This window comes from Catharus ustulatus, chromosome 14, assembly GCF_009819885.2.
Source record: "Catharus ustulatus isolate bCatUst1 chromosome 14, bCatUst1.pri.v2, whole genome shotgun sequence".
In the NCBI taxonomy this organism is placed as follows: Eukaryota; Metazoa; Chordata; class Aves; order Passeriformes; family Turdidae; genus Catharus; species Catharus ustulatus.
In genome coordinates, this window is record NC_046234.1 from 13,610,002 (window position 1) to 13,898,359 (window position 288,358).

The window sequence follows — 288,358 nt, forward strand, 5'->3', positions numbered from 1 at the left end:
CAGTCCCAGAACAACCTTCCTCACTGCTGGGCTGCAGGGGTTTTGGGTCTTGGTGGGCTTTTTTCTCCTTTTAATGCTTTTGAAAAGCAAGGGTGGAATCCATTGCTTCCTCCATTCATTGAGATAGGATAAATATGTAGGTTGGTTCATGGTTTACTCATGTTTTCCATGCACCTCACAATTGTATGAGTTAACCAACTCCTCACAGCTGGGATTCCTGCTTCTTTAATGCTCCATGTGTGAGAAACAAGGGCAGGACACTGAGGAAGACAGCAAACCACCCTAGAAGAGAGCAAATCACCCTATGCAATGCAACAGGGCCAAAACTGTAATGAGGGAGGCTTCTCCCTTCCAGAGGCTTCAAATTCATTTCTGATTCCTGTGAATGCCTGGAGGATGCAGTGCAAAACCCACATACAAACCTAGCTCCTCCAGCTGGCTGCCACCTGCATCTCTATCCCATCCAGGCTCCAAAAATCTGTTCTGGTCCCACCCTGCAGCAGGATTAAAACTCTGTGAAAAGCAGGATTAAAACACCCTGAGCATGGCTCTGTTGGGATGGTGACCAGCAAGCACCTCTGCAATGCTAGATTATAAAAGTGGTCAAAAAGCTGAAACCCCTCCCACTGCCTTTTGATAGAGAAAACCAGCACAGGAATGTGGGCCAAAAGATGCTACTGCCAGCCCCTCTCAGGAAAGGGGAAATAGGAAAAACACAGCACCAGGAGATGCATCTAATGCACCTTAACTAACAACAGGATGAAAGAAAGGGCAGAAAACAAGAACGTGGCAGTGATACAGCTCAAGTGCTGCCCACTGCTCTCCTGTCCCCCTCATTTCTAACCATCACCTCTCAGTCCAGTCCCACAGCTCTGGGAGCTCCTGGATGAGCCCCATATGGCACCTGCACCGATATGTTGGAGCACACCTCCATGGAATGGAATTTTTACCGTTTTTAATCACCAGTTTGCATTCAACATGCCCTCAGTGGTAGGACATTCTTGCAGGGGGGATTCACCCCCATGGCTCTGGTCAGCACCAGCTTCCCACAGCTCCTCCTGCCTTCACTATCTGTGCAAAGAACAGCCCCCATCTTCCCCCTCACAGGGACAAAGGACAAGCTGAGGTATCTCTCTCTGTACATTATCCCTTTCCCTAGGAAGCCAAATGTCAGAATTACTTAGCATGGAGCACACCTAATTTATTTGGCTAATTATTTTCAGACAGCTAGGCTCCAGAAGCCCCCTGTCAAAGACAACAGCCTCTTTGTAACACTGACTCTCTTGGCCCCTGGCTTGCTGAGAGCCCTCCCTGGCCCACATAAACACTGACCTCCAACTCTTCCCGCTCTAAACTGAAAATCCCACCACTGTTTAGTAGCACAAATTCCTTCCTGTTCAATACCCAAGTGGCTTTGAATGCACAACCATCCGAAGAATTTAACAATCAATAAAGAGTGATCACGTTTTTGGGTTTTCCCCCTCAAATTTGGATTGTTTTTTTTCTATGAGAAAAACAAAGGAAGAAGGTTGTGACACACCAGCCAGTCTCCACTTGCCCTAAAACATGAAAGGCCCTGGAGCCACTCAGAAGTCATCACCTTGTCCCATTCTGAGAGGTATTTTACCTGAAGCACTCTCCTGGAACGCAGCACGGTCTGTTGGGACACAGCAAATTCAGAGCAAACAACAAATCCCTCAGGACTGCTCAAGTGAGAGCCTCTTAGTCCCTCACTCCACTATCCTTTTATAACGGTGCCCAGCTTCTCACCTGCAAATAAGGCAGGATGGCTGCTCACCCAAAATCAGAGGGGTGGTGTGAAGACACATTAGGTGAGAAACTGCCTCCAGAGCCCTGCCACACAGGAAATCATATATTTAGGATATATAGCTCCAATGCAAACACACTCTGATATGAGGATGCAAATGAAGGCAGCCATTAAAAAAACAAAAAAACAAAAAACAACTCTTGGTTAAATCAGAATTATCTTTCAGCCGCAGGAATCCAGTGCACATGTACCTGTGACCTTGCTTCCATTAAAGAGCCCCTGGAAATGCAGCTGCACCTCCTGTCCATGTCAGTGAAATGCCTCTTGTGGACTTCACTGTCCTCAGATCTGTCTTGCACAAGACAGCAAGCAGTGTGTGGTAGTGGCATGGGGGAAATGGCTGAACGTGTAAAACAATTAGCTTTAAAAATGTACCATTCCGGCTATTGTTTCAGTGTCCTGTCCCTGGGGATCCTCAGCATTACTGTATTATTGGTGATGCTAAATGGGGTTTTCAACAAAGCTGGGCTGAAGGCTCATGAATGCCAAAACAGCATTTCAACCCATTAAACTTCACAGACGAAACAATTTCTTCTAAAAATAATCATCAGCTCTTCCCACCAGAAAAAATAAAAGTCTGGCCAATTCCTACTGTGCCAAGTTTTCAGGCAGGCCTGATTTTTATGGCTGAGCTTATTAAGCTCTGAAGAAAAGCAGGTTAATAATGGAAACAAGCAACAGAGCCGAGTTGTAGGTGAAGAGAAGCCACCCTTCACAACAGAGCTGCCAGGAGCTGCTGGCAAACCCATTCCACCTTGCTAATCCTCAATTTTCCCGTTCAGACCAAAAGATGTCTTAGCTCCTGCTAACATCCTTGCCATTATGTTGATGCAAATACAGTCACGAGGCAATTACCAGCCCAGCCAAGGGCCAGCCATTGTGGGGCTGACAATAGCTTGTCAGAGGAGAAACAAATACCCTCAACCTTCTCCAAGATTTTAAGTCTCATTAGTATAAATCAGTAACCCAATTAATGAGGGGTTTAGCATATTGATTTGCATCGGATTACAGGAATTAATGACACACGTGGGGGGAGACAGTGTGGCAGGACACTGGGGAGATGAGCAGCTATGTAGGGGATTTTTATTGCTGCAGAACACAAATGAGGGGCACAGGCACCCCAAATTTTGAGACAGGGATGAAGCTGCTCCCACTCAGCTCCTGTGAAACCATCAGGGAGACAGACATTACCTGGCTGTTAAAATGAATCATAGACTCGTTAAGATTGGGAAAGAATATTAAGTCCAACCCTTTACCTAGGAATGCCAGGTCCACCACTAAACCATGTCAATGACTAACAAGTGGAGCAGAGTTGTTGATGCTTTTAAAATCAAAACTGTTTTGGCAGTTGCAGCAATCTCTGGCTGGTGTTGAGTGGAAATGGCTTGCAAGGGAGACCACCAAGGTCCATGGGTGAGACACACTCCACTCTGCTCCTGCTGGGACACAGGGAATGCATGAGGGGAACCACCACAAAGAGCAAAGGTTTGGGAAAAAGGAGCCAGGGCAGCAAGGAACCACAGGGCCAAATCTCAGTGAGCAGGCCAAAACCCGAAAGGATCTCCTTTTTGTCAAGGCAGAGCAGGTCCAGGGAGGAAAAACACCCCCAGCAGTTACCCAGCCAACAGCACAGGGACAGCAACCAGAGAAGGCAACACCACATCAGGATGTGCCATCAGCATCCCCCCAGAACCTTCTGGGTTCAGCAAAAGCCTCTTTGCCACAGCTGCCTGCTCCTCCTGCACCCAGCTGTGTCCCCAGCTGTGTCCCCAGCTGCGCCAGGCTGTCCAGCCCCTGGTATCATGAAAAGGACAGCTCTCCAGAGAAGAGGGACAAAGGACCGGCCGTGCCCAGGATGCCTTCCCTTCCTCCCGGGGCAGGCAGCCCCTCCTTGCTCCAGCAGTTATAAAAGGGCTCTCGATCCATCTAATCCATTAGATACAAATTACAGCAATTTGAGCACACTTAACCTAGAATTACAGCAAGCCCATAAAGAGCTGTGTCTTCCCAGGCAATTTACACTGCTACAAGCGATCAAACAAACCACAGCAGAGGATTAAGCAACAAGAAAAGCAAACCAAACCCAGAAAACCTGATTCCTGAAACAGCATTATCAAGAAATGAAACTATTACTATGGTTAGTTCACACTCAGGTGGTCCTAAAACCACCACTATTGCATCATCTCTAACCAATCTGTGTTCTCCAGATATCTTAAACCATTAAATCCATGCAATTTGGAAGATGCCATGAAGCACAGCACACTTCACCATTTGGAATCAGGATTGCAGTGTTTCTGCATCAATTTTCACCTCCTTCTACACATTTTTATACGTATTTTTAAATTACCACCATTCATAGAGAACATTCTGAGGTAGAGAAGCAGCAGAGATCAGGCAATCCTCCTGCCAGCCTGGCCAGAACTGCAATGCTGGCTTACAAACCATTGCAGGTAGGTGTCCCCTGGCCATCACATCTGGCAGGGACACGGCAGTTATCCCAGCTGTGCTTACATGGAAAAAGAAAGCCATCAGCATTAAGAAAACCCCAAAAGCTCAAGTAACTTCCCTCCAATAAACAGATGGATTTACCTAGGCTCCAATTTCCTGCAGCAGCAATGCCCACCAGCTTACACACACCCCGCAATCCTTGGTTCTCAGGGCCCCCAGGATGCTCCAGGCTTGTCTGTGCTGGCAGGATCTGGGTGTCTGCCACTCCAGGGTGTGGAGATGTGCCAGTGGCATGGGCTTTCCCAGGGACAAGAGAAAATGCCATGGTTTTGTGCTGGCAAGTGAAGGGCACAAGCAGCAGCTGTCACTGATCTGGTTACGGCTCTCACCCATGGGGGACACTGCTACATTAGCCCAGTGGGCTGCACGAAGGAGGGAAGAGGGTGACTGTGAGAAAGGTGACAAAAGGGCTGGTAGTTACTGTAGGACACATGAATAGTAAAGGCATCCAACAGATAGAAGGGATTTTTATGTGCCATGCTCTGAGATACCCAACACCAATGTGATGATGAGGAAGGAGCCAGGACCAAACCAGAGGGCTGCCTTGGTCCAGCCAGGCATCTATCAAAGCCATTATGGGATGGTGATGGAATAGCACAATCTCGTATAAGAAATGACCACTGTTCTGAGAGGTTGCACCCTCCAGAACTAATACATCACCTTGCCTGTGAGGACAAACCCAGGTAGGCTGAGCCAGGAGGAGAAGAGCAGGACCCTGCCCTGGAGTGTGGTAAGACTCCTCTTGTTGCTCTGGCCATTTGTCCTGACTTGGGGGGCACCAACACAACAAAAATGAAATGAGACACTCTGATCACAGTCCCATTACATGCTCTCCTTTTCCCCCTCCACGTGTCACCTGTGAAGCCATTTCAGGACAGGCACTGAGCTGTTAAAACAGGTCCTATTAAGAGCTGGATCTTTTCATTCCAGTGCTTTGGGAGACAGCACCTCCCATGCTGCCAAGGACACCTTTCTGCTTCATTTTGCATTTGAGTGCACTTACCAGCTCCATTAACTTTAATAATTAATTTTATATATGGGAATTTTTCTTTAAATCATGCTCATAACGGCACTGGTTATGTGGAAAAAATAACCCAAAAAACATCTGAAAGGAGCACATGCCTTCCCTGAAGTGAGCAGCATGTCTCATCCCTACCCGTATGGTTTAGTTTACAAGCTCATGTCAGAGAGCCAACTTCACACACAAACACAAAATAAAAGCAGGAACACAACTTTTGATCGTCCTACATTGATGTTTACTCTTGTTTCCTGCAGCCCCAGGTGACAAATTCGTGCTTTATACACTGGAAGTCTCTTGTGCTATTTACGACGTCAACTGGACAGACTTAAAACTGTCGGGAGGTCTTTGCATCGGTGGCTTGTACCAAACTGAGGAATAATAATTAGTGAGCAATTAGCTGTAAAACGATAAATATAAATTCAGAAGTGTTTTTGCTTTCTGAGCAGAAGTGCTCAAAACCAGGAGAATTGACAAGCAGCTTTCTTACATATGAACACTTACATCAAGAAGGGAAACGTTGGAGCAGGCAGCCGCTCAGAACATAAGGGCTTTTGTTCCACCAATCTCAGAGCTCTGAAGAAGTTTTATTTTTTTTATTCTTTTTTTCTTCATTTAACTCTGCTGGCCTGCCAGCTGGGTATGAGCCAGAAGGGTTATCCAGTCAGACCTTACCGCGATGTATTTACAATGGTAGTGCATCTAAGGTTTGTTTATTTCGGGATTAAAATTCAAATGGCTAGAACCATTTAAATAATTAAAGGGCAATCAGAAAATGCCATGAAACCAAACAAATCAGGAAAAGTCATGGAAACCATCAGCAATATTTAATTCAGAAATTCTCTTTGTTAGGGAACTTTGCTGAAAGAAAACAGCTGGATGTAGTTCAACCCTCTAAATTAAAAACAATCTAACAAGGTCTATAGGGATAACTCTTTCAGCTACATATTGGAGACCAGATTCACTTCTACCAAGTAAATGCAATAGCACTCAAAGCTAGAAAGGAAATTCCTCAGAACTGAGGTAGTTTCTAAGTATCAGCACATTTTCCAATTCCTCGCAAGGCAACTTAGCTATTTACAATCCATTTTTTCCCACACATAAATTTAGAATTTTTTCAATTTTATGGTTCCATGATTTATTTTCTAGAGAAAAATAATCTAGCCAGAATATCCCTAACTCTACTAACATCATGTTTTAATAAATAACTGGCTACTTCTAGTAAAATTAAGCCTCCAGGATTATTTATACCAGCCAAGAATACTGTCTTTATAGCTTTGCAAAAATTTGGTGTGAAAATAAAGTTGAGTATAATGCTGACCCTGAGCTAACAAGTAATTAATGCTTCAATATAAAAATAGAAACTTATCCTTTATGATACAAGGGTGGAATAGAGCAAACCTTTTCTCTCTGGATTGCTCTCCTGGCCAGATCCAGGCATCCAGCCAGACCTAAAGGCTGCCCAAAGCAGGAAGAGACGTGCAGAGTAATTCTGAATCTTTCCAAAGACATTGCTTTTGCTAAACTCTAAAAAATTATTTCATCTCTTTTCTTAAAAATATACATTTCTTTTATTCATGAGTTGCTGTTCACCACAACATTGTTCCAACTCCAATAGCACAGGTAGAGAGAGGATGGTGTCCCAGGTAGTGCTGAAAAGCTCCAGGTGCTGGGCACCAGCTCCCAGGAAACCAAACACACCCAAGATGAGGCATCTTCAGCCCTGCCAGCTCCTGCTTCCATGTACCTGCAACAGTGCCTGCTCCTTCTCTTTTGCCCCCATCAGAGAGGAAATAAAACTCTTGCAAAAACAAACCAAACCCTTCCCCACCTGCCCTCCCACAGCATTCCTTAAAACCAGAACCGAAACGGTTAAAAATTCAATCCAGCATTCACCTAACAAACGTGCAGACAAGACACACGTTGGCATTTGGATCTGTGAGACGACAAGCTGTTTCCAACTGAACAAGTTTAATGCCTCATTCCCATGGGGGATGCACGTTGGGAACTGACCCACAGGAGTTACAGCCAATTGCAAGGATCCCGGGGAACAAAGGACAACTCTTCTCAGCGTCTGCAGAATGGGAATTCTCTGTAGTCCCTTCCAATTTAACCAGACCTCCTGTAAAGCAAGCACAACCTGCTCCTGGCATGGATGCCCTACACAATCGGGGCCCTTGGCATGATGACCAGTTCTGCCTTCACCTTCTGTTTCACCGCATAATAAAGACAAATGACTTCCACTTCTCTCCAGATAAGGCAACTAACATAATGTGGATAAATGGGAAGTTAACTACATGAAACATTTTCTGCTTGTTGGGCAATTATTTTTTTCCTCATAAGATAACATGATAAATAAAACCTGCTTCTGTACAGATATTTCTCGTTTCAGAAACACATACTTGTTAAAGGCCAAGAGAAGACCCTGGGGTTTTTGTTTTCATAAGAAATACAGTAAAAGAAAAAAAAAAGTGATAAAGACACAAATGCAGAGCTAACTACAGGCTTGTATATACATTTTTGTTATCCACCTCTAACATGGATTCTTGGTGAACGGGACAGACTGGTACTTCCCATTCCTGTTATTCCCAGGATAGCAAGGGAAAAAAAAATAAATCAGTATCTTAAAACCAGTGGCAACATAGTAAAAACTGTACACTGTTGTCCATTAACTTAAAAAGCAAAGTCTCTAGATGGTATAAAAGTGAAAGCAGGTGCCTTCTACCTTTGATAATAAAAGTCTTTTCCCCTCCCCCTATGCTGCACAATTATCTCCATTGTCTTTGCATGGCCAAGAACAAAATGCTAAGGAGCAAGGCTGCTTGTGATAGGCCGCTTGTGGTGGCAGCAGAAGTGTTCACAGCCTTGTCGCTCTTGTTGGAGTTCCCGGTGACCTCGGTGGCGTTGAACTCGAACTCCGGGGAGCACTGCTGGAGCTCGCAGCCGCTGCCGCTCTCCTCCCCGCTGCTCTCCTCACCTGGGGAAACAAACACACCTGTGTGCTCCTCTGCTGGCTGCACAACAGCAGGGGAAAGGAAAGACTGGGGCTGTTCTGGTGTTTATGAGAGGGAAGCCTGGGTCACCAGTTAATGTGATTTCTGTGTGCAATCATCACATCTGGCAATGGGGGCAGCCCAGAAAGTCAACCACATCCTGGGCTGCACCAAAAGCACTCTGAGCAACAGGTCAAAGGAGAGGATTCACCCCCTTCACTCTCCTCATGAGACTTGCACCCAGCTCTGAGGCCCCCAGCACAGAAAGGATCTGCTGGAGGGAATCCAGAGTACACTGAAGTACTCAGAGGCTGGAACACCTTTTGTGTGAGGACAGACTGAGAGAGCTGGGATTGTTGCATTATGACGAGGGGTAATGGTTTTAAACTAAAAGAAAGGAGATTTAGATTTGATATAAGGAAGAAACAGTTTTATGCTGAGTGTGGTGAAACACTGTGGCACAGGCTGCCCAGAGTAGTGGTAGGTTCCCCGTGTCTGGAAAGACTCAAGGTCAGGGTGGTTGTATGCAGTAGATGAAGTCCCAGCTCTTTGCAGGGGTGTTGGACTAGATGACCTTTAAAGGTTCCTCCTAAGCCAAGCTGTTCTGTGGCTTTGTGGGAACACCCCTCCTCACACAGGCTGGCGGAGGCTGGTTCCCACCCTCTTCACTAACACGCTTACCCACAGCTGAAGCTTAACCAGCTACCCGTGTTAGCATGAAATCCAATTAAAAGGGAAAAAAGAAAAAGCAAAAGGCAAACAACAGCAAACATACTTATGTCAATGAAGTCGACGTCGTTCCCACTGTAGGCATTCTTCAGCTTGTTGGTCATCACCCGCAGAGCCATGATTTGCCGGCGAATCACCATGTCTGGCTTGGTAATGTCGACTTCAACCTCTGGGTTATTCACTTGACTTGCTAAGCCATTTCCAGTCACTGCAAAGTCATACCTGAAAAGAAACAACTGCTGCTGGTACCAGAGCTGCAGCTCAGCAGGGTCCCCTGCTGAAGGATGGCACCATGGGAGCTCTGCAATGCCATTCCTGCTTTCAGTCTGGGTGATATTCTGAGCCCAGCAGCAACTTTCCACATGCTAAACCTCACACAGCCCCTCTTAGCCCATCTCCCTTCCCTGCAATCTCTGCAGCATGTGGAATGAAGCACTGTTTTCATTTACACTGTGCTACAAGAGCAGGGAAATGACAATTTTCTCCCCAGCTTGAAAAGAAAAGGAAGATCTGGGGTTCATATTAATAATGGCTTTCAACAGCATAAATCAGCTCGCTGCAGGCTACAGAGCAATACAAGGTGCTGAGATGCCTTGATGCCAGTAAGATGACACTTTTGGGAACACAACCTTCCAGACCATAGTTATCCCACAGAAACCTATAGTAGCTGTTGTAGGCAAGAGAGTCATTCTGGCTTTGAGTAATGCACCTTAACCATCAAGCTGGGATGTTGAATGTGTGCTTCTCACCACACAGACGTGAGATGCAATTTCCCTAATGACCCCAGCAGGAGACACATCTGTGATGCTGAAGATGAGATCCTGTAGCCCCACACATCAGAGAAGGGGAGAGCCAAGATGCTCAGCTTCAGAAGGTGTACATGCTCAGGTCTGAACACATGTACAGCCTCCTGGTCTAAAAGAGAGACTGAGCAACAAAACCCAACAGAATACATCTCCTGACACAGATGTTTGGAGTATCATCTTACACAGCAGCAAAAGGACACATTCCCCTTCCCTCCAACTAACTGCCTTGCTAGAAAGATCAGTTTAACAGAAGAAAACATTACTTTCCATAGTTATGATGCCAACATCAGTATCACAAGAGAGAAAAGCCTTTAGCACAGTCTATTGATCCTGGACACCAGGCAGTGAGATGCAAGCATACTCTGAAGAGCATGCTCAAATCCTGTCCTATGTATGGGAATGACAATGATGGTGATAATTGATGGTGACAGTTTTGTTATTATTTGTGATCAATTTTACATGTTTCAAAGAAGTCTAAGACCAAAGTGTGCAAGACTACCAAACTTCTACCTTATTGGAGTCATGGACAAAATAATAAAGCAAATTATCTGGCTCAACCCACATGGGATATCAAGTCTGCCCTGTCTCCTTGCCAAGTCTCCATCTCTCCCCTCAACATTGGTGCCCCTGCACACACTGGAGTATCTGCTATGAAAAGCCCCTAAAAGCTGCTGATAAACAAGATTTCAGGAGGCAGAGCCATTTCTTGTCACATACACCCAAAACATTGCCCTAGCAAAGCATGGCAGAGTTTTAAGGCACACATAAAACAATGCAAAAGTTATCAGGTCTAGCTTAGTGCTTTGCCCAAAACTATCAAGGGCAGAAACTGCTATTACTTAGAAAAACTGCTGGAAAACCCCAGACAATGCCTTTTTTTTTTTTTTTTTAATAGAACATCTTGGATTGTGATTATTTCCTCAGTAAGCAAACAGAAAAAAAAAAAGAGAAACTTTCATTTCCAAAATAAAAAGTTGAACAGTTACATAAACCATATGACAGAAAAACTCTGGCTTACTCATGTGTTGGCAATTTCTTCCTTAAAAGAAAAAAAATGAGTTTCAAATTTTTTTTTCCATAAAAAATGTGAATGAAATCACTGGCCCCCTTGTGCCACTGGAGTGGCAGAAGGAGTGGAGAAGGTCTCCACCCTCCATCACCCCTGCCCTTGCTCAACAAAACCAGTTCCTGGTGGAAACATCAACTGGGGACACTGGGGCAACACAGTCAGACAACACAAGCACCTCTGCTCTGTGGCTGGGATACAGGATTTTGTACAGATCATCTCCCCACTTCCACAAAGAGCTAGTAAGGGGCTTAGGTCCAAGGAGAGATGACCTATTATTTGGGTATCTACATTCTGTTCCCTCCTTTAAAAGCAAACCCCACATAGAGCTTGGATAACACTTTGGTGTTACATTCCAGCTCTCCCATCTATACAAACAAAAGGGGTAATGGCAGCAGCCTGTCTGGGGGCAAGCTGGGATCACTTCTGTAGGAGGAAAGGGCTCAGAAAGAGAGTGAGGACACAGGGAAAGTCTGGAGTGAGAGGGAAAGGGTTAACCAGGGGCAGCAGCATCACCAAACCTGCTCTTGGCGCTCCCATTCCAGCACTCATTCTCATTGACAGTGCCTACAGACATCTTTTCATCATTGCAAATGTTGCCAGGGAGAGATGACCAAAATTTTTTGGCTTGTTTCAGCTTCTCTTTCACATCAGTAACCTATTAAATAAGAAAAAAAGGAACACAAGACATAATCCAGAATACCAAACGCTCAGTAGAAGTGAAGTTGGGAAGGTATTTTTTATCACAACAGACGTGTACAGGCCAGATCTTCAGGCTGTGAGTTTTGATGGTTGATTTACTTTTTTAATACAAAATGAAACACTGCTCTTCAAACACATATTATTCATAAGCCAAGCTTTTAACACAGGCACTTCTCTGACACAGAAGGGCTGAGGTAATTAATGTCTGGAGCTATGGGCAGATTACACCCCTTAGAGAGTTTTAAGGCAGCCAAGGAATATTAAGGAAGCCTATCAATTAAAAATGGTAAATTACACACTGTGGTACCCGAGTGTGAAGCACCTGTGTGGCACCAGCAGGACCAGGCACTCACCAGTCGGTCCAAGCTCGTGCCAGCAGCTGTTGTTGGTCGCTCCTCTGGGTTGTAGGGTCTGAAACGAGCACTGAAACCACTTTCAGAGACAGAGCGAGCACTCCGGCCTTGGGCAAGTGTTTTTGGCTGGCCACATCCCTGGAAAACCTACGTGAGAGAAGGAAAGGATTCTATTAAATAAGAGGTCACAAGAGCCTCCCTTTTCCAGGCTCCAATGCAGCCCCTGCCCAAAGTATTACATTAGCTTTATATATACTTGAAAGGTCATTCAAGAAAAAAACATATTGACAAGAATAGGGAAATAAAACACATTAAATAGAAAAATCCCAATGTGTCCTCTTGGCCCATTTACCTTCTGAGACACCTGCATGCTGTTCTCCTGCATGTTCATGATTGCATCTGAAATTTTCACATCAATGGGGTCCATGACAGACTCAATGTTGAAAGGTCCCTCTAGCCTCTCTGCTACCAGCAGCATCGAATCTAACAGAGAGAGAGAAAAACAAAGGTTTGTAATGGAGGAGAATCTAACACACAGAGAGAAAAATGAAGGTTTTAACCGGAGGAGCTTCAGGAATAAGAGTTAAGAAGGATAACAGTTTGAGCACACAGGCATTAACCACTGCAGCGTCACCTCTGACCAGCACACATCTCCAGGAAACATTTTGCTCAGTTCCCAGAGCCTACACCTTCACCAGGCACTTGGAGGCTGCCAGCACCAAACCACAGGCTCATGTACATCAAAAGCCATCACAGCCTGCCAACAGCAGCCTGTAATCAGCTCCTCCCATCAGAACAAGCATTACTAACACTCTCCTTTCCATGCTCGTTTATTAAAGGTTGCCTTGTGTCATTTGTTTTTCAAGACTGTTTTCAAAGCCATCAGCTTCCTCATGCTGGTCTTGAGCACAAGGCACCAACATGCAAGGGTCCAAGAGAATCCTTGATACCATCTTTCCCTTATGGATAGCTACAGGCTTTTTCCTGCCTGGGGAAGCCAAGGGATTGCAACTCCTAGCATTACATGGACCATTTGCACGAGGGAGGGAGTCTGTGTGAGAGCAGGGTGAATGCTGTGCACTCATGATGTATTTGGCACATCTCTGAGCAAGGGGAGATGCAAAGTCTCTCAGCCAACACTGTGTCACCCCTCCTGTGCTGACATGCACGTCCTCATCAAATGCACCATTAAACACAGCAGCTACTGGACCATCCACTACTTCCTCTGGGAAATTATTACTGGCATTAAGGCTTTCACCCTGCACTGCATTTAAGCCCTCTCTCTGGTTCTCCCCTACAAGGTGCCTTCAGGAATACACCTGGGACTAAGCTCTTGCCTCTTCTCACCCATCACAACCTTAATTTACAGTTTTCACTGTGGTCCCTCAACCCCAAAGCATTTGCTGGTCTCCTCTCCTGCATCACTTCATGATGCTCTGCCACAAACTCATCTTGTTCCAGTTGCATGTAATTCTTCAATTTTTCCTAGCATGAGTGATGAGGACAGAACAGCCCCTCTGGCCCCAAGGAGCTCCTCCCTGCTCCTAAGATATGCCTGGTCTCTTCCATTAACAAGAAATGGGTGTTTCACACTCAGTCTATTAATCTTTCTCATGACATTCATCCTCCTCCTAAGTGCACAAGGTACTTTGCACAAACAGAAAACTTCTGTGGGCTCTGGCTATCTGTTAAAGCCCTATACAGAAACTCTACATACTGAACAGTTTAGTAATAATTCTGCCTTAGTGCCCAAGTCCTGCTAAATAAACTACTTTAAAAAAACCACAAATGATGAAAAATATGCAACTAAGCTATTTGAGTATGTAAAGTTATTATTATTATTAATAAAAATAACAACAACAACAATAATAACCCAACACCATAACCCCCAATATGAACTGCAGATGCAGATCCACTTTTTACAGAAAACTGAATATTCTAAAGATGTACTGGGTGCTAGCTAAAGGACTATCATTCAGTTAACCCCCTCTCACTGGCTCAGCTCCACCAAGGTGTGGGTGTTTAGGGAGTGAGCTCAGGAGGAGCTGGAGGCCCCAGGAAAGGCCCTCACTCTGCAGGCATACACCACCAGCATCAGTGACAAGAGCTCTTGCAGGGCATGGCTGGAATTTCACCATCAGGGACTACAAACAGGTCTGAACTAAATGCATTTAAAAAAAAAAAAAAGGAAAAAAAAAAGAGGGGGGGAAGGAGACGGTAATAACAAATGAAACAAAGAGTCTTAGACTGTATTGTGGTGGGCTCCAATAAAGTGATGCTTCAAATCTCTGAGTAATGACTGCTAGCATGAATATACCATTGTGCCGGAGGAGAGAAAAATGCTTTTGATGTGCCACCAAATGGAGACTTTTGTAAACAAGTGGAGCACAACTTAAATGTGTTCATCATTGTCAAAGCTTTTGGGGTTTTTCACGCGCATAAAGAACATCCCGGTGCAGCGTGCAGGAAGCCGCTCATTTCAAATAAAAATATTATGAATAGACAGATAACAAAACACACAAAATGCACAGGTTTTTTTGTTTTGGTTTGGTTTCTTTTTTTTTAAAGAAAAATCATTCCATTTTGTAACTACTTAATTCTCTGAGTGGCCAGGAAAGGCCACAGATCAATAAAGTGTTTGTGAAAGACTGAAAGGAAACATAAACCCCAATTCTTCTGGCTGTTTGGCATCTTTGTAAACTTTGAGCCGGGCAGGCCATCCACAAGACCATGGGAATGTAGAGCGAATTGGGTCCTTTGTTAGCAGGGGTGCCATGGCGTTCCATGTATCACAGCCCAGGAATGCAGCCTCTGCTTTGACTGCCGATAGAGAAAATGCATTCGGCCTCCAGCAGAGCTGCCAAAGCTGGCGAGAAAAGATAAGGAAAGTAGTAATTGGAGTTGGGATTGATACTGGCAAGGAACGCTATAAGAAATAAACTTTCATTAGAAAGGGCTGGGGCTGAGGGTGGGGGGGCTCTGCCTCATCCACAGTTTTGATTTGGGAGGCATCCTGCAAACCTTTACCTCCCTGCAGGAGCTGGCTGGTGTCCCCAGAGCAGTGGTGGCAGCAGTGGTTCCCTCTGGCAGCCCAGTCTGATGTTGCTAAGGCTGGCTGGGGTTCAGGGCACCGCTGCCCGCAGGAGGGGAGGCTCCTGCTCCAGCAACCAACCTTCTGAGCAACTCATCTCCCAGAAAGATCTCCCATTATGGGGAGGAGAGAGGAGTTGATTACAAATAATAATTATTTGCCCCAGCTCTTGTGCAAAGTAAATGATATTTATAAGCCACGGTGAGGTGGATCAGCTTTGCTTCACAAAAAAAAAAACCAACTCTTGTCAGCGTGAAAAATGTACCTGGGCCATGTATTGGAAACACACAGCACGACAAAGACTGTCTCTCCTCCCTGTGATGGGGAGGTAGAAGTGGATTTAGGTGAAAAAAAAAACCAACCAAGACACACCATCTAGCACCATCCCTTAAAGACCCTTTTCCTCTTGCATACATTTGTCCTTGCTACTGGCATTGAGACAATCCTTGGCAACAAAGCACCTCGCTCTCATGAAGGAAAGCAATTCTTTCTCATTGTGCCACCAATAATCAGAAACCCACATCTTCAGCCTCACTGTCTGACTTGAAGAACAAAAGGCAGTTTTCAGACTTAACCCCAAGATCTGATTTAAAAGGGGAAGGAAGGAGGGGGAAGACCTTGACCATTCATTAACAACAATCTTTTTTTTTTTTTTTTTAGCTGGGGAAAAAAATTCTTTGCACACAAAGTAGTACTCCAGATATGTATATGGAGCCTGAATTCGACATCTTTGAGCAGAGTAAACCTTTGTGAAGAAAAAAAAATCATGAAAAGGCACTGGAGATTAACACTGTTCATTCAGGAAAGCTCCAACCCCCCAACAGCCTGTTTGAAACAAAGTATACCCCTGTCTAATTGGTGTACAATTGTGTCAGGAATAGAGGGAGAAATAATTTAGATAGTTAAAGGGGAGAAAAGAGTACAATTCAGTCATTATTTCATACTCCTCAGTTTTAAATGGTACTATGGAGACATAAGGAATTACAAAGTCTTCTTGTCTCAAAAAACCTACAAACTTTACATCCCAGCTTTACATAATTGACTTACTTATAGACCGTATTTCACATGCACCCACACTCATACAGACTTGCAGCACTTGCTACAAGTTCTCTGATTTAACTATTTTTAAATTGATTTGATAGGTTCAAAATCTGCTTTTGACTTGTAATAAATCATTGCCATAACTTGGCACTTAAACCCACAATGCAAAATCTCATTGAGACCATGGAGGTGGGTTTTTGGGATTCTGTGAGGTGGTTAGGAGGGAATTTTTGGGGTGTTATTTCTTTAATTATTTAAACCTTTAAACACACACACAAGATATTTGTGGCATATGCCCTGCCCTAAACATCAGATATATTTAATTTAATTTGTCTCAAGTGGCAAACTCAGAGAGAAACCAAAGTCTGGAACATAACCAGCACCTGTTCCCTTATTAAATTGGCTAAAGAAAGCACAGCTTAAGTTTTCTGTATCTGTACTCCACTGCAACCATCAACTCAGAGTGCAAGAAACCAAGCAAATACTGCCAATAAATGTAATGAAGCTTAATACCATACTTAAGTAATGAGTGGGCAAGAAGCCCTTTGGGGAGGAAGCACTGCAAGAAGAAGGCTTTGCTTCCAACCTGGAATCACATGTATTTATTTTGTCTTGTTTAATAATCTTAATTATTGCAGGCAGTCCCTGATCAGTCTCGTGTGACAGGGCTCGCCGGTTTTCCCCAAGGTTCGTTTTTAGCTGCATACCACCTACAGCAATTAGCTGCTTGTGCTTTTGTCTGTTTTCTGGCATTATGCCCTTCCCTTTCATGGGATTCTTCTTTTCTACTTGGACTAGATGTTTGCAAGTCTCCTGGCTTTGAGCTATTTCAGCAACAATTGTAGTTGAAATACTTAATATTCTCATGAGAAAGACGGCTGTGAGGACTGGGGGGTGGGGTGTCAGCCTCCCAGAGAATGACTTGGAAACCCAACTTAGTGTCACATTTAGCTCCCTATATGGAATATACACACAAAAAAAATGCCTTCTGAAAGAACACCCTGCACACATTCAGTTGGCATGGGCAGCGAAGTGAAAATCCAGTGCACAAAACACAGGAAAACAAGTTCTAAGACATAAGTGTAGCCTGAAATGTCAGCTAGCAGAAATTTCAATTTTTTTAAATCTTGCAACTTAGTGAAAAAGAAATATTTTCTTTCTAACAATCTTTTTTTTTTTTTTCCCATGAGTGGAATGGGAAGAGTATCACAGCTTTTTCAGTAGCAGCAGATACACGTGCACTTCATCACACATCAACCAGAGTAAAGTGACTGCTCCAAAGGATGCTTGATCACAGATAAATCAAACCTCCTGGAAAAGCAGCACAAATGAAAACATTTAACATTATCTACTTCCTGTGCCCCAAAATATGATGCACTGCCAATTCTGATGAGCTTTGACCCAAGGTAGAATTTACCATTTCAGTCAAAATTTTATGTATTGAATGATACAGAACAGAAATAACAAACAGGAGGAAGAGGATGCAAAAGCACTCGCACAGTGTCACGCAAGACCTGCTGTCATTGCAAAAGGATGGTGGCCGAGCACCAAATGAGCTGTTTAGAAAACAGATTCACACATGTCCCATTCAATTTTTTAGTGTAAAATCCAGGTCTACAGCTCTTTCCAAAGCTCTTCATGGCTGGCAAGCAGACTCCCAGGTTGCTGAAGGAGAAAACTGACTTCAGGAAGGACAGCTGTATGGTGACAAGGCATAAGTAGCATAAAAAAAACCAGCTTGCACACATTCTTGGTCCAGCAAGAAGAAACATTCCAACCCTACAAGCCCATGCCACCTCTATCCTCCTAAATCTTACTGCAACAAAACTCACCAGCACAACATTCTCATTTATTTAGAGGTTAATGTGAATGGCAAAAGGTGTGCTGCACACAGAGGTGTGGAAGTAAAAGATACCCATCACAGGTACCTGAAAAACCTGCTACAGCTCAGCACAGCCACTCTCAATGCTATTCAGATGAGGGACACAGTATCAGTGCACACTTACATGCAGTTTTAACCCATATTGCCTTACCCATAAAGATATTCCACTCAGCATCCAAGTCCCCTTGGTTGGCCAAGCAGCCTCTCATGACATTAAAGCAGTAGTTGTAGCAGGGCTTCACTGACACCAGACCTCGGCAGTGTGGGCAGTACATCATCTTCAGCAGCGCGCGCGTACCCTGCGGCGTGGGGTTCACCTTTAGGAGAGAAAAAGACAAAAGAACAAGAAAATTAGACCCCAGTCACTGAAGCCAAAAACTCCACACATACACCCCAAGGTGCATGGGACAGAGATGTGCAGAAGAGATGCAGAGGTGTCAGCCATCGCTGTCTAGTTCCTGCTTATGTGGTCCAGAGATCTGGGGAACAGATTGAAGGGGTCTGGTTCACTACCTTGGGTGTACCTGCCATTCCAGGGGGCACAGACAGTGCCCATCACTGCAAATCATTGTTTGCACCATGCACTGCACCCTGTATGATGTGGGACCACCCCCACCAAGGGCTGCAAGGCCAAGTACCCCAAGGCAGCACTCAAACTCAGGGAAGGCAGCAGAATGCATCCAAGTCAAAAGATGTCACACAAGACTGCACTCTCTGAGCCCTGCAAACACATACAGAAGATGATGATGCTGCGATTTTTCAGGGAAAAGTGGGATGTCAAGATGGGATGTCTGACATGATCCCTGTACCAAACCCACCAGGAGCATGCCCTCCTCCTTGCGGGCTGTGGCTCTTCCTGGACAATTGCCCAGCAGGGCTCTCCAGCTCTTTTATATCACATTCAAGTCCCTCAACACAACATTTACATGACAGATACCTGGGTTCATTTATACTCAGCACTCATCCCGCTCAGTAACACCATTCCCCACATCCAAAGGAGGTGGCAGCTACAACCCTGCAGCTGAGGACAAGCTGGGAAGACCCTCAAAGCCACTGTGCAGCCGCTGGGCGTGCGAGTGGAGCTGTCTGCAGCAGGCACGTCACCTCAACAGGGCTGTTTTCCAAAGTGACTCATGGTCATTCATGTTTGATTCACCCTCTGGCCCAGCTTCAAAACATTCATTGAAACCATTTCCATCCAGCCAGTCCAAGGAGCATTAGCTCCATCCTGACCACATGGTGGGTCCATCTGAAGCACTGAACAGAGAAGCTCCCTCAAGAGCAAGTTTAAGTGTTAATTAGTCACACATGAAAATAGAAAATTAAGATGCAATCAAAGATACACTGACATAACAGAAGTGGTGTTTTGAACAATGCACCTGGGACTCCTTGCAAGGCATTCAGGGAAGTGCTCTAAAGAGGCTGTGATCCAAGACCATGCTGGAAGAGACACAAAACATCCCTGAGAAAGAGCAAAGTCCCTCAACACAAACAGCTGGAGATGTGGATGGCCTTCACATGTCACCTGCTGAAGGTCTGGAAACTGACTTCATGGCAGAGAGGACAACAGGACTAAGTGAAATTGAGTGTACATGAGGAAGATCTGGTACTACACATATGCTGAGGACCTCACTATTGCCCATCTCAGTGTGAGGATTAAGCCTAATCTTCGGTGCAAAAACTTGTTGACAACCCCTGAAACTAGGAGGCAACAGATTTTAACAAAAACAAACCAGAAAAGAAAAAGCATTACATAATCAGACCAGCTTTGTTAAGAACATCAGCAAATTCTTAAACCCTCTTTCCTTATGGGAAGAGATGACAGATAAAGATCTGCTGTGTTTCTGACAACTCCAGAAAAACCACGGCTTGTCTTCAGCAGGCAAGTAAACTGGTTAGAGAGACAGGACAATTTTCTGCAGCTGATGTAGCTCAGCACTGGATTTTGGCTGGCCAGCAATGTTCATCAGACAGCACTTTACCCTTCTTTTGTCCACAAAGAGCCTGTTTGGCTGAGGAAAAGGAGAATCCATGTAGAAAGCTGTTTGTGGTGGCTGTGGAATCTGATTCAGATGCTCCACAGCATATACACATTTTATATTATATATATATTTGGAAGGCACAGTGGGAGCAGGAGCCCCAGCAGAAGGCTCCCTATTGGGACAGCATGGCTTTAAAATGAGAGCTGGATCAAATACTAAGAGCTCAAGCAACAGAAACCAGCTAAATCAGATGATTTATAGTTGGAAAACTGGAAACAGACAAATGTAAAGGTATCATCTGCTATCCAGATGGTGCAGTCCTTGCACAACAAAAAAGGGGCAGGGGGAACTAAATAACATCTCACACCCAGAGACAAGAGCTCTGAAGGATGCTCAGGTTTAGTAGTTTAGCTGTTTCTCTGATAAAAATCCCTTCCTGTGTCACTCAGTTGTAGGTGACAGGACTTCCATGCCAAGTCCAGAGGCTTATCAGTTGATCCTGGCCATCCTAGCACTGTTAGCCCTCAAAGGAGTGCTCTGCATCCTCCTCAGGAAGAACAATTAGGAAAATGTTGATAGCGCGAGCCAGGTGCTAGAGCAGTTTGAAGTGGAATGAGGAGCAGGAGGATTCCCCAACCCTACTGAGGAAAGCTGCAGCTTTCTGAAGGGGATTGCATGGCAGCATTCTGCAAAAACCCACCCTCAGAGCCGTGACCCAGGAGGCCCCTGCCCGTCTTAGGTTCCCACCTCGCCCTACGAGTGCCGAGCGGCTGCAGCCCTGCAGCATCGCCCACTTTGATATTCCATAGGGGTTGATCTTTACGAATCCCAGCAGATGCAGGGGAAACTGAAGCTGCTTTCCTGCATTCCACAGCAGGCAATATGCAATGGTCACTTGGATCAGGTCCTTTGAGCAAAGACACGGGTGATTTTAAAAACAAGAGAAGTTTTGCTTCCTTCCCCACCCAGGTTAGAGTCCTGCACAGAGCTGAGCAGAGGGTGATCACAAAGGGATGATGGAAAAGACAAACACCAGCCTGCACTGATTCCCTGCTAGTGATAGATGCAATCCATGGGGAAGCTGCTAACGTGCAATACAGTTGCAGACGAAGAAGACAATGAGCAAATTCATCAGTCTAGAATTGGCATTTTATGGTGTCAAAAAGCAACAGGAAGGCACAGAGATCACTCTAAGGGAGAGTTTTAGGGAACTATGAGCAATTACACCTCGTTACAACAGTGATAAATGCTTAACTGCTGAGTATCACTGCAAAGAGAACTTTAACCCCTGGCACAGGCTCTTTCCCCGTGCAGACCAGCTCTGGCTCTGTCAGTGGGGTGTGCCATATGTTGCACTGGCAATTCTTCACAAGCTTTTAATGCTGGCCCTGCCACGCCAGGTGCAAGCTCTTAAAACGCCATTGTATGTAACAGTAAACCCAGATATGCTTTGTTCTGGGGTTGTGTTTATCTTGGAAAGCAACTCAAGTTCATTCAAACTGTACTCTAGAATGACCCTCAAAACCAAGTAATCTCCTTTCTAATAAAGCAGAGTACCAAAGAAAGCTTTATTTGCTGGAGGGGATTTACTCTGGTAGATTTAGCCCAGGTAGTAGTAGCTGCAGTGCCCATACCCCATAAAAGCTTCTGACAGAAGTAAATGCACTCCAGTCCTTTCCTTTTATCTTGTGAAATTTATTTCCTTTCCATGGCGTTCCACGCCACTGCAGCAATCCATCACCCTGTGGTTTCATCATGTAAATTACGATTTGTCCATATCTATACGCTTTGTCAAATGTGAAGATTAAAAGCTGCTAACAGATGTGTTTTGGCACCAATCTTCATATCGAACTTGCTCCTTAAAAATACAGATTTGCACACAATTCACAGAAATTAAGTGAAAAGTAAACAACTCAGGGCTTAATGCAAACATTTCCTATGACATTTGTTGGGGTAATGTCTCAATTTTTATTGACTGGTGCAGGTAAAATCACGTTCCTGTAAAAATGACATGCTTTTGGCATAATAAAACCTGGTTTTTCTTGGTACCTCGTCATACCCATCCCATTTCAGAGTTTCACATGAGGGAAACTGTTACACCCCCAGCCTTTTCCAACTTGCTGGCAATTGCAGCTGGATGCATTCCACTGGTAGAAACATCAGCACTGAAGTACACACCTATGAAGCGCAATTGCCTTATTCACAGGCTACCACAAAACCACCAAAACTCAAGATAAACTGATCTGTGCAAGCAGATAAAGTTCAGAGAAGCAACCAGATTCTTTTTCATCTCCTTCTCAAGGCAAGAAATAGCTGAGGAAGGATGACAGAGCTTCAACCATGGACAGTCCTGTAGGGAGCTCCCACCAGCTGTCAGACAGCCAGAGCTACATTACATTCTCTCATTCTACCCTCAAGTTAACATTAAGAATGTTAATAATAACATTTAAAATCCTGTCAGCTTTAATAACTATTTATAATAACACTGATAACTCAGGCTTTCTTATTTTCCATGCTTGCACAACAACAGCGTTACCATGCCAGCAGCACAGCTGCCAGAAAACATAAAAATCCAACAGTTTGAAAATAAATGTAGTGAAATCATTTTTGTTTTATACTGTGTTTTCTTTGAAAAAAAAATTATGAACGTACTGGTTAAAAAACTGAAGGAGTAACTTCTCAGTGATATGGAAAGATGATTTCAAAAACATACTCTGAAGCTGCCTGTGAGATGCTCTAGGTGACCAGTCATCTTAGACAGTGAGTTGCCATTGAGTTTTGGGACCAACACAACCCTACTTGCATCATCTTTTCCTTCTCCCAGTGTTGTGCAAGAACATCATTTTGGCACACGCTGGGCCTGACGTCCAGCTCACTGTGAGGCAGAACATCACTTGGGAGGCTCCTGGTTTGCTTCCCCACCCCAAATATTCCAATGAAAGTGTTTTGGAATTAATTACGTATTTAACCAATTTTGCTGGCCTGGCGCTAGAACATTAATAATTTAGACAGCATCTGGTTCAACCACAGATTTAGGCCTCTGAGGTCTTGCATAAGGGAACACATTTAGGAGTGATTTTGGGAACTGCACAATTCTGTCTCAACACTTGCTACCCACAGCGTGTCTGCTGCAGCGTTATCTCGTGCAAGGCAAAGTTCAAGAGTACATTTCTGCTCAATTCCCTGCTTACAGTGTGCTCCCCTCCTCCAGATGTGTCAGTGCTGGGAGGAAAAGCAGAGCTCCTGAGAATCCCACCACCAGGCACTAGAGCTGCTCAGTCTTAACATTCACATGCCTGTCTTCCCCAACAGCAGCCCCAGGCCACGAAGGGCATGGGGGAGCTCAGAGTGCCAGCCAGGTGCATGCTTCTCCTTCTGAACACTTCCACAGCAGAGCCAGGCTCAGCACTCCTGCTCATGGTGCCCCTTGGGACCAAAGGGCCTTTCACACCAAGCCTGTTCTCTGTAGGAACAAGCCTCTCCCTGCCTCACACACCAAGGATCATGAGGAGGGTTCCATTTGTTTAATGAGCAAAGCAGCAGTGACATTTATTTGGGCATCTACAACCAAAACCATCCTTAATTATCCCTCACATTGTTTTCAAAATTAGCAGCAGAACCACAGTGCAGGGCAGAGAAAGAAAAAGCCAAAACCATGCCAGTGGACTGAAGTACTCCTGCATGACACCATCGGCTCCAAATCCAGAGTCCTATCCACGCACTCCCAGCCCTAAATCTGAGCTGACTGCTGCTCCAGCGTGCTTTGAAGGCCTAGCACAGGCCCTCAGATGGCTGGAACTGAGGCAGATGCAGCCACATTCTTGGCAGGTCTTCTCAGGGTCATCTTTGATGTGGAGAAGTGCTTGGTATTGTTTTCTGCATTGATGTTTGCCCCTGGTATGTGGAAGGAAATGTCCTTGCGCATGGCAGCCCCTTGGTCTGACCCTCGGCTTGCAACCTGCTGCCAGGACAGCACAGCCTCTTTGGAGGTCTCTCTGCTACACACTAAAAGGGCTCCTTATCTCCTCTGGCTGTTTCTTAGTTACCCACATAGCACAAGTGTTGTCCCTCCGTCCCTTCCCAATGCATGCAAGCAACATATTCCATTTCTGTCACTTCCCCAGCAAGGCTGGCTCTTACCCGAGCAAGATATTGCAGCCTTTGGACATGGGAACATGAAATTCTTTCTGAAAGAGGATTACAGTCACATTCCCCTAAAGTCAAACCAAGGGCAAAAACTGCACACAGGGAGGTCGGCTCTCTGACTAAACTTTTAGATCCTCAAATGGTAATTACAAGGGGCACAACTTTTACCAAAACCAGATCTCAGTGCCCTACTATTTGTGATGACATAGGCTTCAGTTCCTATACATTCATTGTTTTATTATTTTCATCACTGCTTCTCCTAAGTCAATGGCTGTTCCACATTCAGCACCCATGCCAGAAATGACATGAGACACAGTTCAGGTTGCTCATGCACACCAGCAGGTCAGCCAACAGCTCCAACTTGTGCTCCACAGGTACCACATTCAAGATGAGACAGCTCAAAGCAAAAGGGGGTAAAAAGTCACTGGGCTCTCACTCCAGCTTTGGAGCACTTGTGGGAAGGTAATCACCTGTACCCCCTCTGCAATTCTCTTCATAAGTAATTTGAAGAAAAATCCCTCCTTGGCTGCTACCATTAGACTTCATTAGGGCAGAAATGCCAATACAAAGAAAGCTGAATACTGAATGCCAATACAAAGAAACCTTCTCCACCCACTGGGAACACCTCCAGCAGCCTCCTCTTGGTTGCTGATGTCACCAGAGGAATGGCAGATGAGGAAGTAGGTATAATCTTCATGTAAAATCACATTATTTCATATGGCTCACTACTGTCTCCAAACTAAACACCATTTCTTGCATACAACTTTCAAGCTGCTGCCTTTCTCAGGGTTCCCAACAATAGGCTGGAAGACTCTTTCCAGCAGTCCAGATGCTTTGGTGGCTTTCAGCACACAAATGCACGTTGAGGAGGTGACCTGAGAGCCTCCTGAGCTCCCAGCAGTTCTGCCTCCAATTATAGGGCACAAGGGCAAGAGGAAAAAGTGGTAAAAGAAACCCAAAGCAACAGTTTAACAGCATATATTTCCTGGGGGCTCCAGAAAACTCTCATCACCACTGCCAAGTGCAGAAGGTGACACCCACACATCCTGGTCTGCAGAGAGATGGTGACACAGAGACAGGGATTCAGTGCTGGGTGGCTGCATGCTTCAGCCTTCATGTGCCTCTGCTGCTGACCTTCAGCCAGACCTCCCCTCCCAGCTCCTCCTGACCTACAAGATGCTGCCAAGGAGCCAAGCCCTTGATTTCACTTCTTCCCTCACAAGCAGGCACCTTCACCCCATACCTGCAGCTGACCTGCACCCTACAAGCCCCAGTGCACTTGGCCCTCAGAGGCATCACAACCCTCAACCAGGCTGTGGGTTTAATGCCATGCAATTGTGGGAACATCTCAGCAGCCTCAGAACTGCCCAGTTACAGGTTCTCATCCTTTTTCAGTCACTCATGGCTCTGGCTTGTACTTGCTCCTTTCTTCCAGCCCTTTTCCAGTCCTTTTTTCCAGGGCAGGAAATGTGACTGCTGGCAGCAATTTAACCTGGTTGACTTCAGGGCTTGTCCAGGGCTAAGTAGCAGGAGAGTGATTAGGGGACAGGCAGATTCCATCTCCTGAAGGCAGGGGCAGGAAGGTCAGGGAGAAAGCACCCAGCACCAGCACAGGACAGAGAGAAGCCCCTTGCAGCCAGCCTCAAAGGTGAGCACATCTATACAGGCAGAAACAGCACCCTGTACAGATCTGCTGTTCAGAACAGATCTAGAAAATATTGTACTTTTTGGGTCCAAAGAAGGGAGTTTGAGGGATGAAGACTTAAGCATTGAAATTGTGAGGTTTAGACAGTTGAAAAAAGTCTGTGCTTTCTCTCAAAACCATACAGCTTTCTCTCTGTTGTGTATTTCAGCACAGTGGTACAGCTTTTGATCCATTCAAGGCTGAATTTATTTTCTAGCATTTTAGCTCAGAAATCAAGCATATTTGCAGCTTTTCAGTATTCTCTCTTCTTTTATCCCTTTATTCCCAAATTCATGCAAGAACAATATCCTTCTACATGCAACTCCCTAGAGAAGATGTAAAAATACCTAGGATCATTAAAAAGCCATCAAGGCCATAGTACTGTAGAGTACTCTTTGCTCTCCTGATAGTGTCCCAGGAAAGTACACAGCTGGGCCTTGCAGTAGTTTGCATTTCTCCTCCTGAAGATTTTCAATTAAACATTTTTAACTTACTTGTCACAAAGCACATTGAAAGTAAAACTAATTTGCATTCCTCTGGACATTTTTTCATAAAGAAGAATGAAGATTTATCCCCCAAGTTAATCCCTGGTATAAGCAGTCATTCCACTACAACTCCTGAGTAAAAATAATAACGAAGAAAAGTCAACGGAGTCATTACATAGAGCTCAGCAAAGCCAGGCTAATCTGTATGTAATGTGGGAAGCCCCAAAACACAACCACAGAGCAGCAGGAATAAAAACATCAGCTTTTAAACTCACATCTAGGATTTCCCATTGTGTCTTGCAGAAACACCATGTTAGATTCCCACTGAATGAGATTAAAACCCTACAGAAAAGATTATTATTCCTTCTACTGCTGCAACTAAAGCTTAGGTATTCAACAGCAAAGACTTTTGTTACTGCTTGGAAAAGTCAATCTGTTGTAGGATTTCCAGTGCAAGTTGTGAAACTGAAGTGGAAAGTAGAGCAACTGTGATTGTCCACGGCACGTGAGCTATTTCTGCAGCTGCATGGGACTCTGGGTAGCTTTCCACACTCCAGCAATTAATTCTAGGGTTGAAGGCAACTCTACACTCAAGGATCTTCAAAAGGGAAAGAGAAATCACGACGCCACCTCGGGTTCACGACTGATTCGTAACAGATGCAGGACCGTAGCCCTTGTGGTTCTGTGTCAAGTCTGGAGACGTTTTGATGAATTCTGAGCAGATGGAGCATAAACACAATCCCTCACCCATGCACATTTACTGCCTATCAAGTAATTGCACTGTACAGGGGCTTAATGGCCAGACCTCCCACCCGAATATTTCATCCACACTCTACAGCAGTGAAAACCCCATCCCCTGACCACAAGAGCTGCCACACAGCCACAAAACAAGAGCCACCAAATCTGAAACCCCAACCAAGAGTCAGCAGGCTTGGCCAGTGGCCTGGCACAGAGACAAGACACTTCGTCTGCCACCACCCCTCCCACCAGGACAGCATTCCTGAGGCTGAAAGGTTTTGTGATCTCCTAAGAGTGACCCCACATGTCACACACAGAGCTTCACACACCCATTCTCAACCAGCAGTACACCAATCTAACCTGAGAGTCATCTCTATTAGGTGAGGAGCCAAGGTGTCCAAGGACCTAAACCTGTCATTGCTAACTTACAACTCACTCCTGGAGTCTGGGTATTTTAGTTAAGCAACTCCTTCCCTGCTAATATTCTTTGCCCTTCCATACATGTTCTGCTCTATTGCCGGCTGTTTGCCTCATTTCTCTTCAAGAAAAATTAACATGGAAGCAGACTTCTTTTTTCCCCTATTCTCAAAGACAGTATTTTAATATTATCCCCATAAGTCAAAGAAATTTGAATGATTATCTCATTTAAGGATGCTGTTTGTGCTGCCTACAGAACTGTATACAGTTTTTTTTCCTTGGCATTTGGGGTGATTCAAACTCCTGCCTGCTCTTTCAGTCTCATGTTTTATTACTCTATAACCAGGTAGAGGGAAAGTAAACGTCTCTCTGCCCAATTAAATTATTACAATAAATCTTCCACAGCTCACAGGAAATGAGCTGAGTTTGTTAAAAGGAAATCACTAATATTTGTTATCTTACATAATCACTTCAAGGGGATTATTGACTGTTCCCTATACCATACAACTCAGACTAAAATTAAAGACAAATCTCATGTCAAAAAAGCAGTCACCCCACTTAAACAACTCCAAAGTGATTTATAGGAAGAGGGAGGCAAACATTTAAGTGACCAACACATCACAGCTGTTTTATCCCCCCAAAAAGTGACTCAAGTCTGAGGTCTAACTTGTGCTGCATGTGTGGCACCAAGTACAAATGGCTTCTGCCCTGTGCAGATGGTTCTAGCTTACTGTTATCACAGAAGTGCTGTTTGCTCATGTGAACTGCCTCTCCCCATGCCCTGGAGCAAGAAGCAAATCATCAGCTGTTCCATAATAGATGCCTGCAGCATCCCTGACTCACTGTAATTTAAAGGCAATATTAAGAAGAAGATATTACACAAGCAAACACGGTTATTTCCACTGCAGAAGGCATTTAATTTCCTGCTGTTGTTGTTCCCTAGACAGGAGGAAAGCATCCACCTGGGGAATTAGGCAGTGGTATCCTCAGAACGTGACTATCACACAACAGCACTGCCTACACAGACAGAGCTGGGTCCCACCCACGCTCAACCACCACTGCCTTTAGGTACAGGACAGCAGGGAGAGATGCTGCCATCACAGCTCCAGGGCACACAGGGACACTGAGGGGACAGAGCTCACCGCAGACACTTTGCTGATGACGTCCCTGGCGACGGCCAGGCCCTGCGCGAAGGTGCGGGCGGCCACGAAGGCTCGCGTCACTTGCAGCTTGAGCTTGCGCGGCACGTCCCCGAAGGGCTTCAGCTGCTCCGTGTACTTGCTGACACACTCCAGGTACTCGTCCGTGAAGTGGTACTGGGGGTTCACCAGCCGGAACATGCGCTCCAGCAAGCGCGCCCAGAACTCGTTGAGCATCTCCTCCAGGTTGACATTGCCGCCCACGTAGTAGCGCTTCAGCTCCACAAAGAGGTCCTTGAACAGCTCCGAGTTCTGCATGTACAGCCGGCCGTACGTCCGCACAAACATGTCGTTCAGAGACTTCTCAGCGTTCTCCAGGAGCTCTTTGAAGAACTCTAGGAAAGAGGCAGAGAAAAAATGGTAAACGCAGGCACTGGGTGTTCACACACTCCTACAACTGCTGCTTGACTGGGGGATTAACACAAGACCATGATCAAACTGAAATGGAAAATTAAAGGACTCTCACAGAAATTTTCAAACAATCTCTGTATCTCAAAACTTTTGATTAATCCTCATAAACCAATCCCCAAAACTCTCTATAGACTGGAAGACTCTCTAATCTCTCCTAGATATAAATATGAGCCTAGATACCTCCTAGATACAAATATAGAGTCTAATAGATTAGACTCGCTAATCTCTCCTGATACAAATATGAATATTATGATTAAGAGTCAGCAAAAAGACAAAAAAAGCCCAAAAGTTTCTGATGTTGTCATTCAGGCATCTAACAAGATGTAATTCCAAAGAACAACATATTAGAAAGAAAAAAGACGGCTTTGTTAAACAGATGTTTTGCACAAATGAGTCCTTCTTTCCAGTTCTTGACAATTCATTTTTCAAGATTATCATAAACCAGCCTCAAAAATGAGCAAATTTTAATATATTAAAAAATACTTTAAAATCTACCTGCAAGTTCTTTCTCCCATCCTGCAAGTTCATCATCACGGCCTGACCACTTAATCAATCGCTCCTGATTGCAAAAAGGGCTTCAGATGTTTCTGACAATGTGAAAACCCCATCATTTGCTTAAAATCTAAGGGCTAAACACTTGGCACAATAACAAGAGATTTTTCAAATGACAAAGGACAGATAGGGTTTGTGATTTTTATCACTTTCTCAAAGCAAATCTCCACTTTGGTTCACTCTGGGAGCACTGGCCAGCCCAGAGAGTGGCTGCTGCCATGTCTCGGCAGTGCCACATGTGTCTCCAACACTGATAACAAGACAATACCACTGCAGAAGCAGCTCAAAGAACACATCCTCCAAGAACACATCATCACAACCGTGCCAAGTGGGTCTAAGCACAAACTACCCCATCACAAAGCCTTTGCCTTGGAGATTAGGCATAGGTGACATAAAATAAAATTAAAAATAGGGGAGGGGTCCACTAGGCCAAAAGCATTTGGCTCATTTTGGGAAAAAAGCTCCCTCCTCTGCATCCTTGGGGGCAGCTAAGGAGAGCAAGGTAGGTGCCACTGGGACTAAGCCTTCCATGCCTGTTGGCTCCAGCACCCCGGGGAGCGGGCGCAGCCGGGTGAGGAAACCGATTATTTTATGCATGCCACCAGCAACTGAGGATTCTGACCTCTGCTTTTCTGTGACTCATATTCAATAAATATTTTTTAATAAAACATGCCTCTGTGGTTTTCTAAATCCTCAAAGGAGCAATGCTTAGAGCTAGAAGTTGTTATAAGTGTGGGGGGAAATATTTTGGCCCAGTGTGAATTTAAACCTTGTTAAAAGACATTAAAAGTATGCTGAAGTTCAGATTTTCGTCTTCAAAGTGCTCCAGTACAAACAAAGCCTAACACAGAAAACATTTTCTGGAAAAACTGAAACATTCCATGAGTTCCTGATGAACAAAGTCATGGGGTTCAGTGCCTGACATGGCTGTATATAATGCAGCCTCTTAGGAGCACAAGAGAAATGATCCAGGGAAGAGGAGATTGATTTCAAACACCCAACTCGTCCTCTGTCCAATATCAGCAGGAACCTCCACTTTCGTTCCCATGACTTGCATTTCCTCTCCAGGAAGATTTTTTTCTGTTGAGTTTATACTATAGAGATTAGCTTGGTGTATATTAATTTCTAATTCACTTAATCATTTTGAAGGCTCACTTCCTTCCTTTGCTCAGACCTTTCAGTATCACCAAATAAGTTGTTTATTTAAATACTTCTCTACCAGGCACAAAACTTGCTAGATGCATCAGAAAACTCTTGAAAAAGAATTAGATTTTTGAAATTATATTGATGGCAAATCTATAAGATAGCTCCAACTATCAGTCTAAACAACCCAAAGCAGTGTTTTAAGCCAAGAAAGTTATCTTAAGTAATACATCCATATTACCATAGCCAATTTGTTCTCCTGCCCAAACTAATTTTATCAGTTACACTCCGAAGTGGAAGTTGAATAAACTATATCCAGGCTTTAGAGCTCTTCATCTCTTAGCAATTTTTCATGTGGGCTAGAAGCAGGTATGTTCATTAATTATCATGAAAAAAACCCCTGCAATCTAATTAGCAGCAAATACTTGCACACCTGCAGCCTTCCAACCAGCAGCTTTTCCTTGCCCAAAAGGAGTAATAAAGGCAATGAAAACTTCCCACCAAAACCAGGCACTTCCAAAAGCCCAACACAGCACTGCTGAAGGAGGCAGCATGCCTGCACAGCCCCGTTGTCTCTGGCTCAAGCTTCGACCATGATTTTCATGGACAGAAAACTCTCGTTCTCAAAGAAGGGAAGGAGGGCAGAGGAAGTTTTGTCTGCAGCCTGGAGTCAGCATCCACCCTGCCAGCACACACCTGTATCCCTGAACATTCCAGAAGAATGCCCTGGTGATCAGCACCTGTGGCTTGGCCACTGGGTGCCACTGCTGGCACCTCGAGGCTCCAGGGGTGGAGGTGGGGTTGGATGGTGGGGAGGGGTGATGCCAAGCATGGCATTGGGAACGAAGGGTCACTCAACACCAGCAAGCAGGGATGGAGCCAGAAGCGGGATGTGCATGGCATCTTCCTCTATGCAACACACAACACTCTTAACCTGGTCAGCAGCAGCAATTATATCATATATATAGATGCATTTTAATGTAGCTATTGGCACAGTTTAAGTCTGAATCCTCAGTTTCTACCTCCACATGGAGAAATCAGCTTGGGCGCCAGAAGGAACATTAATCTTTTCTCTGTGCAAACTATGGCATAGATGTCTGCGAGGAAAAGAAAAAAAACTGAAAGTCCTTTTTATGAGTTAAATGCTAATCTGACTAGGAACTCCCTATATCTAATTAGATACTAATTCTCTCCTTCACAGAAATGAGCTGATTAGCAAACACCAACATAACCCAGCATTAACCTTGCCACCACAAGAAGAAAAATGGCAGGTTCCTCTCTTATGTCTTGACTGTTTGCTGGGTAAAATAAATGACCACCTTTCATTTGTATTAGAAGTTGACTTGTTCTCAAACAAAGCAAACACACAAAGGCCTCAGTTGCTTATTTTACAGCACTGTAAAAGCATGTTTTACAGCTGTGTTGCAAGCAATCTGTACTCATTAAATTATCACTCTGACAGGCTTCCTGTGAAAAGCTGTCAAACGCAAACATTTTTCACAGACGACAAATCATACTTTGCCGGTGCTCTCTCAGCCGCTGCTATCTGGAGGGATGGCAGGCTCTCTCTTCCCTCCAGTTATCTTGTTTAAACTCCCTGGACAAGGGCTGGCCCCTCTTGTCGACAAACAGGCACACACAGGGCTGGGAAGGGCTTCACAAACTGACCTGCGAGAGCAGCACGTGGCTCCAAGGTCTCCCTGGTTCTCCTGACTAAGAGCAGAGCTGCAGAGAGGGCTGGGTTACACAGAGAGGATGAACCACAGACCACAGACAAGGCTTGGGATAACATGGCACAGCCAGTTCTGGTCCAACTTGACCCAGGAGCAAGGCCATGTTGTACTGCTTCAACACACCTCAGCCAAGTCCTGCTGATGCAAAGTCACCTTCTCACTCGAGATGATGCTCAGGAGGATGAGCTCCAGGCTGAGGGAACCAGCACTGTGGGACCAGAGCCACAAAGCCTTTCTTAAGGCAAGAAACAATTTAAAAATTTGTCTGTATTGCTAAATAAATCCTGTGCATTCTATGGGCTTTGATGCTCAAAGGAAGATGACATTTCCAAAGCAATTAACTTTAAGAGGCAGAAAAGGCAGTAATCTGCAGTCAGGGCAATCTACAGCTCTAGGTTCTGTTTATTCTTTTAACATTTTTGAATTTCAGAGTAGAATTTCAATGCCCACCACTTGGTGAAAGTCTAGAGATGTCATGAAATGGTAAGAAAGACAGGATGTGACATATGTGCCATCTCCGCAATAAAAATCCTAGGGAAAAACACCTCTGCTTTTGAACAAATCCTTCTTTAAAAGAGCACACTGAGAAACACAACCATAGTTACTTAGCAATTTCCTTTTTTTCACCTAATAAGATATATTACCTCTTTGCAGCTTGAGGGCAGACCAGCCCTGCCAGTAACCCAGTGCAGGAGAGCACAGCATCTCCCCAAGGTGCTTCCACGTGACATCAGATTCCACTGCCAGAATAATTCAAAACAATCTTTCTTCCAAATAACAGATACATGAGCTAATTGAAGAAACACAGTCACTCCACCCACTGCGAGACAGAGTAAATCCCACCTCCAGACAGCACTTCTACTTCTTTTGACTTTCAGACCCAATATATTTTTGATCTTGGATTCATAGGTGTCACCTGAAAATATTATTTTTCTTTTTCTTTTTTTAAAGTAAGAAGGGATGCAGTGTTTTCCTATTCCTTGAGCTAACATTTTCAGATATTTCAAGAGTGGGATTTTCATACAACAGGGCTTTTCCTGAGGAGACCCCAGTGCTGTAGGGCACAGTCCTGCCTAAATTAAAGGCAGTTTCTCGAAATGAGATGAACACATCAAAGGGGCATGTTCCCCTTCTCCCACAGACAGGTTTGGCATTTCTGTACATGTGCTGGCAACAAGGGGAAAAGCAGCAAAAAGTGCCTGGTTTGAGCTCTCTCCTACCACCGCCTGCCCTGTGTCAGGACCCGAGCACTGGTGTCCTCAGCCTCCCCAGCCCTGCCCCAGGCAGAGTCCTCAGGGCTGAATCCAGAGCTGACCACTGCAGGAGTGCAAAGCTGTGCTCTCAATTTATTTATCGTCAGGAGCAAAACACATTTGTTTCAGGGAATACTTTCACACAGAGAGGCACAGTGCTCCACACCACCATACTTACTCCTCTTGTAGCCACTGCAAAGAGTCAAATCATCAGTGACCCAGGGCTCAGCACCTAAAATCCCATGTTTTACAGAACAAAGGAAACCTTAACTGCAGTGCAAAAAAAGGTCAAGTCTTATCCAAGAGCTCAGCAAGGCTGTAGATCCAATGTGCTTGCTACAGACACCCACCTGTTGGCTGTGTTCAGGTGTGCTGGTGCTCTTTGAAAAGGACACCAGGGCTGCCACACCTTTCTGCTCCCAAAAGCACCAGACATGCTGCATTTCCCATGCACCAGATTTCCTTAGTTAAGAGCCGAGTTTTCAGCTGGCCTTATTCTGTTTGAGGTTTGCAAATGAACTACACAAACAGATCCCAGGTAGATGTGCAATTACTCAACCACCTCAAAAAACAAATAAAACCAGGTTCAAGCACGCATATGGAACATGCTGAATTTTTATAGGCACAATTAATTAGTTTCAGATAATTTGCCACCCAGCTTTTTGAGCATACTGTTAATATATTGTCCAGATTATGATTAATTAAGGACCGTCTGTCTTACCAAAACCTTTAATTTGCTTGTCTGCATAGACAATTACGCTTTCTAGCGTGTACAGGAGAACACTGCCACAAAGAGATTAATTATATTTTCTCCTTAAAAGGTTTACTCATAAAATGTCCACATCAGCAAGATGGATTCCCAGACAAATGCTGCTGCCCAAGCCACGGCCCCGCAGGCTGTGCCGTGGAAGGGCCGGCGCCGGCTCCGTCCCTGCGTTTTCCAGAGGTGCATCTGCAGATTCAAACTCCACCCTGCAGCTGCTCCTACTGTGAGAAGCAAAATTTAATCCAGACAGATAAATGAAATTTGGGAGAAAAAGAGACAAATGTTTTACAGCTCTCTTCACCTGGAGGCTGAAGCTGTCCACAGCCATGCCACCTAATCCAAAGGGAGGAAAGCAATTATTTTTTTCTGAATGTGCTTCATTATTTTTAATATGCCTTCACTTCCTTTATTGCATATACAGCATTTGTAATTTCCACCAGGGAAAAACAAATTCTAGCTTAACAACCTTTTTCCGGAAGTGTTGAGAAACCCATGAACACATAGTGTTAACACATTTATTGAATATGAACTCAGAAGGGCAGGGCAGATCCACAAGCTGTTTATCTGTCCTGTTTTCAAACATGTGTTAGCACTTATTGACATGAGAAGAACTCTTTCACATGCCTTGAAGAAGTACAGGCTTAAATCTTGTCAGTGTCACAGCAACAGCCCCAATATGTGAACACTGCAGAGCTGGGAGGAACAACATCTCCCTAAACTTTTCTTCATTAGTGAAAGTCAAGATGACAAAAACAACTGAGCCACAGCCTCACAGGTTAAAAAAAACAAAAACAAAACCACCAAAAAACAAGATTTCTAGAAGTTCTGGTTTCTGTGGGGCTAGTAGGAGTCAAGAAGTGCAGTGCAGAAGATAACACACAGCTCTGGGTAGCACCATCACACTGAATTTGAGCTTGTTAGAGAATAAGGAGCAATGAAGGAGGAGACAATGTGGAGGTTGCTGTCTGTGATTCAAGAAACAAACAGCAGCACATTATATCCTGCCCTATGTACCAGTCATCCCATATATTAGGAAAACACTGAGAAATGCCTTTGGTCCCTTCCCTTCTTAGTCCATCCTGCCCTGCCACATCCCATGCAACAGGATGAGCCCAGACTTGTAGCCTCCTCATCCCTAGTTTCAGGGACTGTCACTGCTCACACATCCCATTTTTGGGCAGCTATACTGAATTTTCCTTCACTGCTTCCATACTGCCTCCTCCCCAAGCAGCAGTCCATCACTCCCAGCACTTCCATCCCCCCTCCTTGCAGCAACTCTTCCTCAATGCACCTCTCTGCAGCTGTTTCTTCTTCCTCCATTGTTTGCTCTTCCCTCTACTCCCCCATGTCTAACATTCCCTGCACCCATTCTGCAATCTCTTCAGAAACACCTGTGATTTCTCAGGTGCTTCAGCCTTTGCCCCACACCAAGTTCCCAGCCCAAACTTCACCTGGAAGTGAGTTCCTTCAGGCTGCCTCCCACATGCTCCTAGCTCAAAGGAACCTTCTGGGACACTCAGGTATTTCACAGGTACATGTTTTCCCAAGCCTCCCTTCCTACTGCTGTTAGAGTGTGAAGAGGGGCTGCACTACTGAACAGTGGGGATGTCTTTCTTTTTTCCATTACCTCAGTTACCCTCATCTCATTACACTTGCAGGGAGAGCTCTTCCAGCTGGGACTGCCTCTTATTTGTTCAGCCAGCACGTGAGTGGCTGGACACTAAGACATTACAGTACATTAAACACTAATAAAATATCTCCAGCTCTGCACCAGTGGGTTATCACACCCCCAAGCAAACCACCACCACCAAAATGGGCAGCAGCTACCAGCACTACACACATAGGCTTGGTGGCTCCTTTGTGCAGGAGGGAGGAAGAGAGAGTTAATTTTAAACAGACAAACAATAGCTCATTGACTGGTTGACAGCAATTAGTAACCAGAGAGCACCAGGCACGTTTCCTGTAGCCAAGTACAAAGCATGCTACCCACATCTTTGCTTTTGGGAGAAAAAGCCAAAAGAGCATTTTACCTGTGACCTTTAGAGCAGAACTGCTTTGACCTGAAATCCCGTAAGTGTTTGATCCTCCCAAGACCATACACAAACTGCTCCATTGCTGAAGTTTTTGCTAAGTTACAATATCTAGTAACTTTTTCCCCCCCCTCCTAACCAAGAGAGCAGGAACAACTCCCTTCACCTTACCCCATGAGATTTCCTACTTCTGCAGTAACTTGGACTTGACCTGAGGATCTTTCCAAGCCTCTCAAAAGAGAGGTCTGGTTCTCACCACTGTCAGACAAGCATCACCCTTCTCAATGAACAAGACTAAAAATCATGGTGGTCTATGTACCTCCTTAAAACCTCCAGATGGAGAGGAGCCAGTTGAACAAAAACAAAGAACAAACAAACTTCCAAGGCACAGACAGCAGACAATTTGTTTCACTGCTGTTGCATTGAGTGTGAAAGCACAAACAAAAGCCCACAAGTGGAATTTTCTAAAGGAAGCATATTGGTGGACGCTCCCTCCAGCTTCTCCTCAGTCACTCCCTCCCTATCCTCGGTGAGCACCAATGCAAAACCAAGTCCAAAGGACTGCCTCTCCACAACAGTTTCTTTGAGGTACATCTTCCCAACATTTTCTGCCCTGGTTGGTAAGAGGTTTGGTGCCATCCACTTCTGGAGAGGGCTGAACAAGGTCGTGCCTTGACCTCAACATGAGTGGCAGCCTGGACCAAAGCACCCTATTATTTGTACCTTAACAATGCCATGGTCATCAGTGCACTTGCCTGAAGGTGGGTGACAAGAGGAGAGCTCTTCCCACCACAGGTTTATTCAGAAGCTGGAACTCCATGCAGCTCTGGCACAGCAGAGGTCCACCAGGTCTCTACTCAGTGCTCCAGCTGTGCCAACACACCTGGAGCTACCCCCTGCAGATATGAACATGCTGGCAGCCAGCAGTGACCCCATGGTCCTGGGTGCCACAGACACGGGGGGAACCCTGCCAAAGGAGCAGGACAAGGTCCCAGGTCTCTGCTCTCACAGGCAGTTCCCAGCCAAAGAGTTAATGTGAGATGAAGGTCCCCAAAGGGCAGTTATTTTGGTAAGGCAGAGCACCCCAATGGGCTGCCAAATTCTAACTATAGGAGCAGCAGGCCAGGCACCTGTGGGGCTCATCTTTCACTGTTTCCCTCCACACTGCCTGAAGCAGCAGAAAAGAGATCACCAAAAGCTTTCCCTTGTCCCTTCTGTGTCCTTCCCAGTTACTAATACATCCCAGCCATGCGTCCCACTGCACCAGCACACCTCCCCCATAACTCATACCTGGAGACAGCAGTTGGAAGCAAAGGGTTATCTGAACAATAAAAACTCAATTCAGAAATTAATTCCAGGCTTTTTCCTCCAGTTTCAGCAGAGCTTGGAAGCTGTTTGGCCAATGTCCTCTTGACCAGTTTCTCAGATTCAGCCACATGCCAGTTATTGGAAGAAATTCATGAACCCAGGACTAACACAGGGCTCACACTAGGTCAAGGGCACCCAGGGATGGTTCAAAGATGCTCATCATGATCACACTTTGTACCTGTAGCTACCCTGCCCAACAAAGACATGGAGCCCACTAACAGGAACCCCTCTCCAGCCCCTCTGCCCAGTCCCTGTTGAGTAGAAGGCTGGTGTGCACCATGGATTTGGGAACCCCGGCCAGCTCTTTCTTCTTGGATTTGGTTTCTTTCTACTTATTGTCCCCAAAGGGTTTCCTTTAACACTTCTGTATTTGTTTTATCTTAAATGCTAATGGAAAATTCAGGGAGACTGGATCAGAAATGGAACTCTGCATTTAATCACTTCCCAGATGCTGGCTTGGGCTGTACCATTTGATACAAATCCTTCTGTCACCTGGGCATTGGGAACACCAAACCTACTGCCAGCCCAGCCCAGAGACAGACCAGCTTGTACACTTCCCTCCTGTACAATGAGGGTTGCAGAAGTTTGCTGCCTTGCCTAAGTCTGGAGTGCACAAAAGAAAGGGACACAACTCGGTTTAAGACCAACAGCAAAAGTGCTTGTGAAATACAGGGGCAAGAGAACCAAGGAGCTTGTGGGACTCAGCACCCCTTTATTTTTTCTCCCAGAAAAGTGCTTGGCACAACAGTTACGTCTTCCAAGAGATGCAGGATGAGTTTTTAAAAAGTAAGAACATCTTATCTAGGAAGCAACAGAACAGCGGAAACACTGCAGAAGAGTTATGGGCTATGTCCTGTCCTGGCTCCAATTCCTCAAAACAGCTGAGCAGTTTCCCCAAAGCACTGTTGGCTAGCACAGACGCTGGCGTGGAAAACTTCAGCCTCAAAGGGCAAAAGAGGTGAAAGTTCGAATTTAATACATGGAACTGAGTATTTATGCAGTCTTAATGTCACCATTAATTCTATTAATGTTATTAATCCCCGAGAGAGTGAAGGGGAGGGCACTGAGTCGTGAAGATAAGACAAGGCACAAGAGATTTTATTAAAAAAGGGAGTGGGTGTTTAAATCCCTGACTGCTATAGCTGCTTCTGTGGCATGAGATGTCAGAACAGTCAGTTACAGCTTTCCCATGAATGTCATTGTCAAAGAGTGAGATGCTTACATGGGCAGAAAATTTTACCCACTAATTTCTCAATGAAGCCCATAAACAATATCTGAGATTAATCAGCAAATCTTCACCTCTAAAATAATTTAGCAATGATGAATCCAACAACTCACAAAGCATTTTTTATTTTAAGAAAAAAGCATTTCCCTTGCTGCTGAAAATACATCTCTTACTGCTACACTGGCATCAGGCTAGTGGTTTAAATTACAACAGGGGAGATCTCCAGGAGCATACACACCTGTACTGTAAGCAAATATTTAGACAGGATATGTAAGATATGGGACTCCTGAGCTCACAAGTTTTCCCAGTGCCGGCAAACCAAATACACACAGGAGGATCTGATGCTGTCACATCGTGCACTGGGAGCTGAAATGACTCCTGGTCAGCCCTTTGGGGATGGATAATCAGCAGATTGTTCCATGCTCCTGATTAAAGAGGAGATAATCCATTTCTGTACGGCTTTGGTGTCAGATCAGAGCAATTCTGGCAACAGTTCCAACAGCACACAGAGCTCCAGCAACAGCTGATGCAAACACTTCAGAAGCCACAGGGCATCCCAGCCTCCATGCAAAGGACATGCCGCCACTTGGACTGTCCTTCTGCAGCAGCAACTGCTGCAAAGGTCAAGCACATAACGGAGGCAGGACAGGTTTGCCTCTCCTCCCAGACCTGAATGTCAAGGCTGGGAGATGAGCAGCCAGAGAACCCACAACAAAGATTTCTAAAGGGCTGGAGGACAGGGTTTGCTGTTTGGGCTGCATCCTAGAGTGGCTGATCGCAGCCTCGGGATGTGTCAGCCTTCAAGAGAAGTGTCCACTCCACTTGAAGTGGATTTGGTCCCTGTAATAATTCATCCTGTTTACTCAGTCACCCTGCACAGCTGCAGCACAGCAGAATTCATGTTAAACTAAGGAAGGTGTACAGCTCATTTTTGCCAGTTTTATTTGCATTTGAATGTATTTAGCTACAGGTGATAAGGAAGCCCTGAAAAGCAGCAAATAGCAAAATCAGAGCTTGGGTCCATGCAGAAAAGCAGCCCTGGAAGGGATTGTATCCTTTTCCAGCCCTCATCCCTAAGGATCAGGACAAATACATGGGTCTCTCCTTCCTGTAGTTTGGGTACATTAGATCAAAAAGCATAGGATGAATTATGTTGGGCAAGAATAACTCAAATGTGCAAGACACAACTGACCACAGCTGATCTGATGGCCAAGCACCAAGACCGAAGGAAGGAAACGTCATCTCACAAGCAGCCAAACATTCAACAGCAGGCTCTTAAACAAAACACAGCACTCTAGCACATGAAAGTCCAACATCTTTGCAGAAAAGTCTGAGGATCTCAGTGGGAAGACTCCTCAACCTGCCCCAGCAGCCAGCAGGAAGGTGTGCCTTCAGCCTCCAGGTGACTGGGCTGGAGGGAGAGAGGCAGTCATGATTAAAAGCCTCCCAAGAGGTAAATGAGAGAGGGTGGTTATCAGTTCATCTCTACTTCCACCCCAGGTAAGATTTAAAAAAATCCTAAATCAGCTTTGTCTGCAGCAAATGAAGATTTAGTTCTGATATTAGCACTCAAAGACACAGTCATTAGGCTTTGGGACAGGCTGAGGAGGTTGCCAGTTCTCCTTCATTAGTTTCACATGAGGCAGAGACACACCCTTGAGGGACAGGCTGGGCACAGTAAATCCAGCTTTCAGGAACAGCTGAACAACATCATCTCCTTCCAGACTTGCCAGTCAAGGGCTTCCCAGGCTAAAATGAGAGTAAGACCAGCACAGAGGATGCTCTGAGGGGCTGACAGAAAACCACAGAGCACAGACAGAACAGCTTGTGCAGGCTCCCTTCCAAAGCTCACCTATTTTGAAGCCTTGTGCTTTGTCAGGCATCCATCTCAGCTTGGCTTTATGTCCCCCTGCCCTCACAGAGCCCTGCAGCCATCCCTGCCCCCACAAAGGGGCAGATGCACCTCACAGGATGTCTGCTCCATGTCAGGGATGCTAATGCAGCAACCCGTGCATGCTCTTTGTTTTCAATGCAGCATTTCAAAAAGCCTCATCGTTCATTTAAGGTGAAGCAGATGCTGCTCCTCTGGTCTCTTTGAACAGGCTTATCTATGGGCTGGATTTCATTAAGTGTCTTGTTCTGCATTTAATAAGCTTGCAAGTCTAGACACTTTGGTTCTCCCTCTATCACCTCTTTGGTGTACCAGCAGGTAGAGACAACAGAGGTTAAGAGGGAAATATTTAGCCAGCAGATTTAGATGCTATCAAGACGATTGCATAATTCTACTTTGACTCACTGCAATTTCATACCCAGGGATTTTTTTCTCTCACCCAAGTGCCAATCCCTTTTGAAAGCAAGAAGCTGCTACTCGCCGTAGTAGTGCAGAGGAGGTTGCTGGAAGGTTCAAGGCACACACTTTGGGATATTCATAGAAAACTCACTTTAAACCAATGACCAAACAAGGGAAAAATATCCAGAGAAACTGCATGGGGGAACTGTCCTTCACCACAGAGTGTGACGGTGATGTACAAGCAGAGCTGTGTAAGCAACCCAGTCCACTTGAGTTGTCAGATACTTCCATATGCAGCTGGCTGTCACCTCACTCCCCCAGCCTACAAGGACAACCCAAGCAGCAGCCTGACATCCTACTCCTTCTCCCAAGATGCCCAGGCAACAGGGGGCTGCAGTGTCTGGGAGCACTGAGGCACCTACAAAGCCCCACAGGAACCAAGAGCTCAGAAGCAAACCAAGAAACGCCCTAGGACTTCAGCCAGGTGCTGTGCCCAGTGTCTAGGCATCAACTTCAGCTGTTTGCAGAGGTGCTCTCAAAGGAAAAGAACCTGGTTGCAAGGTGGGCAGGGCTGGCTGGCTGCCAGCTACCTCCAAAGGGAGCTTCCTCCTGCAGCTTCCATGAGCCAGGCATGCCCTATGGAGAGCCAGTCTGACAGGACACACCATGGACCCAAGGGCAATACCCAGACCAGTCATTTGCTTATCTGTCAGCAGTTAGCATCACTCCAGCGATGGGAACTCAGCCGAGACTTGTTCATTATGGTTCTGACCCTGCATCACGCTTGAACCCTCAGCCTCCAAACAAAACCACTCTGTTTATCTGCTGCACTGCTTAGCCCCAAAGGCTAAAAGTGAGATGGATACAAATCCTGTGGGTTCCCAACGTGCTGGGAAAGTTCAGCATTGTTGTGGATCAGGGCTGCAAGACGTGCACGTTACAATTACATGCACTGCAGGGATGTACCAACAATACCAACTGCAATCTTACATTAGAGCAAAATGGCTTTTCAAGAGGTTAATCAGAAAAAAAGATCTCTCTCTTTGGGAAACAAGCAGCCATAATCAGCAAATACTTCTCTGTCACAGGATTGCAAAACAAGGCATGCTCTGCACTCCGAGCAGAGTCATGAACTTTCCCAGCAAAGGGGGAGACAGAGCAGAAAAACTGCACAGAAAACAACAGGATGGGGATTTTTCATATTTTTATCCCAAGGAGAGCAAGTTCAAGGTCTCTGTACTTACCATCAAACTTCTTGTATCGGGAACTAAACATGTTTTGTAGGTGATTGCTAAGCTCTACGACAGCGTTTCTGAAGTCGTGTTTACTCTGCTGACTGTACTTCTCCTCCATTTCTTGAGAGCAGCATGTGTAGCCTTGCGAGCAGACTTTCAAGTGGTCACCTGAAAAGCAGAGAAGAAAATATCCCAAGTTAAAAGGACTCTCTATGCCAGAGAAAAGGGGTCTCATGAGGCAGGGTGTGTGAAGATTTGCAGCACCGTTTATTTGTAAGGAGATTGCCCCACTGTGAGTACTGGACCAAGCACAATCAAAACCTGATTCCTTAGAGAAACTTTACAGCAACACATGTAAAAACCTTGTCTTTCTGAGAGAATATTAAAAAGTGTCTTCTTACTTATTCAGTAAATAAACAGAATAAACAAATACTCATCCTGTACAGTATAAACTGAAGAACCAGAAAATTGGCCTGTCTATAGATATATTGTATATGGTAACTTGCATGAAGTTTTTGCTGAGTATTTTAAATACTTCTGTTCATTCAGTTAATACGTAACATCAGTGGCAATGGCCCTTTTTGTCCAGATAAGTGCTTTCTTCTTCACCCTTCCCCAGTTCAGTTATCAGAGGAGAAGTAGTCTCTCTCAGAAGGCACAGCTGTCACTAACACTAAATTATACTTGCTTTATGCAGTGGCTCATGAAAACACTTCATATTTCCCAGATCCTAATGTTGCAGTTTTCTGTCATCATCCTGGAGGAAACAGGGGGTTTGTTTTTGGAGACTTCAAACAGATTTTTTTCCCTTAAGATAATTCTTTCGTAAGAGTCATCTGGCTCAAGTTGGCTTGGTCAAAGGGATCATCACCAAGTGTTTCCAAGCAACAGCTCCATTTAAAAATCTCTCAGACAATCTGGACATAGGATCTGGACCTATATAATTCGCTTTTAGATGCCTTGCAGCAGTGTGGGATGAAGCTGTCCCCTTCCAGCACCACCTGTAAAACACCACCGACAAGTTTTGGGCCAAGACAAGCCCTTGGCACAGCAGCCCTCAGCTCCAACTCTCTGACAGGCCCCACAACCCAGCACCAACACCAAGCAGGTGAGCTGATGCCAAAGTGGTTCAAAGTTGGGCAAATTGTGCAAATCTTTGTCAACACAGAAGATCCGATCAAAACAAGCAGGCAGGATGAGAAACTCATGTTTCCAAGTCAGATGGTATTTTAAAAGACACAGCCAACATGTAAGCTGCTGCCTTCTCTCCCATTTCACACCCTGCTGCCAGACCTCATCCTTCATTCTGAGGAAACAGATGGAGAAGGGAAAGCTCTTCCCTGCCTGCTCCCACCCTGGAAGTCACCAAGGACCTCCAAGCACCGCGGAGGTTCAGAGACTCGCTGTCAGAGCTGCAAAGGACTTGTCAGCCCCCATGCAGAAAATAACATCTTCCTGACAGGCACTGCCATCCATCCTACCTGCCACAGCATCAAAACTGGGTTTAGAGAAACAAAAGCAGGTTTTGAACAGTTCAAAGCCTGCCCATGGTTAGCAGAACAGGTTGATGCTCTGCCTGCCTTGTGCAAGATTTCTCAACAATGTCTTTTGCTCAGGTAGTGAACCTTTGTATCACTTTGCATGACTTTCTAGCCCAGAAAAGTTAGTGTCTCACCTTACAGACACTTCAGGGCCATCTTAAAAAACAACATAAATATTTTTTTCTCTCTCTCTCTCTCTCTATATATATAGCTCCTAAGAACCTCTCCTCCTAAAACCTATTTCCCTGTTATGCTACAGGGTTTGTTTGTTTTCTGTGGCATTACAGCGAGACCTTGACCAGCAGATAATTCTGACACAGCTAATTTATTGCACAAGACCATCCACTGCTCTTCAATTACGGAAAGCTCAAAGTCTGCTACGGGAAGCAGCACTGCTTAAGCACAGCTTTCAGAAAACACAGAAAAATCTCACTGACTTCTTAAAGATAGATCTTTTTTTCAAAGACTACTTATTTCTGTCTCAGAGGAGCATCTCCAGCAGCAAATACATGGCTCCAAGGGAGGCAGCTCCAGGTGGCTTCAGAAATCATTTAAAAAAGAGGAAGGGGTACACCCAGATTTTCAGATCCTGCCCACTAAATTCATCCTGGAGCACGCCCGGGCACCCTTCTCTGAGCTCACCTTACCAGCAAGCATCAAAAATAAGAAAGTGCCCAAGCATCATGGCTTTATTTCACCTTGAATCTCTGCTCCAATTCCAATACAGGACTAAGGACTGACACAACATTAACCATGAATAGCAGCAAAGCAAATTCAAACCTACTGACGGCAGGATTTCTTTTCCTACTTACACTTCAGACACTTCTAATTTTGCCCATAGATGCCCTACAATCCCTAATATAGAGGTTTTAACAACTTCTCCAATTTATTTATTTTTTAAAAGCCCAGTGTATTTCACAAATACAGGTATCAGTTTCACATCTATTTACATTATTAAACTACAGTTAACATCCTACCTAATGTTACAAAGCCAAATCATTTCCTCTAATCCCCTTTGTCCCAGATTTGACAGTGTCTCACCAGGACACACGTGCAAAGCCAAGCAAGAGCACTACTGACAGTAAATCAAGCTTGCACAGATCCCATTTGGTTGATCATTAAGAAATAATGCTCCAAAATGTAACTCAGACATTCAAAAATGAATGACCAAGCAATCTAATTATGGAAGATATTTCTCAGTCATGTCAGCACTATGTGGTCTTGGCTCGTGATCAAGAATTAGCTCTGTCTGGAGCTGAAGAGCTCTGGCTACTCAGTGCTAATCATAGGAGGATGCACTCTGCTACCCAGCATTTAAAAAACAAAGTTTAGGTCTGTGGGCTGCTTTTCTTGCAGTTTTCTTATTTCACAGTGGGAGATGCCACTGGAAAGTCACTGGAAGACACTGGGGGCCCCAGTTTACCCACACAGAGGTTTGTCCTTAGCACAACCAGATCCCTAAGAACACATCCAACCAATACTGCCAGTGTGTGAAAAATCCCATGTCTGGCCTTTTAATGGATCCATGCAGGATCCATCTTCAGGACTCATCCCATGCAGACAGACCCCGATGCAAGACATCATCCCACAGCTTTCAAACACGGTGCTACAAGCAGGGCAATGGAAGGGATGAAGGCTGGAGAGCTCCATGAGAGCATGGACCAGTTCTGCACACTCTAACACCAACCTGAAGCCAAGATCAAAGCCAATGCTCTTTGTCAAACTGGCAGTGAACTTCTCCAAGGAAAATGAGTGAAAAATATGTGTATTTAGGCATCCTTAGCAGAGATCTAATGTTTATGTATATTACGCAGAGAACGCTCATGGTGTGCGCTCGCTGTCAAGGACACATTCGGCAATAATTATTTCCCAAGTTAAAACTCATCAAACAATGCCCATACAAGGCAGCTCTTCATCTACTGTTGAGTGTGAAAACCTCGGCAGCTTTTGTAATTTATCACCATGTGAGCAGAGCAAAAATATAACTCTGCCACAGCCTCCTTTCAAGTTAGGCTTTTTATTGAATTGTTTGGCAGGGCGTGCAATCATCACATAGGGGGCTGCATAGCAAAAAGAGCTCAAGTAGCAGAGATTGACTCCAAATATCTACTGCATATGCACACCATCACCACAGCTTGACATAGATTTGCCGCAGATCTTTCTCATGGCCTGTTGCAGCAAGACTTTTCCTTATTTTATGATACATATGTGTACAGAGAGAGAAATGAAGGACCAAAAATTATGGAAGATGCTTGCTCCTTGGCTGGTTAACGGCACACCTCTGGGATATGGAGGTGGTTGTTTAAAGACAGAAATGTGATGGTACATGGCATTACCATCTGTACATCCAAGCAAATGTGCACAGAAAGGTAATCTTGCAAATGTATGATTTAAGCCATTACAGAAACACCACATTTAGCAGACTTCAGGCACACAGAGTTTCTTCCAAATCAAGTAACTACTTCACAATGTGTTGAAAAACAAGTTTTCATCAAATGAGTAAGTGAGCAGTGCAAACTGAGATTACATGATAGTGAAAAGCAGTTCTCTTTACCAAACAATTTTCCAAGACCTTTTCAAAATGCTGTTTCTGGATATCTAGCATGCCTTCCCAGCCTGCTTCTCCTCGCCTCGACCAAGTTCATACTTTAAGGACAGTTAACTGCAAAACTAGCTAAAGCTTCAGGAGTGGTTTACTGGGAGGTGGGGAGTGGGTGTCATTAAAAGGCTCCCCACACAGCCCAGCCCTTCACTGGAGCTCAGTAAACAAGCCAGAAGTGGTTTATGGTCTGAGACGTTACTGCTGGACTTTGCTCCCATGTGAGAAATCAGGCTGGGGTAAGGTTGGGTGGTGGAGGAGCAGCAGGCAAAAACAGTGCTGAGGACCTGAAAGTGGGGCCAGCATTTCAGCCTTGTGCTCTGCCTCTCTCCTCTAGCACACATGGGCCTGTGTCATCTTTAAAGGAGTTTTATGACTTCCTCTGAACCAACTACCAAAGGAATCCCGGACTGTAATGCCGGACCCTAATCCAATTTCACACTAGACTTGCCTTCTAATTATCACAGAATATTAGGCTTCCACCCATCATATATAATTGACATGCTACTGAGGCTTTACAAAACCCCCAACAAAGATGACAAGAAACACTAGCATCACCCCTGAGCACAGCTCCACTGCTCCAGCCCCGCATTAGCAAAGGGCAAGAAGAAGAAAGAAAAGCATGAGCTTGTGATTGACTCTGGTAGAGTCATTGAGACAGACACAGCTACTGAACTGTCCACTCAATCCAGTCACCTTTGATTTACCCAAAATACCAAAAATGCCCCTTTTCCCGGCTACAAAATGATCTGGGGATGCTCAGCACCTCTGGGAATGGACCTGAGTTCTTGTCCATCTTCAATGGTGCTGCCATAATCCCTACAGGATGTTGGCACAGCCACAGCATAATCACTGCTTACACTGTTGTTAGATACCTGCTAACAAAGAACACTAGCAAATGCAGAGAGTCTTGGCATTTAACTATTTCCAGGTGAAATTACACTAAGTTATGAACACCAAAGGGAGGAAAAAATATCTGTCTCTGGGGTACATTGCACCCCCCAAAGCAGCCCTGCCACCTCCGCCCTGGCTGTCACAGACACACAGGCTGCTCCAGGATATGCTTTCTTCCTGGCAGAAGCAGCACACTTGAATTTTTAGTTGATGCCTCTTATCAGAGCTCTCCTTTTTCACTGGGTGGTCAGTGTTCTCCACTTGCTTTAAAGCTGTGCTGCTGTGTTTATTTTACTGAGGAGAATACTCCTGTGGAGATGGTCGCGTGCCAGGAAGGAAGGGATGTGAAACAGCACTGCAGTCCTGCTAACAGTGGTGACACACCCACCAAGGGCAGAGAGTCAGAATCCTATGCTCACATCCTGCACACGATGCAGAGCTGCTGGCAACCTCTGACCAGACCAGGGCAAACCAGGCTGGCACATCTGGGGCTGTACTTCCAGGAGGAGCACTTTGTGCAGCAGCCTCCCTACATCTATCACCAGACACAGAATAACATACCCCATTTTCCAATGTGAATCATTTCCCTTTCCTATTCCCATTCTAAAGGCTCATGCAACCAGAGTCAGCTTTTTTTTCCTTCCCTCCTCAAAACATTAATAACTCCTGTTGGGATCTCAGACCAAAAAAGCACCAAAAGAGAGAGCACTCCCCATGTTCCCTAACTCAGGTCCTCATCATGAAGGTCAGCAGCCAGCACCACTCTCCATCCAGGCATGGGGTTCCAGCCCTTTCACAGCTACAGATCATCTTGGTCCTGGATTCAACCACCATGGATTCTCATCCACACCTGAACTTTTTTCCCAACCACCCAGGATTTTTTAAGCCAGGAGATATCTTCACTATGTAGTCAGTTCCCAAAGCTGGCTAGTAGGGTTATGGAAGTACCACATTTTGGCACCATGAGCCAGCATGCAGCATATTTAACATCCCACCTAATTAGCAACTGTTTTATATACATGGTTTATTTGCCTTATTAATGTTAAAGCCACTTGTTTCCCCGCACTTCCACTTAGGTTATTAATCAATGTGCTTTTCAGTTTTTTGCTGATTACTCTAATGGCACAAAAAAATTCCCCAGACTCATAGAGAAAGCTTATAATAGTGAAATGATTTTTTTTTTTTTTGAAGACTTGTCAAGCGGTCAAAATACACTCTTTGATACCTAAACCAAAGCCCTTTCACCTACACTTAACAACAGTGAACTATTTTCAGCTGAGCTTTACTGCATCTGTTAACTCTGCTGCTAATCCATCTTGCAGGCACGAGAATGGCAGTGCACACAATACCTCAGTGACATACCTCCCTTCAACACAACAAATAATCCTAATTATTTCCATAGCGCGTACCTACAGTTACTTAAAATATCGTATACAACCGAGGTCTGTCTGGCTTCTATTTTTCCATTTTGCTTTGCTGACAGCTTTGGGTTCCCAAATTTACTGCCAAGAGGGTCAGGGAGTGCAGAGAACAAGAGAGATTTATATTCATGTGTGTACATTAAGCCAAATGCACATTAAGAAACTTAATTTTCTACTGGAAAGAGCAACTTAGGACACAAAGAGGGCTCTTGCATCCACCCACCCAGGTCCAAATAACCACTGCAAAGCTCATCCTGGACCTGATGACAGAGCCAGTCCCTGGAGGACCAAGTCTGGGTAAATGCTGTCTGCTGAGGTCAACCAGAGTGATTTTAGGACATCCCTCCTGGGCAGGGATAGACCAGGAAAGCCCTTCCCACACTTCTAACTCAGCTCTTCAGCCACCCAAAAAAGACAAAGATCTGTCTCTGGTCTCCACAGCAGCCCAGAGAAGCATCACTGCTCAACTGAGATCCCCTCCTGCCCAGCTCCCAAACTGGACCCAAGGACCAAACCCAAAAACTCTCTCACAGCACATCTGGGCCAGGGACTCTGCCCTTTACAGGTGATGTCTAAGCAAGGAGGATGCAGGATCTTGCCTTCAGTGAGGTTTAAAGAGTTCATTAAAAGCTAAAACCCAGCTCACCTGAGGAAAAATACCATCACTGCTTCATTTCCACAGCACAGCCAACAATCTCCTACCCGACAGGGTGGCCCAAATACTGCAAGGTTTTACACCCTGGAAAAATATGCCATGATAGAGCCTGCTTTCATTCCAACAAACAGGATATTGAGTCAATTAGTGGCACACCAAACACAAACCAGACAGATGAAGATAATACATTTCTGCAAACATCAAAAGAGAGAGAAACCACACAAAGACCTGAATATACAAATAAGGCAAGGGGGAAAAAAGAATATTAAAGTATTACATAATTAAACTTATTATTTAAGCAAATCTGAAAAGGAAATAACTCTGGCTAACTAGAGGATTCTCCCTGGCTCTAGCTGAGACAGAAACCTTCAATGAAAACCAAGAGTTGTGTCTTAATTAAAAAAACAAAACCAAATAACCCTCCTTGGTATCTCTGAGTGAGAACTTAGGAAATGCAAATTCTCTTTATTATCACTAAATTCTTTAGGCATGAAATAGTTTTCATAACATGTCTCTGCCTACACACACTAAGTGAGTGGTGTTATACAAGGGACAAGGTATGCTGAAAATTATTGTTGTTCTTTTCTCACTACTCTGGTGAGGAGGTTGGATACAGGTATTAGACCAATCCACCTTCAGGACGACTGAGCCCCTCTATCAACTACCAAAGAACATTAAAAAGCCCAATAAATGCAGTAAGAGTTACCTTTACCTAAGGGTAAAAGTCACAGGAAAAAGAAGTTGCATAAAGCCAGCAATCAAACTTCAAAATTCAACAGAGATTGGCCAGCAGATTTTACCAGGGTAATCCAAAAAAACCTCACCAAGTATAATTTCATGCAATTAAAGGGGGCAAAAGGGGTGGCAAGGAAGAGAATTCATTTGAAACTGCAAATACACAGAATTACTGAAGCCTCAGGCACAAGGAACAGCAAATAGAAGAGATCTGGCTGGGAGACAGTTACTTTCGTTGTGAGACTTCTCTTCCCCTCCACCCCCCCCCCCCCCCCCCAAATTCCTCATTAAGAAGGGAAAACAAAGGCAAAAAAACCTGCCTGTTTTTATTTTTTTCCCCTAAAGCTTTCGGCTATTTGCCAAAAAAAAGAGCAGCCTCTGACCAACACTGATTCCATCACAACCAGTATCATTTGAATTGGAATATTTTTCCTTGTAAACATTTTCTCCCTCCTCTTTTGGACCCTCTCCCTTTGCATGCCCCAGACCCTCCACCAAGTACCTCCAGGGACACCAGAGCTGGGTGGCACCACACGTGGGCAGGCAGGAAAAAGCAGGAATATGCCACTGGCAACCACTTTTCCAGTATTTTTTTCCTTTTCAAACACAGCTGATTCCAGTGTCAATGCACAAAAACGTATTTCAGAGCCACACAGTAGGTTCTTGTGAGATGCACCCAGGCTCACCTATTTGTGCCAGCAGAATGGTCATCCACTGGCAAGTCCCAGACCTGGCAGTAGATGTCTCCTGTGATTTTGAGGATCATGCTTTATGTGGGAAAAATATCCCCCAAAATTACAAAAGAAACTGAAAAGGATGTAAGATATTAATGGTTTTGTGGAGGCACTCAGTAAAACAGATCTCCTCAGCTGGGAGCTGCACTACCATGGGAAGCCACTGTTCTCCCAACTGGTGGCACTGGCACATTCCAAGGCAAGCACCACTGTCCCAAGGCCCTGGAACTGTGGCTGTGTGGCCAAACCCCTTGAACATGCCCCCTCTTTCAACATCATCAGCTATGCAGGGGCTCCACAGAAATGAAACTTTCCTATTTGCACAAGCAAAACCACACATGCACCACGACACAAAGCAGAGCTACCATTTCCATGAGTTCCACAGGACTAAGAGCACTAAAGGCATGCAAACTGGCAGCTGTGACCCAAGCAAAAATTTTTTAAAAAACCCCAAAACCTAAAGATGTTTTTAATTCCTCAAATAAGAAACAAAGCTCGTGGAATTCAGCCACAATTTCCTGTTTTCGACTTAAAATAAAATTAAAAAAATATTCCAGGCTTTATACAAACAATAATCTAATCTATAAATTGGAACACAAGAGAGATGTTAATTAACTTCCAGAGAGATTAATTCCCTATTGCGGGATCCAAAATAGGCACTGTGGAACCTGTTGCAATTCTGAGACCACCTTTATACAGAAGAGAAGGGGGGGGGGGGAAAAACCCAAGAAAGAAACAAACCCAAACAAAAACACAAGACCAACTGCAAACAACTATATTAAAGGGCAGTGTATGAACAAATACACAAATATCTGGGAAGTAGCAGAGCAATGTTTTCCATTCGTAAGGACATGCTCCTTTACCCTGCCTTGGGTAGTTTTGGGCAGGGAGAAAAGTAAGCTGGATGCAAGGGCTCAGCAAAGAGCCAGGACCAGCCAGAGCCACCCCAAATGTCTTAAATGACAAGGACAGGAGGACTGCTTCTACTCCCCTTGCTTTGGTAGCAAAAGGCACGCAAGTTCCTCGTCCCACACAGCTGCCAATGGCAGGGCTCTCTTCCCAACAGCACAGGCAGCCTGGACTTGGGACCAGAGCACCAACTCCTTATCTCCTTCCTCCTGGCGCCCTGCATGCCACCAGCCACCACACCACAGCTCACACTGAGCCCACGAATCCCACTGAGGGAGGGAGCAAAAGTCAGCCCAAGATCCGCACCAAGGAGAAACACCCTATCTTCTGCAAGAGTACTGCTTGGTTGGGGTTTTTGGGGTCAGGACTTGTGGTAACTGGAAGTACAAACAAAAAGGGTTCAGGTATGGCAAAGTCCAGCTGTAATCTAACAGTTGGGAAATCAGGCACCTCCCCTGTCTTTCACACCCCCACTGACACCCAAGGCATCTCTGCACAGGACAGAAAACTGAGCTTTGGACTGCTTCTATCACGAACAGCTGAAACCCAAGGCCCAAGGAAGAATGAGTTTGCATGGCCAACTTGTCCATCTACACCTGCTGAGAAACACAGGCCCCTGGTGCCCCCAGACCCCACTGTGATCCCCTCCCTTGACACCAGGCAAATAAACAGGGATTTTCCTGGAGGGTCCCATAGCCTCGAAGAGCATCATCTCTCCATGCTCTGGCTGGGACCAATGCAAACCCCCCTTTCTTCCAGGCAGGGACAGATCTTCCCCAAAGCACAGAAATACAATGTGAATAACTCTTTTTGGTCTGGCTGCCTTCTAGTACCACTTGATGATGGATGGTTGGCTCCAGACAGCATTTCACACACTCTGGCTCACTGAGGATCAAGCCTGAGGGCTTTTGCTTCTTAAATCCCCCGTTATTCAAGCTCAGAGACACCCACGGCCTTTCTGCAAGACCTAATAACCAGCCTGACCTAGGAGGGGAGGCAGGGTCCTGTAAACATCTCCAACAGCATTCACACCATTGCTCAAAACAAACTTACTAGCATGCAAAGTGCTTCAGCAAGATCCTCCTGCCAGCCCCAGGACCAGCAGTTGGGGGACATCACAACTGCACCGAGACACAGTTGTGCAAAAACACCAAAAACAGAACCAGACGTTTGGAGGATGCTTCCCATCAACTTTGCTCCAACAACCTTTAAGGGAGAACTCAACTTCTCTATTTTTGTTTCCAATCCACATTTTCCATTTCTCCACACAGCAACTAAACCAACCCAAACCTTACCTGCGCCCTCCACCAACAAGGCCCTAACCACCAGGCCGGCCCCCTCGCACAGAACAGAGCTGCTCCCCGCACAGCCACATCCTGCCGCCCCTCGTAGGACAATTAGCCTTAATCCTCGTTAGTTCTGTACGTTTCCTTTAAATCCTGTTACCGCATTCCTTCGGTCACTGGAGCGCGGCCCAGCCGGCCTCCTCCGGCCTCCTCCGCGGCGGTGCCGGTGACCCCGCGGTGCCTCGCGGCTCCCAAGGGCCGCACTGCTCCCGGACTAATCTATCTTCACTGATTAGTTCTTAATCAGGAAGGCAGACGTGAACAAAGGGTGCGGATGAAAAGAGAAACGGGGAGGGCTGGGGTTTAAATAGGAGAAAAACCAAGGATTTTCTTCAAGGAAAGGTTCCCCTTTGCTGCTTTAGAGGAGGCAACTCTGGTCCAAAAGCAGCGTTTGAAGTCTTGCTACTTTCATATTTATAACGTTTGAGTCACTCCAGAAAACCTACGCCAAAGCAGACCGAGTTGGACTACTACAGTCATTTATTTTGGAAGTTTATCCAAGCCTTGGTTAAAGATAAACAATGTGCCTGGATGTGAAAGAACATCAGAGCCAGGCTACCAGAGCAGCGGGGAGCTTCCAGCAGCTTTGATAGCGCCAAGGCACAAGATGGTATCAGTACAACCCAAAATGTACTTATCCCTTCCTGGAGAGGCCTGGGAAGTTCTTGTTTGTCCTTGGGAGGCATTCCTGCCACGCTAATGGTTATGCAAAGATTCAGCTTGGAAATCCCAGGCACAATCAAGGCATTTAGACATGATTCATTAACGGCCAACAGTTAATAGGCTGGAGCGGTAATTCCTCTGTCTGGGGACTTGAGGGTGTTTAAGCCAAAGCCAAATCCATTTATATATATATATATGTATATATAAATATATTACAGCTGCACAGTTGATCTGTTGCTGAAGATAGGAAGCACCTCTCCATCCAAAACACTGAAAAATAAAAGTAAACCCAGGGTTTTTCAGGTCTCCACTGATTTCCAAAGCCAATAAGTGCATCAGTCTTCCTAAAACTGTTTCCTAAACTTGGGAAAAAAGCTTCCTAAATCTGGGGGGAAAGCCTGGGAAATCAGCAGCACATTTAGCACTAAGTCTCTGCCCAAGGGAATATTCTCCATGAAACCAAAGTTTAACAGAATGTAATTACCTCAAAAGCAGCACCTGAATGTCACAATTGGAAACCAGCCTTTGGAGCTTGCAACCCTCCTTTCAATTCAAAGTTTAAGGGAGCAACAACACACCAAAAAACAGGGTCTTTCTTGTGAAAAAGTGATCTGCAAACACATGGTCAACATATTGCCAAATTGGAGAGACACCTCAAAAGAGTGACAACTCGAACTTTTGGGACTTCAAATAAACAAATTTGAACTAATCAATCTGGAAAGTCTGTTTTCTATTTGTGGCTTTGGGTTTGCTGTTTTATGTTTCTTTCTTTGTCTTAGCTGTTTGTTTGCTTTCAATTACACAGGCCCCTCCTTATCCTAACCTCTGAATCTCCCTGTGCCGTGCCAGCCGGGAGGCAAGCAGCAAGACACCGTAGTCGTGGAATATCAAACGTGGGCTACAGGATGAGCCAGAAGAGGCTCCTTCTTCAAAGGCTGTTGGTTTTGCTCTCTAATCAACTTCTTTTTGGACAAGGGTATGGCCCCAGTAGTTTGGTATCCCTTCCTCTGCAGTGGAGACTATTTGCTGTTTCACAGGTCATCAGGAGGTAGCAAGCAAAGCTTACCAGATGTGGCTTTTATCACCTCAAGTGGAACTATTTTCTTTATGGGAACCCTGGTTTTTAAGGTTTTATCAGATCACTGCGATTACAAAAGCCTCACTTACATGCTCAAAAAGCTCCCATAAAACCTGTAGTTCAAGGTTTATTTGGTCTAGGTGGTTTTCAACTTGGAGGAATGACTTGCAGACACAAGTAATTTGTCCTATAAGCTTTGACTGACCAGTTGCAAAGTACACTCAAACTGCGCCTGCCTCCTGAGCAAAATTCCATCAACTCACTGACCAAAAGATGTTCTTTTAAGAATATTTTTTTAAAAAAGAGGGAAAAGAAGGGGGAAAAAGGGCTTGCAGCAAAAAGGAAGTTTCAATTACTTTGTGAAATCAAGCAGAAAAATTAAGATCCAAGCAAACTTTATTAGCTCTGACAAGCAAATGCTGATGCCTTTGTTTCCTATGTGCGCAAAACTTTTACTAAGGAGGGGTGTGTGCGGTTGTGGGTTTGATTTTTCTTCTTTTTAAGCCACAGAAATATGCTTCTTTTTTTTTTTTACAACATGCTTTGCTACAACTGGGTTTCATAACTATATTCGAACGAGGGAACTGGCACAGAGCTATCACAAAGCAGCTGATCCTTCTCTAAGCATCCACCAGCATTTCCATGTGTCAATAGTACTTCACAACCACATTTATCTATGTAAAAACCCACATTAATAAGCCCTTCTCCTGCCTGCAGAGCATGCCAAGCAGAGTAAGAGTACAGATAACATAAGAACTTAGTGCAGGTTAAGAGGCTCCAGAAAGAAAATACACAAAAGGCCAGATTTTTTTAATTAATTGTGCATCCACACATTTTTCAAGGCAGTTTGGCTCCTATTAAGCATTTCACATTCAGTTTGTAGTCTGCAGTCTGGGGGGTGACTGGAGGGGTCTGTGGGAGCACAGCAGTAGTCTGAAGCTTGCAATAAGAGGAGTTGGGGTCCCCTGAAAACCAAGTTTTTAGAGGGCTCACAAACTAAATTTGCCCCACTCAAGCCTTACACTGCTCCTGCTGAACAAACCAGCTCCTCTGCCAAAATCCTCCACTGGCTCCCGGGCCCCTGAGGGCGGGTGGGCTGCAAGTTGGTGGAGCAGTTATTTCCACCGCCTCAAGGACCAGAAAGTCTCATTTGCTTAGAAAATAAAATTCAGTCCAAGAGCAGGTCCCGGGCAGACATAAATGAGACTTCAGTTCTAAGTGGAAAGTTTTCCACAAGACATTTTCATAGCAACACGGAGACTGTTTTGGCAGCAGAGGGAAGGCAGAGCACTTGTGCTGCTCCACAATTCCAGCTCCCTGGTTGTCCCCCCAGTTTAGCTCAGCACAGGATAACCTTCTCAGCCCAAACATGAGCAATGTCCCTCCCACAATGAGCCAGTTTGGGGTCAAATATTCTAGCTGAGCAGCTCCACTGCAGAGCAGCTTTCCAGAGTCTGGAAGAACCACTGCCATCACCCCAGACATGCTTCTCCAGAGCATCACAGCCACAACTCAATTTTGAGGAATCCATGCTACATCTCACTACACAGCTGCACACTATGAACACCCAGTAAAGTAGCGAGCTTCTGGAATGCTGCATTTTCCAGCCTTGCCCACAAAGCCACACAAAGGCCTTTCTTGTTTCATCAGTGACCCCAGGGATGTTGCCAACCCCTTGATCCAGCCTGCCTTCCTGGGAAGAAAGGTGATGGTGCTTTGCCTCAGGTCTTCATTCTGGTCATGACTGTACAAACAGCTGGACCAGAAAGAGCCACCAATTAAAGGGGTTTCAGAAATAATTAGCTCACATCAATCCGATGCAAAGCAGGATTGGGGAAACAAACCCAGATGAAGGCCTCTGGGAGAGCCAGCACAGCTTGATCATGCAGCAGCTCTTCCACTGCAGGACCAAGACACAGATCTGTGCTTCCCAGCTCATCACCTCCCTCAGTGAGAGCTCCCAGGGGCTAACTGGGACATGCAATAGGCTGTCTGTGCCTATCAGGCTATCTTGGCTTGCCAGGCCATCAGAAGAAAGGCTACATGGGAAATGAATAAACAATCTGTGTATCTGATATTGCACTGGCAAAGAAAATCATAAAAAAATAAAATCATACACTGCTGCCTAGAGCAGGACACCACAATTTGACAGGACTTTCCAACTTAAAGGTTAAAAAACTCACACCACGTGTTACTGCAGAAAAGGCAGGAAAGAACACGTTGCTCAAAGGGGATGCCAGCACTGAAAATGAGGAGGTGGGTCAGGTTTAAATCTAAACAGGTTCACCACACATCCATCCTAGGGCCACTGTTTATAATCAGAGAAAGGCAACTTTATACACAAAGATCACACACTAGTGGTTCCTGGCTGTTCCCAGGAAAAAAAAAAAAAAAAAGCTGCTTTTCAGCTGAACTTTCCGAGAACTGCTCATGTAAATAAGACAAACCTCCAGAAACGCACATGGCCAAGGCTGAAGCAACACATGGAGAAAGGCAAATAAGCAGCACAACAGGAGGCAGGGGACATCCAGTGCCAAAAACCCAAGGTGCAACTTGCCCAGGACCTTTGAAACTCCCTGAAACTGAGCCACTATACAGAGGGAGGGTGTCAGTGGAAATCCTCTCTCCAGCTAGAGGCACAGCTCCAGGTTCAACCCTCCTGAAAAAAAAAAAAAGGGATGGTGCCTGGAGAGCCAAGAGGCACCAACCCCAAGCACAGGGCAGGACATTTGCCCAGAGATCCCAATAGTGGGGTCACTGCCTCCTCACCAGGGAGCAGCAGCACTGGGACAGGAGCACAGCTGTGCTCTAGTGATGTTCAGAACCACCCCCTACATCTCCCTCCTCCCTGCTTTATCTCCCCTTGGACAAAACACCTCAGAGCTAAGACCACAGCTGAGTTTGTAAGTAAGATTTTTTGACCTGAAAAACGTGCTTTTAAGCCCTTGACTGCTACTCCCACCAAGTGTTACTTTTCCAAGAGCCAGGTATCCGTTGCAGAAGCCACCCAGCTCACACAAGCGCTGCACTGTGTTCTGCTAGCACAACACGACCTACGTCCAAAAACCCATCCCGCTGCTGAAACAGACTCCCAATGTATTCCCAGGTCTGGAGCCACCAGCCTGCCAGTGTTTGTGGAAAAGGCGAGGCTGGGTAGTTTAACCTACCCTGGACCAGGCAAGAAGGAGGGTGGAAGAGAAGGGAGAAAGGATTAAGATAAGGGTATCACAAAATTAAGAATTCCTCCTTCTCCCCCTCTTCAGAATGCCCTATCTTTCCCACTCTCCTTGGCACAGCTGTGAACACCAGCCTTATCTGCCGCCAGCTTCACACAGGCACTCCTCCTCCTCACCACAGCACAGATAAATCCAAACACCCCTGCAACAATTCCCAAGCCAATTTCTGTGCTGCCACCTTTGTTTGAGCAAATCCCTCCCAGCAGGGACAGCAGCATCCCAGATGACAACAGGAGAGTGCAGGAGGCCACTTCAACCTTTGAAAATTAAAACTTCTTGAGTTCCCTACCCTCCTCCCAAACACATTTCACAGTGTAAGCATGTGTGCCTTCTCATTGCTGCTCCACATGGGAACACGGCTCAGGGTCACATTTTCTTAGGTATTTTGGAAAAAGCAAGTTTGGGAGACACCTCAGCCCTGGTGTTGCATAGACTGTCCACCTGCAGACCCCAGCTTTGATCCCCTGTCTTGAACAGCAGCTGGGTTTGTGCAAACAGCTTTGGTGGGATGGGAAAACAAGACACTGGGCTGACAGCACCCAAACTGCACCAGGGGACAATTGCACTGAGGTTTTGCTGGCAGGTACAGAAGAGGTTTACTTTGTCTTTTTAAGCACAGCCCTGAGCAACCTGGGGGGAGCAGGGAGTGCAAACAGGAGCTTTGCCATGCACCTCCCAGGCAGGACCATCAACATCCACCAGCAGGAAGGAAAACAGCACAGTGAGCCCCAGGGAGGGGATGGCTGATTAGAAGGATGGGATGGATTTACCAGTTGTGTTGGTCTTTCTGAAGCTGAGAGAGGAGCTCCTCTCTCTCCCCACAGCCATTGTTATCTCCTGGCACCCTCCACCAACAAAAATACTCTATGAAATAAAGTTTGCAGCTAAAGAAAGTCTGGAGGAGCAATGGGCAGCCCCTGCAATGGGGAGGCACCCAGCAACCTGCCAGCTCTATGGGGAGATCCTGGCAGGGCTGAGACAAGGCTCTGGCAGGAGGTTTGCCAAAGATTTGCCCTCTGTGGCAAATTCACATGGGCTGGGTGTCTCCAGGGGACGATTGTGCTGTGACCAGAGCAGCTTGCCACTGTGAGGAGGATGGACCTGTCCTGGGGATGCACCCAGACAAAAAAGGGCAAGCAGCACCCAGAAAAGGGCCTGCAGCAAAGCACTGATGGCCATGCTGGTTCAAATCCATGTGCCTGGGGCTCAGCCAAGGAGATAAATGCAGGGAGCAGAAAGGACACACAGGGCAGAAAAACAGGAGCCAGCAACTATCCCATGAGACACCAAGTGCTGGCCACCATCCCGTCAGTGATTCTGTCCAAAAGCAAAGATTTACGTTCCTTTCTAAACTCTATCACTCCTACTTAAAATATAATATTCTCCATCTTTCAAAGGAAGAGGCAGGAATGGAAGAAGTGTAGCCTTCCAGCCTGGCCACCCTTGGATAAAAGTCCAAGCTAACACTTAAGCCTTGAAGCTTCACTTGAGCCCCCAGGTAAGAAGAAGATTTCCAAGACTGCCACAGGCTTAGGGACAGCTCCCCTCCTGCTCTTGTGCTATTTTAAAACAATGACATTTCTTCCAAAACAAAGTGTTTTGCAATCCTTGAGCAATTCTTTCCTTTTCCAATAAAAAGTGAAATTCTCTTCATTCTCAGCCAGTCAAGACTCTCAACCACAGGCACAACCACCAGCTCTAAATCCATCCAGCCTGCAGAAGCCACGTCAGAGCCCTGAGCCCAGGCTGCTGCACTGGGCTGGTTGCAGACAGGTCTTGCTGCACCACTGCTCACAGAAGACTGGGAAAAGTTATATTTTAACTTGAAACTCCTTCCTTAAACTGCCTGACTTGTCTTCTGAACCTCTCTCCTGTAACTGAGGGATTTCACTTAATCTATTTAACTTCCAAGTGTGCTCCTTCTGCCATAACTTGTTTCCCCAAAAAGAAATTGCTTAATGTCTTGCAATATTAATATATATATAACTGAAAATCCATGGAGCTGAATATGACCTATTTCTCATAGCCATATAAGTATTTCCAGGTCCAAGCAAAGTCCTAGCTAAGGCACAGTAAAAGTAGTTCTACAGCAAAATGAAACTGAAGTCAATAAAGAGATTTGCTTTGAAATAAATTAATATGAATCAAATCCAAGGAAGCAGATTTCATGGCACAATCTGCCTATGTTAACTGCCCAGTAGTCTCCCAAACTGCCAGTCCAAAAGCAACACACAGTAAAATTTACATTCTGTGGTCACTCAGACAGACATCTGGTGCTAAGGCTTGCACTTTAAAATAAAAACCCATTGAAAGCACTTCTTAAAGAGCTTTGTAGTTTAAAAACAACACCTAGGAACTATCTGGGACTGAGCAGCTTCATCCCAAAAGAAACATGGGCAAGTGCCAGTGCTCATCCCTGGATCCAGCTAGGAGAACACAAGGGGTTAAACATGTGGTGGGCTCTTGCAGCAGGAGCATGAAGGGCCTATTTAAAAAGAAGGACCAGAAATAAGGAATTTTGCCAGTTTTTACCCCTGATAAATCCACATTCCAGTCTGTCAGCTATCTTGTTATCCCCAGAGCTGCTGAAGTGTCTTTGGCTGTAACTATGCATGACTCCAGCTTTGAGTAATGGAAATAAAGTATGTGCATTGCGACTGCAGTGCTCCTTTCCCAACCCCAGAAAAAGAAAGGCAGAGCAGGAGGAGATTCTAGAGAAGCTCAGGAATTTTGTACAGAGAAGTTGGAAAGCTGTTCACACCCTACATCAGCTGCCCACTGCACCAAACCCGCCTGGGGAGAGATGCCTACAGCTTGTAAAGGAAATGCCAAGTTTTAGCCTAACACAGCAGCTCTTACTGTCTGCAATAACAAACAAATAAATACTCTTCCAGATTCACAAGTCCAGTTTAGCTAGCAATTCATAGTCAGCAAACATTTGGAAGCAGTATTGTAAAATTAAACAAAGCTATCATTTACAGGAAACCCTGCCTCGAGTACAAATTATAGAGTTGTTAAGTTTATCTGGGAATGCCTTGCCCCTGAGTGCTGTATAATTATTCCTAAATCTTTCAGGAAAGAATGCAAATATTTTCAAGCCGTAATTCATTGACAAGGAGGAAGTCTCATTTAACCTTTTGTGCATATTTTGATACCTAGAAATTAACCCTTACTTTCCACAACTATTTTTCAGGATCCTACTGAGCCAGCTGGGCAGCAAGTGGACGCAGAGCCCTTGTTCCAGCACCTTTGCCCGCTCCCAGACTGCTTCAACAGCAGCTCCAGGGCTGGTGTGGAGCAGCGCCGTGCCAGTCAGGCTGCTCCCCTCAACTTTCCCCATAAGGAAGGCTGCTGAAAAGACTGGCTGTTCTCACAGGAGTTACGGCAAGAAGAGGTATAAAGGAGCCTTTAATAATGCAGAGGCTGAGTTATGTGGAGGTTTCACTAGCGAGGCGCCTGCACCAGGATCCCTTGGTGGGCTGGATTCAACAGGGCTGAGCAGCCCAGAGCCCGGGCTCCTCCAGCCTTCTCTACCCACCAAGCCACAGCTCTTCAACCAGCCCCAATTAACTCACGTTAATTAACAGAAGCCACATGGTCAAAAGCAGTCACACCTTTCCCAACCTCCCCACAGAAGTGTTTCGTTTTGCAAAGGCAAAGAAGGTCAACTCATCTTCTGCTCAGGACCCTCCAGCAGTGGAGACCTTAATCTACCTGTGGTAACAAATTGAGACGAAGGGGAGAGGGCATGCATCCCCCAGGACATCTGCAAAGCACACACAGACCCCCAGGCTCCCCATGGCACCCCTGGCTGAGCACCCACTGCTCCGTGGGGACCCATTCTGCTCCGTGGGGACCCATTCTGCTCCGTGGGGACCCATTCTGCTCCAGCCCAGCCCCGTGCCAGCATCAGCCACATCCTGCCTGCTGGCACTCGGCTGCTCCGAGACCCTCACACTCCCACTACTACGCTACAAAGGAATAAAAAAACCCCAACCGAACAACAGCCAGCCTTACCTTTTCAAAAGGTAGCATTCAGGCTATTGTGTTTTCCTCCGAGTGACATTACGAATTTAAGAGCTCAGCAGTGGGTGTCATCCCCCGGCGCTCAGGCAGCTCCTGGCACAGCGGCTGGGTGCTGCAGGATGCAGCTCTTGCAGCATGGGGAGCATCACCACCACTCTCAATTACTCACACGTGGAATGCAAACAAGTGCAACATCAAGGTGAGGCTGCAGCAGCTATGGACAAACAATATCCATGATGCACATCCACTGTGACGGATCAGTGCTTCTGATATGGCGGAACTGGGAGATGAAAGGACCTGGCTTCTTCCTCTGGGTGGAAGCAGGTCACTGTATTCCCTCCCTCACAAACAGGTAAGCCCAAGAGTTTTCAGAACAAAGATGAGAGAACCTCACGCAAAATGGGTTTAAACCCAACTCCGCTAGGATGCCATGATGCTCCAAACCACTGTGATGATGTTCCAAACCACCACCTGGGTCCCAGCAGTACAAACCCCTTTCACCTTCTCTCCTTTCTTGTGAGAGTGAGCTTTCTTCCATGCCTGGAGCCACGGAAGGGAGGCCAAGCCAGGCACAGAGCCCTTGCACTCCCTCTTCATCCCACTGCCATGCTCAGGGAGCAGGGAGGCAGGAGCATGTAAAACCAAACCAGCAAGTGATTGCACTGGAAGAAAGCAATCTCATTATGAGAGCTAATGAAAGCGAACCACAATTATTATGTAAACAGCGCTGAATCATTAGCAGACGCTAATAAAGCCATTTTTCCCCCCACTGAGAAAAAAAGCGTATGGTCCTATGGCACCCTCAGTTCTGTCTCCAAACAGAGCCAAAACTCAGGAGGAAGCCTGTTTGTTTTCCTCCAGTCCAAACTAAACCAGCAGCACCACTCTGACCCCTGATCTGGGTGTGTGCCAGCTGCTCCCAGTGCCTCTGCCCAGGCAAAGGGACACGGGCACTGCTGCCTCACTGCCTTGGCTCTCCAGGCACCCTGTGCTCCCCCAGGACTGCTGGCCACCACACATCACAAACCCTAGGGTTGGCAGGTACACAAAAAAAAACCCAGCCCACACTATTCAGAGCAAAGGCAAAGCCTGCCTGGGTGCCCATACGTAGCTGGCAAGGGATTGATTTTCCATCAGGCTTGTAATTGCACCCGTTTCTTTGATCACACAAATGCCCTGTCCCTCCCATGGGAATGGGCCAAGGAAAGTCAAGGAAGGTGCAGAAGGTTATTTATCCCTCTTATTGCATGGCTCTCCTTATCACTAATTTCTTTCCAATAGCAACACTCACAACTGGGTGAAGCTGCTTGCTCTTTAATCTTTCATAGGGCAAAGTTACCTTTAAAACAAACAAACAAGCCAGCTCCCTTGCAAAGAGGACACTGCCAGCCTGTTGGCTATAAAGACACTCAAACAAGATCCTCATGTTTGTAGGAGAAGCAAAAAACTGCATTTCAGCCCAGTAAAAATCCTGGCTCCGTCTTTATGTTCCAAGAATGCTGAATCAAAACAGGCTCAACTCTTTAAAAAGAAGAGAGTACAAAGAAGCAAAAAGTTTGTATTAAAACCCATGTAATCTTTTTAAAACACCATTATTAGAACCTGTAGTACCAGCCAAGAGTGATTTATCACCCCCTGTCATCACAGCCTGCAACACAGAGCTTTTTATACCAAACTGTCAATGCTACAAAGCTAAAGCCCCAGCTCATAATTTCTTAAAGCTGGCCCTCTGCTGCCAGCAAATCCCCTAAACCCTGGGATTTGGGGGTCCAGAGCACTGCTGCTCCTCCATCAGTGCCACGCAGGGTGATGTGACCCAACACAGAGCATCCAGCACAGGTTCTGCACAGTGCTTCCAAGCAGGAGGATGTTATAAGTCAGTGTAGGCAAACAAATCACCCAGGGTTATTTCAGCTTCTTTCAAAGGAAAGTCAACGGGCCATAAAGGCTTTAACTGCATTTTCCAATGCAAGAAGGGACGTACCTCAAGGTGCCTGGTTTTCACAAGGCAAGTGGTCAGAGCTCTCTGAAAACCAGACACCCTGACATTTGGGGTTTTCCTGTGAAGTTGTTACTCTAACACACCCCAAATCACCAGTAATTTCTAGAATAGCACTACAAACCACAAGAGGTTAAACTGACTGCACATTACTTAAACTAACCTAAGGGTGACCCCTGGAAAGGAACAGCTATTGGATGTTGTGGTTCTGTAGAAACTCAATTACCAAAGCCAATTTCCTATGAGCATTTTTAAAAAAGGAAAAAGAAGGAAAAAAAAAAAAAAGACAGCAACAATGCTGACAATGTGTAAGGGCCACATATTTTCACCTCCTGAAAGCTGCAGCCTCGCCTGTGTAAGAACTGCTCCTATTCCCACAAAAATGTTCAAACATATTTTAAACATTTCATCATTGTTTGCTCCCATCTGAATTTGCTTAAAATCCAGACAATTCTCAGCTTCTAAATTGGAAACATTAAGAGAAATACTCCTGCAAAATCCTTTGGTCAGGGTAGCCCCTCTCCACCATCCATGCACCTTTCCAACACCAAAGCTTGCAGAGAGAGAAGTCCCTGACAGGGAACTCCCACAAACCCAAGTCCATCAGCCACTGGTTGTGCAATCCACAGAAAATACGTGTAGAAAGACAGGAAGCTAACAAAAAAAAGTATTTCTAAGAGTGTTTTTGGGGAGGTGGAGAATCTGGCAATGCTTTACATTGGGAGAGAGGTACCACAGTTCTAACTTCACATTAAAATCAACACTGAGTAGCCCTTAATTAAGATTGATCCCATCAGCTGGTATCCCAACACACACCTTTTCAAGCACTTTGCCAGTGAGGTGATGCACTGCTGCCCTTGAGGAACACCACCCCATCCCACCTCCCTCTCTCCAAGGACCCACAGGGAGGTGACAGACAGCAAGGCATGAACTAGCAGGGAAGATGATTGTGCCAGCCACGGCCATTTACAAACAGAAAACACCATCCTAACAAAACTACCACAGCCACATCCTCACGGGGCAAAGCCTGCCAACAAGCCCACATGGCTGCCACCAGCTCTGCACACAAAAAGCCTCCAACACTTTCCCACCAGGTCCCCTCTTCCCAACACTCGATTTTTATCTGAGCACCTTTCCTGGACTAGAAAGACGTAAACAAGAAGAAAATTCACTGGCATAAACATGGTGCTTCAGCCACAGCCTCTGCAGGCTGTACATATTCTGCACAGCAAAGAAAAACACAAAGATTTCTCCTAGAGAAGCAAAGTAGTTTCATGAAACACTTCTTTAACAAACCAGGAAGCAGGTAAGACTGGCTACAACAAAGTAGTAATCTCTTTTAATTAAAACACTTGGCAATTAAAAAAAAAAGAACACACAGAGCAGCTTTCTTCCTGAGATGCACAAACTCCAGTGAAGAGCACAAACTGCACCTTTTAGGGCACCAAAGGGGTTTGCCATGGGGCATCTTGGAGCACACAAGGTAATTCAGGGAACAAGAGGGAAACTTACTGGGTCCTTGCATTGCTTAGCAATGGGAGAAGGAAGTTATCTTCATAATCTCAAAAGAAAGAGAAAGCAGGAGGAATGTGAGGAATGCAAGGAGGTTATTGCCCGGGAGACCGGGACTGGCAGCTCACTCTCAGCCTGGCCGCCGGCGAGGAGACACATCCTGACCTCTCTGGCTAACAAGAATTTCCTTACCCCTCACCCCAACCCAAAAAAAAAAAAAATGCAGAACAAAAGCAAGTAATCAGGTCCCTGAGGATTGCTCCTCTTCTGGAAGGAGGCAAAGAATTCTGCAGTAGACTGAATAATCCTGATGCTGCCCACATCTGCAGGAGATGTTGACTGTGCAACCCAACACACACATGCAGAGTCCATGGGAATGGCTGTGTGTGAAGGGGACAGGAGATGAGAACCACTCATCTGACACCTCTTGAGAAGCACTGGCAGTCCTTCCCCATCCATGCAGGTTCCAGGGTTGGCAACCCACTGCACAGAACCAGGACAGCGGGGTGTGCACAAGCCACCATCCTACACCAAGAGCAGGCTAAGGGTTAGACATCACCACCTCAAGGAACCTGGACCTTCCCAGCCTCCTGACAGAGGTCCTGGCCCTACTGGGCAGATGCTCAAGACAGAAAATGCTCATCTGGAACCTTGTCCCATCAGAACCATCTCACACACAGCAGTGATGCTTCCTCCTGAACTTCCTTGGCTCCACAGGTACCAAGGAAATTCCATGGCAGAGGGGAGATGCAGAGACCCAAAACAGCGCCTCGCTGTCGTGCTGGCCTTGCTCTGCTGCTGTTTCAGTATGAATAAAAAGCCTGTTGACATATGAAAGCCACAGAAAATCTCCCTGAAACTACAAAACAGTACTGAAAACATTGTGCAGCTCAGGCCTTCTGCACAATGTACACACGCCTATTCAGCCTCTTAAAAAACAGCTACATGTCTAAGGAAACATCTGATAATTAAGGCAATTTTAACAATAGATAATAATTTGACTATGAATTGTATGGAATGTAATGACTGCTTATTCTGGCAGAAAAAACAGAACTTTCTATGAAGTGTCTGCCAAGGAAAACGATACTCCCACTCAGCCCGGACCACTGCAAGCAGTCGCTGCTAACCACATGCTTCGCGCTGCCGGCTGCTAGGACACGGAGCGCCGCTGCAGCCGAACAAAACCCCGCGCTGCACATTGGAGAGAGAGAGAGCGGCGTCCCGGGCTGGCTGCAGGGCGGCCGGAGCCGTGACTCAGCCGGGAGCCGCCGCCAGCGCTCCCCGAGCCGCTCGGCCGCCAGCCGCTCCTCGGTGGCCTGCGGGCAACTCGCACGCTGCCAGCTCCCCCCTCCCCGCCCCGCTGTTTCCAGTTGCTAAATGACATTAGAAGCGGCTAAAAATACTTCAAGCAATTCTCTCATTTGGTTTTCCGTGCCAGCGCTTGTGTTTGTCGCGGGGATGTTCTGCAGCGATCGCTTCCCCGCTTGCCATGGGTGGCCACGCAGGAGAACTCCCGGCCCACCAAGGACCTCCATCGGACAGGAATCATCGCTCCAGCCGGTGGCCAGGTCATGCACACCTTCACACAGACCTCAAGGATGACCAGGTGTTATCTGGTACTGCTCGTAACACAGCAAGTCCGGAGCTGCCTCGTACAGACCGACTGCAACAGGCTCAGCAGTGCCAGACAGAGTGAGGCTGGCCTGGAGGCGATCCAGAAACCGTCCCTCAGTTGGAAGAGAAGCATGTGAAAAACTAAAGAAGCATTCGCTGGACTTGACATGTAAAACAATGGGCTGGTTTTGGCTGGAGTAGAGTTAATTTTCCTCACAGTGGTTAGTATGGGACTATGTTCTGGATTTGTGCTGAGCATAGGGTTGATAATACAGAAAAGCTTTTGTTATTCCTGAGCAGGGCTTACACACAGCCTAAGTCTTTTCTGCTTCTTGGACTGATGTGCTGGGGAGGGGGCTGGAGGTGCACGGGACACTGGGAAGAGGCACAGCTGGGACAGGTGACCCCAAGTGACCAAAGAGAGATTCCAGACCATCATGGTCAGTATAAAGTGGGGGCAAGAAGGAGAAAGAAGAGGACATTTGGAGTGATGGGGTTTGTCTTCCCAAGTCACTGTTACATGTGATGGGGCCCTGCTCTCCTAGAGATGGCTAACACCTGCCTGCCCAAGGAAACAGCAAATTCCTTGCTTTACTTGCATGCTCAGCTTTTGCTTTCCCTGTTGAACTGTCTGTTTCTCAACCCACAAGTTTCCTACCTTTTACCCTTTTGGTCCTCTCCCTAATCCTTTTGGTAGGGAAGGGAACGAGTGACTGTATGAGGCTTGGTTGCTGGCTGGGGTTAAACCCCAACAAACAGCAAAGCAAACAGAGCAGCTTTCCTGAGTGACCAAGGGCAGCACAGAGGCACCTACTGACAGCCATAAATACCCTGGGGACAAGTGAGCAGCAGGACATCAGGGCACACCTGCCCAAATTTACTACAGGCAAGGTCTCAGAACTCCAAAAATCAAGGGCCAACCGATTTCCTCTGCCATGGGGAAAGAACTGCTCCCAACTGCTCTCACAAATGAATGCAGCTATTCAATTAACTTGGTTTAAACAAAGATTAATTACCCTGATCAGTTCACTAAGACTGAATAGAGTGCTGCTTGCACCCAGTTCCCCGCCAGGCTCCAGGTTTGCTCTGTGCTCCCCACCACTGCCAGGACAGCAGTGCCAGCAAGAGCAGGGATGACACTGCTGCAGGAACTTCGCTGGTTAACTACATTTTCCACCAACAGGCAAGATTTTTTCTTCCCCTTTTCAATCCAGGAAAAGAAACATTTAGTTCTTCCAATTAGCCGGAAAAGGGAAGGAATTTCCGTCTGTTTAACACCTGAGGGCAAGAAGCAGCCTTTTGAAAGAAAGGTTGGGTGGGGGTTTTTTGTTTTTTAAATCACAGCCACCTACTGTGGGTCTCCAGGTGCCACCGCACCAGCTCACTTTGCATTTCATTCTGCAGTCCCACCAGACCAAGCAGGGTAAGCAGCCCCTACAGATGGCCACTCCGGGGAGTTTTGCCCCATCACCATGACAGCTCAGAGATACATGGAATCCGTAAGGAACAACACATTCTGCATAGAGTTTGAACAAAGTAAGTGGCTCCAGGACCCAGAACTTCCCAAGATGTGATGTGTCCTTGGGAAGCTGTCAAAGTCATCTCAAAAGCAGTTATAGGCTGGTGCTCTGCCCACACCACCTCTATCTACACATGCTATCAAGAGTCAGGTTTCACAAACCAGCTCTGTAGACATCAGGTCTAAGCTCTGACCTCTCCAGCAACAGCAAGATTGCATCTCAGCATTGCCAGGAGCTTTGCCACACACTTCACAGGGCTGTAGGAGCAGCAGCCACTGAAGAACACTCAGGTACAAAGCAGCACCAAAGGGCTACAGATTACGAAAAGCTTCCACAGAGATTTACAGCACTAGTGTGTTTATACCTCTAACACCAAAGCTACATAAAAGGAAACAAGTTCTCTATGTCCCACACCACAAATAACCCATTTTACACCTCTTATCAAGCAAGCAGTGAGTTGGCCAGCTGTGTGCTTCTTTCAGAAATGCCTAGGTACTTCAGCAAGATATAACCTGCTATTTATGCATACTCTAATTAGGTCCTAAACCTGGTCTAAATAAATATTAAAGTGAATTCCTGGGTAATTATGGTGAAGGAGCAGCCTTTTAATGCCACTGAAATAGCAATGATACAGATAAAACGCCTGCTGAAATGGGCATTTCCTTGAAAGAAAAAGGTTTGCATATCTACTGCTCCAGAAGAAACTACATGTGGCCAAAAAATCCACGTGAGATGCTATAAAACCCCAAATGACTCCCATGGCCTTCCAGTGAGGATGAGTTTCACTTGCTGTCACACAGCCCAGTGCAGGGACACACTGCCTGCACCACACAGCTGCTTCACTTTGACAATCCAAGGCCAACATTTTGTAGGGTCAGTAATCCCTGGCAGAAAGAAATCACTACACTTACAGAAACAAATTTGCCGCAACTTTTAGGACACCTTTTCACAAAGATGCTGGGAAGTTTCTGTCTGCACTGTGATCTAAAGTAACTTGCTAAGAGAATGTAAAAATAAAGCATAATCCATCAAATCAGTACAAAAAATCTAAGAAAGAAGTTGATGCACTTCAGACGTGAACAACCATGTGTCCACACATCATTCCTTCAGCATTCATGTGTCCACAAGTGATTCCATTCAGCCACTGAAGCCTCCCCAACCTGTCCTCCACCAGTTTAGTGAGCAGAGGTGCCACCAAGCAGAAATCACCAGTTTCCACCATCAGCCCAGTGGGACACTTGTCCAAGCACATGGCTCATTCCCTCACCCCCATTTATCTTGTTCCCACGATCGCCAGGCGCCCAGGTAACGGGGCCTTTCCAAACCACTTACTCTCCTGATGGAAAACACGCCACTTATCACCTGAAACGCCAGCTGAAATCAAAGCTTTGGCAAGGGACTCTTTCCTGGAGACAATACACACCACAGACCTCTTACCCTGGTGCCAGACCTCAGCCTCCAGCGTTATCACCTGGCCTGTGGGACTCCAGTGCTCTGTGCTGATCCCACAGGGGCAATGGCAGGTGAAGTTCTCCATTCTGAGAAAGTTCAACACCAGCAGCGGGACTGGTGGTTACATCTGCACACACCAGCTAAGCAGCAAGAGGGGAGATCTGGAGCCTCTAAACAACCCAGACCAAAACCACATGAATTCACAGGGGGAACATGAAACTGCAGCAGGTGTAGCACCCCACTCCAGGTTTAATTTTAAATTCAGTCGAATTTGAGGTACACCACACTTTAAAGCTGTACACAGCACGCCTCCTTTAAAGACTTCCACCACCCTCTCTGAAATGCCCTGCATAGCAGGACTACATTAAAAACACAACTTTTCCAGACCTGTTGCTTTCCAAGCAAGGCCAGACACAGACTCTGTGCCCCTGGAACAGCAACATAACCCAGCCAATATTTTCAGCATGTCATGGCAGAAAGCCCTTCTTTTGTCAAATAATCGTACCTTGCTCATCACTTTTCTCAAACAGACAACAGCTTTAGAGCTTCAAATAGAAGCCCTATCAGCATGATCTACTCCTGACATTCTCCAAAGCTCACCAAGTAATCTTAAACAACAATATATAAAACAAGGGCTAGGTCAAACCTCCCCAATACTGGACTTAAGAGGAAGTCTGCTCACGTTCTTATCCTGCACTGATGAGGGCTGGACTCAAATGCAAGACTATTTATTAGAGACCATTTTACAAAGCAGGCAGAGTGAAGGGGAAAGAGTATTTTAACTGCAACCAGTCAGACGTTTCTCATTAAACTATTTCTTGGAGAGTAAACGGGCCTGCAATTTTATTCAAACAGATGTAGGCTAAATGCATATCATTAGTCTGACAATACAAAAGCACAAGCGACTGAAATGATTTTAATTTTGTCAGTGAAAAGGATAATGTATGCATATCTGGAGGGCACACCAATGGTAAAGATTACCCCCAGCTTCTATCTGAGCCGTCTAAAGGTATTTACTTGGGGTCTGTCTGTGTTGTGACAGTGTCCCAGACCGAAATGAATGCCTCCAACACTCCACATTTTTGAGCCATTCAGTCATGCATTTTTGTTATTGTTGAAAGTAGTGCGAAATTGCAGTGCATGAGCTGGAGTCCTTGGTGGTCTCCGAGGATTCCAGCTAAAAAGGCACTTCCTTTGTTCCGCGGAGAATGCGGTCCAGTAGGTCATTCAGAAGGGGAAATAAAAGCAGCGGCCCTGGGAGGGAGATGAAGGATGAAACAAAAAGAATAAAATGTTTTGGGTGTGAGCACATTAGCTACCATTTCCTACTGCTGCCGGCTGCGAGCACTCCTGTCCCCGGGATGCGCAAGTACCTCGGGACGAAGGTGGAGGGAAGGAAGAAAGAAAGAAAAAAGAAAAAAAGAAGGGGAAGGAGGGAGGAGGGGAAGAAAAAAGAAAAAAAAAAAAAAAAAGGAGCCATGTCTCAGTCCCTCCGCCAGCAGCCGCCGGGCACCGGGGCAGGACGGGCAGCCCGCTCCCCGCCGGGGCGAACGGCGGCCCAAGGGCAGGAGCGCCCGCCCCGCCGAGCCGGGAGCGGGGCCGGCAACAGGCGCGGTCCCGCCCGGCCCGGCCCGGCCCGGCACGGCACGGGGGGCGGGCGGGCAGCCGAGCCGGGACCCTCCGCGCGGGACCCTCCGAGCTCCGCGAGCCGAACCGAACCGCGCCGAGCCGGGCAGCGCGCCCCGAGCCGAGCCGAGCCGCGCTCCGGCCCCGCGCCGGGGGGAGCCGCGCCGGGGGGAGCGGGCGCGCACCCCGCGCTCCGCGGGGCCGGGCCGAGCGCGCACAAAGGCGGCAGCGACGATCGCGACTCACCGCTGATCTCGTGGCTGGGCGCCTCGCTCTGGCTGAAGCCCTTAGCGGCGTAGAGCCTCCGCACTTCGGAGCAACTTTTGGCGCGGGGCTCGGCGGCCAGCAGCAGCGGCAGGCTGAGGGCGGCCAGCGCGCACAGGAGCGGCGGCAGGCAGCCGCGCCGCCGCGGCATGGTGCGGGCGGGCAGGGGCCGCCGGGGCCGGGCGAGCGCGCCCCGAGGCTGGAGCCGGCGCTCCGCCGAGCCTGCCCCGCCGCGCCCCGCTGCAGCCGCGCCCGCTGCCCTGCGCCCCGCTCCGCTGCGGCTCCGCTCCGCTGGCCCGGCGTGCGGCGGCGCTCCGCGAACTTGGCCCGGCAGGAAGCACATGGGGTGGTGGTGGAGGAGGAGGAGGAGGTGGAGGGAGGCGGGGAGGGCGGCAGCCAAGCAGGATCGCGCAGGGCCGGGACAAGCCTCTGCAGCCCCCGGGAAAATCAGGAGCTGGGATCCGCCCGCCCAGCGAGGCGGAGCGGAGCCCGGGGCTGCCCGCCCGGCCGGCCCCGCACGGGCGCTCCCTCCCGCGGAGAGCCCCGGCTCTGCCCCGCCACCCCCGCCCGGAGCAGCCCCGGGGATCCCCACCTGGCACCCCCTGCCAGCCCCGGCAGCTCCCGAGTGCCCCGCAGGGAAAGGGACATTCCCCGGAAGGGCTGGAGCGGCTGTGCCTCCTCGAGTGGAGCTGTGGATGCTCCGGCTCTGCCCCAGGTTTAATAGGTTCACCACGCTGATGAATTTTGACATCGCTGTGACAGGTCTGAACTATGTGCGTGAAAGGCTTGTCAAAACCGACATTTTTCCACCAATCTTCTGTTTCCAAGAGTTTAGCAGGGCAAAAGGCCTCGGGAGAGCTGACATCAAGGTGCTTCAGTCACTCTCCTCCACACCCCAGCCCAGCACACAGACACATGCACAGATCTAAACAAGCCCTCTTGCATCCTTGGACCAGAGTCCAGCAGTTGCTCCTTACTCCTGTTTACTGAAAAATCACAGACACAGTACTGCAAGAATGATAATTTCCATCATAATTTCACGAGGTTGCAATGTCACTTAAAGGCTCTGCTCAACCCTTGCTCCCTGTCTGGCACGGTGAGGTCTCCGTGTCCTTGTCCCCTGGGCGCAGGTGCTGCTTGGGGAGCTCTGTGCTGCTGCAATGTCCGTGTGTCTGTGCTCAGTGCTGTGTCTCAGCACAGATCCATTTGCCCCAGGACAGTCTAATGGCCTGGTGATAGCATCATTTATGAAAAATAAATGTGCGGTGGTTTACAATACAATTCTCCTCCATGAGCTTCATTTCTCTCATTGCCACAATGGGGAAGGAAAGGCTGAGACAACAGCAAAGGATGTTGCCAGCTTCACTCCCTTGCTCCCAAGCTTTTGCTACCTGAAGTCCAGGTGGGTCAGGAGGAAAGCTCCTCTCTTTATTTCCCCTGTGAGAGCAAAGCACAGCCATGCTGTCCTGCCAGGCATTTCTCATAGGAACAAGATGCTCCTCCAGCTCTGAGCTTTCCAGCAGTGACACTGGCAGCTCACCACAGCCTTGGGGCAGCACAGGCTGCTGCAGTCACACCAAAACCAGGGGAAAACCACATTACCACAGCCCAGCCTGTGCCAGCCACAATGGAGAGGCTTGTGCTGCAGCAGGGCTTCCCTCTGCCTGGATGCAGGGAGCATCCCCTGCCTGCACAGAAAATGGGCCCCACCACCCCCAGGGCAAAAAAAAAAAAAAGGAATTTGCTTTATCATGGTTTCAAAAGTCTCCATCAGGCATCCTGATGGAAAGGGGTGTAGGGACCTCAGTCATCCTGCCATCCACTGGGGCCATTCACGCTAAGCTGGTGAGACAAGCCAGGCCAGAAGTTCTCATGAAGTTATAAAGTGTCCTGAGAGAGAATAATCCTCTAGGATCTGGCCCTGCAATGTATGACTGAGTTCTGGTTTTCAAAGCACTACCTCACCCTCCCAGCCTTTATTTGAAGAGACAATGTGAATTTTAAAGAGAACTCAGCAGGGAGCACTGCATTTTTTATTCCAAAGTGAGAGAGAAAACGAGAGTGAGAAAGTCTGTGGGGTTAGAGACAGCTTGCCATTTGTTGTTTCTCATAATCCCATACCTCGGTGGGATTTAAGAAACCTCCTGAAAAACACGGAGGGTTTTGTCAAATACTTGCTCAAGTAGTTAAATCAAAGGCTGAAGCAAAACAATGGAACTGCCTGAAAATTTTCATGAAAAACTCTTTTTCTTCTTTTTTTTTTTTTCTTTTTTAAGGAGTGGAAAAGTAGCCCCTCTCAAAAGAGAATTTTTTTTCTCTGAGTTTTTTGCTTTCTCCAGCATTTTTGCACATCTGGCAGACTCTCCCCAGCCCCCTCACCCCAAACTGCTCGAGCAATTTCCCTTTCCCAGGAGAAAAAGATGGAGAAAAGCAGAGGAAAAAATCTCATGGTTTAGTTTTAAAAAGATTGAAAACTTCTGACTCCGCATGTCCCCCAAAACTCCTTTCTCTCCATTAGTATTTCTGTCCCCAGTCTCTGTATTTCTTTTCCAGCCCTATCTCAAGGCTGCTGTGGTGACACAGGCTGCTCCTCGACCCTGGGGCTCGTGTCCCCATCTCCCCTATCTGGCAGAGAGTGCTGCCAGCAAAACTTTCAAAGCTGTTTCATCTCTCCCTGCTCACACTCAGCTGTGTCCCCCCTCTTTTTTGGGGGCATCTCAGCATGTCCCTGTCACCAGTGTGGGCACCCTGGGCTGGGCAGAGCCAGCTGCAGCCAGGACCTGCTGGCACAGCCAGGGTGCAGGAGATGGTGACAAGGTGACATCACCCACACTGTGTCTGCACAGAGCCTCTTCCAGTGTATGCCATGGGCCTTGCACGACTTGGCTTTCCAAATTTCTGTCTTCTCATTCAGTCAAAAAGTTGCAGCTCTGCTGGTTTTTCAGAGAGAAGGAAAGGCAGGGAAGGAGAAGCCAGAGAAGACATGTTTCTCCGTAGTTTCTTTTCATCTTCCTCCTGTGTGCTGCCTCTCCTGTCCACTCCAGACCTCCAGCCACACTGCTCCTGCCCAAGCCTTCATCCACACACCAAAGTTATGTTGGTTTAATCGACTTTTAATCCACCACTTTGAATCTACTCTAAAGGAATCAGCACAAACCCTCCATGGGGGTGTGGTTAAATCACAATAAATCTTACTGGTATCAACTGAGTCCACACCAGCAATGTACTGGCTTACACTAAAAATTGATACCAGTGATTGCTAACTGCACAGGATTCCCAGGAGTGGAGCAGTTCTCTAGCACTGGCAGCTCTTGGCAGCAGAGAGGAACACCAAGCCCAGCTGCCACACCAGTTCCATCCAAAAATCCCTCTGGAGTTATATGAGGGCTTAAGCTTTTTGGTCTGATTTAATTCTGGTCATGGCCATAGGTCTGCCACAACCCTGCAGTGTTTCCAGTTATTTGTCAGGGAATTTACTGGGGGGTTGTCCTGGGACAAGGATTTCAGATGTAGCTGTTTAGGAAAACCTGGCTGCATGCTATCCTTGGCCTGGCTATCATTAAGGATGATTAAATCCTACACTCTGCTAGGAAATTCTGGGCCACAAGGAGGTCAGAAAGTGTTGAAAGGGAACTGGACAAACATGTCTTCCCAGCTCCAGCTCATCAGCAGGAGATGGCTCATTGTAAACCCGAACCAGGCGAGTTCCTGCGGCAGAGCAGCCGGGCTGGAACGAGGGATGCTCAAGTGGAAACAGTTCCTTTGATAAAACCCCAGATACCACAAATTCAGGGGTGTTTAATCCAGGGCATCTGTCATGAGGATGGGGGATCCTGCTAGTTGCAAAATGATGGTCTGAATCTGGTTTCTGAATGTCAACAGCCTGATATTTTAGGGTGAGCAGATCCAGTGTTTTGGCATGGGCTGATGTCTCTATTTATTTTTATCACTTATTTTTATCCAAGGGCTACTTCACCCCATACAGAAGAATAGAAACCTCCTGCAGTAACTGCTCCACTCTGGGGCAAAGAGTTGGCTTCTTGTTGCCTTCTGTAGATGGGCTGATGCCAGCTGGGTGTGAGGGGCTGTGCACACTGAAGAAAGATGGAAAGATGCTGAAGGGATGGGGGGATCAGGCTGGCTGTGCAGTGAGGCTGCTGCCAGTGTCACTCAGCTTCCCATGTCTGAAAGAGCTTGCACTGCACTGGGCTTGCTCTGCAGAGCTCAAGACCATCTCCATTTTAGGGAATGCAAGAGTTTGTCTCTTTCCCCAGAAGGACAAGAAGTCATCCCAGCCCTGTCCCCAGGCACCACAGGGAGGAAAGCTGGGGACACACAGCTTTGAAGGGCACAGGAATGCACTCACTTTCACAGATTTTCATGCCTGCACTTCCTAGCTGTCCCAAAAGTGACTGTGTGGCAGATGGCTCTGACGTGTAGCACACTCACACCCAGAGGATAAAAATATTCCCCAACAGATTCCTGGTGAGTGAACGTCAGTCACCATTGCTCCAGAGCTGGCCATGGCTTCCTCTCCTCCTCAGTCCCCCATTGGGGGTGCAAAGAGGGTCCCCAGGCTGTGTCTCCCCAGTGCCATCACACAGATTGCTGCTGGCAGCTGGGCTGACATCCCAGATCCCTGCTGACTCACCTGCACATCTTCCACAGCACAGCATTCCCGAGGACATGTCCACATCCTCCCTGCCCCAGGTGGCCTTACATGTGGCTGCCGCTGAGGAGGGGTGAGAGGTGCCTCACCCAGGCCTTTCTCAGTGTGACAACAACCATGATGTTCAATTCTCTATCCAGACTCACATAATCTTCCTGTGGCCATGAAGTGGGGCTGGAATGGGGACTGTTTGAGGCAGGGAGATTGAGAGGGACAGTGGTTTCAGGGCAGAGAAGAAGATGGGCAGCACAATTCAGAGGAAACAAGTCCCCAACTCATTCTTGCATTTTCATCCCTTCCCAGCATCAATCCCTGCTCAGCCCTCCCTCGGACATTCTGAGCTATATTTACAGCAGGTATCGCTGCCTTGCCTGATTTATTTTGCTTTTATTCCACTCCTAAGGGTTGGTTTGGTGCTGGTGCCAGCCTGGGACAGGGTGGGCACTGGCAGGGCAGGGGCAGAGTGAGGTTTGTGGGTGCTGTGAGCAGTGGCACAGCCAGCCCACACACTCCAGATTGTGCAGCCTCCTGGTCCACTGATAAGCTCACCCATCTGGAGGGGTCACAAAACTCTGGAGCTGCAGAGATTAGGACTGGAAAAAGCATCAGACACCTGATGCCTTCCTCCCTGGCCCAGAAAAACCCACCTCAAGCTGTCCTCTCCTCTTCTCAAAATCCCTCCTCAGTCAAGACTGCACAGTCTGTCCCAGCTACTGACTCGGTATTTTGTTGCACAAAAGCATTTCTTAATGGCTAACCTAAACCTCCCTGGCCACAATTCAAGCTGGCTCTCTCTTTCCTCCTATCTCCTGTACATGGAGAAAACATACCCTGCTATCAGCAAAGCCCAAAGCTCTTGGCACACGTGGCTGCCACAGCACGGCATGGCTGGAGATGGCCCCTGTTGCTGTTGGTGGCCCCACCAGCTCTGAGCCTTGGCCCCTGCAGACCTGGGGCAGAGGGAACAACCCCAAGCCTTATTTGGAGCAGCAGGAAATATTCCCCAACATGGAAAGGAGAGAGAGAGGGAGAGGCATGTTCAGAGCAGCAGATAACCCAGCCAGCTGGCACTACTTAAAAATGAGTAATAGCTCCATATCACCTGAACTCCTTCATGGCAGCTAAAACACTGTGGAGCAGAGCCAGACAAGAGGGAGCCTGTTGCCCCACAGTTGTCAGCAAGGCTGTCCCAGTCCCCTCTGGTGCTGGGCATCACCACTGCTGGCAGTTACTACCTGTGGGCAGGCAGCTGATTTCCAGCAGCACTGCTTTCCCTGCTCCAGGCTGTGCTGTGCTTGTCCAGGGATGGAGCTGACTGTGATGGTCAGCACAGAGGTCAGAGCTGGTTTTTGAGAACTTGGGAAGATCAGTGTGAGCTTACCAGGGGGAGCTCCAGAGGTCTTAATTACTGCAACCAGCACTTCATCTGGGGCCTTTCATTCTCCTCAAAGCACTTCCACCTGGGCACCAGTCCAGCAAGCGTTTGGTTTGTAGACATCTGCCTCATTCCAGCAGGGATGCACGTCACTGCCTTTGAGGTTTTTGTTAGCAGAGAGGAGCAGAGTGGCCAATCCCTTCAATATCACCTGGAATGCAAAAGGTAAAACAGGTCAAAGGAGAGCAGAGGGAGCACCAGCTCTGAGCAGGACATGACCCAGTCCTGTTGTGTACCAGGCTTCAGTATCAATAAAATAGTGGTATAGTAAAAAAAAAAAAAGATGAAACATTTTTTTTACCCTCAGGCACTCTTTTAATTCTGTTTATAGGCTATTTCAAAACAATTTGTAAACACAGAGTGGAAAATGTGTGTGCTACACAGGTGGAAGTAAACAAAACCTGCTTAAAACACCCACTGCTGCAGGCAGAAGGTGCTGGCAGCACACACTGCTCACCCTCTGGATCACCTGGCTGGACAGGCTGCTGTGGCTCCCAGTGCACTGCTGGAAGCAAAATCCATGAAGGAGCAACGGGACAATGAGTGTTGGCTCAAGTCCTGCTGCTAGAGAGGACTTTGCCTTGGACCAAAGTGGTCACAGCTCCTGTCCCCCTCCCAGGTTCAATATCCATCACAGGGTGTAATGTGAGTCCCAGAGGGTGCAACCCTCCTCACCATCCCAGCCCCTAAATGGATTAAGCCCCATCCATCCATCCATCCATCCATCCATCCATCCATCCATCCATCCATCCATCCATCCATCCCTTGTACATCCCTTGCCTTTGGCTCCATCCTCCTTGTCCAGCAGGGCTGGGGCAGCACACCAGCTGCTGGATATTCATGGTTATATCATTGCTGCTTGAAATCCTTTTCTTTTTAATCTTCTTTTTTCATTCCCTTCTATTCTTGCCCCTCACCCCCCACGGTTTAAAGTTTTCAAATGAAAATATGCAAGTTGTGACTTGCGGGTACTGAGTCGGGGCTTGCAAGGAAAGAGGGAGGGAGGAGGGAGGGAAAGAAAGAGTGATCGGCTCAGAGTGCCAGCAATTGTTTTTATCCTTTCCAGATGAAGGAAAAAGATCATGTTATTTGTTCAGCACACAGTTCCAGATTTTCAGGAGTGAAATCTGAGAGCAACATGTCAACGGTCTGTCTTGAGAGCTGGGGTGGATGGCGGCCTTTGTGCTCCCAAACACCAGCAGGGCCAGTACGCTCAGCTGAGGAAAAAAAAAGGCTCCATTCTCACACTCTGAAGTGGTGGCATTAGATATCAGCAAGATAATGGGCCCAAGGCCTAGCCCTATTTCTTCTCCAACCCAAAGGCCCCAGGCTGCTGGCTTTGATGTACTCATTTATTTGGCTTTTCCTCTCACAGATGATATTTTTAACTGATATTGCAGTTTGGGCATAGACTGGGGAGAAAAGAGTGGGGTAAAAAATGAAAGTAATTTTATTTCAACAGCTGATCAGGAGAGAAGGAAGGGAAAAAAAAAAGAAAAAATACAACAAACCTATTGGTTAGCCCACAGGTCGATGTTTCCTGCTGTAAATCAGCCAGGACACGGTGGAGGGAGATCCCACAAAAGTACATAAAAACCAAAAAGCACAGCAAAGTGATTTTAACACATATAATGAAATCATTATATTTTCCTGTGTCTCATGTCCATGCTTTACTTTGAGTTCAGTATTGTTGTTTATACTGATCCCGTGGTGTATTTCCATAATGACACGAATCACTGTGAAACATCTCACACCGGGCTGGGGCCGGAGCTGGGGGCTCTGCAGCCCACGGCATTTGCACTTGAATCCCAAGGGACAGGAGGGAGATAGTGGGGTCAGGGAGGTGGCCAGTGGCGAGGTTGAGGCAGGGCTGATTGATGTGCGGGCGGTGTGGGTGGTCCCCACGTGCCCGCATGGGATGGGGACAGCGGGAGCATCCCTGACCCTCGGGCTGTGCCCATGCTGTGCCTGCCCTGGGAACACAGCAGGCAGGCTGGCAGCACCCATGGCCTTCACACACAGCCAGGGCAGCATGGGCCAAGACTGAGAGGGATAAAGCACAACAACAAAAGAAGAAAGGACTTTTCTTGGTACCTTACTCCCACAGCCTGTGTGTGAGCAGTGCTCAGCATCCCCATGTGCACAGGCTGGGAACCTCCCAGGATGGCCAGTGCAGGGCTGGGCACAGCCCCACATCACCTTCCTCTGGAAAAAGGTGACTTGGAGGAGGTGAAGACTGCAGAACACCCTCTGCAGAGCCCTTCACTGGAGGACCTGCCATCCCACTGGATGTTATGTCCACAATTTGCACTCTCTTGGCTCCATCTCAGTCTGAAAGAGCAGCTCCAGGGATGTTCCCTTTGTGCCATGCTCAGACCTCGCTTCCAAAACTGCCTCTGTGCAAAATCACCATCTCTCCTCCTTGCAGCACCCTCCTCCTCCCACCCCCCAAACAACCAGCATTCGTGGATCCCATGGGGCAGATGCTCACCACAGATTCTTGTACAAGAGGAAAAAAAACACTCAGCAGTTTTTGCTATTAATGGGCAAAAAAAATGTTCCCTGTGGAAAATTTCCTTGTGACTCACATCTCTGTTTTGGTTGAGAAAGGAAGCATCAGGTAGCTGTGTGCCTGCTCCTCTCCTGTGACATGTGTCTTGCTGCCTGAAAGTAACCGTAAGCAATGCTGAGATCCTGCAATTTAGGTTTCACAATACTTAATGTAAGTGCCCAGCACTTGAAGTTGTTGTCTCAGCTCTTTAATTTTTTTTTTCCCCAAGTCCCACAGTTGCAGTGGAAAAACTGAAAACTTGCACTCAAATCATGCAAAAAAACAGATGGCAAGAATGGAAATCCAAATTAATTATTTCTTAATTTAAAAATTCTTTAAAATTTAATTTGGTTTCTAAGGCAGGCCTGGCTCATTCACCAGCTCTGACACTGCTGGGATAACAATACTGTGGCATTTACAATGACACCAGCTCCTATGGGTGTTTTTTTCCCAGAGCCTGTTAGCTGGCACACATGTCCCAGAGACACAGACATGCTCCTACATCACCTAAGCCACATCTCAACTGCAGGACCTGATGCAGAATGGGCTCCTCCTTTGCTGGGACATGGTGCAGCCTCAATCTGTGTGGGGTGTGCAGAGAGGTGTGCCCCTGTGATAGCAGGGGGTGTTCTCAGCCCCCAGAAGGAGTATGATTCAAAAGCAGGAGCATCTGGCTTCTCTCAGAGGGACACTTTCAAGTGGAAAAAAACATAAAAACAAAGGGTTGATGAACCTGGACATCACCACTGGTATGTACCTGCCCATGGAAGAGAGGAGGCTGAGGGGAAAAAGAGCATGGGAACATGACAGGAGGTGAAGCATCAGCACCTTCCCACTTTGTGAGCACCTCAGGGCTCATCACACTCAGGAACACTGAGCAAATTATGCTTTAACACTTTGTCTATCCATGACTGTTTTGGGATGGAGCACCACAGACTGCACAAATCCCTTGGCCAAACACTACCCAGGCACAGGTAGCATCGGTGGAGACCCCTGAGAAGAGGCAGAGCAGGTTTGGCTGGACTGACAATGAGAGCATTCCCTCATCCCTCTTGCATGCTCCAGATGCCTCTGAAAAACACTCTGGCCATGGTTTGCTCTGACCTTCCTTTGCACCTCTGGCAGCAGTGATTTCATTGCCTGAGCCACAGCTGCCCTGCAGCCAGCTCTTCCCTTGGGCTTCACACTGATAACAGGAACAACTTTCTGCAAGTCCCTCTCCAGCAGCCCAGAGCCCGTCCAGGCACCCCTGACAGCCCTGCAAACCATCCCACGCTGTCAGGAACAAGATCAAGAGCAGAAATGCCATGTGAGGCTGTGTAAAAGAGGTGGTAAAAGTGGAATCCACTTATCCCACAGTCAGCAGACAGGAACATCAGGATCTTGAGTTACTCCTTTAGAGATTGGATTAGCAGATCAAGACCACAATAACCAGGAGCTTCTGCCAGACAGTCACCAGAGATGGAGTCTGGCAGCCCATCAGGCAGTGGGATCAGTCAGTCTCCTTAAAAATAATTAAATTATCTGTCTATATCATGCTTAAAATGATCACTTTTCAAAGGCTGTAAAAACAAGTTTCAGGCAAGAAGCATGGAAAATGCACAGAGGTTTGAGTGAACATGCAGGATGAGCTACAGAGCAGTGGTTGTGGTTGTTATTATTGCTGTTATTATTATTATTATTATTATGGTTCTCATTTTCATGCTCTCACATACAAGGGCTCTTTGCCCCCTGGGAGTGAGTGGCTGTTTTGGAGGTCTCTGCAGAGGGAGGTGAAAAGAGTGTCCAGTAGCCACACAAGAGTGTCCAGTAGCCACACTCAGAGCAGTTGGGGGTCCCCTCCTTCCCTCGGTGCTCACACCCTCCCTGCACTCTGTGCTGAGACCTCCCCGTGCTCCTGCCTCTCCCTCATCCCTTGCTTGGCTCCCCAAAACCGGGGACTTTGGCTCTTGTCACCTACAGCTGCTATCTCCCCTCTGTGCCTGTCACCTGCATCCCCCAAAGCAGTGGCCCCACAGGGGGATGAGTTAGTCCCCAACTTCAGTGGGCTTGTCTGTGCTTGGAAAAATCATAAATTTTAAGTGGTGAAACCCTTCAGCCTGGTGACGCAGCAGCAGCATGAGGGGAAGCACCAGCATCACACAGAGCTGGAGCTGGGACACTGATGATGAGAGTTATTCTCCACTTTTCTGCTCTTTTTTACATTTTTTTTAAAAACCCACATTTTTTTTTGCGGTCACACATTTGGTGTCTGCGGGGTGGTTTCCATAAACGTGGCACAGCTTTTACAATTCTAAATAAAGCAGCATGCAAATCCCATCTCCACATTTGGAGACTTGGAGTGTTTAAAAGGTGCAAGACCCGTGTCTCTAGTTATTCTTTCACCAGCAGATATGCTGCTGCTAAACATTTGTCTCCAAGCTGTGTGACACAGCCACCCCATGCAGCCAGGCTGATTTCCCTGTTCAGTCTTTCTGCTGGATCGCCTCCAGCTTTAAGGCAATTCCTGTTCTGTTAATGACATTTCTCCCTCCCAAAGCAGTTTTGTGTTATGGCCCTCTGGACTGGTCAAGCCCCCAGCACCATCCTCCCATGCCGGTGCCTGGTGCCACAGATTTCCTCCCCACTGTGACTCTCAGAAAGGTGTCACCTCTGCCATGGCTTGAGAAGAGGGTCACCATTTCCCAGCCCAGGGCTCGGTGTGCCTGCTCTGCAGGGAGCACCTCAAGGTAGTGAAAGGCAAGAACCTGAGCCCACACTGCTGCTGCTGTCCCTACCCCAGTGCCAGGGGGAAGCAAGGCAGGGCTGCCCTGTGCCCAGCCTTGAAATGCATCCAGCTTAGAGAAAAACAGCCCCTGGTTCCCCAAACCCAGCTAGGCTGGCTGTGGGAGCCCAGCAGTGCCCTGGATCCTTTCAGAGCTGTGCTTGGGAAGAGGCAGCAATTAAGGAAGGAGCTGCTGGTCACAGGCACAGAGCAGCCCCCTGGCTGCCATTGGTCCTTCAGAGACAAACCAGAGTCACCCCATAGACCTGATCTGACCCTCTCTGCAATTAGCCAGGCCAATTAGTGCTTTAGTCCTAAAGACAGCACCTCCCTGCCCCACGCTGCCCAGCCTGGCCTCTGAGCCCCCAGCTGAAGCTCTGGCAAGGGCTTCCATGGCCACTCAGTGCCAGTGCCCAGCCTGAACCAGCCAGGTGATGATCCCCTTCCCTGTTCCATCACCCTTGTCACAGGCAGAACAGTCAAGAATCTGGAGCAAGGGCCCTGCTAGAATGATTCAGAAAGCAAGATACAGGTACTTTGGTGGGTTGGAAATACTATTCCCCTCCTCTGACACATCACAGGAGGCTGAGCACAGCAGAGCCAGCCCTGGTACCTCTGTGGCACTGCCATGGCAAAGTGTCCCTGCTGGTTACCACATTCAGGAGATGTTTATCCCACACACAGGGACAGGCAATAGCAGTAACTTACACCATGGCTCTGGCACCCTGAGCCAAATCCTGCATTGTTCCACAAGTTTCAGCTCAGCATCATGAGTCACTAATGCCACCATTCTCCATTTACTTTTTTTTTTTTCCATAAAACTTTGTTTTTCCATCAAATGGGAACAAATACACCCAATACCAGGAATTTTGCTAGATGGAGTCCAGATGACAAGTTCTCAGAAAACGCTGTCAGCTGCTGAGATTCAGATTCAAGAGACATCATCCAATATTAACCATAAACAACAGGGGCAACAAAATGTCTGGCAGATCTTGAAGTGACACGAGATGCCTGTGCTCCACAACAAACCCATTTCACACCACAGGAAAGGTCACCACTTTAATCCACTTCTGGGTGGAATGTACACAAATGTCATTCTTCTTCACATCTGTAATTAAACAGCCTCTTGCTTTGCTGTCCAGCCCATGTTTATTTTCCCATTTGCTAACATGGTGGATGGTAATATAATATGACACTGAAGGGATACAGGCTGCTACAGGCAGGCTTTCCACTTCTTTCTAGTGATTTGCCTGCAGAGAGCTGGAGCAAAGGGTGGTTGTGCTGCTTGGATCCAGCAGTGATTTCCTTTCTGGATGTGCAGCATCTTTGCACATTGAAATAATAATAGGAGAGAAGACAGTGAAAGCAAACAAAAACAAATGGCAGAGATCCCTAAATGTGTTGACTTGTTGCAAGAAATTGCTGAGGTCTCTGCTGGGCTCCTACAAGGGAGAAGACACAAGTAAACTGGGAGGTTGAGGCTAAATCTGTACTTCTGCTATGAAAAATCTGGTTTTCAACACTGGTAATGTGCTGGATCACTTGGGAGAAGTCTTCCTTCTCCCTGTGGCACCAAGGACATGTGAAATAGTGCTGGATAATCTCTAATGGGGCCCTTCCTTCACCACAAAGAGCTCTCGGGTACCAGCGCCAGCTCCTGCCCCACCACAGGAGGAAAAACCCCACACCAGCAAGAATGATTTTTCCCTCTCCAAAAAAAAAGGACTGGGCTGCAGTGCTGGCACATGGCTCGTGGGGAGCCTCCCCAGGAGCTGGACATGAGGGCTTTGCAGGGAATGGCATTGTCTGTCAGGAGGGACTGTGGGACACATCACCCCGAGGCATGGCCCTGCACTTGAGATCCTAGCACGCTCTCAGCAAAGCAACACCAAGATGTTTATTTTCAAAAGGATACAATGTGTGACAAAATAAATTATATTTGATTAATACCCACTGCTTTTCTGTTTTTTTTTTTTTTTTTTGAAGGCAGTAAATTTGCTGACTGTATAAACATGCCACAGTGCTTCATCTTCCCATGCCAAAATTTCAGTTACCTCATCTCCAGGGAATGCCCTTGGTAACATTTTGACAATCCTGTTTAGGGGGTTGTTTGTGGGTTTGGGTTGCTTTTTCCCCCCAGTTTTGCTTCTTAGGGAGGTCTCCCATGAGCAAGCCACAGGCTGGAGCTGAAGAAAATCCACCCTTTCTCTTCACATAGGGACCTTCACCATGTCCCTAAGAGAAAACACAAATTCTCACACCAAGGACCAGCAAGCATCCTCCAATGTCACAGTTTCACCCCATTCCCTTCTGGCTGCAGGTTTCATTCCTCCATACCTATCTCCTTGCTAAGGTAACAAATAACATACTGGAGAATTTGTGATTTTGCTGGTGCCCAGCTGAGACACCCCCAGCTGTGGAGCTCAAACAAAAATCTCTGGGTTTCTGGGAATGGACATCTGCTTCTAGGGGGTGTGGTGTGTGACCTGGTAAAGCTTTAGCAGCATTTATCAATCATTAAGCTGCAGTGCTGCTGGAAAGGTCAAGGAAATTCCCACCAAGGCATCCAAGTGTTTGGGAACCAAAGGATATTTCTGGGCTGCTTTAGCTGAGATGAGCTGGAGAGCCTGCAGGGCAGGACTGCTCTGGTGGGCTTGGAGCTGTGTGCTCCAGCATGGGGAGGAGGCACCTCAGCAGCACACCTGGCAGTTTGGAGCATTCTGAGTGTTTGTGTGGTTTCATATATTTCAGTATTTTACTTTAGAGGCTTATGCAGCATCCCATGTGTGGTCCCTGCTGCAGCCTCCTTGTCTCCCTGCTCCCCTGGTGCCTCTTGCCCACCACCACTGCCTCCCATCCATCTCACCATGGCCAGCAGCTGCCAACAAAGCAGAGCAGGAGGAGTGCAGGACAGCACCTCCTCCCTTCCAGCAGAGCAGTCCCCAGCGTGCCACACACCATGACCTGAGCTGTGCAGGACCCTCCAAGGGCCTGGAAAGTGCCCTTTTGGTTGGTGGCATCTCCCTTGCTGTGCCCATAGCTCAGCATGCACCAGTTTGGACTGAAAAGCAAATCAGAACACCTGACAGCACAGGATTCCACGTGTGCCCCTTCTGCAGAGCCCCAGGAACAGAGCCATGTCCAGCTGCCAGGTTTCTCTGATGGTGCTCTCTGCATCCTCCATGCAAGGGGCATTTTGTTTCAATTGGAAGCCCCAGTGAATCCAGCCCTGGATCCTTGTTAGGCCCATGCTCCAAAAGGCTTAAGGGCTTTGCTCATGGAGATGAATGAGGAATTCTGAAAACCTCCCTGAAAAACGAAACTGAGACACTCTAGATTTCACTTCCCCAAACAGCATGAGCTGTAAGCACCAGCTGTTTCTAGCAGCTGTTCAGTGTGTTAGATTTTACCATTCCAGCACTAAACTATTAGTCAATTGATTAATGAACTGGAACTTCCCATCCAACAAAAATATTTTGGTTTTAAATTATAATTTGATGCGTGGTTAGTGCAGAACTACATTACACATGCTAAGCACATGTTTGCATCTCACCACCACCCTCAGACACAGGGAAAGGTGTTGGCTTCCTCACCTTTTTAAGGCTGCTTGCAAACCCCTCCAGGGAATGCAGTTTTGCCTTTAATGCAGTTTTTTATTTTGCAGAATACACAAGGGGTGATGCTGCTCAGTCCTGCTCACATGTGGGATGTGCTTGGGGCCAGCAGGCTCCTGGAGCTCAAAGGATCTGCAGAACCAGCCAGGAAGCTTTAAGGTTAACTGGCAGGAGTGAGGGCTCAGCCACCTGGGACAGGAAACATTCCCAGGGTTGCCAGGCCTTCATCTGATGCCAGCACAAGGTCCCAGCACACGAGGCACCGTTGGGACACAGAGGTGGCAGCTGCCAAGGAGCTCACAGCTCTGCGCAGGGAGGGGTGGGGCTGCAGTCAGCCACAGCTCAGCATTGGCCCTGGGTTTCATCACAAGCTAAAAATTATCTGAAAAGGAGTTTTTCCATTGTTTGGTTTGTTTGGTTTTTTTCCCCCAGAAGCACCTTCCTACCATCAACTCCTCTATTCAGCTAAAACCCCAGGTATTTACTCTGGTGACACACTTTGCTGGTCAGAAGTGGCCAAAGCCACATCACTGTGTTCTCATGGTGCTGTGTGCACAGCTGAGCTGCAGCCCTGGCACCTGCCAGCAGCTCAATCCCCACTCCTCCCTGACTCATATAAACATGTTATCATATATATGATATGTGTACTCACTAATAATATATAATAATATCAATAATGATAAAAATTGAAATAAACTCGACTGTGTATTAGCAGTTAAACCTGTCTGCCCTGGGACAAGGTTTGGAGCTCCACATGCAGAGGGGAGGTGACAGTCCCATCTCCTGATGGAGGGGCCCCATCCCACGGCAAGGCAGGTCACAGTACACAGAAGTGGTGTACAGAAACAAACAGGGAAAAATTATTCCTTATTTCTCATGATGGGAATGAAACACTGACCAAAACGGAACATCAGCTCTATTCCACCTTGGTGGCCAAGGCATTCCTTGCAAACCCCTGTTAAAATGTGCACAAATCCGGAGTGGGGGGAAATTCAACAGCTGCTTTTTCAGGTTATAATCTGTTATTTTATAAACTTGGCAGGTAGAGGGCTCAAAGGCTGGTTTTTGTGATCTCTGATCATAACAAAGTCTCCAGCAAGCACAGCTTAGCTAAACAGCAAAGGGAAACCAGGCTCAGTGTGCCTCAGAGGGGTCTTCTGCTGAGAAGCATCAGTGTCACACAGTGGTGATGCAAAAGGGAGAAGCCACCAGGCTTTGTGAGACACAGCAAGGCTCAGCCCACACCAGCTCCTCAGAGAGAAAACACACTGGACTTTACTGAAAAACTGCTGCCACCCTCCCACCCTGCTGCTTATCTAAGGAAGCAGCAGCACACAGGATATTTGTGACATGATATTAGAGGAGATGATGTGCCTGCAGTGGTAGCAGTGATACCTGGCGAGGCAGAGGCAGCACTTCATCTCTGAACAAACCCAGCAGCCCACGTCCACCCCCAGCGCTCCCGGGGGATGAAAGGAAAATGATCAGAAGGGAAGAAGTGATTCAAATTCAAGTGGCACTAATAAAATATTCCCTTTGGTGGAGCAGAGGCTCATGGGCTCGGCCAGCTGCAGCACAGAGAGCTGGGATGATGTGAAGAGCTGAGCCAGAACAAGAGCTGAGTAGCAGGGAGGTGAAGAAATGCCTCTGCCAGCACCACCAACAGCTCTCCCTGCACTGCCCCATGCACCAGGGGTCAAAGCACAGTCCCAAGAGACAGAGAGGACTGCAGCTTGGTTTGTGAACATGTAAAATATAAAATACAAAAACATGCAAAATACAAAACCACTTAACAATTCATGGATGCAAAAAATGAGCCCTTACAGGAATGTCACCAGCACTGCCCAAACACCCCCAGCACTCACCCTGGTGTGGAGGGGACATGAGGATTCTGAAAGTCAGAGGACAGGTCTCCAACAATTAACCATCAGGTCATGCCCTGGGTTAGCCCAGGTCTGCTCCTTTGCATCAAGAGTGCTGAACTGGGAGTTAACACCTCCATGCAGAGGATAGGGGAACAATCACCTCTTCTTCTGCCACAAACCCAAAGCACTTCACACAGCTCCAAGGCTTCAAAACTGAGTCAGACAGGTCAGCCCCACCACTCAGACTGGGAAAGGATTCCACTCTCCAAACCATCTGACTGCATGGTTTGGAATTATCTACTTTCCCCTAAACATAAAGCTGCTGTAAAAGAGGCCTGATGCACACAAATATCTGATGCACACAAATATCTGAAGCATGCACATGTGTGAGGGGGTGTCTGCACACGTTCATGCACGTGCTGCAGCTCAAGACACTGCATATATAAACACTGTAGTAAAGGCAGATCTTAAACAGAAATATGCAACCATCTTGGCCACCAACCAAACCAAGCCAAACCCAGCCCATCCATTTAATCAGACCAAGCCAAGTCCTTCCCTGGTGTCCAAGCTGGGCACAGTGGGTGTTCCCAGGCTGCCCACTCCAGTACAACACAGGCTATTGTCTCACACACATGGGAGGCTACTTCCAGGGCACCACTTAGAGAGCAACCAATCTTTATTTTAGAGATAGCTTATGTAAAGGAACATGCAAAGAAACACATGAGTAAGAGTCTCATCTGCCTCAGGCTCCTGTAAATCCTTTTCTTTTCCCCTTTCATAGCACAGCACGTTGGGCAGTCACTGTTCACCCTGAAAGCACAGTGTGTACATCCCCGCCGTCTGTCCTTGGGCTGGAGCTGTGCTTGCAGGTTTCCCGTGGGAAAGGAGGTGCTTCACTTCTGAAGAATGAAACCAGGCTGTTGCATGTGCCACAAGGATGCTGGTGGGGATCAGCCACCTGCACTGAAGGGCTTCAGGACCTGGCTGGGAGGTGAGCAGCAAAATCACCTGCAACTTGCCATGATGCAAGTGAGCTTTGTGCCCAGGGGAGCACATCACCACAATCCCAGTGCATGACAGCTTCTCTTCCACAGCATCTTTCCTGATCTTCTCTCTCCCCTGTCTTCACATGCTCTCTGTTATGTCCTGACCAGATTCCCAGGGGTGAGACTTGAGTTTGGAGTAAGTACAAAATCTACTTGAACTACAGAAAAAAATCTGAATTAAGTCAACTAGGATCAGGGGTATGATATTTGCTTAGTATTCCATAAACCATAGGTGTTCTGTACCCCATGCATGTTCAAACAACTCAAAATAAGATCTTCACCTTAATAGCAAGGGAGACCTCAATGTTCAAAAACTGCGAGGAACACAATTTAATATGAACCTGCTTATATTAAACAGGATTATCTTTAAAAAGCACTGTTAGATATGCAATAGTTGCCATGAACCAACATTTTTTAAATTGGGGTTTTTTTCCTGTGAAGAGTCTTGAAAAACTGACTCAGGTCATTTGTCCTGTTTTTGGAAATGTGCATATATTTCAGAAGAGGTTCCAAGTATCTTCCTCACTGAAAAAAGGCATGGAGAGACACAGAGTGGTGGCACCAGAGCTGCTCATGGCTGCAGGCCCAGCAGCAGAGGGAGGACCAGGGCGATGCCACCAGCAGGACTGGGGTGGGTGGCTGCACTCCCAGGGTGGCTGCTGGGGACTGCAGCACCATCTTTGCTTTGCTGGTTCAGGAGCTGCTTATTTGCAGAGATGTCATCCATATCCAGGTCATAGGCCAGCTCTGAAAGCAGAAGGAGAGAGGTGGTCAGTAACAGGGGGTGTGTGTCAACATTCTGATGTACAGCACATCCAGCCCCCCAAAAACTGGGGTTCTGGGGGCAGCTGGGTCTGGGTGCAGCCAGGGGCATCATAGGGCTTGATGGGCCACAAGAGCTCAGCAAACATCTTGCCAGTCCTGCACCCACCAGTCTCAGCATCCTACACCAAATCTTATGCTTGGAGAGACCAAAAAATCACAACTGTGAGGTGCTCCAGTAAGAAAACAAAAGAGAGAAGGGATGTGTCTTACTGGAGAGCTACTCCCAAAGAAAACCAGCTGAGCTTTGGAGGGGGTGTTTAGCAATGCAAATTGTGTCTGCTCCCCAGGCACAACAGGATTCGTGCGGGAGTGAGGAAATCCTGGTGAGCACCAACACTTCCCCAAACCCAGAGTCAGCAAAAGGCCTTGCTCACCAAAGCCTCCTGCCTGTAGGACCTGAGGAGGTCTGCATTCCTGCACTCTTATGTAAGAGTGTGCAAAATATGCTCCTTACAACACTGAGAACACATCCCATCCCTGGCCCCCCTCATCAAAGGAAGGAATGTGAATGGATCATGCACCCTGGGCATGCTGCTGTTGCCACATGGAGACTTTGAGATGGAGCACACGTGGGTTTCAATATAGGAAAACATCCAGTACAAAAGTTTTGATAGTCCTGGCAGAGGAGCATGACATTAGCAGGGGGAAAAGCTTGTGGCAGCCCATCACTGGCTGTGAGGAACCTGCTGAGCAGTAACTCAGTCACCCTTGTCTGGCTGGGTAAGGGAAGAATAAAGAAGTCCAAATAGACAATGTGGAAAGACAAGACACCAGCAAATCTCAGGGCCAAGAACAAAGAGTAAAAGGTGTTTTAAGATGCCATTAGCCAGATCTACCTGGGCATTTGAACCTGTCAATCAGCTGGACTGAGTGGGTGCACCCATGCTTGTCTCAGGGCAGTGGGGCCCTTGCTCCCCTGCTTGTGCTGCTGCCATGTCCTTCTGGGGTCCAGGTTTCCCACCCAAATGGGAATCAGGCCTGTTTGTCTTATCTTCAGAGCCTGGCCTTTGGAGCTGGAGGAAACTGGTGGTTTCCATCAGAAGAGACCCTGGCTCAAGCGTTTTACAATCCTCCTGGATCACCAGCATGTTGGAAAGGTTTGGATCATCCCACCCCACCCCTGAGAAAGAATCCAAGAGACTGAATAAACACTCTATCTAAAAAATGCCACATCAATCCAATGAACACCACTGCCAAGGCAAACAGGCAGTATTTCTTAATCAAAAAATACCCAAACATTGCAAAACAAAAGCAGAACGATGTTAGCGTGACAAGTGAGTCAGCCCAGGCCATCAGAGGGGGTCAGAAATGGCTCAAAGGGAGCAGTTATCCACACACACAGAGCCAGGTGCAGGCACAACCCGCCTGGTTAACTGAATTCTTGAGTAGATTGCCACAAATACTGCAGTCCTGCTTCCCATCTAAACAGCACAGATCTGCTGCTGTCCTCTGCACTGCAGCACACCCGTGGGAAGAGCAGGGGGAGAGAGGTGCCACCTTGAAAGGGATGTGCTGGGAGACTTTCCAAGCACAGAAAGAACAAGTCCCTCTGGCACAAGGCATGCTCAGGCTTCAGGGCACTTTGGGAGCAGCCTGCCTGCACCACCTTATTTTCCCAAGCTCATTTCTGGAAAATAAGTGAAGGGATTTGGAGTTAATAAAATTACAGGAGATTATTTCACGGTTGGTTGTTTGACACAAGACTCCTCTGCTGGCACAATGCTGGATCACAACCTGCCCTAGTGTGTTTTGGGAGGTATTTCCACACGTTACAAAGGCTCCTGAAACCTAAAAGATGCTCCATGGGGTCACAGTACTCTCAGGCACCCACATGCTCTCAGACCAGTGATCATGAGAGCTTTATGGGCAGAATATTTCCTTACTGGACATCCTAGCAGAACTAAAAAAGTCCCCAGGAACTGAGTAACGACTCTTGCCTTCCCTTTAGAAAAGAATTTTGAAACAAAGAGTGTTTCAGCAAGGTCCTTAACAGCACAAAGGGTTTTGACGGCCCCATTTACAGTCTTGTTCTGGGATGTAATTTATGGGATTCGAGTTCCTGCACGGTCTCAATGCAGCAGCTGAACCCCGTTGGAAATGTTCAGCCAGTACCAAAATGAATGTTCCAAACATATTCTTTGCGTGGGAAATTTTCAAATTCTGGGATTTCACCTCAATGTGAGTAAGGGTAATTTTTTAAATCACGGAATTTCACCCAAATGGGGATGGTGATTCTCTCACTATTCCCTTCTGGCCAAATGAAAGAGAAAGGAACAGAAACCCTCTTGTCATCAGAGATGAGAGTGCTATTTTCCTCGCCTTGTTTAACTCCTTCAGAAGTTTAGTGCTTGGGTGTGCCGTTTGTTTTCACTGTTCCTTCCATTGTATCCTACTCCTTAGTGTGCCCAACTGTATTTTTAGGTGTGAAGGATTTAGTCAAACATCTTTGATTTTGTATTAATAATGGATCTGTAACCCTTTTGCTTAACTTCTAGTGACCTTTGCTACATCAGAGGAAAAGAAAATAAAAAGCATGAGCCTCTAACAGACCTCAGCCAGCCGATCCAGGCAATAACAATATTACAAATATTCATCACAGAATTGGTAAGATTGGAAGGGATCACAGTGAGTCATCTGGTCCAAACTCCCTGCTCAAGCAGGGTTATCCCAGAGCACATGGCACAGGATTGAGTCCAGACATTTCTTGAATATCTCCAGTGAGACTCCACACCCTTTTTGGGCAACCTGCTCCAGTGCTCAGTCACTGCACAGCAAAGAAGTTCTTCCTTATATTCAGATTGAGATTCCTGTGTATTAGTTTCTGCCCACTGCCTCTGATCTTACTGCCTGTATTATTGATAATAAACATATTTCAAATCCACTAATCCAGATTAGCAAATGACACTAACCAGGTAGTTCTTGATACAGCTCCATTATGATTTCCAGCTTTTCTTAGGATCCCTGGTTAGACCAGATCACCTCCAGATCCCTGCACCTCCTGCTCCCAGAGCCTCCCAGACTGAAAGAGCCTCAGCATCAGGGATGGGGCTGCAGGATGGCTGGAGGGGTAACAAAACTGACCTTCCACAAACTCCATTCCGGCCACTTCCACCCAGAACTTTGCCTTTACGCTGCAAAATAACCTGAGAGAAGCTACTCCTCTGCCTCCCCTCTACCCAGCCACCTTCTGCATTAAACATCTCCACCACCCCACCTCTGATCACCCAATTCACTGGCATCAGTTTCTCAGTACAAAGTGGCCCTTTGGCCTGCAAAGACTTTAAGGGGAAGGCAGGAAACAAGAAAAATCTGTTTCTGTTTATAATCAGTCAGAGTCCAGGGGGTATTACGAACAATCTGCACTAATTACAAATCCAATCTTCACTCATTTTGGTCCCTCTTGTCCTCTGGGCTGCAGATTAGATAATCCCTTTAAAATAATAGTCAATCATTAGCTCTGCTTTTTTCTCCCCTCCTCACGCAAGCCGAGCGTGCCGTGCCGTTTCCCGGAATCCTCGCACAGCTGGTGAAAGGTCTCCAGCCGCACACAAGCCGGTCCCTCCGGAAGCATCTTTTGTAACCAAAGCCCCTCTAACACAAAGCTGCTGCGCTGTGCTCCCAGGACAGCAGCAGCTTCAATGGCCTCGCAGCGTGGATGACAAAACCCGGCGCCAGCCCTACAGCACGCGCTTTCCGCATCCACAGAATAAAGCGGCGGCATTTTCCCATGGATTAGGGCTGGAATTGGGCGTACTGACTCTGCACAAGCTTGTTGGGCAGCAAGCATTAGAAAGCTCTTCTTGCTGAAGCACACCAGCTTTGGAGACAGGTACAAAATACGGCTGAACTTGGGTTTTCTGAACAGAAAGTTGGGTTTGAGGATAAAATGTCCCTTGGCAGCTGGCACAGCAGGAGCCAGGAGGAAGAGGCACACAGGCTTTGCTCTGCCAAATCCACCACTGCCTACCAAAACACCCCTTTTCACCCCAAAAAGGACATCATGGCCTCAAGCAAAGCACTTATGGAAGTGACCTCCAAGAGCCCTGCTGCTGCCCAGAGCCCAGAGCCAGGGAATGTCATCTCCCAGCCAGGCATCTGGGCTGCCTGCCTGCCCAGCCTGCCCCAGCAGATGGTCCCAGCCATGGACCCAATATAGAAACAGAGTCACAATGGATGGCCAGGCATGAACACTGCCTCCCCTGACACTTGAGAGCTCTGCCAGCGCCTCGTGCAGCAGGGATGGGTGAGAGGGGATCCCAGCACAGGTGAAACCATTCAGCCTGACACAGAGTGTTCAGCCAGCTGGGCTGCTCTGGTGATGGCCCTGGTTTGCACATGTAGGGCAGCTTGGCAAGCTTCTGCATCTGCCAGCATCTCTCCTTCAGGACTGTTTTTCCCTAGGAAAGCACATGCTGCCATTGCTACTGAAAATGACAATTTCCAGACTGTGTTGTTTTGTTTAATTTTTTTAAGCAGTGAGCATCTTCAGTGTGGGGAAGAAGTTGCCAACTGATGCAGTAGACTGGCTGTCTCCAAAAGGGAGAGATGTTTGACTCAAGCCCAGACTGTTGACTCATTACAAGGTGAAGCACAAGAGCCTGTGATTCCACAGACCGGTCTGCCTGACCTTGGCTCCCAAATCTCTCCTTCTCTACAGTACCAACCATTTCACTCTCACAGGTGTTTGCACCTCAAATGTAGAACAGTCCAATTTCATCCCAAAAATTTCCTGCTGGAACACCAAAAGCTCTGCTCACCTCATCCTGCAGTTATCTGTTTTTCTCATGCAAACAGCTGATATTTCAAACACACCTCTGCCTCCCCAGAGACAGCCCCTGAAACCATCCATTGGGTTCCATGGCACAAACAGCCACAACTGCGCCGATACAGCCGAGACTCCCAACGTTCTGCTTCTCCAAAACACCTTAAACTCTTCCAAACACCTAGCCAAGCATGGTTTCATCTCATCAGGGAGGTTTTGCCCTCTGGCTTATTACCATTAAAATCCTGGAGCACCAACAGGTTTGCCAGTTGTCTTCTTGCACAACGAGCTGCAACAGCCCAGCCGTAGGTGCGGCCGCGCCGCTGTGTAATTAAAGCGCTCAGCCAGGGCTGGCCGTGGTGCTTGTGTTGGCACAGATCACTGAGATGGATGTGCAGCATGTGCATGGTCTTGTGCCTTTGCTTTTCCACCTCCTTCACAGCAATTTAGGAGGTGCGGCTCTTGGCAATACGGATTTGGAAAAAAAAAAAAAGAAAAAATCCAGCTCGACATCACCCTGCTGCCGTTGGCAACATGGCCAAGAGAGCCTGGCATGGCTCAGCAGCAAGGGGTAAAACCAACTTCCTGGGCAGAAACCCAAAGGAATCGGGTTTGGGATTGCTGATTTGCAAACCAAGACTTTTCCCCCGCTTGCCTGTTTGCCACCTCTTGGCCGCTGGTGTGCCACCGATGGCCCGTGGCCTGCAGCACGTGCTCTCCAGCGACCCAGAGACCACAGGTACCACCACAAACCCAGCACCCACAGGGGAGGAAGCTCCCCTAGGGTCAGTGGTCTCTGGAAGGCAGCAGGAAATGGATTTGGGGGGATCCATCTCAGTCCCATGCCTGTAACCAGGTGCTGCTCAGGGTACAAGGCAATGAGCTCTGCGAGGCAGGCAGCATGCACACCCCGGCTCCCCAACCTCCAGTACCACCACAAAAGTCTCTCCACACACATCCCCAAGCTTTTGATGGGGTGAAGGAACAAAACACCCTCAAAACCCAGCACAGTGTGCAGGCAGAGGGGTTGCACCATGACCCCATTTCCAGCGATTGCTCTGTCCCCCTACCTTGGCCAGAGGTTGGTGGCAAGGAAGGGCCATCATTTATGACCTGGGCCTATGTTTAGTTTGAAAATGTACTCATTACATTCTTCTTTGCTCCCTGGTTTGTTCTAGATCTACCCTGAAGAGAATCTGGCATCTGCAATTGCATTCCTCGTTTTCCCTTGGCAGAGTGTGAAAGAGTTTCTGAACTGCACTCGCAGAGCAGAGCCACAAAAACGTGTTTAGCAAAATGCACTCATGTAATCTATTAAAAATTAACAAATCTCATTAGCATCATTAATTGAAAGTGCCAAAGTCCTTGTACTTTGCTGATGAAGCAGCATTCCCCTGGTCTGATATCTACATGTACAGTCCAGAAGAGCTGCTACCTAAAGGAGCTTAGAAAAAAAGCACTGAAAAATAGGGAGCTAAACATGTACAGCCAAAGACATCTGCAAAGACAGAAGTCAAGAAATAAAAAGAGGAATAGCTGGAAACAGAAGAGTATGAATAGAAGTGAAATTATTTAAGTGGCAGCAATACAGGACTGGGTCAAGCAATGGTCCTGCAGATCCCCCAGTATCTCAGCCCACCCAGATGTGGAGTCAACTTCTTCCTGCTTGGAGACCTTTGAGATCTAAATCACAAAGAGATCCCTTCTGATCACTCTGCTGTCACCTGAGACATCTCTGTACAGTCTTTATTTTGGGAAGCAAGGTTCCCAGTGATAGCAGAACGAAATTAAATGCTTCATATTCCCTCTAATGACTGAAAACATACTCCCATCTAAGAGAAATTTTCTCCTTCATGTTTTCTTCCCCAAAAGCTCTTGGATATGAGCAGGAGAGGAAGCTCTTCCTTGCTACATGCTGGCCTTCAACTGTCTAAGCTCAGGACATTCAGTGACATCCAGGTATTAGCAGAGTCTGACAAAATGCAGTCCTAAGGGGAATGTGATGGTCACTCATTCCAGATGTTAGCCCTTAAGGCAGAAAGATATTTCTCAATGCTCGGTTAGAAAGCTCATGGTGGTGTTATGGCACCCAGGAACATCTGACACCTTCCTTTGTGACTCACTGTGAGTGGAAACCAGATCTGAAAGTGCCCAGGCCACAGAGACCAGGGGTTTGTGGCATTCCTGCTTCAAGTGGGGAACCCGGAATGTGCCTCCTCAATCAGGACAAGGACTTTGTGCAATGTCTACACTCAGAGAAAAATCCCTGGACATCCACCAGGCTACAGCTCATGATGCCAAGGGAATTATCTCGAGTGAGATTTCAGATGAAAACCAAGAATTTGGGTTGTGCATGGACATTCCTGCTCAGCCCACAGCAGAGCTGGCAGGCAGGCTCAGGCAGGGTGATACTCCAGGCTCCTCTGCTCCCAGAGAAACTTCCCAAGGTTTTGCGCTCTGACACTGCCCAGGATCACCAGCATGGATGGACAGCAAGCTCCCCCTGTCCATGCCAGGGGAATGTTTGTGGAGCAGGAGCTGAGGTGAGAGAGCTGCCAAGGGAAGGGAGCCAAGTGGCAACAGCATCGCCTGGATTCTTTCATTGCGCTAACCTGCATAAATAAACAAATAAAAAATAAAACAAAATCCTGGACCTGCAGTGCAACAACATTAAAGTGACTTCAGCCTATAAAAATGGAGTAATGCAGAAGGTCCTGGAAACATCATCATACCCAACTTTTCCACTTTATAGAGAAGAAGGTCTGGGTTCATGGGCTGGAATGTTTTAACAGCTTCAGGACATGTTCCCTGCACTGGAAGCAGCCCCAGGAACAGCCTCTGTAGTCTGAAACCAGGACCTGGCCTTGCACTGCATGGCTGTGAAGAAAGACTCAAATTAAGCCCAGCTGCTCACTGGGTGCCTGTAACATCTGACACAAACCCTGGCTGATTTCTGCTCCTGCTTCCCTCCCAGGCTGAGAGCAAACCCTGACCCAAAGCACCGGTGGAACGATGGTGCTAAAGCTGGATCTGAATGGTGGTGGCAGTTCCAGTGGGAATCCCAGTGCCATCCCTGCTGAGCACCAGGACACTGTGGCTGCAGTGCTTGGGCTGTGCTGAACATCTCACTGACACTTTCCTGGGGCCAAGGGCCTCCCTGTCATGCTTGGGACCAAGCTGGAGCTCAAGGAGATCACCTTGACTGCTCCCACTCCAGCAGGAGGGAGCAGGGGATGGGCCTGGGATCCTGCCTGGCATCTCCCCAGGTCAGCTGGTACAGCCACAGGAGGGTGTCAGGACACACTGCTCATGTGGGAGAATCCAGATTTTCTGGGCACACCTCCACTGACCCAGCAAGCAGTGAAACAAGGAGGTGACAACTCAATAGGGCTCCAAGGTCCAAGCCCACAAATGCCTCCTTCTCCATCCTATCTGAAGCAATCATGGCTCTCTCTTAGGAATGTCACAATCACAGTGGAAAATCAAAATAAAAAGGTTATGTAATGTTTGTAAATGCCTTCAAAATCACAAAATCCTCTCTAAAATGGATTACAGATTAGAGAGAAGACTTTCCTGGAAATCAGGAATTGCTTTTCAGCCTCCCCAGTCTCTTCACTGCCTCAGAGTAAGAGTCTTCCTTGTGCCCCCCTACCCCACCTCACTCCTTCCCAGCCATCATCCCAGCCTTGGGGAGCAAAAGCAGCTCCCTCCAGCCCCTAAAATCAGCAGAGCTGTTTCCACCTGACTTTGCCATAAGCAGGATTTTGGGGCACAACCTGCTGCACACACCTGAGCCTGTGGACATCGTGCATCAGTGGTAGCAAAGCTGCCTGCAACAGGGAGAGGAAGGGACCCCTGCCAGGCTTCTGCAAGTGTTTCAGTCCATCCCTGCTCCAAACAGGCTCCATGTGGGTGTGCCATGTGCAGCCACGGTTTTGTGAGCTGCAGGACTTGCACTTAATCCTGCCCAGCAGAAAAAACATCCTCTTAAATCAGGGTGGTCTTCTAAAAATCACCAATGTGCCAGTGGTGACAATGCTACCAAGAAGAGGAAGGTCAAATACCCATGTGGGGATGATATAAAGATTATTTAGCAGCCATTCTGTTATTATTCAGATAGATTAAAATCATCATTTTGTTTAATATTTTGACTCAACTATCCACAGTCGATGGTAGCAGGACAATTTTCTGTTGGGAATTTTTATTTCGTGCGAGCCTTTGTCCCTTCCTTCTTGTTTGGAACAACAACAACAACAAAAAGGGATTGCAATATTAGCATTCCCGGCAGAGCACACATTCGAGTTCCTGACCTGTTATTGCTCAAGGACTTCTGCAGCTGCAGATGCCTGTTTGGAGCTACAGTTAGGTCACTTTGAATGATGCTCATAGAATAAGGATCAAAACACTCACAGCTTGATCAAAAGGACATTTTATGAACATTGCAGCCTGAGTTAAGTGCTGATGTGAATACTTAGGCTCGCCCTTATATTACCTCAGCTTGGTTCTAATAAAATTAACACTCTTTTAAATAATGCACTCAATTTTATTTGTTTCATGTTTTTGTGCCTTATGGCTTTGAAAACATATTCTCAAAACCTTTCCATCACACTGGGAATGTTTAGCCATGTTGGGATCTGCAAATCAACACCTCTGAACAGAGGAATAATAAGGGTTGCACCTTTGTATCATTGTTCCACCTGCTCTAACCTGGATTTATCCACCAAAGGTTGGGGTTTGGTTTTTTTTATTCTGCCCACAAAAGAGGGTAACCAGTCACACTTTCTTTTCCTAGGAAGAATTACCACCTGTAAATAAACATATAAAAACTGAACTACAAGCACCAGCAGCGTGAATTCTCCTTTGTAAAGAGACAACAGTAAAAACAAAGCAGGAAAAAATCCAGTCTCTCTTTTGCATTTCACTTGCACATTAGAGGCAAAATGAACTTACCAGTCCAGGACAGGGGATGTCTTATTGGTACAATACAGCTGCTTAACTGTTCTTTAGAGATATTAATCTCAAAAGCTAGAACAGAAAGAGCATTTTCCCCCCTTTTATTTATTTATCTTTTTTTTTGTGCCAACTCACCTTAGCTGAAAAGCACATTGAGATTGTAATTATGGGAAGGCCTCATCTAGTAGATTTGTAAACTCGGCTATAGGCTTGAATTACTGGAATTAGCAAGGCTAATTTAATGTCACTGTTCAAAATAGCTCAGATTTGGAATTTCTTAATGGCCTCAGGAAAAGGAGTCTTTATGCATAGTGCAATCTAGGCTTCATTCTTAGACTAAATTCCTTCTCATAGATTTTGTGAATGCCCTGTTTTGTAGCCAACACAAACTCTGTCCAGTAAAATAATGTAAGGACTCAGAATGAAAAGAGATTAGCTGTTCCCTGCTCCTGTTATTTTAAAGCAGAAATAACTTTGGCTTCTACTGATTCATAGACAAAGCTTGAAATGCAAAGCATGCTCAACTCCAGAGTCAGCATGAAAAGGACCTTAAAATATTCCCGAGTGCAAGTAATGGACTTATTAGAGGGATGAAAAGAGGCACTTTTCACAGAATCCCAAGCTCTTTAGTCCTGTCATATCAATAATCTTGCTTAAGAATTTCATTCCATTTACATTTCTTTCCCTTCCAAATATCCTGCCTGACTCCGGTGAAATACAACATTTACGCTTTTAAAGTGTTAATTTATTTCTGTTAATGCTCGGTGGTGTAAAATGTCTGTGGATCACCCAGAGTGTGAGCAATGGTGTCACGAGGGGGTGGGGCAGGGAGCAATTCTGGGCAGTCACACACCTGATAAATGAGGAGGGAATTTTAAAGACTTGGTTAAAAGCATCTTCTTCAAATAATGGGAGTTGATTGTGCTGGAACTCAACATACCTGAAATCTGTTGCACTTTCCTTTATGTTCATGTTCAACACCGACAAAAACAATGCTGACAGTAAGGAAAAAATAAAAAGCTTTATACATATCAGGAAGGAAATTTGCCTAGCTCTCCTAAGCTGCCAAAATATATCAATTTTTAACCTAGTTTGCCTAGACTTTGAAAGGTGATTTACTCTAAAGCCAGTACAAAGCAACTAGAGACAATTTTCCCTCTTTGTTTGAAGAAAAACAAAGGGAATTCAGGAACGAATCACAAAAGTCTGTTTGGGCATAGCAGGGGAGGAGACAGAGCTGCCCCCTTTTTAAGGAGTGAGGGGACTTTTTTTCTCCTTTTGGCTCCATGCCCCCAGGATAATTGCACTGACTGGGAACTGTCAGCATGGAGGGGAAACAAGATGTTTTGGGCTACATCTGCCCATGGCCTTCCACAAGGCAGCACAGCAGAGACCAAAAGACCCCCAAACACTGTGACAGGATGAGTGGCCACACTGAGATGGCCGTGCCTGGCATGTGGTACTGGCCAGTGATGATTTTCATGGACCAAGCCAGATTTCACACTGCCCAAGAGACCCAAGGGACTCCAAGCACACCCCAGGCATTAATTACAGCCTCCACTTTGAAGAAATTAATTAAGCACTGAAACCTTCTGGCCCCTGAGAGCCAAGCAAAAGCCTCCATTCATTAATGGCTAAAACTCAGCTGAGGTTGTGATGAGGTTTCAGGAACACTGATGGCAGAGCTGAGAAAAGCAGCTCTCAGTGCCCTGAGCCACCCTGAAATGGCAGAATGCTCCCCAGGATAATTCTAATTCCTCTGGACACATCCTGTGAGAGGGCAGCCACTCCAGGTTTGGCTCTGAATCACTCTCCATGGTAAGCTGACACACCAGGGGGCTGGGAGGGCGAGGGCAGTCCCATCCCACAGCCACCCTTCAGGGCATCCTCTCATCCCTGTTCCTAAGGACTCCTCAAGACTCTCTGACATCAGCAGTCACTTTTCCTAATAACAAACTGGACACCCCGATGAGACATCCAGGTGCCAAGAAGCAGCAGGAGCTCCTCACATCATCCTTGGTGTTTCCTGGTGTGCTGCTGTGTGACCCTTTCCTGGGTGAGACATCCTCAGCCCCATCCTCCCAGCTTCTCCAGCTGCAAGGGGCATCCCCAGCAGCCCCATGGGAAGCAGATCAAGGAGCAGGCACCCCAACGTGCAGGGGTGCTCCAAGATGCTCCAGAAACCATCCTCACTGAAGCATTTGCTGAGCTGGTACCACTGAACAAACCCACACAATGTGACACAGCCTCCATCACTCTCCTGCAATGCTCTAATAAAGAAACAAACTCTCTCTGCCTCCTGATTCCCCTGTTTTGCTCCGTTCAGGCTTGCTGGATGCCTCCCCATCTTTCCATCTGCCTGGATGACTTTGTGTCTTTCAGAAGCTGGACGAGCCATTTGCCCAGGGCACTCACAATGGATTCAGAGGAGCAGCCTGCCAACCCACAAACATCTGCTCCCACTGTTTCTTTTGCAACAAACGCCTGGATAAAATAGGTGACAAGTGCATGAAAAAAACACAATACCTGTGCTATGGAGAGCTGGAAGGCAAAGGGGGATTGCCAGCCCCTGCAGCTAACAGAAAGTGGTGGCTGTGCTGGAGCTGCAGCCTGGGAAACCCATTAGGACCACATGGAGTGTGAGATGGTAACAGGAGTGCTGGGCTTGCAGGGCAAGCAGGAGCTGGGCAGGAAGCAAATTCAGAGAGACCAGAAACAACAGGAGTTTCTCAATACACATCTCCAAAAAACTGGGAGCAGCAGGTGAACAGGCACACCTGAGCTGCAAGCCAAGCACTGGCAGAGGCAGAATCCCCCTGAGCATCCCACCCTGCTGGGGGAGATGCCCAGAGAGGGATCCCTCAGAGCAGGGCTGGCTCTGGGGGCTGTGTCTGTTAGCTCTGCTCTAGGGTTTGTGCCACCCTGCAGCCATCAGTCCCTCAGTGCAGGTTTCCGTGGGATGGAGGGGATTTAGGAGACTGCAGGCAATCCCATATAGTGGTCTCAGTTACCCTGTATCCTACATAACAGGAGCTAGTTAAGTATTTTTACAGACAGGTTTCTGCTCCTTAATGTATGCAACTGGTCAGGGTTAACCTTGGTTATTAGCAACTGAAATCAGGCTCTAATCTCTTGCTTCCATCCCAAGCACAGCAGTAATTTTTGTTCAGTGTGTAGCAATACTGCCTTGCTATGTCCTTATTTTGGAAATTTTTTTGGGTACACAGAATCATTTTTCTTTTTTCCACATTTTCTAATGAGTTCTGGCGGTAGGAAGTTGTTTGTAAATCACACAAGTATTTGTTTTACTGGAAACATCTGCTTTAACACATTTGTCTTTTAAAAAAGGCCAATTATTTTTAAACAAAGGTATTAAGCTGCAATGTAAATTGGGCACATCTGTTTATGAGTCACTGCAATAGCACTGCCTCTAGTGCACCAGATCACATGGATCTCCAGGGGCCTGATCCAGCAAATTACAAACTCACAGCTTGCTCTGCTCCCTTTTCCAGCACTCCTCTTCCGAGAGCACTTCTGCCTGATTTAATAAATTAAGGCCACTAAATAAGAGAGACCTATTTAGAGTCTGCTAATAATGTTAGGTGTCTGGCCCAGCAGACACTTCAGTATCAACAAGAGACTTAATCTGGTGCTGAAGTCCACAGGCACCCAAGGGCCAAGTTCAGTGCAATTATTTATAGCTGGGAACTCCAGGTTGCACCAGACCCACTCTGCCCATGGTGCTCCACCACCTCTGCTGCCTTCAGCTGCTCAGGGCTGTCATAAAAAACATCCAGAGAAGTCAGATATAGGGAAAGACATCAGCTGAACCCCCAAGATCAAACCCTGACCCACCAGCTGGTATTTATTGCCTGGAAACAAGAAGGTCAGCAGACCTAGAGGACTGGTCTGAGGGCCAGGAAATCCATTCAGCTCTGGTAACAGCAGTGGTTGGAGGGCATCCCTGATGATTCTGGGCTAAATAAAGCCAATGAGGGGTGGGAAGGGGAGAATCCAAACCAGCAAGGAGATGCCTGGAGAGGGCAGATTCAGGACCTCCATCCCCACAAGAGCTGCCAGAATCCAACTGCTCAGGGCAAAGCTTTCTGAGTGCCACCCACACCTAAATAAAGCTACAAGAGTCAGGAAGGGACACAGAAGGCCATGGGGCACCAGATGCTCCCTGAGAACAGGCACTGCAGCACAAGTGGGGAAGTTTGCTTGTACAGGGATGGGGAGAGGAGAGCATTTGGGGTATAAATGCATTCTTTCACATTCTCTGCACATGCTTTAGCAGTGATTTATGTGGACAGGAGAAGAGATACTGCAGGCTGTGCTCTGTGATGACTTTGGGGAGCACACAACCTTTTTCTTTATTTACTTTTCACTGGAATGATCTACAGAGAACCAGAAGAGGACAGGCAAACATACCAAAGCTGCAGAGCAGCCGGCAGAGAGTTATCAAGGAGACAGAGGATATTACTCAGATTCTGATAATAACCACCAGCTCCCACCTGCCAACTGCAGGCTGTCTGACACAAAAAACTCCAAAAACAGGCTGGAGCAGATGTCTGCCTCCCTGTGCAGGAAGTGTCTCCAGTATCCATGAGACACAAGCAAAATAGCTCAGAGTCCAGCAATTTCACTGAGACTCGAGATACTGAATTCAAACAGGAAGGAGGGAGGAAAAAAAACAGTAAAGCAAAAGGATGTGTCTCACATTGCAGTTGTAATTTACATTTTAGAAATCCTGCTGGGACTCCTGCACTGGACTGAGGCAGTGACAGATGCCCTGGCAATCTGTCCAGCTGCCAAACCTGATGCTCAGCAGCCAGCAGTACCTGCCACTGCAAAATATCCATCCCCACACATCACAGAAGCACCAAGGGAGGCAGCAGCATCGTGGGGTCTCAGTGGTGCACAGGGACCCAGCAAAGAGCCCCAAGGCAGCAGCTCAGGCACCAGCTCCCACCTGCCTGGGGATGGGATGCACAGAAAGGGCCCTGCAGGGAAGGAGGGGGTGGGAAAGGGAAGGTGCTGCTGGGTTTGCATTCAAGCTCTGTGCTGGGCACAGACCCAGGCTCCTGCAGGAGGGAAGGGCAGAGCATCGCCCCAGTCCCACGGGAAGCAAAGAGCAAATGAAAAGCAGGGACAGACAGCAAGATGTCATTGAGAGCCCCAAATACCACTGAAGACACTTTCTGGAACAACAGAAGCTGGTCAACATGCCAGATTTCCATTCCCATAAAAGAGGGGGAATGTGCTACTGCTCCAAAGCAGAACAAAAGCAAAATGTGTCCAAACATTTTGTTGCTTAAATTTAAAAAAAAATTTAAAAGGCAAGTTGACATACCACTCCAACAAAGTCCCATCAATTAATTTGTTTGGGTTTTTTTTCCTGTGGTATAATTAAAAACGTGATTTCAAGCAGACTTTTAGACAAGAAGCTGCTGTGGAGTGAAAGCAGACAGCATTACCTTGTGCTTCAGGCTGCTGCTGCTGCTTCACTTCCCTGCTGCAAGAGCAGAGAAAGATGTTTCAGTTTATTCCAAAACAAGAAAATCCCATCCAAAACTCCAGCATGTTTCACTGTCTCCCAGTTCCAGCAGAGGCAGCTTGCATCACAGAGTCTCCCATCAGAAAGTTTCTAGCTTGCCCTAAAAGCAACATGAGGGGAGATTAAATTTTGAAGCCAGGGCACTTTTGCCCCAAGGAAGATGCCCCAGAGATTCAGAAAAGCTGGCAAAGGCCAGCAGACTCCACAACCACTTGGTTGCTGAAATTTGTTCCTGTGGAAGAAAGCCCTGTGGGCCCTCCTTGGAGCTGTGAAAAGCCCAGGGCAGGCACGGAGGGAGAAGGCAGAGCACCCCCAGAACATGGCAGGCACCCTTGGGAAGGAGGACATCCCTCCTCTCCTTCACAGCTCATCCATCCCAGCACCAGGGGTCAGGGATCTGCTGGAGATACACCTGGGGATCAGGGGAGCCGAGCTCAGGCAAGCACACCTGGTTCAGTTCATGTTTCTGCTGGTGTCAGCCCCAGATGTGTGTGCACAGCTCAGGGCTAATGCACACCAGCCCAGGAGAGCTCCTGCCTGACAGATGATGGATCCTCTGTTCCTGCAGCACACGGAGCAGTGTTGACTCTGTAATTGATCCTGTCCTGGTAATGCACCCACTGATGAGTGATTTGCAGGCCAGACCCAAATTCATACTATTTTCACTTGCAAAGCCAGGGGTGAGAAGAGAGAAAGAAATGAGGATTAAAACACCAGGATCCTAGGAGGTTTCTCTGGAGAAGCATCCTTCTTCCCCTTTCCAATGCCTTTCTGGCAAGGACTAAAAAAAGAAGCTACTTTCTGAGCAGGTCTGTGTTTCTTTCTTCTGGAGACCAACAGCAATCAGCAACAGGCTCAGTGATCAGTGCACAAGTCCAGCAGGGGCTGTCGATTGACTTTATTTTGAAAACCTCATCTCAAGTAATGCCTCTTCCTCCATCCAGATCCAGACATCTTCCAGATATTTAACTCAGAGCTTCATTTAATCAGGCTTGATTATTTCAGAGACACATGCATTTATATTTATGGAAATATGTAAAAACTAATTTTCAAAATGCAGTGCTGTCGTCTGCAGCATGTAGGGGCCTGCTGGATCCCAGGTAGGGGATGCTGCCATGCAGACTCTCACTCAACCACAGCTAAGTAAACACCAGAGCTCCTGGTCACTGCCACAATGCTGCAGCTCTCACTGCCAGGTCATTGCCACAAGAACCACCTGCACAAAACCAAACACATTTGTTCAGATTTGAAGAGGGGAACCAAGAGGTGTCAGGCTTTTTAAGGCAGTCTGGAGAACTGGAGCATTCCCCATCTTCTTCCCTACAGGGTTTAAAGGTGCTCTGGAAGTTGTACCCAGTCAGTGAGGGTTTCCATGATCCACCTGCACATCCTCTGTTCTCCTGGACATCCTCAGGGCAAGAGGCTGGGCAGCAGAACAGCAGCAACAGCTGAGACTTCAGAGCTTTCCTGTGCACTTTCAGCGAGACAGGGACACCTGGTCCAGCATTCTTTGTGTCTTCAGCTATTGACAGAGTTACATTTTCCCAAGACACTTTTTGGGCAGATGTGTTTTACAGTCCTTGCTGGACCTTGTTTCTGTGAACTTGTCTTCTTTGGTCATTGAAAGGGACCTTCAGGAAGATCTAGTTCCACCATGCTTGCCATGGACAGGGACCTTTCTCTAGAGCAGGTTGCTCAGGTTCCCATCCAAGCTGCCTTGAGCACATTTTTGGGAGCAGGAGCTGCAGCAGGCACGGGGCAGGAAAGGGATGGCCCAGCCCTGTGCCCACGGCACATCCTGGGATGTGTGACAGCTGAGTGCTGGGCACACACATCAGCTGGGACACACTGCAGGGCCAGAGCCCCCTCCCACAGCACTCAGCAGGGCTGTGCCCAGCAGCCTCATTTATTACATCCCCATAATCTCTCTTATCAGCTTACCTGCAGTAAAGCATTAGTAAAAGCCAAGCCACTCATGAAAGGGGCACCCTCTCCTATGTGAAAAGTCAATCAGCACGTTATATTGTTATCAGGCTCGCAGACAAACCTCTCTTTGTACAACAAAATGTGCAGATATGGTGCCCTGACTATCAGTGTAAGGTTATCTTGTCAGCAAGTAGCACCTGATCTGCTTCTGTCTGAAATATACCTTTACTGTTGTTCCTTAAAAAGAAAACCAGTTATATTATTTTGCCTCTCCACAAGGGAAAACAAAAAAAGCCAAAGGAAAAAAAAAAAAAAAAAGGAAAAGAAAAAAACAAAATAAACCAAAAAGCAAGACTGTATCCAAGTCAGGAATTGTGTTTCCCAACTTCATGTGTTTTCAGCCACAAAAACCAGATCCATCATCCTTTAAAGATAAATATGGCCATCACTATTGCAACTGGGCAGATTTTTGCATACTTGAAATTGTTCTGAAGCGTTCAGTCATGTAAGATTCTGCACTCAGTAACAATTTAAAGAAACATTAGCTCCCAAATTACACTGTTGAAAAGTATCTCCTTGGACACCCTGGTATAGTACAAACTGTTATTCCAACTTGCAGCCTAACTAGAGGGTGATCTTTTTGCCAGCAGACTGGTGGTGTAAACACCTGGGAGTGATGAGCAGTCACGGATTCCCAAAGACCTTGGCACATTTTTACATGTTTCAGCAGAAGCACCCTCTCATCTGAGCTTTACTGCATTTCCAGCCCTTCAGCCTCACCCAGGCACCCCACACTGAGCCCACAGACCAGCCTCATCTTCCAAAAGAAGGATTTAGAACAATGTCTGCTCACACTGGGAATGTGATGCATCATTGTGATTTATGAATGTCCCCTCCTCTGATTCAGCTTTTTAAAAAATGGTACATCATCCTTTTTTGGGTCAGAATGGACCAAGGCACAGGAAGTCCTAAAATTACCAGATACAAATTGCTCAGATGGACTTGGATCTGTAAGCACAACACTGAAAAAGTTAAAGAACATTTTAAAAATTAAGACAAAAATAGAACCATGGGATTAATATGTCCAGTGGATTTACTTGCTGATTCCATAGATGGTTTTTGCATATATGTAGCTTTTCTCAAAGGACAGATTCTGAGAGGTGACTTTCCAGATCTTCAGTTATGGAATCAGTGTTTCTTTGGAGGAACTCAGGGCACAGAGGTCACAAGAATTCTTCAAAATGTACACACTGTGTACAATGTGAGGTCTGCAAGGGTCACAGCAGCACAGCCAGCTGAAGGATGCTATGTACAAGTCCTTCTCCAAACACCACCAATAATTTTCCTAGTCAATAAAAAAAAAATCATTTTTTGCTGACGTCAGAAGTAAATTAATGAACTTGCCACTCAATTAGAGGGTCATTCAACTGTTACATGTGACTCCCTCTCCATCTTTTAGCTTTTATTTAGACGATGATGACGAATTCTTGACTTTCAACCAGATCTTCATTAAAAGAAAAAACTCAATAAACACAAACATTTGAAATAGAAATAGCAATAATCAGACTATTGCGCTGTTTTAGTTGGTACAATTCCAGCTCTTCCATCAGGATAATCTAGCTGACATTTGGACTTGTCATTTTTTCACCCTGCGACAGGATGAATATCTTGTAAAACAGCATGTTTCTGCTATCCTTGCTTCAGTCAAGCATTCAACAGCACTCTCTTTGGAGAAAAAAATAAAAAAGTACAAAAAAAAAAAAAAAAAAAAAAAAGAAAGGTATAGCAGCCCTAAAGCTTTTAGCAGATAGCAAACCCCACGGGAAGGATGCTGTGTCAACACACACCCAGGGCCTGAGCCAAGGACAGGCAGCCCTGCTGGAGGCTGAGCAGAGCCACGCACAGTAAATATTGGTACTGCACACACGATGTTTGTCAGGATGGGACAACAGCCACGTGGCCCTGCTCTGTCAGCAAAACCCACCCAGATGGGGATGTCTCCCACCTGTGGAAGGAGTGTTTTAGAAGCCGTTGGGGTGTTTGAGAATGCCTGTCCCAGCAGAGGATGAACAGCCCAAGAGCCAGCAGTAAATGGAGCAGAGCAGCATCAGCAGATCCAGGTGCTGGGATAGGGGCACCCTGGGGGCACTGGCAGAGCACTGATCACTGAGATAAAGGATAAAGGATGGGAATACATGATCTTGTAAATATTTTAACTGGAGTTGGTCTGTCTCCCAGCACACACATGGAGTGAGCCTTGGCAGGCTCTGATTGCTATTCCCAGGTTGGGAGCATCCCCTTTTCCAGCACAAATGCTCATTTCTAAGGAACTTTTCCCACAGAAGCGAGCAGCAGAAACCAGGAGGGCAGCACCCAAATTCACCTTGTCTGGCCTCCCCCTCTGCCATTCACAGCCACCACCTTGCAGGGACCCCCCTGGTACCTGTGTGAGCCCCCAGATGGCAGCCCCAGGGAGGGGCTTGGGTTGATGGCCCCTCCTGAAATAAACCCAGCAGAGGAGAGGACAGGGTGAGGGGGAGGTCACCATCTGTAGGAACATCTCAGCACTGAGACCTCTAAGACATAGAATGCTTTTCTGGGCACTGGGAGCTGTTTAAAAGCAGAACAGGATGAGGGTTTCAGAGCAGCTTCCAAAAACGTGGTGCAAGACAGAAAACACAGGGGTCCCACTCTGTGCCACCACAGAAACACAGAGACCTCCCCTGCCCTGTGACCTGCATTCCAAATTCCCAACTACACCTTTGTAAGGTGGAAAAAGGGGCTACCAACAAACAGTGTTTCCTCCTGGGAAAACACCCCCTTGGCCAGCTCAGAGGCAATATTCCAGCCTGGAATTTGATGATGATAGCACTCAGAAAAAAACCCTGCCAAGAGGATAAATCAATGGCAAAGTAAGCTAGAAGTTACTAAAGAGTTACAGATCTGGATAAGTCAAGAGGGAGACTGTGCTGATTCTTCAAAAAGCACCTAAGTAAGGCATGAATTGCTGGAAACCCACAAAAGGGCTGGCAGCAAATGGGCAGGGTGCAGGAAAACTTGGGGCTTCTTTGGGGGCTTAAACTACAAACTCCCTCTCCCCCTTAGAAACAGCCAAAGGACAGCTGAGAGCAAAACTAACTGCAGGTTATTGCAGGCAGGAGCAGCCAGGCAGGGGAGCTATTTTACACACACAAACTTCCAGAGCCATCTTTATATATTTTTATTGCACACATCTATCCTTACATATCTCATGGGATGAGGCCAACTTCCCTTCCCAGGACAAACTATTTCTACTTAATTCTGCCAAATCCATCTGTTCCCAAGACAACTTTTGTTGCTGCCTAACACAGATATTTTGGAGGAGTAAATCTTCCCCTCAAACTCCCAGCCTCTGGATTGTTCAGAATGTTCTCTGGGTGCTTCAGCTACTAAAACAGATATTTTGTTCCCAGCAAAGCTTGTGAGAAGGTGAGTTGGACCAAACCAGCTTTGCAAAGTCCCTGAAATGCCTGCACCTCCTCACCCCCAGATTTGATAAAGCCCACACCTGGCACAGGAGCCTGTCCAGTATCCATGTTTTAATTTCAGGCTCCCTGGCAACACCCTCTTGGGTTCCAAGTGGCATCTGGAGTGAGCACACCCGAGGTGAGCTAATTAGTGGGTGGCTGGTGGAGCATCAGCAAAGCACCAACCACCCCAAGCTCTTCTTCCTTTGGGTGCCCTGTGCAGGGTGACTGATCCCAGCATCACAGAGCCTGCAAGACATTTGCACTGACTCATAATTTGGGGGGAAATACTATAATTCGTTTGCAGACATGACTTGCCATTGGTGTGGCATAAATATATGTGTGTGCATGTAGAGAGCTCTATTTTTGGAGCTGCATGGCCAGGGTGCTGGCTCCATGGGTACTCCATTGACAAACAGGATGCACTCTTCTCTGAGCTGGGAGGTTTTCAGCCCTCCCCCTTATTGTAAACATCATCTGCCTTCAAAACCCTTAATGTGTTGCAGATGTGACAAACAATAAAAGACCTATCATGAAAAAAAGCCTGCCATCTCCGTGTTTCCCACTGGGGCAACATAATAATGAATTTATTAGCATATAGGGCTCACCAACATATGTTTATAGTCACTCACAAACTTTTGACTTGACAGTTTACAAGTATGTTTAAATCATTAAAGTTTAGGTTGACTGTCCAGTTACTACAGGCTCATTATAAATAGGAAACAAAGGTTACATTTTATACAACAGGCGATAAATCAAAACTAGTCTGTATTTTAGGCTGACTGGTTTTTTTTTTTTTTCTCTCTCTTGCTCTTTTTTCATCTCCTTATTTTCAAGACCTTCTGAGGGGACATCTTGGTGAGGCCAGTGCTCACAGATGTTTGCAGTTAGCTGGCAGGACCAGTGGCACCCGCACCAGAGAGCAGGAGAAACTCCCCCTGCACCCGAGAGATGCAAAAACCTCAGATGTGGCAAACTCTGCCCATGTTTTCACTCAACCAACAGCCAAAATCGGTGCCAGCCCAAGACACTCACCTCTCCTCCTCCTCAAGGCATCACCAAATCCATCTGCAAGGCTTGGGAAGCCCTTTGGAAGGGAGGAGTTCACTGCAAATTTCCTCCTAAGCTGAACAAAGAAAAGGAGGGAAAAGCCCCAAACTGTGTCCCCTGATTGGAGACCTCGAGGGTCAGCACAAGGACTCAAAAAACTAAGATGGGTTTGAGCACTGCACCACAACACAGCCTGCATGTTCACTGCAGAGCATCCAGCAGGGGATGAAACCAGGGCTCACAACACAACCCCAGCCACTCCCAGCCCCTTCTGCCTCTATTACAGGGTAACCACCTTGGGAAGGAGAGAGATAAAGCCACATTAAATGTAAAAGTTCTTTTTGTAAACTATTTCCAGATTTCAAAGCCTGGCATAATTTCAAATCGGCAAGCTACCCTAAAATTTAGAATTTGTGGAAGTGGGGAGGTGGGGAATGTGGAATGGTTTCTGGTCCCTTTTATTTCTTGCTATGTACATGTGATATGATGGGAAAAAATTATTTGAAAAATACCCTTTCAAAGTAAAAAGAAATATCATTCTCAAAAATGTTGAAAGTGAGTATTTCCACACCATCAGCAACTTCTCCTGGGCTGGTTTCCAACATAAAACTTGAACAGAGTCACAGTTTATATCCAATACCAACCAAATAGGATTCTGTCACTGTCATATCAGCTTCACCTTTCTGCTCTACAGCAAAACACAAAATGAGAGCACATGGCATGGGCAAACAAGGAAGAAGGTCTCCCTGACAGCACAGCTCGTGCCCTCTGAGCTCAGCCCTAAAGCCCTGTTGGACAAACTCCACACTTGCAGCAACCTGGAAGACTTTACCTGCCAGGAGCCCCATGGCCCAGAGATTCAGCTGCTTTAAAGTTAATATTTACCCATCCCAAAGCAAATGCAGCAGCAAACACCCTCCAGCAGAGCAGCCCAGGAGGACAAATCTTCTTTTCCTGCTGCATGTTCCTGTACCACAGTGGCAAGAGGGGTCTGAGTTGCCAGAAGGGCAAGTTACTAGGGAGATGAATACAGTGATTAAACCAGCCTAGGGAGGCAGAATGAGGCAGAAGGGATCATATATCTGACTTCAGAGATCACTGGTGATAGTGTGGGGAAGGCTTTAAGAGGAAATTAGGAACACGTTAAAAATAGCATCAAGGTGTGACACAAAGATTGTGGAAAATGAAACACGTATCTCTGCTCTCAGCACAGGACACTGTGAATCACCTGTATTTCTTTAGCATAAACTTTGTTATTTTGTTCTTGGATAAAATTGTGTTTTATCCCTCTCAAAATTCTATGTTTCTCCCTTTCAGACTTGGGGTGGAGGACTTGAAAAGTCTTTTCCTTCCCTTACTTAGTACCTGAATATATGTATTTTATGCATTTTACATAACGTGTCAATAATCTTTGATATGAGACTGGCATTTAATATTTCAGCTCTCACTTCATTAAGGATATTTTAATTATCCCAGACCAATGGGAGGGAATTTATAAACATCTGTGCTTCGTTTAGGAGCCCAAATTTGCCTTTTAAACTTCAAAGCTGCAAAGCTGATTTTATCCAGGTTCAGTTGTCTGGTCTCTCAAAGAGCACCGTGTAGCACTGGAACCAGCATTAACTGAGCCAAGCCTCCAGCCCACAGAGCAACAGGCTGGACACAGCCTCCAACAGCCAGGGCTTGCTCTCACAAGCCAGATGATGCTGCTGAGCTCCATGGATGCTCAGTGGGTCTAGGAGAAGGCTCACACAGTGACTGCCCAAGTCACAGTGGGTCCTTTGCTTTCTCCTCCCAATTGGTGACCAGGGGCTACCTCATTAATAACATCAGGAGTGCCTCAGGGTCCTCAGAGCAGCCAAAGTCATGACTCACACTGGCAAGCAAAGCAATTTTTAGGTTCCCAAGTACCTAAATCACTTCTGAAAAACAAGCCTGAGGTACCTGCAAAAAATCATCGGGAGTTCTAAACACTGCATCAGAAATAAGCATCATTTGCTGCAGTCAAACAAGCCTTCCTGACTTTCTGCTGCCCCCCAGGAAGAGCTGAGAAGCTCATCTCGAATCTCAGGATTGCAGGCAGCAGAGCAAGGAGAGAAGGGAGTGACCCTGGGACCTACATTAACTTTGCAACTTGCCTCAAATCCCTTCCAATGGGCTGCCCTCAATACACCCCAGAGAAGCAGCCTGGAAGAGCAGAGGCATTTCTCTGCAGCACGGCCAGCACAGTTCACAGCTCTGGGCAATGCAGCCTCTGGGCACAGTGAGCCAGCCCCCAGAGCAGCTCCATCAGCTGTGACCCACAGAGGGGAGCTGCTGCAGCAGCACCATCCCATCACCTGCTAGGAAGCGGAGCTGGTTCCTCACTGGCAGCTCTCCATCCCCAGAGCCTCTGCCACACTCATCTTCATCGTCGCAGTCTCCGCTCTCCTCCTCCTCCTCCTCCGCGGTTTTTCCTGGAGCTTTTCGACGGGGCAGAGTCATCCCTCTGAGCAGCTGGAAGACAAGAGGGGCCACAGTCACTCACTGCTCCATCCTGCACTCACTGGGGTGACACTGGTGGGACAAGGTTCAGTGGAGCCAGGACAGGGGGACAAGACCTCACACACCCCTTGTGCCAAAGCACTGAGGAGCTCAGGTTCATTCATGGACAAAGCTGCACACAAAAATTCAGTGGAAGAAACAAAAGGAGGAGGCAAAACCACTCTGAGTCATTCTGCCCTTTGGCTTCTGCCCAGTGAGAGCCACATGAGCCCTGCAAGACCCCAGTGTCACCAAAGCTCCAGGGTCAGCTACAAAACACATGTCCAAAGTTCAACCAGACAGGGGAAAGAACAGTAGCAAGAGGAACCTTTGTTCAGGGAATCTCACTGCTTCCAGGGACTCTCTCCCATTTTAGATCAACACATGAAAGGAAATGGCAGATCTCTCAGGTCTGTATGGACCCCACAAACATAACCTAAAAATCTCATTTCTCACTTCTGAAGCACAGAGGATGCTAGTGAAAGTTTTGGGAGTAGCCAAGTGACACAATGAAAGCATCTTTTAAAGGATGCTTTAAAGCTGAGCCCAAAGTAACAGTGAGAGTTTGCACATCCCTGAGATGGGGACTTGAACGCCTCCCCTGAGCACGGGGTCAGAACCACTTTCCAAACATGGATGGGAGCTCCCCACACTCCCATCACAGCACACAGAGGGATTAGACACTTTATAAACTATCAGCTTCCTCTCCTCGCTGACTTTCCTGATTTTGCTGTTGCTGAAAGCAGGCGGCTACTCCATCATAAACCCAGATCCCCTTTGAAAAAGTGTGAGTCAGCTAGTTAATATATGCTGAAAATTTCTATCACTGTCACTCTGCTGTTAAAAGCTTCTTGAATTTAATCTCAGCACTAAGAAAAAAAAATGAAAAGGATAAGTAACAGAGAAGATATTGCAAAATGGGAGCTTTCTGTGTGCTTCAGGGTTTGGTTAGTTCCATCTCTTGCAGCAATATGCATGCCTTGCAAGGCATTTTTTAATATCTGGAATCTAGGTTATATTTTTAAACTATTAGACTAGCCTTCGAAAACAGTTTCTAAAATATTTATCTCCTGAAGTTTATACAGCCTTGGAGGAATGCCTTTGGCATCTGGCTCGCCCTGTCCACAGCAATGTCCACATACCTTAGTGTTTATATTAGAGGAGCATAACGTAATGAAAAACAAATGGCTCCATGTGAGACCCCTTTGGGCTCCCCAGCTGCAGCAAACCCTGCAGCAAAGCTCCCCTGGCACGTGCCAAAGTCTGCCTGGAGTGAGAACCATGCTCAGTGAGTCCCACATCCATGGCAGGCAGCAAAATGCAGCTCTTCTCCTCAAAACTCAGGGCATGTGCTTTCATGGCCTCCAACAGGCCTTGACTCAGGCTGGTTAACTTCACTTTTCAGGAATTTTACTTTGTTTAGACATTTACAGGCCTCTCCCAGAATATGGTGCAAAACCACAAAAAAATAACAAACAAAAAAGGCAAGTGCAGCACTGGGGGTAGCACAGGGAAGATCTCACCCAGGAACTGAACACGCCAACCACCCAAGCCCTTACACCACCACTTGTACTTCACTCCTCCAAACAAAGCCCCCAGCTAACAGCAGTTCTCAGATGGAATGAGGGTCTCCCATGCACAGCAGCTAATTAGCACACACACCAGTTCAAACCCAGTGCACCATTGCCAAAACCCAAACCCATCGTGCTGGAAGGGGCCATGGCTGCTCAGCAGCAGGATCTTCATTCCCTCTGTGGGACTCTGATCCTCTGTGGGATGCTCACTGCTTCTGTGGGATCCTGATCCTCTGTGGGATCCTGATCCACTGTGGGATATTCACTCCCCTGTGGGATGCTCACTCCCCTGTGGAATTCTCATTCCTCTGTATCCCAGGAACAGAGCAAGCCAGACAGGATCCCACTGTGCAGCCCAGGCAGCACAACTTTCATGACTTACCCAAAAGAGCAGAGGAACTTTCTGGCAGAGAGAATTAAGCTTCGGGATATTTTCAGATTTAATAAGCTCAGTGGGGGGCAAGGGAAAAATCAGGATTTTTCAATTGTGTGTTTTCAAACATTAAAATAACTGAGCATTTCTTGTAGTACTACTTTTTTTCCCTGGCATGCCATAAATTAGCAGCTTAATTTCTATGCCTTTGTAGCCACAATAAAACAAGAACTTTCTGAGAATTGTCACGTGGGCCCCAACTTTGGATCAAGTGAACGTGACATCCCTTTGCCACACTGCTCTTCCCTTTGCCAGGAGAAAAGCTCCATCCTCAGGCACGCCCTCTCCAGCTGCTGATAACTATAGAGAGGTTCAATCAAATTTTGCAGCTGCCTGTGGGAGAAATAAAGCCCATGACACAAAACCTACTGGAAGAGTTAGCAGGAGATCAGGCATGGGGTGGAAATCCCACCCCACTCCATTGGTACATCCAGACCCAGGAATGCTGCTGGATGTCTCATCTTCATCCAGAGCAGCAGCCCCAGTCCCACTCATCAACCATTCCACAACCTCCCTGATGGTTTGCATGCTTTATGAAATTATATTTGGTGTACTGAACATAGATTCCCCATCCTTAAATAGCATGCAGAGCTGCCTGTACCCTAACATTACAGTTTATTCATGTCCTGTGGTTTACAGCCCATGGTAAGAGGCAGGAAAACACACAGTCTGGTGATCACTAAAGTAGTATGCAACAGTGAGATAGCTTTAACTTAATCACAACTCACCCAGCTGTAAGAGTTTACTGTCATATCTGCTCTTCTTTGTTAAACCATAATGGCAAAAATACACTGTGACATAGCTGATGTGAAGGAGCAGTGTGAGTGGGAGGCCAGGCTCACACAACCAGCACCTCCAAGGGGGCTGGGGGGGTTTTCCTCCCATCCACACAACCACCACGACAAGAAACTCCCTCTGCTCCTCACTACAAGTCCTAACAGATCAGGGTCCATCAGTTTTATTTCCAGCCTCACCCCTTTCAAACCATGAACTCCAAGGGGCACTGGGCACTCACACCTGGTTTCCACGTACATCCTCCTTGTTTGGCTTGTCTTGGGGCTCCCTACAGCTTAAAACACGAGATGGGAAGGGTGTGCTGAGCCTTCCTGCTAAGAAAGCTCCCCAGGGCATCCCAGTGTGATTTACACAATTATTCATAACTGCACAGTGACCAGACAAAAACAGATGCAGCGACGCAGGGTAATGACTCAGCTTGTCTTGGACAGGCCACTGTGTGCTGAAATCCTTTTAACTCCTCATTCTTTACAACCACTTTACTCAGAGCTCCCCATCCCACCAGCCCACTGAGCCACCTGGTCCTATTTTTCCAAATTTGAACATAAACAGTGGGAGCTGCAACATAGTTTTTATCATTAATCTCCCATCTCTGAAAAGAGCTCAACGTCGTGTTTCTTGGACTGAAGTTTAATAGCTGTTTTCTCCTTTTGGAAATAAGCCCACAGTATTGCAAATATCAATTTGAGCAATGCCCAAAATTGTGCCCACAAATTCAGATTAAATACTGTCAGCAAACTACAAGCACTGTGCTCCTTTAGGGCAGAAATCATCCCTTTCAACACACTTCAAAAATATGTAAAGTAAAGAGAACAGCAAAAGAGATTATTAAGGGGAATAGAAGACTTTTAGAAAAACATTTAATTCCTTCATGAGTTTAGGGGAGAAGCCTGATTGATATTTGTAATCTTTTGGTGGACAGAGCTGTCATTTAATTTAGCTTGCATGACTGAAAGAATTTAACAAAAAGTGTTCCAGAGAGTTTTGCTGAAATTCTTTGCATGTTTTTAGTAAGCCTCTGGAATACGATCAAACCTAAAAAGCTGGAGAGGATGGAGACTAAACTTACAGCTAAAATAATATTCAGAATTGTAATATGTGCTTAATAATCAAGTATTCACATCCAGCAGAAAAAGTGCCTCAGTGCAGAAATGACTCTGGAGCCCCAGCCATGTGTCCATGTGCTGCCTGGCATCAGGAGGGGAGCTCTGGGAACTCATCCTAGCAGTGAAAAACAGCTCCTGGCTCTGCTAGAAACCTCCCAAAACTCAATGAATGTCACCAGCTCACAACTTCTTGCAAAGCTCGGGATGCCTTCCTTCAGGAGGCTCGTAAAGAAGAGGTTTGGAAGAGCAAAGGTGTTATTTTCCCTTTCATCACTCCAGTCACCCACGCCAGCCGCACGCTTTGGAGTACCTGACACAGATTCCAAGGAACTTCTCACACAACTCCTGAGATTCCCAACAGACCAGCTTTTTCTATTTTAAATTCCAGCCTGCTAAAAACATTGGGTTTTGGGGGTGAAAAACTAGATCCTATGTGGCCAATCCCGACCTTGAAATCTGCAACACCAAACAATTTATGTGTGGCTTTCGAATCAGGGCAGCATCATGGGAAACGTGCAGATTTTCACACGATACTGTTCCCTGTTAACAGCTCATTACAATGTACAGAAGTATATTCCCATTATGAAATACAGCTGGGGTTGTTTTGCTTACGAAGGTCATTATCTGATCACGGGCAAGAATCAGGGAAAGGAACCCATTTTATAAGGCTGAAGTTGTGGACTTTTTCAAAACTCATGTGTTTTGAATTTGGTGGCCTGATCATACACAAGCATGCAACACAGAATCGATTCTCTCCACTTCCTCTGCTTATTAGCCCTGGAAATAGCATGGAAAAAATTATCTTTTATTAGCAAATACTTTATTATTTAACCAACCCTCATGAGATTGCTGGTGCCCTCCACACCACATTTCTATTTCCCAGCTCCCTTAGATTTATTCACTCTGTGGAGAGGTGCCCTGGTGGCACAGGGTGTGCCCCAACACAAACTCAATGCAACATCAACAGCATCATTCTTTTGATTGCTTCTTTCCAAGCTCCAAAGAGCTTTCCCCCTCCTGGGCAGCAGCAAAATGCAACACATATTGCAGAAAAACTCAGTGTTCCCTGGCACCAAGCAACAAACTCTATTTGAAAATTAGGATATTTAAAACTCTAAAAATATCTGTAAATACCAGGGTCTGCACTTTTGTCTAGCAAGAGTGAACACATGAGTGTGTGCTCTTCTGATCACAGTGTTGGCCCATGGACAGAAGAACCCATTTGAGGAGGAGAACATCTGAATTTTGGTCTCCTTATGGTCCTTCCAGTTGGCTGCACAGACATGGCAGAGAATAAACCTGTTCCTCATTGAACTCCCACTTTGAGCTCAGCAGAACAAAGAATGATCACTAATCAAAAGTTAATAAAGTGAAAGCAGACTTTGGAGATGGAAAAGTAATTTTCAGTGCTTGGAAAAATGATGAGTTGGACATGGCCATTATCTCAGCTGCTCTAAAGGCCAATCCTGCATTTCCCTGTGCTGCCTCCTTTGGGACATCCCAGGGTTTGTGCTGCTGGAGCTGAACTCAGCAGACCAAGCCCCAGACAGCATCTCCTGCCTGCTCTGAGCAGCATGAGGAAGGGATGGCCCTGGAATTCCCTCCCCACACACTGACCTTGAGTCACTCCTGCTCTGTGGCTCCGCACCAGTCCATGGTGATGGGTGACTAAAGTTGTGAACTATCTTATATTGTGGCTTCTTAGCCATAAAAATGTTTTAGTCTTTAATTCTAGCACTCAAAATACCCGGAACAGGAAAAATCCCTTCCATGCATCACTCAGGGTTTACCAGCACAGCAGGCTCCAGAGGAAATGCTCTTGGCTGCCACTAAATCAGTTTTCCTGGTCACTCTCCTGATAGCACAAAGAAGCTGGTGACAGCAGTGAATTATTGACCAAAGGGTGGCCCTACTTTGTGGATCATCAGCTTAATTCCAGATTAGCTATCCAAACTGACAACATCCCTATGGGTAAAGGAAGACAGATAAAGACTCCTAAGTGCTGGCAGTAATTAACACGAGTCTGCATTGGACAGTAAATCTCTTTTGGAAGCAGAAGGGGCTACCAAGGCATTATGGATTGCTCTGGTTTGGTGAGGGCAGTCTGATGCCCAGGACTTGATGCTGCTGTGGAGTTTGAGCCCTGGCTGGCACCATGGCAGGCACAGGGACCAGCTCCTGTCTGCTGTCCCCCAGGCAGGGGAGGTGCCACTTCCCTGGCCTGAACAAATGCTCATTCATCACCAGGCACATGTGAAAAAGAGATTACTCAGGCTTTATGATCAGCTTGTTCACCTTATATCCAGTTCCTTCTCCTTCCACCCCAGCTATTTATGGCTTCTTTTTTTTGCAGCAGCATGAAGGAACAGGACAGTGTGTGTGCTGAGCAGGGCTGAGGGGTCCAGCCCAGCCTGATGGGGTCCTGGGCAGTCCCTGTCTGCTTCTGGCTCATCCTCTGAGCCCTACATCAATGCCAATGCTGGAGAAATGCTGCTTTCCTCTTTGGGCTACACTGCCCTTCTCCTATTCTGCCTTTCCAAGCCTTAACCATCACTGGCCCTTCAGCATCCCTTCCTATATCTGCTTCCATCAAACACAGACGTCCCTCAAACTCAAAAAAAACCAATAATTAGACCAATCATCAAATGTGGTTGGACCAGGCAGATATGATGCCTTGAACACTTTGCTGGAGTCTGCCTGGACCAATTCCTCTCAGGATCAGAAAGACTTCCATGAACTATCACTTCCTTAGAAACAACACAGGAATGCAGCTATTTACTGCAAACACTCCCTTCCAGCTCTTCTTCACTTTGCCTGGGCTGATCAGGCACATTAACTACCCACACCTGCCAAAAGGTTCTGCAGAGATGTTCCCTTTCTTGCTACCTGCGAGTGCTGTCTATCTTTCCCCTTTTCCACACTCTCTTCCTCTGGAATCATATCCCTGCTCCTTCTCCCCACAGTTTCTCAGTCTCCTACCAGCAGCCCAAATTGCCTTCCCCTCTCCTTTCCACTTGCTCTGTGTCAGTAGAAATGAGAACCTGGACCAATTTCTCCACCTCTCAAGCAGCCACCCCTCGGGGCATTGGCAGCTGAGTGAAGGAGGGGTGTGGGAGCCTACGTGGGCCAGGACACATCACTGCTATTATCCATATTTTCCATATTTTGTTTCGTTTTGTTGGAGCAGAACTCTACTCTTCTATCCAAACACCACTCAGGGCAGCCCAAAGTGCACACCACCAGAAGATGAAACATGAGACAACAAGCAAAGCAGGAGCACGAGAAACAAGACAAAATGGGCAGGGGTAGAGCCATCCACCACCTTGCTGCCATCTCATCCTTCAGACCTGAGCAGATGTGCAGGAAAGGTGCCCTGCATGCAAGAGCACCCTGAAGGACGAGCAGGTCTCGCACCACCTCCAGCCATCTGCTCTAACAGCTCTGCAGAGGGGATCAGGCTCTGTAGAGGTGACCCAGGCAGCAGCCAGGGGTTCCCACAGCCTCCTCCTGCCCTGCCCTGCCCAGCCCAGCCCGCTGGAGCAGCTGGGACATTTCCTCTTGGCTCAGGTTCCAGCACACGTGGCGCTCTGCGGCTGCCGCGACACAAACATCTCGTCCTTGGCACCAGGTAGGAAACAGCAAGCTGAGAGCTCAGCAGGAAGGATTTTTTTTTCCTTCTTCTTTTCCTTCTGCAACACAAACCCCTGTTCCAGCCGCTTTCCTTTTCCCCTAAAAGCTCCCAGTGGAGAGGCACTCCTCAAATCGTGTATTTTTTGCACTGTGTTGTGTGGCACGGAGGTTTCTGCCAGAATCCCAGCTTGAGGCACCCTGGCTGCCTCCTGCCCTCCTGGGGGCTGCTCTTTCCAAGCTTTACTTTTGCATTCACTTCCCTTCAAGGCTCTGGAAGCTCAAAAAGCAACTGCAAGCAGTTCTGATAGATGTACCCTGGTCCCCAAGTGAACAGGTGCCTTTATAAGCCAGTTATCTCCCATCAGACAAGACAACCCCAGCATGGGGTTAATTATCAAGCTGTTGATTGCAGCAGAGACTTAAATCAGGCATGGGAAGGAGGACTCCATGGCAAATGCCCCCAAACCTGTTAGCTAGGCAGGATCAAGCAGCTGCTCTCTAATTAATGGCTGGTGACTGGACTGGCTCCTGGGCAAGGCCTGAGCTCTCCTCAGCGTGCAGAGCACAGATGCTGCTTGTGAAAACCTAAAAAAAACCTCCAGGGACACAGCTTTTCCAGTGTCAATATTGGCACCTAGGATGGGACTACCAGCAGGATAAGGAACCAACCATCCAGGCTCCAGCATGGGCACTGCTGACACGCTGGTGTCACACCCATCACTGAGGCTGGATGTACCCAACAGCCAGGCTCAGGCTCTGGAGCTGCAGGCAGCAGGAGCTCTGCCTGGTGTGCTTCTCCCACACACAGATGCACAGACACCAACAGAACAGCTGAAGCAACTCAGTGTTTAAATTAAGTTCAAAGCTGGTGACTTTATACCCTCCCCCAGTGAGACACAACACTCACAGAGGAAGCCCTGAAATGCACCTACATGAGTCTCACCCTCAGCTTTCAGATCATCTGCTGCAGGAAAAGGTCAGTAAACTCCCTTCCCACCCTTAGGCTGGAGGCACTCAAGGGGTCCTGCCAAAAATAAAAGGTAACTTCCTGCCCATCAGGGTATTTGTTGATGGCTGAACACCCACCCTCTGCCAGCTGCCTCCCACTTCCTTGCTGACCCTGCTGCATCAGCAGCATCTTCTTACACATGTCCTCAGCCAAGCACATTTCCTTCTCTTAAATATCACTTCTGGCACTACAGCCAAGCAAGGCCAGAGGCAACAAACCTTGGTGCAACCCAAACTTCTCTTTTTGCTCACAGTTTGGTGTGCAGCAAGGGCCATCCCTCATTGCACAGGGTCCAGCAGCACGAGCATGAAAACACAACCCAGTCTCTGTTACCAAGCTAAGCAGTTTAATGGGCATCAGCATTAACCAAGAGCCTTCCTGAGCCACGAGGGGTATTTACACCTGCCCCAATGCAGCCAGGTCAGAAGAGACTGGGAATGGGATTTGCCAGCACAGGGGAAATACCTGCCACAATTCCTGTGCCTTGTTCCCCCTGCAGACACAGGGTGAAGTGGCAGAATTGCACTGGGAAATCCTCAGCTCCAGCCTGCCCAGCATACAAACAGCTCAGGGTGCAGTGGGATGTACACACTATGCCACATGCCAGGGCTGGAGAAGGAAATTCCTGCCAGAGCTGGCCCTCTCTGCCCACAGCAGGTCTGACAATGCTGCCTTTCCCTCCCACCCCTGAGAACATCATTAAACAGCTTTACATCACCTCAAACTGGAATCAAAAGTAACATTATTGTTATCAAGGCTTTTTCTTGGGAACAAAAGCAATTGGATTTCTTCTGCAGACAAGAACACCAGAGGTTACCTTCGGAACAATGAAGATTAGCTCCTTGAATCCCAGGCCCCTCTCAGTCTGGACCACATTTTGAAAACCTTGATGTTGAGTCAAATTTTGGAGAAAAACGTGAGAAAACTACTTACCATCCCAATAACACCAGAAAGCTGTGTCCTTTGTTACTGGGCCCATGAGGGAGGACACCCACCTCAGACATCTACTGATTAAATTACAGCCTGAGTCACAGCACAAGGCAACACTTGATCCAATTACCCAGGCCCAGAATAACTGTAATTAACTGTTAATCTGCTATCAATAGCTCCACTTACACCGGGTTTTGCTGCACAAGGATTCCTTCAGGTTTGTTTCCTCCACAACAGGATAAACTTCAGCTCTGGTACAGGATATCTGGTGTTTGTTTTAAGGCACCACTGAGCATCAGCTGCATGCTCTGGACACAAAAGCAGATGAATCTCCTTTAAAGGTGTTGGTCTGGTTTTTTCCAGAGCTGGTTTCCACAGCATTGTTTGGATGGTCCCTGCAGGACACACCTGAAGCACCTGTCTCCTGCTGAAGCCACAAAGTTGAAACCCTTCACACATTTAAGACCACTCCAGCATACAGCTCTGTTTGAAAACAGGCACACAAACACACCAGGTACAACCTCTGGCTGTTTAAATAAACTCATGTGGGTGACCTGTGGGTGCAGCATTCCCTCAACAATCCCCATAAACCTGGAGGTTTGCCACAGGGTCCCAGCAGATGCTGGCTCTTCCTGAAGAGGGAAAGAAGGGCTTGGGTTTGAAAAGCCAGCTGACAGTCAGATACCTTCAGATTTAATTACATTCTCATTACCGAGGGTCACACTTCCCCTGATTTAACTGCCCTGGCACAATCCTGTCAGTACCACTTGCATACAGAGTGGGAGAGAATTTACCCAGCGTTAATGGCAGCCAAGGCACAGCTAAAAGGACAAGGGAATTAATACTTAAATACCAGGCCCAGACTCGGTGGAGCTATAGATTATTTTGTGTACTAAAGAAGAATTAACTGATCCATTCTAAAATGCATTTATCATTAAAATAAAAATCTTCTGTCATTTTATTTAATAGCCTTAGTAAGAAATAATTGCAATGTCTGGTTGCTTTTCAACAGCATGTGGTTTTAATATTTTAATTGTTACAAACTGTTTAATAATGATGAACAAAAGGCGTGTCCAAGTAATTATTGTATTTATTAACATTTCTTTTGAGGACTTGATAGATTATGTTGCATGTATACAGCACTTCAGACATTGTAGTGCTAATTTATTAAAGGTGGAAAATGAGTCAAAAGTGACTTGCTTTGGTGCAATTTAAATATTGTATTTTCAAGTGATTAGTGTTGTGCCTTGTATTATTTAACAATCTGGCAGTTTGCACATTTTTCTAATTATTATGCAGCTTCATCTGATCGGGGAATTAAAATACAGTGGGAATAACAAACCTCAGAAAGCCTAGCAGGCACAGGGAAACTTTCACCAAATCTGTCAAAATAATGGATTTTTCTGAAGGGGAGATATATTCCTGAAAAGTCCCCAGCTCCCCAGGCTCTCCCATAACAAATTCTGTATTTATGTGTGCCCTGAGCAGGCTCTGGGTCCCTTTGGCACCCCGAGCTCATCTCCCTGTGGTGGGGTCAGACCCTCCTCACTGGTCCCTGTGCTCCACCACTCTGCATTTTGAGCAAAGAGGATGCAGGGGACTACAAGGGCATCACACCGTTCCCAGGCCTATTTTGTTTACATTTGATTCAATCAAGTTGTGGCCTTTTGGCCTCTCTCCAAATTAACTTCTGGGTGACCTCCACCATGCCCTCTCCCAGCAGCCAGGCCGCCGGGAAACAGCCCATTAAACCTACAAACAAATATGGGACATATTGGTTGATCAAACCAGCTTCAAACACGGCTCTGGAAATGCCAGGACATGCCTTTTTTTTTTTTTTTTTTTTTTTTTTTTGTATGTAAACTTCAGGTCTATTTTGTCTTCAGTCATTTGCACCTCTGGGCCTCCTGCCTTTTTTTTTTCTTTTTTTTTTTTTTTTTCCTTCCAAGTATAGCTATGTGTTTTACTGCCTCGTAAAACTTCTAAATTTTGTTCTCATCCTGCTGCAAACCCCTCAAAGAGCAACGTGAGGCTCTTTCACATGGGGCTCACTGCAGGACTGGGTCTTTACACTGAGCACATGAAGAAAGGCAGCGAGAGCCTGCTTCGGGGAACAGCTGGAATACTCCAAGAAATTGTGTCTTCCCCTTATTTCCAAGGAAATAAATCAAAGGGAGTTTCTCAGGGTCTGTGAAAGCATATTGCCTGGATTCCCATCCCCAAAGGGTTTATTTTTTCAAGAGCTTATATGGTAGTTAGATTTCTGGCTAGAAAATATGCAATATGATAAAAACACAGTCCCTATATGGGGCAATAAATTACAGATTGTTTGATGTGCAAACCAAAGAACTGTCAAACTCCAGTATATCTGAAATATTCTAAATGAGCCCTTAACTCGAGTGTCTGGAAATGTACAATATGTTTCCAGGCCATTCAATTTTGTAAAGACACATCTTCCCCAGCTAAGTTTCCTTTTATGGATTTTACCATTAATTTTTTTTTGTGTGCTTTTTCCCTCCTTTTCTTAAAAAATTGTGCTCTTCCTCCTCGAGACAGTACTATGATAAACACCAGGATTTACCTAAGCATAAAAAGAGATTGCAACTGGGCACAAGCTTAAAGAGGTAATGGCATTATGGATGAAGTAAAGCATCTGCTGCAAAGGTGTCAGAGCCCCTTGGGCACTGCAAAGGACATAAAAGTCACTTCAGGACAGAGAGGAACAGGAGTGTCACATCAGCCAATTTGATCCCTGCTGCATCCCTCCACCAGCACCACCCAGGACCTCTCTGCAGAGCCTTTTGTGGAAGAGGGTGACCAGCAGGAGGTCACCAGTGTGGCATAGCTCCCAGGACATGGCACATGTGACACCACAGCTCCCACCTCCATGCACAGTGCTAAACCCTGAAGCTCATCCCCATCTGTCAGCCATTCCAACATCCCTGTGGCCAGAGGAAAATGGAGTGACCAGAGGAAATGGCTCACCCTGCACACAGCTCTCTGCCTGGGGATGTTACCAAGTCACAAAAAATCTGAGCAAGACCCTGTGCTGACACTGAATAACCTTTCAGTTTCAACATAGCTTCACTCAAAGGATGAGTGAAAACCCTTCTAGCTAGAAACAGACCCCATCCACTCTGGGAAATAAAAGTTAGCAACCAATTCCAACTCATTTTCCTGAAGGTGACCCTTAGCCTCCCAGCTGAGATAACAATGCTAATATTTATGGATGGGCTGTTCATGCCTCTGGGCACACAACAAAAATAACTCAAATCAAAACTTGGTAGACATCTAACAGAACTGGGAGGCGGGGGGAAATTCCAATATGGCAATAATAAAGCATCTCACCCACCAATGCACAAAAAATAGCATCAGCCACAATCACACGTTTGGGTGAAACAAAAATGGGCTGATGTGATGGATGGGCAGCACTGAGGGGGACTCATCCAGAAAGGGCTGACTTGAGACAGCACAAACTCAGGCACTGTGCTTTATTCATTTCTTTATTTTAGCTTGATGGGTGCTCAAAGCAAAAAAACCACAGTCTGGGGCACTTCCCCTTTTCTCTGGGTTAGGTTTTCTCTACTTCTTTCAATCCCCATGGGTTTAATGCACAAACCCCATTCTCATTTCAAACTGCAGACGTTTGATGAGAATTTCTCACGTGAATGTGTGAACATTTACCCAAATTATGTTTGAGAAGACACAAACTAAAGAGCAAGTACAATTTGTACACACGACACTGAAAGAACAGACACTTCCAGCACCATGAGAATCCTGGAATAAAGATGAAGCCATCAGCAAATTACAGATATTTAGCAAAAATCTCCAAGTAAAAATAAAAACTGTGGACCTCTATGAAAATTATACCAAATAGCATGGTTCCTGAGTCTGCCCACACCCACAAAATCCAGGTTGTATCTCTAACACAACACACTGGGAGGAAGCCACAACACTGTACCAGAGTCACAATTTACAGATGAATCCAGTTTACAGCTCTGAGCACCACAAAGATGGTCTTTTCTCCAAAAGATCCCAGATGTCTGAAAATCCTTAAAAGCCACTGTTGGCTTGAGCTTGGTGGATAAGGAGATTTTCAACCCTCTCCAGCTCGGGAGTTCCCACTGCTTCCCAAATCTGAAGCCAACACCTGAAAGACACAACTGTAATTCATCCAGAGCTGCTGTTTCCTTCCACATTTAATACTCTCTGGCAATCAAGATGCATTCCAGATGTGAAAGAGAGCTCAAAACTTCCTTCAGCCAGAAAATAAGTGTGAAAAAAGAAAATAAGTGCGATGGTAAGCTCTGACACCCTCAATCCCAAATTTAGGTAACCCCCACAGTCACTTTGCTGGTACAGAAGCTACTGACCACTGACTACAGACCTTCCACAGGAACAGAATCATATCATAGAATTACAGATGGGTTTGGGTGGGCAGGGATCTTACAGATCATGTAGTTCCAACCCCCTGCCTTCCTCCAAGCCCCATCCAGCCTGGCCACAAACACTTCCAGCAATGGGGCAGCTACAGCATCTCTGGGCAAGCTTTGTGACTAATTTTCACAAATTTTCTCCTGATTTTATTCTCAGTTCCTCCTCTTTCTCAAACACAGTTTTTCAAGAGGGTTTGACATTTTTCAGGCTCGTACATTTATGCTGTTCAAACCAAAACAGCTTGCTTGCCCCCCATAGCACATTCCAACCTGACACTGCAAGCCAGTGGAGGGGAAGCACTGTAAGAGATTTTGACTGAGTATTCACCCCCTCACCACAATTCTTCTCTGAGCAGCAGCTGACAGAGACACTCTGCTGCTGCAAACAGCTGAGTTGAGCACAGCAGTGTTTACCCAGGGTCTCCCACTCCACAGACCTCCACTCCTCAGAAGCCCAAGCTGCTCAGCAAAGACCTAACTTGACCCAGTCTGGCAGCCAGCATTTCACAACCACTTTATGTCAGCAGTTTCAAGTACATAATAACCATGTTTTGTTCAGTGCAACTTTCTCACTGTGAATGGCAAAATATCATTATCACCTGCAGGTTGAAGCCTGCCCTCTACCCCATTTAATAGGGAGCTGATTATGCTATTCCCCCTGCTTTTCCCCTTCTAATAATTATGGGCTGTTGGCAGATGGCACTGCTCAGCACAGGAAGGCAGAGCAGGCTGTAGGGCTGCTGCCCATGGCAGCTCCCATGTTGTGGGGTGCTCCTGGGACCCCAAATCCCTCGCTGCATCCTGCTCCCAGACAGCACCTAATGAGGCATGCCTGCCTCGGAGAGCAGGGGGGTTAAACTGGGAATGGCTGTGAAAACAGTCCCTGGCAGTCTCAGAGCAGGAAAGCAGAGGTTAGCAGAAAAGTTGCTAAGCCAGCAACTCCAAACAGAGCCGCCCTCACAGCCCACCCGGCTGGGAAGCAAAGCTGGGCTTAACCCCAGGAACCCACCACTGCCCAGAGCTTTGTGCCAGAGCCACCGTGGGCAAGGTCCCCCCTGGAAGGGCTCTCTTAGGGGAGGTGGGGCAGCTCAGCTGTGTTAACAGCATTTCCACCCCAGGACTGCCCTGTGAGAGTGACATCCACGCTCAGTGACAGAGGGGACAGCAGAGTCCAGACCAGACAACAGCCCTGCTGGCCTAAGGCAGCGCTGGGGAAGGTTCAGCCACAAGCTGAAGGCTCTGCAGAGCTGCCACCTAACTCCTGGCAGCAGCAGGGCTTGTTCACAGGCCTAACCTGGTGTGGCACAATGGGTAGAGACAAGACACTGCTTGTCCCAGGAAGGATGCCAGGTCTGAGGCAGTGGGAAGGAAGCTTCCTCCCCAGCAGAAAGGATCTCACCCAGCTCTGCCATTTCCCCATTCAACAGTAACTTGCCCCATTACTGACTGGGAGAGAATGCCCAGGGAGATACACCAAAAAAAAAGTGACCCACATTGCCAGCCATGAGCAGTGCCAAAAGGAACTCCTCCAGGCAGAGGGGATATCAGGTACACGCCACATGAACCCCTGCCAGCACATCATGCTCAAGGACACCCCATCAGCTCCATCCTTCCTGCTGAGGACGTGGATGCCCAGCAGAAGCACATGAATCCCAGAATCCACACATGAGCCAGGCACAGGGAGGCTGCACCAGGCAGAGCCACAGCATCCAACAGGGCCAGGGTGGGACTGGCTCTGCACTCAGGGCTCCCAGAGCTGCTGCAGACGGAGGCACCCAGGGTGTCTGAGCCCAGGGAGAGTGTGGGGGAGGCCAAACTGATTTGGAAACCGCCCACTGCAGAGACATCCCTGCTGGCACGTCTGCAACAAACCTGGTTGATGTGTTTCAGCTTGTCAATGATCTGGCTGATCACTGGCTCTGGACCTTTCACCTTCACCTCGTGGTTGCCACCCTGGGCTTTTGCTCCATTCCTTGTGATCTGGGGACTGTACCTGCAGGAATGAGAACAGAGAAGACCACAATGTGATGGGCTAATAGAGAGGAGATCTTTAAAGTTCAGTACAAACATGAGAAATCCCAAGACAGGCACTGGCCCTTTCCAAAACACAGAACACAAGACAGTTAATAATGACAAAGAAAGGACAGAAGATTCCCATAAACATTTTTTGCTCTGACTTTGCAGAGCAGCAAGATGATGTAGTTGTATCACTTGAGGACAATGAAGTCCTTTCCAGTCCATTAGTAACCAAGGAAGATGTTAAACAGTATACAATAGAGATAAATATTTTCACATAACTTGCACCCAAGAGTCCTAAAAAAGCTGGCTCAGAAATTCTGGCTTGCTTGTGTTTGTTTAAAATAAATCTTGGCAGACCACAGAGACTCCAGTACAAGAGCAGTAGTGTTGTGCCCACAGCCAAAAAAATGAGTGGGATGACCCAGTTAACTGCAAGCTGATTAGCATAACATCAACCCCCTTGCAAAATAATGACTATCACTGATGTGTGATTTCAGTAATAAAGAATTAAAGCATCAGAATATAATTAATGCTGTCAACATTGCTAATGGAAAATAGGTGTTGTCAAACAATCCTGATTTCAGTCTTTGATGAGATCCAGCCTTAGGGATCAAAGTAACTGCTCAGACAGAATGTACCTTGACTTTGGTACAGTGCTGGGCTCTGCACCACAGGGTACCTCGGTTTAGGTGCCATGGGAGTCAGCAAAGCCCCACAGACTAGATTAAACTGTCAGGGCAGCTCTGCAGAGGAGGGTGGCCAAGCTGCACTCAGCTTTTTCATCAGCACTTAGGAAAGAAATGTACAAGATTTATGGAATGACAAAGTTTAGCAGAGTGATTAAAGGGAGGGGAAAAGGGACAGAAGTGCTGCCTTTGGAGGAAAATGTCCCTACATTCAGGATCTGGGTAACAGCTGATGATGCTCCAGCATAAGACAAGCACCAAACTCAAACTCAGGTTTGGGGAGAGCAATCAGCTGCCACCGCTGCCTGCTGGCAGCCACAGCATGGCACAGAGCACAGCATGGCACAGAGCACAGCATGGCACAGAGCACACCCGTGCCTGCTCGAGCTCTGGGCTGCTGCCATTCATCACAGCCCCAGTGATGGGCTGTGCTGCTCCACAAGCACAAAACAAGTCCTCATCTCCAAGAACTGGCAGCCAGAACAGGCACCACCAAACCCCAGCACAGCCTCTGAAAGTGAGATCACTGAGATAACACCAGCATCAGTCTGCTTTACTGTACATCTGTTTTTTCAGTGCCACGGGTAAACACCAGGAATTTTCCTTTCTGCATTCATCTCCCACACATCATGTTTTTACCCAGCTCCCAGCACCAGCCCTAGTGGCTGCCTCCCTGTCTGTCAGCTCCCTGCTCCCCTGCCCAGCTAATCTTCCATCCTCGTGCTGCCAGGCAAGCTCAGGCAATCACAGTCAGCCCATTTCTCATGGGTTTTGGGGAGAAAGGGGGACTTTAGCAGGCATTCAAAGGGAGGGAGACAGGAGGGATGATGGGGCCAGCTCAGGGAGGATGCTTTGATAGGATAGAAAACAAGAGGCATGTGGACACTTGGCCACAAGAGCTATCAGGGCACACTGAGGAGCTTGGCTTAAACTCTGAACTAGAGGATGAGATCTACTCAGACATGTGGGGATGCAAAGGCAACCCAAGTCTGTACTGGTGCAGCAGCAATCTGCCCCAACCTGAAATACTCACACACTTTAATTACAGAACTGAAGCAGATTTCCACTCCAAGGCTATCTCAGAGCAGGAGTTCCATGTGCAGGAGCTCTCTGCACCTCCAGCTGCCTCTCCAACACTAACATTCCCCATGTGCATCTCCATTAATGGCTGGCAACCCTGCAAGATGCTGCACTGAAGAGATGACACAGGAAGGACAGGAGAAAGGAGGTGTTTGTGCCTATTACACACACCTGTGTATATTGCTTTTCCAGGCATAAGCAGCTTGTCCAGCTACAGGCACCACTGCAAAGCTTGGCTCTCCCAAGCCCCAGGAACTCCTGAATAGCTGCCAGCACAGCCATCCCACCCCTGCACTTCAGCACCAGCCCAGCACCCCAACACCCCATCCCTGGGGCCTCACATAGCATTCAGCATTTTACAAAACCCCTTTTTATAATAGTTATGTTACCCTGGGAAGCACAAAACGCGGCTACACCTGAGACACAATCACTCCCAGCTCAGAAAAGCCCTCACCTGCGCACTTGGAGGGTTGGTGCAGGTAGAAAGCTTGGAGGGTGGGAGCAGGGGGCCAACCTGGGACAACCTGGGTCCAGTCTGGGACAACCTGGGTCCAGCCTGGGTCAGCCTGGTCCAGCCTGCAGCAGCCCCTGCGCTCCTGGCACAGCCCTGCATGCTCCGAGCACCATCTCGTGGGAAGAGGATGCTGCCGCAAGCACAGACCTGCTGAAACTTGGGCTGAACTTTTTTTTTTTTTTTTGCAGGGGGACAGGGCACTGGGAGCAGTGAGCCATTAATCCTGCTGCTTATTTGTCACACAGCCACTTCGTGCCACCGTGCCGACCTGACAAACACATCTGGAGACTGGAGGCAAACAGCCACAGCACGCACGAGTTTTTAGATGACAAAGGAATTCCTGTCCTTGGTGTCACTGTAAATTTAATTTAAAACACTGGTGGAACTCAGAAGTACATTGCTGAAAGGTCTCCTGTGGTTTCAGAGATTTAATCAGGAAACTCACACAGGTTTTAGCAAGAGCAGTACCAAGCCCACTTGGTGCATCCCTAAATTAATACAATCTCTCTCCTAAACAGTTTTACACAAAGAAACACAATAGCTTGGGTTTGAGTGGGCGAAATCCCTTCTGAAATCCACACAACGGCTGCCAGAGAGGATTTCTGTAGCCTACACAACGTAGTACAGGAGGGAGGAACACAGTACTACAGCAATACTATACTCTAACTCCATGTCCAGAGACTGAAACTTCTCTAGAAGGTTCTGCTGGGGTGCTGAGGACCTCAGATCAGCTCTCTCAGGGGAAAAACTCCACTAGAGAAGGAAGCAAAGCAAACCTGTAAGCATTTGCAGAGGGATTTCTCCCTAAAACAGTGATGTTGGAGAAATAGAGTGTCACCTCCTGGTGCTTCCCACCTGGCCAGACACAAGGGTGGGTACCCAACCCAAAATGAACCATTTGCACCATTGCACAAGGCATTTGAAGCAGCAAGGCAATGGGCCCCGCAAGCTTCACATCTTTGAGCACGTATTGCAAAAAAAGGAGATGCATGGGGACCCACTACATCCCACCAGCCAGAGACATGGTCCTGTGTGACTTGGGTGCTCTGGGGGACACTTTGTCCAAGCTGAGACCTCCTGGTGTGCTCAGCTCCAAGGGGGACACCAGCTCCCCTCAGCTGTGCCACTCTGCCCCAGCACCAGCCTGGAGTGGCCACGTTCAGGCATGTGGGATGCAGCCAAGCAAAGGGTTAAAGGCTTTGAAATGCAACTTCAGTGAGCGTCCTGCATTCCTGAAATGCCAGAGGAGCTGGAAAAGGCAGCTGGCACCCCTCCCTGCAGCCCAGGCCAAGCAGCCAGGCCTTAATATGGCAGAGAGATGCCTTTGCAGCCCCCAACAAGCTGGAGGATGGGGGTCCCACACAGCACCCATGCATCCCCCCAAGCTGAAGGGTTGGTGGGTCCACAGGCAAAAAAGCCAAAGCACCACCTTCCTCCCTGTTCCCCAGTCAGTGCAGAAGAGGAGAAATCTCTGAGCCAGCTTGAGCTGTTTTCAGCTTATGCCAATAAAACAGCCCCTTCTGCAGGACACTTGTGCCACTTGATGAAACCCATCACATGCCTCTGCCACGGGGATTGATACCAGCATGGAACAGCAAATATGCACAGGGGATAAAGTCCCCCACCCCAGCCCCTGGGGGTCTGTGTGCTGAAGGGGTATCAGTGCTGCAACATGAGCATGGGCTGGCTCACACTTCATAAGCAAAGCCCAAAATATTTATCTCTTTGACGTGTTCTCAACGTCAGTCAGCAGCATCTCCTCGCCTGGGCTCCCTGGGTATGGGCTCTTGCTGGGGATGTGGTATTTTCCAAACACAAATGTCACTGTAAAATGACATAAAGACAACCACCTTATGAAAACACCAATAATCTGAAGTTTCCTGTGGGGAGAGAACAACTGCAGACCCTTCCTGCTTCTCATCCACCAGACATAAATGCCCAAGTAGGCTGTCAAATTGAGGGATTTTCCTCTCCTTTCCTCTCCACCATCCACAAATGTCTCCTGTGAATGTTTGGTCTTTCCAGCCCAAATGCAACTCATTCCAAGCTTTCATTTCAGAGCAAAGAAGACAAGATGACAAATGTTATTTAAATACATGGCAATGAGTGTAAAATGTGTGTTCATCCTACTCAGCCCTGCTAGGCTTTGAGATGAGTTACTGCAATGCCTGACATGCGATTTAGAGAAAGTAATCCTGAAAGTCAAACAAAAAGAATTACACCTTTTAGAAAAACGAAAGTAAGTATGTCATTCAAATAACAATTAATTTATGCTTGCCTTCCAGTTGCAAATTATTTATTCAAACAGCACAGTATCCTTCACAGGCTCTCTCTCTACTACCTGTGTACACTGAATTATACTTGTTAGAGAGTGGGTGGGGGACAACCAAAACAGACACAAAACAACACAGAAGTTTCACTGCACAAGAGTTAATAACTGAGTTTGAGAGAGCAACATTCCCCCAGACCCCCAAAGCTGCTCTGCATTTCAAGATGTGACTTACTACAGACCATGTGGACTGGTGACATCGAGTCCTTACCACATAGGAGGCAAAAGAGATGAAAAAAGTGAGGAAGAGAAGAAAAGTTTTGCCTCCATATCCCCCCTCCTCCTTACAGGAACCCAGCTCTTACCTCCAGCTGGTTTTCATGGGTCAGTAAGGGTGGGTGCAGTGGTGAGGACAACATTTTACTCTCTGACCCTGCTAATTTCTGTTTTAGTGAGACAACCTCAGTGTCACATCAGCAGTGGGGGCTAAAAGGCTTGAAAAGCTGTTTCCAACCCACTCATCCTGCCCTGCAGTCAGGGGGTAACTCCACAAGCCTCCAGGAAAGGTGGCAATTCTTTCCCTGACAGTTTCCTCTCTAAAGACAGATTCCCCTGACTATTCTGGTCAGTCATACCCCATCCCAGAATGGGCTGGCTGTGGGGTGCAGGTCCACCCCACTGTTCTCTTCCATATGGGGTGTGTGTCCCCACCATCCCATGACCATGCAGGGATCTGTTCCATGGCAGGGGAGAGCTGGGTGCATGGCTCTCAGGTGCCTTCCTGGCATTGCTGCTTCCTGGCAGAGAGTCCTTGCAGTCACTGCAGAGCTCGTGATGCTGCAGTCAATTTACACCACCAGCAGCTCCAAAAAGCTGCTTCAAAAGCAACCAGGAGGATCCAACACTCTCAGTGGGGAGTGTTCTCACCTAACTAAAAAGGAACCATTTTCTGCTGGATTTCCAAATATCAACACCTGGCAGCCTCTGAGACCCCCTCAGATCCTGCTGTGTCAGTTCCCTGACAAGAGAAGTGCTGCTTCTTCCCAACTGCCCCACACAAAGCTCTACAGCCAGTGAGTGTGCTGCAGATGATGGCTTGGTCATAAACATGAGGTCTCAGGTAATCACCTGGCTCTGGCACTTCAGAAGGAACAGCAAAAATTGTAATATTCATAGCAAAACAATGGGAGTTCATAGACAGCCTGAAGTCTCCCTCCATTCTTATTTCAGTTCAAGACAAATTGATTATGGAAAAATCAGCTAAACCTGAGACCAAGCAGCAAGATAGAGGAAGATTCATTACGTTGTTTTCTGAAATATTCTGGAAATAATCATGGCCACTCAATAACCCACTGAATTTGCATACTATCCTTTCATTATAGCTTATACTTGCTACAGACCTGTGTTTTATGGGCTTGAAAAGTTATACAGCCCCCTCTTTGGGATTCCATTGGATCAGATATTTTGCAGCACTGCCAGAAATAACCAAACCCTCCATGAACTAAAGGGTTATTGCTGGCATGGAATTTCCTTTGTTCCAATTACAGAATCTCATTTTTCTGTCTTGCTTCCAATTGTGCTTTCATTGTTTATGATTTGTATGATTAAAACAAACCACAGTACGTTGGCAACAGCAGGGAAATCTGAGACTTCCAGCTTGAAGAAGAGAATTTGGCAAGGTGCTAAAAATACATTCATTTTGAATTGGTACAAAGAAAACAAGAGTTATGCTGGTTATTTAGATTAATGTACATGTTTGTCTTGAGAAATTTGGAAATGGCAGTATCTAACAGTAAGGTTTAATGTGCTTACAAGTTTTGCAGCGGGCAGATGTTGCTGTCATTCTATTCAGAACAGCTTGAAAAGAATATTCTCATGTAAGCAGATTATTAAACTCTGAGAATCTAGATTTAATAGGCTTTTAGTATTAAATGTTGCAAAACCCTGATACTACATATGACGTTTGAATCACCTTTGAGATTCCAGTGCTGAGCTCCCATAGAAACTGAGGTGAGTTTGGTATCTCAACACCTACTTCACTTAAGCTGAAGGCTTTAAATGAGCTAATTACTCAGTCAGGACTTCAGTGATAAGAATCAACCTGGTTTTTTTCTCTACTTGGGATGGAGATAAGAGAGGCTGGACAACATTTCACCACCTAACACCACCAGCAGGAGATCTGGTGAGAGGATGGGGCATGAAGAGAGAGGAAAGGAAGAACATCACAGAAACCCTGGAGCTGCTGCACACCCACCCTTCCTACATGTCTGTCTCTGGAAGTGCCTGGAACTGAGCCCAGAAAAGCTGCAAAGAGGTGCACAGGGATGCACAGAGACAGAGCAAGGTCTGGTCCCCAGCCACCACAAACACCCAAGCACCACGACCCCTCAACAAGCTCTTTGCAAGTGATGAAATGTGCCACTTGTGGCTTTTGCTGTGAACCTTTGTGGCACCCCATAAAAGCACAGTGTGTTTCTGCACACTCTGAAAAGTGTGAAAAGCAGGAATGTGTTGCCTTTTATTTTTTCTTCCCACTTCGGCTTATGTTCTTCAACTGTGCAAAAGCACAGCAAAAGACACAAGGCACTGTTCTGCGTTACAGGAAAATCAACTTTTCCTGTGTGGGTGCCACTGTTTGCAAGCACTCCTTTCGAGGCACCATCTCCTAAATCCACAATAGGGATGACAATCAAACTATTAACCCACAGATCAAACCTCAGGAAGGAGGATGAATTATTGCCGTTATATGGTCCAACGTGGAGAAGCAAATGATCACAAAGGATCACAAAGTGGTTTCGGTAATTAGGGTAATTCAGGTAATTAAGGTAATTTCAGTAAACAGAGTAGCTGCGGCAATATACCTGAAATTACGGTAATGACCGTAATTTAACGTATATTGCTGCAGCTACCGTAATCTACCGTATATACGTGCGCTAGCGTAATTTACCGTATATATGTGCATTGCCGTAATTCACCATGTATACGCGCACTCTACCGTAACTGTCTGTATATACACGTGTTCTACCGTAATTACCCATCTATAAGCGCATTACCGTAATTAATCATACATATGTGCACTACTGTAATTAACTGTGTATACGTGCACTCTACCGTAATTAACTGTATATACACGCACTCTACAGTAATTAATCATACGTGCGCTTGCTCTACCGTAATTAATCATATATACGTGCATTCTACCATAATTATCTGTATATGCGCTCTCTCTCTACCGTAATTCACCTTCTATATGCGCACTACCGTAATTTACATTTACATTAATTTGTTTGCATCAAATAACAGGATATAGACTGCTGGTATTATCAAGTCCTTGGGTGCACTGGCAAGGGCTCTGAAATTGCTATTCCAGGCTTGATTTAACATGTTATAGGAAAAGGGCTTAGATTAAATACCAAATTTTGTCATGACAGGGAGGTCTGGAAATGGATACATCAGTAGGGCTCTTTTATAACTTAATGAACACTCAGGTACCTCATTAGAAATGCAAGAGGTAAATAGCCACAATCTCTACAAGAACACAGTCAAATCCTGGACATGCTCAGGCAGATGCCCACACTGACCTTACAGACCCAACAGTGTTCAAACAGTTTTACCCATTACCAACACAGCACCAGACATGGAAACACATGGAAGCATAGAATCCACCCAACTATCACTCTGTCCTGGTCTTCATCTGACCAGCAGATTCAGCAGGAGCTTTCTAGTTTATCCAGGAACCCAGGGATTGCTTCTGCCCTGCTGTGTTGTCCCTCCAACAGAGACCAGGGTTGAAGTCACTCATGAGGGCCAGGGCTTGTAAAAGTGGGGCTGGCTCATGTCTGTCTATCAAGGGCCTCATCCACCCAGGTTGGGGGGCCTGAAGCAGAGCTGGACTATAACATCACCTGTCTCTGTCCCCCCTTTAATCCTGACCCAAAAGCTCTTGGTCAGATCCTCATCCACCCCCAGGCACTCAGCTGGTCTCTGACATAGACACCCCATCCCTGCCTCCCCTGCTTGTCCTTTCAAAGAGCCTGTACTGCTCCATGCAGCACTCCAGCCACAGGAACCATCCCACCATGCCTCCACCATCCATCTCTCTGGCAGCCACCACATACTTGGGACAAGCACCAGGACAGCACCCTGAAATTAATAGTGGATATTCAAACCACACCAAATTTCTTGCAAAAACTGGCAAGATGGAGTCTGATCACCAACAGACACACACCAGTCAGGCAGGAGAATAGAATTTCTCCAGTACATAACACACATTCTCAGAATAGCTTGAGTGAGAGCTGCTGCACCATGAACAGCTGCTTGGCTCCCTCTTGGGGAAAACATTGAAATAAAGGAACTGGCAGCTTAGGGTACTCGAGCACTGTTACCTTATATGCTCCTGATTTTCAGGAATCCTCCAGACACCCTCAAAGAGATGCCAAGCTGGGAAGTCCAAACACATGAAGCAGCCAGTGTAGAGATCATTTTAACTACATGTTTGCTTCTATTTGAAACATTCTGCAGGTGGGTCCTGGGAGAAGAGCACCCTTGACCATTATCTTAGCTCAGCTTTATTTAGCTGAGGCCTCCCTGCTCACAGCAAAAAACTCTAATATTTACCTGCAAGGGAGCTATCACTAATATTTCATAGGAGCTGGCAGAGGTGGCAACATCTGTGCAAACAGATCAGAGGGGGCAAGAGAGGAGTGGAAAGAAACATGCTCTTCAAATGCAGTGGAGGATTAATTCCTTAATTCCACAGCCAGGGGCTGATATCTTGGTGCCTCCTTCATGCACACAGAATTTATCCTGTCCTGCCTTGCCCCCCTGCATGCCATGGCACCTATGTGATGTGCCCACAATAGTCCTCTGGAATTCTCAGCAGAAAGCTGAAGGCCATTTATCACCTGAAGTCATGTTTAATCTGCAGATAGCTCTGAACTTTGAATTTCCAGGAGGATCTGGACCCAGCACCCTTCCACTGCTACCACTTCACCCCACTGTGGTGTCAGCAGGACCAGGGCCACTGGCCATGACCCCAGTGAACTGCTGTAAGCCAAGACCTCACCCTAGGTCTCCCTCTCCAGAGCTGCAGTGTTTCTAGCCCTGCTTTAGAAGTTTTAATTAACAATCAGTGAGACAGTATTGAAATAATAATTTTCTTTTCAATTTAACATCTCAGGCATGGAAACTCCAGACTTTCCAGAAATAAGTACCAATAGAGGACACATTTTTCCTTAGCCAATGTAAGTACATTTTAGTAAGCATGTGATCTTAGACGTTGAGTGTTTTTTTTCAAAATAGAGCTTGATGCTATTTTGGTCTATTCAGTGTTTCAGGTCAGTATTGCAAGTACAGGCTAATTACCACCTGAAGTTACTGATCAAGAAGTCATAATTAATATCTCAACATTTCACCACTTCCTGATTTTATTTCTATTTCTTCCCAATGCAAACTACTTAATAGCAAAAGATGCTTTTCAAAGTAGAGTGATTAGAGGAGATTTATGTATAATTATAAAAAACATTTCCAAGTTCTATTTAACATTCCCAAAGGGCATTTTTGCAAGAAAAATCTCCATTTCTATTAACACTTTCTTAGTATGAATCCTGCACGTGCCTGCCTCTGTTAACCTCAATTACCACTGGTATATCCTCTGAAAAGGCAAGTGGGGCAGGACAAAGTAGCCACAGCACAAGCTGGACCCTGGTGGGAATGGCTCCATCAGAGAGGTGGGGAGGTGGTCAGAGGGCAGCAGTGGCACCACCAGAGTTCAGTGATCCTCACCTCCTCCAGCTGAGAGCCATAGCAAGGAGAAATTCAATAAGAGAATCTTCCTTGACCCTCCCTGGGTGGGGCAGGGGATGCCAAGCACTCTGTCCTGCTACCAGGGCACAAAGCCTGGCTGGAGACATCCCCACCCCGTGCAGTGCAGGGGACCAAATCCCATCATGGATTTTCACTAGGTAGAAAACTCAGTGCAGGGCTCTCCTATCAGTGCAGACCTTGCACATCCATCTGAGCTGCAGCAGAGCTGGACACTTGCTCTGCACAAGGTCCCTAAGGGAGCAAGTCCTGTCCTGGTCACAGACTGCTCCTGTGCCTGGTTAACAAAAGATAAGCAGGATGGGGGAGAAGAGGGCAAGGGAGATGTGATTCACCTCTCCACAACTTCTTGTCCGTTCCAGCAAAGGGTGTCATTCTGAACAGCAGAGCTGTGGTTGCAGATGTACTCTGGCAAGTTGCTGTAGAAACTGCTGTGGGACTTGAGCTTTGCAATCAGTTCCCTGGAAGAAAGGGAGAGAACAAGATGCTCAGTTAAAAGAAGAGAGGACAAGGTTGGTGCATTTTAACCAGTGAAGGGAGTCACACAAACACAGCATTAAAGCAGCTAGGTGCAAACAAACCACAAAGCATCAGTTTTATTTCTGAACCAAAGTAGCTTTTTACAGTAGGACCCACAGCTGGTCTGTGGGTTAGAGAGAGTTAATAAATGAGGTTTGTTTTGTGAAATATTCTCTGACCAAGGCTGTTGGCCTGGTGACCAAGAAGAGAAGGAGAAAAAAGAAGATAAGCAAGAAGAAACCTGCAGCTGTGAAAAGTATTTTTAGAAAAGTCTTGGGAAAAACAGAGGTGTAGATGGGTTTCACGCCAATGAACGTTATATTGCTCTATTGTGACCAATGGTGAAAATGCAATCTGTCTAAAGGGTATAAAAGATGGTGAATTATTGTAATAAACAGATATTAGCCTTCTGAAGTACAGTGTGCATTCTGTGTCACATCTGCCTCTACAGTGACAGCTTTTTGTGGTGTTCCTTGATGTTATTCAGTCAAAGGCTGAACCCAGAGCAAAACTGCTGGTGATGGGAAGGGATGTGGGGGCAGCAGAACCTCAGCCCAACTTTGCACCAGGCACAAGTCAGACACGGTCTCAGCACTCCCACAGCACCTAGGGAAAGGTGCCAGTGGCTCAGGTCACACATCCATGGGTACCTCTGAGCAGCAAGGGCTCAGGCTGTAGTGTCCCCTCTGCCTTGTCTGGCTGACATTGGCCATCCAGCAGTGCTGCAAGGGCAGGTGGCATTTTTGGTGGCAGACCAGAGCTGACATTCTCAGCACAGATCTGTACATGTGGCTAAGGCTGTGATTCATGCTGCACCATCAAAAGGACACGATTTCAAGGGATGCACTGGGCTGGCCATGGGGTCACAGTCTGCATTCAAAGGGGCAGGTTACACTCACCAGAATGGCTCTGTTGCAGGAAGGCAGGAGGAGCTGCAGGACACAGAGGGGATGTGAATCAGGCTGCATCCCAGCCCTGTGCCCTCCCTTCCCAGCAACAAGGATCTCCAGCTGGTCACCTGCAGCAGTGCTCCAGAGGCCAGGCTGGCCATGGGATCTCTGATGTTGCCAGAGAGGTGACAGAGGCTCTGGGAGTGGCATGTGACATTGCCCCAGCCTAGGGATGTGACATCCCCCCAGCCTAGGTAAGGGACACTCAGCAGCTGTTACCAGGGAACAGTGGTAGGTTTAATTAGGTAAATAGCACCAAAAGTAAAATAATATTAATAGCAGGGACTGGAGGCAGTAAGACTTGGCCTCACAGTTGTCTTGTTTGGTTTCAGCACATTTCCCCCTTTAGCAAGGGGTTGTTGCTCAGCCTCCTTGCTCCCTGGGAGGAATGATGAGGAATTAGCACCCGGAGCAGGGAGCACTCCCAGGAGCTTCCCCCGGGTTTTTTGTGCCCTGCCACCCTGAGGTGGTTTGTGTGCAGAGGGGTGTGCAGCTCCCTCCATCCCTCCTTGCTTTGGGATTCCGAGGGTTCTCTCCAGCCAGAGCCCGCGACAGCCAGCTGGGGGCAGGCGACACCAAGAGAAGGAAGCCTGAGCTCTGTGCTGCCTTTTCGCTGCGAGGAGCCTGATCCTGCTGCTCCTGCTGCTGCCACAGCCCCAGGCAGAGCCGTGGAGGGAAGGGGTCACTCCAGCCCTGCCCCTGAGCATCACAGCACACCCTGCCCGGGCACTGACCCGGCAAACGAATGAGGGTTTGTCTGAGGAGTCAAAGCCCCCCAAAGAATGTGCATCCAGCCCACAGCCCCCTGCACAAATCCAAGGGATGCTTCAGGCAGTCACCTCCTGTGTAAACCACCTCCTACATCCATCTGCACAGTGGGGCAGAGGTCCAGCCATTCAGAAAGACAAAATGAGGTGAGACCTGGATCATCAGATATAGCAAACCCCAAGCAGGAGCCTCACTGCCCCTGGCACTCAGCTCCTTACATCCTAGGCACTGCCTTGCTCCTCTTCCACAAACCCCAGCAGAGCTGGGGAGAGCAGGAAGGAAACTTTCCTGGGGAGCAGAGCTCCCTGCAGAGCAGGGAGGAATTCCTCTGTATCTGCAGGTATGAACCTATGCAATTCATCTCAGCAGATTTCATTAGCCTTCAGAGCCTTCAAAGGACATCTCTGTCAGAGTCTGGGCTGTGTAACCTCCGACGTGTTGAGACAACAGAGGAATGCAAGCCCTGGTGCTGTATCTCATGGGAACCACATCAAGAATGTGGCCCTGTGAGTCTTCAGACAGAAATCCACCCAACTCACTCTACTGCCAGTTTCAAAAATTGGCAAGCTTGCTTGTTCTTCCTCTACAGGGACTTTTATTTCGCTGTGTATCTCTGGGTGAGCTTTCAGATCCAGAGGGGAGATGTGCTCCCTGACATGTCAGTGTGAGATCACTTAGTTACAGCTTCTACTTACACGGGGAAGGAAGCACAGGGTGCAGTGCCAGCAGTGGAGGCACCTGCTTCCTTTGAAAATACTCAGTAAAAGGCTGTTAACATCTTTGAACTACCATAAAACACTACACTAAAAGCAAGAAATGCATTCCCCTTACCTACACAGGGTGTAACATGTAACAATTCAGGCTGGAGTGACCATTTCTATCTAACTACACCTGTGAGTATTTCAGACACTATAGCAGTGCCCAAGAAACCCAGACAAGGCATTTGGTGTATTAACCTGAGTGCACTAGGTGAGAAAACCCATGCAGATGCCTCATTGCACTCCAGAGCCCACCACAGAGCAGCTCTGATGCTCAGAGCCAGATTTATGGGTAAGGGAAATAAGGAGCTTTTCCATCTGCTTCCACAGGACCACTCCATATGGTGGCTGCTCCTGCAGCCCATCCAGCAGGCACCACACTCAGCCTGAGCATTCTCACCTCCTTCTGCTCGACAAAGTTTCCTCTTGCTCAATGTGAGTCACTCTCAGGACTTTCTTGTCAATGAAAAGGTCTTCTGGATAATTAGCTGATCGAACTTGCCTCTGCTGAGCGTGGCCACACAACCGGCTGATCTGGAAAACACAAACACAGCAGTGTGAGGAAGTGTTGGGGCTGCAGGGGAACAGCTGAGATGCACACTGGCACCTGCACATGAGCTGCTGGGGTCCTGTCATCCCCATCTTGCTCATAGCTCAGTAAGCAAACTTCTGTCCTAAGGTTACAACCTGGTTTTTGTATAAATACCCACGCCTTGGGAAGGAATGCAGGAAGCTTCAGGCAAAATGTTGGGGTATTGAAGTGGCCCTGTGGTTATCAAAACCCCTGAGCTGCAGGCGTGACAGGCAAATCTTCCTGTGCCAAGTTAAACTTAGGCTGGCAGGAGGGGGCTTGAGATGTTCCCTGCTCCTTCCTTCCTGAACACCACAGCACCTCCACACTCTGCACTCTAGTCAGACTTTTAGGAGACACCTCTCCTCTGAAAGAAAATCCTAAGTGCCTGGTTCTGCATCTTGAGGCAGCTCAGCATCTGCACAGACTGCACTGCAGATGCCCAGGGATGAGCATCATACACATCACTACTAATTAAAAAACCCAGGGACTAAAATACAGCAAGCTTTGGGGCCACAGCCCAGTCATGTCATGGGAGGCCCTGATTAACAGGGCTCTGCTAATGGCACAAATTAGCTCATTAGCATACAGATGATTCAGGAACCAGCTGAAGCAGCGAGGGAAGGAATCCAACAGGCCTTGCTCAAGCTCTCTCTGTGGCCACTGTCCCAAGGCTCACCCAGCAGTGGCCACTGCTGCAGTCCCTGCTGTGGGTGGGTTTGCCACCATTTCCTCCTCAGGGACTCTACCAAGGGACATCTGTCCCCCTGTGGCACCACTGCCACTGTGAAAGTCTCCTTTTGATCCAGCCTGTGCTGCTCTTGCAGGACTCATCCATGCTGGGCTGTGAAAGGAGCTTGGCTGGGAGCACAAAGGCACCACAAGTAACCCCACCCTCACCTTCTCTGAGCCTCCCCCCACCACCCACACCCAGGCTTGGGACAACCACACACCCAAAAAATGCCCACTCCTTGCAGCACCTCATTTATCTCCACAGCACACCAAATCAAGGCAATCCCAGTAAGCTGCACACCGAGGTTAAAAGCACACCCAAAGCTACAAGCATCTGATGTGTAAAGAGAAGAGATTAATTCTGTTCTATTACATCCTACATTTGGGTGGGCAAATAAATTAGTAATGTCACCTCTTTCATTATCAAGAGCAGCACAGTTTGTTTGCTCAGGCTGTCATACAACACAGAGTAAAACAGAAACCTCCTGGGAGCTGGGCATTTGCAGTTTCTGTTCACATCACTGGGGGAAGAGATGCTGCCACTGGTCCTTCTGCACCTGCAGCTTTCTCTGCCAAAGCAGTTCCTCCTGCAGCTGCCAGGGGAGTAGTTTTGCAGCATCTTACCTGGTTTTTCCTCTTGTGTCCTCCCTTGGCTGTGCTTCCTCCCTGCCTTGCCAAAACCAAGTTCTGCATAAGAATGCATTAGCCCTACTGCCCTCCCTAAATCACTTGGCAGGCTTCAAGAACAGAGGGAGGATTCAGAAAATGAATCACATTTTGGGCTATTTTCTGTGCCTTTTGGGCTTTCTCTTAGCACTCATCCCTCTCATTACATTTACAGGTTAAATGCAAGCAGACAGGGATAGGAGGAAATCACAGGACAGTGGGAGAGCTGGAGAAGAGCATTTGGGATGTGTGAACCCCCCCAGTGTGGAATGGCTCTGGATGTCCTGTGCTCTCTCTGTACTGGCTGGTGCCACTGTCCCTGCAAAGGGCAGACCTGCAGGATGCTCAGGGGGTCTGTGGGCTTTTCCTCTGCCCAACCCAGAGATGAAACCTGCCATGAAACCTTCTCCAGGGAAACACAAAAAGCTCCAGGACAGAGGGTACAAAGGAAGCAAAGCCCCAAAGCAGCATCGCTGCACCCACGCTCTGCACAGACACACAAAGTGGAGAAGTGGGAAAAGGTCAGATACTTTAACCTGCCGTTTGTGATGACTCCCTTTGATTCTCCCCAGCTCTGTGAAAATCCCCCCAATCCCTTTCCAAAGCCCAGCTTTCAGCTGGCAAAACCTATCAAACCCTGAGAGAAGAGCAAGTCCAGGATCAAGGCTTTTTCCCAAGGATGCAGAGAGGCGCTGAATGGGAGGGGAGGGTCAGAACGACAGCGTGAACAATGGCAGCACCCGGGAGCTTCAGACAGCAAAGAGACCCTCAAAGTGGGGATGCTTCACCTCCCACCCAGCACTGGAGGGAGCTCAGCCCCTCTGCTCCCAAGTCCTGTGCAGGAGCTGCAGCTCAGCTGCATCCTCAGAGCATCTGGGTACCAAGATTCATCAAATCCAGAAGGCTGGAAAAGACCTCTACAGTCATCGAGCTCCACAGCTGATCATCAAGTTAAATCATTGATCACCGAGTCCAGCCATCCCTCCTGTGTGGGATGAAACCACAAACAGGATTGTCTTAGCTGTGACATGGGGCAGCAGATGAGATCTTTACAGATAGAAGGATGCACTGCTCAAACTTTCCACCAAGTTTTTACTTACTTATTTATTCAAGCACCACCTAATCTTTTCAGGAAAAAAGCCCAACCCTGCAGCCCATCTTGTGAAGTCACAGTGAAATGGTTGTCACCCTTTAGTCAAACAAAAACACGGCTGAGATTTGAACTTAAAATAAAGTGCGCGAAAGTAGAAGTAACAGATTGCCTGCTCATTTGCAGGGGCGGCATCGTGCACGCTTTTTGGGGGAGGGAAGGATTTCACAAACCATCTGCCAGAGTCTGCTGGGCCACAAGCAGTCCTAGGACAACAGCTCAGAAATCCTATTTTGATCTTTCCCTCTTTCTGAGTCTGCACTGCAGGCTCAGGAGGACATGAACACAGCTTCCCATTCTCTTCCTAACCATTACCATTTTAAAGCAGGCTCCAAAAAGGAAAAAAAAAAAAAAAAAGCCACTATATGGCAGTCAGAGAAGGGACAGATACAAGCTCAGACCTTGAGGAGAAACAAGTGTGATGATTCAGGTCTCCAGGAGCAAGGACAGTCAGCTCCCAGCACAGTGCTGTGTCTGCAAGAGGGAGAGCAAAAGGAAGGGAGCATCTCTAATCCAAACTTGTATCAAGCAACAATGATTAATATGTGGTTTCCTCCCACCACACAAATATAAATATGAAATTCAAAGCAAATTGGCAGAACAGAACTGGCTCTTCTCCTCAGGCTCCCCATGCTACCAGGGGGATCATTAATATACACCAGCCCTTATCTAAAGAAGAGTCAGTGCAAGAGCTGTGCCTTAATTCAGAATAGGCTGAAGTTTGACACATTAAGCCACACAAAAAAAAAAAAAACTAAGTAAATCAAATGCCAGTGTGTTTTTTAGGCAATAAGAGTTGGACTTTGTTTTGAAAATAATCTGCCAGGCCACTGAAAAACTGCTGCAAGGGGACACCAGGCAAGAAAAACCTTCCCAGAGCCCTGAGCTTTTACAAACCCCCAAAGCCACTGACACCATAACAGCCAAAGCAAAATTTCCCTGCCCCAGCTCATTAACAAACTCACTAATTACCCGATTTAATTAGCCTCTTCCACGGAGTGTGACCCAGGCCACGAGGGGAACACTTTGCCTTCTGAGGACCACTACCCCCAGTTCCACTTCTTTATTCCAGCCACAGGGAGACACCAGAGTGGGCAGGGCAGGCTCCTGGGCACTGCCCCATGGGGAAGCAGCAGCAGCTGCCTCCCAACACCCCTGGGAGCTGCAATGGCTCTGCTTTAGAGGGAACATTGATTTGAGAGGAGCACAGGGACCAGGCTAATGGAGCAGCACTATCAGCCCACTTTAACGCTTCCCCATTAATTTGAGATAAGAGGTGCCTGAGGACTGCAGGGAACATGCACTGTGAGCAGCCAGGGAGCAGATCCACCACGGCTGAGCTGATGCACGGGTGTAAAGCACAGCACTGATCCACGTGGGCACCTGCCAGCCCATGGAAACTGGGATGACTGGGGTTAATTATCAAAGAAATAGTGACCACAGCAGCAGATTCTGTGCAAAGCATCACAGCCTCTGTGCAGCTGATGGAGGGCACCACCAGCCTGGCTGTGGCAGGATGGCATTGCTGGCACCCCTGAGGCTCCTGATGAACCCACTCTGCTGCCAAGACACAAGGGGCAAAAACATCTTATCTTGCACATCAGCAAGGAAATCCAGGGGTGAAAGGATTGGAAAGCAGCACACTGGGATCCTCAGTGCCAATCTGAGCTTTGCTTTTAAGAGTAAGAACATTTTAAAGGTAATTTTCTAGATGATTTAGAACGGGGGAAAAAAAAGACAAAAAAGGTAGCTAATCAGTTTCTCGTTGGACAAGAAGAGAGTGCATTAGACACTGCTAGATACCTGCTGCTGCCACTTCTCATTCAGCCCAGGAGCTCCACTCTGCTCTAAAGGAGAGTTTGCTGTATTTGACCTTTGCTTAAACTTTACATGGAGTTTCCATTTGTCTTTTCTATGAACTCTTCTGCTTATAGATTCATTCTCCAGGAAGACACAGCATTTTTTTCCCCTCAAGGGGATGGCCTCATTTTTGAAGATTTCCTCCCGCAATCTCCTTTGCTCTCTGGAGTTCACATAAGTCATTTTATACTTATCCATGAGTTTCCTTTGGGAGAAGCCACACATTAAACTGAAAAGAGATTAACTACTATAATTGATTTGAACACAGCTTCTGAAAGGGTGATTAGCTACAGCATGCACAGAACATCCAGAGACCACAGACATGCTGTCTTTGGAGGAACCAAATGGTGCCCACTAAACCCCAAGCATCCTTCTGTGATGGAACCCAGTTTGACCAGTGAGGCTGAAAGCCTCAATAAGGCAGCTGCTTGAACTGGTGCTTCTTCCCCAATTCTTTTTAACATCCTGCTCCACCACACATCACAAGTCTTATTAGCATTATAAAGATTGCATTTGTGCCCCGTTTATCTTCAAAGTCACCATAAAAGTGAACCTGAAGTCTATTACTCAAGTGCTGCTACAGAATTCCGCTTAATTAAATTCTAAAGGGCTTAAACCAAAAATATACATTGAGATGATGTGGGATAGAACATAAACTTTTTAATAGTAGTAACCAAGCACATTTACCATTTCTACAGGTGTAATAAAAATGCTAATATATGTTAATGTTTAGTCTGTGGTTAATGTTTTGTCTTGTTAATTTCCCCAGGGCTTTTATTACAGATTTAAATCTGCCACACTGCCCCAGTGATTGCATCGCCTTCCACAAACGGCGCCGGCTCTCAAACGCTGATTAGCAGGAGTGGGGAAACATTTGGCTAGGACAAACACTCTTATTATATGCTTCTAATCATTAGATACATTTTGTCAGGAAGATGGGAAAGAGACAATTCCCAGCTCCCCCATTCTTCTCACAGCAGAAAAATGTGATTATGGGCATAAAAATGAATTTACAAGCCTTTATTTTAGGAAGCACATCATTATTAACTAAGTAATGATTATTCTTCTGGTTCCAGGCACTCAAGCAGAAAGAAGAAACCGAGTATGGTAACATAGATGTCCTCAATGAACACTCCAACAAAATTCCTCATTAATGGAGTACTAAATGTTATTAATCAGCTCTATAGTATTACGATCTCAATGATTCAGACTGCAAGGATTACATAAGAGACAGCATCCTAACTCACTCATGCAGAGACAGGAATTGCAGGAAGTGACCTACTCTGTGCTGAGGAGAACGTTTAATAATGCATCAGCCTTAAATAATGCAGCGCTATAATGTGTAAAATGCACACAAACACTAATGCTTAAAATAACGGAGTGCCTGTCACACCAGTGCCCACGGTGACGCCCAACACATGCTGCAAACATGGGCTACAAACGCTCAGGGACCCTGCAGCCACCAGTCCAGGTTGTGCTGAAGGCCATCACCACCTGGTTTGAAGACCAGGTCCTTCAAACTGCTACAGAACCCCAGAGGCATTAAGGAGGCATCTTTCAAAGTAAATATAACTTAATTTTTCTTAGAATGGTTTGGAAGAACATCTAGTTCTAAATCCCAACTGCCATCCTTCACAGAGAGGATCACAAAGGACTTTGCAGAGGGTCAGTATCACAGCAGAAACTCAGGGTCCAGAGAGGAATGGTGGGACTGGTCTCAGGGCAAGCAGCAGGATGTGCCCCACACACAGCCAGTGTGCTGATGTGACAGAGGTGACACAGCAGCTGGCAGGTCTGACACACAGCGTGGTTACACCATCACTCTGCCCCAGAGACTGCATCAGGGCAAAGGTGCACCAGCTCAGCAGAGCAGTGGGAGCACACGAGATTTTTTATGGGTTTCAATCCTGGGTGCCAATTGAAGCTGGATGATTTCCACCTGCACTCCCCTCTGCTGTGTCAGGGCTCACATGTGTTAAATTGGAGACAACCACTGCAGCTCCAATCACTGCTCCCATTAGCTCATGCCACCCTGCCCCAGGAGGATGTGATGGCCAATGTACCACACGTGCTGCAGCACACAAGGCACCTCCCCAGAGTCCCACCACGTCCTGACCCCTGCACTGACCCAGCTTCTCCCAGCCCAGGGTGCCCTTTCCCTCAAAGGAACCATGACCTCAGCTTGAGTCAAGCCCTTTCAAACCCACATAAAATAATGCAAACAAGATGTTTCTCCTCTCTGGCATCCCCAGCATGGAGTGTTTAATCCACCAAAGAAAGCAGCTTTGTGTTTCAGCGAAAGCCTGTTTATTGTTATTTGTAGGTAGAGAGGAAGTCGGACTAAATGATCACAGTTGTTCCTTCTGTCTTTATAATCCATGACATATAATTAAAGCACAACTTCTCAAGTCAGCCTTTCCCTCCAGTATTCTTGCTAATTCCATATTTAACACAGAATTTGGTATTTCAGTTCAGATGGTTGGACCTCAGCAGCAAACCACAGGGCAGGCAGCTGTAGCCCCGGCCAGGGCTCAGACCCAACCCAACCAACCAACTGGGAGAGTCAAGAAAAAAGGATTTGCTAAATTTTTGGCACACACTTAAGCAGTTTTCTCATGTGGAGACATTTTCTGGAACAGGGCCCTGTAGCATACTAATGCTCCATTATGGTTTTAAGTTAAGTTAGATCTGCGCAATCTGATATTTCTTAGACAACCAAACTAAGACTTTATTCTTGGAAGGAGAAGTCAGCCTTGCCTGGAAGGAAACAAAGGAAAAAGGGAAGATGGAGCAAAATCCAGAGAAAACCAGAACATACTAGACTGACTAAAGCCAGGTTCAGGAGCAGAACATGGCAGTACCCAGAGCCCACCTCCTGCTGAAACCCCACTTTAGCTTCATGGCTAATGAGGTGGCACAGCAGGGGTGGGGGACGGCTGCTTCTGCTCTGCCCTTGGGACTGATTCCCCTAAAGAAGCTGAAAATGCTCCAGACTCAAACAGCTGACTTCAACATTAGCACTGATTCATCCAACCCGACAGAAAATTAGGACTCAAGGTAGCAAAGCCCACTTCTGCTAAGGATGCTAAACACAGTTTAATTACACAATGCTCTACATTGAATGCTCTAACACACAACTGCTACCATGGGTCCCTAGAATACCCTCCTACTGCAGGCAATTAAATCTACCCCATCCCAACAGACTGAGAAACAAGGAATTGGCTTAAGGGATCACCAGCTTTTACCCAGATCTTAAAAAAAGCCCTCACTGGGCAAAGCCAGGCAGCAGGACAGCTCCAGGCAATCACCATGTGCTCGTTATTTTCCTTCCATGGGTTAATCGGTTTCCTTGGCAGATTTCTGTGGGTTTTAATGTTGCACCGTGTTTGTGCCTACGGCACTACAGAAAGGAACAATCCGAGAGAAATAAATTCCTAGCAGCTTAATTTAGAGAGGAAAAACAGATACCTGCCATCAGTCTGGAACACAAGCCAGAGCCAGAGCCTGTAACAGGGTATTTAACAGCAGCCGTGTCAGCTGGGTTGCAAATGTGGTCAATACCTACCAGTCTCTCTTCCCCCCTGCAGCCATGAGCCCAGATTCAATTATTCTTTGAGAAATACTTCGTTGAATAATTAAAAAGTTGCTGCATTACTTTTCCCCTTTTTTTTTCCCCTTAAACCAGACTGCTTCAGTTTTGGAAGTATAAAGCCATAATAATGTGTCAGCTAGCAATTAGCTACTGTACACTGTTTATTCTTTAATATAATCTTTGAGTAGAAGGGCAATATTCTCAGAAACGCAGCATTAACTTGTTCCTCAATGACTTTAATATGGCTCTTTTCAAATTACTGCTCATAAAATCTCAGGGAAGAAAAATTTACTGATGATATCCCATCTCCTTAATTAGTTCTCTCTTTCAGCAAACCAATAGCAAGTGTAATATTTATTTAAAATAGAGCGCACAGGGCTTACCACTAAATCTGCTGTAACTGGTGATACCAAAACAAGCAGGTAAAAGGCAATGCCTGTTTTGCAGCATGCACAGACCATGCTCACAGGTACACACAGTTTTTCAGATTTATATTTCAATAAATGCTCATACTGAAACCACCTCAAAGGTTTTTACACCACGAATTACTTTTTGCTATAAAACGCCTTTCTTCTTTCCTCTGATGAGTGGAAACCCTTCCTACCCCAAAGGGTTCGGTGTCAAAATGATTTGACACCAAAATGGTGTCACCATTCCTCCCCACTCACCATCACTCACCATCACCCCACCTATTTTAACCATCATTTAGGAATAACCCCCCTAGCAGCAACTTTTTCCTCCCTCCATCCACCTTTCTCTTTCCAAACACCAGTCTCTGCTAAGGCAACAAGGCTGGAGCCACCAAAACTCTCAAAATAATTTCAACAGTTAAGCTGTTGAATTTCTTCAGCAGAAAAATTACAGGCATTTGTTTTCCAGTAAAGCTCAGAACAACCTCATTTGCTATGCAGCTCCTGGCAAGGAGGGCATGAGGCTTTCCCCATGGCCATGCCACGGACCTCCCCAGTGAAAGAAAGAGAACTATAATAATTATCATTAAGGGAAAATGGTAAAAATATCTCCATGAAGCAGAGATTAGCTGCTGGTAAAATGAATCCATTCAAGGCCAACAAAAGGCTTGGGAAGGCCCTGTGGGGATTTTTTTTGTTTGTTTTGTCTTGTTTTTTACTTCATCTGCTGATTTTTTCTTACTTTTGAGGCTACCAGATCCATAGCAATTTTTTCTCCCTGACAGTCAGGCCTAACCTAACCCAGTTAAGGGCCAGCACCAAGATAATATACCCAAAACATGGCAAACAAGGTAAAAAGGCTCCCATTAGATTTTTGCTCAACAAAAGAATTGTTTTTTTTCCCAAAGACAAATCAGCCTTATTGAAAATGTAAATCATTCTTTTCTACAAAGATATAAATATCCACAAGGCTTTTGTGAGACTTTGTTGTAAGACATCTTGTTTTTACATGTACTGTGGTTAGAACAATTGAATTACAGAGTGACTTACAACGTTAGATTAGTTTCTGCCTGATTGAGAATATCTTTATAATGGAAATCGGTGTGCACTTTTAACCTTGTTACAATGCTATATGTCTGATTAATGTATTAAAGGGACTCACTCAACAATAGGCTTTTGCAGACAGAAATTAAATTAATTCGACTTTATCACAACACCTTTATTAACAGCATCAAATGCAGGACCAGTATTTGATTATGAGAAGTGAATTCCAATAAACTGATATACAACAATTCCAAAATGATGTAGGAGAAGCATTAGATGGGAAAAAAATTGACTAAACACTTGTAATGCATTTTTGTTTACATCATTACTTTCCACTCATCTTGCAAGTTGCAAGCTGGGCATTTCCCCAACTCAAAAAAGATAAAACATCTTGCACCAAAATCTACAGGTGGAGAGATATTAGATTTCCTTCTGGCTCCGAACAATAGGAAGTGCATGAAGCAAGGCTCAGAATGACCCTTTTGTGCCCATGGTGACATTTTGCTCACCAGAGCCACCCCAGCATCACCTCCTCAGCCTCTGCTCCATGTGCCATCCCTCAGGGAGCAGGCAGAGGATGGATGTATCAGCACAGGGTACCTACAGAAATACCTGCACTCTGCTCTCTGGAGAGGTTTATTTGTACAGTGATACAGATCAATATGTGCAATCTAGGAGTTAATAAGCTTTAGAAAGACATAACTTAGAGCACATCAGTCACCCCCAAGCCATCCTCAGCAACCAGCCAGCTCTCCAGGTCACACTGGCCCAGAGCATCCTCAACCCTTGCCGGTAGCAAGAAGAGAATTGGGTGTGAAGAGTGATTAGGTTAGAAAGATACACCTGCATAAAGAATTGCAAAATTTGCCAACAGCTGCCTTGCTTTTTCTTTTTAAAGGAAATAACTCTGCCCAAGTAGCTGTAGGCTATCAGCACTGCTTTCTGCAGCCAGCCTGCTCTTGCTTAAACAAATCTTTGGAAGAATAATGCAGTTAGCAGCAAACTTCACCTACTGAAAGCAGGCTCTGCGCCCTCGGGGGCTCATTAGTGGGGCAACACAACATGTAGGGATGGAAAAGGCCACCAGTTCTCTTTGCAGTAGCCTCATAAGGCAGCGAGGACCCAGCAATGAGGGGTGCACTGCTGCTGCAGATGGATCAAAAATCTGCCTCAATTGTTTGTTGATTTTTTTTTTTCCCCAGCAACACGTATTTAGCATCTTTCATGCCTGGTACCTCAAAGCCACTTTACAATAAGATGCAAAAATGATTTAATTCACAGCACCACACACAGGCAGAGAATTCAAAATGAAGCAAACCACTCATTGCAACCCAGCCCTTCATCCTCTCCAGCACAAAACAAAACACCTCTGCTCCGCCCGGTGCAGCTCTGGGCACTATTTCTGCTTTGCAGAGGGGTCTCTTTTAAGTTTCTGGTTTGTTCTTGGCTCATTCATCAGCATTGCTAATGGGAGAGATAGTTCTGGTTTTAAGGCAGCAACACTCACGGGGGTTACTGTCACTGGAAGTAAACTCAGAGCTGTTCAGATGAAGGATGCCCGGTGAATGACCCCGGACGGAGGCCTGGGTGGAAGCTGCAGTCACGGATAATGAGGCCAAAAGAGGGTTTAGCACAAAAAGCACAGAGAGATGGATAGTGGTGAGCACAACTCTGCTGTTGCAAAGCTGCGGGTCTAAGCAAGGATAAAAATCTCGAGGAAAGGAAATGGGCCAGAATGTATTTTGCCAATAAAGCATCTATGTTAATAGGGGTTGCAGGAGGCTGCAGCAAGCAGGGAGCCATGTCTGCAGGGCTGATGCTCAGGGTTTAATCTCTCTGCTAAAAGAAGGATGTGTGGGCAGTTTTAACAGAGGATTCCACAGGCAGCTCCACCATTCCCAGTAAGTGTACAGGGCAATGGCACATCTGGAGGGACTGAGTGAAATAAGAATAAAGGCAGCTCATGCCATGGATATCACTGCTCTGCAGGCTCCTCAGAAGCCAGGGGGATCAGCCCACGCTGAAGTCTCCTGTTTCTGCCATGCACCAGCTTGTAGCATCCTTCAGGTGAACCAAATCTAAACCTCAGCAAGCACCCAGAGCATGAGGGGGGCTTAACTCTGAAGGAAATTCAGCTGCAAAGCTCATTTGCAAATGCAGCCCCGGTGAAAGGGCTGTGCCCCAGCCCTCCCCTTCAGAGGGGCAGCTCCTCCCTGGCCAGCACCTCTCCCCCAGTTTTTGATGCAGATGAAGCCTCAAGACACCCGGAGGGAACTTTCTGATGCTGTGATCTTTGGTTCAGAATGAAACTCAGGTTTTTCCTGCTTAAATCCAATTTATTTCAAGACCTCCCATTATGTCCTTGACCATTACAATTTATGAAAAAATCAGACAGCCTGAAATTTCCAAGCTTGAAGCTCAGAGGCAAAGGAGCAGGCACCCCATACATCCCCTCCTGCAATGCCTTGCACGGCAGCTCCCTCCTCTCCTACATCCCAAAGCATCCCAGGTCCAGCTGTCCCAGCCAGCTGTGATGGGAGCCAGGGAAAAGAAAAGAGATGAGGGAAAAAAAAGAAGTTGTTCTGTGCAGTGAAGAAAGCTGCAAAACATTGCCAAGCTGTGTACCCTCATTTCCAGCTGCTAAGACTGTATCCTGCCCCACTAACTCTGGGAGTTCTTTGTGCTGCTGCCAGGGCATCTCAGGACCAAATATCTTTTTAAACACTCGGGAGCCAGTTGCAAAACAACAAATTAGCTCCTCCACTAAACAAGGAACATGCCAAGCCATGGGACGTGCAGACAGCTACAGAACCAGCAATTAATCTGCACCAGGCCTTTAGGCTTGCTCTGACTTCAGCTTGGAAAAGATGCAAGGCATCCCATCACACAGAAACCTGTGTGCATCTCACTTGCAATGCAGCCAACATGTGATCTGAAGGGAGATCAAGCCAGGCTCAGTGGGTGCTCTAAGATGTTCCCACCCATAAAATGCAGCAGCCTTGAAAAGCTCTTTCTAAGCTGCAGAGCAGTGGGGATGAAGTTGCCACCAGCCGAGTGATCTGTCTCGAGACTGAAGTCAACAAACAGATTCAAGTGATCTTCAGTGCAAAGTTGTGTTGGACATCAAACACGCTGTCAGAGGATGCTCCACGTGCAGCTGTGTGTGCATGCAGGGAGGAAGGGGCACTGTCAGCAGCTACCTGCTACTTTCTGTTTAAAAAAAAAACCTCACTGCAAATTCCCTTGAAATAGCACACCTCAGAGGCCAGAATACATCCAGTTAAAAGGACAAAGGGAGGGGGGGAAAAAAAGAAGAGTATAATATTAAAATTTACAAATAGAAGCAAGATCAAATGTTATTTTAAATTAAACCTCTGATGTTCAGAGCCATCTTATCTACCTTTGCAGTGACAGGTTTGAGCATCACTGGCAACTGCTTCCACCCAGCAGCTCTGCAGAGCCCCACTCACTCAGGCTGCTTCATCCAGACCAGTTCAGTGGCAAATTAACTCAAAGCCTTGCCATGCTACCAGGACAGGCAGGAGGGCACAGCAGTGTGCCACTCTGCCCACACTGGGAAAGGACAACCCTGACCAAAGATGTGCTACCCTGCATCCTCAGAGCCAAAATTCTTGCTAGCAGTGAATTAATTAATTAATTGTGATTAATTAATTAATGGTCTCCATCCCCCGGCCAGACAAGAGGTAAAGCTTTCACTAGAGGCTGAGAATAACCTGAGTCTCACTCCCCTGGAGAGGCAAGGGATGGTCAAGAGCATGCATGCCAAAGCCCCTTCCAAGAATGAGATGCAGGCCCTAATTTGCTACTGCATCTTTGAATACTAAATCAGAGATTTAAGTCCTGCAGCAGTGTGCCAAAATAGCTGATATTTTGATAAAGCTGATATAGCCAAAATTGTTGATATTGGGTTATAAAATGAAGGCATGAATAACTTTTGCCCTTATTCTTTTGGCACCAGCCAAGCCACCAACTTTTTGAGCCAACAAGCTCAAAATCAACACTTTGAAATTCAGTGCTTTGCCATATGCTTCCCCAAGTGTCAGAAAATCCTTACTACCTGAAACCTCCTCAGACAACTAATCACAGTACTCCCAAGGCCTTTGCACAGGAATGGGAATGCTGCTGATACTGCCCTCAGAATAAGGTTTATTTCATCCTGCAGGGGGAACAGATGCTTGCTTTAACACACTTATCAGGCACCTTACACTGCCTATCACAAAATTAATAACAAAATACACAATACACACACCTTGGGATAGTTCTGAGATCACTGAAAACCAGAACTTCACCCGTATTTCCAGCTTTAAGTGAAAAATGGAGCTAGCTACCAGTGAGTATTAGAGAATAGCCTGAGGATTAAACTTTGCCAATAAAGAACTTGAAAATACAGAGGCTGTACATCCAGCTGACTCTCCCAGGAGAGATGCCAACAAAAAGCAACCCACATTAAAAGTACAAAGAAACCGATCTCAGCGTCTCAGAGGGAAGGACTTTGCAAACAGCGCTGTAATTTCAAAGCTTTCCCCACAAATCTCTTGCCAGCTCTAGTACAGACAGAAAAATCCATTAGCAGATAGGAAAACTCACCAGAGCTCCCTGCCAGTGCACCCTGCTGAGCAAAGCAGCTTCCAGCAAGTCACCAGGTGAGGTGACCCCAAAAGCAGCTCCTGGGCAGTATTTGGGGAAAATCAGCCTGGCATCACTCTGCTGATGGATGTATTAAATCACTGTGTATGGAAATAGGTGATATTTTCATTCCTGGGTGCCAAAAGTCCCTTTATTCACATATTACTCATTTTCAACTCTGAGTATCTGCTGGAATTGCTGTTTTGAACACACACTGCAGCAATATTTCCGTGGTGCTACCATCAACCAAAGAACCTGGTTATCTTTACAACACGCTCATGAACTCCCTGCCAGCACTCCCTAAAAATCTAGGGAAGCAAGGGCCCAGTTTTCCTGACTCTGAGGCTTCCCAGGGCCATGAGAGCTGAGTTCACACCAAGCACTCTCCCTGAGCCAGGTGAGGTGAGCACTCAGCTTCAGGATAACATCAAACCCAGCCTGCACAATGGCACCACCTCCACAGCAGCCCAGCTGTATAACCTAGTTAACCCAGAAATAAACAGTCTTTTAAAGGTGTTTGCAGGAAAGTAAAGCAGCAGGGATCTGCTCACAGGACAAGCACTTTGGGAATTGCATACTGCTCCCATATAGCACTGGCACCTTTCTGCTTCCCTCCTTCTGACGAGGGCAAGTGGTTGAACAAAGCTCCAGTTAATTCTGCAATTTAATAGGATTGTCTAGAAATTCAGTCACCAGTTCTGAGAGAAAAAAAACCAAAACTTTGCTGAGGTCCCTGCTCTTTCCTTCCTAAGCAGTGCTCTGCTTAGAGCTGCACAAATGACTGCAATGGGAGCAGCAGGGGATGGGCAGATGGGTGGCATAAAAAATGGGGTAACAGTAGGTTGAGGGAGGGGGTTCTGTCCTTCTACTCCACTCCAGTGAGACCCCACCTGGAGTATTTCCTCCAGCTCCAAGGTCCCTCAAGATAAGGACATGGAACTGTTGGAGTGAGGGGGACAAAGCTGATCAGAGCATCTCTGCTATGGAGAGTCAGAGTTGTTCAGCCTGGAGAAGAGAAAGTGGAGGAGACCTCACTGCACCTTCCACTGCCTAATGGGGCTCCAAGAGAGCTGCAATGGGACTTACTACAAGGGTATGGAGTGACAGGACAAGGAGGAATGGTTTCAGCTGACAGAGGTTTAGATTAGATTTTTGGAAGAAATTCTTCCCTGTGAGGGTGGAGGCACTGGCACTGAGGGTGCTCAGAGAAGCTGTGGCTGCCTCATCCCTGGGAGTGTTCAAGGCCAGGGTGGATGGGGCTTGGAGAAACCTGGGATAGTGAAAAGTGTCCCTTCCCATAACAGGGGGGTCAAGACAAGATGATCTTTAAGATCCCTTCCAACCTAAACCATTCTATGATTCTAACCTCAGAGATCAACTTTCACCTATGTGAGACCCTCTGGCTGTCTCCCTTGTAATTCCAATAACAGAGAAAGCCTTAACTTTTGGAGGTGCTGGGGCTGAATATTTTATTAAGTTTATTTGTACTGCATCTCTCCCAGTCACCTTGGTTTGTGGTAAAAAGCACAGACTGATTAAAATCATTCTTCCCTACACTCATGATTAAAATATCTACAAAAGGTGGACATACTCGGCAGATTTTCAACCAGGGAAAAGGTAGAAGATTAGAAAATTAATACAGATATAGGCCTAGACAGCATTTTTTTCTTCCCAGTGTGCCCTGAGATTCAGCCTCCTTGATAAAGTATTTTAATAGCAGGTTTTAGGGGTGAAGTTTTTAAGCAGACAAATTGTAGAAATAATAAAGCCCTAACACACACCACGGCTGACAAATTAGCTACTAAAGCAAGGCTTGGGATGGGAACTGTTTACTGCCACATTACTGAATTCACTCTTCTGCACTGCTGTTTACAGACCAGGAACAACACACAGGCTCGATTTAAATGCATGCCTGGAGGCACAGTTTCCAAAAGCACATTTACAGCAGTATGACTCCCTCCTCTTGGGGACTGTAGAGCTCCTCACAAACCTACCTGGAGGCTCTGCAACACCTCTGGAGCTCAGGTTCATGTGCCAGGTCTGCTCCAAGCACAAATGGGTCCAGGGCTGTGTGTGTGTTCCCACTCCCAGCCTGGGGTGGGTGGCAAAGGGGAATAAGGAACAACCACATGGAGAAAAGATGCTCGGTCAGGTAACACCTCTGAGGATCTGGAATAACAGGAGGGAAAACCATTTCTGCAGAAATGCTGCCAACTCTGTGAAAAACAAAGGAAGCCCTAAGGACAGGCAAGTGCAGCAGTGTTGTTATTCATGGTGTAATCACTGTGGGCATGGAAGATAAATTTGCCAGAATTCAGAGGATTTTAATGGCAATTAAATAACCTGTCATTATTCTTGTGCAGGTGAGCTGTGCCTACAGAAGCAGTGGTGGCCAAGGTCAGTAATAAAAGAGGTCAATATGAGAAGCCAAGCCAAGTATAAAAATCCACATTTTCAAAGACAACCCCTGTGGCATTTCATACTTTGGTATGACTACAGTGTCTAAAAACAATCATTTACAGAATAACAGTAAATATAACTGTTTGCTCCCAGGTATATTCTTTGAAACTCAATATGTGCTGATAAGTTTAACAGAGAAACTTTCATCATAGCACAGCTAAATAATAAAAAAAATTGTATTCAATCATTTACAAACTGATGTCTTACAAAGATATTTACCCCAGATTACCCCAGGTCCTGATGCAGCTCAGCTATTAGAGTCAGCCCTCTGCAATACTGTAGTTAAGACTGTCAGTGTCATTATTGCCCTATTTCTCCACTGAACAGCTCATATCCTCATTTGTTTAAAAAAAAAAATAAAAGCTGCTCTGGGCTGAGGTCTGACATAAAACCCTTAACTGAGCAACATCACTGTTTTAAAAACAAACTTCAAATGGCCCAGTGGCCTTTTTTTGTGACAATTGCCAGGCAACTGGCTTGTTTGGCTTGGATTTTTTCTTCTTCCCTCCAATAACACAAATGTCTCTAGAGCAAATAAACTAATCACTGAAGTATTAAATAATCAAGAGGAGTTATGTTTAAGTAAGTACCTAGATACACATGACACTAATGAACTCCAACAGCTTTACCAAATACAAAAGCACTGAATGGTTTTGCAATGCCCAGTAATTTTTTATTGTAAAGGAAGTCAATTTATGTTGGCAGAGGATGGGCAGATTGTAGCTCTACTGCTTTGTGCTGACTTTAGTGGCACTCCCTTTACTTGTCTTCCCACAAACATTCTCTGTAGACAGATCAAGGTGTCAATATAAGGGACAGTCATGTTTATTCACTATATACAGGGACATCTCCAAGAAAAAGGGCATTTTTGTTGTTGTGCCAATAAAATAAAGACATGGGAGAGCAAACACTGATCCTTTCAGGACCCTGCAGCAGTGCCCAGGTCTGTGCTCACAAAACCTGGCACACAGCCCACATGGACAATGCTTGTGCTCTGCATGGTGGGTTCAGTGATGCAGAACACGAGGGGTGCTTTTGCTCTCAGCTGAATATGTCAATGAATCTTTTGAGATTAAGCAGGCTCACTCTACATATAGAAGAAAGTTTTGGTTCCTACTGCCCTGGAAATGTCAACTGGGCTTAGAGTTGAGCTGGGTTTTCTCTCATTATCAGCTGTGACATGAATTCTACATCTCACCTGAACTCAAGGCAAACCCACTGTTACATCTCTGCTCCTCTGCTGTTCCAGAGAGGGTTGACTGATGGGAGAACAACTTCCCCTGGCTCCATGGCAGCACAGCTGCTGCTCCTGACCATTAACTGGAACCTCCCTGCACAAGCAGCGCTTGGCAGGCTGCTGTAAAACTCATTTTCTGCAGAAAGGGACTCAGGCAGGTTGAAAGCCAATTTCCTGCACTGTACCTTGGAGCTTAACATGCTGCCCACCTGCCCAGGTGACCAACACCCAGCCCAGCCACAGACCCCTCCAGTCACTGCAACACATGAGCATCCAACTCGGTGTAATTTTGCCCCTAAACCCCTCCTAAGCAGTGGAGAAAGCTTGCTCCATGTGAGCCAAACTGCCTGGGGTGGGGAACCACCCAAGTGCCACCACATCATCTGACAGCCTGCACGAGTGTGGTGGCTGAGCAAAGGCAGCACAGAACAGCACCAAGTGCTGCTGGCTCAGTGCCACACAGCTCAAAGCCCCTAAGCTGAGACATTTCCATGGTCCCCCTAAAAGAGATAAGAGTTACTTACAGTGCAAGTAGTACAGTGACCTACATAAACACAGATCTTTTGTAAACAGGAGTCAAGAATGGCAGGAACAAGCAGCTAACAGGGAAACAGTGTTAGATTCTAATCATCTTTGGCTTTAAGCAAACTATTACAGTGCTCCAGCACCTTTGCCCCATCCCCAGCACTTCCCTACCTACATGGAGCAGCTCAGTTGTGTCTCAAGAAAAATCTCCTCTGCAGAACAAGCATTGTATTATCACACTACATTTTTCCTTGGTGTTCAAAGGGAGCAGCAGGATTTTCAGAACAAGATAGCCTCAGTTTCTCAGGAGGCTCAGAAATTCCCACAATATGTTTTTAAAGAGTCAAGTAAAAATAAGAAATAATCTCATTAAATGCAGCCCAAAACTGGAACCAGTTACTAAAAGATGGAGAATCAGCACTTCTTTGGTAAATCAGGGGATGCTACAGCACATGTCTCTGCTTGGCATCTATTTGGAGGCACATTTTTGTGATTTTAAAGGAGGCAGGGGACACCTGGAGAGCAGGACCAGCCTTTCAGAGCTAGCCAGGGCAAGCACAGCACTCAGGGAAAACTGAAGATGCTGGGACATCTCAGCTCTCAACCCCAGGGTGAGTCCAGACCCTTCTGCTCTGATAAACCTGAAAAGAGACAAAGCCCTTAATGGAAACCCAAGGCCTGCAAACAAACACCAGTTGCAACAGAGGTGGGGTGGGAAGGTGTTGGTAATTGGAACATTTGGGTTTTGCTGGCAGGAGGAAAGAGACAACTTGGTTTCAACATTAGAGTTTGTGTGTAAGCCAGAGCAGAGAGCCTGGGGAAGTGCAGAGAGCTACTCACAGCCGTGGAGAGCTTCCCTTCGTTCTTGTGCACGTGGATGATGGCCCCGCGCACCACGGAGAACAGGCTCAGCAGGACGTGCTCCATGTCATAGATGCCATGCATGCCTCTGGTCAGCCCCTCCAGAGCCACAAGGTACTCCTTCCAGAGGTGATGGATGTCCAGGACGCCCGCCAGGCAGCCCTGCATCACGGCCCCGCAGTAGCCAGCACAGGGCTTGGCCAGGAGCAGCCCCTGGCAGTGGGAGCAGTACCACATCCGCAGCAGCGCCCGCCCGCACTCCTTGCTGAATTTCAGGTGCTCAGTAGTGTTTATCACCTCGATGCCCAGGTTCAGAGCCTGCAGGAAGACTCGTGTGGCCTGCAGGGACTTGGACACCTGTGTCATCATGGTCTTTGGGTAGCTCCCGAAGACTTTGAGGTCTCTCCTGGCTGCCCGCAGACATTCGGTCATTTCCACAGAGGGGTCGGGGGAGCCGGGGTTAATCAAGTGAGAGTAAACCAAAGGGAATAAACTGTCAAAAAACTCATTTATCATGTCATTGACACTGATGTCAGAGCCCAGTATGTACAGTGAGATATCAGTAAAAAGTTCTCCAACAAATTTAAGAGCCCTGGGCCCCATGCTCTGGTAGTAGGTCCTGAACATGCTGTTGGTGAAGTTTCTTGCGTGCCGCACTACAATTTCGAAGGCTTCTGCAAAACAGAACAACAAAAAAAATGTTATTAAGAAATGGTGAGCTCAGAAACAGGGAGGAAAATGTTCTACCACACCACTGCTGCCAGGGCTGGCCCCATCCTGCCTGCCTTGGGTCAAACACCTGCTGGCAGCTGTGCCAGCTGCAAAACACCAGCATCAGCAATTTCCAGGGGAAATGCATAAATTCTTCAAACATAAACTACATTTCAAAATGGCAAAAAAACCCCTACGATCTAGTTAACATTTCAGCTTTTAAAGAAAATATTGATTGAAGAAAAGGGCTAGACTGCAATTTCTTTCTCTCCCCCCCTTTCATATTGATTTGAAATTAACAGGAATTCTATCTCCAGACTTAATTTAAGGCAGAGATAAATGTTTGACAAACTGTACGGTGTTTAAAATCAGGAAACAGTAAATGCTGACATTCCATTATGGAAAGGAAAATATTTATAGGAGTTTAATCACAGACAATATTCTGACTCAACCCTGAGCAGGTACCCTGCACCAAGTGTCCTCAAAGCCACTGGAAAAGGCCCCACAGTGCTGCACTTTTCCCAAAAGCACCAGGCTCACTTCAGCTGCAGACCCAATGTTTCTTTTGCCCTGGATGTGAGCTGCTTAGTTGGCCAAAGCAATGCTGAGAGCCAGTGGTGCCATGTCCACCTGTGGGTGCCCATCCAGGAACACTCTCACACATACCAGGTTGTCCCACACTGTCCTGTGAAATTCAAGTTTTAGACAGAGACTGTCATTTTGCTAGGAAAAACCACAGTGGAAAAACCCATCTCTACCTTCAAAGAGTTTAGGACTTTCAGCCCACATCTCCTCCACAAGGTGAGCAGGGAAGCCCCCTCAGTCACTGCACAGTTACTCCTTTAATTATAGCCCTCCTCATCAGGAGGCTTCCAAAATATCCAGACCCCACTGTATAAGGAGCACATACACACACAACTTTGCATCTTAAAGTATTAGAAGGGGAGGCCATCAGTGCAAACTGAAGTCTTCTTCTTTGGCCAGTTTGTTCTACCAGCCTATGTCCCACCCTTCAGGGTACTATTCACACAATGCTAAAATTAATGAACAGCCTTCCAGTTCACAGGTCACTGACACCCCACGATGTAACTGCTCTCAACTCTGTCACTCTGGAAACACACATCCTTGCTCAATTTGCATGAAAATTATTCATGTTCAATAATTAAAGGCAATGTTTAATTTTTAAAGCCCTAAGAGTTATTTCCCCCATTTGTTAAGGCTGGAATGCAGCTGAGCATGGCCTGACAGATCTCCACAGGGGTTCAGTATCAGCACTGTCACAAGCAATGTTGGGTCTTGCTGCTCGCCCTGCATAACCTCCTGCATTACTCAAGAGCTTTTAAGACCATCACATCTCCAGGACTTCCTGCTCTTTCTTCCCGGGTGCACCTATTCAGGGATGCTGTTGCTGCACCCCACCCCAGCACACAGAAAAGCTGTGGAGTAAGCAGTGATCAGAGCAGAAATTATTGATATACTTCTGCAAACAGTGTCTCCATCCCATCTGGTGCCTGCACACCTCCCAGGCATGCTGCTGAAGCGTTTTGTCCACAGCTCCAGACATTCACACCAGGACTGTCCCAGCAAGCCAAGAACAACCATCTGCATTCCCAGGTGACAGCAACCCTTCCTTCCTCACAGCACAGACCCAGGGAAGCAGCAGTGCAAGGACACAGGGCCCCTCCAGCCCTGCCTCCCTCACCATCACAGCCAGCATCCCACTCCTCACCCCCCGACAGGATGGCAAAGCTCTCCAGGCAAGACAACAGCAAGTGTGACACAGAGCAGTTGCACTATATCCTGGTTGCACTATTACTAAAAGTTTTAAAACAAACAAAAAAAAGTCTTTTTAAAGAGGACACATGGATTATAAAACTTTTTTTCTCCCCCTCTTTATTCTCAAGAACACTAGAATAGCTCTCGCCTCAAAAAGCACAAAGAACTTTTTGGACCAGTGGGTTTTTTCTGACAGCAGTGGAGATGGTGCCAGGATTTTCATGCTGTGCCTCACCATTCGCCTTTACCCTCTTCTCTGTTAGCTCCCTTTAGAAAAAACCATCACTCTTCCGTTTTCTCACTCCTCTGTGTTTTGCCAGTTATCATCAGAGCCAAAAGACTCTTCGCTGATTAGAAAAATATTCCAAGCTCCAATGCAAACCTCCTACGGCGAGAAGGGCTTCAGAAAGCTTGGAGAACAGTGGTGTATCAGAAGAGCACGCACACACAGTCCCACTGCTTTAAAGGTCATGACATGCACATAATTTTTATCGTAATAACTGGCTCAGAGTGTCTATTTTATGCGCCTTGGAGCTTTTGCATATATCCATTAGAAAGCGCAACAGGGACTATAAAAGCATATGGAGACTCCTGCTGCCCTATTAATAGATGCAAGAAATAATAAAACTTTGTAAAAAAGAAGTCTTACACATCCAAAATCTCTCCCACCCAGCTCCCACAGTAGTTGCTTATTCTGAAATATTCCTCAGAAAGCGCTGGCTGCAGGAATTCTAAATCCCCAGCTGCCAGCAACTGCAGTGACCCTCAGCCAGGCTCCAAATACTTCAAAGGGGAGGAAACTTTGCAGGTCAGTCCCCTGTGCTCCCACGAGGGAACCTCACAGGGACACAGGGGGGACCTGCATTACAGACATGACACAGGTTCTGATACCCCATAAAATCCCACAGCCTGGGTTTGCTGCAGGTAAAATCTGCCCCACTCATAACACAGCATTATTGAAACTCATTTTTAGAGGATAATTCAATCTTTTCTCTCTGTTTTTTGGGGTTTTTTTTAATTTTTTTTTTTTTTTTTTTTTTTTTTTTTTTTTTTTTTTTTTTTTTAGTTTCAAGGATATTTTCAAAAGCTGCCATTTAAGGCAGCTGTTTTGCAGGTCTGGCTGAAGCAATGTGAATACAAAGCAAAGCATCACACTTGCCCTCAACTTCAGGCAAAAACATGGCTGAGCAGGGCTCACTTTTACAATCTCCATCACTGTAGAGTGCACACACAGATGCACACACAGCAGAGTATGAGACATGCTCCTTTAAACACATTAGCAACAAAAGAAAGGCTCAGGATAATCCTCATCCTTTACTGGATTCAGGGAGAAACACAGAGACAAAGGATGAACAGGCAGATATACTCAATGCCTTCTTGGCCTCAGTCTTTAGTAAAACCAGTTTTTCTCCAGATACCCAGCACCCTGAGCTGAAAGACAGGGATGGGGAGTAGAACAAAGTCCCCATAATCCAGGAGAAAATGGTCAGGGCTCTGCTACACCACTTAGACACACACAAATGGGGCTGGATGGGATCCACCCAAGGGTATGGAGGGAACAGGCAGAACAACTCATGAGGCCCCTGTCCATCATTTACCAGCAGTCCTGGTTAGCCAGGGAGGCCCCAAGTGACTGAGCTGGCAAATGTGACAGTACCTGGGAGGGTGAGATCATCTGGAGTGCCATCGTGTGGCACGTACAAGACAACCAGGACATCAGGGCCAGCCCACATGGGCTCATGGTCCTGCTTGGCATATCTCATCTCCTTCTATGACAAGGTGAGCAGCTTGGTGGATCAAAGAATGGTTGGGGATGTTGCCTACCAGCACTTTAGAAAAGACTTTGGCACAGTTTCCCACAGCATTTGTCTTGGAGAAACTGCTCATGGTTTTCTCTTTCCTGTCCAGGAGAAACCAGGGGAGCATTTGCAGGATGGGAGCCAGAGCATCATCACCAACCAAGCACTGGTGCCCTGGTACTGTAGCTCTGTTGACTGCCTCAGTCAGGGGCAGTTTATCAGACTCCCAAAGGATGAGTGAAACAGCTGAACGCACTCTAGAGCACAGATATCAGCCACTAGCTGAAAAGCACAAGCTATTACTTATTTTTCAGGCTGGACTCTTGCTGAAGTACCTGGAGAAGAATTGCTGCCTGATTCCAGCAGCCAGAAGGGAAGGACTAAGCTCTCTTCAAAGTGCAAAAATTCCCCAGAACACAGCCCAGGGAGAGCTGCGTGGCCGCTGCAAACCAGCAATTAGAGAAAATAAATTGTAAAAGAGCATAACAGTGCCCTGAGTGGGGATTACTGGCAGGAGAAGGAAATCACTGTGTTCTCAGCCCAGATAATAAGAGTCTGCTGCTTAGTAAAAAAGCCAGCTTTCCTGAGAAAGCTGCTGGCTCCTAAGCTGCAGCAAACTTCAAAGGGGTCGGCGGCGGGCCGGAGGAGCTCTGGATTAACCTACAGGCTGCCCCAGGCTGCAGGAGGCTCCAGCCCAGTCTGCCACTTGATGGGTTTATTTAAGAGATTATGTGATGCAGTTGCCGGAGCTACAAGGAGCAAGTGACCCCAGCGAGCCATTCCCATGCAGCATCCCACTGGAGAGGGGAGAGCCAAAACCTGACGGCAGCTACAGAGATGCACCTCCAACTCCAAGCTCAGCAAGCTCTGCCTCACAAGCAGCTGAAGGTGTTTGGAAAGGTGAAACAAGGTCGGTTTTTCTCCTGCCTCCCATGCCAGCTCACCAAAGACCAGCACCACACAGCACTGTGACCATGGGAGGAGGGACAGCAGGGTCCCCCGTGGCACTCGGGCACCAGGACGTGCCAAGATTGATGCTGCCCCCCAGTAATGTGCTGCTCTGGTTTTGCTGCAAGGACAAACTTCCAACAGGGACAGCTGCCTTCTCTGGGGGTCACACAGCACAGCAATCAAGCCCTCTTTGGCAAAGGCTCAGCAAAGGTGAAGGGGCTGCAGAGCAAAACCTGCTGCACCAGCAGCTCATCACCCATGGGAAGGGAACAAAGGTGGAGGTGCAGGTCTGTGTGACCCATGCATCCCATAGAGGCATTAGAACTGCACCTACAACACTGATTTTCCTGTTTTATGACATTTAGACACACAAATCCTGCAACCATAAACTCTCTGTGAGCAGGGAAGCTCCCACCACGGCTACTCCCCCTTACTCTCAGAGCTGAGCTCACAACTCCCATTTGCACTTTTGCACAGGATTGTTTGCTTAGAAACTTTCCTCCCCACACAGTAACAGCAAGGCTGCTTTTTTGAGGGGAGAAAATCAGGCAAGTAATTTTAGACAAGGTCATGGTGTCACCACCATTTCCCTACACTCTCAGATAACTCCAGGGCCATCTCCTCCAGGAGTTTGTGGCAGAGTGGTGAATCCTCATGCACTATCCCAAACTGTAAAATGAACATAAAACTGATTCCATGCAGCAGAAACCTCCTTTGAGGCCAGCTGGCACTCAGCTGAATTTCCCTGTGCAGATGATGATGCATTTTGTGATTTCCTGCACCTTCCCCAGGATCCTGCTGCTGCTGCTTGGGAGCAGTACAGACTGCAAATGTGGCACATGGTGATTCCCTGTCCTGCACATGGGAGCATTTCCAAATCTTAGCAGCTCCACAAAATGCACTTTAAATGTCTTTTAGGTATGAATGTGCTCCTCTTCTTACAATGAATCTCATCTGTGATGCAACAGCTCCAGGGCAGCAAGTGAGCCAGCTCCTGAAGCTCAGTGGATTTGGTGATGTCCCTCTTTTAGGCTTTGATGGCTCTCCTCATGTCCCTGGGCTTGCTCCCCAGGCCTGTCCCTGCTCACAGGGATCAAACTTTCTGCACCAGGCACAGCAATAACTGCAGGGATCAGAGAGCCTCTAGTCTGGCCACACTTCACCTGCCTTGGCTCCACCTGAACTGAGCCTGAACCATCTGATGATGGCAAAACTTCTTCCTTTACTTCTCAGGACATAAATCACAAATCATCAGGAGAGAGCTCAGCACTGGAATCTCAGCCCACAAAAGTCATTTTTACCCTAAGACAAACACATGGGTGTCCAGGCAGGACACTGGAAAATTAATCAGTTCATTAATCTGTTCCCAGTGCAATCACTGCATTTCCTGCAGGCCCAAGGTTCCCAAACCTTTAAAAATCCCTTACATCTAAAAGCCAAAACTGTTTAGCCCCTCAGAAACACTACCAACCTTCATGGACTGGAATTCAAATGTTCAAAGAAATGCTAAAAGTTTGGATGTTTGTAAGCTCAACCAAGTATTTTCTGACCTGGCTCTTGCTGTGATGCTGCTCAGAAGTGGCAAAGGAAGCCAGAGGAATCCTCATGTGAGGGAGCTCTAAGAAGAGGAAATGCTTCTTTAATATCTCCAATGAATCAGACAACTTCAGCCCCATCACAACAGCCAGTGTTCCCAAAACACAGCAGAGCTCACCAAGACAGGAACAACTGTTTGCAATAACGGCCGGGCTGCCACAGGCACTACTGGTGAGATGAACCCCAAGTCATTTTTCAAACAGCAGGTAATATTTATTTACCAGCTTGGAAAAGGTTTGCAATATATTGAGCAGAAAGGAAACAAAATCTAAGAGAATTTCCCCTGGCAGCAATAAGAGCAGCCTCCAGATTTGTTCTGTTATGATTTACACCACACTGCAAGTTTTTAACAACATTATCTGGAGACAAAAGCTCTTCTAAGCAGTATAATTACTTTTGTCTATGGCATTACAAAACCCATCAGATGGTGCCACTGCTGCTCTTACAGGGTTTGTTTCACTGAGCACATTTGGGTTTAAAGCTTAGGAAATGCTCTTTTTCCAACTATGACACAGCTTTTTGGATTACTTTTACAATATTGTCACCGTAAAAATTATGGTCTCATGCTCCCAAGCTTATGAGATTAGCTTCAAAGCATTAGTAATAAAAAGTAGAACAATTCTGTTATTCTGTTTAAGCCATCAACATTTGCACTTTCTGCCTTTGCCTTTCCATCACCACCAGCCCAAGAGAGCAAAGGTCCAGACTTTAAATGAGACAGGGCTCAATCCTTATGCTTTTGTCAGAAAAGCATCTTCTCCTAATTACCTGTTTCTATCAAAACACCAAGCTCCAAAGCCATTTATTTTTAATTGTTCAGCTTATAGAGTGCCCTGGCAGTTTGAAATATACTCCCTGAAGTTTCCAATAAAAATACTGTATGATCCATCTCATTATACCCACTCAAACTGCCCTGAAAATGTATTCCTGTACCAGGTAACAGTCCAACTGTTACACAATTAGTCACACTGTGCTTCTCCCATTGAGCAATTATCCTGCACACAAAAACTCTGTTAATGCAGACAGCAGAGCTCACCAACACAAGCTGCTACCAGCCCAGAAGGAAGGAAACAAGAAATGTTGGTGCCCACAGCTCCCCACTTCCAACCAGCCCCTCACCTGGACCAGACCCTGCCTGGAGGGAGCTCTGTACCCCACAAGTCATGACAGCAAAAGGCAGGTCAGGGATGCTGGAATAGACCACAGGCAAGCAATAATTTTTTGAGGGGCACCAGGATGCCTTGAGAGATCTCTAGAGACCCTTGGGAGCATTCAGGTCAATACAGGAAACCTATACTCCAAGTGAAAGTTTAAAAAAAAAACCCAAAAAATCTCACAGCAAACACCTCACAAGAATGAGTTTGCAGTAAAATCTTTGCTGGGGCTTCGTGCTGGAACATGTGGCTTTGGTGTTTTTGATTAAATATGGGTTGCACATCCATAGTATCATTTGTTTTCCTGAGCATCAAGAAAGATAATGCTTCGTGCCATGACAAATGTGTGGATGCTTAAGAGATTCCTGAAAATTTAATAAAGACAAAGTTAAAAATGCAAACAGTCGAGGCTGGTGCAAGTCATGGGCGAACTTGATTGTCTATCAAAACCAAAGGGCAAGAGGAATAAGGAAGGGCCTGAAGAAGCAGGCAGAGATCAAGCCCTGGGAGCACAAGCTGGAAAAGTTGAGAGAGAAGATGCAAGAGGCTTCTGCAGCTAAAAGGTCACTCAGTAGAGGGAAAGGTTGTGCTGTAACCTGTCAGATGAGAGAAAGATAAACTTCTCTCCATGCCCCCATGCCTTCATCCTGATGCTGAAACCCACACAAGGCACAGATTTCAAGTTCACCTTTCCCATTTTCTTTATCCCAAATACTTATTTTCTTCACTCCTAGTCTCTCTTACCTCTCCAATTTGCTGCAGACACAACCAACTCCATCTACAACTCTTATTTCAAGCCAGGTGCTCAGCCAGGGAGCACAGGTTAGTGCAGCAGGAATAGCTACAAAAACCTTGGGGAAAAGATCTCTCTGCCCTGGGTAACTGAGCAGATAACACAGACCCAAGTATTTTACCACTGCAAAAGCACATCCAGAATTGTTTTGGTTTTATTTTTAAACACAAAACACATTCCCCATGCCCAAAAAAAACCGACAACAAAATAAAAACACACAAAACCAAACAAAAACCCCAACAAAACAAAACAAGCAAACAAAACAACAACAAAAAACAAACATAAAAACTCAAAAATACATTACTTGGTCACTCACACAGCCTTATAAGTGGAGGCTGCAACATCCACCTAATGGTGTTATCAAGATATCAAAAAAGCAGCATCCCTCTTCAAAGATGAATGACAAGCCACACATATCAAGCAGAGGGCAAGTGATTTCTCCCACTGGTGACTCCCATCCAAATTTACAAGCCAAGCATTTCTAAAGACCAGGACACCAGTTTGCATAGTTCTTCCATTTATTTTAAACTAAAAGTTATAAGCAACTTCTGAAAAAATGCAAGCCTAGCAAATTTCTTTATTCATCAGAATAAATGAAGATAAAGCAAGCCACCAGGTCAAGTATTCAAAAAGTTTAAAAAATTCTTTGGAAGTGCATTGGTCTCAGTAACTTTAGAGTAAGGCAGATCTGAGACGGGCATTCCAGGCTCCCTTTCATTTCAGAGGGCTTTTATCAGCCTGTTAAGTCTCCAACAATGGAGAGCAGACTATTTATTTAAGCAGCAAATTCCTTCCTTAATAATCTCTCCTGGCCAAATTCTCTTTAAAGTTATCTCAACTGTCTGATGAAAAGTAAATGGCAGAAGATCAGTTCTTGATCCCTACAGTAACACATAGGACTTGCACTTATTTCAGGGCACCTGTTGACCATTCTTTAGTCACTCCAGCCCCTTTATTTCTGTTATCAGTTTCCTACCTGTGCCAGCAGAACTTGGGAAAGCCATTTACTCTGTAACATACAGCAACCAACACTGGTATAACTCTTCCCCCTAAGGAGTGCCTGTTTCCAAGACACAGAACAATATCCAGGCTCTCAAAAGCAATTCAGTGCTTTTCAAGCTAGTTTTGTCTCAAGACACGTCAGAGAAAGACAGAGGTTTCCAACATGGTCATAAGACCATGGATCACACGTGCAACCAACTCCAATGCTACCTGACCCTCTGAGCACACACAGAATATTTTAGCAGCATCTTGCTCCACAGGGAGCAGGGTACCCAACTCCCCTCCTGTTTGAAACATCACAGGGACTGACACAGAACACCACAGCCACAGCAGCACCCCTGTAGCAGGACTCAGGGCATGCCAGGCACACAAACCCCAGGCACCATCTCCATCCTCAAAAAAAAAAAAAAAAAAATAGGAAGACCAAACCATGGCCCCAGTTTCCAGACTTAGCACTTTCCAAAAATTAAACTCACTTCTCTTCCTTCCACTGTGGTACCTTGAGTGGAGCTCCCTAAAACACCAGTGGGGTGGAGGGGAGGTTGAGTATTGTTTTGGTTTTGGGGAATGGTGATTTAATGGGGTTTTGGGTTGGGTTTTTTGTGGCTCATCTTTGTTTGAGTGGGAGCTGTTTGCTTGGCTTTTTCAGGGTGCTGGTGGTTTGGGGTTTTGTTTGTTGTGGGTTGTCTTTGCTTGGTTGGTTTTGACTTTGTTTTCTAAGTTGGTGGACAGGCAGGTCCCAGCCCAGGCAGGAAGCAGAAGTTGGGACATCACGTCCTGGTGGCACCAGCTGAGCCCATGGCTGGTCCATACCCAGCCTCCCACTTGGCTCCAGCATCCCGCCTGTCCTGGCTCAAAGCCCTGGTTTGATTAACACTCATTTCACAAGGAAGAGGTTTTATCATCTCCTTATTCCCCCCTGAGAGCAAGGCAACCATTGTAACAGGAGCACGAGATGATAATTTGGCTCTCAAGAGCAAGACTCACAACCACAGCTGCCAGGAATCGATCGAGGCTCCAGCGCCTGCTCCAGAGGCTTTCCTTCAAGAGCATGAATAATCCTCTGCAAAGTAATGGCATTATTCATCTCTGGAAAGTTCCTCACAGGCTTAAATCCCTTGCTGAACACGTGTTCAGCTGTGTTCCCAGTAAATTAAAATTCAGCTTGTTCTTTTTCTGAAGAGGAACATGGAGAGTATCAATCGATAAATTTACCAAAAGTTTTATGGCAGCTGCTTTTCTCAGTAACAGAGTAACCACTGCTTAGACATGGTTTAATGCATAATCTCCAGATCAATATGACTTCTGATTTATAAATTATGCTAACAAAAGGAGCAAGGACAAATATGCCTGGGAAAATAGTAAACAGCTTTTCCAAAGGGTTCTTTCATTGCAGTCCTCTGAAAATAAAGATCATTTATTTCAAAGGCTGCATGTGGAAATCACACAATAAATAAAACCTCCAAAGCTGATAGTTCATCTTCATCATTACACTGCTCTGACTTGTCTTTTCTGCAACTCCTGGCCCATATGACCCTCTTGGTGGCATTAAGTATTAGCTGCTCATAATTTCATAATTCCAAAATCCTCTTTTCCCCATTAAAAAGTTGCCATGCAGAGAGACCTCCTGTCTGAACACTTCCACACAAGGTCTATGTCCATACTTAAAAACCTTATGTCTATTATGGAGTCTTTCCTAGGTTTGATAAACACAGGTCAGAGAAGACTGTAAATCCTGACAATTTTTTCAATTACTGTGCATGTTTAAAGGATGCCACCACAAATAGGTTGCAAGAGATATGCTGGAAGATCTATTAACGCACTGTAAATCTATTTAAGTTGGGAATTCATGCCTTGCAGAATTTTACCATTAGTCCTGAGAATTAGTTTATTGCTGGACAGGGAGGGCAGAGCACATGAGGGTCATTTCAAAGACATACTGCACCATGGCCTGTCTGCAGTGGCCCCTCTGCAGGTATTTGAAGTGTTAGTGAGCCTTGCAGGAAGGGCTTGCACCTTCCCTCTACAGACATCCTCAGCTGAATAAGAAAGGCATCACCTTTTTCTAAACCTTCACATTGCTTCTCCTCTTTCAGTGGAAGCACTGACATATTTGAGAGGTTATAACAATTTAGTACAATTATTCAGTTGCTTTGGGAATCAACACCTGATTTTTTTATATCCATGGAGAAAAACCAAGGGGTTCAAATAGAGAATTCTGACCCAAAGACAACTGCATTCCCCCACCCCAAGCCTACCATGGATCCTGCCAGAACACTTCCCTTTAAGAAGCATTTTTCTTTCACTTCTTGTCAAGAACCAAAAATTTCATTTCCTGTCATGTTTGCCCTTAACTGACTGGCTCAAGCACGTCAGAGATGGATCCTTTTTGATAATGAAATAGTGGGAGTTTTAACAGCCTTTAGAAATGAAAAAGCAGAGCAAATCCATTTTCCACTCTCTGAATTGATGCTTTGCTAGTGGGAAGTGGTGGAGTCATCATCCCTGAAGTGTTCAAGAGATGCATGGACATGACACCTGGGGACATGGTTTAGTGATGGACACGGAGGTGTGGGTTGATTAATAGTTGAACTCAATGATCCTGGAAGTCTTTCCAGACCTAAATGATTTTGTGATCAGAGTTCAAACCTCTCTTGCCCAAGACAGAGCTGAGCTCCAGCACCATGGCATGGAAAAGATCCTTGGGAAGAGAAAAGGGGAGACCTGTAGGCTTGTGTCTGGCGCCAGGAAAAAAAATCAGTTCTCAACATGGGGAAAGAGGGGAGAGCATCCTCTTTGCAGACAGTATCCTGTATTTATATCAAAATCCATTTTCCTGTTTGAAATTGATAGTATTCTAAAAACATTCTTGCTTTTCTCCAAGGTTTTCAGCTTTTCACACAAGACCCAAAGACCTTGGAAGGTCCCCTAGAAGAGCCTCACCCTGAGCCAGGACAATAAGAGCAAAATTTGGCCACAGCTGATGGGCAGTCTACACTTCCATCTAGGGATACCCTGAGCCCTCAACAGAGGGATCTCTGGAGGCAGGGAAAGAGCTGGGGCCAGCAGAAGAGCAACAATTCCTACAGCATCCCTGCATCCCCAGAAACAATCCTGGCAAACACTTAACCACAGCCATGTCACAACACTGTGCCTACCCTCCCCATGTGCTTCTCCAGCACAAACACTTCACAGATCCCTGGAACTCGCAGCAAGCAGGTGAACCAAGCTGAGGCAGGCTCTCAGCAGGCTCAGAGGCTCAGTCCATGGCTCAGTGAAAAGCTGCCAGCGATCAGAAGGGATGGACTCGCTCCACTGCTGACACTCAGTCCATTCACTGGGACAGATTTTGGAAAACCTCCTCCTCATGTCCAGAAGCAGCAGCTCAGAGCAGGCCCCCATAGATATGTACCCAGCCTAAAGGCTCCAGAGTGGGGCACAAAACATCTCTTGGAGAAACAAACAGCTCTGCTATTGCTGAGCCTGAGGCTGCGCTGCAAACCTCCCTCCTCCTCCTCCTGTTACCAATTTGGCAGCATTTTACATGCTCAAGAAACCTGAAATGTAATGAAACCACAGTGGCAAAACTCAAACTGGCAATGGAAAAAGCAGTCCCTGCCCAGGGAGTGTGTTAAAGTCCTCCTGGAACAAGAGCCATTAAAATCTGCAAACATGCAGCTCTGCTGGACTGCCCCAGCCACCAACCCCCCTCTGCCCAGACAAAGAGCCCATGGAGCCAGGGCTGCAGAATCTCCCCATAAACACTTTCATTTTAAGCCCCTTTAACTGGGAAAAGGTCAACACCAGTAACAGCACAACATGTGTTATCAGTTAAACAAAGTTAGCAGCTATCAGTTAAACAAAGACCACTTAGACAAGCCAAAGCAAAGATCCTCTGTATTCCAGGCACCCAGATGAATCCCTAATACCCTCCTAAGCCTCTGTGTTTTATGTGCAGTCTCCATGAAGTCTGCATTGGGTGTTTTTAATTGCACATGAATGAATTAACCATCATTAACCATGAATTTAACAGGCTACAACTTTAAAAAAAAGGTAACAATACAAAATGCTGGAAGTGTCATCTACATCTCTGTGGCCCAGAGCCACTGCTGTGCTCCTGATTTGTCATCATCAAGCACTACCTAAATTATCACCCAATTTGTATATACAGTCAATAGTGTATTTTTCTTCCCCAAAAAGATCAAACAGAGATACCTATTAAACTGACCTTTAGTAAGAATGATTGCTTTTTGCAAGGTGAATATTTTCATACTTTATCATCTAAGGGACATAAATACCATCTGGGTTCCAATTGGCACACTCCCCACTTCAATAAGTGACATTTGTAGCAAAGTTTCACTTTTGACAAAGGCTGAATCTATTCCCAGCCCTTGGAATTGCTCTCAGAGCTTGCACAATCTGTTATTTTCCTGCAGCCCCAGCTTTGGACAGAGCAGATTACATAAAGACCTCAGTTTACAATTAAAAACCAAAACAATCCAGCCTTTGCTGCTGTGGGAAAAGGCTTGAAACTGTGACCTGTAGCGCTGGCAGACAAGAAAAGTAAATTAAGGGAAACCTCACAGTGTATCATTTTTCAAACTTACCAATTTTAATGCCGATCACATTGTTCTTACGGCTTTAATCATGATTTTGTAATGCCTCGAGGTTATGGGAACTGAAAACCACATGCTTCCACTCAAGTGAGACAGCAAAACATTTTGCAAATTCATCTTTCCTATGAAGATGCTCATGTTCCATCCTAACCTTTACTTCCCCACTAAACCAAAAATATACCCAGATCTCCCAAAGACTGAGTAGCTTAAGATACGGTGCCATAAAACCCCTGAGTGTTTTTACTCATTTTCTTTCCAGAGCATCAGTGTAACCCTACCCTGATCTGAGGGAGACCCAGCTTTTGCCTTTATATATTATATATTAACAAAGCCAACCAGTTTTAAAACATGGGCATCTTACCCTTCCCCATTTCCCAGGCTGACATGCCATTTATCCCCAGCCTATAAGCACAAGATGCCATTCCAAACAGCCACAAACCACAAATGATTCCTCCCAGATGCAGCACTGGAAATCCAGATGTGTTTTCCCCACGGGCTGAGTGGCACCAGAGCCAGGACCCTGCAGGGGCTGGGGCTCCCACCCTGCCCAGCACTGGGGTGTGATGGCACCCCCAGAGCCAGCCACATTCCAGAGCTGGGAAAGGAAAATCAGGGAGAAAAAGCTAATTTCCTTTGCTCCTGAATGAATTATTAGCTACAGTTCCTGTCCTAAAACAAAGCATTTCTGTTGGCTTAAGTAGCATGAACACAATGCAAACTGAACAGGAAAAAAAGTTATCAAGAGGCAGGTTTGTGTTTAGCAATGCCAGTACATCGACCCTCATACAGGAGAGGGAAAAAAAGAAGGAAGAGCATTACAGGAAATGTTGAGAGTTTGTCTCTGAGCTTTGCTCACTTAACAAACAGAACATTATTTTGATTCCTCACTGGTTTCTGTGAAAGGGGACTGGGAGTCCCCACAGTTGTTTTCTCAGCACAGGCATCTCAAAGTTTTTCCCTCCATCAAGAACGTGAAGTAGACAGCAACATCAACTAGATAGTAGGGGGGAAAAAAGTAAAGAAGCAGAAGCTAAATTGCTTCTTGTCCTTCCTGTTCCTGCATGAGCCCACTCCTCCATCAGTCCACTCTTCTTCCAGCCCAGGCCTGAAGTCTTAAAACCCTGTCTGCAGAGAGAATTAGGCTGGATTTATTGCAAACACCTCCTCTGGTCACTTGTAAAGCAATCTGAGAGCACCTAATGGATTTAGGATTTAGCTAAATTGGTGAAACACAATAAAGAGATTAAGAACAGAGTCAATCACAAGCAATTGAATTAGCACATCCTTTAAAAGCTATGGCCATCAGCAAGGTCCAGCACTAACTACCAAGCAGGGGAAAAGTGGAGCAGAAATGCAGGGCAGAGAATGGGGTTTCCTCCAGCAGAGTGTGGGGAAAGTTTGAAGGAGCTGGACAGGGCAGCCAGCATTGAGGGACACAGAGCTCTCTGTTCCTAACACTGCAAACCCTTGGCAGGAAGCAAGTGGTCCAAGTTCATCTGCAGAAATGAGAGTTCACATTTCTACTGGCCATTTAACTTTGGAAAATGTATTTAAAGACAATGAAAAATTTTAAAGTAACACATTGCTGGATGCAGACCCATTTCCATGGGTGACCATCTACATGGACACCTTCAGGATTTAGCCAAGACCTCACAGGATCATCTCACAGTCTCATCTGACCTCACCAAACGTGCCACAAAAGAAACACTACATGAGGCTGTGTCCAGGAGTTTCATGTGCTCTGAACGTGCAAGGCACCCTTTTTCTGAGATTTTACTGCATATTTCCATGTGTTTCCCTGAGTCCTCTTCCCCTCCATCTCTGCTCCAGCATGCTCCATGAGGGACCCAGGGAGCAGATTGCATGGCAGCCTCTCTCCCTGCTGGGCTGAGACAGGATACAGGGAGGTCTCTGGGGAGCAGAAATTCAATCAGCTCAGGGAAGTTACAGCAGCAGCTCCATCAGCTCTCAGATGGCTTGCACTGGCTGTAGCCTCTTCCAGCCTAACTCCCAAGCAAGGGCTCATGAACAGATTTACCATAAAACAGCCTTCTTTGCAGTCCAGAAAAAAAACACGAACCATATTCTGGTTTCACATTCACAGAGACTCCACACAGGAGCAGAGCCAGTCTCTTCTTACCATCCCATCACTCACATTCCTTCCTGCATGATTTGTTTCCAAGCAAACAGAAACACTGATAAACTAATGACCTGAACCTGCACATCTTCAGTTCAAACAAGTCCTACACTATTTCTTTTAGTCCTCACCAACATACTTTCATTTCAGAAGAAGCCATCCATATTCCTCAGTCTCAGAATAATTCTTCTTCAAACAAGTTGCAATAAAAGGTTTCCCTCCAGCTCCTGTATTGTGTGAGAACACAAGTATCCAAATATTTTGGCTGTTGGAATTATATAATGGCAGCCCAGTTTATTGCTTCATCTTGTATCAAACTCAGTGAGGCTTCCAGGCATTTACACCGCCAGCAGAACTTCCCTTACTGTAAAATCTTTTTTATTGACAATTCAATCATGTCAGGTTTGGAACAGCAGACGCACTGATTTGATCAGCTATCATTGGATTTACAATATATAAATGACAGCCTCGGATCTGCCCCACGTCGCAAGCAGCTGCCTTTTATCGATTTATATTCTACTAGCAAGGAAGAAAAATTGCAGCACAATGTAGTGGTATAGTCTCAGATCAATAGCAATTTTTTTCTTAATGACACGAAGGCCAAGATAAGGACAGCATAAGTCAAAGCCAGACAGATCAAATTTCCCCGATATCCCTTTCAATTACTGAGGAACATACGCAGGGAGATGTAACATTAAAGCTGAGAGGAACATTATCAAAACGTTTTAAAATTGCAACAGGCTTACAAGGCTGCCCAATGTCCCCACAGTCCGTGGGAATCCTGGTGGAGAACCCTGGGCTGCCCAGCTCCATCCAGCTGCCTTGGCAGCCCTTGGAGCCTGAAGGCTGAGGCTTCCCTGGAGAATGTGCAAGACCAACTCTGGCTCCACACGGAAAAAGTAATAAAAAAGTCATGGTTCCAGATATCTGCTCCACTGCACAGCTTTGGGAGTGCCCAGAGCACCAGGGTGCTGCCATGGGGGCCCTGGTGTGCTGGGTACCACTAACACATTACCAAGGATCAGGGTAAAAAAAAAGAGCAAATACATTTGTGTGTCCCTCCTGTGTCCTCTCCTGGGTTTAGCCCCTCTCCTCTGGACAGCCCAGGGGCAGCAGTGATGGCCACAGTGCCACCCTCACAGCCCTAGCAAGTGGTGCCCCTACCCCTGGCATCACTCCCAGGTGCCCAAAGGGGAGGGAGTGCAGATTCAGATGCTGTCCCAGACAGCCTGATGCCACCTCCAAGGTCACAGCCTGGCAGCAGGAGGGTGTGCTCCTCTTCCCTGCACAACCCAGGCAGGCTCCACGTGCCCCAGGCACACCTCAGCCTCTGCACAGAGCACCAGCACAGGATTGGCACTCTCAGATAATCTGTGCCTCTTTAAGAGTCCAACTCATCAATAATAGAAAACTCCTAATTATTCCACTAGTGCCAGTATTTCATAAATCCAGTTGTTGCTTAATGAGAAGTTATGAGCAAGCACTTTCTTCATTAAGTCTTCTGTAAGACACAGAAACTTCCCAACCTAAACCCTCCACGCTCAGGCAGCTTAAATTCCCATTTTTAATTGGCAGCTGCAAAGCAGCACTGTCATGATTTATACCTCTTCTGTACTCCAAGTTTTGATAATTACAAGTTCTGCATGGCTTGTGATTAATCTATTTGCACTGTATGAATTACAAACCCAAACACGTCTAGAAATGAAAATTCATGTGCTGGCTCAAATACAGGCAATGTGACAGTGAAGTGACGAAGTTAAATCATCCTAAGGCACAACAGTGCCCAGATTAGCCCTGAAAACTAGTTTGTGAGATTAAAGAAAAAAAAAGAAAAAAAGAAAGAAGGCAGTTTAAAAGTTTTTTCCCTCCTCACTTCTTTTCTGGAGGCAGAAAAGGGCAGAAGCGCTTAGATAATTATTAATTTATATGACCTTGCTGTGTGTGCATTCCTCAGCTCTTTAAAATGCATTTAGAGCAGCCAGTGTAAAAAGCCATTGAGCCAAGAGTGTGCACAGGCACACGGCTCGAGAGGCGACACAAATTTAAAAGGTAAGTGAGAGGAAATCAAACGGTTCCCTCTGATTATTGCTGCAAAATTAAACACCCCTGGCCTGAGTGCTGCAGTCTTTTGGTCACAGTGACCTCACACAGGGCTGACCCCTCCAGGAAGGCAGGACCAGCTCCTGGCCACAGAGGTGACCAGCCCTGGGCCACCTGGGTGACTGTAACAGTGGTGGGACTTTGCACCACTTATTTAGTGGTTTGTCTCAGTCTCTTCTGCCTTCACCCAGAGCCAGGATTAACAAACAAATTAAGGAAATCGATTTTCTCGTGTTCAGGTTTGGTTGGTTATTAAATCTTATCAAAAAGTCCAGAGTGTTCAGCAGCACTTCCAGCTACCTGCTAGAAGTGAGGAAACTGGAGCAAGATCCAGCTGCTACGAGGTCTCTTAAAGCTAAACAGTCCAACAGAGAATTAACACCTAGATTATTTATCCTTTTAACCCAATAACCAAATTCCTGTGACCCTCAGTGTGACACTGACCAACCAGAAACCACTGCCCTGAAACCCATGAAGAAGAAGGAAAAAGATGAACACCAAAAGAGACACCACCCAAAATCCTCCATCTTGTCCCATACCTATTACTACACTGTAAAAACCTCACATTTAAAACCATTTACCATGTGAAAGCACACACTTTCATTTCACTACACACAGTGATTTTAACTCCATCACTCAAATTTAGAAGCCTTCTCCAAGGCCTCAGGTCAAAAGCAATGCTCTCCTGGGGATCAGTGCCAGACAGCACAGAAAGCTCAAAAACCCAAAGTTCCTGGGATCTGAGAGGTGAGGTGGCCAGGATGCCCAGAGAGGGACAGGGATCAATCACTGCAGGATCAGCAGAGCCCCCTGGGGCACAGAGGACCCTCCTGGTGCTCAATATTCCCACCCACACACCAGGTCAGACCCAGCACAGCTCAACCTGCTGATCACTGCTCTGCTCCTTTGCTGCTTCACATGCCACAGTCTGCAACACCAAGGTTTCCAAGACAAACAGCAAACAGGGTTCAGGAGGCACCAACATTCTTCCGCAGAACCCCAGAAACAGCTCCCTAAGTTCTGGTGGCAGGTGTACCTAAGCCAGTCATGTGGTGGCCAAGTGTATTTGAGATCATGGATCTTCAGAGCTTTAATTACTTTACCTGGTCTATAAAATAAGGCTCACTTGAATATATTATTTGTCTCAATTTTATAAACCTCCATGGCAATTTCACACCTTGCATAGATGTGACCCAGCCTCAGCACTCACCATCTGCCCACCTGGAGACTCCAGACCCCCATGTCCAACTCCTTTTTCAGAGAATGATTTCACATTTGGGTTAACTCTGGGAGTTTTTTCCTCCCCCGTCTTTCAAGATCATTACAATCCATCTAAATCAGCCTGTCCTTTCAGTGCAATTATTCTGAAAAAAATGTCATGTAGCTGCAAAACTTTTCACTCAACAGTGGCCACACTCCAAAAGCAACTGGAAAAATGTTACTTCCACTCTGAAAAACAAACATTGATTTTTAATTGCCTAAAAGCATGAGACAATTTCCAATTCTGTTGGGAGATTACTTCTTTGGAATAAATATTTGTTGATACCTACATCTCACCTACTTAGTCATTTACTTTCTTAAAAATATGCACATTTTAAAATGGGTTTACTTTTTCTGCCATCATAAAAAATGCAGGCTGCATTTCTCATTCATGAGGGTTTCATTTTTAATCTGCCATCTCAGACAGGCTCAGGCTGCATTTGTGGCGAGGACAGGCATGAGAAAAATAAAACTTTACTTTTAGAAGAAAGATTGAAAAAAGCTGAAATAAACTCTCAATCTCCCCATTGTGTTTGCCTCAGAGAATCCCACAAGTCCTTGTGGCAGCAGATGCAATTTGATGTTCATACCAGGTCCTTGAGTCACATTGTTCCCAGAGCACATTAACTTGACATTTAGAGATACTGGTTTTTAAAGCCATTTGAACATTAAGTTCCTGACTATTTCTGGTCTTCAGGGCAGTAAGAGGAGCAGAGATGGTAATTAATTTCTCCCCCATCAGAGTTAAAAAAAAAATAAAAGCCAACCTCTAATAAAAGCTTTCCCTGGAAAATGACAAAACATATCCCACAAACACAGCAGTGGAGACACACAGCAAGTGCCACTGCTGTGCCAGCTACATCAAACAGCCTGGATGGAGCCTGCTCCAGGGATTTTGGGTGCACCTTTCACTCAGAGCACACTGGCTTGGGCTCCACTGCCTGCAAATTCAATGCAGTTTGTTGTTAAAGCTCTGCTAAGTGTCACAAGAACCAGCAACTCCAGGCAGGGGCTCTGTCATCATCTGCCTGGACAATGAGCCCAGCCCAGCACCATGGAACAGTTTTGTGACGTCCTTGAGCCCATTATTTTTAAAGGATTTGTCCATTTTCTGGAACTGCTGTCCCCCAACACCAAGAAAAGAAGTTATGCCCCATTTACTACGCTCAAGAGAGCAGTCAAGCATGTGCTGTGCCAGCTGAGGACAAAATGATGCCACCCATGGAAGGCTGAGAGAGAATTCACTTGTGCACAGAGCACTTAATTCCCACAGGACTGCACTGCAGGAAGGGCTAATGGTTTATTAAAAGCTTTCACACAATTTCTGGATTCTTGCTTTCCTCCCCAGGCAGCCCATACCAAAGTATTATAGATAAAAGTTACTGCTAAAAGAATTTATAACAAATAAAACAGCATTAAAACAACTAATAGCACATTGCAAGAGTCCTGGCTGGCTGATACTAATATAAAAATCCCTCCGTGTGGAAGGCACAAAGTGCAAGTTGGGACAGTTTCTTGGGGCTGAGCCAAGTGTCAGATACATCCTCAAGATCTCTGCCAGGACTTCAGCCCATTAAACTCAGAGCTCAGAGCCTAGGCAGCCACCACAGGGGCTGTGTCCACCACAGGGGCCGTGTCCACCACAGGGGGCTGTGTCCACCACAGGGGGCTGTGTCCACCACAGGGGGCTGTGTCCACCACAGGGCATCTGTGGCTGCCACATCAGTGCAGCAGAGAACAGAGATCATCCCCACTGACTTGTGCTGCCCAGCTGCATCCTTATCCTCTCCACATCCTGCTTCCCCTGGGCTGGTAAAACAAAACCCACCTGCCCAAGGTCTCCCACCTCCCTGCCCATCCCTGCCCTGTGCTGTTCCTGTACCTCTCTCGAGGGCTCAGTTCAGAAGCCATGCAGAAGACTCTGCCATGAGGAATAAGAAGAGTGTCTTTTATACTCTGGGAAAAAAAAATAGGAGGAAAAGAATTGTGGTTGCTCTGTTGATGCAGATCTCAGGAGCCACTTGTCCAGTTGGCTTTGGCTGCTTCACTGTCAGGACTCTCTGAACAGGACAGTGACCCAACACCACAGGTGGCAACTGCAGATCTATTGCATTGAAAATTAAATGTTTTGCAGTCTTACAGGAGATGCCAGGGTGATTTTATCCAGGGCTAATAAGCTGCTGAGAGGAATGCTGGAAACCTGCCTTGGTAAGAATCTCTTCCTCAGCTCTCCACAAGGAGTTCATGGATCAAAGGGATTCTCATTGTTGTACAAAGTGGTCTTTAACACCTTCTAACTGCAAAAGGGACCTTCAAGCACATAAACCAGTACCTCACATCCAGCACTTAACTGCTGTGGGGATGTGTCAGCCATCCCAGCTGCAGGGGCTGTGTCCAAAACCCTCCACCCTGCAGCTGGTAACAGCAACAGAAATGGGGCACAGCACCAGAGTGAGGTAAAGCAGCAGGCCAGCAGTTATTAGTCAGTTATTGCTAACACTGGGACAATTTCATTTTTTAAATTTTTTAATTTCTGAACTGTTGTACTGTAGAGCACATCTGTCCCTCTGCAGTACCCACATTCTGTGCCCTGGGACACCTTCAGAACAGAAGAACCAAAGGGACCAGAACGAGAACCAGCAAGGTGCCTTCAACAAAGAGGTGAGGACAAGAGAAGAGCAAGACAGCAATGGGTGGTACAGGGCAAAGGAGAGCAAGGGAAGGACCAGCAGCAGGAACTCTGACCTGTGATTGAAACTGATAATTGTGTCCTCTGCTTTGAGAAATGCACCAGAAACCTTTATAAGAGAGTTACTGATTTCTGGCTTGCAGTGTCAACAGAGAACTGAGCCCAAAAACAGGCACATGCCCTAATGAGCCCATCCTGCTGTGCCTGGGGAGAAGGAAATTTCCTCCCTTTGCAGAATGAGGCATGAGCAGCCTTCACTCCTAGCTGCACACACCACTCTGCTCACAGCTAGTTTAATGGCACAATTCCTAATTCAGGCACACGCATGAAGAGCGGAACAGATCCTGTGTGCAGAAAAGTGGTATTTACTGATGGGGATCATTTTTGCAGCTGATGGACTAGAACTGTTCCCACTGTGTGCTCTAATGCTGTGCTACTGACAGAGCAGGCACTTTCCTGTTTCTCCCATATTTCCTCTAAATCCCAAACAGATGGGTTTGTTGGACAGTTAGTCACCCAAATCTGCCACATTAGAAGCAGCAGGAATTTCAATCCAGCCCAGCAATCCACCTTGTTCCTTTATGAGGCTTTTTTCAACAGACCCCCAGGATCCACCCCTAATAACGACAGGCAAGCAAGGCAAGACAGAAGAGCTGTCATACACATCCATGGGGAAGAGTTATTCAGAAAGACAACGTGCCTTCACTTAGCAAAAAAAATAATGCACAAAACAGCAGTGAGCTCATTGAGTCCAATAAACCCCATGTGCTGAGTTTCATCAGTACCTGCGAGTTCCCACGGACAGAGCCTCTCCATGGCATTTTCACACTTCAGATTTGTTTTCCTTTTAGGAAACGAGTGATTTAGGGCTAAAGCAGACGTTTGGCTGCCAGCATTGCTTCTGTGTTCTCCATTATCAGATTCAGACACATTTTTTTCTCACTGAGTTAAATGACAAACAGAGTATCTGTGATTGCCAATACCCCATCAACTGGTACAAACACCCAGCACCACCCTCCAAAGGAATATGCAAATATCTGTCATTCAGCTGAGAAGAAAAAGGATCTAAAATGTTATTAAGGAAGAACAGGCCTGGCTCTTTGGAGGGGGGTTGAAGCTGATGACTGACAAACAGTCGGCTACAGAAACACATCAAACTTATCAGGACAAAATGTGTAATTGCACACACGTGATGCCACATATGGGGCATTCCAGCACAGCAAGCCATCTGCAGGAAGGGAATATTTTAAAGTCATTCAGGAAAACAAAAAAAAGGTGGTGTGGGGAGGCATTTTATCATTTTCTCTCTCTAACTTTGGTCCTTTGCATCAATTTTTGCCAACAATCTCAAGAGAGACGACGTGGTTTGAAAAGCTTTAAATCTTTCTTCATCTCATCTTACTGAAATGAGGGGTTTGTTTCTTTAAAAAGAGAACTGTGTTTGGACCAACACAGCCCCATAGCCACTGAGCAGCACAGAGCACAAACAGAAGATGCAAAGCATAGTATAAGCATCAACTTTGAGAGAAATATTCTATTTTAAGCTCACGGTTAGAGGGGCAAGTTCTCCCTTCTCAACAGTTATTATTCCAGCAAGTCCCATACATATAATTCTGTAATGCAAAAAATAAAGGGAGGGATGGGATGCTGCTGATTTAGCTGGCATCTGGCTTTATCTGGTTCAGTGTGCTGCCTGGTCTGTGAATAGCTGCAGCCCAAATTACAGGCTACATTCTGCTCTCTTACACCAGCCCCATGAACATCAACATAAGTGGTATTTTGGGTATAAAACCAGGCAAAGTTTGATGAAAGTTTCCCAAGAATCCCACTTTAAAGCAACTTTTCCTTCTTACTCTTTCTGCTCTGACCAATCTCAATGCTCCAGAGAGATCCAATTCTATTTCATACCCGCTAGTAAAAAAAAAAATTTTCAAACAGACTTGAGCTAAACCACTGTAATTAAGCAGCCTGCTCAGGAAGCATGACTTCAACAGCAGAAGCAGCAAAGCAAGTGCCTGCAGACCCTGTTAAAATTAGAAATGGCTATCCAGAGAGAAAATGCTGCCCAGAACTGCTGATTCCTTCCCCCACCTCCATCAGCCCTACCGACCCTGGCAGGCTGTGCTATTGGGATTTTCCTCTTATTTTGATTTTTTCTATGTGATACTTCAGTCAAAATGTAACTACAGCAAGTCCATTCAGCCTGTGAAGTGCAAACATCTGTCAAAGTGACAGCAGAAGCAGCACAATCCTCTTCAGCCTGGATAAACTGAGTTATAAATCCGTGGTTCCTGGACACTGCTGTGCCAGCACTGAGCCAGAGGGCAGGAAGAGCAGGAAGGCTGCAGTGCTCCCAGGAGCTGTCAGAGCACTTGGAAGGGCACACTGTGACACACACCTTGCCATCCCTCCACTCCCCAAGTGCCATCACATCCCATGCACACAAGGAAATTTGGCAGCAGGCTCAGGAAGCTGAGAGAGAGAGGCAGGAGAGAGTCTGGGGTCCTGCTCAGAGCAGAGCCCCCCACCAGCACACACAGGGGATGCTCCTCCAGGCAGGCTGAAACCTTGCTCAGCAGTGAGAAGATCAAGGCAAATGGAGCAGCAGGAAAGGCAGTGCAGAGCAGAGCCAGGTTTGGGACAGACAGGCACGTTGTTCTGCAGCACAGGGTTCCTGGTCACCAAAGCCTGTGCTCACTCTGCGCCCACCCACAGCAATAAAAAGAAATCATTAGGCTAAAAAAAAATCGAGGGAATTTAATAAAAACAAGGCAGACTAATTTCATTTGTCTCCTGACATCTTAGACTCCAAGGCAAGATCAGGCTGGGTTTTCAAGCCTCTCCCTGCACCTACCCAGCTCCACTTTGTTTGGGGGGAAAAAATAAATAAAAAGGCAAACTCTCTTCCGTGGCTAATTGTATAAAACCGGGAGCAGCACGCTTGCCCTTAACAGCACACCAAGTGTTGTAAGAAAGCTACCACTCCTGCTAAGCAGTAAGTTCTCAAGTGTCCAAATGGAATTAAACAATCTCTTCAACAGCTAAATTCACAACAGCACCTGACTTCACGAATGGTTCACTAATTTCAGGAGAAATGCTCAAACTTCTGTGCAACTGCAGGCTGGAAAAAGCTTCTGCACTGTTAGGAGGCCATTTGGGACTTGGTATGCAATCTGCATTTTAAGGCATGGGAATGACAAGCTTTGCTAAACCCTGACCTTGACAGCCATTGTGTGTTCATAAGGGATTTTATCTCAAATGGCATTTAATGCTCTGCAATTATCACAGCATTCAACAGCACCCAATCAACTGCTGTGTTTATTTGCAGCCTTTACATTAGAGAACATCAATTTTGGGGGTCTTAATCCTTCAATATCGATAAAGAACAACCACACCTTCATCTACCTGCAAACCAAGATAAAAGAGGAGGGGATAGAAATACCAGCAACCAAACTCTCAGACCACCAAGAAGAGGCATTACATTATTAATAGTATTTCATTCATATATTGGTCTACATCCGTTAACTTACAGCTTTTTCTTTTCATTGCAGAAAATAATAATGAAAACTCAACAACCATGTGCAACCAACTCACTGGCGTGCCACACTGCCACAGAACACCCAGTGCCCAGTTCTCTGGGTGGTGATGATCAGTGTTACCTTCTCATCCTCCATGGAATTCTCTCCAGCTCCTCCTCTCCCCAACACAAACTCCAGAATCCTGATGAGCTGATCGCAGCTGCGATGGCAGGCAAGGACACACTGCACACACGGATTCTGGGAGCTGGGCTGCCTCCACCCAGCAACAGCAATTGTTCCACATAATTGGGTTTAAGTGATATTTATGGGTGGAGGTTTTGGGAGTCACCTCCTGGAGCCCACTGGAGGCTACGGGAGAGCTGCTTGGGCACAATGCTCAGGGAGCACACAGGGCTGGGGGCCAGCTTTGCTGCTCCGTGCTGGGGTCACACATGGACAGGTGTGGGACATCTGTGTACAGAATCACAGCATAATTTCAGTTGGAAAGGAATTTTAAGACTGAATCTATCTGCTAACCCAGCACTACCACGTTCACCACTAAGCCATGTCCCCAAAATGCCACACTGACATGCCTTTTGAACACTTCCAGGAATGGTGATGCACTGCTTCCCTGAGCAGTTCCAATGCCTGACCACCCTTCAACTGAAGAAATTCTTCTTAAGATCCAATCTAAACTTTCACTGATACCACTTGAGACCATTTCCTGTCATCCTGTCACTTGTTATTTGGGAGGAGAGCCTGACCCCACCTGGCTTAAACAGTGTCAGGGTGGTTGTAGAGAGCAATAAGGTCACCCCTGAACCTCCTCTAAACAGCCCCAGATCCCCTAGGCATTCCCCATCTTGTGCTCCAGACCCTTTTCCAGCTCCACTGCCCTTCTCTGGGTGTTCCAGCACCTCAGTGCAGTGAGGAGCCAAGAACTGAACTGCACAAAAGGTGCAGCCTCACCAGTGCCAAGCACAGAGGGATTATGGCCCCTTTCACTCACATCTTGTTACTTCCTTTCCAAAAAAAAAGACATATACTCTTAAGATATTTCTTGCAGTACAACTAAAGGAGACAAATCGAGTTGGTGTTGACTTCTTTGTCAGTTTTCCCCAGCAAAACACAACTGTGCACGAAATACAATTCATTGCACGGATTCTGAGCTGTGCCAGGAGGAATCACGAGTCCAGGTTTTACTCCTGGCTGTGACTGAAGTGCCTCCAGTGGAAAACCAAGACAGACCCTCAGTCCTTCCACAGCAGCTGCCTTGGGGCTGGGAGCAGACAGGAGCTGGAGGGGCCAAGCCTGAGATCAAGACAAGAGGCAGCACTGGGAGGCTGGCTGGGTTTGTCACTGTTATGTATTCTGTGCTAAAAAGGGAGACAAATATGAACACTAATATATTTTGATCGTGAATTAAACAGAAGAGGAGATGTGTGCTCTTCAGAAGGGAGTGCTAGAGGAAGGTAAATAATGAGGCATGCAGCCAGAAACAGGCTCAGATCAAAGAGAGGTTTACAGACAAACCAGACAGTTCAGTGCAGATAACTGCAGAGTAATGACGACTTTGATGAGTCTTTATCACACATGCCTCTGTGTCAATGACTGCAAGAAATAACAAACACGAGAGGAAGGCTCTGCTGACACTTGTGTACATCATTAATGAAGAATGAGAAATTGAAAACACAAACATCCCAGTGCTGAGACCAAGCACAAGGAGGCTGCATTTGAGGAAACTCCAGGCAGTCCCGAGGCAGGAGAGGCACTGCACAAAGCAGACAACATCCAAAATGTTCACACATCACCTCGAATATCAAACACTTCTGCATTAGAATCATGACTGTTGGAGGCACTGCTCACTGGAGGATGGTGTCAGAGAGAGATTCATCACATTTAACAATGCCAGGACCAAGCTTAGTATTTCATAGTTATGTGCAGCTGGACATTACTATACCCCATGAGCCCTAAATAATTTTTAACTCGTGTATTCTGCATGTGGCATCAGGTAATCATTTCAAGCTGGTTCTATTGGTTTAAATGGTGCCCCCTGTAAAGCTACTGACCCAAGTTAATTCAATATATTGAAGAGAAAAAATCATGCCCATGAACAGCACCAGGTAAATCAACAGCAAATTGCCTGTTCATATCAACCCTGCAACACTCATGTGTGAACCAGAATTTGGGAGAAGGAATCTTTGAAAACAGCAGCATACCAAGGCAGAAAAACAGCAGGACTAATAAACAGAGAGACCATGAGCAGGGAAAAGGAGCCAAGGGCAGGCAAAGCTCACTGGACTGGGAGATTCCAGCCCCTGAGCTGGGGCAGCTCCGAGCTACAGAGGCAACTTGGAAACTGCAACCCCTGCCCTGAGGGGGCAGCTGGACCAGATGAGCTCCAGACATCCTCACCAGCTTAAATTATTCAGTGAACAGACTGGAGAGGTCAGACCTAGACAGCAGGTTCCCAATGGGCAGATTTTTTTCCTCCTACACTCTGCTGAGAGCCCAGCGAGGCCCAGAGCACTCGGTAACTCCGAGCCCCTCCAGCGATTCAGCAAACTGAACTCCTTGCACTGTCTCCCATATTTCACATTGTATATTCAACACATGAACGTTTTAGTCTCTCCCACCACTGATTCATAAAGCCCAGTCCAGGTTGGGCCACTTTGAATCACAGGTTTCATTTGTGTGTGCAAACATGAGAGAGAGGTCTGCCAAGGCACAGGCACTCCCGAGACCAAGCCCAGCAGCAGGCACAGCTCTCCTCAGCATCCCACATCATTCAGTTTGCTGCACATTAAAAAAAAAACCAAAAAATAACACACAGCACCTGGGAAGCAAATTTATGCTGAGTGACAATCCAGTGGTTTTAGTTTCACAGCTCCTTCAGAAGATAGGGTCTGCAGATTAAAACCCATGGCTTTAGACAGAACAAATCCAGGGACATTTCTGCAGGCTGGCCATTATTTACACGTGAGCAGAGGCACACAGGAAGCCTTAGAAAGAGGCAGCAAGGCTGACAAAAGGAAGGGAACCCCAAAGTAGGGTGTGAGCACGCTGTGGATGCTCTGGTGAAGGACACAGAGCTGGCACAGCATCCCACACACAGCCCCCAGTCCCACAAAACCTGAGGGTCATTGTCCTCTACATTAAAAAGGCCATCCTTAGTTAACAGCATTAAAGGAAAGAAAGAAAGCAGACCGGGCATAAAACAGGATTTTTTGCAAATCATCTTTCTGGTCTTATTGCTTAATACATAACAGACACCCAAACTATGTGTGGTTTTAAGAGGCTTAGGGGAGGGGCACAGCACCCCAGGCTGTCTGGGAGCACTCCTACTTCCCACTCCCTCCTTTGATGGAAAAGGGAACTCTCCTAGGACCTCACTGGAAAGGAGATTTAAAAAAAATTCAACCCAAACCCCCCTCAAATTTCTGGAAAACAAGACAATTCAATATCTTCCAACAAATTGGAGAAATGATTCAATTAGCTCAACCAAGAGCCCAGAGATGTCCTCCACATGGAGAAACACACCAGGATGGGCAGGAGCTCAGCAGGAAAAGCACCCAAGGCTGCTCAAGTGGCAAGAACAGGAAGGCAGGAGTGGTGATGCCAAGTGCCATTTGTAAAACAGGAGAAATTGTTCTGCTCTGTGTCATCAAATGGTGAAATATTAACTGGATATCAAATCCACTCTGCTGTGCCAGATGTTAAGGAAGATGCAAGACAACTACAAGAAATCCAGAGGAAAGCTACAATAATAGGGGCTGGTACTGGAATAAAACTGTAGGGATCATACCAGAATTCAATTTGACTAAAGAAAAGGTAGTTTGAAGTCTATTGATAGGGTTCTATCTTTTCTATGGCTTTCCATTGAGATGTGGTTCTAAACAAGGTTAAATAGATGCCTCTCTACAACAAACTTCTCCAAACAACTCACCTAGAGCAGCTTTGTTTTTAATTGTCATCAGGGAGGGGGAAATAAGGAAAAATGTAAGAGGTGGGAATTCAGAGCCTAGAAACTCCAAAATATCACTTTTGATACCAGACTATCCCACCAGTTAAAAAAAAAAATAAAAATAAAAAAATCAGTGACCAGCCTATGAGCAAGTAATCTGTGAGTAGAGACCTACAAGAAATAATTCTGTCATGTAGCTAACAAGACACAAGAAGCAAAGGCAAAAGATGATTTAAGTGAAAAAAGAAGATTCCTGCTGCATCTCTTTGTCCCCCTCCTCGCTGGAGGAGTGTAGCAAGGAGCAGGCTGAAGCACAGAGATTTCCATCTCCTGGGATGTCAGCACAATGCCCAACTGTTGTATTTGCTGGCCAGCCTGGGGTAGTGAGGGACTCCTGGGACTGAGATCTCATCTGTCAGCCCAGCTGCTGCCTGGCAGCCCCCAGGGACCACCTCACACTGCAAGGAAGTCCCTGGAACATCCTGCTCTGTTCCTGGATATCATTGCTCTTGCAAAACAAGGCAGAAAGGTCAGGATGTAAAAACCCACTGACACAGCCAATACCTTGGGGTGCCAGAAATAAAAACTTATTAGAAAGCTGTCATGTGAGCCATAACAACTCAATGCTTGCACTGCCTCTATACACTGATGGTTGCTCCCTGGGAGAACAAAAAAACAATCAGCAGCACCACTCTGGAGCTAAGCTCTACAGAGTCTTCAAAAACTGTGGTGCTCCCACCCTGCTGGGTGATGTGAGCCCCAGAACCAGAACCTGCTTGTGCTGAGGGGGTGCAGACTGGCACACACAGCCCTGGGCAAGTGCCAGCCCTGCTCCAGGAGCTCTGATCCACCCCAGTCCAGGGACTGCGAGCAAATGAAGGCACTATATAGTGACATATATATAAATACTTTATTTTTAAACTCCTCCCTAAATATATATATATAACATACATATTATATACATTAAACATAATATATAGTATATATATTAAATATATATAATATACATTATATATTATATATTATATACTTATTTACAAAGATATATTTATTTACTATATATTTATTTACTATTTATAAATATATATATACATATTTAGGGAGGAGTTAATAAAGCACCATCACAGGATCACCCAGAGCTGTGTTTCACATGATGGTAACCCACAGATGAGCACTAAAGGGCACAGTAAAAAGCCCAAAGTCAGCTACAGAGCTCACATTTAGACATATTAGGCCATTTATGACATTGCAACAACTCTCCCATAGCCACAAGGAGGAGGCCAGGTAGGCTCTGCCTCATTGGTTTTAGTGTCTTTCTGGTGGAAAATGTTGTTGCAATAAAGTCTGGGGGTGGCTGTGAGTGCAGTGTCAGGAGTTGTCTGAAGTAATTGTTGCTTGTCACACAAATTCCCTCTGAGCAGCAGCAGAGCAGTGACAGACACCCCTGGAGATGCTCACACAGGGACAGCAAAGTGGCACCTGTGATCTGGTTTGTGCTCTCACTTACAAACATTAACATTTTGGAAACAACTCATTTGTCTTCCTTATTGCCCAGCCACACTGGACAGACAGAAAAGTGACCTCATGTTATGCTAATGTAATCAACGTTTCATGCAAGGCAGATAAAAGTTTAGACTGTCCCTCCAAATGCAAATTTGAAATGTAAAGTGACGTTTCTTCAGAGCCTGGCATTAGCAAGTCACTTCCCAAGGAAGGGGATTTTCAGTAAATTGCACATTTAACTTCCATGTTATGGGAAGTGCTTCCCTTAGTTCTTCCAGCAGTCACCTCCTGCTATTAATGACCACAAGCAAAGCAGTGACCCTTATAACATCTGATTTCACAGCAAATATTTTAATTTCCAGAGGTGAAATGTGAGACGTGCTCTCCTATAACACTTATCTTTATGGAGCTCTTAATTCTTTAGGATTTATCGTCTCCACTAAAAGCACACAGAACATAATTGAAATAGATTTTCCAAGATATATCTGAAGTATTTTAACCTACCTTTCCTTGTTAGCCTTTTATATCATCTTATTCTAACACAGGAGGGGGAAAAAAAGTATTTTCACACTCAGAGTTCACCAGCAGGTTTTTAAACTTTAAAAAAAAAAAGCTTTTTAAAAAAACCCACATTAGTTCTCGCAGCAAAGATTTTCAGAAACCAAAACTTGAGGGAGGGCTTTATTCTCCTATTTCATACATAGAGATGAAACAAAAGCATTAACACTTCTTGAAATTATGTCTCAAAACAAAATGTTCAATTTCAGGGTATATATAATAGATATATTATAGGTAAAATGTTCCATTTCTAGAAAGGTATAGACATGACACTGCAATGAGTCTCCAGCACATGGAGAACAATTGTGGTCAAAACCATCCATGAAAATAGGAAAACAGCATTTTCCAAAAATTTTTCCTGCTTACAGGAGTCCCACTGTGCCCTGGGAGAGGCTGCCACACCTTCAAGTTTGAGAACATCAAGACCATTCCTTTGTAGCCCACAAAACTTCTGTTTTTCATCACTGTTTTATGTGAGTTTTTTCCCCCAGAAGAACAATGCTGAGACAAAAAGCACAGTTTGAAGAATGAATGCCTTTTCCAGTGTTATCACTGCAGCAATAGGCACATATGGGAACTCAAAGCAAGCTCCATTCTGATTTATGTTTGATATTTCATTTAATTGAATTTTTGCAAGAAAACTGGTTTCATTACTGAGAAATGGACCTCCCATCATGCAAAGAGGGGGGGAATCAAATGTTTAAACCCCGTCTCATTTAGCAGTGACACTTCAGGAATGAACAATAGCTTTGTACATAAATTTGCTTGTTTGGCTGCCACAGATATGAATTGTCAGGGCATTTTAGAAACAAAAGAAATGACATGTCAAAGCAAATCTATAGTTTAGCTAATCAAAGTGCCATGTTTTAAATATTCAAGCTGTTTTACACCAAAAGGCAGCATTTATCAGAAAACACATAAATTGACAGGAAATATAAGATGAAAGCAGAATGCAGACAAAATAAGGATTTTCAGATATATACAAGAAATTTATTTCTCTATGCACTTTATCAACCAACACCTTCCTCCTCAAAAAAAAACCTCCAAAACCAGCACATCAAAAAGCATGTCCTCTGCCTGTTTTAAGCAATGAAAACATTAAAGCCAGCTAAAGCAATTTAGCTATCAAAGCTGTTCAGCATTTGGCATTGCTCAGAGAGCCCTTGCCAGACCAAGGGCTGAGCTTCTTCACAGGCTTTCTTTCCACTTTGTTTTATCCAGGCACGTTGGGTACATCTGAAAAAAAAATCTTCAACTTGTTTTCTGCATCCTGGGAGGATGAGGGGATGCTTTTGGTGGCTCTCACACTCTTTTCCAGCCAGCAGGTAAAGCTGCTGCAGCAAGAGCTTGCCTAGCTATGAAAAAACCCCTAAAGGAACGAGGCATAAATTGCTCATTTTGTAAGTCCCCTGCAGGACTTTGCTGCTTACAGCCAGCCTCCTGGCACCCCCTCAGCACAGATTTCATCGAGCCCCGCTCCCCCTGGACCGCTCTGCTGCTGCCAGCCTGCTCTGGAGTTACAGCAAAACTTGTCAGATCAAAAACCTTATTATGTAGGCACGACAGCTCGCTGTGCTTAGCTGCTCCCAGCACAATGCCCAGTTGTGGAAGCTTAACATTATCTCTTAGAAGTTAAGCCCCATTCGTTTATCATCTATTGCCAGAACAGTTACTGGGTTGCTAAGAAAACACTCCAAAGGGAGACTTTTACAGCAGTGGGTCTGTTCCCTGCTTCCCTGTGCTTGGGAGGTTAAGTCCATTTGCCAGAGTTTTGCCTTTGCAACACAAACACGTTCCAGAGGGTGTAAAATCCCCCTAAACCCACCAAAGGTGTCGGTCCTGTCGTGAATCTCAGCACTGCCCCTGTTCCACAGCCAGCAAACCTGCAGATAAGCTTCCTGCAAAAACACTGCCTCTCTCCTGGGCTGCCACAGCACACAGAGCTGCTGCATCCTAGAGGCACACAGAAAAAGCCTCAAAAGGTCACACCAGGCTTGAGAAGAATTTCAGGAGCTGAGTTCACAGTCCATTAATGAGCTGGGAGCCCAAGAGATGAGGCAGAGTTCAGGAGAGCACAGCTGGGGCCCTGCTCCAGGAGGATGGAGCAGCATTAACCCACTGCAGCTCTGCTTGCCATAAGGAGAGCACACCATGCCATGGACAGAATGACAGTGCTCCTCTGTATCTGTCACTTCTAGCCCATCTTCCAGCAGGTCCCCAATCATCCCCCTACCAGCCTCACAACTGACTCTTTATCACAAGTGAAAAAAAGTATGAAAATAATTCCATTTACAAAGTCCCTGCATAAGACTGCGGTAATTATGTTGAGATAGACACGATTGGCATCATCACCACTCCCTTATTAAAAACTTTTCATGCCTTCTCTCAGGCAGCTCCACACAGCACTGACTCCTCTCTTTCTCTCTGCAAGTTTCCTTCTTCCCTCTGCATGACTGGCTAACCCAACCCAACCCTTACCCAGCCACCTAACCCTGTCTGTCCCTCACACAGCATCTTCTTACCTTGTCTGTCCCTTGCACGACCTCATGTCCCTTCCTCCTCACAGCACAGCCAGCACACTCCATCCCAAACTGCAGCAGACCCTGGTGCTCAAGCTCCAACTGCAGCTATCTGGACTAGCTGCCCCACTCTTTTATAACCCCATCCTCACTGGGCAGGCAGGGCTGTCTCCACTTCTCAGCAATCAGTACAGCTGTAATTCATTGAGGAAAATTGTCTTCTGCACTATCCTTACAACCTATCTTCCCACACAAGACAGGTTTTGGCAGACCTGCCCAGGATTTCTGCTCTGCAGCAGGTACAGCACTGATTTTGGAAGGAGGGGATTTGCACAGTCCCCAGCCCATGGATCAGGAGATGTGCAAGAAGAGCTGCAAAACAAAGCTTCAGAAGAGGCAGCACCTCCCTACAGAAAAGACACTTTTTTGTTGGGCTAAAAGTGTTTTCTATAAGAGGCTTTTTTTAGGGTCACTGCATTTTTGCTCCAGCAACAATAATTTATGGCTGCCTAAATTCACAGACAGTAAAGTGACTTCATCACAGAAAGGTCCTGCTGAATCTGCAGAAGAGCTCTGTGGGAGCAGTGTCACCCTGCTGATGCCAAACTCCAGCAGCAGCAGCGAGTTCCTGCTGATTTCCTGAGAGGATGAACCCCTGTGGCATTTCTAGAATGTGGCTGGACTGGTAAACAAGCTTAAGACAAACACCACCACCTAAAGAAATCCAAAGATACTGCTGTATTTAGTGCTGCTGGCAATGATGCCAACTGGAGTTGAAAACAAATGGCACCCAGAGCTGTGTGCACAAGTGTCTCATTCCTCTGACTCCCCAAGAAGCTACCCCTTAGCAATCTGACAAACCTGGCAATTCCAAATGACTAAACACTTGCTGATCCCTTCAAGTGACAGCTAAAAAGCACCATCTAACACTTTGGGGCTTTTCTTCAGCTACAGCTGCAAGAAAAGCCATTCATAAATCTTAAACTGCACTTAAGAACACTTTAAATGCTTCTTCTCACCAATTTGAATAACCAACATTTCCAGAAGAAAAGCACCTCTCCAGCAAGGGCTCAGGCAAATGGCAACCTGCTCAGAAGAAGCTTCTATTTTCTACTTTGAAGGAGAGCACAAACCTGACAAAATCTCCATTCTCTGTATGCCCAGAGAAACCCACCCAACCCAATCTTCCACCATCCTAAACAAGTGCCTCTGCCTGCAGCACCATCCACAAAACACAGCAATGGATGGTGAAACTGCTCTGCTGGGGATGCAAAACAGAACTTCAGGCATGATGTAAAATCACAGGTTTCAAACACATGCCATGAATATATTGCAGCATTTCAATATTTGCATTGGACACATGGCAAGAAGGGCACCATCACCAGATGCATTTCACTGGGGTTCTTATCTCCTATTTCAAATGACTGAAAGTTCTCTGTTAATGGTAACTACACCATTTTTTAAGTTCTGAACCTGTGTCCCACAGGAGTTCAGTAACAAACATTGCTGTAAGTCACCGTGAAGCTACAGCACAGTCACACCCCCCAGACTGGACTGGGGTTTGAACAAGACTGCACTCACCTAAAACAGTGAAGCCATGCTACATTTGGAAACATTATTAGACTATTTAGTTCTTTATTAGCAGAGCCATTGAGATTTATAGCCTACAGAAAAGGGTTGTTCAATCAACAAGGAGCTAGTGAAGTGAAAAAGCATTAATGTTACCACTGAGGCAATTATTGTAGCATGATCACAGTTCTTATGCATCTTTATTTTTTTTTTGCCAACACAACAGATTCTCTAATACATGGATCCCTATTCCATTAAAATAATATGACTTGTAGCAATAATACGAGGTGGGTGAAACAGAATCCAGTCTCTTAACACTCGAGCAGTGCTTTCCCTTGGGGAATATCAGTACACAAAATGGGGTTCCAGTAAAGTGCTTGTAATCCCAGAAGCTGGTGCACCTATTAAACACTTAGCAGGGCTCCAGCAGAAAGACAATCCCAGAGAAAACAGTCTCAACTGAGACAAAAATCCCAGTCCTGGCTCTCAGGAGCAGAATGCTGGTTTAACTCCATTTAATATCTTATCTATCTGAAAATCCAAATCCAATCCCATGCAGCTCCAGCAATGCAGGCTTGGGCAGAAGTTTCCCAGTTTATCATGGAAAAACCAATTCCCTGGAGGCAGGTCTCCTGCCATGTCTCTGCTGCTCAGGGGTGATGCTTTCCTCTGGTAATCTTGAAATGCCAGGAAATTCCCATCCAAAGGGATAGCAATGCCTTGATACAAGAAACCAATCTGAAATACTGCTTCAAAATTTTGTGGGATATTTTTTTTCCCCTTGTCCTTTTTAGGGAAAGGAAGCGAGAGACAGAAGCAGGCACCAAGAAAACAGATTGTTCTAACTAGAAAACACAAAAAAAGGAAGATGAAGATTTCTACTAATGGAAAAAGCCTACTGCACTGTAATCATCACTTCAGTAAAAGATCAGATGCTATCAGGACACTGGTTATCTCCATTCATCTCCCAATGCAAGTTTACCTGAGGACTGTGGAAGATCTGATCATGGTCCCTACTCCTAGCACAGCACAGAGTTTGAGACAAACTTTAAAACTCATGAGATTCTTCATTTAATATTTCACCAGGCTGTAGAAAAGACCCAGTCTTGTCAGGAAGAGACAGAACAGTTGCAGCAGAGAGAGAGCAGAGAGGAATGTTTGTGCTGTGTAAAGTCGGAGGTGTGCAAGCCACAAAGCAATTTTCAGAGCAGCATAAAAGGGAAAAGTGGGTCCCTTTCAGGACCAATGCTGAGCTCTGCGTGGAGGCAAAGAGGGAAGAAAGAGTGAGTAAATTTTTAAAAAATTGAAGAGAGAAAAAAAATCATAGCACAATTTGCTCATTATACTTTAGAGTGAACGTGTCCATTTTGGTGCATCAGGGCAGCCAAAAGACCCCTGGCAGCAGCACCACAACAAATGAACACAGTCATGTCCCATCCCTCCTCAGGTCCCCTCTTTGACAGCCAGATTTTTGCCACATGCACACCTCTGACATGCTGCTGATCTTGTACAAAGCCACAGATCCCCTTAAAAATCACACCAGTGTCTGGGCACCTGCTTTGACCCCCAAAGGAAAGAGCAGCCAGAGGGGCACCATTGCTGTGCTGCTGCCTGTGGAGGGATTGTCCCCTTCACACCACTTCCAGAGGGTACCATGCAATAAAGCAAGAAGGGAAAACAATAAACATGCACAAAGCTCAGGCATTCCCATGGAAACCCTCCATTGGATATCCTGTGGAAAACTGTTCATGAGTCAGGCACCCATCCACAGACCTCCTTGGCTCATGACAGCTGAAAGGCAACAGCTTGGGCTCATGGAAAATGGAAGCTGTGACATTTGGGGTTTTTCTGGAACAGATGTTTTTAGCTAGCAAGCATTTGTCTGTCCAGCTCTCAAATTGATTGTTTTCCCTGGATTCTCTACACAGTGCCACTGTTGCTGCATTATGCACTGAAAATATTTAGACATCAAAAAGACATCAAAATTAACTCTGGGTAGGGCCTTGGCAAGCAGGGGAGGGAAGCCAAAAGAAAGCAATTATAAATGTGGAGAAGAAGCTGCTTCATTTCATTGTATTCAAAGAAACAGAGCAACTGGAAGACCAGCTCTGAAGTCAAATAAGATGAATGGCAACCACAGCAAGGGCAATAAAAACACCAATAAAAAGTAAGTTGCCATAAGGGAAATACCCAGCTCAACACCTCTCCAACAAGGTAAGCATAATAAACTCACTCCTAACATGGACACCAGTTTATTTTTTCAGGTGCAACCTAAATACAAAACCAGGGAGAGATGCAGGAGAAGCAGCACTTAAATTCCATCTGCTATGTAAATAGTCCTGCTTGTTGATGGAATTAGTTGCATGATTTAGATCAACATAATCTGACCTTAAACAATGAAATTAAGATCCAAAGCCAATGCTGCTCCTTCCCTGGGGGCTGCAGCAGTTCCTCTGCAAATCCCTTTCTCAGACCCTCAGAGGAGAAATTCATCCCATGTTTGTCTTGGCACCTGTTAGAGACCATGTTTTATTTTACTTTGCACCAATGCAAAGAGGTTCTAAATATTCTGGAATTAAAACTATCACAAAACATGAAAGTGCTTATAAGGCATTTCCACTTTCTCATCTGGCAAGTGAGTGGCTGATTTACAAGCCAGCTGTCAATACAGAACAATTGCTCACCTCATTTTACAGGAAAGCAAAAAAGTACTTAAGAAAAAATCCTTGCAGTGTAGAATATTATAAAAAACTGGTTTTTTCCAACATGGCAATTAGCAGTGTGTGTTCATCGATGACCTGACAAGGAGAGGTGCCTGTTTAGCTTTCAGATGAGCCCCCAAGAGCTGGGACCTACTAAGCAAATAACCAGAGACCACCCCAAAGTTTCCCTCCCTGCAAAGCAGTGACCAGCCTCTCCTCTGACCATCTGCAACCTGTGTCAACACAGAGCAGGATCCCACAGGCTCCAGGCACCCTCAGCCTCAAAGGGAAGATAACCTTTGCAGTTACTGTTTGTCTGGGCCAGCACAGCTCTCCAAGGAAGAGCCTGGCTTGGAAGTGTGAAATGTTAATGTCCACAGAGGGTGGATGGCAAATGCTTTGCCCCATTTGGATGTAACCCTCACTGAAATGGAAAGGGGAAAAGCTGCCCCATGCACCCAGGGACACCTCTGCAGTTTTCCTGAAAGGAGGAACCAAATGAAAGCAGAATCTCCCAGTTTTATCTGCACAAGACTGATGGTGATGCAACAGCAGATGGTTTTGCTCTTTCCTCAACGAAAACATGCATGCTTTAGGGGACTGTGTGAAACATTACTGCATCCAGAAGGGCAAATCAAGCCTTGTGGGAGACACAGAGGTGACTTTTAAGTCAGTATTTTCAAGTTTGAGGCATCTGGCACTTTTCTGCACAAGGAAGCCTCAGAACTGCCTCCTCACCGCTGGCTATGCTGCTGCTGACCACTGGTCCTGGGTGAGCTGCAACACAGCCCCCAGGGCAGCCACAAATGCCCACAACACAATGTCCTGCTGCAGTGACACACCAGCAGCAGGAGATGGATCACCAAGGTTCACCACGCTGCTCATGGAAACAAGCAGCCCCAGCCTGCTCCCATCTGCATCTCCTGCAGGTGCCTGTACAGGGTCTTCCCTCCCAGCTGCCATGGGGACACCAGACCAGCCCTGTCCCCATCCCTGACCAAGCACCAGCCTCACAGATGCTCTTGTTGGGGACAAAGATCCCCATTTTGGAGACCCCAGTCTACAATAAAATGTTCTGCTCTTTCTTTCTGATCTGCTGTCTGCAGAGGGTTTTGGAAAGAGCCCAGCTCAGCTCTACACCTCCACCACTTGTTCTTATTAAAATCCTGACATAAAACTCTGTAAAACAGTACCACAATGCATTGAAACTACAATTATCTAGTAAGGACAAGGCAACTATATTTTGAAGGAGCAAGTACAACTTTAATCTGGAATGTCATTACTACCAGGAAAATACACAAACCAAGGACACTTCTATACCATTAAACATTTCAAAGTATTTGGGTGACACCACTGCACTAAGTAACAGACTACTCACTTTCCCATGTAATTTGTTTAATAGGCAGATGAAAACATTAGAAAGACAAAAGGGAGTTTTTATATTCTGATCATTTACATTTTACCTACATTAACAATCAAAAGCATCATAAGCAGTGAAGGGACTGTTGTCAGATACCATTTTGATGACATGCATCCTTTTAAGTGTATTCAGTCTTCCTCATATCATTAGTAGCAGGGGGAAAATTAATAGAATACTAATGGCCAAGCAAGGTCTGGGTACAATAATTATTCCTTTTTTCTGTTCATGTTTTATCTCCATATTTTATCTCCATTTCTTCTTAAAGAAATAAAATGGAAATTTGAATATACTGTCTGATGAATTTTTCTCCCATGCACCACTACACCTGAAGAGATACTAGAACCATGAGCAGAGCTACTTATTTCTACACCTTCAGGTTCTCCCTTCCCACTTTTTTTTTTTGCTGTGATGCTGAGACCACAGCTCTTTACATGCTCATCAATACACATCTGTTTCTTTACATCCCCTCTTTTGCCCATACCCAACTCCTGTTTACACCTGGATTGCAAACCCCAGAGAGAAGCAAGATCAGACACAACACCATCACTGTCCCATACAGGGACTCAGTAGAAACACTTGTGTATTTATAAACCAATGCTCATTGCAATTCATGTGGACAAGCTGTCCCTAATCCCAGATTTCAGCAAGAACTTGAATTATCCTTCCCTTAGTCCTACTGTGAAGCTCCCTGATGATCCCTTCCTTTCAAAGGACAAAAGGAAAACCAACACTGAAAAGGTCACAAAGGATCAACAGCACAGCCCTTTGGTATTTTGCCTCCTCTTGTGCTTTTGACTGGATTTCCAACTCTTAAGAAGTGCACACATGCACCAAACCCAGCTGGTTTTCCCCATTTTACCTCCACAGCTCCCCGGGGCAGCACATGAGGAGCTGTATGTGCTTTGCTGTACGAGGTATATCTCTGCATGGAGGGGAACAGAGACCACAAGAACATCACAGAAGAGCAGGGAAAGTCATAGTCTGTTAACTGTAATTAGAGAAAAAACAAATTTATGAAGCAAATAAACCCGGACGTGTGTTAGCTCTGTAAGTGCACACAAGGTGATGCCTGCTGAAGAGTTTCCATTGCTCCCTGATAATCCATGCTTAATTAGATCTTTCAACCTTAATGCAGATTTCCTCTCCCTAATGTTCCTGCTGTCCTCCCACACCTCACCCTTGCCCCCTGATGTCGGTGCCTTTGTCCTCTGACAGGAGCCCACCACAACAGGCAAAGTGCCAACATAATTAATTTTTCAGTAAAAGCCAAGTTGTTGTTTTCTCAGAAACATTTTACACTTCAGAAAACGTCAGAAATGTCAGAGTCCATAAGCAGAAACAAAATCAGAGATCTGCTTCCCTATTAATACTGCATGACCTCCTCAACCATCTCACTCCGGGAGAGGGAGACATCCATGAGGAGTGGGAGGGGGCCAGGGAGCCAAGCAGTGTAAGCCACTGGCTGCTTAGAAAAGCAAACAAGAATAATTAAATATAAGGAGCACCAAACCAAGTGCCTCTGCCTTGAAAAGCTGCATGCTGTTCAGAAGCAGGGGCATGCAAAGCCCAGAGGAGAGCAGAGTGGCAAAGCTCGATACTCAGTGCTCAATCAGCCTTAAATTCCTTCTTTGACACCTCTGCATGCAGAGGTGGCAGCCCAAAATTATAGCTGTCTGTAGAGAGGATGAAGAAAAGTGCTGTGTTGACTCTGCTTGTCTCTCAGAGGGATCCCTGAAGCCTCCCCTCAGTGCTCACCCAAGACAAGGCAGGGGCTTATCTTCAGAAAAAAGCATGTGGGAGTCCTGGTTTCTGTCCCCTCTCACCCCTGAGCTCAGCTGCTGCTGTTTTACTGTGACCTCAGCTCCAGAACGTGCACAAACACCCTCCCTGAAGCCTGCAAATACATCACAGTGAGTTATGGGCACTCTCAGACCTCTAAAAAAACACAGAAGGAGATCCATCTCTGCTTCCCCAGGAGAGCCTCAGCAGAAGGGTTGGGACACAATGGGCACTGCCTGTGAGGACACCAACCCCATTTCCACAGGAGTTTTACAGCCCTGAAGGTCTAAGGGCTCAGGTCACCACCCAGTTCCATCATTTGTTGTAGTTGATGGCCAGTAGTACCAAAATGTGCATAAACAGGGCAGACTCTGTCTTACCCAGAGCAACTCGACATTTTGGTAGTGCTTAAAAGTCTCAGAACCATTTAGGCTGGAAAAGCCCTCTTGAGATCAAGTCCAACTGCTGAGCCAGCAATGACAAGTCCACCACTAAACCATGTCCCCAAGCACCACATCTGCATGATTTTTAAATCCCTCAGGGGATAGTGATTCAAACACTCCCCTGGGCCACCTGTTCTAAATGAGGCTTTGCTCCAGCCTGCTGGGGTCCTTACACTTTTTTATTGTCCCATGAACCACAGGCACCAACATTACTGACAGAACTGAGCAGTGCTTTCTCCACACAAAGGGTGACATGAGGCAACACTTGGGCTACTGCAGCATCTTCTCTGCAGAACCTGTCACAGATAAAATCACATCTTTGCTTCCTCCATTTCTCCTCTCCTGTGAGCACACTAAGGAATTCTAAACATTTTCTGGCACATTCATAGTGTTTAGAGTCAAGTCCTTGAACAGGTGATCATTTTTCAGCCCATAAACTAAGTTCCCTTCCTGGGTTAGTTCCCAAAGGGTTGAGAAAATGGTATTGAATGGAAAAATATCCTCACAAGCCTTAATCTGCTTGCACTGGCTCCTGCAGCATCACAAACACAAATGAAAAGAGAGGCAGAGCCATTTACAAGATTAGAACAAAACTTTTCTTTACAAATGCATCAGCAAATAAGTAATAAACTCAAACTTATGAAACATTTGCTTATGATCAAGGTTTGTTTTGTTCATCTGTTACACAGATTACAGGATGAATAAAACAACATCACAGGCACCTGAGGTCTGCATGGCCACAGCAGGTACAGCTCACACAGATCCAGCTGAGAGGAAGTGACATTCCTAGTATCATACATCCAGAGGATAAAAAACCCTCTCACATTCCACAAGCAAACTCACTTTAACTACAGCTTTGAGTCCCTTCCAAATCTCTGAATGAATGATCACACTTCAGAACAGCACAAGAGCTTTCTGCAAGAGCCATTTAGATTAAATATCATAACTGATTACAGGAAGAGCTGGTAGCCCTGCTTATTGCAGTTGCCTAATGCTTCTGATCTTTAGACCCTATTCCTACTTACCTGTAATTTTGCCAAGCTCTAGCCATCTGGACTGCAACTTCATGTGCCTTTTTTCTGCCTCAGGCAAATTTTAATTTCAGCCAAAACTGTTCGACTGCTTCTAAGAACAAGGTAGAGAAGAAAGATTTATCTTTCCTTTTTTTTGCCTACAGTAAGAAATCCTGCTGACCTTTTCTTTAATTAGCTAAAGCATTTCCCAGGCTTTGAAACAGAGCTCGGGTTTTGACAGGATTTTGTGCAAGTCTGTATAAATATGAACTTTTTGGTCATAATTTGGGGGTGCAGTTGAGTTTGGTGCATTTTTGCTGCATCTGCAGCAACACCCAAATCCAAATCACTTTTGTCTTGAGAGGTGGGAGATAAAAAAAAATAATTCAACTCTTATTCTTATATTTACAACCTTGAAATCTCCCACTTTTTAAAAGACAGCCCAGGGTCTGGTGCATTAATGCTTCTTTTTATTAACTTGAAGACCAAGTGGAAGTACTCAAAGCTGGACACTGCCCCTCCAGCTCTTTGCCTTGCCAGCTTCAGAGGACAAAAGGTGTGTGGTGTAAAACCCAGTTTTAACCAAAGAAGCTGAACTCAAGCCCAAGCCCTAGAACCTGATTATCTATTGTTACACTGCAGTGAACACAAAGGTCTTCACCAGGATCCTTCTGAATTCTAGTTTTCCTGTCTGTGAAATAAACCTGCTTCTGCTCAGTGTTGAGCAGTATAAAGCAGCATGAAAATAAAGTACACAGATATAATTGAAAATTCTGAAGAATTTTGTCTTTAGGTGTCATTTACAAGTATTCAAAAATAGGCATCAAACAACAAGGAGAAAGAAAATTACTCATTAAGGGAGACTCATTCAGTGCCTTTACACAAGGGAAAAAGCTTGTGGGAAAACACATGATGCTATAATTAAAAGCTGTATTCCAATGCATAAGAAACCAAATTAAAATTGCAGAGATTGCCTGGTTTGTTCATAATCTTTATAAACTTTTCACCCTCAGTGATGTCCTTCTGATGTAGTTTTCTGGACACAATTTTGTTGGTGTGAGACAAATCCAGGAGGATCAACATGCAGCTGGAGAGGTTATTTTCTTCCAGTTCTGTATCTTCAAGATGCATTTTGGGACCAAATATTTACTTACTAGTGAGCCTAATTATTTTTCATGCTTTATGTCACAGTGAAGGATCACAAGCTAGACAAAGAAATGGGTTTCAACCTCTTTCCAGTTCAAGCACTGCCTTCTCATTTGATGTGAAGCATTTGCTTTTGCTTAACACCAGTAATGCAGTACACTTTATAGAGGGTCTTCAAGGTAAAAATCTATGCAATCTAGTAAAAAATAGTGTTATACTGTCCATTAGTTCAAGAAGCAGATTCTGAATCACAACTCTTAGAAAATGAACCATTTCTTCAAATGTCAAAAGCACTGTTTACTCCTCACTGGTAGCAAAAAGTGATGTACTAGGTTACTAATACAGTTTCCAGGCCATTATCTAAACAAACAACCTTTGAAAAAAGCAAGAAAGGGGGGAAAGTAGCTTATCACCTCCAGCTTTAAAGCTGCTGCAAATTCCAACATACAAGTGCCATCTCTCAACAAACACAGAAGAGCTGCTCAGTGTGGAAACACACCCTTAGTCTTTCTTCAGAAATCACAAAGCTCATTCCCTAGGACAATGAAGGCTCCATCAGCACAGTGCTCTTCAGGGCAGGTATTTCAGTTTTTCAAGGCTACCTCTCAGGCACTGTTAATTCCAGCACTGCAGCAGGAGTGTGACCTCCAGGTCCCTGCAGTGTGTGGTTCCAGGAGCACCTCAGCCCCATCCTGAGTCCCACCCGGGGAGCTGCCAGAGAAACCCAGCACAGCTGGGCAGATGTGAACCTACAGCAAGCCAGGAGGTGCTGGGTTGTTCCTACAGGCACCCCATCCAACACAGGACCTGCTCAAACCCAAACCAGTTCTGCATAGAGACAAAGGCACCCAGTCCAACACAGGACCTCCTCAAACCCAAACCAGTTCCTCATGGAGACAAAGGCATTGCAAAACGATCACAAACCAGAGAAAAGACTGTCCCATTGTTAGGAACAAGTTCCCGATTTTGTTCATTTTTCATGTTAATTGTTAATGTTAAATTCCAAGCCTTACCCTGTTCTGATCGCTAATTAATGTTAATTGTTAATGTTAAATTATTGGCCTCATTCTGTTCAAGTCCCCAATGGTCTCACCTGTCAGGAACAAGTTCCCAAGTTTGTTCAGTTTCCATGTTAATTGTAAATGTTAAAATTCCAAGCCTTACCCTGTTCTGATTGCTAATTAACGTTAATTGCTAATGTTAAATTATTGGCCTCATTCTGTTCCAGTCCCCAGCTGTCTCACCTATGTGCCCTTTCCGTTCCCTCCAGTAACGCTGCTCCCCTGAAATGGCACCGGGGAGGAGGGTGACATCATGGATCAGTATGCAAATGAAAGGGGTGCAAAGGACACTGGGACACTACTCTGAGTTAAAAACCCCTTAAAACAACGAGCCCAAATGACATCTGGAACTGAGAATATTGTCCCCAGGTTGGGAAAATGGCACAGAACATGAATTTATCATCCCAAGCTGCTTTGTTCTGTTGCCACGACCTACAGCACCCTACCAACATAACACCCCTGTACTATGAGCCAAATTGTTTTTTACAGGATTCTTGAAAGGATGGAAGCCCCAGCTGTGCCTGAGCAGACAAAGCTGCACTCCTCCTCCTCCTCTGGCTCGTCCATCAGGAGCAGTGGTGGTGTGTGCAACCGCTCGAGCTCCCTTCAATAAAGGTCTTACAAAGGGGCTGGTCTCCCGGCCCAATTTATTTCACCATCACCCAACAGCAGACACAGCAGAAAAACAAACAAGATATGAACTTCTCAGACAGTGGGTTTCATATTTTGTTAAAGGTGTCTTGTGAATTTTTGTTGTAATTCTTATTGTGCTACTTATGTCTTCATGTCTTTTTCATTGTTTTAAAAGAGCTCTTGGAGGAGCCTTCTTACTAAATACAGAAGGGGGAGTTGTGGAGGTCCATGGGCCTGCCACAGCTCTTATCACACCTCTGCCCTAGAGGAATGTCCCTTGAATCTTAAACCCTCCCCTGGAGAGATGCCCCTTAGGTGGGCACATTCTCCTTTATCATGGTGAGCAATCCCAAAGGCTCCTGTTATCCCACCATGCCTTAGTGCCCATGGCAATCCTTTGTAACCCTCCATCTTTCCCCCTTTGGTACCATCCTTGCTTTCCCCCATAAAATCCCCAGCTTTTCCCCCAGTTCTTTAGGGAGCTGTCATCTCTGGATCCCTTCACAGAGCTGCTGGATAATGAAGGAATCTGTGGAATTGCCACACGACACTTCTGTCTCTGTCCCTGGGTCAGCCTAGGACGGCCTCACAAGCAGAGCTGAAATCCCTGAGAGCTCATCGCCTGTGACCACAGGGGCAGCTTGCTGAGGTTTATCCAGTGGCTAGGAGACCTGCCAGAAGACCCTCTCAGAAGTCAGATCCTTGTGGAACCCTCTCTCTGGGCAGGCTGCAGCACTCCAGGTCAGAGCACAGATTCCCCCAGACCCCCCAGCTGCTGCGTGCCCGTGTCCAGGCCATCCCTCAGCAGCACATCACCATCCTCCTGCTGCTGCTGTCCCTCATTTCCACACAGGGAAAAGCCCAGCACACAGCCCACCAAGCAGCCACACCATCCTCCTGCCAGACCATAGGCAGAGCAACCATCTCTGTCCCCAATCTCCCCCAAGGCAGCTCTGTTTGAGCTGGACAGCCAGGGGTCAGCCTCACACACTGCTCCTGTGTCCATGGCAGTGCTTTGGCAGTGTCCAGCCTCATGGTCAAACACCATCCTCCCTCTGAGCAGCACAAACAGCTCTTCTGCAAAAACCATCATCCCCAGCCAGCAGCCAGCCCTCTGCAAAAGCTGAGCAGAAGACCACTCTCCACTGCTGGGCTCCTGCATTTCCTCAGCAAAAACAAAGTCCAAGTTTTCAATGTGTCTTACTGACATTAACAGCAGAGGCTAACTCCTCGTGACTGAAGTGTTTGCTGGAAGCAGAAATGCTGTGCAAGAGATTCAGCACTCTTCTTGTCATTTTTCTCTTTAGACAACAGTTTGTTTTATTTTTTTAATGCCTTATCTGCACAAGAGGAGGCTTAGCTGCAGAACCACAGCCCCACTGAGGGGGTGTATGCCTTACATCACATGTGAAAATCCTTCTCAGGCCACCTCAGAGGCCCCCTTGCAGCTCTCACTAAGTACACACCATTCCCACAGCTCTCATAAGAAGGTGGATCACGGCTGTGCAGCTGGACATTGGAGACCAAGGGCTGCCCTGAGCATAAATAACAACCTTAAAAGCCTCAGTCAGGGGGAAGCTGTGCCCCTAAATCAACCAGCACAGATTTCCCAGTACAAATGGTAGCTCTGACCCTGGCATGATCTGGGCTGGCATTCTCAGCTGGAGGACCAGGGATGCTATTTTATTCCATTTAAAGAACATTCTTGAATTTATGAGCCAATATTTAAGAACAGTTGATAGCCCACTTACATGGTAAACTCAAGCAGATTGAAATAATTTCATAATTAAAAGGCAGCACAAGCATGTGTGTCATATCAATATAATTCCTCACAAATTCAGTAGCAATTTGATTTTATGTTTTTAATGAGATAGATTAGAGTATGCATTGATCTGATTAGTCTTCACATTCTTTCCTCCTTTTAATGTAAACCAATCTCCTTACATGGATTACTAGGCCTATTTAATTTCCTTTCCCTAGAAAAAGGAACATCATTTTTCACTGTGATCATAATAGGAATTTGACCAATACAAATACACTGCATTACTGCAATCTGTTACTCACCAATTTCCTTCCAAAGGAGTGAATTCCAAAGCTGTGAACTGTAATCCTAGAGACAGCCTTACTGTTCTCTACTGCTTTTAAAATTGCTTCTTTATGGCACTCAGTCACAGATTTTTTGACTTGAAGATGACAAATCTGGGAAGAGCTAATCAGCAAAAGAATTCATTTGCAATTTATCTACACTGGTCTTTGTTTTGCCTTGTCTCAGAAGGTTGGTTTTTTAATCTTTACTTGCTCACCATTGGGTTTGTGGTTCTTTTCTCCCAAGCACACATTCAGGTGATTTTTTTCTCCAATTAATTTTTGGGTATTTTTTTTTTAATAGTAGCAGATTAAACATGCAGGGTTTCCTACATTTAATCTGCCATAGAAGATGCATTAATTCCTAAGTGCAATACTTTATGGAAATGGCTTTACTTTTACACACTGGAATTTTCATTCACCTCCTGTGCATCCCTGGCTCCCACATACAAACCCAGATGTGCTTCTCTGACCAACCAGAGTGACACAGGACACAATCCAGCACCCATCAAAATCACCTAAAAAAGCCCAGCCACTGTGCACACCACAGCAATTACAGATTCAATCCAACACTCTCCCTGGAACTGTTCACAAACCACCTGGATGTGGCACTTGGGGACAAGGTTTAGTGGTGGGCTTGGCAGTGCTGGGTGAATGGTTGCATTCAGTGAACTTCAAGGTCTTTTCCAGCCTAAATGATTCCATAATTCCTATGACAGCAGTGCTCTGAGGGCTGCAAGGAGACAGCACCAGGTACTGCATCCCAGTTACCTGGATGGAAGGGCTTTTCCAGGTAGTCCTAACCAGACACAGTCCAGCCTGCATCCCCTTCACAGCTGCAGGATAAAAACCTAAACTCAAACATTCAGATACTGCAGCCACAGAAACACACACAGAAGATCCCACATCCCTCAGCATCTCACCACCATCCATGCCAGATGCATCTGCTTTACTTTCTAGTAATGCCACAAATCTGCCACAAGCATTTCTTTGATACCAAAAGCAGTGTGGAGAGCTCTGCCTGTTCTGGGCTGAGGCAATAAAGCCCATTTCAAACTACTCAATCTCACATGAGTAGTGAAAAGTTTGACCAAGGTGCTGCTATGATTTTTTTGAATATTTTAAGGATAAAGCTCCATTCTTTAAAACTGGATTGCCAGTGCCTCCAGAGTGTCCCAGAGTTACCCTGGTTCCATGCACCCCATAATCCAAGAGGCACTGCCAGCCATACACACTTGTGAGGAAAGCTGTCATCTGTCCTCACTGTCTGAGTGGTGCTTTTCACAGATTAATATACTTTCACAGTAGAATGAAAGATTATAAATTGCTAAAATTGATTTCACATCAGTGATGAAGTCAGAGTGAGTAACACACCTGAGGTGACCCAGTCTGCTCAGGGGAACGTGAAACCACAGAGTATTGACAGTTTAATTGGCTCAGCAAGAGTTCATTTCCCTCAGATGAAATGCACCATTGGCCATTTTATTGCTATATCTTATTGCTCCCTTAAAAGTGAAGCAGATGACAATCTAGCAAAATGTTTTTGTTACAGAGACAGCCCCTGTCTTTACTGCTGAGTGCTGGCTTCCTTTTCCCTTTCTTCCCCAGCAAATGCAAACTAGCTCTTGTTTGCATTTTAAGCACTTTGCAGGATGAGAATGCCTCTATATATCCTTTCAGGACAAGTGATGGAAGATGCTGCTGTGCCCATTTCTGTACTGGAACTACAAAGGATAAAACACAAATATCCAACAGCACCAAACAGTTCTATAAATACCACATTCAAGGGTAACATGACATTTATATCACCTTACTGCAAGCTAAAGAGATGTCATAGGACTGCTTTATAGCGTTGGGAGGCATTTAAAGAACGTTAGCACTTGAACTATCAAAAGATGATAACTTGGAGCTCGAAAGGTAATTACAGAAAACAGCCCACTTGTGGAAGCAGGAGACATGAAGGAACAGGGAGCCCTCTCTGCCTGGCTCACAGCTCACACTCTGACAGGGAATGCAGGCAGAGCATCGTGTTCAGAGCAGATGGGACAGAGGCAGCACCACCACACAGACGTGGAGGAGCTGCAGGGAATGCCACAGGTACCCCAGCAAGGCTGTGATCCTCCTGCAGACCCCAGACACCTCCCCATCCAAAGGGGATTCCCTATGGAGCTGCAGCATCAATTCCTGGAAGTGCACACAGCCAATTCCTCCCTCAGCCCTCAGAAGCAGGAAAGCACCATCCCCTTCCACAGCAGAAAAGCAGCATCAGAGCTGCAGGGACAGCACCCTGCAGCAGAAGGCACAAACATCCAGGAGCTGCTCCACACACTTTGAACTGGGGACCCCTAAGCCCAGATACCAAGTGCTGTGCTTAAAAACTGCTGAAGCAGCACACAAGCAGTTACAAAAACTTATTAACCTCCAAGCTTCATTTCACTGATGAGGGGAAGGACATCAGCAGTGTTTAATTGCAGGGCAGAAACAGAGGCAGGATGCAGGGAGGGATCTCAACCACACACAGCTCCCCACTGCTGCACCCCTAAAGCCATGAGGGCCCCAAAAGCAAGGACTAGGGGGACAGGGATAGCTCCTACTACACACTTTACTCATCTGTGGACATGCCAGAGGGTTGCTGCTAAGGGCATAAAACAGAATGTTCCTCAGCAGTCAACAGATGCATGGAAATGCAGGTGGGGGCATGAGAGGCACCAGTGTGGGATGTGGGGATGGGAGCTCTGAGAGGATGCAGGGAAACAGCAGCAAAAGCCAACGAGGTCCCTCCTGCAAGGAGACACCCCAGAGACACATCCAAGCTCTCCAACTATGAGCAAGGCTGTCCAAGATGCACCAGGATTTTGGAAAATTGTGGGAAATGAGACTGAGAGGCTCCCCTGAGGGCAGATCCATCCAGCACCCCCAGAGCCCACTGAGCTGCATGTCAGTGCTTTACTAGCAGAGAAACTTCAGGCAATGAGAGGAAGAAACAAAAGCAACACCAAACATCTTTCAAAATATCCCTTCCCGGTAGCATGCACTGTCATGCAATTCTTCCAAAGCCATGGTTTATGTGGCTCAGGAGGGCAGTTTCATGCCCTAACTCCTGCATGATGGATTTTACAATTTGTTAAAGAAACTCATCAATCCTCAGCAGTCATTTTTAATGCCCAGAGCCTCCACAAACTCCTGCATTTTGCTGATCCCCCAATTTCAAATCATTTGAAATTGCTGCTACTATTACAGCTCTGCTCCTAAAGCTAAGCATTATGGCACACTCCAGACTTCCAGCTTCGTGTGCTGGTGTAATAAACAGATTAACTGTGATTTATGAACAATAAGTTCTGGTTATTTGAAAGGAAACATTACCTCCCTAGACCAATTCTGACAACCAGAGATCTCTCATTATGCAGACATTATTTCCACCTACCCATAATCATTGGTTTAGAACATCGTTTTCAACCTGGTAAATGTATCACCACAGTTTTCCACTACAAACTTTGTGCATCCAAAGCATCTGGCAGGAAGCCCCACCAAAGGCAGAACACCAGCCTGAATTGACCCAGCGAGACAATTCCTATTTTAAATGCAAGTTATTTAAAAAAGAAAATATTAAAGCAACAACAAATTAAAAAGCTTTTGCAGAGAAGAGCCACGGTGGAGATAGGTGCATCACAGAAGGATGCAGCAAGACTCCAGTGAGCAGAGGACTAATTAGGAAGAGGAATGATAAGATGATCTAGAGATCTGTTTCTTGACCTTATTTACTTGTAAAACCTAATAAGAGTTTTAATATTCTCTTCCAATAAATGGATTCATTCTTTGAGTCTACTCTAAAATGTCAGCGTAATATTTTAGAAGCCCACAAGCAGGAGTTGACATTTTCTCATGCACTTTTCACCTGCAGCTACTAAACTGACCACCCCACTCAGAACACTTTCAAGTCCTGCTAAGCAGCATTTTACACATTTATTCAGTTAATTGTAATCACTTTCCTCCTGTTTAGAGAAGCTGTGCAAACCTGCACACTGGTTAGGCAGCCAAGCCCATCCTCACAGCACAGCTGAAGCCCACTGGTCACATCTCCCCTCTGCAGAGCTGCTTCAACTCCAAGACTTCTGAATCCCAGCCCTCTCCCCTCCACTCTCAGAAATAGTTATTAACTTCCCAGGCTAGAGACTTCTCCCAGATCACCTCCTCCCTCCCCACACACTGTACAGGCAAAATCTGCAGAACAATGCAGTGCTAAAGTCCACCCAAGGCTCTTCCTACTGCCAACACCTGAAAGACCTTCCTGAATTATCAAAACTTAATTGGCTTAAAGACACTGGAGTATTAAACTATTCCAAATGATAAGAGACAAGCTCTGCTGGGCAGTGCTGGTGTCAATGGACCCATCTTGGTGATTAACATGCAAAAGCTCCCACCACACAGCCCCTCTCTTCTCAGCTAATTGCTAAATGTATCTTGGATTTACCTGTGCAAGGCATAATTAGTAAAGATAAAATTCTTTATATACTTAAACCTCTTTAATAGAATAAAAGAAATCTCAGCTCCCTCACCTTGACTCTAAAGTAGTAACAGAGGCTCGTGAAAAATGAAAAGCCTTGAAGGATTTGGAATAAGAAACTTGGAGAGACAATCACTAATCTTTTATCTCCCAGACTTCAAGCAGAATCAAGTTCTTCAAAGAAAACCCAATAAAGCCCAGACATTTTCATCATAACAAAATAAATAATTCAGTCATACTTTAGAGGACTCCAACATTAGGATTGGCTATTTGATATATTTGTGGCTTAGGTGCCTCTAAACTGATTAAAGATAACCTGATAGAAGCTTGCAATGTCAGAACTGCCTTCATTCCTGACAGATATGAATGGATAGTGTAAATAACTATAAATAACCAAAATGGCTGCATTTATGCCTAATGGGGGATTTACAGCCTTCAGAGCTGCCTGGTAGGACTAAGAGTTACAGCTCTGCCTTTATCCTACCACAGCACACAAGGGGAGATGAATCAACATCCTCCCCACAGCATCTGCTCTGCCAGAGCCACCAAGGGCCCTGCCCAGAGGGGACAGGGGGCAGGATCCTCCCCTGAATGAGAAAATAAACATGCACAGGCAGCTTTTTTTTGGTGTTGATTGTGGTCTTCCTATAAAACACTGTGAAACACATATCCCAAAACCCCCTCAAATCTGTGCAGCCCCTGCAAGTTTCCCCCAGTCCAGCTTTTGTTATTTTCCAGCTGCCATCTGCAGAAGGGAAGATGCCTTTGAGGGAACAGACCAGGTCTTCATTTACCCTTCCAGGCTTTCACCAGGCAGCCTCAACTGCAGCATCCCAGAACATTTTCCAGTTTGGGTTACTGCACTCCAAACCTTCCCACCATCCAATCCCGAATTTGTGGAGTTTGCTATTTGGGGAGTGGGTGGGAACAATTCTGCACCCACACAAGCATTGGGGCAGCTCGACTGAGGGTCAGAAAAAGCCACATTTTGTATCCCACAATTTATGGCCCTGCTGGGGGATCACAGAGTAGACACAATCCAACTGCTCCCTGCATCCCTCCAGGATGGGACTGGCATCCAGAGAGGCAGCACAAGACCCTGCTGTTCTCTTATTTGAGCAATCACTTAAAATACTGAAAGCTGCTCTCCCCAGGAGCTCACTGTGCAGAAGCAGCCCCTCACAGTCAGCTCTCCTGCTCCTGCTCTTCTCACTTGATGGAGAGGGGAGATTACCAGGAAATCTGACACAAAGGATGCTCCTCTTCTCTCAGAGATCCTTCTGTGCTTAATTGTGTCACCATCTTTCCACTTTTTAAAGTGCCTTTCCCCTTGAACAGAGAGTTGGTAGGAATATAGCACAAAAAGCTGCAAGTGAGCAGTTGCTGAAGCTTTCATTTTCTGTTATCCACAAAGCAATGTGGCCAACATGCAGGGCAAGAAATTAAGTGACCATTCAAAGGCAAATTCCCAAGCTTGGGAAGCAGGAGGAATCAGGCTGATAAACATGCACACAAGCCAACCCAGGGAACAGAGTTCTTTAGTGAGGGGAAGGGGAGATAAAGAAGAACCACACTGGTATTTTCCTGCTCAAGTTTACCTTTCACAAAGTTGAGCTATTCAGATTTAATATTTAGGAAATCAGTAGAATTCTCTGAGCGATGTTTTTGTTGTCGTTGTTTCAATAGGACAAGACTAGATGGTGGCAGGGCCAGAAATTCCCCCACTGAAAAAACCAAAGATCAAATACCAGAAGAAAAAGAGGGAAGAAAGCAAACCACAGGCAAGGCTCTCGCTGTTCTCTCCAGCAGGTGAGTGGCACTAACCTCTGGTTAGTTTGGATGAGAACATTTAGCAATACTAAATGTCACATAAGAGACACATGAGCAGTTCTGAGGTGGTGGGGTTCATCTTCAGAGCTGAGAACCCCAACCAGGAGCTGCCCACACAGGCAGGTACCACCATGGATGCACCAAGGGAAAGTGAAAAAACTGTCTACAAAAAAAATCCTGGAGTAAGATTTAACTGCAGTCAAGGCAGACACAATCCATTTTAACACTGTCAAACGCAGCAAGTTTCCAAAAGATTAAATCACTACTTAAATCATCTTCATAATTTTAAAAAATGCCTGCAAGATAAGACCAGGAGCTAATTGTAGCATTTAAATTTAGTGAAAATTTTTTTTTGGTTGGGATTTTTCCTTCTTAACTGCAATAAAGAAAAAGCCCAAGGGTCTAAAACTAATAATCTAATAAACTTTGCTAAGTGAACATTGTAACAGATAGGCCTGGATGAGATTTCTTGTAAATGCCAGACAATTTCCCTTGATCTTTATCAGCAGAGATGCTGCTCTAGCTTCAGTAGGAAGAAATTAAATTTGGAGCAAAATAATAACATCTGGGTGAGATTCTGCTTGTCAGACTGGCAGTCCCTTTAGATGTCAGGGTAAAAATATTAAAATGAACTCTGAAGGATTTCACATTTGTGTTTTTAGCATGAGTGGTTGAGCTGTGTTTCCATACCAACACATTTCCCCTCTCTGGAGAGAGGTGCAATTATCCATCCTCTGCACTGGGTCCCCAGACTGGGGGTCTGACCCAAATCAAGACACATTGTGCTCTGGCAGGGAAGAGAGTTCCCATCTCAGAGCTGGCAGTGCTTCCAGTTATCCTCTCCCTGCACTCCCAGCTCCCAAAGCCACGGGGAATCTGTGCCCAGGACCTGCAGGAGATGCTCAGGGGACACTGGGGCTCCAGTTGTGGTCACAGGTTCCTCTTCCCTGACCACCCCAGCATCCCCCAACAGCTGAGTGCCCTGCACAGCCCCAGGCACAGCCCTGCCAGGGATATCCTGCACAATTCCTGCAGCTGGAACAGCCTCTGACACTGCAGCCTTCAAAACACTCTTAAGCAAGCAGCAATCAAAAGATCAACCTATTTTAAAAAGTGTTCTTCTACAAACTTTTAGACTAATTTTGAAGATTGCAAAAGTAAATGGTGTCATGAAAAGTCTAATGAATCATCTTTCCAAGTCCAAAACACTTTAATTATCTTGTATAAAGTGAGCTCCTCAATGGTTCCAGCTAGAAATTTCTCCCCTGCATTGGGATTGCAAACGATTTTTAGTCACTTTAAAGCTTTTTTTATAAGCAGAAGTGGTCAGCAACTGTTTAATTAAATGCTTTTCTTCCCCATCACCAAGAATGGGAATTCCACATCCCAGGGCTTCTCAGAATAACTTCAGCTTCAAAACCCCTGCACGGGTCTCTGGGTCAGAATGGAAATAACAGTTTTAAAAAGGTTGGGGAGGGCAGGGGGAAATAATAAAATCAAAGCAAAGGATTCAGCTGTCTCCAGAAGTGGCAGAAACTTCAGAGCCAGAGCACCCAACTGCTGAGCACAGCCTGCAGTTCCACAGGGTGTCATTCCACACACAATAAAAATTAATGTTGCAGTTTCTGTCAAATGGGAAGAAGGGAGGCAGACACTTTGCATTTCACCCAAGTTATTCACCATTTCTGATGCTGGTCCACATTTCCAATGCCTAGGAAACCAATTTTTCATTAGTTTTACTCCATTCTGGTTATTAGAATTGGAACTGAATGGTAACTGCATTAAGAATTATTGGGGGGGAAAATGTGCTGTTATCTCTTCAGCAATTCATTTGATCTTACATTGAGAAAAACAACATATTAGAGTTCATTAGTCAGCTGTGGCCCAGAACAGAGCTCTGCCCTGATCTCACAGGCTTCAGCAGGTCTTGGGTCTTGCTATTAGTGAGGCATAAACAAAAATAAATCGATTATTCTGCAAAAATATCATCATGAAGAAAAAAACGCTTGGTTGCCCATGACTTCTTTTTTAAATACAGGCAAAAACACCATTAATACAGAATGATGGAACCCCAACAGGACAGCACTCAACAAATAAGCAATCATTTCCCTGCACATTAACCATAAGGCCCTAAAAAAATGATTGCAGATTTAAGTGGCACAAACTAGTGTGTAACCACACTAAAAAAAAATATTCAAAGTTCCATTTTGCAAATAAAAAACAAGCAGACAAACAAAACCATTATTTTATCATTAGAAAGAGAGCTGCCCCAGACAGCAGGGCACCAGGTCACCAAGCACTCAAATACCCCATGGGGCACCAGGGACCACAGTTGGGAACCAGCAGCTTCTGCCACCTTTCCCACAGAACAACCAACTTTGTTGTGCAGTGGGTAACAACAACAATACAGATCTTACCAAGCATTGCACTGAGGTGACAACCAGATCCCCTCACTGCAGCCTGTGTTTTGGGACTGACAGTCAGACAAGACAATACTTGCACAGAGATTTTAATTCTTAAAGAGATGTTTGTTTGTTTTTTTTTTAACTTGCACCTCAAGAAGTTTAGCCTTTAAATTTCCCTTCATTCTTACAACTGCAGGAATATTTAGGACAAACCCTATAGCAAACCAGGTATACCACTAACCACAAACAAGCACATATAACATCTACAAACATATAAAAACAAGTGAACAGAGTGCTTCCAGCCCTTTGCACTTCCAATTGCTGAGAAGAGGAGCAGAAGTGGCCGTGCCTGGAGCAGCCCCAGCACTGACCTTGGAAGACAGCAGCGTTCTGGATGACGAGGAATTTCAGCTCCATGCTGGCAGACTGCAGCAGCTGCTCCATGTTCAGCCGGGCGCTGGCCTGGTACTTCTCCTCCATCTTCCTGGTGCAGCAGGTGGAGCCCTTTGGGATGCACACCTGCAGATCAGTCCCTGGAGAGGCACAGGAGAAAGCAGACCATCCACATTAGGAGGTGGAATGAGGAGAGGAAACCAACTCCAAGCATCAGTGTGGTCACAATTACAAACTGATGACATTTCTGGAATTTGTCCTGAGCAAGCAGCTTGGCCAAAGGAAAGGATGGATAAGGCAGAGCCCAGACTGCAGAGCAGTGGTTCCTGAGAGCTGGGCTTGTCTCCCAGCCCAGCTCTTGCTTCAGCTCCCACTGATGTGCTGGTGCCAAGCAGAGGATCCCGAGCCTCGCCCTGCTGTGCCCTGGCTGCCCACAGCAGTGAGAGGCACAGGCAGGCAGGAAAGATGGAGTGGGAGGTGGGAAATGGAGACAGCACTTGAGGCTGTGGATTTAGGGTGAACAGAGCAATGTATGTGGTACATCAAGGAGGAGACACTTGTAATTTGCATAAAGACTTAAAAGTAATTTGGAAGCTAGCAGTGCAATTTGTCTGCAATCTCTACCCTTTTGTATCCCCAGCAACACAGTAATGGCAGAAGGACACAACCATTATTTACTTGGCTTTTTAGCTGACTTTTTTTTTTTTCATTCCTCCAACAGGCAAAGCACAAGGCCCATCTTCACTCATGGCTATCCTGCTGCAGAGAACAGATCAGATGCTCAGGGATGCTCTGAGCACTGCACAAGGCAAGAGCCTCTTCAGCAGCACCTTGACTCATTCACCAGGATGGGACAAAAGCCAGGGGACAAAGGCCAGAGGGACACCCCTTGCTCTGGCATCTCCAGCACTGCTCAGGGATGCTAAACTTCTTTTTTTGACATTTCTGAAGCATTTATTCATGGAGAAAATAGACAACTTTAAGAAAAGTGTTGTTAGCTAAAAATAAATATAATCTGAGGAAGAAAATAGAAGTCTTTCTAGGCTCAGACAAGAGAGGATGAAACAGAGGAGCTGGTGATAGCAGCAAAAACGGTCTCATCTTCCATCAACTTTAAAGAGCAAACTGAGGCCCCAAACACCAGCAGAGCAATAAACTCATGGCAAAGAAAATAGCTCTCTTCATGCAAAACACATTTAATCTGATACTGTTCTTAAAAACTCCAGTAGCAAAACCCAGCTCCATTAAAAATGGCTATCCATGGTCAAAGAACAGCCAGCATCCCACGACTCATTGTCTGCATCGTGCCCAAAGCAAAAGCAGTTCCCTGCTAGGCTCAGCTCTGCCAAGACTGGGATTAGGAGGCAGTCCCCAGGCCAGTGACCAACAGCCCTGACAGAGTGAAGGCTCCTCACACCTCTGAGCCCTCACTCTGCCTTCCTGCTTGTTAGAGAGGACTCCTTTCCTCAATAAAACTACTTTGGTAATTTATATCTTTACTCTGGAAAGATTATGCATCCTTTCAGGCTCCTGTCTTCTCTTCTTCACAAGAGTCTTCTACCACATCCACCCTCTCCCTAATTACTACAAAGTGTCAAAAGCCACTTTTGCAAGCGTAGTCTAGAAGAACAGGATTAATATTAATGTCAGTTCAATCGTGTGCCTCCTGAAGAAGAGTCATGCACAGTGCCAAGGGAAAACCAGCTGTCAGGGCTCAGGAGCAGCGACAGCAGAAATCCTCCTCCCTCCAGCCCTATCCCTTCTCCTGGCACAGCATGGGAAAAGGAACATGAAACACTTCATCTACAATACACATTGCATGTGGGGAAAGGAGATTTAACCAGTGCACTCCCTGCTGTTGCTGCAAAAAAAGCTCATGCAAAGGGCAGAGAGGGGTCCACACCCCCATCCTGGCTCCATCACTCCCTGCTGCCTCAGTTTCCCCTTCTGCAAAGCAGGATGCCCAACACAAGCCCCTTCCTCGAGCCCTCTGACACGGAGCCAGCACCCCCAATGTCTAAAGCTCAGCCTCAGTGATTCCTGAACTCTCCCACTCCAGAGGAGCACAGCGACAGGTATTTCATGCATTGAAAAATAAAAGGGACCATAAAACCATGTAACAGCAAGATACTGTGTTAATGAGAGAAGCAGTTATATAACAGCAAGTTAAAGAGGTTTTTTAAAGTCAAACCCAACTCAATTTACACCACAAAAAGGCTTAGCATGGTCTCTTTAACACTACAATATGTCCATAAATTTCTTTTTAATACAAAGCTTATTTCCTCCTACATTTATTATATTAGGACACATTTCAAATTATAAAATAAAAACCCTCCCATGATTAATGGAAATACCAATACAGAACATCTGAGAGTTGGCAATTAAGAGGTCTCTGCAAGTTAAAGCCAAGGAGAGGAAGCAGCAAGGTCATCTACTCACATCCCATCCTTCTTTTTAGCAATTAAGCCAACTTCTCCCCTTAAATGGATCTTTATTTTTGTGCAGTAAAGACAGACACATGCTGTATCAGAGCAATCACAGAGGAGGAGGAAAAAGCCTGGGAATTAACTCAGCTTAAAATGTTTTGCAGAGACAGCCAAGGATCACGGTAAGAAACATCACAGTAAACACAACAGGACAATATAGGCAGGGCAGGCTCTTGGAAGGTACCAGGAACAAATTCTTGGCACAGTGTTGCTCCAGAGGGATGGGGAATGGGGGCCTGGCTCCCATCTGCCAGCTCTTTTCTGTGTATGGCTTTCCCAGATGGCGAGCTGGCTCAAACACTCCCATCCCCAAACTGCCCAGGAGCCACAAGGATGGGAGGTTTCAGTGCCATCCCCTAGGAGCCACTAACCCACCCTGCTGACCCCAGCAGACAGATGAAACAAAGCTTTTGACCTGCAGCTGCATTTGGGGTTTATTCATGGCATTCCCCTGCACTGCAGCCCCCAGAGCCCCAAGGGCTGTGCACATCCCGAGGGATGCAGGGACACCAACGCCTGGCAACACTCAGCAAGCCCACGGACCAGACACCAGCAATACATGAATTAGGGTGCCACACGTTTCTGACTCCAAAAAAAGGCACGGGAAAAGGTCCTGTGAGTCATCAAATCCTACCTCTGCCTCCCAATCCGCCCCCTCTCAGCATTTTATCTAACACAAACACCTCCAGCGATACTCCGGCTCATGAGATAGCAGAGCCCATTCCGCTGCCTAATGGCCCTTTACTGTTAAGACTGTTTTTATCTCTCAACCTACACAACCCCTTTTTCTTAAAGTTTCAAGTCATTACACCTTGTAATGCCAGTCTCAGCCCTTGCAAACAACCTTCTCCTTTTCCTATAAATCACTACAAACTCATTTTCAGAAAGAAAGTGTCCCTCAAATTACTGCGGCCGTTTCATTAAATTGCATTTGGATGCTCACATACCAATCTTTGCAAGATTAGTGAGATGATGAGATGCCAAGCACAGCAGCCTGACCCTCTGACACCCAACTCCCCTGGATGGGAAGGCACTGGCTGCAGCCCCTTCCATGGGTGTAGAACACCAGGCACCATCAGAGCTGTGCTATTTATGCCATCTTGGGGAACAGCAGTGTAAATGCTCCAGCAATTTCCCATACGCTCCCAGCTGACAGAAATAAACTCTAAAGCTGCAGTAATTTCAGTAGCACCCTGCCTCTTCCTCCTCCCAACAGGGAATTTTTACTGACAGCCGGGCAGCTGTGAATTTAAACCATTACATTTGACTTTGATGTACAATTATTCCCGCAGATAGGTGATTAGTACAGCAGAAGTGAAAATAATTTCACTGGATTAAATGTCAAAAATAAAAACCCTCAAGATGATCTCTGGGGAGTTGTGGACTCCTTCTCAAGGCTGAAGGATTCTCCTTTGATTTTGAAGCATCCCAGGATAGCTCCAACCCTGTCATCAGATACAGGCAGACAAGCTGTGCACACAAGCCTTCCTACCCAGATCCAATGGCAGCTTAAATCAGATTAACATTCCCCCCAAATTTACCCCAGGCACTGCCAAAATAAGAACCTGTCCCTGCTTAATGCTGCATTCCTGCAGCCTCCTCCCCATGTGAGGGGGCTCTGCTACCCCCATGAAGTGGCACCTTCGCCTTCTGCAGTCTGGAAGTGTCAGAGGAGTTCCTCCCACCCTCTTAACTCACCAGTTTGTAATATTACCCACGAGAAATACGCTGTTTTGGGTCAATTTTCCTCCTCCAATTGTTTTACAACCAGCATCATGCTTTAAATAGATAAAAGCAGTGACTCAACATTTAAATATAGTGGATTTTCCCTCAGCTTTTTCAATACTTTTTATTAAGAACCTTTTAAATTACGTGATTAGGGGGTTGTACATCTGTCGGCGCCCTTTAATGCTCAGCATTTAGGGGGAGGAAAAGGAAATGCAACTGTTTAGAACCAAGAACACAGACTGAATGCTGATCTTTATAAATCTAATTAAAGAGATATAAATTATGAGCCAACCTCATTCAATAGGTGATTTAAGTTGGAACAGTATGGGTACTTCATGGGATATTTATTACTGCTTAATTATCCTTTATTTTCTATTCCATCTTGTGTTTCACAAGGCCATCTGACTCTGGATTTCTCCCCTGGTCTTACAGTGTTGGCCAGATGATTCTCATGCAAATCTAATACCCTATAAAAACACATCTTTTAAAAGAAGGCATTACAGTGAAAAAAAGGTTTTACATAGTAGAAGTTCCCTCCTAACAAATGTACAAGTGTATCAACACTGTCATCAATGGAGTTAACTTTGGGCACCCACTCCCCAAACAGATTTGTTACAGTCACATGCACACCTCCCACAGCCATTCCAAAGACTGGGAAGAACACTGTTCAGGATGTTGTTAAAGTTAACCCCTGAGGGGAAAAAAAAAAAAAAAAATTAATGATCTCACCATAAAACCACTGCCTGGGGAGGTTACTAAATTTTAGGGTTCTGCTCCTGCTCTCTTAACTATCAAGAGAGCAACTTGCAGGCCTGAAATAATTAAGAACAGAAAACTCAATTATCTGGTATACCAAGCTTTTAAACCACCGTGCTAAGCTAAATGGGAAGGCTGCACAGGGAGGAGCGTCATTAGTCCCACTCAGGAAAAACAGAATAAAAGAGCAAGAGTACAAAGGAACCAGTTCATGAGCAAAGGCACATCGAGACCAGCGGGAAGAGTTGAGATTTTTAATTTCTAAACTGCACATTGGCACACATCAGCTGCCAAAAAAAATAAAAAGAGACAGAAGAAAGCTTGACATGCTCAGCCAGCCACTGGTAAAGCATTACACCTCAACTCCAAAAGGTTAATCTCCTATTTTCTTAGGGTGAATCCATATTTGCTTCCATCAAAGGAAATGAACAAAAAGCTGGAAATAACACTTTGCTGTGGGAGATCTGTCGAGATCAATATTCCTCAGTTTTCCATTGTCCCAGAGTAGAGAGATCCATCCCCTGTCCCCACCCTGCCAAGGCACCAGCTCACCCCTTCCCCTCCACCCACAGGCACCAGCTCAATCACCTGCAGTGTCACCACCAATACAGAGAAACCCAAATGGCAAAGAGGAGAGAAAAACAGACCAGGAGAAATGCAAATTCAAGCTGCTGTTTATAGATAGGAGAAATTATGCAAAGAAAAGACAAATGGAGGAAGAAAACCAAGACAGGCAAAAGAGCTCAGTTATTACTGAGCATGAAGCTACCCCAGCACAGAACCACAGGCTGGCTCTGGAGCTGGCAGCCAGTCCCACCTTCATCAAAACCCAGGAAAAACACTCTCCCATCACCCTGCCTTCACTCCTCCCCAGCACAAGATCTCTGATCCAGCTCCAGTGGAGATGTGGCCATGAATTACATCCTCCCACCCCTCGGAGCAGGCAGCCACAGCTGACAGCAGTTAGGCTGTTCTGTTCCCCACCTCCAAGCATGCTCCAGAGTGACACAAACCTGGTCCCCAGACTGCAGGACCAGAGCAGACCAAGCTTCTCACTGCCTGGTGCACGCCTGCAGCTAGAATAGCCCCCAGGCCATCAATACCCCTCACGGAACAGCATGACACTTCCCTCACATTTAACAGAATTGCCCTTTTTTTGGTTTGTTTTTTAATTAGAAGTGTGGTCTCTGTCTGCTTCAGAGCTCTCCTACAGAGCATGCTGTGCCAATGTCCCTCCAGCCCACACACCACTGATGCAGTAAAACTGAGCTGTGGGACATTTCTCCTGGGTGTGTTGCAACTCAGCAGCATTTCCACTACTCACTCCTTCAGCAACAACTGCTCATAATGCAAAATGGGGCTCCCAGAAACATTTGTTTTCTGTTTGTGTAAAAAAAAACCAAAAAGCAACAACTAAATCCACATTTTAAACAAGTTTAGTTTCAGTTTCTCTAGAGCAGTGTGATCCATTGGGAAAGGTTCTCAGAATTGATTCCATGGCGATTTATGGCTGGGAACTCCAAAACTTTTTTTAATTGACAGATGTACAAAAGGAAGAAAAGCAATAAACAGATGCCTGGAAAATAGTCCTTGAGTGATGTTCCCCTATTAGAGAGATTTATGCAGCAGCTACGAGGAGAAGCAAGTGCTCTGAAGTGTAATTACCACACAGAGCCATGCAAGATGGGCCAGATCCAAGGTATAAGCAAGCAGTCATTGCTTTAATTATGATCAAGTTTATGTACTTAGGCAAATGTAAAATCCACTTTCGATTTGATATGTGGGAACTTTATCATCATAACAAGCTGGAAGCATTCACTTGAAACACCAGCCCTGTTACGAGATATTGATCCAGCTGCCCACAGGCTCTGCAGAGAGCTCCTTACTCCTCCTGACTGTCAGGGATGCAGCTGGGGCTCACAGGGCAGTGAGAATGTAACTGAGGAACCCCAGCAAGCTGAACCCTGCTGGGAAGGGAAAAAACCAGGGCAAAAACACCCACTGCAATCACAGCCAGGCCAGAGGATGCTGCTGCTTTCTGGGGAAGGATTGATCACGCTGCAGCAGGGCAGCCCCAGCAGCCCCTCAATACAATGGGAGTCGTTCTCCAGGAACCTGCCCACCCCTCCTGCCTCTCCCTGGAGTGTGTAAAAACATTCAGCAAAGCTACTTGGGAATGAAAGCAAGAATCTCACTGACTTGCAAAGAAATGTCTTCCCTTCCTTCTGACAAACAATATTTGTCGATTCAGTGGTGATAAGAGCAGCTCTTTCCCTTTCCTGCAACTCTTCATGCAAACACTTCACTGGAAACTATTTCCAGTGCCACTTCCTTACTGAACCAGGAGACCAAGCCCCTGTGGGACAGACAGAAGAGATGCTGTTCCTGCAGCTAGTCTGAAAGGAGCATTAGGTGTCAAAATTCATATGAGAAGAGAACGTAAGGACAGGTAGGGATAGGAAAGGTACACTCTCACCAGGACTTACATCTGAGCTCCCCTCGTACCTCTCACAGCTCTTGATAAGCTGAGGCAGTCCTACAGACCAAGGGACTTGGGGTTTGCACCAGCAGCTACACCACTTTGCAGTCCCAGCTCCGGGCACCCCATTTCCCCCCTCCCTCTCCCGTGCTGCAGCAGATCACTGCTGAGGGAACTCTTGTGTTCCTGGCCTGTGCGACACCGAATGCAAGGAACGTAACTCAACACATCCTTACTAAAAGCAGCCACCGCTGGCGATGATCTCATTGCACCTCCCCTGCCTGTCACGTTTGCCTGTTATCGCTTTCTTTTCATACTTTGATCAGAAGCTTTCCAGGGCAGGCGTTCTCCGCTGCGTATTGAGCCCAACGCAAGAGCAGCGAGCTCCCAGGCAGCTCCGTAACGCAGCCATCAGAACTGATCCGCTTGTGTACACACGCTCCCAGCACACAGCCACCCACCTGCAGCAGCCGGCATTCCCTAGCTCCCAAAAAGCTTCAAAAGAACCTTCAAAAGGCAAGGGGTTCAAGTATTTCACATTTTAAAACAGGAGTGAGGCATACATACAACAAGCAGCCTCGCAGGGCGTAGGTGGCGAGGTTTGGCGGCAGCCACCTGTAATGGGAACTGCAGAGCAGAGTAGCACCTCTCGCAGCCCTGTCACGGAACCCGCACAGCCCGGGGGATGCCGCGCTGCCCCTTCCAGCCCCGTCCTCGGGAGCTGCGGCAGCCCCCGGGCTCACGCTGGGATGGGGGTTCGGATGCTCCCGGAGCAGCCCCACCGAGCGGGATTGCCTCGCACCTGGCAAACCTCGCGCTGAGGAAAGCGGCTCTGGCGGACCCGGGATCTGCAGGAACGTGACCGGTGCGCGGAGCCTCCGCTCTCCGGCGGGGACACCGCGAGCTCCCGGGGACCGCGCACCGGAGCCCCGACAGCGGCAAGCGGGGACGGGGCCGGCTGGTTCCTCCGGCAGCGCCGCGGCTCTGCCCGACAGCTCCAGCTCACCTCGGCCATCCGGGGTGAAAACCCCCTGAACAAACCGAGCGCAATGAAGACCCGCTCTCCAGCGGGTTCCCATTACCGCGGCGTAACCACAGGCTCCGAGTTATCCCCGCATCCGAGGCGCCGAGCCCGGCGGCCACCGCTACCAAGCGGCTCCCCGCGGGAGATCCTCCGCACCCGCGCCCCGCTCCGCCGCGTCCCGCAGCCGCACAGCGAGCCCCGTCCGCGGCTGCAGCCGCTCCGCCCGAGCGGCACCGGGAGACCCCGGGGAGACGGTGACACCACGGGGAGAGCGGTCTCACCTGGCACGGGGCTCTCGGGCACCCACTTGGCTCCGGGCTGCAGCGCCTGGAAGGCGGCGCGGACCGGGCGGCAGGCGGCTTCCCCCGCCGGCTGCGCAGCCCCCGGGACACCGAGCAGCGCGGCCGCCAGCAGCGGCACCAGCAGCAGCGCTCCGCCGCTCCCCGACATCCTCCCGGGCCACCGGGGCGCTCCTCTAGGCGCTGCCAGCGGGCATGCCCGCCGTGCTGTGCCGTGCCGGGACGCGCCGGCACCGGGAGCAGCGGAGCCGAGCTCGGCCCCGCGCGGCCCTCACGGGGCGCCGGTCCCGGCCCCGCTGCCCCGCCCCGGCCCCGATTGGTGCCCGCCCCGCCCCGCGCGCGGCACCGCCCCGGCGCTCATTGGGCACCGCGCCGCGCCCCGCCACGCCCCGCCACGCCCCGCGCCGCACCTGTGCGCGCCCTCCCGCCCGGCACCGGCACCGATACCGACAGTGATCCCGACCCCGGCACCGACCCCGATCCCAGCACCGTCCCCGGCACCGACACGGATAGTGACCCCGATTCCGGCACCGGCACCGACCCGGCACCGACAGTGACACCGACCCCGACACCGACAGTGATCCCGACCCTGGCACCGACCCCGATCCCAGCACCGACCCCGGCACCGACACCGACTCCGGCACCGACAGTGACCCCCACCCCGCCACTGACACCGACAGTGACCCCGACCCCGGCACTGACACCGTCCCCGGCACCGACACCGACATCGTCCCTGGCACCGACACCGATAGTGACCCCGATCCCGGCACCGACACCGACTCCGGTACCGGCACAGCCGCGGGCTCACACCGCTCTGAGCGCCACTCCCGGTGCCCCCTCGCTCGCTGCTGGACCTGGCGTGGGATGCCCGGTCCCTCGTTCGCACGTGCAGCCTGAGTTCACAGTGCTGCAGGAGTTCACAGCGCTGCATGAGTTCACAGCGCTGCATGAGTTCACAGTGCTGCATGAGTTCACAGCGCTGCATGAGTTCACAGTGCTGCAGGAGTTCACAGCGCTGCATGAGTTCACAGTGCTGCACCGCCAATGAACAGGGCGTCTCTGAAGCCCTCGGCAGCCCCAGGGAGAGCAAAGTTCCACACACTGCACTCGACCCTTCCCGTAAGGCTGAGGGACAGAGAGGGACTCGCCTGGAAACCCCACCATGAGGGCAGTGATGCCGTCAGCATCGCTGAGCCCCCTGGGGCAGCACTGAAGTCTGGATAACCCAGCCTCCAGAATGCCCAGAAGTGCCCCGGGTCTGGGGTGCTGTTGGGAGTGCACAGCACAAATCACCAGAGGAGCTACCTTGGAAAAAGGCAGCTTTACATGAGCAGGTTGTATTCCTGCAGCGAGACCCTTTCTGCACCAGTTTCCAGATGGAGTTGATGGGAATGCCTGGCTCACTGAGCTGAAGGTCCCCCGGGGTCTCACTGACGGGTCAGATTCTGTGTCCCCCAGCTGGAAGGATATTCCAGCTCCATCTCACCGCAAAAGACCCTAAATACCAACATTGCACCCTCAGCTGGAAGGGACCCACGCTCCTCATCACTCAGCAAGCAGCTGTACAAAGTGGGAAGCAAGAAGGTGGGGTGAGGAAAGGCTCTATTTAAAACAGCAAGGGTCGTGTATGAAAAACTGCCAAAATAGTTTTTGCCCAGGCAGTCTCCCCACTGCTCGCCCCCAGCCTGCACCATGCACAGAAAAACAATGATGGAGCAAATACAAGCAGAAGAACAGAAGAAAAATCTATTTAAAATTTCCAGCGCAAATGCAGGATCAAATTATTGCTAATGGCTCGCTACCAGCTCTTTTTCACTCTGAAATTTTGAACAGGGGTGAAAAATGGAAGTCCAAACTGTGTATTTGTTCTAGGAAAATGCCTGCCAGGGAGAGATTGTTAAAATATATTATGGATATGCGTCTAATAAGCTGGAATGTGCAACACGTCTCGTTGGTTAATGGATTGTCGGAGCCTGTTGCTGTCCACAGACTGCACTATTTATTATCCCTTTATTGTTTCTAGTAAGCATGACTGACAAAATTCCCATTAACCGGGCAGCAAAAAGTCCTGCTTTGCAGAAATTGAGAGAAATCCAGAAATTTCATTTTGTTCAGAGGTGCAGGTGCTCCACAATGCAAACTGTGCCTGATTTCAGCAAGCGAAGGGCAGGCATGTGCTCGGTGATACAGATGAGGAGCCATCCTTTACCCATTTTCATTTCTCATGGTGCCTTACACAGAATACCAGCACACAGGCTGCAGCTGATGGGAGCCACATCACACCAGATAGCTACCACACCTCTTCTGCATCTCCTTCATTGATCTGGTGATGGATTTGTTATGTTTATGCAACGGTTTTGGGTACAGCATTGTGTTAAGTCAGGGATCAATTGGACTGAATTGCAGAACACAAAGGCTGGTATTCGAAGCACTCCTTTATATACAATATTGCAATCTATATTATGTTTATGGCCTGAATCACAGTTGTCTAAAAGGCATTCAAGCATCTCCCGTGTTCATCTTCAAACCTGCTGTGTGTCTTTCATTTAAATACAGGAGGCTTGTGCTGCTCCAGGTAAGTACACAGATATTGTCAAGCATCCCATTAGAGCAAAAAATTACACCCAGCACCAAATAGGTGCCATTTAGGTATCTCTGCTCAGATGAGGGAGTGCTTTAGGATTTCAAACAAATTAGAAAACAACATTACTGCTCTTTACTGGATCTGGCTTCGCAGTGGGATCTGACATTATCTTGACAATCTCTCCCTGCAAAAATAAAGTATATTTTTTAATAAGGAGGTGTGTCAAAAGCAAGTTAAAGCTTCTGGAAACATGCAACAAAATCAAGTGGCAGCCGTTTCTTTCAGTCATTCTTCTGAGTTGTACCCAAAGCCTGCTGGCAGGAAGAAAAAGAACTCACGTTTTAACTGGAAACTTTCCCTAATGGAAACTCATTTTCCCCAGTTTTCACTCCAGCATTACTGACTCTTCTTGGGGTAATAAAGGATGCAGCTAAATGGAAATAAAGGGTGAATCCCTTCCCATCCATGGGCCAATAATACTGTCATGTTCTGCAGCATCCCCAGCCCAAAGGATGCTCTCCCCCCACAGTGTCTGCAGAAGCATTCCCAAGGTGACAATTGCAGGCTCTCTGACTTCCATCAGGACTGCAACATCAGCCCCACGAAAATCTGGAGCTATTTTCCTGAGCACAGGCACATCCATATGGCTTGTCCTTTTAATGTGAGGGTAGCAAATGCAGGTTTGTCCTGGAGGAGAAAGCAGAAGACTTGCTCCAAGATCAGAGGCAAAGTCACTGGGTTAGTTGTCTGCCAGCAGATGTAGTAAGAGCCAAGTCATTGTCTCATATCCAAGATGATAATTTCCCTTGTTACAACTGCTCACACCGTAAAAAATTCACTTAATCATCTACCTGCCTCAAGCCTGTGAGTAATGAGAGGCAGGATCGTGTGTAGCTGATTTTATCAAATGCTCTTATGAAGTTCTCCACTGGGAAAACCCTGAATCAATTAAAACACCAAGGAGAGATGTAGGAGAGGGATTCATACTCCCCAGTAGATGCTCACCAGGTTATAAACACATTTCACTTACTCTGTGGATGGGATGGATGAGCTCCATGGGGACAAGGTCAGCTGAGCCATGCCTATAACAGAGGAAATCACCATGGGGCAAGAGAGAAAAGAAAATCCTGGAGCATCTGTTGACACATCTGCATGTGTTTGGCAGAACTGGCAGTCTACATGGGTGTGTTTGGCCTGGATTTCTCATCCTGCTGTGCTCCTCTTGTGCTGTCTGTGGCACAGCTGCATCGCTTGAGATCTTGTAGGTGCTGCTGGAACCAGGAGCTGCAGGCAATGACGTCTTCTCCCTGTCAAAATGACCCTTCCCATCCTATTCTGCACCCTGCAGAAGTTGCACTTTCAGGTTTTCATAACCATTTGTGGAGGAGGAGAAGGGAGAAGCTCTTCACTATATAACAGTGCTTGTACATAGCCTGATGGAAAAAAGAAAAGTGCATTTGCCATGGGGCACTGGGAGAAATGATGGATTGCCAGGTAGCAGACATCCCTCCCCGCTTTGGCAGGATATTGTATTCTGTGTGCCATACAGGAATGCTGATAGATCCATAAAGCATTAGCCTTTTCCTCACCCTAAAAAGCAGTGGCTGATAAATCACTCGCTCTCTGGAGTTTGTTGGGAGCAGATCACACAGCAGAAGCAGTGAAGCCTTCAGAGAGATACATCACTTAAAGACACTGCAGATGCCAATAGGGCTGCACATCAAGAATGCACAGACATATCACTTTCCCTCTCCAAAATTAGATACTTCAGACCTAGAACTTTTTTCTGAGTATGTACTGGTTTCATCACACATCTGAAATGTTTTCCAGAGCCTTGGAAAATCTCTGCACTCCAGTCCCAGACATCTCTTTTTTTTTTTTTTTTACAAAGGGTTTGATAAGTCTTCTCTCCTGTTTAAGGACCCCATCCAGATCCAAACTTTTCCAAATGAGCTCTTAACTGTGGATGGGGCACAGGTTTTGCAGGGGACAGCTGGCTGTATAGCTAACCATGCAGTCACCTGAAGGATTTTGCATCTTTTGTGGAATTAAAAGTGCACAGACACAGCTGGTGTGGCTCAAAATCTCCTCCACACACGCTCTCCATCTCTGGAGAGCCCAAAGCAGAGCATAGCAGGATGAGACACAGTGTGCTGGAGTTAGGGCCACACTGGTGGTGGGCTGCAGCCTTCAGGAGGAAGGATGCTCCCAGCACTCCTCACCACTGCCCGAGCTGCAGCTCCCCTCTCTTCTCCAGGGAGAGCAGGCAGAGCTCCTGAGTACACGAGAATCACTTGAGACACAGCTCTGCAGAGCAAATCAAACAGAAGAGATGGGGGAAAACTATTCACCATGCACTGCTGCCTCTGCTGGGAGCACAGGGCAGGCATTTCTCGAGCTGATATTTTCATTTATCATCTCCTGGTGATTAATCAACAGAAGAGACATCGCCAGGAGCCAGCCCAGAGGGGATCAGCCCAGAGCATTCACCTTTGGAAATAAAGCTCTGCTGACAATTACCAGCCCAGGGCACCCTGCTCACACAGAGAGCTGGGATGTGAAATCAGAGCTGTGGATCAGCTCTGCACGGTGGGAGCAGCCTGACAGCTTCGGAGGAGGCTCGGGGGGCACTCTGCATGGAGCTCCAGGGAGATGCAGCACTCCCAGTCCCCTGCACAGGCTCAACAGCACAGCACAAGCTCTGGAGCTGCTGGAGCAGAGGTGGTGTGGGGCACACACACAGTGCAGGGTCAGAGGGCAGAGCCACACTGGACCTTTGCAGCCCAGGCAGCCCCAGCAAGAGCTGTGGGGCTGCACACACTGACCAAGTCCCATTGCACGATGAGGAGAGCACAGAGCTCTGAGATGGGATTTACAGCAGAACCAATGGAAGTTATATTGAATATATAAATTGTTCCCACTCCAGAGGAGGCCACGATGTATTCAGGTGCAATTCCAAGAGGGCTTTTTTCCCTGTGCAGTGGCACTACAGTAAAACTTGATTTATGCCTTATTAAATTATTGTAATGCTTAATATTATATGCAAAAACTCTGTGAAAAGACATAATAGAGGACTATTTCTGCTGGGCTCATGCAGAAGCTGTCTCCACTAGCATGGTAATGAGGCACTTCCAAAGGTATCAGAAGTGTTAGACTGCTCCTCAAACACCATTTTGTGGGTAAGAGAGCAAATGGGTGACCCAGTGTCAGCTTTTATACCCAATAATCCAATAAATTGTAGGGACAGAGAGTTCCTCTCCCTCACTGACACAGACCAGGAGTCATTGCTGGAGCCAGTGGATTTGGAGCAGCCCCAGCAAGGGAGGAGACCCTGGAGGAAAGGAATGTGAAGCAGCATGAAGAGTCTCCATCCCAGACAGGGTGGCTCTGGGGCTGCCAGAGGGCTGCTGAGCTGCTCAGCCACTGTGCAGCAGGACAGGCACCACCTCTGCTGGTTGACATTTCCCCTGCAGCATCTCCTTCCTCCCCCTCCCTCCCTCCCAGGCTTCTTCTCTCTCATTAAGGAAAGGTCACTGCACTCCATGGCAAGGAGAAAAAATTGCAAACCAAAGGAATTTCTGTTTTTACAGCCACTTTCTCCAAGTATCCACCAAGCCCCTGGGGTTTTAGTGAGCCTCATCCTGCAGAAGTGCCTGATGTTCCCCAGGCACACATTCTGCTTGCAGTGGGGCACTGCACTGTTCTACCCCTCTGCTGCAGACACCTCCTGCTCCCTCAGGCTCTCTTGGCCTATTCCTGCTTGGGGCTTTTCCTGCTCCAGGTCTCCCATCACAGCTGTGTCCCAGAACCCTCCTCTGCCTGGGAGGTGAGGGCTCCACAAGGTGAGCAGAGCTGTCCCTTGCCATCAGCAGCTCCCTCACCATTTGTCCCTGTTTCAGCCCTTCCCCTTGGGAGGGCACAACCCCTTGCACTGTTTTTTGTCAGCTGCATTCATGGCCTGACCTTTCCAGAGGTGATGCCAGCAGCAGCTGTCCAAAAAGCCATCCAAGTTCTCCTGGAACTTCTCTCCAGTCTCAGAGCTCAGCACACCTTGGGCTTTTCAGAATCAGCATCCTCACTTGCATCTCTGAGGAGCCTGGTTATTAAGATTGCATCCTTCCTGCACAAGCCAAATATTAATTTAATAAAAGAACCCAGTAAGATTTAACACTGGTGCATTTGAAGGCATTTCCCAAAGAATAACTAATTATCCTGCTGGACACTCAGGCAGGTTTCACTGATCTGTGGAGGAGGACAGTTCATTGACAGAAGGGAAGTTTTGTTTTAAAAGGAGCCTCACTAAATGTTCACATTTGTCTCATTTCCAATCAGTTAGAATAATGAACCACCTTGCACAGAGAGATTTATTTTGTTTTTAAATGCTAAATCATTCCTGCATAGAGTGCATAAATGTCAGACCTCTCAAAGAGTTCTTCGGGGATTTGGTTTATATTATTACTATTAAATATGAAGCAGAAATTGAGAAGCAGGTGAGTGTGATGCAGAGGTATTTTCACCTGATTACCCCTGTCCTTTAAATAAGACTGCAAAACCCACCTGAACTACGGGTGTCTCAGGCAGAAATTCTCTCCAAATACAGAAATCAGTGTGTGAGCATTTTACAGGAACAGGATAGGAAAGAAAGGGAGAACAAGTTACTGTGCTCCATCCACTGCTCCATGGTGTAGGGCACTTCAAAGGTTTTTAACAAACTCAGGGATTAGTGCAATTAGGTCAAAACTTCTCATTAATGAAGAAGGAACAACGCTGTTGACAAATGACTCCAGAGAGCTTGGCCAGCACTGGAAAAAGTAAATAGAAACAAGCCCAAGCTTGTTATTTGTAGTGCTTTGGGCTTGTTGAAATCAGTCTCCTGGTACTGGAGGTGTGGGGGAACCTGACTGGGCAGGACTTGGAGCTGACTCTGCCCAACACAGGATCCAGAACCATAAAACACAGAGAAGAGCAGAGACTAATACCCTGTCTGGGGGGCATTTCCAGTGCAAGTGGCATTTTAGGACATCATTTTAACCTCAGCCTAAGTGCAAGCATTTGGAAATAAAAGTGACCACAATGTATTATTCACTGATCTGTTTTAGAAAAGAGTGAATAATTTAAACAATACATGCTTAGAGCTGAGTGAATTACCTCCCCTTGCCCCCCTTTCTCTTGCTGCACCTTCTCTGAGGCCAGCAGTAAATGTCCTGCTGATTTTGGCAGCGTGGAGCAAGCAGCATTCAGGTCTTACCCATGGCCTTTAGGGATTTTTCACCATTAGTGACCTGGGAAAGAGTAAGAAGGAAGATCTTAGGGAGAAAGAGTCCTGGCTCTATTAGAAACTGCTCTCACAAATGAGAATTGCTGTCAGTCAGCAGTATTTAGTGCTCACAAAGTGAGTGTGGGTGGCTTTGGTTTAGCCTCCCCTGGAAACCAAGACTGATTCAGCAAGAAAGTATATTCAGTTTAAGAGCAAAATACTTCATTTTTGTGTGACACAAAGCACTGAGCCAATACAAGCAGACTCTGCCAGTCCAAGCACCTTGCGAATGCATTAAAGGTTCACTGAGTTGTGCAGAGTTTCTGCCAGACCAGGCATTGCCAAGGGAGCCTGTCCTCACTCAGAGGACAGAAATCCTGTCACAGAGACCTCCCACTGCCAGCACAGCTCTCACACCCTGCACCCAGCAGCACCCAACCTTTGGGACCCCTAGCCACAAAATGACAGCTCCAAACTGCAAAGCAATGCCATTAAATCAGCCCTGCCTGCAAACCCCTGCCTGAATCCAGCCAGGAGTTTTAGAAGATAAAAACTTGAGTACAAAAGGAGTCACTCTTCATCTTGTGCCTCTTAAGCATCTAAGGAGGGAAGAGCAAGCAGAGATGAACTCTGAAGTGTTGGATTTAGAGTGCAGAAGCTCCACTCAGATGCCTCCAGACCAGACAACCTTGGGAGCTCCTTCCCTGCCTGGCTCCCACACCTCTCCATGGGGTGATGGTTTCACTCTGCTTTACTGGGACAGGGAGGAGATAAATCCATAATCCACTGAAGAGGATCAGCAGTGACCACACAGAGGTCACCCTGACACCTTCCTCAGTGACAGCCCAAATGGACAGGGCCAGAGATGTCCCTGTGAGATCCTGGGATTGGCATCAATTAAATACCCTGGGGAAACCACATCCTTTAGCAGCCTGTGAGAATCATGAAGAGGGTCAGGTTCCTACCTTGGGAAAAGGCTTTGACAAAGCAGCTAATTCCCACTGGCTGTGCTCAGGCTGCAGCTGCAACACCAGAAATCTCCAAGGTTCCACGAAGATGAAGATGCCATCTTCATTTCCAAATGGATTTCCACATTTATTAGATATTCCTGATAGAAATGTACGAGCAAGACAGATCCAATTAGTTCATCTAATGGTCTTGCATGATGAGATTGGCCTAACTATCTGAGCACAGGATTTTGCACAAATGAAAGAGCATTCCCATAAAATAGGAAATTTAATTTAGCAATTTGGAAAGAAAATTGACAATCTTTTGAGAAAACTAATAGCTCTTTACTATGTAACATAAGCTCACCTATCTAGTGTGGAGAAAACATATAAAGCATTAAAGAAACAACCCTACCACTAAATGTAATAATAATAATAAAACCTCCTCAAATTATTTCTTATTACCCTTATTACCCTTTTTTGTTCATTTTCAGACTCTGCCAAAACAGGGACTCTCTGAGCTTCTGACTGATAATCTCAAAAATCCCTCAGGGAGCTGAAAATGGCACTCACCCTGCAAGCTGCCACCCAAAAAACAAAGGGACATTTTCTGCTTTGCCACCGAGAAGGTGCCCCTGGGGCCCAGATCATGGCTGGTGTGAGCTGCCCAAGCTGCAATTTCTTGGTGCTGTTGGCTGAGCCATGCCAGTCTGTGTCTTTTCTGGAAATATTTGCAGTCACTTGAGGCCTCTGTTTGAGGAGACATTAATCCATAACCTATCAGATCAGCAGCACTGGGTGGGTTATCTGCCCTCCCATCACCACAGTTTCAAACTGCCTCTTATTGCACCTGTCCCTCACCCATTTATCTGGGGGCATCCAGATTCAATCTGAAAATGTGACAAGATAGAGTTCCTTCCTTCCTTCCTTCCTTCCTTCCTTCCTTCCTTCCTTCCTTCCTTCCTTCCTTCCTTCCTTCCTTCCTTCCTTCCTTCCTTCCTTCCTTCCTTCCTTCCTTCCTTCCTTCCTTCCTTCCTTCCTTCCTTCCTTCCTTCCTTCCTTCCTTCCTTCCTTCCTTCCTTCCTTCCTTCCTTCCTTCCTTCCTTCCTTCCTTCCTTCCTTCCTTCCTTCCTTCCTTCCTTCCTTCCTTCCTTCCTTCCCTTCCTTCCTTCCTTCCTTCCTTCCTTCCTTCCTTCCTTCCTTCCTTCCTTCCTTCCTTCCTTCCTTCCTTCCTTCCTTCCTTCCTTCCTTCCTTCCTTCCTTCCTTCCTTCCTTCCTTCCTTCCTTCCTTCCTTCCTTCCTTCCTTCCTTCCTTCCTTCCTTCCTTCCTTCCTTCCTTCCTTCCTTCCTTCCTTCCTTCCTTCCTTCCTTCCTTCCTTCCTTCCTTCCTTCCTTCCTTCCTTCCTTCCTTCCTTCCTTCCTTCCTTCCTTCCTTCCTTCCTTCCTTCCTTCCTTCCTTCCTTCCTTCCTTCCTTCCTTCCTTCCTTCCTTCCTTCCTTCCTTCCTTCCTTCCTTCCTTCCTTCCTTCCTTCCTTCCTTCCTTCCTTCCTTCCTTCCTTCCTTCCTTCCTTCCTTCCTTCCTTCCTTCCTTCCTTCCTTCCTTCCTTCCTTCCTTCCTTCCTTCCTTCCTTCCTTCCTTCCTTCCTTCCTTCCTTCCTTCCCCTCCCTAACCCTCCTTCCTCTGCTGCCCATGCCCCGCAAATGGCTCCAGCCACGTCTCTGCTCCCCTCTACCCCCAGGTTTTCTCTCCAGAGAGGAACAGGATGCACAGAGCTGATAGCCCTACAAAATGCCTCTTTCTTTTAGGCTGTGCACACCAACAGCAGCTAAAGCTGTCAAGCATGGCATTCACATCACCTGCATCTTTAGGTTCCCCTAAATCCTCAGCTTTGCCCTTGCTGGGGCCACCTGGAGCCACCCAGTGCAGTTCCTCTGTCACAATGCCAGGAGCTGAGCAGATCTGGGGCTGTACAAAATAAACCTCCTCCATCCCTCCCACAAATCCCTCGTTGGCACTTTCCCCTGGACCAGGCAGCAGGGCAAGATGCTCAGAAACAACATTCCCCAGCTGAGCAAAGGAGAGTTTGCCTGTGATGAGAAGGTTTGAGGCACTCAGCACCAGATGCAGAGCACGTGGCACCCGTACGGGCTCGGTGATGCACGGAGATATTTACCTGACCACTCAAATCAAGGCAAAGTGTTTCAATAGCTGCCAAGGGCACAGAAAGTGGCCTCAAAGGCAGAGCTAGAGATTTCTCATAAGCAGTGAGAAGTGCAAAATTAAAAGCTGTGCCAGTGTTTCTGCACTGGATTTTGGGTTATGGATTGTTACAGATTAATCATGTATCTGTCGTGCTTGGAGCATTCACATCCACCCTCGGCTCATTCTTGAATGCTACTTCTGTTTTCCAGGTTGCAACAACAGCAGAAATCCAAAAGTTGGTCCCACAATGTGCAAAATTACTGATTTCTTCAAAGAAAACCTCCCCCTCCAGCTGCCCTGCTTCTCTCTGTTATAATGTGTGGAAAAGGAATTAATTAGCCCAGGCAGCTCTCTGGTACACACGTGAACTCACCACAGCCCATGTAAAACCTGCTTGGAAACGCTGGCTTAGCAGGCAGGCAGGCTCTAAATACAGCTGCAGATGGAATCCCTGAACATTCCAGTGGTAGTTCTGAACAGGAATAACTTGACATTTAATTCTGGGACAATAGTGAAATGTCAACATCTGTTGTGGAAATACAGTATAATTATTAAATTGACACCACTTGCATTTTTTAAGGATGTGGTGGTGTTAACATCACACTGGGATCTGCTTGGACAAAGCCATATTGAGCTTTTATTGTTTAAGTGAAAGAGAGCAACTGTCCAGACTGGAACAGAACAGCACCAGGCCCTGCTCTGGGCAGATGCATTTCAAGGATGGAGACCCCACCACTCCACCCTGCCAGCTCTGAGATTGCCATATCCAGATTTTTTGATTGCTCCAGCCCCTAAATGCATCACCCACAGCCCTTAGAGAAAGTCTGTAACTACCATGGAGACCTCAGACTATCCCAAGAGCCTCTCTGGGATACAGCAGAACACACCAAACCTTGCTCAGAATTTATATACAAATCCAAAGTCTTTAACAAACTTTATTCAAGGATTTCATCTTTTGCTTCCTCTGATTATGGAGTAGGCTGATGTCCAAGCCTCAAAACTCTTGTGATCTTGGTTTGATGTCTTCCAAGTGAAACATCTCCCCACCTCACAATGTGTGATGGTAGAGACAATGTGAGACCCCACAGAAGCTGAGAGAGCTGGAAAGCAAGAGCCTTGCAAGGCTGAGCTCACAGATGGGGATCCCAGCAGGAGCTTCTCTACACCAGACAGCAGCCACAGGCAGCAGCGAGGGCAGCAGCCAGAAACAGCCTGGGGAAAAGCAAATTATGGTGCATTTTGGGCAAGACACCCCAACCCCTCTGCACCTCTCAGTCCCAGCCAGGAGCAGAGCTGAGCAGCTCGCCTGACTTGCAGGATTTTGTCCAAGAAGAACCTGTGGCTCCCTGTGCCCCCCGGAACCCTGAGAGGCAGCAGGCTCGTCTGAGCTACACGGCATTGCAAGAATCTGTCAAATCATTCTGCCCATCGTGGCTAAAACAGAATCACAGGACAAGCTGAAGCACCACAGGCTTGGCACTGAGTGAGCTTCTGAGTTGAGGTTATGGATTGGTCTGAACACAGGCCAAAATCACAAAGTACTCAAGGACATCAGTGCCATAGATTTTTTGATCTGAAGGGAAGTTACTGTATTCAACCATTATGGGGTGATGTTAAAGAATGGTCACTGAAGTCAGTCAGCAATGGGGCAGCATGTCAGAAATCCTGGCCTATTTGGAAAGCAATAAATACAAAAACTGGCCTTGTTTTTGCCTCCCAGTGGTCATGCATCTACAGATTTAAAAAAAAGTCTAGCTCGAGTGGTTTGTGTCCTTGGACATTTTACACTACTCACAAAAGGAGGAGCTTTTTATTTTTTCAGGGTCAGATACAGAGAAGTGCTGAGTCTTAAAATTTAGTTGTGGGTATTTCAAGGGTGATCTGAATGCAGGAGAGTATTGGATGCAGCACAGCAGATCCTGGTTCTTGGCATCAGGCTGAGCATCCTGAGCCCACAGTCAGGCTGGTGCCAGAGCCACAGAGAAAAACCCAGAGAGGTCACCAGCGATCCCAAACCAGCAAAATGAAATGCAGGTTTGTTCCCATACCTAAGTTCTTGGTTGTGCAGGGAGCTGGGGTGGGAAATCCAGCTTGTTACCTGTTAGCTACCACCCAAGGGAAAGGGGAGGTGGCTGTGAGCAGGGACAGCCTGTGCAGCTTGAGATGGCACTTCAGCTCCTGCAGCAGCCACAGCAGAGCAGATCAGCAACAAATCCAGAAGGCTGAACTCTGCTAAAACAGAGGTTACAGTGCTGGAAATGGGGCAGTGGAGCTGGGCTCAGCACCAGCACTTTGAGCTTTTAATGCCAACCCAAATCCTGGCCCAGCTGCAGTTGGTGGGAATTTTCTCGTTGACATTCAGCCCCTGGATTTTGCAGAGGGCTGGATTTCCCTGCAGAGCAGCTGGAAAGCTTTCCTTCATTTCTACCAATATCACACAGCTCTGCAAAGAGATTTGCTCTGGATTTCCTTGGATTTGAGCTTGGCACCAGCTCAGAGACCCCGACACAGTGGCATAAAAGAACTGCAGGAGCACAGCTCACAGGGGCAGTACCAAGGAATAGTGGAAATGTTGCTGTTGTCCCACAAACTCTGGGACCAGTACGAAACCAACTGCAAGCCAGGGGCTAATACCCACCAGTCCTGGGTTTTGTTCATCCAACTAGCTCATTCCTGTGCCTGCAGGATTGATTACATGATTACATATTTAGCAGAGGAGTCTATTCACTTTAAAAACAGTTTTTCAGTTTAGTGCTCCATGTTTTCTAGGTAGTGGGGTGGACAGGATTTGGGGACAGAGGAAGCCTTCCCCTGAAAAGCTACTTTAACCTGTTCTATCATTAGCAGCCAGAAAAGGTGAGGATTTTCCTCAGCCAGCTCCAGTCCTGCCAGCAGACCCTGGTATCAACCCAACCACACAATCACACACCACGGGGCAGGTCCTGCTCCAGGTGCTGGACCAAGGAGCACACTGGGAAGTGACCTGAAATGGAGTCAAGGCTTTATCTCCTCAGCTGATAACACCCACAGAGCACAGACTTTTCTTCCCCCCTCATTATAAGCAGATTAACAAATCTTGGAGGGAGAAGTTTTCTAAATTCAATCCTTAAACTCCATCATGACTGGTTTGCTGCTCACTCCTGCAAATCCACGGGAGAGTGAGAGCAGAGGAGAACCACCACTCCCAACAATAAATAACATTTCTGTCCCCACTGGGGCTGAGGGGCCGCATCCAGGAGGCAACAATTGCCCACTTGGCCATCTCCCTCCCCAGATGTATCTTGAACTTCATCTCATCATACAGCAATGAGAAAAAAACAACTGAGGAAACCACCTCTTCCCATCCTGGAAAAAGCCCAACTGTTCAGCACCAATTATTTATGTCCCTCTAGATGGAAAAAAAAAATCAATTTTCAAAAAATGCAGAAAGAGAGAATAAATTTGTCACTGGTCAGGGCAAGGGACCAGCACTTCCTGTGGCTCTGGCAGCCCAAGCCCAGGATTTACTTGCCTTACATCAGCAGTCACAGTGGCATAACTGTGGAGAGTGAGGATGAGCAAGAGCAGGGGTTGCCAGAAGTGCAGGTTGTGTTTTCCTGGCCCATCCTCTGCCCAGGATATATCTGTGACACAGGACATGTTTCTCCCACAGAGCTGCAAGAGCTCCACCAGATTGAAGATACTAATAAAAACTTAAAATGGAGCCAAGGTGTCCTCCCAAATGCTTCACACAGGAGGACATGAAAAATTGTTTGAGAGAGCAAGCAAACCAGAAGCATTTCTAGGAGGAGTTGACTGGAACAATCTCCACTGATTTAAATCCAGTGGTGCCTGGAGCTCTGCAGGCACAGCCCTGAGGGCAGGCAGGGCTTGGGCAGAAATCAGGTTTGGAGCAGCAGGAGGGCACAAACTCACAGTGAAAGATGGTCAGGGCTTCAAACACCAACATTGGACACTTCCCCCAGCAGCCACCTCTGGGGTTTTCTGTTATTTTTCTGTGGGGTTTTGTTTTTTTTTATTTCCCAAGTGAAGCTTTGGAAAAAACCTGGAAAAAGCAGCAGAGCAGGACAGAGCCACACTGAGAGAGTTTCCCATCACATCTCCCAGCTGTATCATTCTCAAGATAACTGAGAGTGACTTGAGGTTTATTGCAGTCACTGTGATGTGTCTGACTCTTGGAGATTAATAATATCCAGTAGGCTTTTGCCCACCAGCAATCACATTGCTTCACTGAGAGGCCTGGGCTGTCTCCTCACCCCTGGCTGTCCTGTCACTTCCAATGACGAGTTAACAGGGAGCTGCTCTGCCAACACTGGACTGGGAGCACGAGGATTCCCTCAGAAACACGAATTGCAGCTGGTGCTGGGAGCAAAGCTTTTTGTTAGTGCAGCTGAAGAGGGCTTTGAGAGGAACATCTCAGAGGAGTTTCCTTGGACCCACTTACAGGGCTGCCCCTGCCCAGAGCACCAACCACAAAACCTTCAACATCCTCCTGTGACACCCCAAGAGTCCTTGCTTTGCTTTGAAGCCCATGGGTCATAAACCCATGAGTATAATTTGTTAGACTGACAAATCCATATTGCTTTCTTCTTCAAGTCGTTTATTCTCCCTGGGCATTGGCTGCTACATGTCCATACAAACAAACAAAAAAGAAAATTCAAGGAGAAGCATCAACTCAAGTCAGAGGCAGCAGCATTAACAACTATCCAACCAACTCCAGTTAACTCTGACCATTTTTTAAACCGCTGGAAGCTGTGTTAACTTGCACAGCAGCCAGCAGGCAGAAGCTGTGAAGTCAGGTGAGGCCACGGTGGTAAATCCCCACAGAGCTGGTTGACAGCACCGTGCTGCTGCCGAGAGCATCCCTGCACTCAGGGGACGTGGGTACCAGGGCAGGCAAACGCCACAGAAGGGAAAAGTCATTTATTATGCAGAGCTAATCATGCCATTAGAGTAAACGGAGTTTGCCCAGAGGAATAACAAAGCAGGGAGATGTGAGATGGTTACAGGAGATGCTGGAGGCTTCTCCTGGGCACGGGGGATGATGGTGCTCGGGTGGACTCTGCACATCCATCCTCATTCACCGCATCCCCTTTGGCTTTTGGAGGACAAAACCTGGAGGGGGCTGCAGCAGCCAGCCCTCCCCGAGCCAGAGGGAGCCTGGAGTTGGAGAATTTACACTGAGCTGAAGATTTCTCACTGTATTTTATTTAGAAACAGCCTGCCCTCATGTGGTGAATGAAAAATCAGGAGGCTGAAGATTTTGGAGTGAAACCGTCCAGCAATGTGTCAGGGCAGGGGCCAGGAGCCAGGCAGAGAGAAAATCCCTCCCAGCTAAGTCACACACAGCTTTTCCTCAGTCATTTTTGTGCTTACTTCTCTTCCCATCTGCACAGCACCCACTTCTGCTGGCCTGGTGATTCCCAGACAGCCACAGGCAAGAGCCCTGAGAGTCCCTGTGTGTCCAGCACAGCACCAGGGCTGCAGAACCCATTCCTTTGGCTGAGCTGGTCCCACAGCAGGGGCACGAGGGGCTCCACAAAGCCAAGCCGGAGCACTACAACAGCTGAAATGAGGAAAAGCCCCATTTCCTGCCAGCTTATGGGCAGAACAGTAAGTAGATTTTCTTGAACAGCTCCAGTGACACTTTCCATGAGGGTACAGCCTTGGTCCAGAAAGGCAATTGCACTCGTATCACACAAGATGATTTCTGGGCAGCCTCTTGGCGCAGCCACAGCTTTATCAGGACAGGGAATAAAAGTTCAGAATCAACATTCACCGGAATAAATTAAAACCAAGCTGAGCAAGAGCCAAGAAAGCTGTATTTCCCCCACCCAATCAACTTTTTCTTACATTAGTGATATGAACAAATCTTCCAAACCAGCTGTGATGCAAGACCAGGCTCACCAAGAAGCAGCTGGGACAGTAACTCAGGGGCAGTGAGTGATGCTGTGGGCCAGGAGCCAAAACTGCCCAGCAGCCAGCCCCAGTGAGAGCTCTGGAATGGGGCTGCAGCTCATGGCTCAGACAGGACCCCTTGATGTGCAAACAGGACACAGTGACTCCTGTTTGGGGCTTGCAGGATCCCAAAACCCAGTGAGAAAACAAGAGAATGTGCCTGCACATCACCCTGAGAGCCAGCACATCCACGGTGCAGCCCCAGCCTCTGATGGGACACAGGAAAAGCAGAGCTGATTCTCAGTGCCAGTCGCTTCTGAACAGCATGGGAAAAGCAGAACAGAATCCCACAGTGGGAAGGAAGTTGAAGCAAAGCAAATCCTGCCCGACACAAATGCAGTTTCTAACCCCAGGATCAGGAGAGTCCCTGAGGTCTTGTGCCATCCCTCCAAGACTGGACAAGACTGGACAGCTGGGGGACAGCTGAGCACCACAAGCTGATGTGGAGCCACAGGGGAGGCATCTTCCCACTTCTTCCAAACCCCTTCATTTAAGCTCCTGTTTGTAAAACTCCTTGACTGTAGCCCAAGCACCAAGGACCTGTCCTGTCCCCGTCCCATTTGAGGCACTGACTTATGACAGCTGATAGAAAATAAGGAGAAATGCAAGGAAAGGCATCAGTCTGGATGGTGGTCATGGATTTTTTACAGCCTAGAGAAGCAGCAGCTGCAGTTCCACCTCAACATCCACATTTCACACGAGTTTCTCACAGCAGAGGGTCCGACAGGCACTGAGGCACCTCGGGCAGAGCAGCTGCACAAAGAGCTCCAAGTCCACAGAGCAGGACACTCACACAGAGCCACATCAAGAAGTCCTGAGACCTGCTAATCCCAGTCTTCTTCCAGCAGCTGGAGCGCCAGCACTGCAACACAAACTGAAACTATGAAAGGCAGCACTGCAGCTCTGCCCACAGCGAGCGGAGGCTCTAATTCCATTTTATCTGCTTGTCATCACCTCCTAAAACAAGCCAGGCCCATGTTTTAGTTGGAGAATGAGGCGTAACTGGGTAAAAAGAGATTTTTGGTACATAAAAATAATTCTGAGCAGGTCTGTTTACGACAGGGCTGCCTCGGGAATGGCCCGAGAGCAGAGCCGAGGCAAGGCGGCAGTCAGGGTTAACACCAGGGTATTCTGCTGTATTTACTGCTCTAATAGAACTGCACAGGAAGGAGCAATGAATGACAAGCAATGCTCCTTCCATCCCCACTGCTCACACAGGGGATTTTGTGGTGGAAGAGCCACACTCTGCTGATGCAGCCCTAATTCTGTTAGTTTGAAATTTTTCTTCAAAGCTAACCACTGCTTTTATTGCAGATGAAGCACTTACCATGGAGCCTCCCCAAACAGAGGGGAGCAGGCATCTCATCCTTCTTTCTTACCTCATGATAAAGAGAACTAAAACATTTTTAGCCAATCAAGCTCTGTTGTATGCTACTCTTGGGCTGAAGGATAAGGCTTAACATTTTTTGGTTATCGGGTCGATTTATGAGGTTTTATAAGGTTTTCATCACCATCATCATCACCATTCTGTTTCGGTAGAAATTGGTCCTTTGAGGAAAGAAGTATTTGGAGGTTTGCATAAACTCAGAAAGAAAGCAAAGACTAAATTCTTTTCCCCCCCCTTTCTGCATCCTTTTTACTCCATATCAATGCAAATCTGCATTTTTTATCAATGAAACCAGTACTCTTTTTAGTAAGGAAATAAAAGGTAAATTAAAAAGAAAGTGAGAAGCCACAGTCCTCCGAGGGAAGAGCGATGTCTGGACAGAAGGGCAGGGCAAACCTCCCTGTCCTGGGACGGTGCTGCCCCATCAGCCCCAAGTTCCTCCCACATCCCAGCTTGGAAAGCTGCAAGCTCAGCTACAGGCAGCACCAGTTTGCAGCTGAAGCTCCATCAACACCTCCAGCAGCCAAGCTCAGCACAGGGATCCAGGCTGGGATTTCCAAGCCACTTGCAGGGGTTTAAGCGCCCATCTCCGAGCACTAAAAAATAATACAAGTGGATGTTCTGTGAGCCGGTGCTACTTCAAAAACTGCTGTTTATTCAACACCAATGGGCACCTGCAGCACTGCTCGGTATGGGGAGGGACAAGGAGGCACACAGAGGAGTGGTCTGGCCTTGGAGGAAGGAAGGGGGCTGTGGGTTCGGGGCAGGAAGATCTTAATTCTCTTTTCATTGCTGCAATGAAGCTCTGGGCAGGCAGGCAGGCTGACAAAGAGTGGCCTTTGAAGTCCCAAGAGATTTGTTACTTCTTTGAAGCCTCCAATCTGTCCTGCCTACCATTTGCTGCTGTTGCAGGGTACCTACCCAGAACCAGCTTGGGTGCTTCCTCCAGCAGAGAACAGCACAAAGATGGTACTTAGCACCAAAGAAACCATCTCCATTAAAAAAACAAAGCAAAGTTTTTTAAAAAAATGTTTCACTTCAGCTCTGCATCACCAGAATAACAAAATGGTAATTTCCAATTTCCTCTTCTGTATTTTTATATATATATATATATATATGTAAAAAAGCATTGATAGTTTCCCCTTCGATTCAGTAGAGCAATTCTCTACATTTTATAAAATCCTTTGGAGAATGAAACTTAACCTTTACAAAGCAACACTTCTAGTGGGAAATGTAATTAGCCAAATAACTGGTGACTTCTGACCTGGCTGCAGCAGCCAGCACACCAACTGCAGAAGTACAGCAACTTAAACCCCCAGGTAGATGTTAAAAGGCAAGAAGGAGGCATGTTATTGAGGTGTATTATCACAGGGATTTGGTACAAAAGCCAGGAGGAGACAAGGACAGGTGCAGCACATAATCACTCTCTCAGCCAGCAGGTCCTGGTCAAGAGCTGTTTCGGGTCTGGACAACACTTGGTCCAGTGAACAATATAAGCAAATTAGAAAATTAGAAATACTTATTCCTCTCTGTCAGCTATGATTTAAACCTAATAGTATGTGGAAACCAAAAAAAAAACAAAATTTAAAAAAAAGTAACTAAAGATGACAGGCAGCATGCACACAGACTATGTGAAAAACTCACCAGTTAGCAATGCTTACCTGGGTGTAATGCACTGATTTAGAGATGAACATGCTATTTAAAAACTACTCTGAAGACCATCAACAGCAGAAGAGCAGAAGATACTTTTTTTAAAAACAAGATAATTCAGAAGTATTATCTTAACAAGCTCCCCTTAAGAGAAAAACAAAGCACCCACTGGGTGCTCCGCAGGATAACCACTGATTACAGCTGGGAATAACCACACACAGATTAAACAACAAAGTGTTGTGTGACAGGAAGGAGACTGAAATAATATGAAATATCCCCAGTCTATAAAAATAGCCCGGGCACTCTGCTGTTAGAAGCCTCTGGAGTTTCCAGAACAAGAGTTGTCTCTTTCCACGATCAGCCCTCACGTCTCAGTGTGCTAGTACCTATTTATATACTCACAGTAAAAAATTACCAGTGCCGACTCCTTTGACGTCCCACTCCCAGGAATAGCTGCTGCAGGGGCTCCTGGGGCAGCCCTAGCCCCTTGGCATCGATGTCCAACAACTTCTTAAGGGTTAAAAACGTCATTTAAAAAGCAGCACAGCGACAGACAGCAATACTGCACACACCGTCAGGGGGACCCCATCCCTTTCCTCCTCTGCTGGAGCACTGGAATGTCCATCCCTGCACCCCTCAGGGCTTCCCACGGGAGAAGGGGCTGTACAGAACATCCCAAAATAGATGGGGCAACCCCTGGCTTCAGCTTTTCCAAAGGCAGGGACAGGACAAGCCAAAAAGTACATCAGAAAATCCCAAGATCCCGTGGGTTCCCTCCTTGAGCTGGAGATAAAACTCCACAGCTCCAGAAAGAGAGTGGATACCCCATTGCACAGCTCTGCACATCCCATCTCTGTATCCTCTCTCAGAGTTCAGATATTCAAAATACCCAAACCCACCATTTTCAGGCTGGTTTGCTTTGGAGTAGAGCTCTTTTGAGGGGTTTTTCTGAGCTTTTCCCATCCTTCTGGCGCTCCACCTGATCATACAGAGCCCCCAAAACCTCAGAATCAAGGACATCTCTTGAAATACCTCCCAAAGCAACGCTCTGGGCTTAAGAAAAAGCAATTAAGTATAAAAACGGGTCATTTGTTGCTTCAAAACAGCAGATTCAGCATTTCTAAAACTTTGGAAACCCAAGTCTTGACACAGAGACTGGGGCAGTGCAGAACACGCTGTAGGCTGGGCACAGCTGTGAGCAAGGCTGGGAGAGCTCCTCGGAAAGGGGGCTCTGCAGGGTGTGAAAGAAAGCCAATAGTTCATGCCCAGGTAATAGTTTATCAGTAAGAGGAAAGGACAGAGGAGCACACTGATAAAACGGATGCCTCGATGGGAGATGCAGTGATGAGTTAGTTCAGAACCAGCAGACTCTGCTGTCACATGGAGCCTCTTTTCACACCATTTCACTCCTCATCAGCCTTAGAGATTTGCTCAGGTGATAATAGGAGCATTTTTTACTTCAAATCCTGCAATGCCAATAGCCTGTGGGTTAACTCCTCACCACTCAGCCCTAGAGCACCTGCCCTGCTGTGCTCTCAAGCACCAGAGCCTGACAATAAAATCAACTTACTACTGAGCATAAGCACACACCGGGCACCACTTTGCAAGAAGCTGCTCCCAGGGAACAGATCTCGCTTCCCCCGATGCCTGAGCTGGTTTACAACTGCAGGAACATTCAGCTGGCTTCCATATCTCAGCACTTCGAGCTGAGTCAGTGAAATCCACGCAAACCACCCAAACTGCACACCGCAGGCTCGTCACTCCGAGCAGATTGTGTGGATACTCACCAGCACAGCACACCTACGCTGCTGAAGGAGAGCTTTTACCCACGGGAACAGACAACAACCCCCCTCTCTCAGTGACTCCAACACCACCCTGCTCACTGCTGAAGCCATTGGTGATCTGCCAGCCTGGCTGGGCTGGTTTTGAGGTGCCCTTCTCAGGCTCTGGCCCACACACAGCTCAGAAGCCCTCACTAGTGACACATCCCAGGATGACCACACCAGCCCCTGGCACCAAACACTGTGCTGAACATGCACACTGGGGGCACAGAATTCCCTCCAGCACCCACCCCACCAATACAAGCCTGCATCACCCCAAAACCACCACTAAGATCCCATGCAGGAGCTGGGTGCAAGCTCCAGTATTAGCAATACAAAGTCAGGCTTGGAGCATCTCCCAAACTTGAGCTTCATTCCCTGCACAGACACATCCCAATGCCTTCCACCCAGCTGGGGTATGGTACACCACAGTAAATCACAATTAGCATGCACTCCAACCCATTGTTCCTCACTGTCACTAAGTGGTGCAGCCAGAAGGGCTCTACACTCAGGGAACATCTTTTTCCTCTTGTTTGTATAAGGATTTGAAGACCAGATCACAGCTCTCCAGGCACAAGGAAGATTACAACTCAGATTAAATTCTGGGGTAGAAAATCACCCAGAGCCACCAGCTGCAAGGACACTCTCATCGTAGGAGCTCTGCAGTTGTGCTGCAACCAACAAAGTATTGCTGTGCTTGGCCTGTTGCCTTCTCTGGTGCTCACAACCAGCCCCAGACCACATCTGGGCATGGGACACTGGGGACAGGCTTCCCTCAGGGACCCACAGTGCTATCAGCTCAGCTGGCCACAGTAAGCCAGACCACCAATAAGATTCTTCTGGATCTTACAGTATTTTAGCTAGGGGAGGGAAAGGGTGTTGAAAACTCCCTGGTGCTGCCCACCCACTTCACAGACCACATCTGCTTGTGACAAGGCAACTGCAGCAACCCCACACTGTGCTGCTGGGGCACATCCACAAGTTTGGCCACACAATGCACATGTAACCATGCAGTTTTAGGAGGGCAGGCCAGAAAAAACACCCAGAAACTCAACAATCCAAGCAACCCTCAAGAGGTTCCCCACAGTAGATAAACTACTCAAAAAAGGGCAAAGCCAACCCAACATTAAGCACAGGACAGCAATGGCAACAGCAGTCTCAACACCATGTCCATCAATCCTTACACACCCACAGCTCAGGCTCAGCTCCTTCCCTTGCCAAAGCCCCAGATCCCATCCATTAGCACAGAGACTCTCTCAGCTCTTAGAATTCAGCTTCTACAGCAGCCTCAACTCCAGCCCCATTTCTGGTCACACCATTCTGCCAGTCTCTAAAGCTGGGACAAACCAAGGGGTCCCCACTCCCAGGGCAGCAATTCCAGATGGGATGTAGCTCCACTCCTAACTTCAAGGCTGAGAGAGTCAAAGAGTTAAAAAAAAAATAAATATAGAGCATGATCACAGCTTAAGGATGAGCACTGAGTGGACAGACATCCTTCTGGTCTGGAGAGAAACATCCCCTTCCTAGCAGAGATCCTCCCTGAATTAGCAGCAGCAAGATGCACCCACTTTAAAATCAACATGGAAGAACTTGTTGGACGCTGTAATCCACAATCAGAAAAAAAAACAAAGCTCCTTTATTTCTCATTTGTCAACTGCAACCACACTTAGTGAAATCCATTACACAAATTTTATTTTAAAATGTTTTTATTGGTAAGTGTGTCATAGTCATTTACATATTACAGGAACAAACTCCCAAAGTGTGCTTCCCTGGACCACCACAAGTATTGATGGGATTTCCTTTTCAGGTTGTGTTTTGGGCTTTTTTGATCTTTTTAAATGGTGGACAAACCTTAGTATCGAAGTTTTCTTTCTTCATATCCCTTGAAGCTGTGGAGCACCAGCAAGGACAGTCCTGTGAGCAGAGACTACTGACACAAGGCACACTGTCAGCGATGAAGGTCTTGCGGTTTACAGATGGATACCGTGCAATTTTTCTCCTACTAAACTAATCAAAATTGCATCGTGATCCACCCGACAACAGCAAAACAAGAGCTTTACCACACTGGCAAATTTGGGGCAGTTCAGCCTGAAGACAAGTCCTCCTTTCCTCCACAGGCCGGGACAAGTGCAATACTCTACATACAGCTACAAGTAATGCAACAAATCCCCACCCATGGAGAAATCAGCGCAAGGCATCTTCAAATCTTCCATGAAAGAAAAAAAAATGGGGGGGAGGGAGGGTAGAAGGGGAAAAAAAAGCTTGAAAACCCATTAATCACCAGATTCACCACCACCACAGTCAGTTTTGCATGGATTTGCACAGCAATTTTAGTAAGCTGGGATGCAAACCTGCAAAACTGACTGTAATCAGCACCATCTTCTCCAGCAACTGGCACTGGCTAGGATGCACTTTATCTAGCAGTACTGTAAGTGCCCACATTACAGTAGGTCCAATTCCAAGCTACCTGCACTATGAGCACTTTGATACTGCTAGGACAAAACTACTTCCCGAGCAATTGCCTTCAATGGAAAAAAAAAAAAAAAAAACTTTAACTAAAAACAGTAATTGCTGAGCCAAAGCCAGATGGACGCAGTTTTTCTGGATGTGCAGGCAGCAGCTTGTGCCAGAAGGAGCATTTAGGGCAGTAGATTCTACGCTACTTCACTAACTGCACTAGATGCACCTTAACACAAGGACCATTTGCAGCGTGGCCCTAACGCAGCACAACAATCCTGGTTCTGTCCATGCTCTGCCACCATCAGGGAATCGCCACAGTAATGCCAGAAGTGCTTAAACTGCAGTAGATCCTAAACTCTACCTGCACTGTAAGCACTTTTGCACAACTCGAGGCCCATCACCAGACACAAATTCTTCTATTTCAAGGTTTCAGCGCAGCTACAGCATCACAGAAGCATCTTGACTGAAGCACAGGACCAACAGTACCTGCCAAGAGAGAAGACCAATATTAATGTTGCATAACACAGATATGGATTCGCTACTCAATTTAGGAGATTTTTCTTATTAAAGCATAGAGCAGAAATAGGTTCAAGAGTTTTGAGAAGGCAGTTTAAGTGAGGGCACACCAAATGAGGAAAGGTTTGCAGCTACTTTTCCCTTGAATTAAGATAAAAATGGTTTCTTCCAGATTTTAGTGGCAGTTGAAAAGCACCCTAAGAGGTATCAAAACATGCCGGTTTCCTGCTCTCATGTGTTACGACAGCACGAGAGACATTTTAGTTGACCTTTCTCCTGGAGCTTTAACGAGGGTCTTGCATCACGCAACTACCAAACATTTTCCCCGCCAGTAGTGCAAGAAAAGTTCTGACACATGATCCCGCACGCTCCGCATCAGATAATGGAGTATCTGTACTTCAGATGATGCGTGAGCTGCAGCACGGCACAAAAGCGACGGAGCCTCCGCATGGAGGGGAGGAAAATATTCTATTAACAAATTTCCATTTCCCTGCGGAGCCGCGCTGTCAGAACCCAGCCTTACAAACCTGCGGGGGTGGGCAGGCTCCGCTCAGGGATGCCCCGGGGCAGCGAGGCCGCCGCCCGAGGGGTTCTCCCCGAAGCGGAGCCGCTCCAGGCGCCGCTGGCTGTGCCAGGGAGGGTCCCCACCCCCGCGGGGATTGATCTGCCCCCTGGCCGCCGTTATCTCCCAGCACTGACCATCTGCTCGGGGGGGCGGGCACCGGGATTACTCGGCCCTGCTCGCCACGTGCACGGCGTGCCCCACGCCCGGTGCAGCCGGAGCATCCCTGGGGGTACCGCTCGGCGCTGGCCAGAGCACTCGCAGAGGGCGAGCGGCGGCCCCGTCCCGGGAGGGGTCTCGGGGCGCCCCGCCACGTGCTGCCCGCCCCGTCCGGGGCCGCGCGCGGCCGCCGCGGCGGAACAAAGCACGGTGGGAAATGCAGTCCTCCATTCAAAGCCCCAAAAACGCGCCAAGCCGCCCGCCCGCCCCCCCTCCGCACCCGCCGCCACCGCCAGGGACCCCGGCCCGCCCCGCGGCCCCGGGACAGGGGCAGCGGCGAGCGCAGCGCGAAGTTGCACCGAGGGCGGCTCCGCACGGCCGCGGGCGGCCCCTTTGTCCCGGCCCGACGGGGCAGCGCGGCCGCCTCTCGCCGCCGTGTGCGCGCCGCTCCGGCTCCCCGCGGTCCCCGCCCCGCCCGGTCCCGCCGTCCCGGCCCCCGCCCGGTCCTGCCTGCGCGGGGCCGCCGCGGGAGCGCGCGCGGGGAATCTCGCGAAGCCCCGACGGCGGCGGCGGCTCCGCCGAGCGCGTGGTGCTGCTCGCGCCCGACCGCCCCCTCCGCCCGCGCGCGCGCGCCGCCGGCCCGCCCCCCCGTCCGCACTACAACCCCCAGCGCGCCCCGCGCTCGCCGCGCATGCGCACCGCCGACACCTCCCCCCCGCCGCCGCCATGTGCTCGCCGCGCGCGCGCCCCCTCCCCCCCGCCCCACGCGCACCGGCCACGCGGGGGCGGCGCGAGAAACCCCCCCCACATACACACACCGCCCCCCCCACCACGGCCCGGGGAGAGCACGCGGGGACCCCGCCAAAAAAACAGCCCCGAGCCCCCCATCCCCGGCACCCCCTTCCCGCACCGCCCCGAGTTTCGGCCTCTCCCGCCGCCGCCTCCCCGGTCCATTGTTGGTGCCGCGGGAGCCGCCGGCCGTGGACGGGGCGGGCGTGAGGGGCCCGGCGGTGCGGGGGAGCCGCGGGCCCAGGCGGGACGCGGAGCGAGCCCCGCGCACTCCTACAGGTGGGTGGCGGCCGCCCGCGCCCCGCCGAGCGCTGCCGCCCCCGCGCCCCCACACCGAGCCCGGGCTCGGGGCTGCTCATCCCGGTGCGCGTCCCCCAGCCCGGGCAGCCCGCGCCGGCCGGCACTGATTGCGGCGGGGCTCGGGAAGGGTGCGGGGCGGAGAGAGAAAGAGAGAGGAAAAAAAGAGAAAAGCGATAAAATAAATAAAATAACAGAAGAGGTGTAAAGCGAGGAGTACCCTTGGGCTCGCGCCAGCTTTGGGAAGGCGAAACAAAAAAAGGAGCGCGAAGGAGAGAGCAGGGAAAGGGGAAGATAAACACGGTACCTTAGAGCCGAGCTGAGCCCTGGAATAAAAAGGGTTTTACGAAAGTGGCGCGAAGACAATATCATGTGATCGGGCCAGGGCGGCTCCTCCCGCCCGGCCAGCCAAAAACGGGGAGAGGGATCGGGGGGAAGCGAGCACATCCGCTCCCCGCGCCATTAGCATAATTAATTGTGTCCTGCAGCTGCGGCCGCCGCTGCCCGGCCAATGGCAGCCGCCGCCCCCGGCCGCCCCTTCCTCCCGCGGGGGGATGGCGATGGAGGAGACCCCGGGCAGGGCCGGGACGGGGCGGGCCGGCCGCGGGGTTCGGAGGGATGGGCATGAGGGATCGAGAGCGAGGGGTTTTGGGGGTACTTTGGAGCGCGGGGGGCTGCGCTCGTCCCTCGTTAAAAAGCGAGCCACCGCAACCACCACGGCCAGGCGTGGCCGCGGCCGCCCAGGGCCACCAGCGCGATGAGGGGAGAAAATTTGGGCCGTTTTGGGGTGAAAAGCCCCGAAATGACGTGGCGGGTCCTGTCCCGGCCGAGCTGGGCTCGCACGGTGCTGTTGGAGGCTCTCGCCGTCCCCCCGGCATGGCCTTGCAGCACCTGAGCACCCCAGAGGGGCGTCCTGAGGGCTCCCGGAGCGCCCCGAGGGTCCCCCCGCGCCCGGCCTGGGCTGGGGACCCCAGCGCGGGGTGTTTGTCCTGCCCTGGCGGGCGGCCCTCGCAGGAATGCTAAAAATGTGCTAATTGTGCCCAGCCAGCGGCCACGGTTCCTCAGGGATTAGGAGTAATCATCTTTTAAAAAAGAATAAATAACATAAAATCGATTGATAACGAACAGTTTCGCCCCGCTTCCCCGGGGGGGTTCTGCTGGGTTCGGCCGAAAAGCCCCAAAAGTGCCGCCTCATCTCACCCCGATCATGGGGATCTGGAGTCAGAACAAAATGTCCCCATGGAAACCGGGCAGTATCTATCGGGACTGCGTTCGCACACAACGAGAAAAGGGCTTTTGTGTCGTCGTCGTCCCCGTATTTATTAGTGTTTAATTTCTTGGTTGGGATTCGGCGGCCCCGTTGGCGCAGGTTGGAGGGCGAGCTTGGCGAGGGCTGCGCGTGTGAGGCCTCAGACAAAGCGGCCGGGGCAGGACGGGCGGGCTCGGCGCGGCCCGACCCGGCCGCGGGCTCCTGCTCCTGCTTTTCTCACAGAAAACGCAATTTGTTTCTTCATCATCACTGGAAAACCTTCTGCCGCGTTTCTCCCTGCAAACTTTTGTGTTGTAGTGCCCAGGATTGATAGGGAATGTAGTGGTTCGGAGCTGCAGGAAGATCACGTGTAATGGAGGACGCGCAGTCAAATTCGAAATTTAAATTTTCTCCGGATTAGGCTAAGTGCCTTTCTGAGGTCCCGACCCACAAATGCTAAAAGAGAACAAAATGCCCAGTACTGAAGTCAGCAATTTAGCATGGGTGTGTGAATTTGTTATCAACACCCCTGCAGGAACAGAATAGTGAGTTGACACAGCGATGGAAAATGCAGAAGTGTCCCAGTAACTCGTATGTGTATAACAGGGAAAACATTCCCAGAGAAAAAATACTTCATGTCTAACTCTGTAAAACAAAACTTTTTTAAACTGACAGCAAATGGACATGACACAGTGCTAAAAAACTTTTATATTAATAATGTTTTGTATGCTGTGCATTGATTTTTAATTCTTTAATACAAACATTTGTACATAAGCATATTCAAATCTTAAATAAAAATAAAGTTACATGTAGGAGCTTTTACTCAATTCATGCTGGAAATTGATTATCTCTTTTTGTCAGTGCAGAAATAAATTAGTCTTTCAACAAAGAGAGCCTGAAAATGGTGAAATAAGTCTACATGAAGTGTTGCAAAGATAAGATTAAATGGTATTTTTACATCCTCCTGCTGACCTTTGACTTGTGTTTTTGTGTATCTTGGAAGGGAGTCCTGGGGTCTGCAAATACATCAGTTGCTAAAAAAAGTAATGGTCAAAGAAAAAAGTGCTAGAACTTTTCTGAATATTTTAGAGGGTATTGTGTAGTGAGAGCAGTTCTCTGCCATGTCAGCTGGGCAGAGTTTTGATGGCCTTTTCAAGCACACGGTGATTTATAGGTTGCAAGGTGTTGCTTGTAAAACATTACTGTAGGGAGGTTTTGGAGGTCTGTTAGCAAAACTAAAATAGGTGCAATCCATATACGGAGAGGAAAAAAAATAAATTACTGAAAATCACTTTCAGAGTTTATTCTGAAATTCCATACCTCACCCTTACAACAAATATACTGAAATTTAGTAATTTTTTTCCCTGTAATGGAGCCACATGCATGCATTTGTGCTGAGAAGATATTTCTGTTTCCTTCACTGCACTTTTCTTCTCAGTGCTGCAGATAATTCTGTTCTCTCTCCTCTTGGTTACTGATTCATTCACACTAACAACTACGATCAAGGCTTGCCTTGGACTCTCTGCTCCACTTCTCTTCCCTACCAAAATCAGAATTATTGGCTGACCTGTTTCATACTGGAGAAGGCACAGTGAATTGTGCTGAACTGTTCAAATGCATAAAAGAAATCAGAAACAGCTAAGAGGGATTAATCTTCGTGAAACAACAAATTTCTTTTCAAAACAAACTATCCAAAGATCAGTTCCTGTATGGAAAGATTTCTGCCAGATTAATAAAATCTAACTTATTTCTCAAAACTTTGGGAGTAGTTGAAAGCCTGAAGATCTCCTAAACTTGCAGGACACCAGCATGAAATCAATGTCCAAACCCCTATTTTATAGGTCTGGAATCTTTTTGGAAGAATATGTTTGGACAGATCAGGTCATCCTAGAAAGGAACAAAAAACCCAAAGGAATATTTAAGAGAAGACACTTTAATCATTAGCTACAGAGTTATTCCCCTGATAAGAGAAAGGTTGCAAACTTTCTGTGAATTCTCAGAGTCACAACTCTGGTAAATCTTTGCAGCAGTGGAGTTCCTTAAAGGTCTGTCTTCATTTGTCTTCTGTACACTTTGGAGTTTTTGTGTAACTCTGGATTACCTGTCATGTGCTCTGAACTGTCTTTATTTTAAATCATTCAGCTGAAAAAGATGTAGAATGAAAATTTTACTCTTGTGAGGACAGAATAAAAAGAGATATTTTGAGATTTTTCTCAATGTCAGTGAAAAATTTAATTCAGTATTAGTTTCCTGAGTTGTTTCTATGTGCTTGCTCTTGTTATGAAAAATGAATGATAATAGAGGTTTTATTTAAAAGATTTCACACTTTTGTCATTGTATTAGTATGACATTTGAAACTGGCATTCTCCTTTTAATTTCTATTTGATTCATTTGTAAAACTATTTAATAGAGAAAAATGGGGTACAAATAATCTGTGTTGCCTTGCATTTTAGCTAAGTGAAATATGTTTATAAAAACACTAAGCACTCTCCCAAATAAGACCAATCTACATATAAAACAAGGAACAAGGGTACAGTAATGGCATAGTCTTCATGTCTAATTTCTTTTTACTGTATTGATCCCTGTAATAAATAATGTAACATTTGCTGTATCTTTGACATGCTGTACAGGACTGCTGCATACTAATGTCTCAAACCTGTCCTTTTAGGAGTTCTTTGCCAATTTATTATAAGCATGTTTATTATAACAAAATTTAAATGTATAGAATGATCTCTGCTTCATTTATCTTCACAGTTTGGTAGCTAAGTATATTAAAGTCTGCAAAGTATATTAAAGTCTGCATTTAGCTTTCTAATCTTTTCATTTCTTATGTATCTGTCTTACTTTGCAGCAGGCTGAAATTGCATTTCTGTGAAGCTTTTTTATGCAATTTCTGTGGGGTTTGATTCTGTGAGTTGCCTCCACCTTCATAACATCATGGGAAGTTAAATGAACTCATCCTCTCAGCATTTAAGTCCTCATCTATTTCTTTCCCATTTCAGGTGGGTTAAATCCTGAAAACTGGATATAAGTTGTCAAATCAAAAGGCAGCTACTTGCCTGACTAAATGAACCTTTTTGTGGTACAGGATAGGACCATGTGTAATGCTGAAATTAGAAATGTTTCCTACATGAACTTACTGAGGAACAGGGTTTCTATTTTTTTTCATATCAAAATCAATTCTTGGAAGGCAGGGTTTTGAATGCTGGCCATCTATTTTCTGTTTCAAATTCTCTGGATAGCAGTCTGTCTCGTTAAACACCTTTTCAGATGCCCCATGCATCCTCCTGATGTTTTGATAGATCATGAATTATACCTGCCCACACCACTGCATTAAGGTCTCTGTGGTTTGAGATTTGCCTTTCTCATCAGAAGGTTTTTGTTGTGTAACAACTTCTCTGTTTGATTTCATTCCAGAGTAAATTTCTCTCACACACAATTTCCAATTTTGCCAAATATTTCTGGTATTCTGCTGAGTTTTCTAATCTGTGTCTATAACACAGCATTTTAATTCATGCATGTGTCCCTGTGCATTAATTCTGAAGTACAGTTTCTATTCTGTAACAGTGCACAACCTCCCCTTTTGTAAATTACTTGATAGATTTTATTTCTCCACAGCTGGCAATCAGAATATGTTGTGAACTCTCTAGATTTTGTGTAAATCTTAATATTTGGATAATCCAAATATGTGCTTAAACCCTTAAAACTGTGTAAATAGCTTAAATGAGGAGTATGTAAGTTTACAAACCATGTGTCTTGAGGAGCAGTGTTCTTTCCATCAAAACAAGCCACAAAGGCAGGCTGCACCATTAATGTGATCCTACATATTTTATACACATGGTGGGTGATTTGGACATGAGTGCTCCTGCTGGTGCTTCAGCCCATCCATAGGTTCAGCACAGGAAAAATTGGCCCCAGCCCTGCACACACCTCTGTGCACTCTCTGAACTCCTCCTTCAGGGCAGGGGAACTACACAGGACTGGTTTAACCTTTTTTTCTGTGCCTAAACTTAAAAATATGCTCAAGTCATTTCTAGACGAGACATCTCCTTCCAAAATATACTTCCCTTACATCACGTGGCATTTTAGAAATTAGTCAATAAATTACTGTTTGACTCCAGGTTATACAGAAATTGTTATTTGGTTGGGCTCATTAACTGTTACTGCAGGGTGATGTGCAGCATTGCCTGCATTTTTGTCTGAAATCCAGATATGTTACCAATATTTGATGTAAGGACCTGATGAGAAGACCCAGGGACCAAACCTTGTCCTCATGTTTCCAGTGTGTCCTGTGGTTTGTATGTTGATCCCAGGGAAGACATGTACCTCTCCCCTGTTGATCAGATTGTGTGCACTCAGGGGAGTCAAGCAGGCACAAGATTTTGAGAGCTCTTTCTGTCAGGCAGCCTCAAGAAGAGACAGAGGTTTGGATATTGTACATGTGAGAAATCTGCAGTTTACACACACACACCCACACACACACACACACACCCCTGGTCTTCATGCACAGCAAAAAGCAGCTGGTACTTTTTTCCACTCTTGAATTCTGACAGTTGCATGCAATAGGAAATGCAAGGATTCCTCTCTTGTTTCTCAGCAGAAACATGAACAAGTTACAGACAAAAGCTCTCAGGCTGCCTGTTAAATGCACAAAACTTGTGCAGGTGCAGGGCAGGCTCTGTGAACCACCTGCAAGTGGCAGGATGCTCGTCCTTCACCCAGCACCCAGAGCATCCCTCAGGCCCTTTTCTCTGTGCAACATTAAATTGTGCTTCAGGAGCACTGACTGAAACAGATGTCCTGGACAGAAATCTCTGTGTGTGTTCATTAAATTCAGAATCCTGCCGGTTAGGATGAGCTGCTTGGAGCAGGACTGTGTGAAGTAGTTTTCCCATCCATTTGGGGGAGGTATTTCATTATGCAGCTTGTCAAAGTTCCTCTTCAGTGATTTCCCTTCCCAGCACTTGTGCAGGAGCTGGGCTCTGGAAGGTGCAGTGCAGAGGTGTTGCCTCTCACAGGAGCATTTTGTAAATTCAGGGAACAGCTGAAATCACAGGTTGGTTAAAACACATCGAGATTCAGGCTGACTAAGCACTGGGATGTCTACCCCAGCCTGCAGAGCAGCTCAGGATTAGAAGGGCATAAAACCATCTTAAACCTTCTATATATTCCCAGTTCTGTGGCTACACAGGATCTCACCTCTCATCCCAAGGCAACGCTTTTTTCCAGTGCATGTGTTGTGCATGCTCCAGATCCCTGATAAGAAGATAAAATATATTAACAGTAGTTTAACACATTTTGGGATGTGCATACTAAAAGGATGATCCTGTTATCCCGAGCTCAAAATGTTCTGTTGGAAAAGAACAGCATGACAGGAGGAAAACAAACCTTACCACGAGGAAGAATGTGTAATTGAGCTCAGCATAGTGGGAAAATGTGCTTGCTTGGAGTAATAAAGTCCACAGATCCAGCCCAGACGGGAAATAAGGCTGAGGATGGATACAGGCTGCATAAAAACATGCAAAGATGGAGTTAAAAAACAACAAAACAAAACAAAAAACCCCAAACATTTTAGGATGAAAGCTCCTTTCTGCCTCAGAATGAGGTAACTAAATGTCTGTCAGAGGGAAGGGGGTGTTATTCCAGAGCCTGTCCCAGCTGTAAAACCCTCCGGGAAGCGGCTTCTCCCGGTGCCGGCACCAGCCGGTGTGGCTCTGCCCCCAGGCTGCAAACAGGCTGAAGTACAGCGCTAGGAGAGAGAAGTATTCACTCCAAAGACAGAATAATATCCACTGCCTTTACTAACAGGGAGGGACAGGAACATCTGGGTGAAGGCAGAGGAAGCGGCTGGAGGTGGGAGCATCTCTGCGGTGGAGCCCAGGATCCGATGGAGCCCGGGATGCGATGAAGTCCAGGATCCGATGGAGTCCAGGATCCGATGGAGCCCAGGATCCGATGGCAGTCCCGGATCTGGCACCCCAGGAAAAGCTGCTTTGCAGAGCTGTAGAGATTGGCTCGCAGCCCCGGCGATCCGCGGGCGGACACACAGCCGTCCGTCCGTCCGTCCTGCCGCCCTCCAGGACACAACTCCTGCCTCCTCTGATGCGCAAAAACTCATCCGTCCTGGCATAGTCTTTAACTAGAAATTAGGGTTGTGAGTTCGGGAGAGACATCCCTCTCCCTGTTTGCATAAATTTACTCCTGCTCTGTAGCCTATTAGAAAGCATCACTTCTGTGCTGTAATTTCATTAACCCCCAAAGAACACAAAACTGCTGTGGACAAAAGGAATTTTTCCATGTAAATCACGCATCTCAAGACACTAGGTCCTGTCAGTATTTAAGAACTGTTTGCTGTGCAGCTCCTCACATGAAATTATTTTCTGGCTAAACATGAGCCATATGCAACCAGCTACGGCAGATTTGCAGTTTATATCACAGAGTTGTCAGCTTTGCAAAAATCAGTGAAAACACACAGATTATTGTGATTCAGCCCTTGAAACTCATTATATTCTACCTTTGATAATGCTCCCCACAAGTTCTTTTGCAGGAATAGAAAGTTAAAATTAAAGCCAAAGTGTAGAAATTCTTGGAGGCAGTAATTCTTAAGGGTTTGTATTAAACTGAGTTAATAAATAAATCATCTAGTTCTCACATCCTCCCATTACATATGCCTTTTAATTAACTCTTTAGATGGTTTTCGTTCGATTTTTATGGAAATTATAGATCAATTCTGCAAACACCTAAACATGCAAGTAATTTTATTTATGTGAGCAGATTTACTCATGTATCTAAATATTTGCAGAATGAGCCTTTCAAAAGTAGAAATCAACTAAAGATATTGATGTGTATAACTTCCCTTGTTCAATTAATTCTTGCTAGTGCTGACTAGCAAAACCTTGGCATTCAATAGCAAAAATGCCTTTGAACAGCAAAAAAAAAGATGAAAGATTTGTTGGCTTCTGCCTCCTTCAGGATTAGGGTAGAATAAGGTGAATTTAGTGCTACAGGCAGGACTCAACCAAAACCCAGATGTTCTGCAAACAACTTTATCACCACAGCCACATTCATTTGTCACAAAATAATATATTCTGAGATTTGAATCTATCACAAATATTTTGTTCTCCCATGAAATCATTGAGAGAAACTGAAAACAATCTAGTAAAACAAAAAAAGGTAAATGAAAGGTTAAGTCTTAATACTAAATTGTAAAGCAAAATGCAAAATGTGTAGCAAAATTCATTTACTATTGAATTTTTAAAGCCTCCAAATGGATTTATTGAAAAACTTGGGGGTAAAAACCCAAAAATGCACAAAATTTTAGGGCAGAAAACAAGAAAGCAACTAACGTGCTGGGGTTTCTTTCAGATCTGTGTGTGTGTTCACATGGAAACTGAAATCCTTAAAAGATAATGGCAGCAATCCTTGTTAACCCTGAAATTGCATCTATGAGCAAGGAGACAGTTGTAGGATTTTTATGAGTTCTGCAAGGAGTGAAACTCTAACTGAAATATATGTTATGCAAAACAAATTCCCTGCAATTCCAGCTCAGAAATGCTTTTGAGGTACCTTGTGACAAGGCACTGGGTCATGACCCAGGTCTTGAGAAGCCTGAGTTAGGAGATGTTAGTTTTCCTTGGGGCTTTGTTTACCATGGACTTAGACATTTTGTATTATTAAGAATCTGTGGCTTATGAGGACATTCTATTTATCTTACCAGTCTTTTTTGATGGAAATGCCTGAATTTTCTTGGAAACAGGGATTTTATTGTGGATTCCTGGTGCCCCTTGGAGAGGCTTATTTTTCTGGACAATAGTTTTCCTTAGTGTCACTACCCTTTTGATTTCCCAATGGTCACAGGCTCTCAAGGTCGTGCAAAGTGCATCCTTTTGTTATAACAGACCCAGAATTTTGTATTAAAGGCAGAAAAAAAATTATATCTGTTTAGTGGTTTAAAGTATATTTTCTGCCATGTACCTCTGTGTTAGATTTTGGCTGTTCTTTAAAAAAACTCTGTGCAGTTTGTTAAGAACATAAAAGGTTTGAAGGCAAAATACAAGAGTACACTCAGTATATATATATTTTTTAATTTACATGTGAAACCAAAGTGCAGATTCTGCAGCAGGATTTTCCACACGAACCTCTGTAAAAATTAAACATTCAGTGCATCAGACATTTTGTACCTTAAACAGAGTATAATGCGAAGTATTAAGAAAATATGCTTTTCTCTTTTGTTTATTTTGATTTAGCTCGACTTTTCCTTTCTACATTACTCATTTAGGCAGATCCTCTTCACTTAAATTCCTCCTGATGAGTGTTGCATTAAAAAGTGCTGATCACTGCCATGGCTTGTGGCATCACTGTAGTTTGTGGCAGTGCTTTGCCTTGCCCAGAAGGGAAATAGTTCCTCTTTTTACTAACCAGAAAGCACAAAACTTTGTGAAGACTGAAGATTCAGTGAGAATAACATGAATCCTAACACGATTCCTCCCCCTTGAGGTTTGCCTGTTTGCAATCTCCTTCCGACCTCTGCAACAGCAAGTTTTGATTAAACGTGAAAAAAACCACATCAACCTTTTCAGAGCGCTTCAATTCTTTACTTTCTGCTACAAGATCACACAGCCCTGCAGGTAAATGTATTTTCTGTTGTGTGGGAAATGCGGTAACTCACTTCACAAAGTGCCTGCAGCAGGGCTGGGGGTGAGTGCAGTTTGTGTCAGGGAGCAGCCAGAGGTGCCCCAGGGCTCCAGAGGTCACTGCTGCCCCGGGGCTTTGTCCTGCAGCTTCTCCTTGTGCTCAGCTCCATCCTCTGCTCTCCCTGCAACACCCACAGCCAAAACTGACTGCTGGAAAAAAGATCACGTGCATTTAGCAACTTAAAAGTGATTATTTTACAGATTTCTTAAGAGGTGGGCAACAGCAGGGATATAAAATGTGTCTGCTTTCATCATTCATTCATCATTTTATTCATCATTCCCTATGAATGAATTCTCACAATCGGTTTCATTGTAAAAGTGTACAATTTTAAAACAGTCTTTCTTTAAAAAAAAACTTCATCACTTTCCTGATCTAAAAGCAAACTGTTAAAGCTACAGCTTTTTGAACTGTGGTTTTGTTTGTTTGGGTTTTTTCTCCAAATCTGCTGTTGCTTACTCTTTTGGAAAGTCTCTAAGGAGAAATGAGAAAAATCTGTTGATTTTATTTTTGCTTACAAGGAGTATCTGAACATTTTCGTTGCCTAAACTTGCTCCACTCACACAGCTTTCACTTTGCTCTGCAAATACCCAAGTAACATTTAAACACAAACCAAAGTGTGGTAACTGCAAATTTTACAGATTTTTTATTGAACAATTTTATTAAAAGAAAATTTAATTCTAATGTTCTGCATAAATTACCAGGCAGTTCCCTGACAAAGCTTACTAAAGTCAATGGAATTTTTTCTCTTCACTGATTTCAAGTTGAATTAGAAAAAGTCTTTGAAAAAGATTTAAACAACAATAACTTTTAAAAAATGTTTCTAACAAAATATGTCTAAATAAATTATTTTCAGAAAGTGTAACATGACTCACACATAATTTTATTTATCTATATTTTTTATTTGATAGTTTTCTATATTTTTCAGTCTTCTGGTGAAAAAAAGGCTACTGGGTTAAATTGCAGCTTTGCTTAATTAAGAATTTAAAACCAGTCCTTTTTTTTTTTTTTTTCCTTTTGCCTTTTTACTTGAAATGTTTTCAGGTCAAAGTCGAGCTCATTCTCCAATTAAGCTTTTACATGCTGCTACATTCTAGTAACGAAAGAAGGCAACAAATTCACTAAATCCTCCAGTTCTGACAAATCAGGTTATTTTCCCATCTGCTCCAACTTGCTGGAATCACTTTTTAAATTTACCTCTCCAATTCCCACAGAGAGGACAGGAGAATTTTCATTACATATTTTATTTGTATTGAAATGATTAATTCTAAAAAGATTCTTTTTTTCCCTGCATAATTTTGGGATTTTTCTTTTTAAGAACATAGATTTTTCTTAGAAACCTGAATTCCTTTTTGGTTTAGATCTATTCTTGAGCTCTGGATGATGCAAGCCATAGGCATAAACAGCTACACAAAGGAAACTGGGATTTTATTGTGCATTCCTGGTGCCCCTTGAAGAGCTTATTTTTGTGGACAATAGTTTTCCTTCGTGTCACCACCCTTTTGATTTCCCAGTGGTCACAGGGTTCCAGGGTCGTGAAAAGTGCATCCTTTTGTTCCTCCTAGCCTAAAATTCTGTATAAAAAGGCACTTAAATTTGGTCAAGGGTATTTCAAACTGCAGGATTTGTTAAATTACAGTTAAGATTGCAGTTCAAGAGAAAATGTTTCATTAAACACACAGCTCAATATCCAAACTTTAATAAATATCTATTCATAAAGTCACATAATTAATCCTGGAGTATTTCTTAGGATTCAAATAATGATTGCCAAGCAGCAAAAATGTAATATTATTTTAATATCTAGCTGTAATTAAATTGGTTAATTAATTTTGTACTGTCCTTTTAAAAGGACTTCACTGTGTATTTGTAACTTCACTGTGAAGCACTAACAAATTATTTTCTTTATTATCTAAATATTGTCTTATTAAATCTTCCAGTTAAATCATGGTTCTCAAGAACCTCTTACACTTTTTAAAAGGCTAATTAAATTTCAGACAGAAAATTTACAGCCCACCTTTGAAATTTGTCAAGAAAGAAATAAGCACATTTCTTAAATATGTGTATTACATCCTTAAAATCAGATTAATCATACTAAATAAATGTTATTATTTGCAAAAGTCCATCTCTTTAACATCCTCACAGCACACCCCCGTTCCTGTTTCAGCTTTTCCCTTTCTGGTACAAGGTGGCTCTTTAGGGGAGGTGCGGTCCAGGATTTAATTGTTGGAATTTGGGGCTGGAAGTGCCCTGGGTAAAGTCAGCCCTGCAGGGGAAGGACTCTGGTGGTCGCTCCCCTCCTTCAGGAACATCCAGAGCCTCTGAGCAGCTCCCAGGGTCCCAGCAGAGGAAAAAGGCAAAGCTGGGTGAGAGATGGGCAGTGATCAACACGAGGTTGTGTCCTGGAGGGAGATCTGGGAGAGCAGAGTCATTCCCTGACCCTGGGGGCTGAGATAACACTCCTGATTTATTTATTGACTCCAAGTGTTGGAGCCTGCGGTGCCCTGTCAGGAGTCAGGCTGATCCCATCCTTTAAAGGTGGAAAATGAGTTCTTTCCCAAGGCAAAGTGTTCCATGGAAAGTGTTGCTGTGTTTGGTTTCCTAATAAATAAATAAAAAAAAGATGCATGCAAAACCTGGAACAGTTAATTCCAAAAAGCTTCATGGCACTTGCCAGTGGATTGCCACATGTTCTCATCTTCCTTTTCAGCCTAATTCCCACGAGGAAAGCTTCTGTGATCCATTCACTTTTTTCTTTTTTCTTTTTTCTTTTCTTTTTTTTTTTTTTTTGGAAAAGAATCCATCAAGATAAGGACGCTTTGTTTTCCTTACAGAAGAGCAGGATGCATTTCCCAACATAAACACTGCAGTTTGTAAATTAATGGGTTTTCTACTGAAATGTATACCAAAGCCTCCCAAATCTCCCCTGAAAAACAAGATAAGAGAATCTATTTAAAGCTATTTTCTGGATCCTCTGTAGCCCCTCCCCTTCCCAAGAATTCAACCCTCAAGGTACAATGCTGATTTTCCTAAGAGCAGATGGAGGGCACCTGGAAATTGGAAGAAAAGACCAAGTATCCACATCCAGAAGAATTTTTCATTTGTGTTCAGATATCTTGTTTCTTTGGAAAAGGAAGGGATTTCAAATTTACCAGAATTGCATTAAACCAGTTAATCTCTCAGCCACTGGAATGCTCAAATATTGGCTGTATCTAATCCAGACTGGAGAGCCGCTTCCAAATTAGCAGCCTTGAATCACTGATGTTTAATGCTGGATGTATTTTTTCTGGTTGAATGTATAGATCACACTCATTTATGCCATAAGAAGATTATTTCCTTTGCAGCTGCTGGTGGCTCTGACTTTCAGTGAGTGAAGGTTTAACTCATAATGAAGCAGCAGTTCCTGACTGCTCCAAACTCTCCTGTCTTTTTTGATGACCCAGTTTTCCTGAACTCAGCTTGCCATTTCCATGTGCTCATCTCAGCCTTTTACCTCCAGCAACCTGAAGGGTAATTTAAAACAGGATTTCTGAAAACAGAAAGAAACTAATATCAGACAAAAATACAGATTTTGGGGCTAAGAATGGTTTGTTTCTGTTTTGTTCAGTGCTTCCATTTAAGACAAGGACAGGAGCAGAAAGAACTGAGAGGGAAGGCTTATTGCAATAAATGTTCATATATTGAACCAAACACTCACTATTATACAAATTGGATGTACTTCATTCTATCAAGGTGTTAATTACATCCTTGGCTAAGTAAATGTTGAGGCTGAAGCACATAATAATAATATATGTCCCACATTTCCATGACATATTACATAGATGAACCTGCACCGTGTACAAGAAAGTCACAAATAAAATACACTTCAAACCATATAATTACATTTAAAATATTATTTTTATAATTTCATGTGTAAAGTTACATACTACAAAAATGATGATCCCTTATTACAAGCCTCAGGAATGTATTTTATGTTTGTTGTTTTGATGAAAAGCTAAATACCTTTAAGGGAGTATGAAGAGCTGTAATTGCTCTCCTGTGCCCTTTCAGCTGTAAAAGGGCAACAGTAGGTTCCCCCACCTCCATTAACCCTGTCAGAGCTTCACTCAGGGCTGTTCTGCAGGAGGATGGAGTGCAGGATGGGAAACAGTTTTTTCCAGCACTCCCTTGGACTTTTGTGTCCAGCAACCAGCACAACCCACAGGAATCACAGATGTCAGGCAGAGGCATCTCCAAACCCTTCCATTGCTCTTAAGGAGCACAGACCTGCCAGCAGGAGGAGAAATCTTTGTTAAAGTATCTATTAAAATCTTTATTAAAATTCTCAGGAAAATCTGGGAACCTACAGAGCATTGCAGCTCTTCACAAGTCAGATGTAAGAGGGTCAGATAAGGGATACTTTCCAAATCAAAGCTGCTTCTCCAACTGACTTGCATTTAAAACAAAATTTAAAAGAGAGTGCAGTACCAGTCACTCTGTTCTTACATCTATGGACTCAGCAATCTTTGGCAGAGGAGACTGAGGTAACCAGCTGGAAGCAGCAATATCTCTGCATTCCCCTCCACAATGTCCTTGTCACTCCACAAATACAGAGCATGACTGTGGTGGATGCACCATGTTCCTATAACATAATGATGGCATTATCTATGCTCAGAGCATAAGATCTGGTGTCTTCTGATTTTTTTGTTGTTGTTGGCTTTTTTTTTTCATTTGCAGCACTGTCCATTTCCATGGCAGGGGGGTTGGAATTAGTTGATCATTAAGGTCCCTTGCAGCCCCGACCTTTCTGTGATTCTGTGACTGGTGCTGTTCTTTCCAGCCTTGTTTGGCACTTCTCTCCAAATGCTCCTGCCCAGCTCTAGACTTACCTAAATAGATATTTCTTGAAGCTAATCTCCATCTGGCTTTTAGGCTCCCCTACCCAAGCTGCAGGAAGCAACAACTTCCTCTGAGATCCAGCTGCAGCAGGAAATTTGATGAATTTCTCTTTCCCTCCTCTCCTGTGCCCCTTAGCTATCAGTTTAGCTCAGAGGTCTAATACATATTGTAAGGAAGCCCATTTTTAGGGCAAGACTGAGAGGATAAGCTTCCAGTCCCAAAGATTTTGAATTAAAATTGTTGCATTTCCAGAGCTTTTCATCAGCACGTGTCTGGAGAGCTGCTGCTTGAATGTGGGAAGCTCCAAAGGCAGTTGCTTTGAATTTGTATAATTTACCTCTCTAAAAGAAAAGTAAGCTGCCCAGAGTACCTGTATCTGTTTGGGAATAGTGTTTTGGTAACTCCTTCATTTACTATTTAATTTTTAATTGATTTATCAGGCAATTACACTGGCACAAATTATTTTTGTAAGTCACATTGTACACTGTCTCACATAGATGCATAAAATCGATTCATGTGGTGGGTATCCAAAGCTTTGGGATCCAGACTTACTGTCCTTCTGTTTCTCTTCACTGAGCTGAATTTGCCAATTGTAGCATGAAGCAAAGGCTGGAGTCTGAACAAGGATGCAGAAAAGTTCAGCTGAGGATGGTAGGAGGAAATTAAAAGTGCTTCTTTTCCTTACACAATACCACATCCTTTGGAGTGTTTGAAAATTCAAACTTTCAGTGTCTGACTAAATGTGTATTTGTTGTTTGGTTTTATTTTACTTTGTTCATTTCCTGCACTGGAACTCAGCCTACTCTTATTATGAAGCAAATGTGTCATGGCTAATTGTGGTCAGAAATCCTGTTTCCAAAGTTTGGAGCTGAGTTTTGGGATATGCAGTAGGAATGAGTCAAAGGTTAGCATTATAGTGGATAAATAATAGTATTTATATACCCTTCCTTCCTTCCTTCCTTCCTTCCTTCCTTCCTTCCTTCCCTCCTTCCTTCCTTCCTTCCTTCCTTCCTTCCTTCCTTCCTTCCTTCCTTCCTTCCTTCCTTCCTTCCTTCCTTCCTTCCTTCCTTCCTTCCTTCCTTCCTTCCTCCCTTTCCTCCCTCCCTCCCTTCCTGTCTTTTTTTCCTCTTTCATCCTGTTTTGCTCCTTTTCTTCCTTTTCCCTCTGTTCTTTATCTAGCTGTGGGTTTGTTCCTGACCTGTTCCATAAAAGCACCACTGGCAAAGTGCCCCACAGAAGCCCTGAAAGGCTGCTCACTGCAGATTTCTGTCATCTGCACTCTTAGTGCACATCACTCGTGCTGTAGGATGACTTCAGGGGAAGTTTCCATTCTCTTATGATCAATAAGATACTTCCTGAGTGACTTCAGACTCCTCTGCAGATTAATTTAGTCTCTGAGCCCAGCATGGTGCTGACCTCTGAGACAGAGGTACCTGCTTGTTTGAATCTGGGCTGAAACAACTGTACTACTGTCTGATCACTGCTGGATCAGGAGGATCAAAATCCCACAGAAGAGGAAGAAGATTCTATGATATTTAATCCTCAGTCAACTGAGACAGAAATTCAGTACATCAGACTGCCTCCACTTTACACTGAACCTCCTCTAATGTCAGTGAGAAGTTTAAATGGAAACTGAAGTAGAAGACATCCTTCCTGCAGCATTTGTATTTCAATTTACTCATTCCACATAGGGGTACCTCAGCACTTAATAAAGCATCTCTAAATTCACTACTGCCCAATTATTTAATTTTGGTTAAATGAAATATTACTCTGTTATTTAGTTAATACTTTCCTTGATGCTATTCCACAAATATAAAGTCTGTGTCAAAAAATTGTGTCTTATTTATATTCCTTATAATTCTTATAATTTTTTTTTTATTTTGAGAACATAATCCTTCTGCAATATATTTCACTTATTGTAATTTTTCTTGCAGGATTTTGATGTAAATCCAGATAAAATGTGTTGCTTTTCCACTTTTAACAACAGCTCTTTTTCATTTCCTCAGTTCAGCAACTATGGTCCAATAAAACATACCTGAACAGATAACTCTGAGTAAATATAATAATAATATATTCCAAATATTTCACTCCTGGAAGTTTTGATTCATGTCCTAATTTAGTTTCCATTGGTGAGGATTTGGAGATAGCCTCGAAGTTCCTCCAGAAATGTTTCTGTATAAATGTGTCTCTGCTCAGTTTGTAGGCAGAGAATGGGCTGAGGCTGGAATATCAGGAATCCTGTGGGTCAGGATTAAAGGGCAATTGTCAGGGTTACCAGAGGCAGCCTCCATTGCCTGTCTGTGCTCTGCAGAGCTTTCTAGTAATTCGGTGTAATGAGGTCTGACACCTCCACAGTTCTTAAATAACACTTAGTGCCTAAACCACAGCCATGTTTCATATATTCAGATCCCAATGCAAATGTTAAAACAAAGTAAGAACCTCTGAGGAGTTCGAGTGGTGATGAGATTAAATTAAGTGAGTTTACAACAAATGTAGCTTGTAATCCATAAATGTAAACATTTCAAACACGGGTCCTAAAAAATTGACTGAATTTTGAAAATAAGTTTTGCTTAATGCATGAACTGTAACATTTATTTGGGTTTTAAAAGTATTTCATCCAATAATCTAATATCATATCAACAGTTTTAATATCACACCAACAGCTTTAATATCACAGCTAAAACACAGCTGAGCTCCCGTGTGTTTAGTTGGTGTTTTGTCAGACCCCTTCTCACATGAATGAAACCACCTTGGTGTGTGAGTTTCCTTATGTCAGGACTGCTAAGGAAAGATATTAAAAGTTTTAAGCCTTTCTAGAATAAAACCAGTCAGCATTCACATCAAAGTGAAATTATATTGTTCAAACTTTTTTTTTCCTCTTTTAGGAATGGAGAGAAAACACATACCATCTCCTAATTTCAGTGCTCAGAACTTTTCTAGTCAAGCTAATCAATCTGAATCACTGATGTTTGAAAAATTGGATTGAGAGGGAGAAAAAAGAGTGAAAACAAACAAGCAAGCAAACAAAAAAAACCTCTTAAATGCAGCAATTACAGAAATTATACAGGGAAAAGAGTTCAAAAGGAAAAGAAGGGGTTCTCAAATTCCTTGTTGAAGCATATGAACCTGAGTTAGGAGGTGCAAAGACAAACATTTCAAAGGAGGAAAGAGCGGGGGATTCTGCCTGCTGTGGGGCTGGTGATTTAGATGTTGGAGCTGAAGAAAGCTTCCAGGGAACAGAGGGTCATTGTGCCTGGAATGCAAAGGCATCCGCAGCTTTGCGGCGAGAAATGCCCGGGAGCCGCCGGAGCTCGCTCGGAGCCGCGCTGGAACTGCGGGAGGGGGAGCAGGAGTGGGAGAGGGAAATGGGAAAATGGGGTTCACTGGAGCAGGAGTGGGAGAGGGAAATGGGAAAATGGGGTTCACTGGAGCTGGAATGGGAGAGGGAAATGGGAAAATGGGGTTCACTGGAGCAGGAATGGGAGAGGGAAATGGGAAAATGGGGTTCACTGGAGCAGGAATGGGAGAGGGAAAAGGGAAATGGGGTTCACTGGAGCAGGAATGGGAGAGGGAAATGGGAAAATGGGGTTCACTGGAGCGGGAATGGGAGAGGGAAATGGGAAATGGGGTTCACTGGAGCTGGAATGGGAGAGGGAAATGGGAAAATGGGGTTCACTGAAACAGGAATGGCAGAGGGAAATGGGAAATTGGGCTTCACTGGAGCAGGAATGGGAGAGGGAAATGGGAAATGGGGTTCACTGGAGAAGGAATGGGAGAGGGAAATGGGAAAATGGGGTTCACTGGAGTAGGAATGGGAGCGGGAAATGGGAAATGGGGTTCACTGGAGAAGGAATGGGAGAGGGAAATGGGAAATGGGGTTCACTGGAGCACGAATGGGAGAGGGAAATGGGAAATGGGGTTCACTGGAGCACGAATGGGAGAGGGAAATGAAAAAATGGGGCTCACAGGAGCAGGAGTGGGAGTGGGAAATGAGAAAATGGGGTTCACTGGAGCGGGAATGGGAGAGGGAAATGGGAAAATGGGGCTCACAGGAGCAGGAATGGGAGAGGGAAATGGAAAAGTGGGGCTCACTGCGGACACCCCTCTGCGCCCCCCGCTCACAGAGCCAACGGGCAAGGCGCAGGAAAGATCAGGGTTTAAAACAGGGCTTAAGGGAAAAAACAGCGAACTTCGGGAGATGAACTCAAGAGTCGCTTCAGGTAAGAAAAGCAGCGCTTAGCTGAAATTTGAACAGCCAGGCGTGCGTCCGAACAAAGTTAAAACAGCAGCCAGGACTCGGGAAGAGCTTTGCACAGAGAGGTGGGAACGCAGCACCGCTCGGGAAAATAAGGAGCGAGTGGGAAGCTGCTAAATGATGAAAAGTGAAGTGAATAAATGTAGAAAAATCTTGCCTGCCTGGTATATTAAAGCTTTACAAATAGATAACACCCGATGTTTTGTCCCAGCCATTAAGTGATGCACGTGGTGACTTCGGGAGAAGCGTTTTCTAAAACACACGGGTGGAAGGAGGTTGGGGGGGAGGAAAGAGGAGGGGGGAGAGGTGCGGGATCCACACCCGCCCCGGCGGCTCCGAGCTCCCTGTCCAGAAAGAGGGTCCGAGGGGGTCGGGGATGGGCATGGGATAGGGTGGGATGGGGATGGAGATGGGATGGGATGGAGATGGGATGGGATGGGATGGGATGGGATGGGATGGGATGGGATGGGATGGGATGGGATGGGATGGGATGGGATGGGGTGGGATGGGATGGGATGGGATGGGATGGGATGGGATGGGATGGGATGGGATGGGATGGAGATGGGACGGGACGGGACGGGACGGGACGGGACGGGACGGGACGGGATGGGATGGGATGGGATGGGATGGGATGGGATGGGATGGGATGGGATGGGATGGGGTGGGATGGGGATGATTGCCATGCAAAGGGCACAGGAAGCACTCGCACAGCACCGTGCTGTTGGCAGCACTGGGGTCCCCCCGAGCTCCGGGTCGGTTCTCCCGTGTCACCCCCGGCAGCCGATGCGCTCCGGGCCGGGCTCGTCGCGCCCACAGGGAGGGTTCGGTTTATGAGTTCAGACACCCCGGCAGTGAGATGGTGCATCGGGCGGGCCCTGCACCTCCGGACAGTGTCACACAGGCCCAGAGAAGCGGGACCGGAGCAGGACCGGCTCTGCCCGAGGCCGTGTTTGCCCGCAGGTCTCCGCGAACCGGGCCCGGTGCCGTGCGGGAGCAGCGCTGGGCTCCGCCGCAGCGGGACTGAGCGATTTGGGGCTCATGCATCGAACCACACTAAGTTCAGTCATCACACAGTGATGTGCCCGCCTCTGCATCCCCTCCTGCCCGCTCTCTGTGAGTGGTTTAAAGTCTACCAGGGCGCTCTGAGCCTCAGCAATTCATATTTACATGGGGGGCAAAGAGGGGTGGGATGCATTTAGAAATTACTCAGTTCAAAGGTAGTGGCTGGTCTTTGCCTGTCTGTCAGATCTAAGAGGAGTGAGTGGATTTTCATGGAGGAATTTCATGGAAATTAAATCTCTACTGGAGTGATCCATTCAACTCCTAAAGCTTCAGCCTAGTTTTGTATCCTGGATGAATGCCCTGCTGAATAGCTTGGTGGGGATGCAAAAAGCCACCTTAAACTAGGGATTTTTCTTCTGCTAAATTGACTTCAAAGTAGTAATTAAACAATAGCTAGCTTAAAAAAAAATCAAGTTATAAGAAGCTATAGGACGAAATTAGCCTATAACTAGAGGCTGCATTTTATGGGAGGGGGGCAGGGGATGGGGTATTCAAAATGGAAAAGTAACAGGGTAGAGACAACTTGAGAGAAACAAAAATGGATGCAAGAAAGTAAAATTAATTGCACTGATTCAAACTTGTTGTGGTTTGTTCATTTATTTTCATTACAGCTGTACTATAGTCGGGTCTGGAGCTCGGGTAAGTGGAGGAAAGGGACAGAGTACGGAATTGTTTGAGATATTTTAAGCAGAATCATCCAATTCAGGGGTGATAGGCTGAAGCAGCTTTCTGTGGCCTTTGTCCTGTCCTGTGTTTGAGGCTTGTCTTCTCTGGGCCGCTCCACACAGGGCTGAGCCTGCCCAGCTCAGTATTCATCTCTGCTTTTGTAAAGCAAAAACGGCGTTTGTGGCCAAGGGCAATCTTGCTGCCAATCTTCTCCCTCTTCCTCTGTCTCCCAGCCCCACAATCACAACCGCATTCATCTCTCTCTGTGACGATTTAGAAGCACATTTGACTTGAAGCTAAAGCAAATGAAAACTAATCTCCTGCCTGACTCCTGTGGTGAACTCTCCCTAATTCTCTCCTCTCCTGCAGTAAAACTCCCTCACTTGCCATTTGCTGATTTTAGTCCTTGGGGTCCTTGCTCTCACAAGCAGAATGTTACCCAGCATTGCACCTTCTTCCATCATGCCTGTTCTGGAAGGAGGAATCTGAAAGTTTATTACGTAATTTAATTTAAAATCTCTTTGGAGTGATCAGTTTGGTGCCCTTCCTGGGTTTAAATGCTTTTGGAGCTTTATTCTCACAATTTTGTTGCATAGACAATGTCACCAAATGTCTTTCCCTACGAAAGAAGGGGAGATAAACACAAATTCAGCACTCTAGCAGCTGCTAGATTTTCTGAGTGTTTAAGGTAAGGCTTAGTGTTTTAAAGTGAAAAGTCCAGCACTGCACTTAATTGATTAGCACATTTTTTTCATACTCCTGGGATATTTCTGAGAATTAATGCTCAGGTTCAGACCATGGAAACATGGCAGTGTACACTGGCAGAATCTGAGCCATGGGTCATTAAAATACTGTCCATCTCTTGACCTCTGACAAGTGAGACCATGGTAAATGGTACTCCAGGTAATGACTTTATAGTCTTATTGAAGCTTACTGCAGTTCTTGGGCTAGGCTATCAAGTTAAAGTATTCCCAGTGTCCCAATGTTGTATTGTTAGTGTGATAGTTACTGTTAGAAGAAAGCTCTTAAAATATAATTCGCCATTGTTACATTGCTTTTCAAGTACATTTCACACTCTATTTGCACTGAGAATTGCTTTTTGTTTTTTAATCTTAAATGTAATATGTTGCTGGTAACTGCAGTGCATTTCCACGAAGTGATGAGCTGAACTGTTTGATGGGATATGTAAAATCCTGGTGAGTTTTAGCCCACACACAGATATTTTATTGTTACAAGCCTTTGCTATACCTGTCAGAAGGCTGGTTTCCTGCCAGGCAGTAGTTCTTGTGATAACTAAATTTTATCCTCTCCAAGATGATACGAGAGTATGAACGCAACACACATTGCCAAAAGTACTGGAAATGGGAAAGCACTTTGGATAACACTGAGATGCCTCTGTGCTGCTGGCCAGGTAACAAATAGCAATACAAAGACTTTGCAGCAGTGCTAATGTAATTTTCTGGAAAGTCCACAATTTCAGTTCAGAAAACCGTGGAAGTTGCAATCAAACACAATGGCAGTGTGTGTGTTTTGTTTACAGCTTTTCTGCCCGGCTGTTCCACACCATTCAGACAGACAATGTTGCTGGAGTGTGAAGTAATGAGAGCTCTGCAGGGTGGTTTGTATCAGCTGAGCTCAAAGCCAGCAGCTCTGGGACAAGATCTGGCAACAAGTCAGTCGTGTGTGGGTGTTGTGATGTGCTGATGGCTGATATTTAATGAATAATCAATCATCTCTTTCTCATAGGGACAGCTTGGGGCTCTCAGAGTTACCTTGTGGGGCTAGGTGGGTTTCCAGACAAAACACTGTCCTGGGCCACACACCAAAATTGTCCTATTGTGCTTTGAAAAACAACCTAAAAAATGCCTTCCCAAAGTTGTGCCAGTCCCAGCTGGGACTGTGTTGACAATGGAAGGGGATTCCCTCCCCAGCCACAGATTGTCACTCCCAGGCTCAGGTAGAGCTGAAATCAGTCAGAACAGGCTGCTGAGCTGCTTATAAAAACAAAGATCTTTATTTTTATAAAGATACAGGCAATCACTCCCATCTCCTCTGGGAGCCAGAAGGATCTATATTCCTTGTCATAAAGGGTATGAACTCCACACAGGCAAAAGGCAAGTCCCAAATCACAGACACAGATTATCCACCTCTTTTGAGGGAGCCTGACAAAAACTATGGACTGCTCTCTGGATGTCTTCACTCTGAATGTCATTCTAACACCCATGTCTACACACAGTTTGCAGCTTTACCTGTCTCATGCAGATATTCCCAGAACACAGCCTGCAATGTCCCTGCCAGTACTCACAAACCAATGTTTTCAGATGCATCTGACAGTGATCCCTAACTCATAAAGAAGTTAACAGTATTTGTTCATCCAGAAAGTTTAGGAACTGCTGGTCTAAAATATCTTTATTGTCTGACTATAAAGATATTTTGTATCAAAAAACACAAGGATGTGTTAAATCCATAGCTGTGAAATCCTTTCCTAGATTAAAAGCTGAGGGGTACAACTGAAATATTTATGTTTTTAAGGAAGGGCTGATGGTTTTAAAAATATATTGATTTCAAATGAGGAGAAGATGTTTGCATAAGCAATAGATGGCTTGAAACAATAGCTCTGACAATGGCTCCCAGTGCTGCTGACTTGTTTAATCCAGAAACTTAAGAATGGTTATTTAAATGGGATTAGCATCAACTATTTATATTTTAGCAGAAAAAAAATATATTTAAAATACTAGAACTCAAATGGTTCTAATGTCCTTCACTGCTATTTAAATTTATCTTCTTTATACCTCTAGCCTCAATGGTTTGCATGTTCCAGTTACTGACTATAACCACAAACATCTGTTGTGTATTTAAAACAAGAGCAGAATCTGTATTAATTACATCTTAAATCAAAACAAGGACAACTTGTATTAATCCTTTTCAGATTTGTTTTGAATTGTTCTATTTACTTTTGGAAATAAAAGGATAAAAAATCCAATGTTCTTGATATCAGCAGTGAAGTCCACCTGGTTAAGCCTACACACAGCATTCACATTTATCTCAGTTCTCTCCTTTTCTAAAAGAAGAATCTGAACAATGATTTATATTTCCCACCTCATAAATGGTGGGAAATTCTTAGTTCTTGTTGTCATTTTATCTTTGTACTTATAATATCCTGATGGTCTGTAATGCTGATCTCCTTTTAAGGATTAGTTTGTGAATTGTAGGAGCAAGCTGGTTGTTTGTGTCATGTTTAACTCTGCAGGATGCCACAGTACAGGTAAGGGAGAAATCAAGTAACTGAGTCTAGACCTCTGTCCATACATATAATATCATCTCTTAAATACTTGTGTAACATAGCAGGTACAGGTCTAGGAAATAGCAGGATGCTGGCTGCAGAAAAAGCCTGTAGATAGAAACTCCTGCTTGTAACCTTTGCAATCCATATGGATAAGACAGAGGGAAAAAAGCAGTGAGATGAAGGGATATGAGACTTAATTGTGGGTACAACACTATGATGTGAAACATCGAGAAACTGAGGGACAAACCTTGGGCTTAGGTTGGGAAAAGAATCTGTTCATGCTTTAACAGAGCATTTATCCCAGAACAGCAGAGAGCAGCGTGTGGCACACAGAAGATGCAGCTATTGAGGTGACAGAACACTAAAGCAGTGTCCTTATGGACACAGTGCACATGTGACACCTTGTCCAGCTGATGTGCTGCTGTGCTTCGAGCTCAGTTAGTATGAACGTGAGTGAGTGAGTGAGTGAGTGAGTGAGTGAGTGAGTGAGTGAGTGAGTGAAGAACCTCTGTATTTTGTTATTGTGGAAGATGAAAGAGCTGCTTCAGGACTAGGAACACTGTACCTTATAGACATCTTTATGCTAAAATAACCAGTAGTAATAATTAGGGTTTCAGTCACCATTGGCAACATTTGTTCTTCTGACGGGGATTTATGGGGGCTTGTTCTGCTTTACTGTAGATTTAACATCTGGACATTTTGTAGCCTCTTTGAGAATGAAAGGAAATAACATCAACAATCTTGTACAAAACCAAGCAAATGCAATTAAATATCTAATACACATTGGCTTAGAATTATTCCAGAGTTTAAAACCAAGCTGCTGGTGTACAGTGGAATCAGAGAAAAGACTTGTTATCCTGCAGTGTTTCAGGGTGAAGCTCAAAGTTTTCTGACACAATTTCCCTTGGCACACAGCTTTGATGTCCATGTTTGACTCCAACTGGGACACAGAGTCAACTTTATTCATTATCATTTTTAAACTACATTTGGATGGATATTAATAAAATTGCAAGAAGTTTTATTGGTTTGTTTGGGTTTTTGTTTTTCCTTTGGATAAGATACAAATGGGAGTACCTGCATGATGGCTGAGGCATTCAGTGCTCTCTTTTCCTGGAACACTTTACAACCATTGTTATTATTTTAGTTTCTCTCCTTGCAATGAATTTTTTGTGAATATCCTTAAAGCAAAGTTGGCAGAGCTTGTCTTGGAATCTTATCCTGTACACAGGTTGCCTTTGGTCATAAGGTGTAAAGCAAATAGAGAGAATGTGAGGGACGTTTGAGTGAGTAGCTGGGTTTTGGATGGGCTGTTTGTTCTAGGAAGCTGCAGAGGTCTCACCCTGTTTAACTTCATCTACATCTTGTACCTAAACCAAGACTACAGAAAAGGCAAGTCTGATTGCTCCTGTTTGGATGGTGCCTGAATCGCTTCACAGAAATACAGCAGCAAAAAAGATACTTTTTTAGAGGATTCAGCCTGTTCCTAAAGTGGTTTTTCTTAAATAATTCCTCCCCCTGGGTTGTTCTCACAGGCTTTATATATTTGGGATTTGTTTTAATCAGGCACTGCTTTGTGGGAAATAAATGAGTTTTTTATTCCCCAGCATTTTAACTAAAATAATTAGCTGCACACACTGAAGTCACTGTAAACTGGACTGCACTACAGCTGGGCTACAGAAAATCAACAAAGCTGATCATGTCTCTGATGAGAGATAAATGGTTTCTATATGTCTGAGTCTGGGTTAATGCTGAGTCTGTGACTAAATGACAACCTCCACTTTGTAATTTCAGTCTTTTTAGATTCTTTTTTACAACATTTCTTGTTCTCTTGGGATGGATGAAAGTAAATAATCAAGTTTGCAGGTAATGAGCTTGCCAAACCCAAGGCACTGAGAAGTTCTGAAAGCTCCTGCAGTTGTTAATGCCTATGGGCTCCTTGCCAACATGGTCAAAATAGTTCACTATAAAGTTTGGATCTCCTTTTGTTGTTGTTTTCTCCCGTGAAACCAATTGGCTCATCATAACCTGATACTAGGAATTCAAACTAAATCATGATGCTGCTGCACATAACCATCATTCTTGGGATCTTTGGCTGTAAACATCACGATAACAAAACATGAAGTCAGCTGGGTGTGCTGTTTCTAAAATTCATTAATTCTTCTGCCTTGCTGAGCCTCTCTGAAAATGAGTGTGTAAGAACTTGGTATTCCTGTGAGGTGCAGCATCCCTGGAGTGCTCTTAGATGCTGTGCTGTAAGGAGTAAAGCTACTGGCTATGTTCACTTTAAGTTCCTTCAGAAAGGAAGGAACATACGCTTGGAAAATCAGGAATAAAATAGGACTAAATATCACTTTCTGATAAAGCACATAAGCTGTAGCCTCCACCTCTAGCCTGTGCTCCACACCTTTGGTTCTCAGCTTTGTACTTGAACATGCAATCTGCAGGATTCTCCCCAGAAAGCTTTTCCTGCCACCTCCACAGGTGCTGGGGCTCTACGGCAGCACCTGCACTGCGCTGACTTCAACTGCAGCCAAATCAAACAACCATCACCACATCTTCACTGTTGTATTTTCAAATGCTACCCTCTAAAACTCCTCATATCAAAGGAGGACAAAAATATTGTCAGAGGGGAACAAAAGTGTTTTCAGAAGGAAGCACAACCACTGGAAGTTTTTCAGGCACAACCCAAAGCAATTGTTTTATGGCTTTATTTCCCTCCCCAACAGCTGATCTTCAATAAACATTCACTGATAAGTAAACACCAAAAAACACCAAAGGAGACGTTTGTAACAGTGGTGGGAGTTTGCACCACTAAATTAATGATTTGTCTCAGTCTCTTCTGCCTTCACCCAGAGCCAGGATTAACAAATACACGAAGGAAACGGATTTTCTCATGTTCAGGTTTGGTTGTTTATTAAATCTTATCAAAAAGTACAGAGTGTTCAGCAGCACTTCCAGCTACCTGCTAGAAGTGAGGAAAATGGAGCAAGATCCAGCTGCTACGAGGTCTCTTAAAGCTAAACAGTCCAATAGAAAATTAACACCTAGATTATTTATCCTTTTAACCCAATAACCAAATTCCTGTGACCCTCAGTGTGACACTGACTGACCAGAAACCACTGCCCTGAAACCCATGAAGAAGGAAGAAGATGAACACCAAAAGAGACACCACCCAAAATCCTCCATCTTGTCCCATACCTATTACTATACTGTAAAAACCTCACATTTAAAACCCTTTACCATGTGAAAGCACACACTTCTATTTAACTACACACTCAAATTTGGAAGCCCTCTCCAAGGCCTCAGGTCAAAAGCAGCATTCTCCTGGGGGATCAGTGCCAGACAGCACAGAAAGCTCAAAACCCAAATTTTCTGGGATCCAATAGAGGTTTTCCTCAAGATATGCAGTGGCTTCTGGAACTAAATGAAAAAAATATTTATTTATGAAGTTAATTAATTAAATAAATATCATGAACAAAATAACAAGATGGCACAGTAATTTCTGCAAGGATAAGTGTGTAAATCATCCATGTATTGTGTAAGATGCAAAATGGTAGCAGCTTGAAAATTTAAATATGTATCAGCACTTGGGTTTCTCACTATACTGTAATTCGGTCAACACGTGCAATATGATGACCAGTTTGTTAAAAAAGATGTGTAAATTTATTTTTTTTTTAAATTATTGCGAGGCCACACCTCAAATGCTGCATTCAGTCCTGGACCTCTTATTTTTAAAAGGCCGTGGAGGTGCAGGAGCAAAGGGCAGCAGGGGAGCGAGTCCTGTGAGGAGCTGGGAGGCTCGGGGGCCTGATCGCTCCCTGACAGGAGGGTGCAGGGCGGTGGGGCCGCTCTCTTCTGCCGTGACTGCAGGGAGGGGACCTGAGGAAACGGCCACAGGACATTCAGATTTCATATTTTTAAAAAAATGTCAGTGTTAGGGTGGTCAGGTATTGGAATAGGCTGCCCAGGGAGGAGGTGGGGTCACCATCCCTGGAGGTGTTTAAGAGGTGTCTGGATCTGGCGCTGAGTGATGTGGTTTAGGATCACAGAACCAAGGCTGGAAGAGACCTTCAAGATCATAAAGTCCAGCATCCACTCAGCGCTGCCATGCAACCCCAAAACCACTAAACCACATCAGCCAGCAATGCCGCTGCACCTCCTGAACCAAAGGTGTGTTAAAGACGAGTCAGATCTGGTGCTGAGTGATGAGCTTTAGGGGTTGTATGGCAGTGCCGGATGGACGGCTGGACTTGACCTCGAAGGTCTTCTCACAACCTTGACCATTCCATTCCGTTCCGTTCCGTTCCGTCGGGCCCAATGCACCGTGAGGGGAGGGGGTGAGAACAGGAACGGGCACCGTGAGGGAGCGCGCGCGGAGCCGCTCCCCCCTCCCCGCGGGGCGCGCGCGCGGTGCCGCAGCGCCGCCCGCCCCACGCCGCCCGCTCTGCGCACGCGCGCGGCTCTGCGGCTGCGCGGCCGCAGCAGCGCGAGTCCCGCGTGCCCCCCCTACAACGGCTGCGGGTGAGCGCTGCGCATGCGCGCCGCTCCTTGTGTGTCTGCCTCCCGCCAGCCCCGCGCGCTCGCACCGGGACCTCAACGGGGAAGTGGCGGCGGCGGGTGCGCATGCGCAGAGCCGCCGTTCCCTCACATCCCCATCTTCCGTTTCCCGAGCTCGCGGAGAAGCGCCGCGGGGGCAGCGGGAAAGGCGCGCGTATCGTCGCGCGTGCGCAAAGGAGGCCGCGAGCGGCCCCCACCGGGCTCCCGCCAATCGGGCACCGCCCCGCAGCGCCGCCGCGGCCCAGGCGCGCCGTGCGTGCGTTCGTGCGTGCGTGCGTCCGCTCGTGCGTGCGTGCGTGCGCTCGGCGGCGGCGGCGGCGCGTCCCGAGCCCCGAATGAACGCGCCGGTCCCGGCGGGCGAGCGGCCCTGAGCGACCCGCGAGCGGGGACGGGCCGTGCCGAGCGGCTCCTCCGCCCGCACCCCGCCCGCCGCACGGGTGAGTGACCGACGACCGACCCGCCGAGCGCCCGCTGCTAGCCCCGCCGCCGCTGCGCCGCGCGCCAGGGGCAGGCGCGGCGCCCCCGGCCCGCTCGCAGCCCCCGGCCCGGGGCCCGCCCGCCCGCAGCCGCCGCCGGTCCCGGGGCTTCAGCCGGCCCCTGCAGCCCCGCGAGGGTCGCGGCACCCCGCAGTATCCCCTCAGGGGTGCCCCGGGTGCCGGTACCGCCCCCCTGCCCCCTCCCCGGGCCGCCGGTGCCGCTCGCTCCGCCCGCCCCGGCCCGCGCCCTCCTTGCAGGGAGGATCCGCCCCCCCTTGTCTCCCGGTCCCGTTTCCCCCAAAATTTCATGGAATCGGGAAGGGGTCGCTCTTCCCGCGTCCCCCCGCGCTCCCCCCGGTATCCCCTGGGCTGGGGAGCGGTCGGGCCCCGGCGGTGCCGGCCAGGCCCGCGGGGAGCTCGGGCGGATCGTGCCGGGAGATGCCGTCCTGCCCCGTGGATCCCCGGAGAGGCGGCGCAGAGGTGCCGCTATCAGCCCATCTCCCGCTCCCCGTGGGAGGATGTAAACTTTCCTGGAGATCCCTCAGCGCCGTCTGCCAGATCTCCCTGTCCGCGGGCTCTCTCTGTGTCATTTTTAGTCACCTGCTCTGCTCTCATTGTTTAGGCTTTCTAGGATTTGCCCTTTTCCCCTCGGATCTGCCCCCTCTTCGATGTCTTTCTGGGGTTTTTTTAAGGAAGTTGCATGGATAAATTCCCATCCTACTTTTTATAGTGACTGTGGGATGCTGTGTGAATGTAACTCTTAGATAAAAATTTCTGTGGAATCTGTGATTTGGGTTCTCAACCACAGAACCTTATAGGAGACTTTCCCACTGCCCCGTTCTCCAAAATAAACCTCCCAACAATAGGTGACTGACCCGGGAAACTGCGAGGCACTTGTGAATATGGTATCTCCTGTGAGCATCTTGGAAAAATCAGCACAAATATTTTCTGTAGCTGTTCCTGAGAGACCAAACCACTTCAGCATCTGCAGCTGCATTTTCTGAAGCTTGTTTACATCTCACAGGTTTTCCCTAGGTGTCTGAAATTTCCTTCACGAATCTAAATTCTAATTTTTTGAAATGTAGCTTGGGAATCGTACAGTTCACTCAGCAAAACAAACTTTACAAATGCAGCATGTAGCTCACTGTCCTTTGTAGGAAATGCAAGTGAGGTTTTAACTCCTGTAATCAGGCTCCTGAAATGTGTTTGGGCAATAAATAGAAATTAGAGTCCAGGTTACTTTCCATTCTTTGGTGCTGAACAGTGTCTCGTGCACTGAGAGCATCCTGTGCCTGAGCATCATTCAACTTGGACTTTTCTGTTGGGGAATCTGTTCTCTAGAGCTCAGTAAAGCAGCACAGAAGCTACAAGAGGGTGTAGAACCTGCTACCTTAAAGATAAAATAAAGGTGCTGTGAGGGAAAGCTCCACATTTAATACTTTAGTGCACATAAGAAATGTGAATGCAAATGAACCTGAATTTTTCAGTGAAGAATGGTTGAGCGAATTTCTGCTTGTGTGATTCTAGGGTACATGTAACTTCTCATTTCTTAGATCAAGCCTGTGGAAAATTGGTCTGTATGGAATAAGCTGTGTGTTTGTGGTATGTGTGTTCCATTTTGGTGGAGACAGTGAAAATCTCCCAGCCAGTGAT

General features: G+C 46.4%; 3 protein-coding genes across 5 annotated transcripts in view; 1 reads left to right on the forward strand and 2 right to left on the reverse strand.

The window, feature by feature from the left end:
• Positions 1-5,929: 5,929 nt before the first annotated feature.
• Positions 5,930-72,649, reverse strand: GPC4 (glypican 4). Of its 2 annotated transcripts, none has more exons than XM_033072628.2 (9): positions 72,481-72,649; positions 42,684-42,842; positions 28,612-29,003; positions 18,169-18,334; positions 12,356-12,486; positions 12,004-12,150; positions 11,470-11,606; positions 9,123-9,298; positions 5,930-8,331 (listed from the first exon to the last, which is right to left on the reverse strand). In XM_033072628.2, exons 1-9 carry the CDS (start codon positions 72,647-72,649, stop codon positions 8,123-8,125), a joined length of 1,686 nt encoding a protein of 561 aa, XP_032928519.1. In that variant the 3' UTR covers positions 5,930-8,122. The 2 variants fall into 2 exon arrangements, with proteins under 2 accessions (XP_032928519.1, XP_032928520.1); XM_033072629.2 differs by lacking the exon at positions 72,481-72,649 and adding an exon at positions 62,503-62,521.
• Positions 72,650-90,054: 17,405 nt separating this feature from the next.
• Positions 90,055-231,245, reverse strand: GPC3 (glypican 3). The gene is made up of 8 exons (XM_033072664.2): positions 230,982-231,245; positions 222,206-222,367; positions 164,578-165,272; positions 145,244-145,377; positions 142,184-142,309; positions 131,330-131,450; positions 115,361-115,517; positions 90,055-91,189 (listed from the first exon to the last, which is right to left on the reverse strand). The coding sequence occupies exons 1-8, from the start codon at positions 231,148-231,150 to the stop codon at positions 91,014-91,016; spliced, it is 1,740 nt and encodes a 579-aa protein (XP_032928555.1). The 5' UTR covers positions 231,151-231,245; the 3' UTR covers positions 90,055-91,013.
• A 55,280-nt stretch (positions 231,246-286,525) lies between these two features.
• The window catches only part of PHF6 (PHD finger protein 6), a 25,666-nt gene continuing 23,833 nt past the window's right edge, over positions 286,526-288,358 (forward strand). The window contains exon 1 of one of the 2 annotated variants that reach the window (XM_033072365.1): positions 286,526-286,666. The gene's annotated coding sequence lies outside the window, so the exon portion shown is untranslated. The remainder of the gene's footprint in view (positions 286,667-288,358) is intronic. The other variant, XM_033072366.2, reaches the window with a different exon arrangement.

What these genes read in the sequence shown, in the direction of transcription:
- GPC4 (XM_033072628.2), bottom strand. Translation starts at nt 72,649, where the DNA reads ATGCCGCGGCGGCGCGGCTGCCTGCCGCCGCTCCTGTGCGCGCTGGCC. An exon ending in GCCCAGCCACGAGATCAGCG is followed by an intron (nt 42,843 to 72,480) that starts GTGAGTCGCGAT and finishes TCTGCTTTTCAG; the next exon opens with GTGACCACTTGAAAGTCTGC. An exon ending in GCATGCAGGTGTCTCAGAAG is followed by an intron (nt 12,151 to 12,355) that starts GTAAATGGGCCA and finishes TCTCTCACGTAG; the next exon opens with GTTTTCCAGGGATGTGGCCA.
- GPC3 (XM_033072664.2), bottom strand. Translation starts at nt 231,150, where the DNA reads ATGTCGGGGAGCGGCGGAGCGCTGCTGCTGGTGCCGCTGCTGGCGGCC. An exon ending in AAGGGAAGCTCTCCACGGCT is followed by an intron (nt 145,378 to 164,577) that starts GTGAGTAGCTCT and finishes TGTGTTTTCCAG; the next exon opens with ATCAGCCGGTTGTGTGGCCA. An exon ending in AGCTGAAACACATCAACCAG is followed by an intron (nt 115,518 to 131,329) that starts GTTTGTTGCAGA and finishes CTTGTCTTCCAG; the next exon opens with CTGCTCAGAGGGATGACTCT.